Here is a 241,220-nt window from a genome sequence, read left to right as displayed (position 1 = left end):
AGTAATTTCATGGTCATTCTCGACCTTCTGAGATCGCCTCATCTCTGCTTTAAATGAGTTCCCCTTTATATTTAAACAGTGACCCCTACTTCTATATTCTGTGCCTCCAATTATTTCAAATTTGAGAGTGAGAAAACTATTATCCCACTCGAATGTAGACAATTCCCCACATGAAGTCACATTCATATATTGTTAGGGCAAGGGTTGGTGAATTGAATTTTTATCACATCCATAGTAGAAAATTTTTAATTATGAAAATTATATTGCTGATTAGATTTGTAAAATGTTTTAGAAATATGCTAGTATTTCCTTAAAGTCAAATTGAGCACATTTGCTGAATCATAACTAGAAAGAATTGGAACTGATTTTGTTTTGTGATTTGTTCCTTTTTTGTATTGACTTCAGTTTATTTCTGAATAAATTACTTGCTTTAGTTGAAATAAACTGTACCTTTGTTGGTGTGACCTGTATTTTTCCCCCCTCATTTCTCCCCATGACATGTGAAAGCTTGTTTCAGTGTTAGGGTGACTTTGAAAACTGTAGTTATGACTTTCTGGAGAATGTGTCGCGCAATGATTTTTAAGTTTCCTTTGGCGTATGGTAGAATCTTGATAAAACTTTCCAGGAACATTTCATCACTCTCTCTCTCTTTGCTGATTGATATTAAAATTGATTGAGCTATGAGAGAATCCACAACAAAAAACTTAATGAAATAGCTGGGCTGTTCAGAGAGCTACCATGAGGCAGGTGTGGGGTAGGGGGGAATGGAGTGGTGGGGAAGGCAGTTTACAACAGTGCCAAAGAGGGTGACCCTCTCAGATGGAGGATCAAACTACATGGCTAGCACTTGCAGAAGGAGCTGTTCTGAAGCTTGTACTATACTGTGCTTGAAGTGAATATTGCTCTTTATGGACTGTCATAAGAGTGGAAAACTATTCCACTCTGCAGATTTGAAGTCTGCATTTAACTAACACCAACATTTACTTCCCATCATCCTCACATCTGCAAAAAAAAATCAATTTTTGAATTGGTTTTAAACTCTCCAGTCAAGCTGCATCAGCCTGGTATTATCAATGAAACCAAACAGATCATTGACTGACATACATACATACATACATATATCTATATCTATATATCTCTCCCTCCCCCTCCCTCCCTCCCTTCCTCTCCCTCTCTCCCTCCCTCTCTCTCTCTCTCTCTCTCATATATATATATATATATATATATATATATATATAAAAAAAATGAGTTCCACTGATTACTGAGCCTTGAAAATTAGGGAGGTTCTTGGTTCAGTCTCTGACCTTTGCCCTCTGTCTCGATCCTGCCACTCTGTGTCAGAAGTCTGGGAGATCGAGTTGTAAGAAGTGTCCATGTGATGTTAAAACCAACCTCTTGAGTGCTAATTCTGTGGAGGTGAAATTCGCCCCGGTACTGTTCAAAGGATAGGGGAGTTCTTTCAACATCTTTGACAATTTTTTTATCCCTCAGTCGACTCCACCAGTGGAAAGTAAATTTCCTTCATTTCTACTTTTGCTTTTATAAATACCATGCCATAGTTTAAAAATAATTTTAAGGTTGGAGGTTGGGGAAATAAGCCTTATGGGGAAGGATATAATTGGATTGGGCCAAGATGTACCTTACAGTTGTAATATCTTGCTAACACTTATGCCTATGGCTTGTAATGTGATGAAAGATCCACGGGCTTAGCATTGACAATTTCCCAGGAATCAATTTTACTCTAAAGCAAACTCAAGGAAAAGAGAATAATTAAAAGAAAATAATTGTGACCTGAATTGGATATGCTGACCACTCAAAACCTCTTTCTCCCCTTCCTCCCTACCCAGCTCCATCCAATCCACTACCCAAGCCAAGCAACAGGGTGTTGAGGCCAACACACTAAATCCTACATCCTACATAAAACCAATACAGAAAACAATAGTACAGGATAAGGCCATTTGTGTTTGTGCTTGCTCTTTTAAAGAACAATTGTGTTAGTCCCACACCCTTCTCTTTCCGTACACTCCGCCATTTTGTCCTTCAAGTACTCAGTCAATTCCTATTTTCACGTTACCAATGATTCTAATATCCACTAGCCCAGTAAGCATTGCATTTCCAAGTCTTAATCATTGGTTACTTGCAATGTTCTCCATATCACCAATGTGCTTCGTAGTTCTTAAATGGCCTCAAGGGGTTAAGGCTGTAGAGGTTATGAGAAACGTGGCAGAAATGCAAACGAATTTGTTGTGGTTAAGGGGTTTAAAACAATGACAAGAATGAACAAGCTAATTGAAGAATTGTTTTTTCTCTCAGAAGGGGAATCTGAAATACATTGGGCTTTGCCTTTATATGCCTGGCTACAAAGTAAATTGAAGTATTTGGACAGGAGAAACTTTCCCATGGTTGAAGGGATATGGAAGAAAGGCAAAGAACTGGATTAAAAAGATGTAGCTCATTGACTAGGTATTTACCTCAGATTTCTGTATGGAGTAGGTATGTTATCATCTTAAACGGACAGCTTGGTTTAGCAACTAAGCAACGTTGCAAATATTAAAGATGGCTGTGGGAGAGCTATTTGCTCATTAACGTTTTCTTGTGGTTCTGGTCACTTACTTAACTCATTAACTAAAGTAATTAAGAATATCAGGGCATGTCCTGACTCATATGGCAGTTCCTGACTTGCCCATCCTCCTGGCGCTGTGGAGACGTGTCAGCTTTAGTTAATGTTTATATTTTCTAACATGGCTCATTAACATCTGAACTGAACTAGAGCCTGTCTGAGAATAAATCCTGCAGTTACTGAAAATCCCAGGGATCTGCCATCAAACAACAATCAACAGGAGAAGTAGCAGCCAGTGGGGAACAGATCTGAAATGGTCTTGGAGATGCTGATAGGACTCCATTCGGTAAATTGGCTGTTTACATTGAGAAAGATGAAAAGTAAGTATAATCTGTCTTCATATTCATTGCTATGTATTTCCACAGTTTATGCTTTCCTAAGATTTTGTACCTTTATTTAAGATTCCTCTTGTGCAGTGATTACAAAATCTATTATCAAAGCATTCTTGTACAGCTCTCAGACCGTCCCCCTCTGCCAGTTGCAGTAAAATTCCACTAACTTTAGTGCTGGACAAGCAGATTTTTTTTAGATCTTTAATACACTTTTTCACATGTAATATAGTCATATGATAATTTTTCCAGTGAACCCAGTGAGGTTAAATATAAAATCACTCTGGACCCTGGTTCTGGATGCAAACCCACCCATGTTTCGGACCCCAAACCCAGCCTACACTCCAGATCCGGCCACACATCCTGCTTGTGCTCTGGACCCCTGGATTAATGAGTGAGTTAGATTAAGGACAGTCAGGTTTTCTGAACAACTGGATGCCAGATTATTGGAGTTTTACTAGGGGGCTTGGCGTCTCTGTTATGGATCTTAAATGATGTGCTGGATGGTTTCATTTACTCATGTTTAAGATTGCTAGAGCCTTTGCTTTTTTGTGGTAAGATTTGCTGCAGATTTTCAATTATTCTTTGGTAACTGAAAAGCAAGGAACTTTCTCACCTGATGTTAATAGTTTTAGACTAAATATTGGCTATGGTCTTTGCATTAGCAGTTTGTTTTTGTGATCTTTTTCCTTATCAATGATTGCGCAGCTCTTCTGAAATGTTCACATCATCACAGGAACTGAGAAAATTGATGAAGGCAGAGTGGTAGACGTAACTTACATGGACTTTAGTAAAGCTTTTGACAAGGTCCCACATGGTAGGGACCAGAAAGTTAAGCAGAAGGGATCTGAGGCGTGCTGGCAAACTGGATCCAAGATTGGCTGGGTGACAGGAGGCAGAGGGTAGTGGTGGATGGGTGATTTTCTGACTGGGAATCTAACAAACTGTGTACTGCTTTGTTTGTAATATATATATAAATGATTTGGATGAGAACATGGGGGGAGGGGTGGGGATGTGATTAGTAGATTTACGAACAACCTGAAAATTGGTGGGGTTGTAGATAGTGAAGAATGTTGTCCAAGGATACAGTGGGACATAGTTTAGCTGGGAATTTGGGTGGAGTGATGACAGATGGAATTTAATCCAGACAAGTGTGAGGTAATGCACTTTGGAAGGCCACATTCTGGTAGGACATATAGAGTAAGTGGTGGGGACCTTAGGAGTTTTGATGTACACAGAGACCTTGGGTGCATAGGGTAGTGAAAAAGGCATTTGGTATGCTTTTCTTCATAGACTGAGGGCATTGAGTACAAGAGATGTGAAGTCATGTTTCACTTATACACTTAAAAACTACAGTTAGATTATTGTGTACAATTCTGGGTGGCACGTTGCAGGAAGAATGCAGTAGCAATAGGGAAACTGCAGAAGAAATTAACCAGGATGTTGCCTGGAATGGAGTGCTATATATTTAAGCAGAAATTGGACAGGCTGCATTTATTCTCACTGGAACACTGGAGGCTGAGGGGTGATCTTATAGAGGTTTATAAAATTATAAGGGGCATAGATTGCTCAGGTAGTTAAATCTTTTTCTTAGGGTAGACGTGTCTAGAACTAGAGGGTGCAGGTTTAAGATGAGAAGGGAGAAATGCAAAGGTGATCAGAGGGTGGTGAGCATTTGGAATGAGCTGTCAGCGGAGGTAATGGAAGCAAATACAATTACAATGTTTAAAAGCTGTTTGGACAGGTACTTTGATAGGAAAGGCGTAGAGGGATATGGGCATTGTGGGCAAATGGGATTAGCAATGATGGGTGTCATGGTTGGCATGCACGAGGTGGGCCGAAAGGGGCCATTTCTGTACTGTACGTTTCCATGATTCTATATTCATCTTCATTCAAACCCTCACTTCAAATGGCCAAGATTTTCAGCAGCATTGCCTTGCAAGTAATTTGCAGTCCGCCACCATCTTTATTACTCAGTTTAATTCCTTGTTCTAGTTGCTTTGCTTTTCAGACAAAAACTGACGGATGCAATATTGGTGTGTGAACATGACTGTTAGGATGTACAGGCTGCCTTGTGAAGAAATAATTAAGCATTTTGGGCTTGTACTCTTTGGGGTTTAGAAGAATGAGCCTGAGTAGTTCATTTTAAATAGCACAGATGAGTTCTTCAGTGTTGTATGCTTTCTATGATTCTATCTAATTGAAGCATGTGCTGAGGGGGCTCGACATGATGGAGGCTGAGGAGATGTCTCCCCTCGTGGGGGAATCGAGAACTAGGGGCATAGTTTCAGGATAAGATGAACATTTAAGAAGAATTTCTTCAGTCAGGCCTTTGTGAATTTCTGGAATTCTCTACCCAGGAGAGCACTGGGGGTTGAGTTGTTAAATACATTCAGGACTGGAATAGATTTAACGAGCATAACAAAATCAAGGGTTATTGGGGTCAGGCAGCAACTTGGATCAGATCAGCCATAAACTTATTGAACGGCCTACTATTCTCATGCTCTTATGAGCAAAGTTATTATCTCATTGAATTATATACGGTAAGTGTTCAGAACAGGGGGACATCACCTTAAATTTTGGGACTGATATATTTCTTTGTACAATGGCATTGGAAATCTGGAGTTCTCTCCCTCAAACAGTTGTTTAGTTAAAGGGTAGATGGAAAATTGAAAGTGCTCGACCTTTGTTGGGCAAAGCATATGAAACAGCTTTGGAACTTTTGTGTCTACATTAATTAGGTTGAAGATTAGCCAAGATCTAATCAAATGGCAGACCAGACTTCAGCACTGAACTGCCATCTCCCCTTCCCACATTCCTAAAAATGTCTGAATCTCTCAACAGGTAATTTCTTCTTTCTGTGTCTTGCTCCAATGCTGCTGTGTGCTGCTGTACAGTCCTGTTCCAGCTACTGCACCTGCGGTGAAGATCTGGCCAATTGTAAGTCTGTGCCTTCACTGCAGGCAGGTAAGCGAGGTTTCAGCAGGCACTTAAGGGTCTGCTAGACAAGGGCATGAGGGAGGATGGTTTAGATGGACATGCTCATAACTGAAATAGGGTGGGAGGAGGCTCCTGAGCAGCATAAACGTTAATAGAGACCCGTGGGGCTGAATGGCTACCGTAAATTCTATGTACTTGTTTATCCTCCTGTCTCTTTTTATAAGTATTTATAGATTTACCAAAGTCTATGGCAACGATCCTGCTTCAGGGGGGATCAATCACGATGATTGAACCAAGGGCTTTCCAGAACTTCTCCAACCTGCGTTACCTGTCCATCACTGATTTCAGACTCTCACTTTCCAGCCACGCCTTTGCTGCATCAGTGGGCAGCCAGAGCAGGCTACAGGTATTGGATCTCTCCAAAAACAGGCTTCTCAGTTGTAACATCGCTGGCTCAGCCTTCGCAGGCCTCTCAAATCTGACCGAGCTCAACCTGTTCCAAAACGTGCTCGATGCGCTAAAGACCCTATGGTTTTCAGATCTGACTTCACTTCAGAGATTAAATGTGCAGTTAAATAAGATTTCCTATCTCCCGCCACGCATATTTCTAACACTGAGCCTGCTGGACAAACTTAATGCATCTTCGAATCTTATCCAATACCTATCCACAGACACGTTCTGTGGCCTGAACACCCTCCGCTATTTGGATTTGTCTAGCAACAAGCTCCTTTTCATCGCCAAGGATGCCTTCAAACCCTTGCAAAGACTGAAGCACCTATTTCTAAATGACAATCAGCTTGTGACGTTGGCCGAGGTTCCTGGGTCATTGCAGGAGATACAGTTGCAAGGCAACCCCTGGGAGTGCAGCTGCCAGTTGGAGATGTTGCTGGGATCATGGAGGGATGCTGTGCAGGATCCAGGGAGCCTGGTTTGTGGGAGCCCAGAGTCACTGAAAGGAAAACCCATCCTGATTCCAGGTTCCAGTTATTGCTTATCCACAGCCCCGGTGCCAGAAACCCCAGCCTTGCACATTGTTCCAGTCCTCAGTGCTCGAGCTGTAGTTTATGGATTTATTGGTGAGAATATTACATTTTCTATTTCTTTTAAAGATAAAAACCTGCAGCATAAGGTCCCAAAGGTGTTAGGTTAATTGGCTTGTGTTAACTATAAGACCATAGGAAGTGGGAACAGTAGTTGGTCATTTTGCGTCTCAAACCCACTGTAAGAAAATATAAAATAATTATTTGTAACTAACCAGGGTAGGAATTGTTAATAAAACATTTACGTGGCACTTGATTCATTAGGAATAATATACAGCATTGCCTGTTTCCCTGTCCCCATGCTTTTGCTCACCCTTGTTCCACTTTGCTAGATTTTCATAAGCTTTAATCTTGTAGTGAAACCTCAAAATCTATTCTGTTAATGAAAATACTTCGCCTTTGTTTTACTGTTTAGTATCTTACTTTGGAAGTGGGGTGCAGATTGGAATGGATTGTGCTCTAGTGGCAGAAAGTAATGGTTCATTCAAGTTTAATTAGAAAATAAAAACATGTATCAGTGAAGCAAAACACTTCCTGTCCCTTCATGAGCAATATCAAACAAAATATGATTCTGAGCTACATGTGGATGTTACGGAAGGTGATCTAAATTTCTTGAAAATAGAAAGCCTTGAAGGAGGAAAATGAGATAGAGAGATGGAGAAGTTTGAGGGAATACAAGGCCCTAGTGTCTTGGCAGCTTAAAGGCATGACTCTCAGTGGTGGAGGGATTAAATTTGGGCTTGATTATGTGGCCAAATTTTGAGGAGCCCAGTAATCTCAGTTATAGGGCTGGTGGAGATTACGAAGTGTGAAGAGTGAGGTCATGGAAGGATTTGGAAGCTAGAGGAAGGATATTAAAACTGAAAATGTGCTCAACTGCAAGCTGGTGAAGTTCGCCAACAGGGAATGGGACTTGGTCTGAATTAGGATTCAGCCAACACCTTTGGATAGTTTTGTGCTTATGGAAGGTAGACTGAGGGAGGTAGGTGAGAGAACACTGGAATAGTCAAGTCTAAAGTAATAATGGAGTTCAGCAGCAGATTAACCAATGCAAAAGTGAAACTGGGTGATGTTATAAGAGGTCTTAATGAGGGTGCAGATATGTGGTCCACAGCACAGATTGGGGTCAAAATGACAGAAGACTGCAAACAGTTTGATAGTCTTTTTTGCCAGATGCTGGTAAGAGGGATGGGATAAGTGCCTATGGAACAGAGTACGTGAGGAGGACTGATGTTGAAGGCTTTGGTTTTACTGATATTTAGGGACAAAATATCAGCCCATGCATGGTGATGCTGGGCTGATGCCAATGCCATTGCGGAAGAGTACAGAGAGTTGATAATTTTGGACACCTGGCTATTGTCAGTCACATTTGGAAAGTGATGTTTCATGGGGTGATGCTGTTGAGGGCAGAAGGTTATTATAACATAGGGGTGCTATGGATAAATCTTAACATTGCAGGTAACTCTCCGACTAGATGAGTAAGAATGGAATTAGATGAGCGAGGTCCCATCAGCTGGATAATGTTGGAGAGGCACTGGAGGAGGAGGATGATGTGGTCAACAAGTATTAAAGACTGCTGACTAATCCAGTCAAATGTGGAATGGGTAGGTTACCACAGGATGACTTTAGTGGCATTGAAGGCTTTAGTCATTTTGGCACTGCTGCAGGGTTGAAGAATTGACTGGAGGAATTCAAGGAAGGAATGTGGTGTGGGTAAAAATGAGCATGAATTTGGGAGGTTAAAAGAATGTTAGAGAGGAAAAGAGGTTGTAGCTGGGGTGGTAGTTTGCAACCACAGTGAAGATAAAGGTGTTTTATTTTGAAGGAGACAGACAAACCACCTGAAGAGAGAGAACCACGAACAATATCAACTAACCCAGGGACCAGAATAGAGAAGAAACAACAGTCAAAAAGTCTATTATTTGGTCTAGTTAACTGTGAGATCAACAATTTAATCCATATTTATGAAGCAGATACAGGAGCACAACTGTGCAAAAATAAGATAATTAGTGTACATTGTCCCCTTTCTTTGTCCTATCGAGCTATCTATATTATCTGTAGGTCAGTACATCACATATTTAAGTTCCTTCCTATCCAGTATATTTAATCACTCTTGGTGTCCCCCTCACTTGATTACATTTGCACACACAGTTGCTCTCTTTCACTATGTATCATTACTGCGTTTAATGGACTATCTGGGATATAAAAATATTGCTGTTTCAGCTCTATCACCTTCAATGCTCAATCTATATTTATTAATAGATGAATGTGAATGTACTCTTACTGAATAGATATCTCTCTAAGGTGTAACCCCTCTACCTGCTGGGCCTGCACCTATTCGTACTCCCCACTGATCTCGATCCTAATCTCTCTAATTGGTGACTTTTATCTCTCGGCCTGCCAATTCCTCCCTTGTGATTGATGCCTCTGGTCTTGCATGCTACTGACCTTCTTCATGGTAAGCCTTTGAACAAGATATTTTTTGGCCTCCCTCAAACTGACATTTAGCAGGTACCTTTCAAATTTCAGTTCTTGTAATTTGCTGCTCCCACACCTTTGTATAAACATGGGTGGGCTTTTGCTGAGGATACACTCTCATAACATTTAAGCAGCATATAGACAAATAAATACTTGAATTGCCAGGGTGTAGGAAGGCTGCACACTTAATGTGAGTAAATGGATACCATGGAGATGGTGGGTCATAGGCCTGTTTCTGTGCTGCATAACTCTGACTTGTGGAATTTATCCCACATTTTCAGCCTTTAACTCTGTCCTACAATTTTTGTATATCAGATTAATTCATAGACCAACCTTTAAATAAAATTGCAGTATACAGTTACCCACTTTCAGGCCGATTCTCAAACAAAATGGTTTTGTTCCTACACAGAGACAAGATTCAATTTTCCTCCTGTTTATTCTCTCACAAAAATGCCATGATATTTTGATTATATAAAGCACTTAAAATATTCAAACAAATTGATCTGATTTGGCCAGCAAGAGATAATAGCTCCTAAATTTTGAAGTTCAACAAATATGAGCAGGACGAACCAGCCATATGCAACATTTGGGCATAATTTGGAACTGCCTTGCAAGGACTTTACTGGGCCACAGTTTGGAGGCTCAATCAGAGAAAAAAATTTCTGCAGTTCACTTTGCAGCTGTGAAGTTTTCTTTCATTGCAAATTAATCCTGTATTTATTAATCTTTCCTTTTCAGGGGGATTTTTACTGGCAGGTGCCATCTGCCTGGTTACCTGTGTGGGTAAGAGATCCTGGAGAGAGGGAACCATGGGGAGTCTCAGGATACACAGCAGCGAGGCAAAAGGAAGATTAGAAACAAGAAGAATGAGTGAAGCACTGATGGAATTGGATGCCAGCAAGCAGAAGGGCGTCTCCGTGATTGTTTCACATCAGACTATCAATGAGATGCAAAACATTAAGGATAAGCAAGAGGAACAAAGGGAGGAACCTTTAAACATTTCCACAGAATCATGGACTGCCAGGAAAAGGGAAAATAATGCAGAGAAGAGCAGGAGAATGCGACCTTGTAAAACATCACCCAGTTCTCTTCATGCAGCTTATGTTGCACACATGCAGAATGTCGGTGTAAATAGTGCAGTCAAGAATAAAGGAAGATCAGGAAGCTGGGGAAAAGCTGAAAGAGGTAAGATTCATTCTCAATTTTGATGAGGGATTTTCTATCTTATAGGGCTGTTAGATTTGCAGGTGGATTTTGATAACTGGATTCTTTCATCGGCTTTGCAAGAGCCATCCATGTTAAAGTCTTAAAGTTACCTGTTAGGAATATTTGGCCAGATGTAGATGCACCAAATAGAGCTTTTGAATAACATCAAACCCAAGATCAAAAATAAGTTTATAATCTTCTACAATTCCATTTCTCATTGTCCTTTCTGTTATTTCCCAGAAGTCCAGATATCAACTGTTATATGTGAGTCAAATCAGGTCACCTACATTGATGCATATTTCAGCAGTTATGTATTACTTGATTCCTACCCTGTAGCACAGTGGTAACATTAGTGATGGAGAGTCTGGACTTCCAGTTGATGGGCACTAATCAGTGATGATAACCTTCATCATAAACAACTAATACCTTCTTTCTTTTCCATTTTCACAGAGAAAGTGTCAATAGATTCAGCAACCAGCTACTCATTTCACAACCTGAATTTAACAAAAAAAGGCCAAGTCAAACTGATCTCTTCAAGAACCCCTCAATCATTGAATGTTAAACCAGCACCTAATACCATCTCAGTATCTGTGCAAGATTGGTCCAGCATGAACAAGGGAATGCCTAATGTGACATTTCCACATTTACTACCTGGGGATATTCAAACTCATGTGAGATTACAAACTTCTTTGCAAAGTAACTCTAAATGCAAACCTCAAGAAAAAATACAGGATGATATTCCATGCAAAGCTAATGTGTCAAAGGCAGAGGGAGCTACTTTTCAAGCAGCCAAGTCTTTAAATGAACATAAAGAAAATGATACCTTGCAATTATTGGAGGTAGATGGAAAATTCAGAGATAAACTGCCTGAGTATCAGGAGATATTACCCAGAAATATTCAGAATGTTTCAAGCATTAGTATGCAGACTCCCACCTGTCTACCTGTTAGTCATGATGCATTTTCTGAAATTTCACATCAGCAGGCTAGACATCTCACTCCTTTCAGTCATTACTGTGAGGAACCAAGATCGAATCCCTCTGAAAAGCACCGTTCACTGCATCACAGTGAAAGCCCTCAATTCACAAATCAGCCCAAGTCAGTACTTGATACAGACTTCAGTGAATCTGATAAAGTGGAAAATAATGATGTATCATTTACGACCAGAGCAGACGCCACCCCACCAGGCATTATAATCTTTGCTCAAGACGAACTCAAGCAGCCAAGACACCATTCTCCATGCAAGCAAAAGTTTGCAAAAGATATGTCGGAACATGTGTTCAATGAAATAGAAACACCTATTAGAGAAGATTCCTTTTTCATGGATGACAATCAGTTGTCTGATGGAGATAGACTTGAGTTAAATAACACCCTCCCTAAAGAATCTGTATCATTAGTAGGTAGTTCTGCTGGACCTACATTTGATGATATTTTAGCAGCCAGCAGAATTACTGAGGATAAAATGAACCAAGATGGATCAGCCAGTATATCATTTAGCAGGCCATTTGCATGGAGTGCACAAAGTCAAGAGAATTGGAACCAAAGTACCACAACACTTGATTCAGCTTCAGAACATCCTGAGAGAAACCACTCACAAAAGTTCACTTCAAATGCTGGTGCACCTAAGCAATCAATTACCAGGATAACAGACGAAGAGAATAACCTGGATGTGGAGGAATGGACTGATAGATCTAAAATATCCTTCCAAAATAGATTTTCTACAAACATTCCCTCAATAAATGGGAAACCTAACTCAGAACCAGAGGGATGTATTCAATGTCCAATCATTAGACATTCACAGAAGTTATTGTATAAGAATGATGCAGGAAAAAGGATAGGCTCTGAGCTATATAGAGAGAATTTTGGTAATATAAACTATTCCAAGAAAATGTACAAATCAGTTTTTAAACTAATTGATGAAATGCAGTTTCAACCTTCGTTAGAGGAAGTCCAGAACAAAGCATTGCAAAATAAACCAATTCTCAACATGGGGGTGAGCAGGGATAAACCTAAACTGCACAATGTTTTGAGTCCACTCTCAACAGTCAAAACTATTAAAGCTCTACAGCAATTCAAATCTTCTGGTCCTGCACTTGAATTGCCTCACTTAAGTTCATTGTACAGTCGGTGGTATTATAAGAGTGAATTTAGAAATAGACTTGGGAAACAGATTCCAACCGTTGTACCTGAAGGTGTTGATTTAAACACAATGCCAAATTTTCACTGTGAAAAGAACTTTCGGAGTCCAACTGACAATCAGACACACACCGAGGCTGAGGAAGCCACTGATGTCAGAGCCTGGAAGGACATTCATTCACCCAAGCACTTTGTAAAGCTTAGCCCACCCATGCAAAAAGAGCTTTTAACTGATGATGAATTAACAGTTATTAACTTGTTTCATAATCTCAAGAAAACATTGGTTTTTGAATAAAAGTTACATCAATTCATTTCAATTAATCAATCAACTTAATTTGGTAAAATTATCCACGAGTTCTGTAAATTTTAATGCTTGATTATGGACAAAAATAGCTGAATGCACTCTTCCCCATGTAGGGAAACTTCCTATCCAATTTAATTTGCATCAGTATAGAAGTGTAATCAATGAAGCAAGTTCATGAGTGTATCAAGTAACAGCTGACATTCTCTCAAGACTCATATTTTTCATCCTCCATCACCATTCACTAATTGGACAAATCTGCTCAAGGTGGTTACATACTAATGTAGATTTGGAAAGAAGCAGCCCTGGGTTTCCTCAGCATTGACTTTAGACCCCATTAAGTCTCATTATAATAAGTTAAATGGATAAGAAAACCACCTGCTAATTATATTTCCTGTCATGTCTCAGCTGTGGAATTGGTAATCTCTGAGGAACATCAACTGGAAGAACCACTGATTGTACTCTGGATGAGAAACTACAATGCCAACCATGGGATGCTGGCATCGTTGCCTCTCGCTGGAAGGACGTAATTGCTGGACTTGGCCTGTGGCAGGTGGTGAGGGAGAACCAGCATGGGGAAATCTTCTTGACTTCATTCTCACTCGTCTATCTATCTATCACTGATACATCTGTTCCAAAGAGGAGCTGGATGTGTGGGAATTGCAGTGTCTGTGTGGAGACAAAACCCACCTCGCTGTGTTGTGTGGAATTACAACCCTGCTGTAAAATGGAATATATTCAGAACAGATCTTGCAACTCAAAACTGGGCATTTGTGAGATAATCATCAGTAATAGCAGCATATTTGCAGTCCACCACAATCCCCTGACCTGACATATTTCCAAATGTGCTAACAAGGCACATGGCCAACCCTGGGCAGTACCAGATGGATCTATAAATGAGGTGCCAACCTCATGATATTACAAAACAGCAAAAGCAGCATGCCCTAGCCAGAGTAAGTCATTTCATAATCCAATGAATTAAGACAAAGAGTTGTAATCCTGACACATCCAGTCATAAATGTGGCAGACAATTAAACTAGTGGGAGCAGAAGGTTCATTGAATATCCCTAGCGATGGTGAAGAGGACAAAAGCATCACAATCAGGTTCAGCGTGCAAAATTGCCAGGTATGTCAGATTAAACCAAATTACCACCCATTAATTTAGTTATCAGCAAAGTGCTGCAAGGTATCATCAATTCTATTATCAAGTAACACTTACCTACAGACACTGATGCTCACTTTGGGTTCTCCCAGGACCATTCGAATCCAGACCCTGTTATCGCCTTGGTCCAGTTTACTAAAGAGCAGAGTATCAAAAGGTGAGGTAAGAGTGACCATCATATGACCATATGGTTTCAAGGATCCCAAGTAAAACTGAAGTGAAAGAATCACTCCACTAGCTAGAGTCGTGTCTAATGCAAAAACAGGTACTTATTTGAAGCCAATCATTATAACCCAAGAACATCACTGTAACAGTTCCTCAAGGCAGCATCTTACATCCAACCATTGTCAGCTGTTTGAATGAAAGGTCACATGACATGTTAACTTCATCTCAGTCACCACATTTGTTATCAGGCTTGCTGTGCATTCTCTGTTTGTACTTTGGTTTCTGGCATTTGCATTATCTTGATTTTGCCATAAGGATCACAAACAGTTATTGAAAGTCAATTATTGGCTGCATGCAGCAATTTATTTTAAATGTTTATATTCATGGACACTTCATTTAACAGTATAAAATCATGACACTTTTCTTTCAAACCAATATATTACAGTTGAGAGGTACAAGAAAAAAGTCAAAAGAATCCTTTAATATTTTAGTTGCAACTGTGGAAAAATGGGAGGTGCACTGGAAGATCACCAGCAACAGGTATCAAATTCCACAGTACTTTTAAAATACATGATCAAAAAGACACTGATGTTTTAACTTGTAATGACACCTCTGTTTTAAAGAATGGCATGCCATATATGTATTTGCATTTAAAAAGAATTGTTAATCTCTCCACCCTGCCCCCCCCCCCCATTGATATGTTGTCAGTCCAAACGTGACGATTGTGGTGAATGATACCAAACATGTGTCTCATCAGATTCACTGTAATGCATGCAAGAACATCAATCAAGTGCATCTGTTGTATTGCAACATACCCATTCAGCAGAGACGCCAGGCTTGGTAGGGTGAGTAATGTGGTTATCGGTGTGGGGCATGAGTTTAGACACTAGATCAGAATGAGGTCTAGGAGCATCTTTAATGACTTCCCAGTGTTTAGTTGTGAAACAAAATCATTCAAGTCATTTTTGTGAGTCACGATTGCCAATGTCCACATGCTAAACACATGCAGTTTTTTTTAATTGGTGATTTAAGTTACTTTGTATATGCAGACTGGCACTTTTCACAGTTTATACACACAATGCTAGGTTTGAATTTGGCAGTGTTCTGTTCTGAATTCTTACATTGAATCTTCAATACTACCAAGGCTCTTGCTCTGCATTACCTCAATTCTTCTTAGTAGTTTGGGTGTTCCACTGATGTAACACAATGCAAAAGCACTACTGTTGAAGTTGACACACAAAATTATCAAATAACTTGCGCAAGAATTAGCTTCTGGTCTCTGAGGCCACTGCAAAGGCTCTTTGCTTATTTTAAAAATCTGGTATCCTCGGATTTGTTGCCATGTTTAGTTTAAAAGAGGTGCAGCAATACTTAAACAGCTATAAGCTTAAATGCATGCACCATGATTGGATGTAGCTTGCCTGCAAGTTGCCCTTTGGTACTGTTTAATATTCATACCATGGCTGGGTCAGATAGGCAGCATGCTGAAGGTGTTTCAATGTCCTCAGAAACTTGAGAGTTCCACAGCTCAGGTACACCTTGAATCTAGACGGACCTGCATCTGCAGTACCATGGGATGTGGCCTGGGGTTTTGATGGAAATTGGATGTAGAGATCAGATGTCATGAACGGTGGCAACTATTTGTCACAAACAAGGTGGTATAGTGGACCACATCTTCCTTGCATTGAAGTCCAGAGGCACGAGCGGGACAATTGCTGAATTTGCTGCAGAGTTTGGAGGTTTGATACGTTTCAGTAACTGGATGTACCATGCTATCTGTTCACTGGGAGAAAATACCACCAAATACGCCACAATCAACTCTTGTAGTTTCCATTAATGGCCCAAACTCCAGCATTTCTTCAGATTTGACTTTGGATGTGGTGAGAAAGAACTATGCAAGTTATTTTGAAGTATTAGAGCCAACATCTATTACAGTATTAAGATACAGCATTGTTGCATCAGATTTCTATTTCCAGTATTTTCTGTTTTTGTTTCTAATGTTCAGTACCTCAGGGTCTTCCTCTACACAAAGAGTAATGTGCAGATATCTTCAAAACTTTGTACAAACTAATCTATGTTTGCAACTCTTTTAAGGTAGACAATGACATGTGATAATTTTATAACAAAATAAATAGTTTGGATGGACTGTAACTATCTCAACAGTTTGCAATACAAACGTGAAAATGCCCACCCTCCCTTACACCCCTACCTTTATTAAAATTATTAATACGATTTGTTCCAAATGAATATTGGCTGATGGTATCTGCACTGTTTTCTCTCCTGTGCATTTCTCCTGATATTCTTTTCCACATTTTTGTCCATGGTGTATTATTTCTCGTTGGCAAGTAAATGACTGGCTAGTTCCATGCTCAGTCGGACTGAAGGCACCGCTTTCCACTCAAGCCAGTGATGAGTAATTGCTAACTGCACAAAATGTATCTGAGATCAAATTCCTCCAGGATATGGCATATTACAAGTGTCCAAGCATATATAGGTAGAAAAAGATCTTGAAAGCATTTGTCCTTTTGGCACCAAAGGATCCATTTGAATTAATTTGACACAGCGACTTCGGTACCCGGGCAATGGAAAATTCATGCCAAACCTGTGTACACATTTGAGTCATAGATACTATTTGGTGGAAAGTACCAATGAAGTCTGCTCACCCATAATTGAAATAGGACCACTTGTCCCAAGTAGGTTGAGTGTAAATAAATAAACAGCATGTCCCATTATACAATGGTACAAAAATATATAAAATAAGTCCACTGTCTGGACCTGAAGCTATGCATAATATATCGTAAACTTTTTCTTCATGTGTTGCTTTAGTTTGAATCAATGCTGATAATCAACTGGCACAATTCCATTAAACCTGGTTGTGTTTCAAGGTCTAATCAGAGTAACTTTGCTGATCTATTTCAATTTGTAAACTGGTTGTGTTTTGTTATGCAAAACTTCAGATTCCTTAAAACATTCAGAGCAGTTATGTTCCATGGTCTCAGTAGGATCATCTTCTGTGCATAAAGAATATGTCGTCACTTTCGTAAAATCAAGGTAGTGTCTTATAAATTGGAGCTTGTTAGGGATCCAGCATTCACAGTTCTGTTTCATTCTTGGCCTCCTCATTGGAAGGGAACAACCGGCACGATTTGCTTTTCAGGCTGTTGGAACCATTCTGAACATTGGCCAGTGGGTCTGAGCGTATCAGGTACCTAATCAAATGTATAATAGTCCAGTTAGCAACAGTGAAATGCTTAATTCAAGATACTGAGACCTTCTGTCTCCATATTGGGTTAGAAAAGCTGATAAACCACCCATTTCAATGTGATTGGCCAATAAACTGTGAGCATTTAAAAAGTCATAGGAAGTGTCAGAACTACATATTCCTCAACGCAGACTCAGCCTTACCATTTTCCCCAATTGTTTAACTAACTGCTCTCCACAGTTATTGATTGCTGTCTCATGCAGAAATGGACCTTAAACCCTTAGAAGTAAAACAGAAAATGCTGGAAATTTACAGCAGGTCACACAACATCTGCAGGCAGAAACAGTTAACATTTCAAGTCAATGACCTTTCATTGGAACCGGGAAAAGTTAGGAACCATTAGGAAGTAGTGATCACAATATGATTGAGTTCAGTTTCAAATTTGAAAAGGAGAAGCTGATATCAGGTGTGTCAATATTTCAGTGGAACAAAGGAAATTACAGTGGCATGAGAGGAACTGGCCCAAATTGATTGGAAATGTAAGCTAGTTGGAGGGACGGCAGAATAGAAATGGATGAAATTTCTACAAGAAATAAGGAAAGTGCGGGACAGATATATTCCAAGGAAGAAGGTTATGAATGGAAAAATGGCAACATGTGGATAATGAGACAGGTTAAGACTAAAATAAAAGCAAAAGGGAGGGCATACAAGGAATCAAAAATTAGTGGGAGAACAGAAGACTGGGAAACTTTTAAAAACTTAAAGAAACTAAGAAGGTCATTAGGAAAGAAAAGATGAATTATGAAAGGAAGTTGGCAGATAATATACAGAAGGATACTAAGAGTTTTATTTAAAATATATGAAGAGTAAAAGAGAGACACGGGTAGATATAGGACCAATTGAAAACAGTGCGGGAGAGATTATAATGGATAACAAAGAGATGGCAGAGCAACTAAATGAGTATTTTGCATCAGTTTTCACTGTGGAGGACATCAGCAATATACCTGATAGTCAGGGGTCTCAGGGGATAGAACTGAGTTCAGTCAAGATTACTAGAGAGGTGCTCCCTCTGTTTACATCTTATCCAGATAAATTATTTATCATTAACAATTCTTCAGCACCCTTTCCTAGTCAAAAGCAATCAGTGCCATCAGTCCTCTCTGTATCTTCACCCCATTACAGACGTTCCCCTTGTTCTCCCCATCCTTCCCCCCTTCTCTGCCAGTTTTCTAAATTATCTCACCGACCTGAAACATCAACACCACAGGTGCTGCTGAATATTTCCAACATTGTTTTTATTTCTTTTGTTTTTTTGAATATTTTTGAAACTTCAGAACTGCCTAATTTACACTAACTTGGCCAACCAAAACTTTTGATAGATATGTCTCTCAATCATTTTTATTTTAAGTTTTAAAACTGTAATTTTTTATTTTAATATTTGCTCCAATAATCTTCATTTCTAATATCCCATAAATTAATTCTATTTGTGAATAAACCTGTTACATGAGCTCCTGTCTTGTTTCTACATTTTTAATTTAGACTGCCTCAGATTTGATTCCTTTACCATGGTGAAGAACTTGTGGATCACCTACATTCTGATTCAGTTTATTGCAATTTAATGGTGACTTTGTGTTCAAGCTCAATTCCAGCAATTGAGCTCTTAATCAAAGTTGAAATTTCCATTCAGTACCGAGGGTGTTTTGCATTGTTGGGGGGGGGGGGGGGGTAGCGTTCTTATTTGAATGAGATACACAATCTGTCGCATATCCATTCAGGTTTATGTAAAACACCTCCTGGCAGTATTCAAATGGTTGCCCTGGCCAACACTTATCTTTCCACTATTATCTCCAGTTTAGCTGGTCACTATAGTTTCTGAGACTATTATAATTTGGCTGCTGCATTTGTCCATTAAGTGACAGTAACTACAGTTCAAAACAAAACAATTTAAAGACTTATGAAGTCTACATAAATGTTCTCTCTTGGAAAATTTGATTACAACTGAACAACTTTCTTAAACAAAACTACTAACAATTCTAATAATTTTTTTGATACCCATAATCATTTCCATGGCCTAATCATATCAGGCCCTATAACATTCTTCCCACTTCAGGCTGACCAAAATAATCAGTGCTTTAGCAAGGATCAGACGAATGCCTTAAAGAATGACAATTAAATACACATGAATGAGAATGAATGAATGCTTCTAAATGAGACGGTTGTGGATTGAAGTCATTCTTCAGTGACAAGCACAAAAACCTAGGCTGACACTTCGGTACTGTCAGTGCTGCTGTCTTTTGGGCAAGGTAAACAGAGGTCTTCTGTGCTCCCTCAGTGGACCTTAAAGATCCCATAGGACTTCTTCAAAGAAGACCAGGGCTATCCCGGCCAACATTTATCCTTCAATCAACATCTCTACAACAGATAACCTAGCCACTGAAGTATTGGAAAACTTGCTTTGTGACACATTTCCTACACTTCAACAGTCTGTCATTGGCTATAACATTCTTTCAAAACATCCCAAAGTAACTAGAAAGTCACAGTATTAATGCCAGTATTTTTAAACATCTCCGAATATCTTAAAACAACTTGAAATTGAGAATTCTAATGTTATGGCATGAAAAGTTACAGTATTTAGGTACATACACAATATCGTTCAGCTCCAGTCGAGTGTCAGGTGGAGGGTTAATCAGAACATATGATAATGTATTCTGATGATCATTCATCTCATCTGAAAAGAGAAATTAGAATCAGATAAAAATGTTTGATGATTGAAAATAGAAGTAATTGTCCTTTCAACAAAAAAATAGATTATGTACACAATACCCTAAGAATCCACTCCCAAAACTCTGCTCATGATTTTCTATTTGCAGAACTGTTACTCAATCATTACCAAGAGCAGCCACCGTGTGGCTATCAACCTGTTTCCACATGGAGGTGTTGGGATTAATTGAATCACTTATCTACAGGCCTTTTTAGATCGAAGCAGCCCATTTGAACATGAATGCCCAACAGCCAATGCACATCTAATCCACCCAACGCTGCACAGGATAAAAGCCCTTTCCTAAAGTTTGAGATGAAAAAGAATTGTAAATTATATTTTGTTTTCAAAAAGGCATTATATGCAGATTAAACCAGGGGAGGACCCTTCTCCCCTACAAGAACTAAATGGCTGTAAGAATATCAGGTTCTACTCACCTCTGCACATTCAGTGCCAATGACTTTAATGGAAACAAATGTGTGGGAGGGAAGTACAAGCAGCAGCAGCATCCATTTAAAACTAGTGACCAAAGACCAGTCATTCCTCGCTGGAGTGTTTTCTGTCGACTATGGATACTACTCAGATTTTTTGACTCAGAATTTAAAGTGACCACAGGAATTAGAATAGTGGAATAATATATATAGATATATATAAAATCAAGATACAAATGCTTCTACACAATTGATGCACACCAGGTAACAGGAACAATCAGATCTTACTATAATATACACTGTTACGCACAAACTCATTTAATAACATCAAAGATCATTTTGCACTGTGATTGGTCAAAATCTCATGTCTTTTAGCTTAAAAGTTTTCCAGTCAAGTACACCCTCTGCGCAAGGACTCCTGAACAATGATTGAAAATACCATTCCTCAATATATCAAAGTACAAGACAATTCACAAACACCTACAAAACTTGTTAAATTTGTTTAGTATATGACATCCATCAATTTTGCATACAACAAAAAGACTACAGTTGACTCCTGGTAAAATCATACTTGACCCATGCATTAATTGTGCCCCATTCACTACCATCACACAAATGTTAATCACAGCATGTTTACCTATAAAGCATTGTCAATCTATCAGCATATTTAACCATAGAGCAGCGACATTTTGATAACTTTCTCCCACCCAATTGATCTACGTTGCATCTGCAAGAAAAATAGCCTGTTGAAACCAGCCACAGAGCTTACACAAATCCTGACTGAAGTGCAAATGGGCAATAATTATGTTTTTATAAGGATTCAACTGCAGTACAAGATGCATTTTGTTACAATACATATTAAATGAACACCTCAAAGAGATTACATGAATACATTTGTGAACAGAAAATATAATTTATAACACACCTCCTGTGCTAATATTTTCCCTTAATTGATAACAGGTTCAGATGCATGACCAACTTTGCACTACTTATTTTAATGATTCCAGATCTTTTTTGGACTTGTCTGTCCTATTTATTGATTAAAAATCATTCACCATTTTAGAATTAAAACAGAAGAGATATAGAAGTTATAGGTGTGTTATAAAAAGTTATCACACAATGAAGCCACTTTGGAACTACACTGCAGACACCAAAGTTATGGATTGTGCAATAGCATGATGTGAACAATAAGAATTTAATTTCACTTAGACTGACCCTCACAGTTCATGGTGGTCACTCATGCAGACAGATAAGAAGCCATAAGATTTTATGCTTTTCAGTGTTCTCTATGGAGGGATGGAAATTGTGTTGATTTCTCTGAAACATTGGCGTAACTGGTGGAACTAGGATAGGTATCCCAGAAGGGACGTGCCATTTCTCTGATGCATAAAAGCATAAATAAGCCATTGATTAGTTTATTTCACAAAAATAAGTTGTATACACACCATTTTTATAGAGATGAATTTGACTGCAGCACATCAGGAGTCTAGACTTCCACATATGCAACCAAGTGTTTGAATATCTAAACATCTCACCTGAATAAAACTAACTATCCAACCTGCGTGCTGCCAGTCAAAATTACTCTCTCAAGGGAAATCTGTCTGACGTCCATCTTTATGTTTTTTACTATTATTGTTCCAAAATAATACAACAAATGCCACAGATTTGCTAACCTGGATCAATGATCTGTTCGTGACAATTGGATGATTAAATGGACTGAATATGCTGATTTAATTAGAACATAAACCCTTATAATTAGATGACAAATGACTGCAGAGCCACAGAATACCCTCACTTACAAGGAATTTTGTTTTTTCCCCCAGTTTATTTCTTTTCCATTGGGAAAATGTGCATGGAAGTGTTATGGAGACAACTTATTCTGATCGATGGAGATTTTATTGTTTTCTGGCAAATGTTTGCAGTCATGAATCTTAGAGCATGCTGAACATTCTGTCTTCAATAGAAAAGAACAATAACTTTGGCATTTAAAGAATTTTCAAAACAGGATTACATTAGGCTGTGCAGAAAATTTCCCTTGTGCTAATATATTCTTCTATAATTAAATTCATTTATTTATATATCATATTTATTATTCTTAATCAGACCTTTACTATAAATAATGTATAGATTAATAAGCAAAGATTTGTTATGCTCTGCTTTTATGTTCTCAATGTGACATTTCATCAAAATCAAAATATCCCAAGGATACATTTACAGAACAAAGACTCTCAACTAGTAATTTAAAATATAAGTGCAATTTATCAAGCTCTGTCTTCATGTAAAAGAGATGTGAAAGGAGGATTATTTATTAATTAACTTACTTAAGCAGTAATTGAAATTGTTTCTGAAAACCAAGGGCAAAACATGCAAATAAATCACCTTAAATGTCAGATTAATAAGAATGTTAATAGCCTTTATTAAGTATGTGGAATTCAAATATTGAGACTCATTTTGCATTCTGTTCTGCATCCACAATTGGTCTTAATTTTTTATGGAACATTAGCATTGTAGAACTTCAGTTTTCAAAACATAGGGTTCAAGATCCAGGATTTTCTGAGAAGTACTTCATTCTAGCAGGAAACTACTTTTCAAGGGCACTTCCAAGTTGTTTTGGATTGTTTTGAAGTTATGATAAGTATTACAAAAGGAATGCTCTTTATTAGTGAATTCAACATTACAGATTGAGCATTACAAAAGCAGGAAATCCTGGCTTTTGCTTTTAAATGGTTTAGATGACTTGTACTTGAGCTAATGTTAGAAAATGAAGTGTTGTTGAGCATCTGATTTAAAGAATTATATTTTGGGCTGGAGTTCCTTTGGTCAGTTACTCTGCTGTAAATTTGGCCATTGGTGCAAAGAAAGATTTCCTGGATGGTGTTTTTGTTGAGTTCTTATGAGAATCATGGAGGGAAGGAACGCAGCAATGAAATACAAGTCTTTACTCATGCATTTGTACTTGGCAGTTGATTAAATAAAGAGGGATAATTGCTTCTGTTCATGATTCTATTTTTTTTGCATTTTTGCAATTATTTCATTGTTCACTCTTTTCTCAAAACATGTATAATTGCCAAATAGCAATTGGATGATATACTTCGACTGTCCACCAAAAGGTGCCACCTTGACAGGGTGGTATTGAAACTACCTTTCCTTCCTTGTGGATCTACCCTTCATCTGCCTTGCTGATTGTGTAGATAGCAAATAGGAAGTGAAAAGTAGCAGAAATGGTCACTTGTATTCCTGTACTCGCCAGGTGATATTTGATGATCACGTAGCGATTGCAGTCTCATTGTGGCTGCCCATTACACAACTCTATTAATATTCACTTCCACAGAAATCAAGGAACTTGGGGGGGGGGGGGTATGGGGTAGGTGTCAAAATCAACCCCCTTCACTATTTAAGCATTCTACAATATCTTTCCAGTGGTTACTTCACTCAGAATACAAATTTAATATCAAACAATTAATAACTTATCAGATAACAAATATGTCGAACAAGAGAAATGGAAGTGTCACTTGCTGAGCATCCCACAGCCTCCACCAGTACAGATAGACGCACAAAACCACTGGATTACTGAAATATGAATGAGGTCCAGTGGTTCATGCACACAACCCCGCTCCATGGAAGAAGCCCAATCCCCTGGCAAATACAGTGAAGGGCAACACTACCACAATCCCAGTGTGTGGCCTTGAGATACAAGGGAGCAGAATAAATTACGTTCAAGAAAACAAAATTAACATTCAAATTGGAGCAATTTGAGATTCCAACTCCACCACTCATCCCAAGTATGCCCTACTTTTTAAAAATAATCTTGACAATTACAGTAGTAATTGGTTTTAGCAGCAAAGGGAGAACTGCAGGCTATTTTTCCTTATGTAAAAGGTGCTATGGATCAAGTTGTTTCACATATACCAGGAGCCACCAGATGAATGTCCAAAGGTCTGGTCTGTCCCAGTGTTCTGCAGCGTTTCAACATTACCCAGGGCAGCTTTTTTATAAAATGTGATGAAATTACAAGAATTTCTACATATTATCATTGAATACGTGTGCTCAAGTATCTGTAACAAAACCTGTTGATGAATGCTTAGTTCATGGTTTTGAACTGTTCTGATTTTTCAAAAAAACAATCTAATTTAGTTAGACTGGCAATTACAGCCTTGGCCAATTGAGTATAACAGCTCCCAACTCAAAGTTAGACTGCCTCTTGCATCTAGGATGTTGACAGCCTTTCCATAATGCAGAGTCTGCTGATCAGACGCAGTTTCAGCAACTTAGGTTCAGAATTTCATATGAACAGATGTCATTAAGCCTGCACAGTCAATGTGATAAAAAGCAATAATTGATCATTGCACGACTGCTCAATGTGCATGTGTAAAGATCTTTTCTCTGCTGTTTTAACAGAGTTGATAAAATAAATGGACAAAAATCTCTATTAAAATAGAGCAGCACCATCGGCAATGGTGATTTTCACCCAAATGTCATTACAAATGGATTTATTTACAAGCCATTTCGACTCTGCTATTTCTTCAAATGTAAAATAAAAGAATAATAGATTGCTGACCCTGTTTCATCTTGCTACCTCAAAGACACTCCCGTTTAGAAATATGAAAGCTCATCTTCCCTTGAGAAGCAAATTGGGAATTAAATTTAATGTGTGTTTTGATTATCTATGCATCACCTGTGTATTGCATCATATCTTGCTGGACACTGGCATAACTTAGGATGTGTGGTAGGTAGATGTACAATTCAATGTGATATTTTAGTAGGGTTAAACTTCCATGAAACCTTATTTGGGGCTTGTCAAACAACAAATAAAGCACACTGTATGAAAGAGATGCCAACAATTATAACAGATAACCCACAATCTTTTCAGGGCAAGGCAGTCAGGGGCAGGGTAAAGAGAGAGAAGGAAGAGTGCCTAATTAGGATGGGCAAGTAAATGAGGGAAGTTTGAAGTCACTCTGCCCTATACTTTAATCAATGATTTGTACTTGATCCAAGTACCACATAATACTGTGTTCTAAGTCTGCCAGTGGATGTGTACGTCTGAATATACAGCTGTGTGGTGTGCATGTGCTCACTGTAGACTTTTGGCAGCAAAGTAATGACACTTTTTAAGACTCAATGGGTGAGGTTATTAACTTGCCAGACATCAATTGACATCCATCATGTGCTGAAAATTGTGCCATTTCTCTAACAAGCTGCCACTTGACAACATCTCTGGGCAGGAATCTACCTTACACCTGCAGATTTAGCGGTGATAGATATAGACCCATCCTGAAGTATTAAAGATATAATAAATCACAGGCTGAAAAATCTTCTCTCATAATGTTGGTTCTTTTCAACCAATAAAGCTAAGATGTTTAATCCTAGTCTGTGGATATACCAAATTAGATCCCTTTGAAAATACGGATCACACTACAGAAGTGCTAAAATCGTGTAGAAACTGTTATAATAAAATAAGACAGATGTGATATTTCTGGAGCAATTGTGAGAAGTGAGAATACACTGGTATATCAAATGTCTCAAAGGATTCCCTGGGCAAAAATGTTCCCTGACACATTGTGAAAAATACAGTGGGCACTTAAACATGGTAAGCTGTTATTAAAGTTGGCATTTCCTATATTATACAGTGTCTGTGGAGGGTCACTGTGTTACCAGGGAAAGAATTTACCTTGCAAATATCCAAGGTTTACACGATTCATCACATCACTGGCTGTTAAATTTGCTACATCCTCTACAGAACACACACACATACAGAAAAAGAGAACGAGATTGTAATAGTGTTCAAGATGAGGAATAACTTATATGCTGTTGAAAGATAGAGAGAAACAAAGAAAGGAGAAACCACTGTGGAAAATGTACAGTATCCTTCCCAGATAATCATTTTCATGGCATTTCTTTTAAATAAATACCTTTTTGCCCAGATTACTCCATTTACATAGTCTGCACAAAGCCAGCAATAACAGAAGCACAACAACCTCGGTCAAACATAAGTGGATTTTTATACACATCATGACCACATAGCAGCCCCACCAATACATCAATAATTCAACTATGAAATGATTCCAGATACAATTAAAACTTAATAATTGCTAACTATATTTATACTACTCTATTTGTCCAAATTATCTCACAATAATGAATTTGCATTTATCTTGAATAACAGCTATTTTGTCAACACTCTCTGAAGACGTGATAAACAGTCTGATGATCAGCAGTTGATACAATTACATCTTGTGTTGATGACACTGCATTACCAATTGCACCACCTGCTAAACTTTAAAAATAAAATGTCATGGCATTGGATTTAAGTGGATTAGTCTCAAAGCTGGAACACGCAGATTGAAATGAATGTCTTTTTTTTCATGTAGTGACATTCAGTACTCAGCTAACATTACTGAATGTTCATCAGCTATCAGCAGAGCAAGAAGCAACAGTGATGACCAATGCTTCTCTAATTTTCTAATGGATGGGCACATCATCAGTGGAGGAATTTTTAATTAACTCTCATGCAGATAGTGGCAAAGTCTGATTAATAGTTGAGCTATAAGTGGTATAACCAATAGTTCTAATCAAGAATGTATACCTAGTAGTGGTCAGCTAGATCTGGTAGATTCAAAACAGTAATGAGAGTCAAATTAGTCTGGCTTTTAATCTGGTTAAACTAATTAAGTTATCTTATTATAGGTGGAAAAAACAATGGAACGTATACCTTCCAATGTAAATGGTCCTAATGGTCCCTTCCATAAATGAGAAAAATATAAGTTAGGAACTAGGACTTTGGGAAGTCTAACAAGGCTCATCGCAATGAGTGCTCAGACACCTGAGCAGCCAGGCGTTCTTTTACTTCTGACCAAGACCTTCTAGCACTCCACAGTGATGAAAACTGTTGCAGAGCGTATATGATAAAGTAACCATTGGAACAGGTGCCTTGAATATGAAAACTTCCAGCACAGGCATCTACTGGCTGTCAGTTGTACTCACCTCCTTGCATTTGGTTCCAATGAAGTCAATAGAAACTACATTAGAATGGATGTACAACCAACAGCCAAAAGTACCCTGGCACCAAAGATGAATTTCTCCTCCTGGGGATTTTAAGTAGGGTGGATCTGGAAGATCTTAGTGCCTGAGATAAAGAGATCTTCCACTGTGTGGCTGGAAGATCGTCATTCTGCCGTTAGCAGAAATTCATCTGTGCTCACTAATGCCTGTACTGGCTGCTGGTTGTACACCTGTCCTGACATTCAGTTTCATTGGCTTCAGTGGAACCAAATGCAAGGAGATGAGTACCACCAGTGGCCGACACTCTCAAAGCATTTGGCACCAAGGGCCAAAGACAAATTTCTCCCCATGTTTTTTTCCTCAGTCAGTGGACAAAGTCATTGGCTTTGCTCAAGATGTAGGAGGAATGTCGATGAAGATAGAGAGGAGGGGTGAAAGAGCAGGGAGAGAGAAAGATCAAAATACCTCCAACCCTCTTTCATACTTCCTGTGGCTGCCTTACTAACTGTTCCAAAAATCTATGACTCCAAGAGAAAGGCAATAGAGTCATACAGCACTGAAATAGGTCCTTCAGCACCGCAAGTGCACACCATCCAACAAGTATCTATTTTACACTAAATCTACACGAATCACATTTTATTCTTCCCACATTCCCATCCACTTCCCCAGATACTACCACTCACCTACACACTAGTGGCTATTTATGGTGTCCAATTAACCTACCAAACCACCCATCTTTGGAGGAAACTGAAGCATCTAAAGGAAACCCATGCAGTCAAAGGGAGAACGTACAAACTCCATATAAGACAACACCAGAGGTCAGAATTGAACTTGGATTGCTGGTGCTGTAAGGCAGGAGCTCCACTAAGTGTACCATTGTGCTGCCGCTTTATGTATAAAGGATTCTTATACAAGGAGAGACAATTTTATCAGTTGTGGTTGGTAAAATTTTCAGCATAATTTCTCAATTGCTTTTCCTGGCATTCAAGGCTTCTATCAGGAGTTCACATTGGTAACAATGGCCCTCAGTTGCTGGTATTATCAGTGCGTTTATATTCAGTTGCTGGGCATCACACACTTTAATTTAATAACTATAAATGTTGTTTCGAAATGAATTTGAAAGGCCATACTTAAATATCTTTGAATTTTTCATCATAAAATGTTATAATTTTAATAATACAGCAACATTTTCCATAGCAGCTCTTGAAGGAACAGCATAAGAAGATAGAAACTACTGATTTCAATTACTGGTTCAAAACTATTTGACTGCTCATAAGCAGACATCTTTCTCCTGTGTAAAGATTTTCTTTTAGAAAGAATAATTAAATTTACCATTTAAAGGGTAGATAAGATTTGCAATTTCTGGCATTGCAATAACTGTCAGAGATGAGAACTTTTTATTTTGATCAATTATTTTTAACTTCCCTTAGTAATTTGCTATATGTATTTTGCTTATACATACTGAATTGTAAATTTAGGCCAAATCACTATAATTTGGAAATATTTCACAAGTCAAGCCACTGAGCTGTTTTTTAATATTAGAAAGGAAGACAACACCCACCGTATCCTGTAGTGGGTAAACCCAAGTGCTTCATTCTGTTTTTCACCAGTTCTGACAACTCTTGCCTTTCTGATCGATGATACAGGTTCTGTCTCTGTTGGTTAATCTTTTCATCTGCTTTATTGGTGTGCTTGGTTCCTTTTCTGCTCAGTCTTCGAGCCCACTGCAAGCTCTTGCGTCTCAGCAGCGGGTGCTCTGATTGGTCGCTGGACGTTGAGTTCCGATGACTCTTCCCCCCCCAGTGGTCTTTCACATCCTTTGTGTCCTCACACTCATCAACATTGATTGAGATCTGAGACTGAGGAAAAGAGGGGAAGGGTTGGGGGTGGAAAACAAAGGTCACTACCTAATCTGCCATATAGTTGGACACATATTAGATTATTGCACATTATAAACCCCAATATATATTAGAAATTCTGTTAAAAAAATTAGGACAATTTTGGAAAAAATGTGCACAATGACTGGTTAAGAATCCTGAGCCGCCTCTATGTCTTTCACAATAGCCCAGTAGTAATCAAACATAAAATGACAACATAATTTCCTCTGCTAAAATCAGGTAACATAAGATATGCACATCATGGCAATAGAGTATTGCTGAGTAGACTGGACAGACACTGCCATTTAGCATTGACTAGTCAGATACAGATCCAAGTCTGCAGTCACTCACACAGTCACAGATGGTATCTCAGTCAGGACTGTCAGTCATCAGCCAGTATCCCCATGGAAGAACTGGAACACTGGTCCTCCCATGTTACCTTCTAACAGCTAGTTACAGAGGATAATTCAAATACGTCTGGGCCGCATTCCCAAACCATTAAATCAGTCTAGGAAGCAAAGAAATGAAGAAAGACCTGCACTACAGAGTCCTTTACGTAGCCTCAGTGCATTCCAAAGCACTTTACAGCCATTGATAAGCTTTTAAATATAGTTACCTGGAAATTGGACCATTTACATGCATTAGATTACACTCGCATTCATTAGGATCGATCAAAAAATTGGCCCGTCTCACCCCCTCCTCTTTAAAACACCTATCTTCCCTGTTCGTTCTCAGCCCTGATGCAGGGTCTCAACCTGGAATGTCGACAATTCCTTCCCCACCCCCTACAGATGCTGTTTGATCTGCTGAATTCCTCCAGCAGATTGTTGCTATCAAAAAATTGTCTCCTCCAGTTACAATTGGTCATAATGCATCTGATGTCTGCCTAGTATCTGACTACATCTGGTGAGCAGTGGCCACCAGTTCATCTACCATCACACTGCTATTGAAGGGGTGACCTACGACGTGTATTTATAATGCACAGAAAAATAAACACAAAACACATCAGCACGGAGATGAGAGTTAAAGAATTGCCACTGTTGCATTGGAGTTTTGGTCTCTGCACCTTGCAGCTTCAACTTTTGATCACTTAATGTTGCTGGCTGTTACATTACATGTTGTAGTGTTCATGCATAATGCACAGCAGAGATGCATGTTGCAATCTCTGCCAGTGAGAGGAGCCCACAACTTGCAGGGCTGTGGGATTCCAAGACTGTCACGGAGAGAAGTTCTTTAAGGCTTCATCAATTATCAAGACTTATCATGATCAGAGCAGACATGGGGATGTTCACTGATGATTGCACGATGTTCAATTCCATTTGTAACACCCCAGCGAGCAGCCCATTCCTGCATGCAGCAAGATCCAGACAACATTCAAGCATGGGAGGATAAGTGGCTAGTAACATTCATGTCACTGAAGTGTCTGCCGCCAGTTGTAAAAGGAATGAAGAGCAAAAGGACAAAGTAAAGCAGCACCTCACCTCAGATGTAGAAAACAGGTGCAATTCTGTTCTGTAAATCCCAACTGGAATTTCGGCACTGGAAGAGCAGAGTTTCTGAAAGAGCCTTCCATATGTTCGAATCCATAAGTCATCCTCCGTAATTTTCATCTGAAAAGCAAAAGAAATGACTCAATAGGTTGGGTGGTAGAATATATCCATAACGATTCAAAATTATAGACCAAAGTTCAGAGATCTCATTAGCTTATAGATTCAAAATTAATCATTGGATGCCGTTCACTTATCTAGGCAGCCAGGATTGCATTGGTGGGGTGTATTATCCCTATGATAGCAGAAAATTTGACTTTCATTTCTTTAGGAAAATTCTGAGGCATTCAAACCAAGTTGTTAATGGCACTAAAGAATTGGGCAACTGGTGGATAGTATCAAAGGGCTCAGAGGGCAATTGGAGAGACCAGAGATTGTTCTCATGTGGTGAGAATATTTTCAATTGTAACAGGCTAATTGCAGTTGCCAAAGGTTTTTGGAAAAGTGTGGTTTATATATTTATAACATTCAATGCAGACAAATAAGTAAATATAATTATTTATAGCAAAAAGGATATTTGAATGTTGTTTCTTATTATATTCACTTTCAAGATCTAAGCATTGCTACCAAGGTCAGCATTTATTGCCCATCCCTGGTCATCCTTGAGATGATAGTGATGAGTCATTTTCTTGAACTGCAGTTCCTCAAGGTTCTAAGTACAAACAAGATTTTATTGTTCAATTATTTTTCCAAAATACTGCACTCCCTGTTTGTATCTTTCCAGATATTCCCCCCCCAATTGGAGGATTTATTGTTTGCACCTGAGAAATTCACCGTCTGCCGGCTATACTGTAACATTAGCATCCTCACAGTTTCAAATCAGTGGTACAGTGAAACAATCTCAGGCCTTCACACATTCACGACTCACTGCTCTCTATAGCAGCACCATTATTGTTTGCAATGACATCAAGGTGTCAGTGTGCGTAGGAGAATCGAACTTGAAATAGTTCCTTCAGGGGCACAACTGAGAAGCTCAGAATGGATACGCTGTTCAATAATAATTTAGATGCTGGTTCTTTTACACTTTTAACCCTGTAAATTCATTGGAGAGTGCTATTAAAACGAGCAGTAACAAATGGGTTCCAGGAACAGTAAATCCTTCTGGAGGAAGGAAAAAAGATGAAAGGTTAAACTAAGAACGTGAATTACTGGGATTACTAGGTTGCCTGACCTTGTTGCCAAAAATTCAAGTTATGTAAAGTGAAAACTGGCGGCACAGTTGACCTGCCAGTTCTCAGTAAGATGCAGAATGGACAGAGAGATGAAAGGGGCAGGACAAAGGGAGAGAAATGCAAGTTTTTGAATGGACAATTACTAGAATTACGGTTTGCCAGCCAGCAGGTTTGCAAACAATAAAAAACCACATTAATCTCTGGGTATTTTGAATTTACAGATTAATAAAACAAAATGCAAAAATAAATCAGCAACAAACTTTTTACCCGTCATAAAATAATTCAACCATTTAAAGCACTTACAGCACAAAGGTATCCAGAGCCTGGGGTAGTATCAAGTCCCAGTAACAACCGTGCGATTGGAATCATGTAATCTTTAACAAAGGACTAGCAAGGAATGTAGAAAGGTTGTAACAATTAGTACTTTATAATGAGTTTTTTTTCATTTTGCTTGTTGCTACTTACATCAGGTAGGAACAATTAAAATTTAAGACATAAAACAGAACAAAAGCAGCTGAAATGCTTAGCAACAATAACTTGCATCAATGAAATGTTCCAGGGTGCTTCACAGAAGCATAATTAAACTGACTATCATAACAGACCCTTAAGAAAGTGAATTACTGGGATTACTAGGTTGCCTGACCTTGTTGCCAAAAATCCAAGTTATATAAAGTGAAAACTGGCGGCACAGTTGACCTGCCAGTTCTCAGTAAGATGCATTAAGGGTCTGTTATGATAGTTGATGAAAAGTTTGGCCATGAGATAATTCTTAAGTGTCTTAAAGGAGACAAAAAAGCAGAGGCTTTAGGACAGACAGACAGACAGGTTCTAAGTACAAAAAGATTTTATTGTTCAATTATTTTTCCAAAATACTGCACCCAGTTTTTGTTTTGCTCGGTTTGTTTTCTTTTCAGGACCTTTTTTTCCATAGGGGAATGTATTGTTTGCACCCGAGAAATACAAGGATTATTACATTGAGAAAACACCTTCAGGTGCTTACAGTTTGTTTTGATTGTTTTGGTAAATTATTGTCTCACCAACATGAGAAATGCTAAGTCATCAAGTAATTCAAGTGTTCCAGAGTTTAGGGCCCAGGAAGCTGAAGGCAGAGCCACTGATAGTGCAGAGGATAACAGAGGATGTGCAGGTGGATAGAATTGTAAAAGTGTTATTACTTCAAGGTTGCAATGATAGAGGTAAGCTGGGGCAGGGCAAGGCAAGGAAAGGCAGGTGATGTAGTGTGATGTTTGTTTGTTCTCTCGTTCTTTCTCTCTCTCTATTAACTACATGAAATTAATTTGCAGTGAGCCTAATTTGTATTGAAGATACAGCAAACTCCTGATGAAGTCTCATCCAGAAAGGTCAAAGGCATGAAGTGAATCAAACAAAAATGTTATAGCAGTGCAGCAGCAACTTTTTCTTGATGATGAGTTGTTTATTTTAGAGAGAGACTATATGCTCACTCCCAGCTACAACAAACCACTGCCACACAATTGCTTCATAGCCCTCACCTTGATCCATTTCAAGTATTTGTCTGTTTCCGTTAAGTAATGAAATGATCTCTTGTTCACCCACTCTGTGTGGCAAACCATTCTACACCATGAAAAAACTGCAGCAAGAAATTTCTTACGTTTCCCACTCATGTAATAACAATAAGAAAAATGGAGAGAACAGAGGGAGCCTTACTTTTCATCCAACAGTGTTGAACCCAACCTGGGACTATTTGATGCTGTACCATTGATCACTACAATAGCAAAATGGTTAATTTTATAATAGTAATCTCCTTCAGACAAGGACGACAAGAATGGAATGAATGGAGAAAGATTCTGCTACATCAGAGCTGCCCAATAGTCTGTGCAGGTGACTGGGCACTTCTCATCTATGTGAGACGGCAATCCACCAAAACAATCAAAACAACTTTAAGCACCTGAACACGTTTTTTCAATGTAATAATCCTTGCATTTTAAAAGTTTTTTTTTGCTGAAAGAACATAAGAGCACATAACTGATAATGAATACTTGATGCTAAAAAGGGAGACAAATGTAGATAGATTAACCTGTATTGCAATTAAAACCAGATACTAAGATTGAGACACTTTGTGAAGTGAGCAATTATTTGCATTTACTTTAATTTCAGAAAGCCCAAAGGAAATATTGAAGGCAATCCTCATTTGCCTACTGTTCAAATAACTTTTCCTTTTAACCCACAACATTTTTTAACCTCATGGTGTTGCTGAAAACACCATGCTTTTTAACTGTCTCCCCAAAACCACCACCAGCTCAGACCCCCCTCTCACCATTCCACACTTAAGGGAAAATCTTCAGTCCAATTCCAAGGAGAAACTGCTGGATTTCCTCTATCTCCTGTCTATCCATACCCCTCACCCACACTCCCCACCCTCACACCAATTAGGTAAGTAACTGTCAACAAACACTGAGCCAGCTCATGTGAACTCATATAGGTGAGTTCTAACCATGAAAATGATTCAGGTGCTCTCAGACAGTCGGTGCAATCACATTGGGATAGCTTGTCCAATATGTTCCAATCAACCTAATTAACTTTAAAAAACTTCTATTTTCTGCCAATGGTACCTCAGCAAAGAAACATCCTGAGATCTGCAACTCATTATCAAATTGTAGAATGTTGCAACAAAGAGCAGGCTATTCAGTACTTCAAGCTGGTGTCAGCTCTTTGAAAAGGCTATTCTGATAGTTCCACTGTCCCCAAAAATACTCCTTTTTCATGTGTGCATGCAATTTCCCTTTGAAAATAATTGATTCTGCTTCAATCACCCCATAGCACCTTGTTTGGGTTGGATTGGGGTCAGGTTTATGCGCTCATAAACCGTTGGGTTTGAGTTAGATGCAGCATTAACTTGTAGCAGAGAATACGAGACATAGCAAGCATGAAGGAGACAAAGAAAGAAAGTAGTTGGCAGGCAAAGAGAGAATCCTTTTATGTGTGTATGTGATGGGGGGGAGAGAGGAGGGGGGAGAGAGGAGGGGGGGAGAGAGGAGGGGGGGAGAGAGGAGGGGGGGAGAGAGGAGGGGGGGAGAGAGGAGGGGGGGAGAGAGGAGGGGGGGGAGAGAGGAGGGGGGGAGAGAGGAGGGGGGAGAGAGGAGGGGGGGAGAGAGGAGGGGGGGAGAGAGGAGGGGGGGAGAGAGGAGGGGGGGAGAGAGGAGGGGGGGAGAGAGGAGGGGGGGAGAGAGGAGGGGGGGAGAGAGGAGGGGGGGAGAGAGGAGGGGGGGAGAGAGGAGGGGGGGAGAGAGGAGGGGGGGAGAGAGGAGGGGGGGAGAGAGGAGGGGGGGAGAGAGGAGGGGGGGAGAGAGGAGGGGGGGAGAGAGGAGGGGGGGGAGAGAGGAGGGGGGGAGAGAGGAGGGGGGAGAGAGAGGAGGGGGGGAGAATGTATGTAAAAGAGAAAGAGATTGGAACATGCAGGGCTGGATTGGGCTCCAATTTTAGATCTGAGTAAACCTCTATTCTAGATCAAACCAAAAAAATCCCTTCTGTTGTTTAGCCAATCATCTTGCCACTGTCCTCTGGTTAATGAGATTCATGTCTAGAGGAAATAGTTCTCCTTGATTATCTTAACTTTAGCATCAAAGTGCCCTCCTCCATTATCTCGTCATCACACGAGTGGAACCTGGGAAAAATACCACCCTATTCATTCCAGCCCTCATCAACATTCAATTCAAGACGGGGAATTTAACATTCACAGAGCATAGTTCCAAGTGGTTACTGTACAGCAGAAATGACTTTTACAAGGCAGCAATAGTAAAGTCTCAAATCGAGACATGGTTGTGTATTTCTGATTGGATTGATAACCTGTTTGCTGAAATATCCAAAGAGAATGGTGTTCATGAGTGTGCACTGTAGTACAGACCTGATAAAGTAGTGTGTCCAACATACTGATGCTGAACACCCTTCCAGCAGCAAATGGGAGACGGAACATGAATGCCAAATTTGAACCCTTTTCACGTTCTTTCTGTCAGGTGACAAGGGGAAAAAAATTAAATGCAGTTGATTACATTTAAGTCAGTTCAAGTAATGTCAAATCATTATCCAGAAAATCTACAGCATCAGAAACTCCAATTCCAAGTGGTATTATAAACAAGAATTGGTTCTATCATGGTTGGTTGCTATCAGCAGGCAGACCTGTCCATCAGAAACCACAGGCATAATCCCTATATTTTTTTTCCCCATTGAAACCAGTACATGTGAAACTGTGGATTATGTCTGGAGGCTTAACAGCTCTGGTTTGGGGTACTTCTGGTGGTTTTATCACATGACCTCCTGCCCGTACACACGTGTTTTCCCCACGGCACTCACACTTTGTTATCTGATTGAATTAATCATGCCTGCCTGACAGACAAGTCTTCCCCACCTGTCACCAGTATTTTATATGTAATTGCAATGTGTACAATTATCTCCAAAGAGGCAAAAGTTTATTCTGCGAAGCGTGTTCAGGTGTACATCTGCAACTAAGTGTGTTAGCTCTGACTCAGTCAACTCCGAAGAATTTATGGGTTTGATTCCCTGCTGAGAGACTTCAGCTCAAAATCTGTTAATTCTTTCCAATTCAGTCCACAAGGAGTCCTTTGGTGCCAGAGATGTTGTCTTTCACACTCAGTGGTTAGAGTAAGGCGCTATCTGCCTTCACAGGTGATCACGAATGACTACATGCTATTATACAAAGGTGAAAATGCAAGTATCACCAGTGCCTCAGACACCAACATCACTAAAACACAAAACAGACAATGCTGCAAAGACTCAGAAGGCCAGGCAGCATCTGTGCAATGAGAAACAGAGAAAAGTTTCTGGTTAAAGAACGTTTATCAGAACTGGGAAAAGGAGAAAACAAGAGGAAGACACGAGAGATTGCAGATGCTGGTATCTTAAGCAAACACACAAGATGCTGAAGGATCTCAATGCATCAAGCCAGCATCTGTGGGAGAAATAGACAGTCAACTCTTCAGGTCAACACTCTTCATGTGGACTGGACCCAAAATGCCGACTGTCCATTTCCCTCCATAGATGCTGCCTGACTCACTGAGCTCCTCCAGTATCTTGCATATTGCAAAAGGAGGAAACAAGTTGGTTTTAAGTTGCAGAGAGGGTGGGGAAGACATAGGACAAAGGGAATTCCTCAGACAGGTGATGTCAGGGTTGCATGGAGACAAGTAGGTAAGGCCATCGGGTCGATGAGTTAACAGGGTCCGTTAGGGAGAGAAAGTCCAAACAAAGCAGTATAGAACCTATTGAAAGAGGGCAATTAGAGCACGAGGAACATAAAAGTTGTGAAGTGTAGAGCTGTCAGAAATGTCCAGCAGATCACTGTGCTAATGGAGAGAAAAACCTCTGCCAATATCACTGATGGACTAGCCAGTCACAATACAGACAGAGAAAATGAGCCACCTAAAGTTGGAGAATTTGATATTGATTCTGGAAGTCTGTAACGTGCTCAGACTCAACACTGAATTGTTGGGACACCATGTTAAAGCTGTACAAAATGTTGGTCAGGCTACACTTGGAGTATTGTATGAAGTTCTGGTCGCCACACTCTGGAAAGGATGCAATTAAGCTGGAGAGGACGCAGGAAATATTGACAAGGATTGCCTGGATTGGAGGGATTGAGTTATTAGGAGGGATTGGATAGGCTGTGTCTTTTTTTACCTGGAGTGAAAGAGGCTGAGCGATGATATGATAAAGGTACATAAAATTGTAAGAGGCATAGATAGGGTAGACAGCTAGTGTCTGTATCCCATGATAGGGGTGAATAAAACCAGGGGGCACAGGTTTAAGGTGAGAGGGAGAAGGTTTAGAGGCAGTAGGTTTAGAGGCAGTTTGAGAGACAAGTCTTTTACATAAGGAGTATTGGAATCTGGAATGAGCTGCAAGAGGAGGTGGTAGAGGCAGGAACCATAAGAACATTTATGAGGCATCTTAACAGGTACTTGAATGAGCAGGGCAGAGAGGGAAATGAAATTAATGCAGGCAAGTGGGATTAGTATAGGTAGGCATGATGGTCAGCAGAGATGCTGTGGGCCGAAGGGACTGTTTCTATGCCATACAACTATATGACTCCATGAATTGTTGACAAAGAACGCTGTGTTCCTTTCTTAGTAAATGCACAGTCCACTAGGAAGTGAACGACAGTCTCACACAAACACTTGCACACTGAGTATTATCAAATTTTCCACAAGGCTTATAGATTTAGGCAAAAATTTCTTGATTCCAAGTCAAAATAGCTGTGCAGCATTGGCCCAAAGCCAATTCTATTCATAATGTATACATGAATAGTACTGGTTTAGCTCAATTACATCTCCTACCAAGGTTATGTTTCAGGAGAGAAGCATCTATGGCAACCAGGCACCTACTGCAAACTAAATATGCTGGTAACTCCCACCTAAGGTGAATGTTTAGACACAAGCAATTAATAGAGAATTCACTCAAAATATAAATGAGGAGTTACCTTTTCCAACTTGGAAAGTGCAAGTGAGTAACAGTCCTTGGCTCGAAACTGCATGAACCTCATATTTGACGGGTGAGTCAGTTCCGTGATGATGCTGAGACTGGGGAACAACCTGAAAACGTGGAACACAACAAATGACATTTGAATACAGACAGATGTGGGATAAACAAGTGCCCATCTGTGATGGTCTAATTGCCTTGACTGATTATGGACCCAAAAAAGTTAGTGATGCAAGCAGCTTAGATGACATACTCTACCATGGCCAGGGAAATAAAGGGTGAAGTGTGGCATATAATCATAAATAACTGAAACTTTCAGGGGGATTATGGATAAAATAGCATTCAGTTCCTTCATTTAAACAGGAATTTTGGGAAACAGGGCACAATTGTTTTTTTGTGAAGAGAAAGAGGGAAGTTGAGAAGGGGAGGAAGTGAAATCCAAATTATCTTCTGACCTGACAGCAGGCACTTATCTAAGCACAGAAGTCAAATAATATGACAATGACCTCAATTTAAGACACAAGGTATCCCCACTGTGGGAACATAACCTTGGATATGGAATGCAATCAGCCTAATTTGAGAATTCCTTTAATCCTCACTGACATCTTTCGAAGGAAGTCAATGGCAAAACTAAAACACCATAAGGTACTGCTTCAGTTTGATTTCAATGATGTTCTTGGGCTGAAGTGCTTTAATCACTTACCCCAAATTCAAACACCACGAGTGAAGAGTTCCTTGATCAGGCAGAACGGTGTGAGTGGCTGATACATTGAAATAATTTGTTTACAGTTATTTCCACCAAGGTAATTTTGCAAAGTATTTGTGATACTAAAGGAAACCATTTTCCACCCACTGGTCTGTATTAGTGTTTATTCCCCACACGAGCCTCCTCTCAGCCCTTCGTACTGGAGTGAATTTTACATTCTAACCACCTATTAAAATGATATCTCATGGTGCCAGCTACATAGGGAACTTTGACGGAAAGGGGCACAAGGAAAAGGAGAAGGCCATCCATTCCCTGAGATCTTCTCTATCATTCAACTGGATGATGGGGCACCAATACCTCAACTCAGTTCGCCTCCCTTCACCTTATATTCCTTGACTACTTTACCCAATGTCTCACGTAATGAACGGTGACCTAGTGCTGCCCAAATAAAGAATCAGGAACAATAGAAATAACCCTAAAATTCTGTCTCTATGAATATCATCAGTCCGATTATTACATAATTAATGCATTTGAGTGCATTAAATGATTAGAACCTATAAATTTTAAGATACTTATTTTTCTCTAAATATTTGCATCGCTTTGATTTCACCATCCCGAATTACTGGCATTGTAATTCGAGTCTAAAACAACATTCTAGAAAAACTAGGCCCATCAGCACACAAAGTTCTCTTCTTCAGAACTAGGATTACAGACAGTTTAATCCTTTATTATGGGACGCTTTTAGACTTAATATGTTTTTCATGATTTTACTCTGAATCTCCAACATTTTCCAAATGTTGTCTTTTTACTTGCCTTCATAAAATAAAGGCCCTTCACTATACAGGGCAATATCTCTTTATATGAAATGTTCACAAGGTAAGAATATCGCTGGAACGGCATCCTATCCCATGAGTAGGGACATCATGTTTTTGTTTCTCTAATTCTCACCCTTTTACAAAGCTCTATCAATAGAAAAACATGACCTTAGAATCTAAACATACTAAGGGTGACCTTGAATGTGTCCAGAACTGGCTGAGTTCCTGTTTTTGTTTCAGATGCCAGCATGTGCAGTTTTGTTTGTTTTCCAAGGTGACCCATGTTCTTTGGGCAATGTCAACTATGGGTACAAGTCTGACCTTGCACAAAACATGGAACTGAGCAGTACAGCTTACTGGACAGGGATCAGGAACAAGGAAACTATGGCTGAAATTTATTACAGTGAGAAACAAGTGGAATTGCAAGCAAGCCGACTTACTTGAGAGAGAGCCTGTGGAGTCCTAGAGTAACACAGCACAGAAACAGGCCCTTCAGCCCAACTTGTCCATGCCAACCACAGTGCCCACCAAACTAGTCCCATTTGCCTAAATTTGGCCCACATCCCTCTGAACCCCTCCTATCTATGTACTTATCCAAATGTCTTTTGAATGTTCTTACTGTACCTGCCTCAACCATTTTCTCTGGCAGCTCATTCCATATACGCACCACCCTCTGCGTGAAGAAGTTGCCCCTCAAGTCCCATAAATGAAACTCATTTATGCTTGTCCATACTTTGCAGGAAAGTTCTTACCGGAACATTGTTTGAACGTTGACAATGGTCTTGGCATCAGCCATGTAATCTTCTTCTGCGCTCATCGTACTCTCTTTGTCCACAACTACCAGGTTATCAGCATAAATAATCCCACACTGAAGTAAATTATCCAGGCTGCGGAATATGTCCCAGAAAACAAAATCAAGAGTTCAAATGTGTGAAACACATCCCCTGCAGAAGCAGTGAGAAAGGATCCTCTGAGAGGCATTCTGTTGGTTTGGTTTCAATTAATTAATATATTTTCGCTTTCACCAAATCCTCCAGAGACAGTTTTTTTGGGTTTAATCATCTCAAAGTGGGAAGGGAAGCCTTTAAGAAAATGTTAAAAATTGATGAAAATAGAATTATGCAAGAGGTCTTTAATGAATTTCATATGTTATAAACAGACTTCCAACATCAGTGATGTGGAATTATTTTTTTTATTTATCCCTGTAACTCTGTCCAGGTACATATAAGGTAAATCTTATTTAATCCCATCTTTATATATCAGTCTTTTATTTCTTACAATATGCATCCTTGTAACTGAACTTTGGACTGATCAGTGCCTGGGTTGCGAATTTCCTGGTTAAGCCCCAATTGGCAGGTGAAGGAAGAAACTTCCATGCCACTGACATGGGCCAGAAATAAACTCGGATCACAGAGGTAAGGCACAATGCCTCAGCTCATTGTACATCCAATTCACCAATGGATTTCTTGAAAGGAAAATCAAGCTGTGACTCCAAATATCAAACTGTAGCTAATACAAAGATGGGAAAGAATTAGAAGAGCTCCCAATGCATACTCTTTTTGTTATTCCATGAACGTCTCCAGAAAGATGAGAAAGTGTTAATGCGTTTGTGGAAGTTCACCAATATAATACTGAAACCTGATGGGAGGAGTCCACAAGTGACCCTGTTCTCATAGGAAACTGCTTGAGGTCACTTGGCATGTTCTTATGCCACACACCAATTAAAAAAAAAACTAGTTAGTGGAAGAAATAAACCAAATCTATGTCCAATTACAACATGGCAGTGCAACTGGGGGCTCAGCTCTGCAGCCTTCTAACCCAAGTGGCAGTGTAATCACAGAACTGAAGCTGTTGTTTTTTGAGTGGTACAGTGCATGGATACTTACTTATCAATGCTTCCTGCCATGAAATAAACCATAGGAAAACAGCAGATGGCCTCCAAAAAATGGTTATCGGGCCTGAAAAACACATCATGACATATAGAGACATAAATCCATTTTATTTGTGCAATCAAAACAGTTTTGAGCATTATTCATATATTAAACTTATAATGGTTGTAATTCTGTCATATGATTTCAATTGATATTTTGTTCCAGTAGACTTGATGATGATAGGAAAGAAGGTTAAACATAAAAACTACCAATGACGGCATATCGGAGACACGAGATTCTACAGATGCTGGAATCTGGAGCAACACAAAATGCTGGAGGAACTCAGCAGGTCAGGCAGCATCTATGGAGGAAAATAAACAGTCGACGTTTCAGCTCGAGACCCTTCATCAGGAAGTTCCTCCAGCATTTTGCGAATGACGGCATATACTTGTCAGGAAATGATCATAAGGCCTTAAGACATAGGAGCAGAATTAGGTCATTTGGCCCATCGAGTCTGCTCCGCCATTCAATCATGGGCGATGAACTGCAACAAACCTTGCTCCCTCATACCTTATTGCTAAGGGGGTTGGGTAGAAAAGAAAAGGTGGTAAGGGGAGAGTTTGCATTGTCCTCATTTTAATGAAGTTTGCTCCCCATGTCTCAGATATGGGAGAGAGATTGTGAGCTCTCACTCTGCAACATGGAATTTATAAATAACAGCAAAACACTGCTTTATCCTTTACTCTTCAATGAAGACAGGAGAGGTTTTGTGGGAGTATAATTCCAACTTTTTAAAAACAATTATTAGAATTTTGTTTGCTAAACATTACTGATAAAGTCCAGGAGCAGTTTTCTCTTGCCAAATACTGCTTGTGTAATCATGTACCAAGGAAAAGTGAAATTATATTTAAGAATGTAGGAGGCAAGATTCACTGAGGAGAAAAAACTAAGATATGAGAATCAATATAAATACCTAGAGTAAGAAGAGATGGAAAGACCTAAAGTGGTTTAATCTGGAGCATTTTGTCATTTCATGTTTTTAAATACATGAATCCTTGCAAGTGTGATAACAGGGACTTAAGATGCCTGCATTTTCAGAAATAGTTATACAGTTTCAGCAGCCCATTTTATTTACACTAATAGTCTTTGAGTTTTACAAGCTGCATGATGACAGGAAATATATGTTCTGGCAGGCAATTCCTACTCCCACTCTAGCGTTTGTAGTTTAACACCTCTTCCTTCAGTTATGAGTGACTGACAATATATCTCTTCTTCAAGTCTAAAACTATGACATACAAACCTTTAAGCAAAAGAGCCCTTCAAAACATATTGGGTCTCTCATCCAAGAAAGAGGAATGTAATTAAGAAGAAAGAGATTCTTGATTTTGATAGTTGCATCCAGTTCATAATTATTAAAACAAATACAGTGTTTGGCTTGCCATGGTATGTAGCAATGCTATTACCTTCATAAAGAAGGATAAGTTTCTGGTAGAGTAACATCATGCACTGATGGGTAACTTTTGACAAACTAGCTATAACTGCTTTTAGTCTGCTTTCAATTCTGGATTGTGCTTAGGCATGAAGTGGCTTTTTACAGTGGAAGATTCTTCTGTAAGATAGTTTGTTTGGTATTAGTGATTTACGTGGATGATTAAATTTGACTAAAAAATGAATAACAAAAAAAATCACAACTTTCTGCAAATAAATCTTGATCACAGCATTAGTGGCAGGATCAGATCCAAAAGCATAGTTAACAAACATGCTACTCATTGGAATATACCATTGACAGCTAGGAAATGATCATTGAATTATTTGCATTGGGCTATATTACAGAAATTATTTTCGCCTTACCTATATATGCATTTGCCAAAGGCCAAATGATGCCATTTTTTCTAGGTTTGGAAATTACCACAATCAAATGTTCTAGGCTGAAAATCATCAAAAATGCACTCACGGGTTGTCCAGCAGCAACACAATAGGATTCAGTTCCTTCCTGGGCCTGTAGTAGGCTCGGAGTGGAACAATAAAATTGTACAGTCCATTGCCTGCAGTCTCTGCAGACACGATGATGAGTTTGTTCTTGAACCCATAGGCTTTTGCATCTTCAAAGCTGTTGTGCCTGCAGCCCTTAACAGAACAACAAAATAAAACCACATGTAAGGATAGGGATGGGATATAGTTATCTTGGGGCTCTAAAGAAGTCTCTAAGAGTTGCATAATATTTCAGAACCAATTGAAATGGACAGATCCCATGCTGGGTGCATTTCAGATTGGATGTAAAACAACCTACAGGATTATTTTAAAAAAGAATTTCAGCCAAACCCAACTGGCTGTGAATTCAGAACCACGGTGAATTCAGAAGCTATGAAAGGTACTCAATGGAAATGTTCTTTCTTTAATTGAAAAATATTTTCGTACATGGCATTTGTATTCAGAGTGTGCTTACTTCTTTTTTTATAAATGTGTTCTGCTACAGGTTTCTGTGACAGCCACAGTGGGGGGGGGGGTGCGGGGGGGGGAGAGAGAGTGGGCGAAAGGGAGAGGGTGGGTGAGAGAGAGTGCGAGAGACAGAGACAGAGTGCGAGAGACAGAGACAGAGTGCGAGAGACAGAGACAGAGTGCGAGAGACAGAGAGAGTGCGAGAGACAGAGAGAGTGCGAGAGACAGAGAGAGTGCGAGAGACAGAGAGATAGATAGATATGGATAGATCTCCTCCAAACCAATTTCATTTATTCATTTATCAGGATCACTGAAAAGGCCAGCGCTTAGAGTCAGGATGATGTGCGTCTTGAAGGTGAATATGCAGGCGTTAGTACTTCCTTGCACTTGCTGTCCTTATTTTTCTTGGTGGCGGTGGTCATGGGTTTGAGAAATGCTATCACAGCAGCACAGGTGAGTCACTGCAATGCATTTTTAGATGTTATACTCTACACCAACTATCCAATGGTGGTGGAAGGTGTGACTGCTTTGGGTGGTGAATGCGGAGCCAATCAACTGAGCTGCTTTGCTTTGGATGGTTGCAGGCTTCAAGTGTTGTTGAAATTACATCCATTCAGGAAAGTGAGAGTATTCTATCATACCCTGACCCACAACCTTGTAGATTGTGGAAAGCCTCTGGGAATCAAGAGGCAAGTCATTTGCTGCAAGACACCTAGCCTCTGGCCTGCTCTTTGTAATTATATTTGTGTGACTGGTTTAGTTAAATTTCTGATCAATGGCGACTCCCAAGATGTTGAAAATGGGATTTGGAAATTGGTTTATTATTGTCACAAGTGTTACTTGTCATTAACAACTGATGCAATGGGGCAGTCGGTATCGTCATATGTAAATGTAATAACAGTCGCACAATTTCTTGCTAAAAAAATTACTCATCACAGCATCTTGAGCTCCAGGGATTTTAAATAACTATCTTTTGCAGGATTCTTGGTTCTCCTGCTTGATTTACAAGAAAGTTTCATTCCAAACATATGTGGGTTGCATTGCTGGCTACATAATCTTTCACTTTTTCATGCCAGCTATGTCACTGATTGAAGCGTAACCTATAGTAGACTGATGAATAACTTTTATTCTTTTGACAGGTAAAAGAGACGTGGAGAAATGAGATATGGACTTTTTCAGTTCACATTCAATCATATTTGATTCTTCAATGTCAGGCTACAATGTCTGTTTATTTGTTGCTGGAAACTTACCAACGCATAACCTAGGAGAAATAAAACAGCAAGAAAGGAAAGCTACAATTCCTTTCACATTCAATAGCTTGTAATCAAAATGCTATCCTACAGGAAAACTTTGAGGGTGGCTTTTTGCCAGGACTATGCTGACGTCACAATTCCCAGGAAACAATCGATAGAGATGGAAACATTTGGCAAAGGTTAGACTGAAAATGTTGTCTCAACACAATGCAAATTGCTTTAAGCAAAACCTTAAACAACTACAAAACTAAAGTGCACACAGATGGGGAGAAGACACAGAGGGACTTTAGGGCTCATGTCCACTAATCCTCAGCTTGTTTTTTTTCCCCCCTTTTTATCCCTCTGGGAGTGGAGGACACGTCCAGTCTGAGCTGCCGGCATGTCTTCCTGCTCTTGCAACTCCTACATTCTTTTGATTATGTTCTCCCTCTCCAACTGCTTCCATTCACCATTGACCAGACAATCTTATTTACAGCTTATCCCCATGGTCATTCCGGTTTTACCCGATCAGAGATATCCCCCTCCCCAGCATCCCCACAGTTTAACAAGCTTCTTTTGCCTCCTTTCCTGTTCTGAGGAAGGGTCTTCCACTTGAAACATTAACTCTGTTTCTCTTCCCATAGATACGACCTGGCCTGCTGAGTATTTCCAACATATTCTGTTTTTATTTTAGTTTACCAGCACCTGCAGTTGTTTTGAATTTCTGATTTTCATGCATGCTTTCCTTTATTAGCTGAGGCACAGAATACAAGAACAGGGAGCATATGTCATAACTGTATTTGCAATTACTTACACCGGCATGAGAACTGCTTACTGTCACACTGTCTACCACACTGCAGAAAAGATATATTTGTACCGGACAGAGAGCGGAAGAGGTTTATGAGGATGTTGCCAGTACTGGAGAATTTTGGCTGTGAGGAAGACTGGATAGGCAGGGGTTGTATTCTTTGGAACAGAGAAAGCTGAAGGGAGACTTAATTGAGGTGAATACAAGGATGAAATGCCCAGACAGCATAAATAGAGGGGACGTATTTCCCTTAGCAAAGTCGTCAAAATCTAGCAGGCAAGGAATTAAAGTAATTGGTGGAAGGATTACAGGGGAGGTGAGGACTTAGAGAGCATGGTAGAGATCTGGAACTCATTGCCCAAAAGGGTAATAGAAGTAGAAATCTCATCACATTTAAAAAGAACTTGATGTGTTCTTGAAAAGCTGTGACCTGTAAGGTGACAGACTAAGTGCTTGAAGGAGAATTTTGGCTGGGTGGGCTTTATCCACTGGTCTGGACAAGATGGGCTGAATGGCCTGCTGTGTGTCATAAATTTTCTATGATTCTGTAGGGAAGTGACAGCAAAATCTTTTCCTGATTAACATTAAAAACAGCTTATCTACATCATTTTAATTAACCCCATCTTCCTTTCCTCCACTCTGATCTCACTGTAATACTTAACTGATATTTGAGTATAACCATAAGCACTCAGCTCTGCTCACACTGACAATCTACAGTATAGTTTTTCCACTGCTTTAATTGAACGTGTAAAACTACATTTAATACAGCCCAACTAAGATACATATTCATTATTGCCTTCTTGCTATTTATTCAGTGTCTTTGAAAGTATTTAAAAGAAATAGAGTCATAGAGACAGACAGCAGGGAAACAGGCCCTTCAGCCCACCAAGTCTGTGCCATCAACCACCCATGTCCAATAATTCTACATTAATCCCATTTTAAATTCTCCCCATTTTCCCTTGAACTCTCCTAGATTCTACCACTCATCTAAGTACTGGGGGCAATTTACAGTGACCAATTAACCTACCAATTCGCCTGTCTTTGGGATGTGGGAGGAAACCGGAGCACCCAAAGTAAATTCATGTGGTCACCAGGAGAATGTGCAAACTCCACACAGACAGTATCAGAGATCAGGGTCGCACCGGGTCTCTGGAGCTGCGAGGCAGCATTCTACCAGCTGCACCACAGTGCCAGGTACATGAGGGAGAACGGTATGCTGATAGGGACTGATAAAATATTGTGGTAGGAGGCTTGTGGGGAACATAAAAACCAAAGCAAACTAGTTGGCAAATTTTCAGTGCTGTAAGTTCATGTAACATCAAATTATTGTCTCTTGTCATGGTTGGGTCCATCTCACAATCTATCGATGGTGAGATAGACCCAACCATGTATAAAGAAAATACTATATAGCAATACTTTCTAAACAAGAGAGGTTATATAATTGATTGTCCTTGGTGCACAGATAGAAAACACTCCAAAACAGCATCAGCAGAACCTTTGACTTGAAACTTCTTAAAGATCTTTGTAAAACCTTCCAGAAAAAGAACTAATGCACTCTTTTTCATCTCTACTTCTGCAATTGATCCCTTGCAAGTACAGGACAAACGTTCTGCTTAGCCTACCAGGTTAACTTTAAGGGTCTTACCCTGTCTAATCTCAGACAGCAGAATGAAGCCTTCACAGGTAGAAGGTGGCAGAGGGTTGGAGAACTTCCAATGTAAGGCGAATTGGGAGGGTATCCTTTCACATACCTGGATGTAAAGAGAAGGAAAATTAAGAGCTATGATTTTTGATGCACAATTAGAATTTGTCAACAATATGGTCTGAAATGTTTTTCATGGAACTATTAATGATGGTAGGGTGCAATGGTGTGTATGGGCATAAAGGCTGGAAACCACGACACACCCATAAAGGGAAACTGAGCTCATTGCATAATGGGTGGCTAATCCACTACTGATTTATGGAGTTAACAATTCCACTCCTGCTTTACAAATAACATGCTTACAACTTCTTAAAATTAACACAAAGTGAATAATACACGGATGTGACGGCTAATGCTTATCAGTCAATTTTTTGGATACAAAGCATGAAAACAAAATCCTGAGGGATCTTGACAGGGTGAGTATGAAGAGCATGTTCCTTCCTGTGGGAGAATTCAGAACTTGGAGTTATTTTTAAAAATTAAGGGGTCACCTATTTAAGATAGATGCAATATTTCTTCTCTCAGTGAATCGTGAGTCTTCGGAATTCAGTTCCTCAAAGGGCAGTAGAAGCTGAGTTTTTGAATATCTTTGAAGCAGCAATACAAAGGTTTTTGATTAGCAAGGGGTGAAAGGTTACAGTGGGAGACTGGAATGCAGAGTTTGGATTCCAATCAGATCAGCTATTGCAGAATAGGCTCAAGAGGCTGATCGACCTGCTCCTGTATGGGAATCATTAATTATTAAATTATTAAGACAATATTGCATTACAAGACTTGACTGTGCACAAACTAGATATATTTTCTACCTCACAATAGCCATTATATGTCAAAATACTTTAATAAATTATTTTGTGATGCCTTAAAATTTTCTTTATCATTTTAAATCCATAAAAACAAAAGATGTTTCTCTCGAAGAAAATCCACATGACCACAAGATGGTGCTATTGGATCAATCACATGTTGGGACTGGGTTGTGTTAGCACAGTTATTGTTTGAGGTTTACCAATGTCTAAGTAATAGTACTTTTAAGAAAAATATGCTTTGTATCCAAATGGCTTTAACCTAATGACTTTAACTTGGTCATAAAATGAAAATGCTTACCACCTCATTAAATCTCAGAATGAAAGGTGATTTACTGCAACACAATGAGCTATAGACTGCAGCCAAGCTCGAATTGTGAATAGGAAAAATTGTTTAGTTTTTGGAATTTTGCCCAGTTGCTAGAATGGGTTGAGCTGTTTATAAGCAGAAGTAAACCTTCATCTAGACCAATAAGTAACCTGAAGTTGGATCTTTCAGCAGTTCAATACAAGGATATCCTTCAGATTTTGATAGCTGTTCATTAAGGTATTGTGACCAACCTAATTACTACTCTTTGTGCATTTAAATGAAAAATAGCCTCAAGATTGTTGTCCTTCATACTGTTTGATAAAATGGCAAATAAAGTAATTGTTCTCAAAGGAAATAGGGGTTTGAATCCACAAAGGCTGAAGTTTTCCATTTTTCTCCTTGACTTTCTCCCTCATCTTCATTTTCTTGTCTTTATTACATATTCCTTGATCTGCTTTCCAACATTAATCTTGGGCTTCAAAATTCCAATTAATGCTGCATCTAAAGAATCCTGAGGCACAGCACTCTAGATTTTCACCATTCTTTGTGTAAAGGTGTATCATGAATAAACTTCTAAGTGACCAAGCTCTAATTTTAAAGTGTTGCCTTTTTATTCTGGTTTTCTTTACCACAGAAGGTACTGAAAACAATGAATCACCCACTAAATGGCTGAATGCAGCTCCTCTCCTTTGACCATGCGGAATTTGAAGTGGAATAAATTTGAGAAATCTCAGCTTTATTCACAGTGACATGATCCTTCAGAAACAAAAATCCTACTCATTACTTGGAGGCATTTGCTTTGCTCAAAAGGGAGGAGGCCTTAATTGAAGATAGAAAAGCCTCAAAGTGAAGCAGCAGTGGTATTTGAAATTAAATTGGAAATTAAAGTACAGGGCTAGGATGCAAAGGTGGAAACTTTACCGTCTTTATCCTGAACTGAGAATGTTAATTATACAACAGCATTTTTCCCCATTGACCTTCACCAATTTTAATAGATGCACCGTAGAAAGCAACCTATCTGAGTGCATCACGGCTTGATATGGTATCTGCTCTGCCCAAGACTATAAGAAACTGCAGAGAGTTATGGACACAGCTCAACACATCATGGAAACCAGCCTCCCCTCCATGGATTATGTCTACACTTCTCACTGCATCAGCAAAGCAACCAACATAATCAAAGCCCTCTCCCACCCCAGACACTCTCTCTTCTCCCCCCATCAGGCAGAAGATACAAAAGCCTGAAAGCACATACAACCAGGCTCAAGGACAGCTTCTATCCCACTGTTATAAGACAGCACGCCCACAACTTCCTAACCTGTATGTCTTTGGAATGTGGGAGGAAACCGGAGCATCTGGAGGAAACCCACGCAGACACGGGGAGAACGTACAAACTCCTTACAGACAGCGGCGGGAATTGAACGCGGGTCGCTGATGCTGTAAAGCATTACGCTAACTGCTACACTACCGTGCCTGCCTTCCTCCTTTCCATTGGCCAATCATTATTAATCATCAGGCCTCCAACAGTTTAGGCTCTTCTCAGAATTCCCTTCCTCAATCACTCCACCTCCCTTCTCTTGCATTAACTTCACTTGAATCACATGTCTGACTATGTCTTCTATTATCTCCTCCCTTATTTTGGTGTCCATTTTTGCTTTCTATCCTTGGGCAATGATAAATCTTTACGACCTGCATTAATCAGTAACATTTTTAAAATATGTTTCACATTGCAAAAACAGATTATCTAGTGTCACACAGCAGGAAAAAAATAAACATTCACATGTGATTGTAGAAACTTATTTGAACACGAAAATAAGTAACAACTGTTATTTATTGCTAAACATTAATATTCAGAAAAAAACTGAATCACAGGGAGGCACTCAGCCTTTGTTAGATGGAATCGAACAAATAACATGCTGTGGTCAACGAGTTAATATTGTAAATTACAGAAAGAAGCTTGAATCTGTGTATAAATGCTGCCTGGATATTGGGTTTCGACATGGTTCTAAGTTAAGTAATGTGTACAATAGTTGCCTTTACACTTAAGATTGAAGCCATATTATGACAAACTTGTACAATTATTCTATTATAGAACAAATGACACATCCATTTCCTTGCAAACTGAGCCACATTTTTGGCTTTTATGCTCACTGATAAAAGAGCATTTTCACAACAGTTCATCTAGTATTAGCAGACATTTCTACCCTCCTCATAAGGGTTAAGCAAGAGTTACATTCCTCCTCAGATTTGCTAATCCATCCCTTACAACCAAAGCTCGCAGAAAAGAGGCTACAGGCAGTTCAGCCATCAGAGAGCCGGGGAGCTCCTGCAGCATGGCATGATTATCTATCTTCTGTTTAAGGTTCTCCTGGCATTTCATGAATACTGGAGTCACAAAGAGTCTCTGTTTAACCTTTTCTGTTCCATGGGACAATCTGTAGAGCAAGGGGAAAAGTGTTGGACTAATTGAGTAGCTCCTTCTTGGCAAAGGCGTGATGGTTCTTATGGCTATTTTGAGATCCTATGATGTCCCCTGTTTAATTTTAGCACTTCAGGCATTTCACGAATGCTAACGTCATGAACATCAGCACACATAGTGTTCTCAAAGTAAAAGGGCAATGATGCAAAAATGTTTAATGAAATGCTACCTGCAGACAAGAATATACTGCCTAAAAGGGCGGTGGAACCAAATTTGGTAGTGAGTTTAAAAAGAGATTTCTAAATTATTTAACATACAATGATGAAACACGAGGAAAGAATTTGACCCATCATGCCAATGCTGGCTCCTTGAAAGAGCTACGAATTAGTCTTACTTGCCCGCCCCTTCCCACTAACACTGCAACTTTTTTTCTTTTCAAGCACTTATCCAATTTGCTTTTGAAAATTATTATTGAATCTGCTTCCATAAATGCAATCCTTCCATTCTAAAGAATTTGCTATAGAAAAATGATTTATCATCTCTTGAAAGTGAAACCATTAATGCTTCAGGTCCAGGAACCTTCATCGGAACCTGAAACGTTAACCTTTTGTCTTTCCACAGATGCTGCCTGACCTGCTGAATGTTTCCAGCATTTTCTGTTTTTAGTTCAGACTTTCAGCATCTACAGTTTTTTTGATTTTCATCATCTCTATTGTTTTTTTTAAAAAAAGAATCTGCCTCCTTTAGATACTAACATTCTGACAAGGAACACAGCTTCACTTACTTAATATCAAAATCCTTTCCAATTTTCCACACCTTCTCTGCTCTAAGGTATAATTTGGAGGGCAATGTGAAAAAAGAACAGGGAGCTGAACTAACCGATTAGCTCTTTCTAATGGCCATTTTGAAATTCAGTGATGCTTCTGAAAATGAGTTTCCATTCACTGTGTTATTACAAAACACAATGCTTGACAGCATTTTCCAGACACATGGTCTCCACCAACTAGAAAGACCCGGGCAGCATGGGATCACCATTTCATACAAAATCACGCCCAAGTCACACACTATTCTTTCTTCGAAATATATTGTCATTCCTTCATCAATTCTGAATCCATCTTCACCAGAAGAATTGCAATGGTTCAAGAGAGGGATTCACCACAACCTTTGCAAAGGCAATTAGAAATGAGCAAAAAGCATCAACATTGCCAGCATTGCACATGTAAAATGAAAGAACAATGTATACCTCCCAGAACATAGTTGGGAAGATAACACAATGTTCTCATTAAGCATATACAGTTGTGCATGATTGCTTTAACTATTTTAATTTTATTGAAGGCAAAATGGCAGCTTTTCACTATGAAAGCAAAACTAAATGAAGGCAAACCTTTCACTAAAACATGGACAGTAAACTCAGCATTCGTGTTTGAGTTGCAAGGTCAGGTAAGACATATAGGTGAACTGAACTCATGATTGGATTTGTTGCTGCTTAACTAGGAATTAATTAGAAATCACAGCCTGTCACCTTAAGGAACTGCCTTCCTATATTGTTTGCAAATATGCAGATGTTGTGCTGGCACAGCACTAAGACAAACAAATGTGGAGTTGTCCTACAGGGTTCCCACTCAGTTGCAACACAAGAACAGGAAAGGAGAAATTCAAAAAAAGAATGGATTCCTGAATGCAATTTATTGTTAGGATTTAATGGGAATGATTAGACAATTTCTGTGTTTGAGTACAATATGATATAACAAATGTACGGGCAATTTCTACACCACCATGCACTAGAATCGGTTGATGACTTATCCAAGGTAAAAATGTAGCCATGCAAACTAAACCACAATGAGAACCAATCAGCAGCAATGTGGGGTCCATTAGCACACCTACACAAGAAAAGGTTTCAAAGAACTGTAACCTTGAGATGGCGCGTATCTCCAAGATTCTGCAGGTTTAGCTCCTTTTGCTTTACAAACTTGCAACATTAAAAAGTTGTCTTCAGAAACGCCTTTACAGGCTCAGAATGTCACATAACTAGTCACACAAGTCAAGAGCTAATCACCAGCTTACTTAATAAAGGGAACATCATAGCTGTGCACAATTCAGTTCATACCAAATACTTCACTTTGCAGTAGAGCTCATAAGAAACCGAAGCTGATTATGGCACCCTATCATTGAAGCTTCTGAGATCTGCTCAGTCAGCCTGGGGTGGAGATTGAAAATGGAACTTTTCTGAACTCAAATGATTCAGCACCAATTCATTCAATGTACTGAGCCACAGGGCTGAGAGGGGAACAAAATATTCAAACACTGAAAATAAATGAATGATTGCCAAAAATGGGAACTACCACAATTAGAGTTTTCATTATAACTTCATACAATTACTATTTTTGGAAGTTTTCAGTCTTAATTCCCGTTATTTATATATCTCTAACTTCAGAATATTCTCTTTCAAAAGGGTATTTGACCTCTTCTTAAAATAAGCAAATATTTGTCGGAGTATGGATAATGAGCAAGGAGTCGGACTAACTGGACTTTTAGAGACGTGGTGGATGGAATGATATCTTTCTGTGCCAAATGATTTTATGGTCTATAAATATATTACTCAACCACAGATTAAAAGAAAATAGTCTCACCTGGATATGGAATTACATTCATAACTTAAAAGCAGATTAGTATGAAACATGATCAAATGCTGCTATAAGCAATCCTTGTTGCTGATAACCACAAACACTATTTTGTGCCATGACATGGAAATAGGCAAATAGCACAGATGCGTCCCAAGGGAAATTAGATAAGTCTGTGAGAGAGAAAGGAATGGAAAGATATGTCAACAGAATGAAGTGAAGTAAATAGAGTGGGAGGAGGGTCATCTGAAGCATAAACACCAACACCACACTGTTTTGTGCTATAAATTCAATCCTTGTAACCAATAATTTCCCTGATTTCAACCTAACCATCCCATAAAACAACTAACAGCTAAATCAATGAACAGTCACTCAACTGCCTTTTTGAATACATTACTAAGCCAAGCGATCTTCGGAACAGAAACCAATCTTTATTAGTCAACGGAAATAGCTTTGTAGTCAGTTAACCAAAATGTAAATCTAGACAAATGCAAATTTTGAAATGCAGCATTCATTTGAGACAGTGGTACACTCAGCCAGTTCCATCATGGTACAGCCCTCCCCACCATCAAGGACATCTACAAGAGGTGATGTCTCAGGAAGATTACATCCATCATCAGGGAACACCGCCATCCAGACCATGCCCTCTTCTCAATGCTGCCATCAGGCATAAAGTACAAGAGCCTGAAGACCCACACCTCAGGGTTCAACAGCAGCTTCTTCCCCACTGCCATCAGGTTCTTGAACTGACCTGTAAAACCCCAACCCTACCTCAGACTCTATTTCTTGTCTCTCTCTCAACTTGCACTAGTGTCATTATGTTTATTTTATCATGAAAGTAACATATCATTTATGCTAATTTAAGTTAATGTTAAGTTATGTTTGTAATGTACTGTGCTGCTGCTGCAAAAAGCAAGTTTTTAAGGCATTTATACCCTGGGTATGTATGCCTATGACAATAAACTTGAACTATCATCCTGAACATGTTTCACGTAGATCCAGTCAGCAAACTGGATGTTATTTTGGCTAAGTAGAAACTCTGTGCTACACAGGCTGTTCCCAGGGACACATATGACAGAAATCACGATTCTTTTACTAATTTCTGATTTTAGCCACAGTCAAAAGAAAATCTAATCAATGTCATCAACTGGAAATGAACATCGAAATCTTTACAAAGTAGTTTCAAGGTACATTCAATATCAAACATTATTTCTTTTGTATGGTTGGTAATAATTACAAGTAAAGACCAGGAAATAGTCTGAAAACTAACTTACCAGTATGCAAAATTGATAATTATAAACTGTACAGCTGTAATTCATACTTTGTACTTGGGCCACTGTTGTAAAACTCTTGTTGGGGTGAAGGTGATGTTGGGGCATATTGGTACCCAGCATTGGGAGGGATGCAGTTGGAGAGGTCTGTAAACAGGCAATGTGTTGTAATTGGCAGCCTGTGACCTACTGTTCATGGGCATGAATAGGACTCACAATGACGGACCACTAGATAACTTAAAGGTGTACAACCGAGAGGTGGTACCCTAAGCACAAAGGATCTGAAAGCATTAGGCATTGTTTTGAATTGCAGAGTCACAGATGATTTTCTGATAACATTCTATTGTTGCATTTCATGATAAAATTACTAGGCAGAAACATTTTCTCTACACTACCTCAATTACCCGAACAGTTTACTTACATCTCAGCAACAGGTAGTGGTCACAGTACTGAAAGTGTGGTCTGACCAGAACACTAAAAATAGAATGTGGCCTTTACTGTTGTGTGCTGCACTGTCAGACTATTGAACAATGCAATGGGCAGACATGACCCCTCTCTGTGCCTGCTTACGGTGCCTTATTTTTCAGTGGGAGAGGACCAAATACAGACCTCCTCATTTTTACCTGGGGCATGAAAATAAAACTTGTCACTTCAGATTAACAAGTTAGGAAAGAATCATGGAGTTGGATATGTCACAGTTCTCAATTCACTGTCTAATCTCAGCTTCTCAACATTGCTATGTATAAACTTTCAGCAGCCAACTCTTAGGCTCATAATGTTCTGTCATTGGGACTTATAAGTGTTGCAGATTTAAATTCACTTTTAGCAAACTACAAAATGATAACAGTCAATAAATCAGCTTTAAACAAATCACTGTTGCCTAACAAAACTAATTAGACTCAGCACATAGGAGAAGTGTACTGGAACAGTCTTGACCTACAAATTGCTTTATAACAATATTATATATAATCATGCTGTAACTGACAAGGAAATAAATGATTCATGCGCAAGTACAGTCAGTTCCAACAAACATCTCTCCAGGGTTTTGGGGAATTCTACATATTTCATCATTGAGCTTTGATACCTGTGGGCAAATCAAATTAATGTTTATTTGGAACAAGTGCATAAATTAAAGGAAAAAGAATCAGAGAAAAAAAAATTGAAGTGTCATAACTGCAGAAGATGCAAAAATCAGAGAAAATGGGACCAGCAATTCAACTGGTCATCCATTTTCCATTCTCCTTTTCCATAATATTTGACATTCTTCACCTTCCAATACATCTCCATGCCTAGATTTTTAGATGAATTTTCAATTAAAGTTAACTGAAAATCAAGGCCCATTGTTTTATAATGACAGCTTGAGATAATGAATGGTCTAACAATCTTCTCGGAAAAACAAAATCATCAATCTGCCTCTGTCACTCCCTTCATAAAGTTACTTTATTTTTTATTGATCATCCAGCCAGTGGAACAAATCTTTCATCATGCAACACCACAGAATATTTTAACATTTTGAATCCTCTTTAATCAGGCCCACAAGTTCTCAGTCCTGATATAATGCAAGTGAGTTTTTAATGTACCCTTTCCTCACCTCTAATATCCTCCTCATTATGCCAGATTTACCTGTGATATTTTCACCATCGGCCTAATCAAAGTCTCATTCAAACATTACTTCCTAATAGCTATACTTGACTTCTCTAGGCATATCTCCTAAAATCATCCAGGGCTGGTCTGTGAATGTGTTCATTTATATTCCAATCTCAATGATCCGTACACTGAGGATCAGTCTGTTCCTCCATCTGTACAAATCTTTTTTTGGGATATGTCCTTTCACTCTTGTTTTCCTCCCACACTTACAATTTTGCATTTCTCTGTACAGGAATTTACTACCCATGACCTAAAAACCAACAGTTCTGCTGGAGACACCAACAAAATTGCAAGTTCACATTCATGTTTCTGTTCCTCTCCTGTTTTGCATTATTTTTTTCCTGTCCACAATGGTCTTTAAAATGTATAGTTGTTTTCTTGTTTGGTTGTTTATGACTGTGCTGTCCTTTACATCATTCATCAAAGCTAATGGCCCAGATCCTACTGAACAGCAGCTGCTGGTTCCCTCGAGAAGCTCAGCATAGCAGCATTGCACAAATCAGCATGTTCCCAACTTCCATGCTAATGCATTACAATCAGCTGGCGGTCAGATGCCAGGACATCTGACTTCCATATTCACCTTACCTATTGCACCTTCACTGGACTCACCACTAAGTACAGGGGCCGAGCTCTATCATGCTAAACTGAGGGACTGGATTCACTCATTTCCAGCTCCTCAGCTCCTTGCCTTTCATGGGTGGCAAACGTGGTGTGATTCCATGGATCAGAAAGTGCAGGTCAGTGAATTTTCTCTGTGTTACATAATGTTTATGATTTAAATTAAATTTAAATCAGTTAAGTGTTTTATTACTTTCCGTTTTAAGTATTTTAAAAAATATTTAATGCATAATCATCAGAAACATTTAGAAGCAGTTGGAAAGGTCTGAGGTAGGGGCCACAAGATCCGTCACTAGTGACCCAGTGCCACTTCAGGCTGCTCCACTTCATGCAAGGACCGTTGAATCAGGGCCTAAGGCTGGACTTGATTCACAGGACTACAAAAAGTTAACGCGGTTGTGGGGATATCGGATTGGGGGGGTGAGTAAGGAGCTGTTAGTGCAAGCTGGAGCAAAAAATTTGATAAACCAAATTAAAACCAGAGGGAAATAGAGAAAATTAACAGATGCTAAAATCCTTCCACTAACCAGCCTATCTCTGTAATTTCTTGCGTTCTTCTTCACAGTCCATTGATCCCTAAATTGGTTTAATTAACAAACTTTAAAGTCATTGCTTTTGCACACATCCAAATTATTTAAATAAATGGAAAACTTAAGAGCCTATGACATCCATCTCTGGGGCACATCAAACTCCTACCAAAACAGGAAAGACTGAATACTCTTTCTCTGCCTTATTCACGCCATGTGTATTAATGTACATTTTAATTTTCTTATATGGTACCTTACTAAGTACCTCTGAAAATTCATTTATAAAATACTCATCCCATGTCTTTTTTGCTGTGTGTCTCTGGGCTCACTACTAAAAAAAAATTGTCTTAAATAAATCAAGCATTCCTGCTCTGCACCAGTTCTTGGCAGGTGTCCCTGCCTTGTCCATGGGTCATCGTTTTCCTTTTGAACAGATGTGCAGGACTGCAAATCACCAATCCAGATGTCAATTGCCTCTCTCCTTTTCCTTTTAAGTCTTCTAAATATCCCACTTTCTTTCTTCTCTCTACCATTCAGTCTCCTTTTGTATTTCCCACCATTCATCAAGCGAATTTTTCAAATTCTAATTTTTGCTCTAACCTCTCTTTTTATTCAAGGAACGTGCGTCTTTGCTGTACTTCTTATATACTACTATCCAGAATATTTTGTGACTACCTTATGTATCGCCTACTTCAACGATCCCATTACTAGTCTGTTCATTGATATGACATTTCTTCTGACCATCTGACCTGAATGAGGTTGCCATTCATCCAGCTGAAATGAACTGATTTGCTGCCCAAGATTTTATCTTTGTCTCTGCTTTCTCCATCTGCACAGCTGATGTGAATTTAATCAAGTTATTATCACTGCTTCCCAAAATTTCTCTTGCCTTCAGATTGACTCTCATGAGCACTACTTTAACCAGACTAAATTCAACAACAATAATTTGCATTTAAACACAAAATATCTTAAGATGCTTTACAGAAGTGTTGCTGGAAAAAATATTGACACTGAGCCACATAAACAGAACTAACCATCTTTCTTTGCTGGATCTGCAGTACATTTCTAGATATATCTTAAGAAGCTCTTTCCATTCCAATAAATATTTATCTGAACCTAGTCCATCCTAGGATTATTAAAGCTAATGCCTAAAAACCTCAATCTTGATTTGTTCCCTGCTACTCAGTGAACTATTCACAGTAAGGTAATCACTTATTATTTATCAAGCTATGAGTACATGGAACTACATTTGTACTGCTAGCAAAACCCCAGCAAAAGTATTTGAAAATCTGAACATGAGAGATGGCATAAATAAGAAAAGGTGAGGCATTTGTCCCCATGAATTATCTTCACCATTCAATATGATTATCTTCCACCTCTAAGCCATAACCCCCCCCTCTCCTGTTCTACCCTGATTCCATTGGCGTCCAAGACCATTAACTTCTATCATGATTATCGATCACTAAACTTTCTCAGTGGTCCAGGCTGAGGCCCACAATGATCGGCAACTCGAGTCAAGGAATTTCTCATGTTTCTAGACCTACATTCCTGGTCACTTTTTCTGACATAATGGGATAGAAATTTGGCTTTAGAAGTATATTTTACATGCAGAATAAAGTAGTGACTGAGAATTGGACCCTGCTTCTGAAATCCATATCCATTCACTCAGTGGGGCCAAGATTGGGAAGTGGAATACAATGCACAGCAATTAATGTGTATCGAGGGCAAGCAACCAAAGATGGCTCTCGATTCCAAAGACCCTTAGTTCTAGTCTATCCAGAGGGCACTGCACTTCTCAGCATCACTTTCTAGTCCTCTCTAGTATTTTATCCATTTAAATGAGTTCATTGCTCTGGTAAGCTCCAGAGAAACCAAGTCCATTCAGTTGAATCTCTCCTCATTGGACAACCATTCCTTTTCCGAAATCAATCTGGTTGGAATGGAAGAAAATAAATTAGTAGCAGGGAAAGACAATTGTTTAGGGACAAGTAATTTATACCCAACAACATAGATAAATTGGTTATACACACAGAAAATAAACAGCAAAAATACTTTCTGATCAAATACACAGTACTTTAAATCTTTTCACACTGACATAAATGCCATTGACCTTTTGGTTGAAGCTGTCACTTAAAACACTGATGGAAGCTACAGTAAGAATACAATAGGATTGCTAGTCTGGAAAGATGACCAAAGGGATATTTTCATTCGTCTAATCTTGGCTCAGAGGTCAGTAGGAGGTTATAAAGAAGTGCTGGGGGAAATAAATTGTTATTCAGCAGTGTAAGCAAGAAAGGAAAACATTCAAATCTCAGGGGTCAGAAGAGGAACTCGAGCAGTTAGAATGTTATAAGAATGCTTCTGTGAGTGAACACACTTGGGGATTTATAAAACTGCTCGCGCGCTTTCCTGGATATCAAAATAGGCTACACCAAACACAAGAAAAATCAGAAATAGCTATGACTCACAGTTAATAATTATTATTTCAAATTCATCTTTAAGGTAGCTAACTTACTCTGGGGTAGGTAGGCTCTCATCATCAGATGGATTTGCCTCATCTTCTGATTGGTCGCTTAAGAGATCACATGGCAAAATGGCAGCAGTGTCAGCAATTTCAAGGACAGGTGCAATGCTGGGCCTTCTACTTCCTGCTCCATTTTCTGTAGGCAAAGTCAAAGTGGTGCCACTGGATGGGTGGCACTCTGTATTCTGTAGATCCATAGCAACCGTACCTAAAAAACAAATGACAATAGGGTCAAAACATTGAGGCAGCCAAATGCAGTGAAGTTCACCACTCTAAGTACAGTAATGAAGATGACATAGGCTATGCATAGATGGCATACTCCCAACTTCAACTCAAGGCAGAGGTGAAGAGAAATGTGATACCTCCTTCTCTTGGATGGGGCTGCCACATGGTGGGTAAAGACTACAAGGGAAAGGGGAAATAGCACATAACCTTCAAATAAATCAATTATGCTGCATTTATTCATATGACCCCAGTGGGCATATGAAGAGGCTGTAGCAATGATCACGACCATAGGTTTTGATGACGGACATGCCACTGCAAAGTTCAATAAGTCTTACTGAAAGGACCATTGTCTAATTTTGCCAATGTAAATGTGATGTCTTGGAGCAAGGTTTGGTGAAGTAGGTATTAGGTGAGTAGCCAGAGTAGGGTGGGGAGAGAGGCTGGATGTCATGTAAGTGGCTGGGGAAGATTCAGGATGAAATTCAGGGCATCTTCTGGAGATTTGTGAGTGTCTTTTGATCAGGGACTCAGGGTCAGGGTAGGAGTTGAGACTGATCAGAGAGTTGGGATGAGGACAGTCAGAGATCCAGGACGAGACCTCATGGTTGGGAAGGAGATTGTGGTAGGTGAGGGACAGAGCAAATGTGAGGGATGAAAAATTGACTTTTTATGGGACGTACTTCAACAGAACCCCAGTCCAGCAACGTGAATATTTACTTTCCTTCAGAGTGTGCAACAATGGCCACTTCTGGGACAATTTGGTCTAAATTTGCCCTGTTATGTTCCAAAAGCAGAGTCACACATGGAATTGTGTAATTTGATGCAACTCTCTCCTAGAATTTGCACCGTGCATACAAATACAACTTCCACTGTTTTCAGTGGGGCCTTGCTGCACATAAATATGTATTCTAAGAAATATCCATTCCAATCACTTTAATAAAATGTGTTAAAAGCTGTTGAGAAAGCAAACCAGTTGAGTGAGTAGGATTTGCTAAGTGTTCACTGTTTGCTTTACTGACTGCTCTGCTTACTTCTATTTTCTCAGATAGTGAGAGCTGGTTAACGGTTCCTTCAGTCCTCTGAGCTCCCTCATTTAGCCCTTCACCGCTCCACCCTTTGCCTTGGATTATCAATCCTTTAATTACAATCGCCACCTTTCTTATTACACACCTGTGCCTAGAAATTGGATCAGAAAAAAACATCGCTCCTGTTCTTAATGTGTAAATCTCACATAAAATGTAAAATTCACCTCTCTTGAAGTGTTTGTGATCATTTCTGGTAGAAGTCCATCAGGAATTTGGACCTAGCACTTCCTATTGTGAGTCACCCCATTGTATTTTGTAGACTTAGTAATGTCGTCAATGTGCAAGGAACTCATTAAAACATTGAAAGAAAAAGGATTAAAATGTTGTGACCTTTGTTTTTCCACTCACAGTATGGATCAAATCACACCATGTTAGAAATCAGATATGTTGAAGTCTCCCTGGAATATGACTTTTTGATGTTAAAAAACCTCCCATTTTAACAGTACTGATATCAGTATAGGTCGAAGCATCTGTGCACCAATCTCACCAGAACAACATTCGATTGGAGGCACCAATGGCCATTTTGACAGTGCAGCTTAGAGCCACATTGTGCATCTTACGCAGGGGTCTCCCTTGGGAGAGCGGAGTAATGTTTCACCCACTTACCACCCCATTCCCAAAGCACACCATCAGTGATCCACCCAAAGGGAAAAATGCATGACCGCACTCTCGTAAGTAAAGATGTCCCAATTTCACAATTTCTTTGGATGACCCTTGATGTGTTGTTAGCACCACGCCTGTCTCACAGACCAGATTAAGGGGGAATACAGTTTCAAGCATTGATCATTCTGTCCCCTTGTTTCTCAGCTGTGCTTAAGATCTGTTAAATCTGTTTCTTCCAGTACTGATGAAAGGCCTTTTACCTGAAACATTAACTCTGTTTCTCTCCACACAGATGTTGCCTTACCTGCTGAGCATCTTCCAGTACTTTCCATTTTAATTAGTAATACAATTTTGGAACCAATATCAGGAAGAAATTCCTCACATAAAGATAATGGTAGTTTGGAAACTGCACCTGTTTTTAAATGTGCGATGTGTAATGATAATGGTAGTTTGGAAACTTTTTTTTAATGGATTAGGAGAGACAAAATTATTTAAGGAGCTTAGCAAGAGCTTGATTACTTTGAAGAAATGAAGGGTTGAATTTTGAATGTGTGCACTCTCTGTAGGTTCCCTGTTTGTTAACCTTCCATTTACTCTGTTAGATGAGGTAGTAACATTGCAAGGAAGTGTTCTGTTTGCCATTTACTCTCTCCTCCCTTGCACTCTATCACAGAATTATTCTTTATTTTAGTCCTAACTCCCTACTTTTTCCTGCCCTTGTGCTTCCTTAAAATGTGTTATATGTGCCACAATTTCAAATTCTAACGACAACTCAATTTCCTGCAATTAGTCCTTCCTCCACTGGTGCTGCCTGGTCTGCTGAATATTTTGAGCTACTTCTGTTCACTTTTCAGATTGCCAGCATATGCCATTTTTGCCTTTGAAGTAGCTGTTAGTCAGCCACTCTTTGAAGCTCCCTTTGTGCATTTGTATTTAAAAGGGCCTCTTGTGCAATGTTGGTGTTTATTCCAAAGGAGTGGGAATACAAAAAGCTGAAGGTCACATTATAACTGCAGAGCCCTGTCTAGATGCCATTTGGACACTGCACAAAGTCCAGGTACTTCAACTCTGGAATAACAAATTGACTTTGGAGGGGATTCAGCACAGAGTTACTTGGGCAACACCAGTGTTCAAGTATTAGCACACAAAATGTGACACCTAGTCACATAGGAAGACATTTGGATGTGACCAGAAATTTGGTCATAGACTAGGTTTTAAGAAGAGTCTCAGAATATCACAAAAAGGGATTCGCATATTTTGAAATGTTGTGACTGCGTTCATGTAGGCAAGAAGGTCCTGCAGCAAAATGGCCAGTTAATCAGCACTTGTCTTGGCAATGGACTCCAAGGACTGAATGCGAAAATTCCCTGCAAAGGCTATGCTGTGAAGAGAGTTGATGTTCTCTGGGAATGTTGTTTTGTAATGAAGAATAAAATGCATCATTCTCCACACCCCTTTGTGTGACCTCTCTCAGTCTCAACACTGACCACGTATGAAAGCAAAAACAAAGGTATTAGTGATTGGAAACTGGGAAATTAACAAATCACTATTAACAACATAATTAATTAATCAATCAGAAAATATAAACAAAAACTGCTGGATTCACTCAGCAGGTCAGGTGTAATCTGTTGGAAGAGAATCACAGTTGAAGTGTCATATCATTGGGCTTTCTTTACAACTACCTCATAAATAATCAAATAAAAATCTGGGCAGCACAATATGTAATGTTCTATGTACAAAAAGTCACCTGAAGACATCAACGAAATGAAGTGAAACAAAAATCCGTATTAAAAGGTAATCGTTCCATATGGAAATAAAATGTTTTGCAGAAATATGTACAAGGGACTGACTGTCTGATGAATGGAAGAAAAGGTCTTGAATGGTTGGCACCAGATCGAGCAGAATATGACTGAGAGTCAGAGTCACACAGCATGGAAATGGGCCCTTGCCAACCATTACGCACCCATTCTAAAGTAATCCCATTTTATTCTTTCCACAGTCCCATCATCTCCCCCCAGATTCTACACTCACCTGCACACTAAGGACAACTTACAGTGCCCAGTTAATCTACCAACCCATACATCTTTGGGATGTTGGAGAGATTCAGAGCATCCAGGGGAAACCCATGTGGTCACAGGGAGAGGATGCAAAAACCACAGAGATAGCATTGGAAGTTGAGGTTGAAACTTGGTCGCTAGAGCTCGCCGCCAAAAATTCCCTGCAAGCCTCCTTCATCACCATTCAGGGTCCCAAACAATCTTTCCAGGTGAGGCAGCGCTTCACCTGTGAGTCTGAGGGTGTCATTTACTGCATCCGGTGCTCCTGGTGCGGCCTCCTGTACATCCGTGAGACCCAACGCAGAATGGGTGACCGCTTCGTCGAGCACCTTCGCTCCATCCGCCGCAACAACCAGGACCTCCCAGTGGCCACCCACTTCAATTCCACATCCCATTCCCATACTGACATGTCTATCCATGGCCTCCTCTATGCCACGTTGAGGCCAGGCGCAGTTTAGAGGAACAACACCTCATATTCCGCCTTGGGAATCTCCAACCTGATGGCCGTAACATCGATTTCTCTAATTTCCGGTAACTCCACCTATTCTTTTTCACTCCCCCCTCTCCTCCCCAACATCCCTTCTCTTCCCTTATTCTTATGGCTCCCTTCACCCGCCTTGATGACCTGCCCATCTCCTCTCCTTTCCTTTATTCCATGGTCCACCGCCCTCTTCTACCGTATTCCTCCTTCCTCAGCCCTTGGCCTCTTCTATCTATCACCTCTCAGCTTATTATGTCTTCTCCCCCTCCCACAACATCCCCCCTCTCACCTGGACTCACCTATCACCTGATCTCACCTATCCCCTGCCTGCATGTAATCCTCCCTCTCCCCCCACCTTCTTATTCTGGCTTCTGCCCTCCTCCTTTCCGGTCCTGATGAAGGGTCTCAGCCCGAAACGCTGTTTATTTCCCTCCATGGATGCTGCCTGACCTGCTGAGTTCCTCCAGCACTTTTTGTGTATTGTTCCAGGTACATCCAGCATCTGCAGCATTTCTTGTGTCCCTGCAAGTGACTTGTACTTGCTCTTCTCTGATACTCATCTGAGTATCAGGGCTGGATACTGGTGGTGCATTTATTCACAAGTATTTAGCCTCAGGCACATACCTGTCTTTCAAGACAGAAAAACAGTCAAGGCAGACTGGTAAAGACTTCAGCCCAGCCATTTAGGTCAACAATGCAGCCTTGGTCATGCTGACTTAGCTTCACCGGGCTCTCACACCAAGGAAGGTCCAAAGTCAACAACTTTTCTGCAACTGCACATTTGTAATCAGAGCTTTGAATCTGATCTGAAACATCAGTGAAGCAAATATGAAGACCAGCAGCTTCATTTCCCAAGGGAAAAGATCTCAGCATACAAGTTATTTCCTACAGGCAAAGTTCAGCTTTGTGGAACAAGAACCATTTTTATGATGACTATTAGTCAGTATGTCAATTTATTTTATTGTCCCTATATCAGCAAGGTATGTTCCATACAAATGCAAATATATAGGATGCAGAGTATCAAAGGACATTCCTATGATATCCTTTGGGGGAGGGAAAGTGATTCTGTTATCAGAATAGCAAATGGAGCATGAAAGACCAGGCAGTTAGGTCTTTGCAAGTGATTCTTGGAGAAAGTTTAAGGGGAACATTTAGAAAGAAGGAGGCTTGGGAATACGAGTGGAGAGAGATTCAAGGATGTGAGAAGAGAAGTCTTCTCTGTAACAGTGATGATGAGAGCACAGAGGCCACGTAAGATGGCAAGGTTGAACAGGTGGTCAAGAAAATAGGCAGGGTAAGAACACAAGTGGCTAGAATCAAGGAACTTCTACCAATCTTGCACTGATATAGTGAATGGCACACCAGCTAATTGTAATATTAAGATTGTTCCTCACACAATTTTTGTTAATTATGGCAAAGGTTGCATTAATTCTGTTCTCTAAAAGTCAACGATACCTGAATTTTAAAAGTTTGGTTTCTTGAAGAGGCATATTTTAGACCCAGGAGCCCAAGCAACACCATACATTCTTTCTCTGTACTTGTTAAAATCTAGAGTTTAATTTCTAAACTGGCCCTCTGACAGGATGACAAAATAGCAATACAGAGTCAATGGCCCATAAACTGGATAACGTAGTGTAAAATATATGTACACAATGCCAATCCATTTCAATCATAAAGTAATATCATGAATCTATTGTGCCCTCCATGTAGTCCGCCAGCTTTTCTTTTCAATTAGTAAAGCAGAGGAGACTGGACGCACATGGTGGAGTTCAATGATATATATACTGCATGCTTGGACATTACTTCTGTGATCTTGGCCCATTTTATGTGGAGTCTCTCCCTCAGAACGTCCACTGCCTCACCATTGTCGACCCTCACCCACAATTTCCAATTTGACCCAGTCCCACTGATTTCCAGCCTGACAAACCTCCACCCACATCCTCCTCTCCCCTTGCCAGGGTCCTCCTAACCACCAAACGAACATCGCCAAGTATAAATCGCTGGTTAAATAAGCCTCTACAGCACTATGGTGCTTTCTGGCCATGCGATCTGCTAACTGTACAATCATAAGACCATTAGATATAGGAGCAGAATTAGGCCATTCGGTCCATCAAGTCTGCTCCACCATTCAATCATGGCTAATTTTTTTCTTTTCTTAACCCCATTCTCCCGCCTTCTCCCCGTAACCCTTAAACCCTTACCAATCCATCCATTATGACCTAGTTTGCCATGCTCGACAAAGACAAAATAATGGCTATCCATTCCTTAAATGGAACTTTTTAAAAAGGCATCCAATGCAATACAAGTCATGCATTCCAACAATACAACAGATATTCCCATCTCAGGGTTCAATGATAGCTTTAATCTAGAACGCTACAATAGAGTGGATGGGGGGAACCATGCTCACAGCATTCCTGCAGAAAACTGGCAGAGAACATGGCAAGTTGTAGTACAGCCAATACAATGAGCATTGTAGGCAATATGCTTGGCAACTTTCTCAGCAGCAGAGTATTTTTGCAGACTATTCGAGAATGCAGTACTATTAGAGCTTCCAATTTATAGCATTTCTACAGGTTTTTTTAAGAAATGAACAATAAATGGGTTTATTAATTTATGTGCAATGTATCACCTAGCTGGGCCAGAAACCATTCTGACAAGCTCTATTGGTTGTGTCAAATTGTCCAAAGATTCTCTGCTTCTGACAAGGTTGCCTTCATTCTAGAGTTGAAATTGGACCGAGTTGTTTTTGCAAATGATTTATTCAGCTTTACAGAAGAGATATGGAACTGCATGTGTATGTGTAACAAAGACAATGGATTAAAATGCAACGATTTGTAAGATAGTAATGACAAATTTGCCTGGCTATTTCCCTTTGTCATAAAGACACAAGGAAAACTACTACATAATTTTGCAGAAGTGATGATAATAATAAAAAAAATATTTCTGACCACAACAGCTTAAAACAATAAGAGTCCATTATTCTTTAACAGCCATCTTAACTATACATTTAAGAGCCTAATTAACAGGATGGAAACAATAAGTACACTCATACACTCACTCATACGCTGACGTACACTCACAGTGGAAAAAAGTTATCAGTTTTGTTTCTACCTGAACTTCAGAATTGACAATAAACATTGACTTATTCTTTTAAAAGAAGCAGATGGCTTTTCTACCTCATGTATATTGATTTCCTGGGCAGTGTTCCCTGTGAAAGCTCAATGGGAATCAGCACTTGCATCTTCCTGTAAATTGTTTCTCTTTAGCATTGTTGATTACTTTGGGACAGGGAAGCTTATTCTATCTATAATACTACTGTGACCCTCCTTTTTTCAGCTTCATTCTTTTACTTCTCTGATCCCTCTAAAGCTTCAAATTCACTATCAGATTATCTCCTTTCTCATACCTTCAATGAATTGATAGTTTAATCTTCCTCGAGATCTTAAGCTGCAGCTTTCTATCTATCCTCGGGGATCTTTTCTGTAACCATACTCCATGCTACCAAAATCCAAATTTAGCTTCACCTGAACAGTATTTGTTGGTTTATTTCATTTGGCTTAATTATGACCTTTCAACCTGGGTTTCTTAATGTTAAAAGAAAATGCCTTTTGGACAATTGGACCCAGAGTTTCCATTAACCTTGTTCTCCTGTTTGGCATCAATTGGCATGCACTGGCCCCAACCAAGAAGATCTCTGATTACATTGGATTGAAAGCCAATAAGAAATCTGAAAACTCACAAACACAGCTATGCATGGACTACCAGTTATGTCTCTACCATGGATGGTGAGGATGCAGCCACTGTTTCACCATCTGAATGGTGAGAGAAGGCACGTTTGCAGAGAGAATGTGGTGGAGATGGGCAACTCTCTCTGGGGAACTAAGTGCAGTGAACATGAACATGGTAAAAGAAGCAATGCACTAGAAACAATGCACCAGTGTCGACGGAATCTGCAATGGCTTGGCTGATAAGGCAAACAAATGCAAGGTTTTCTTGAGGAGGAGGAAAGCCAGCAATTGGATCAATGCAAGTAAAGGTTGTGTGCCTAACAGGTTTATAGAATATCCAACAGTGTGGGGCAAAGGACTGTACTGGAATTGCATAATCATACATGGAAAGGTGATACTCCCTGCCATGAACTGGGAAAGTTAACGAAGAACATATGTTCCAGGACATCAAAAGAATTGTCCTGTGCTTTCCAGTATTAAAATTTCTGCCAGCAAGAGCTGCACACTTGCTTACTTTGCTACTGGACAGCGAAGGGCTTGGGTGGAAGGTACTCATGCCAGAGTATCTGTTGAGACCACCACAAGGTGGGAAGCAAAACTGCAGAACACAGTGACAGGACAGCCGGAAAATGGATCAGATTGAGGTGTCGAGCTGTTTGAGTCGAGGGGACAGAAATCTTGCCTCTTCTGAGTGAGGGGAGTCTTCACAATCCTCAGTTGCAAGTGGTTCAGAAAATTCTTGTGATTTGTTTAGATGATACAAGACAGCCGGTTCATAATAGAATTTGGCTAATGGCTGCACCATTGCCAGAAATCACTGGGTGTTTATAACAAGGCCATTTCAATCAAGTTAGGTGTTGTTGCTGTGACGGAAGAGACTGCAGTTCTTGGCAAGGAATGTGGTGTCTACACCATTTCAGTTGTTCACTGAGCTGCTAAATTGTCTGATCCAATTCAGACTGAGCTGGGTTCCTTGAAGGATTGTGATGCTATGTGAAGGCAACTAAAAGAATCTGTAAAGCCCATTCATGATGTTAGCTCTGGTGAAAAGAGAAGCTGAGAACCATGATGGCTGAACTGCATGCACTGCAGTCCATCCAGAGGGAACATCAGTGGCAATGACTTCCCAGCAGAGAAAAGGAAAGTGGGAGTGAGAGTTGGTTTGCCCTCTTGAGGCAAGAAAATGAGAAGCAATGTGGAAAAAAAAACTAATTCAAAACTTATTTTTCTTGGGCTTGTGATATTTGGAAGTACTTTCTCAGCAATGCACAACTGCAGTTGCTCTAGACAATGCATTGGTTTATGTTAGGTTTGGTGTTTAGAAACGTACATGATTTTCTGTATTGATCATTACTTTAATACAGCAGGCAAGATTTGTCAAAGGTGAAACATGAAGAAGACATTTATTAGGTTTATCGATGCCAGGATACATTATGTAGGATCACTGAGATTAGTCTATATTATAGTGCTTTAACTGAGAGAATTAGAAATATGGAGATTTATCTTTTGCTAAATTTATGACAGTTGTCAATGTATAGACATAGGTTTGTCTGTAAATGATTAGTTAAATGTATAATTTTTAAATCATTTACAAATAGTTAATAGAATCATTTACATATTACATAAGTAGTTAATATCATCATGGGTTCATTAATAGATTTTTAAGGACAATTTGCATCATGTAATATGACTTCTGTTACATTGTTTTATCAGTAACTGCTGTCAGATGAGTGTTGTTCAGCATCAATAAAAGATGTTTGATTAGAAGTTCTATCCCTGTTACTTATCTTATTAAACAGCAATAGAGTAGAATCTATGGAAGCTACCGATACATAGGTGGTTAACACGAGCTCAAAGACCGAAGTTGTGGAGTACTGCATTAAATGGCATGATTAAACTACTTTATTTTAGTTATTACTCTATACATTTATATCATGCAGAAAAAATAACTTTAATGATTGAAAACAAAAATTGCCTTGTTATGTCCACTTTCAGGTTGAAGAGTTACACATGTAAAAATATATGGATATCAGTGCTGGTAACAACCATCTCCCTGCTCCTACACAAATAGGAATGGGGCAGTACAAGCTCGTTTCTGTGAAAGTAATACTCAGAGTGCTTATGGCAACAAATGATGCCATTGAACCCAAGATAGTAGCTATCATTAATCTGAACTCCTAATTTAAAATTATGGCACAGTAGGAGCTATTTAGCCTGAGGTTATTGAACCGCTATCCAGGCTAATCTCACTTTCCAATCTCTTGTTCCACAGTCCTGTAGGTTACATACTTCAAGCTGTACATCCAACTAACTGCTAAATATGATGAGACTTCCCACTGGGTGAAAAAAAAATCAACTCTTCCCCAATCCTACCCATTACAGTAAATTTAATGTCACCCCCAGTTATTTGCCTGCCTGACAACAACTAGCATTTTACAGTGTACTTTACCTGTGACCTAACTAGTGTTTATCTGCAAGTTCAACATGATCTATCTGCTCTTATACTCCATATATCTCAATAAACAAAAATATCCCGTATGTCTTCTTAACCACCTTATCTTTCTGCCTTGCTGCCATCAAGGGTTTTGGATACACAATCCAAGACCCTGCCGTTTTTCTACAGTTCTCTACATTCTATCATTCACTGTGCATTCCCTTGCCTTATTTGTCCTCTCCAAATGCATTAGTTACTTTTCTGGCCACCTGACTAGTCCATTGATATTTGCCTGCAATCTAGAGCTTGTTTTCCACACTACAAGTTGCATGGCCAAGTTTTCTATAACTTGCAAACTTGTTAATCATGGCTCCAACATCCAATCGAACTCAGTCTTCATTCGCCAGTAAAGCAAATGGTCTAGCATCATGCTCTGCACAATACACTACACATACCTTTCCAGTTACTTTCTGGTGGTGATCACTTGCTCTCCTCAATCAATCAGTGCTTCTTTATCACCTTGCTGCTGAGCTTACTTGAATCCAGTATGCTCAACACTTTAAAATGTCAGTTTTCAAACTGTATTTCTGCAGTAGGCATTGCATGCAGATAAGTTGTCCTAAAATGGAAGAAGTCCACTACATTCACCCAGTTAAGTCCAGCAGCATTAGAATAGATACACTCAGTAAACAATTTCATAGTCCAGACTCTCATCAACTAAACTGAATTCCAGTCCAGACCATTATATTTTGGGTGAAATTATTGGTCCTGAATTCCATCTAATCCCATTAAGTAACTTAAATTTATGGCCTCAAGTTAATAACATGTCTGATGGTGATCAGAATTACTCACATAACTCCTCCTGTGGCCTAACATGTTTAATACAGTTCCAGCATAAGTCCATTGCTGTTATTTATTATGCCTTGTCCAATAACAAAACTACCTTATTACCCTTTCCTCCCAAATGTACTTATTTTCCTATTGAACTGGCCTCTACACTTCTCAGCATCCTGTGGTTTACAGTGCATTCTCTTGCCTTGTTTGCCCTTCCCAAAGTGCATTACCTCACACTGTTGCAGGTTAAATTCCATTTCCCACTTTTCAGCTGACCAATCTACAATGTCTACAATTATCACTCGTTGGATATATTCATCTGGTGATTTCTCACCTTCCTTTATTTTGGTCAGATTTTTCCATTCTCCAATACCTCTAAACCCATTAAACAACAGTTAAAAATATATTTTAAAAATATGTTCCCATGACTTTTTTCTGAAGATGATTTCACTAGTGCTCAGGATCTTCAATTTCTGAACATTTCAGAAAAATCCAGGAGGGATAGCAATCTACTCTGACAAAAAGGCAGGTCTTATTGTACCCTGTATCAACACATGGGAAACAGCTATACCTACAACCCAGTCACTATGGTTGTTTCTATATTGGTTTCCAACAATGAAGGCTCTCACACAAAAACTCAGTGAAATTAATTCAAGGGATGAAGGGGAAAAGCACCTGAAAACATGTACTTAATGCAAATGAATAAAAGTGTTGTCACACAAAGGAAGGTTGCAAATGTTGGAAATCTGAAATAAAATAAAAAATATGCAAAAGGCCAGTCAGCATCTGATTTTAAAAGACTTTCAGCAGAACCAGTTCTGATGACAATGCTCAAGTGCTAACCTATATTTTCCTTAAGTTGTTGCACATTTCCAACATTTGCTTTTTTTATTCAAAGATTACTGTTATTAGATTATGCTTCTAAACTAATTATCTGGCATTTTATGAAGTATAGAGTGTTTAGCGAATAATGCACCTCCATCCAATAACATTACATGCAATGCAATTGGAATTGCATAATCTAAACAATAATCCTAACTATGGCTAAAGCAGGACAAATTCAAGTTGCAATGAAGTTCGCAAAATAAAATCAGACAGGACTCAAAACCCTTTCAGGTGAGTTGATGTTAGGTGGCGGGAAGTACATGCATTACTTACCATAGGTTGTGGACTGGTTAACTTCACGTCACACATACAAAGGAGAAGAAAGCAGTAACAGAAAGGGAACAGTCAACGCAAACTCCATCAACAAGGTAACACCTCAAAGGAGAAGTCCTGTCTTACTTTTGCAATTGGAAAATTACATTAAAAAATAGATTTAGTCATGTCAGTGGAATGACCATGTCAATCTTCAGACTTCAGATCCTTGACTTGTTTGACCATCACCAATTGTTTGGCACCCATTCAAAAACCAATGATGCTAACTCCCATCTCCAGAATGGAAAGGAGAATCCTGGATGTAGAAAGTTCAATGAATGTGCTCAACATCTTTATTTTAAATTAAAATTGAAGTTACAGAAACACCACTGTGTTGCAATAGTTGAACAAACAGAATAGGTAAAACAGAAAAAAATGGAGGAATGAAGAGAATGAGGAAATAGGAAGAAAATAAATAACAAAGTGATTAAAAGTTTTGTTTTAATGTGAATAATTCTTAATCAATGTCCAGTGGTAATACAACTAGGCTATTCTATCTGAGTTGAGCTCTCTTCAGCTTCAGTGAATTGGAAATTTGCTGAAAGTACTCAAACTCTATAGACAAAATCAAAAGTCTGACAAAACAGAAAAAAAAATTATCAGAATTATTTAGAATAACTTCTTATAAATGTGGATACTTGTTATTTTAAAACAGTGTATTATAGTCCCATTGTGATAAAAACATGTTATCACCAGAAATATAAAACCAGTATCCATAACCAGAAAATACAATGGCAGTTGAATCATATCATATTTCATCATTAACTTTATTAAATTCTGGGCTTCTATTAAAAATAATATTATGCCATTCAACAGGATGTGGCTTTTGAATTAGTTATGATCCATAATTTTTCTCTTATCTAATATTTCTTTGTCATAGCTCCTTCTCACATAAGTCTATTGTCAAATATTACTCCAGCTAAGCTGCATTTAACTTGTTGCACCCATGAAAAATATTTTTTGTTCACTAACGAAGTTGTGGTTGAATTCAGGACTAAAGAGACACAGATAATCCAAATTAAGCCAAACTGCAAGACAACTTCTCTGATATGACATGAAACTGTTTCACACCAATGTGAATGCGTCAGTCTGAGAACAGTTGTCATTTTCCTTTCAGTATTAAAATGACTAGAGTCATAATTGAAGAAAATACTCAATGATTAACAATAGGGTATTTGTCCTATGTACAAAAGTTCTCCACCTAGCAAACAACTGCAGCAGAAATAGAAGAAACAGAAACAGAAATGAGTTAGTTCCATTTCAGACAGTGATGGCCCAGATTTTGCAGATATTTTGACAAGGAAATTTTTAAGGTTCCTCATCATTCTGTAAAACTGAAAGTAATTTCTCAAGCTGGCAAATAGATACTTACATGCAGATAGCCAACTGTCAGTGATAGCTGCTTTTCCATGGAATGTACCATCAAGATCCCCAAAATTTATATTTTTTTTTTCAAATCACTGAACTGATGCAAATTTCAACCTGTTATACATCATCCTCTCAATAAAATCATGACAAAATTAAGTCTCACTGAATAAAGGTCAGTATAATTCACCTATGAATTTTCGATGATGCAATTACTGTTGTAAACCTCCCAGGTACTCAAAAATTAATTTTATATAATCTCTTATTCCTTAGAATACTACGTGTTATTCAAAATAATTTAAAATATTATTTCTTTAAAATTTATGAGATTACAGCTTCTCCCTTAATCTCATCTAAATGTTCTAATCTTCATACACTTAACACGTTAACGTTAACTTAACAGTTAGCTATAAATTAGAGATGTTTTACTTTCTGGTTTGCTGCCCATTCTTCAATGCAGATATTTGCATTAACTGAGGCAGATAATATAGGAGCATGGAGGTCATGGTACAACATCATAAAAACTTTGGTAAGGTCATAGCTGGAGTATTATGTCTAGTTCCAGCAGGCGTACTAAAAGAAAGATGTGATTGCATTAGAGAGGGTGCAGAGGAGATTCAACATTGCAACTATGAGGAAAGACTGGATAGGTCATTTTCCTTAGAGTGGAGGAGGCTGAGGGGGGCCTGATAGTGGTGTACAAAATTACGAGGGGCATAGATAGGGAGAAACTTTTCCCCATAATGAATATGTCTAAAGCCAGATGGCATATGACAAGGAGTATCATCCAGAATGTGGTTGGAATCTGTAATGCACTGATACTCTCAAAACATTTAAAAAGTATCTTGAATCGCCAAGGCATAGCAGTGCTAGTAAATAGGATTAGAATAGATGGGTATGTATTGGTCAGGATGGACATGGGAGACTGAAGGGCAGTTTTCTGTGCTGTCTGATTCTATGACTCTATAACTGGATAAGGGCATGTAGACATCTGTTCCTGTTTCAAGTGACTAGATAAAAATGCCAATCATGTGTAATGTAGCATGTAGAAATTCAGGACCAAGTACTGGGGGCAGGTAGAGTGAAATCAGAATGTGTGGCACCTTTGAATTAGAACCTTTTTGAAGTCACTTATTCTGTCATTATTTTACATTAAATTTTGATAATATTACTTACAGTTAAATACCAAAACTTTCAGTAATGTGGAAATGGCAACCCTCATGTTTGAATTCCTTTAGCCTATTTTGAGGGTGAAATTTGTTCAAAACTTGAGCTTCTTTCTTCTAGTCCTAATCAACTCAATCTCTTGATAAGCATTACCCCAAAATAACTGATCTTCATAAAAACATTCCGGGGCAAAAATCAAAAATACATTTTTGTCCTATGCGCACATTCACTGGATACAATTCATTCTTGCTCTGGGTTATCTACAGTAGTTTGGTGAGACTATGGGTAAGGTCCCCTTGACCATCTTAATCGCTGGTGGATCATTTTAACACCCTTCAGGAATTGGAAATGAATTTCTCAGGTTTGTTTCCCAGAACCAGCCCAGAAATATATATAAAAAAACATTTTTTGCTTCTCCAGGTAGATCATTGCCATGACATTGGCCTTTAAGCATTTTTGATGTGCTAATGCCAAATTGGAAGTTACAAAAATAATTGCAGAATTAGGACATCCTTGCTTTAGGAAAGAGTTAACATAGTTTACTTCCTTTAAGAGACATTAAAATGCAACCTAGCAGCGACAGTACTCACACGCAGCCCCGTGGGAAATGTACTGCATTGTTAAAGGGTAAACAGGCACAAATGGATCCAATTTCAAGGTATGAGAATGGGAAAATGAGGAGAAAGGGACAATATGCTGGTGGCGGAACCCAGGAAAGTGTTTAATAAAATATATCAATGAATCCAAATATAGCAACAATGTCCCAGTGATCTCCCTTTAAATCATGCAAGATTCATTACTTTCAGTGCAATGTACTCCTTGTTTCATTGTTCAAAAATAATGAAGGTTTTAGGTCAGGAGCCTTTAATCTATTTATGACTTATCTATTAATTGAAATGAGCTTCACTCTTTGATAATTTTGTCACTTGCGGGAAATACCATGGCATGTAAAGCATGTGTCGAGGTGAATCGCGAAGGGAAATGCTCAGGCCAAGTTTCAAATGGGCAGAAATAGCCAAAAACGGGCACACATTAAAACAGATAAATTCTCATTTTTGTGTGCAATATAAAAATGGAAAACAGATGCAAATTCAAGGCACACGTCTTAAAGTGCGAGTTCAGAGTTCATGATGTCATCACCAGTGTTATACTATCTATTTGTAACATTTGTATATTATTGTTTACTGATGAATTTTTTTATGGAAGCAATCAACAAACTAACAAGTATTGTGTTAGCCTCAATCATTTTTTGGCAGGTTGAATAATTTTTCAAGATAATTTTGCAAAGAATGTATAGAGTCAAAATAGTTTGGATGTTTGCCTCCACAGATGCTGTTTGACCTGCTGAGTTCCTTCAACAGTTTGTTTTTTGCTCCACGTTCCAACATCCACAGTCTCTTGTCTCTAGATTTTTTCTGAATTTACTATAAAAACTGCCGATACTGTTCAAATTATCTGGAGAAGCTGACCTTTGAACATTCAGTACTTGCACTTATGACAATGTAGTTTATAGAAGCAAATAAATGACGCTCAGTTGGAAGTGTCCATGTATATCCTGCTCACATCAAAAGTCAGACTGCAAAGAGCATAATTAGAAGTTTGTATCAATTGAAAAATACCCTTTTCATTCCATCCTGGAACCCAAAATGCAAACATTAGGGACTTGTAGCAATTATCACTATAGGAGGTTGGCATAGAAATTTGTAACGTTCTGCACGTGATGTTATTACTTGCCCCAATGCTGAGAATTAATCTTACCACAACAACAATTCACATTTATGTAGCAACTGAAGCAAATAACAATGTCCAATTGCAAACCAAAAAGAGAAAGAAAAGGTATTAGGAATGATGATTAAATGTTTAGTCAAAGAGGTTGATTTTAGAGAAGACCTTAAAAGAACAGAAGGTAGCGAATGGGTTTACAGAGATCATTTCAGGGATTATGGTTCAGGTAGCTGATGTTATGCCCAACAATGGCAGGGTTAAAGTGAGAGAGTGACACATAAAAGGCCAAAGACAGAAGGAGACTGATGGAGTGCTATAGGGCTGATGGAGGTGACATAGAGAAGTATTAGAAACGGTCCAAGTGAAATTTGAGGGTGGAGTGAAAGTTCATAGCTAAGGTGATAAAATTGACAAATTCTGCACCGAGTTCAGGAGGCAGCACCAATGCAGTTGTTGATGTAACAGATCATTTTGTTTCCTGAGATGGAGATAGAGAGAACCAGAAGTAGACAGTTTGTCTCCTGAGATGAATGGAATGGAATGCGAGGGAGGAGGTGGGTTACACTGCCTTAAATGTACTATTGGTAGAGGCTAAGGAATGGGGGATTAACCAAAGGGACATTGAAACAGTCAAATATGGATGTAAGTTAAGCTTTCAGCAGCAAGTGGAGTGAAAGGCAATATTATTGAAGTGGAATTATTGAGAGGGGAGGGAGGTGTAGAGAGAGATGAATACAGAGAGGGTTGGGAAGAGGGAAACATTAAAAGAGAGAGTGGGAGAGAGAAAAGAGATAAAAGGAGATTGAGATGGACAATTTACACGAGTGGCATGTGAAGCAAAATGGACAGAGAGAGAGAGAGAGAGAGAGAGAGAGAGAGAGAGAGCGCGACAAGGAAACAGTGAGATGGAGAGAGAGGAATGCAACAGGACAAAGTGAGACTTACAATTACAAAGCCATGGCATGGAATATGAATGTCACTGCCATTTATTGCTTGAGCCTCAGCTGGACTGAGTCACTTGTAGGCCATTTCGATTATGAAATCAAATATAAATCAGACTGAGCAAGGATTCATAAATAACTTAAAGTAAGGCAGAAAGAAGAAAGATGGGGACGGTTACTCAGAGAATCGTAGACCTTACACTTGGCAGCACAGATATTAATAGTAAAGCTTTTAAAGGGCGATCGAGAGTCCAGAACTGAAGGAACACAGACTCCTTGGAAGATTATAGGGCTTGAAAGAACTTGAAGCAAGGGTGAAAATTTTAAAATCAAATCTTTGCTTAACTGGGAGCCAGTGTAGGTCATTAAACACACAAGAGTAATGAACAGGATGAAGCAAATTAAGACCTAGGTAGCAGAGTTTGGATGACCTTAATAAGAGAAAGATGCAAACGTCTCAGGGATGCATTAGAGTTACTTAGGGTTAACAAAGAAGCTGATGAGGGTTGTAGTCAGACAACCCAGTGCCGGTGTTGGAGAAAAAATGGTGTAATAGTAGATAATATGTTCTAAAGTTATCTCTGGGCCAAATATGACAACAATATTATAAGTAGTCCAATCAATTCCATACATTTGCAAAGGACAGAGAGGGGGTCAGTGGCTAAGGCACAGAGTTTGTAACAGGCACTGAAGACAATGGGCTTTTCCCTTCTCAGTATTCAGTTGCAGGAAAGTTTTGCTCACCCAGTACTTGAAAGAAACCAGATAGCAAATTTAGAAATAGCAGAGGAGGTCAAGAGGTGGAGAAGTAGAGATGGAATGTAGAAAATGCACATGGAAAATAATGCTCTGATTTATCTTGAAATTTCTTTATTTGTAAAAGGTCAGTTTTCTTAGGTTTTACTTATTCCCTGCATTCTACCACACTTATAAAAATTTATTTTTACAATTCCTTTAATCTTCTTGATTTTATTCCCTCTTTCTAACTTAATTTCCCCTTGTGCCAGACAACTTGATTCAATAAAAGAGATGTTGTGTTCAACAGGTACATTATGAGGTGGCATGTAAGAGACTGGTTATAAGATTGAATGTAGAGGCTTTTATAGAAACGATAGAATAATGAAAGGAATGGTTAGCAATGGACAGCAAAGAACATTAATGATAGATGTTTTTCATGTTGCCAGACTGTGAACAGTAAAGTTCAGCAGGGTCTTCTATTCTATTCACTTGTATGAACAATTTGAAGATGGATACAAGTAAGTTTGTAGGTTTTATTAAATTATCATTGGAAATAAAAAAGATTACAGCAAAAGACATACGCCTCTTAGTAGAGTAAAACAGTCCTATGATGATGGAGATTAATGCAAATAAATGTAAAACAGGAGGTCTGAGAGACAATTTAGATTTGTATCCCAACTTTTGTTTCTTTACATCTTATTCTTACTCATTTTTGCCTTATATGATATGATTACTTATTTAGTTGTTTAATCATCCCTTTTGCTATTTCCTCCCTTCCCTCTTGATCCACCTCTGTACTTCCTTTAAAAGTCTGCCATAAGGTCATGGACCTAAATCATGTCCTGTTTCTTTCCCCACAGATCCTGCCTGACTGTCCGAGTAATTCAATAATTATTTGTTTGTATTTCAGGTTTTCACTTTTCTGAAGTATTTCACTTCTGTTTGGTTTTAATAATCAAATTGCCTTTGAATGTTTTAAATGTATTTACTATCTTATGAAAAATCTACATATGATTTTGAAAAGCTCAACAGCACTCTGCGATGACATCTTGTTACACTTTCTATTCTCTCTCATGCATTCAATCCTGATAAAATCCTACATTAGTGGCCTTGACCCAGATTTAAGGGTTTGCAATGTAGAAACAGCGTGTTGAGGTTCAGGGTACATATTTAGTTTAAATCACTCACCCATACTTGCAATGATGCTGTGGACTGGTAGCCTGGAAGGTCCACTGAAGATCCCCCCTGAAGTCAGGTACTGCCTCTTCTGTTTCTCTTCCTCTTTGAATATGAATGCTGAGTTTTCTTCTTTGGTGATATTAATGTAGAAGCAGATGTCTGAACCAACCATAATGTAGCGGGGTCCAGGATTGAGCAAGATGCTTTTGTTGTCCTCTCTCTTTGCACCTATCAGGCAGACACCATACCTGCAGAACAGAAGGAAACCAGGAAACTCTCAGCTATTTGGATGTTAACCTGCTAAGCCTGCAGTTCCATCTGGTTAACTCAATGATTCTTTTCCATATAGATTCTCACATTAATTTAAATTCGTATTGGAAGCTCACTACAGTCTCTAAAATAAGATGATGGATGAACATTTTGGCTGTAAACATCTACCAAAATAGTTCTGTTGGCATGCATTCAATCAATTGCTGAATTTTCCATTTGGTTTAATTTCTATCACTACTGACTGCTTTTGAACCGTATTTATAATTTGCAACCAAATAGCAGAAAGGGATTGAGTCCATAAAAATAAATATGTACTTTCTTACAGAATAATGGCACAAAATTATATTAAAGTTTAAAGATGAGTACATATGCCATTAATATGCGATGTGGCTCAGTTGGTGTCCACATCCCAACCAGAGATAACTTTTCATCTGAGACCAGTAATCATTATCCAAAGGTTGCATTTTCTACATTCCTGTATTTAGGCCTTTAAACTACACCTCAAAAAGGCATTGATTGTTATTCATACTTCTTAGTGAAGATGATATTAAAGGATAATTCACTGTTCACCCAACATAGATGTTGATTTACATATCCAAAACCTGAATTACCATGGTAAAACCATTAGTGTCATTCTTCATCCTCTCCTATCTTCTCATAATGCCTTTTTTCTCACTCTCATTCTTATTTTATTGCTGTACGGGCAACTGTGCAGAACAATGCTTGTGCTAAATAGAAGGAACTTGAAACAAAGGTAGTAAAGCAGGAATGGTAATACAGAAAGATGCCTGTGAGCAGCATCTGTAACACTGATGATAAAATCCTGCTGATGCGCAAACAATTTGAGAAATTCTTCTGGTCAAGAGGATAAGTCTATCATCAGTACTCTGCAGTGCAGGCAAAAGTTGAATTTTAAAACTTATTTTGCCATCAATGTTCCATTTAAATACATTAGAATTTGGAATCCAAAGGCCAATCTTTAAATATGTAAAAACAAACATCAGCAATATTCAGCATACTGCAGCACACAATTACAAGGCATCTAAAAGTCAAGAGATTCCCATCTAATCAACTACTGTTGTGCTGAAATCCTGATACATCATTTAATTCTTACAATGGCAACAGCTTATTCTGGAATGAAGACAATTTTCTTCCATTTGCATCCAGAAAGGGCACTCAACATCAACACCAAGCTTCCACTTGGTGGACCTGGCTTGGTTCAGTGGTATTTCCATTCTACACTGTCCTTTTCAACAATATTACAGGGACATCTTTACTTCTTGTGACTCTAGGTATTCCAAGTTTTTCCTGAATCAGAAGGATATATGTCAGATTATGGGTTGTCTTGTTTTGAACTCCGGGGGTGGGGGGGTTAGGGAAATGGGGCCATGCTCACTAGAAAAGGTATTAAGTACACACAGAGAGGATATTTACAAACCAGTGTGTTATAGAGGCTTTTAATCCTGTTTCAACAAAATTATCATCAGGCTATGACTGTCACTGGTAAGTCCAGCTTTTAATGCATTTCTTCTGTTGTCCTGAACCTTGCGAGTAAACCTGGGCCCATGTTGTCAGCCAGAATTCATTCAGCAAGGTAAGCAAAAGCAGAGAATGCTAGAGGCACTCAGCAGGTCAGACAGCAGTAGTGAGGAAAGAAAGAGAGTTGAAATTTTGGATTAAAGACACTTCATCAGAATTGGAACCAAGATGGGCATGTTTTAAGTTGCAGAGAGGGGAGGGGGTAAAGCAGAGAAATATAGAAAATAGGACCAGGAGAAGGCCACTCAGCCCATTGAGTTTGCTCCGCCATTAAATAGGATCATGCCAGATCCTCCATCTTAATACCATATTTATGCCGTCTCTCCATACCCTTTGGAGCTTTTCAAAGATCTACCTATTTCCTTCTTAAATATAATCAGTGATTTGGCCTTCACAGCATTCTGAGGTAAAGAATTCTGTGGAGTTTCATTGAAAATCATTACAATGGAAAGGTAATGGCTAAAATTGAAAGAAAGAATACAGGAACTGCAATAACTATACAATTCTTTCTGGTGCAAAAAGATGGAGAACAAAGCAACTTAACCATGGCTAACAAAAGGACAACATTAGATCCAAACAGGAGATGTATGAAGTTGACAGAAAAATAGCAAGGCTAAGGATAGTGAACAGTTTAGAATTCATCAAAAGTGAACCAAGACACATATATTCCTACACAAATTTAGAGGGAAAAACAGAGTACAAAGGAACATAAAAGTAGATTTAAAAAGCTTATACAAGTACGTAAAAAGAACAAGATTAGTGAAAATGAATTTAGGTCCCCTGCAGTTATTAAAGAACTTATATTTGTTTTATAATAGGGAATGATGAAATGGCAAAGCAATTAAACAAATTGCACTGTCCTCTGAGTATACAAATAATTTCTCATCAATGCTAGGTAATCAATAGTCAAAAGAAGAGTAATAAAATGAATGAGCATTAGTAAGGAAAACGTGCTGAAGAAATTAATGGGACTGAAAGTTGATAAATCTCCAGGACTTGATAACCTGCACCCCAGTATTTTAAAAGAGATAGCCATGGAAATAGTGGATTTGTTGGATGTCATTTTCCAAAATTCTACAAATTAGTGTTGGAAAGAACAGAGGGAGTGTCTGCAAAAGGATGCAGGCCAAAGTTTGTCAAGGTACAATGGCTGGGAGAAGGGAGTAGCTGGTGGAGATGGAAAAGTACACCAGGTGGTCATGAAGGGAACAGATCCTTTGAGATGCTGAGGAAGTGAGGGGCAGATGTATCTGGTGATGGAATCCCATTTGGGGTGACAAAATTATGGAGAATTTCATGTTGAGTCTGGTGGAATGGAAGGAGAGGAGAAGCAAAATCCTATGCTTGCTCTGGATGGGAAGAGAGGGGCGAGAGCAGAAGGGTGGGAATAGAAGAGACACTGTTATAAAATAAGATAAGATATCTTTATTAGTCACATGTACATCGAAATGCATCTTTTTTGCGTAGTGATTTGGGGGGCAGCCCGCAAGTGTTGCCATGTTTCCGGCGCCAACATAGCATGCCCACAATTTCCTACCCTGTACGTCTTTGGAATGTGGGAGGACACCGGAACACCCGGAGGAAACCCACGCAGACATGGGGAGAATGTACAAACTCCTCACAGACAGTGGCCAGATTTGAACCTGGGTCGCTGGCGCTGTAAAGCATTACGCTAACCGCTACACGACCGTGCCCGCTATGTATAAAACCCAGCAGTTGGAACAAAATTATGAAGGAACAATTTGAAACTGCAAACTGAAGCAGGAAGGGAAAACAGAGTGGTTTACCTGAAATTCTTAAGTCAATATTATGTCCTGACTGTTATAGTCAGGAGATGAGTTGTTGTTCATTGAGTTTACTCTGTGCAACCTTGGAGCAATATAGGAGGTACAAGACAGAGTTCACAGTGCAAGTGGGATGAAGAATTAAAGTGACAGATGACTAGGAGCTCAGTCACTGGGAGTTGTTTGGCAAATTAGTTACCCCGTCTGCATTTGTTTTCTCCGATTTAGAGGAGATCACGTTATGAGCATTGAATGCGGTACACTAAGTTGAAAGAATGGCATTTCAATTATAGAGTCATAGAGTACTGCAGCACAGAAACAGGCCCTTTGGCCCATCTAGTCTATGCTGACCTGATCTTCTGCTTATGAATAAAGTTCTGCAGTTGATGGAAATCTGAAGGGATGCCGCAGAGTCAGTCACAAAGATAGATACTTTAAAAAAAAATCTTGTTTTTCACTCCTAGCTGAAACCAATGGTGGAATCATGTTTTCTGGATTATTAGTTCAGTAACAAAATCATCACACAATCACATCTGGCGGGTCAGCAGAGAAAGCCTTATGTTTAAAATCCAAGGTTCCATCTAGTCCCAAAAAAGAATTGTTAATCTGAACATGAACTTCACTTACTTTTTGTGAGCATGAAATGAAGCATAGGTGAAACTCTTCCCCTCATATTCTCCAAAAAACTTGCTGTCGCTGAGTTTGATGTGATAGACTTCATTCCCTGAGCACCGACCATACATCCTCTGCCACTGTTCTGGGGACTGTTGTCCTTCCCTGTAACCATGGAGATGCAATCTTTTATTGGTTTAAATTCTTCACGAAGCATAGAAGCCTCGTGAGGTCTAGGTAAACGGAACAAGGTGAAACCCAAGGACAAGAAGATTGTTTAGCAATTCCTATTCTCTAACTACAGGAGAATTCAAGATTGGTATTAAGTATTTCTCAGTGATACAGTGTCACTATACACTATGAAGTGGCATTTGGCAATATAAAATATATTCAGCAACTTGTGTTTTTTGTTCACCGTTGCATGGAATGAATGATGGGAATGGAATAGGGTCCGAAAAGCTAATTTATCCAGAGGCTGTGTTTCAAGGATTCAATTATAAATACAACATTTGTACACCTCAATGAACAAAAATCTCTACTGCTAGCAATTTTTTTTTGCTGCATCTGCCATATTAAATGCCAAATAACACTTCAGTTTCCTGACAATGTAAAAACTTGCAATATCACCATGGATTAGTCTTTTGTGAACAACACAGTAACATGTGGACTTGTGCTGATTCCCCATATGCTGAGCTCCTGGTTTCTACCATGTTATATGAGGGTGTTGCTGATTAGTGCAAGTAAGAAATAAATTTTCACAAAGGTGTACTCCTGGGAGGAAGCAACTCCTACTGGGAGACATGAGGGGAAATCATAGACACACAGACTATGAATTTCTCCAAGTTGCAAGTTCAAAACACAAACCATTTTTGGTTTTCCCCATGCTAAACCTAGACAGGTTGATGATAGAAGTACTTTATAGTTTGTCTTGGTCATGCAACTGATTTTCATTCACAACAGAAGGGTTAACTGGTGGATTGCAGTGTTAGTTTCACCCAAGCTTCGTACATTGAAATTCTATCCAGTATATTTTCTTGTGTCTCAAAACAAACTTGAAGATTTTCTTTGAGTGTCTGACTTTTATTTCCAGACACTGTCAGGGAATGAAAGAAGCCACCAACATATTGTAGCTTAGACAAAAATGCTCCACTTACTAAAAATTACAACTCCCTTCTACATTGAAATTTGCAATCATTCTACATTTAATTCCATGACATGAGCTTCTTCAAAAACGCCAACAATGCATCAAAAAATACCAATTTAAGCCACACAGATGCTGGCAAGTTATAATAAACATGGGTGCAAGATCGTCACTGATGGAGAGCTCCATAGGGGCAATACATAATCTAAATAGGAAAACTTGGCTCAAAAATATGTACAAAGGATCAACTTTCAAAGCAGCATTAGCAAATCAGATGCAGAAAGGGTCCACAGAACTGCAGCAGAGACTCCAAATCATTTACCGATTACCTTCTGTCAACAGAAGGCAGCACTTAGATCTGAGTGAACCATTAATTCCAACCAGTAATTCAATATGAATCCACGTGCAACATCATTGCAAATAGATTAAAACATATTTTACGTCGCTCCAGGCAGATTAAAACTTTCCAGTGGAAGATGTGCAAAAATTTGACTTACTGTCCCCTGGATGTATGAACCAATAGAGTGATAAGAGTAGAGGTGGAAGGGCAGATGCAGTTCAAGGCTAACATGGCATACTTAAACTCCTCTTCACAAACTACATGATCTACAAAGAAATAGAAATAAGAAGTGATGAGGATACAGAAGAGCCAATCTTGTGTTTGTATTTTTGATACAAGGAAGTCCAGCTGCTAAACATTTGAAACAGATACATCATCAGAATTAAACTGCAGACAGAAAACCCCATAAGTATTCAGCAGATCATGCAGCATCAATGGGAAAAGAGAGTTAAAACTTCATCTTAATGACACTTGATTAGAAATAGTCACTGATGCCTGACCTGCTGAGCATTTCCAGCATTGTCAATTTGTGTTTCAGATTTCTAGCATCTGCAGTATTTGATTTTTCTGTGGTCAGTTTCATTAGAAATGTCAATCAGAGAAAATATTTTTGATATGCTTACAAAGTTGCTAAGAGCACAAATGAAAGAAACAGTGCATAGCCATACTGGGAGTCAGAAAGCCGAGAATGCTGATGGCCCACATTGTAGATCAGTGCCTTCCCATTGTTAGGGTCTATGCAAAACTAAAGATACCAGATTAGAAATGAGGGGAGGGTGGATAGCTAACACACAGTACCCGAGTTGATCTCATGATTTATTGCATAGCCGGAGAACCACAAATCAGGTTCTTCAGGTTAAACTATTACTTTGCATGGAGGCATTGCAGTTGGCCTCATTCAACAGGTCAACCTAGAATCCCTCAAAGTCAGTAAGCTTTGCAAAGCTGAAGCTCATATCATAACCATACAGTTTTCATTAGTTGTTGATTTTCAGTAACTTTTTTAGTTCTTGACTTATAATCTTTGCAAAAAGTCCAGTGTAATGGAGGGATGTGTGATATCCAGCAGTATTTTGGGCCAATTTGGAGCTTGAGAACATACAGTAAATTAAAAATTCAACTCACCTGCAAACTTGACATGAAATTTATTTTCAGGCTTCAGTATCTGTACATAGAGGGGGCAATTTGGGGCAAAGTCCTTTACAGCCCATGCTCTCAAGATGGTCTGATGATCCTTTAAAGTGCATAAAATAGCCACTGTTAGTTAGAGGTAGAACAATGCATCAATGATGAAAATAAACTCCCCCCTGATAAACTATAGTGAAGAGCAAAGCTACTCTTTGTAGACTCTCATGAATTCCTCCCATATCAGGTATTTTATTAGTTTGAGTGCAACAGTGATAGAAAATAACTCCCCCTACATTAGTGTCTATTACTCCTGTTCTTCTTAAATCCCAACAGGATTTTAAAACCCAAAGTTGGAGTCACCTACTTGTTACTTCATGACTTACATGATTTTCTTTTTAATCTCCTAGAAGGCTCTTTGATTTTCCCCTGGTTCCTTAATAGAGTGAAAAAAATTGCACTGGCTAAATTAAGGATTGTGCACCTAGCCCAGTACCTGATATTGGTACAGATGTGAAATTCAGTGTAACATTTACCTCCTTGGGCATGGCTCAAGGCAATGTTAGAGCAGAAACTTGAAGATGAGTGCTGGGATCAGTACAATCAGTGGTAACACACCAATGGGATCAGCTAGATACTCCAGATGATCTTATTATTCAAGTTCATTTCTATGTTATCTCTGATGCAGCATAATGCTTTTTGCATTGAGCATAAAGCCCTGCTTTTGTCAATTGTTCTACAAATACATTTTCTCTACCGCTTACATAGATGCATCTCTCCCTCTGCCTATCCAAACTAATAAGATGTAATTTTAAAAATCTAATTAAAATTGGATCAAAATGTTCTCATGAAATGAGGTTACCCTAGAACTGAACTGTAATGTATCTAGTTCTTCATTCAAGTGTTTTCTATTTTGTAAGGCACTAGCCATTAGTGTTGTACTACCATCCTCCTTCCACCAGAGGCTCTCAGAGAGCTATGTAGACAATACAGCTCAGAAGTTGTAGGAAAATCGAAATAGGCAGAATCACAAAGTGCCTGTGGCTTCAATTGGAACTGCATGCACTGTGAAACATAGAACCAATTTGAAAGGCCAAATCTGCCAATTTACCACTGGAAATGGGCAGGCATGGTAGTGTAGCGGTTAGCGTAACACTATTACAGCACCAGCGACCCGGGTTCAATTCCGGCCACTGTCTGTAAGGAGTTTGTACGTTCTCCCTGTATCTATGTGAGTTTCCTCTGGATGCTCCGGTTTCCTCCCACTTTCCAAAGATGTACGGGTTAGGAAGTTGTGGGCATGCTATGTTGGCACTGGAAGTGTGGCAACACTTGCGGGCTGCCCCCCAGAACACTCTACGCAAAAGATGCATTTCACTGTGTGTTTCGATGTACATGTGACTAATAAGGATATATTATCTTATCCAGTGACTGGGCCCAGATTGGCTGATATTTCCCCTTTCACAGATCCTGTGCCAGGTCAGACCTGACGCAGGATCCAAGTCCCCACTGATTTCAGTGGGGATCATGTGGCAAAGGTTCAGGGGTCAGGAGACAAAGGAAACAGTAAGTTACTTTTATGACATTATTTTGCTTTAATTTAATGTTATGGCTTTGTGTGTTTTTCTAATATATAATCATTTACATCAAGTTTCATTGTTTTAATGTCCTCAAATACCATGCATATTTAAAAAATGTTAAAAATCGATCAAAATTTCACAGCTGGCAAAGCCTTGCAGCCCCCAGCTGACAAAGATTGTGGAGTCATTTTGTGGGCAGGACCTCTGCAGAACACCACTCAGTGCCCTGTTGTTGTCCAGACCCTGCCACTGGATTCTGGAGGGCCAGCCTATTAAGCTGCTTACATCTGATCCTGGTAAGTGCGAGCATGGGGCAATGGTGGACAATAATTCCAGATGAGGACAGTGCCAATAGGATCGAGGACATTATTTCCATTCATTCTACAGGTCAAAAGTACTGCCACAGGTAACTTTTGCGGGCTGTGGAAATCATGGATGAGATTTTCCACCTGCAGAATATCAAGGTCTGGGGAGAGCAGGAGTGGGAAACCTTTTGTTCCACTGTAAATGAAAGCACCTTGGTTCCATACTAGAGTGCTTAAAATAGACTCATTTGATAATCCCATGTTGAGATACAATAGCATTATCACTGAAGCTTTAAGAGTAATAATCAGCTGCCAAATGGGAAAACTAAAAGGCCATGAATGGAGCACCTGTATGAAATACTTCCCGAAGGTTACCAGTTGTACAGGATTGAGGGAGAGTTTGCAGGAATTAAAGATTATCTGGGCACAGCTCTGAGCAATCAGGAGAAATATCACAGGAACATTAAGAGATGGGTGTTCTGTTTTTCATTATTTATGCTACATATTTGATATTTAGTAATTAAAATATTAGACATGCAAAACAGGTTGGAGACAGAAGGTCACCTTATGAAACCTCAGTAATGATGAGTTAACAATCCTATTCTACCCTTGTGTTAGAGGCCATATGATGAAATACAGGCTTGATCCCAGAACATTTACACTTCTGGTAGATTTTTCCTTTTACAAAGGGATCCATGGTTTAAGCCTCCTAGCCCACTCCTAGTTCACTTTCAAGTTTACTATACCGCTGCTGTACGGTCCACTTCATTGCGACTGCTCAAAATGAAACAGGCTTCTGCGTCATCCATCCTGTCACAAGGGAAGACATAAAGCATGTTGGCTTCTTAGTTATTCCATAATCCTTCAATACACTTGTGAATCAATTCTCAAAGGTTTACCTTTGAGATCCATACTTATCATGAAGTGATGTCACAACAGTTGCTGAATCATTAAACCAGCCTCCTCAATTTCCTACATCAAGGGCACAGCAACATTTTTCCGTTTGAGCTCTATGTTATTTTTAGATGATTTCTTCTTATTTATCAATTCTATCTTCTTACATACATAAGTTGTATAAAACTGGGGTAGATTCCCTGGTGTATTGGATGTGACTTAAAATATAATTTGTAGACTGGACACAGAGATCTTTAGTGGGAGCAAAGGGACATAATTTTCAAATTAGAATCATGTTATCTGCAAAGGAAATTATGAACTTAACGTCAAGACTGGTGGAAATCTGTAACTTTCCTCAAGCAGCTCTGGTGTCTGGGATACCGGAGCTTTCAGCTGATAGACTTAATTATGTATCAAGGAATATGGAAATGAATGTGGCAAATTGATTTGAGTTGCAGATTAGCCATGACTTAATTGAATTGCGGATCAGACTGGAGGGTTTGAATGCTTTCCTCCTTTCTCTTAGTGTTGTTTTGCTTGCATTTATCTTTTGCCTCAATACACTTCTCATCTCTTTATAGTAACTGAGGGCTGATACTGTGGATTAATGTTTTCTGGTATTTTCTTACAACGCAGAATGAGGCCCTTTGGCCCATTGACTCTATGCCAGCTCTCAGGGCATTCCCATGTTAAGCTTTGCGGAGTTCCTTTTCTGACATTCACAAGGTCCTGGAATTATTGCAAGTGCTAGTTGGGTTAAATGAAATTGTTGATTCCACATTCTTTTACATGACCTGCCAAAGTCTATCAGTCAGTTATCATCACTCACTCTTCTCATGTTTCAAGCTTAATTTCAAAATCCAAGAGCACCATGTGTTCCTCATGTCAATGTGAGGAAAGAGGATGTGCTGAAACTCTTGAAAAACATTAGGATAGATAAGTCACCAGGGCCGAACGGGATATATCCAAGGTTATTACGGGACGCGAGAGAAGAGATTGTTGCGCCTTTGGTGATGATCTTTGCATCCTCACTGGCCACAGGAGTAGTGCCAGATGATTGGAGGGTGGCAAATATTGTTCCTTTGTTTAAGAAAGGGAGTAGGGATAACCCTGGGAATTACAGACCAGTGAGTCTTACTTCAGTGGTGGACAAATTACTGGAGAAGATTCTTAGAGACAGGATTTATGGGCATTTGGAGAAGCATGGGCTGATTAGGGACAGTCAGCATGGCTTTGTGAGGGGCAGGTCGTGCCTCACAAGCCTGATTGAATTCTTTGAGGATGTGACAAAGCACATTGATGAAGGTAGAGCAGTGGAAATGTGTACATGGATTTTAGTAAGGCGTTTGATAAGGTTCCTCATGGCAGGCTCATTCAGAAAGTCAGGAAGCATGGGATCCAGGGAAACCTGGCCGTGTGGATTCAGAATTGGCTCGCTCATAGAAGACAGAGCATGGTGGTAGATGGAGCATATTCTGCCTGGAGATCAGTGACCAGTGGTATTCTGCAGGGATCTGTTCTGGGACCCCTGCTCATTGTGATTTTTAGAAATGACTTAGATGAGGATGTGGAAGGGTGGGTTAGTAAGTCTGCTGATGATACAAAGGTTGGTGTTGTGGATAGTGTAGAAGGTTGCTGTAGATTATAACAGGATACTGATAGAATGCAGACCTGGGCTGAGAAGTGGCAGATGGAGTTCAACCCGTAAAAGTGTGAAGTGATACACTTCAGGAGATCGAATTTGAAGGCAGAATACAAGGTTAATGGCAGGGCTCTTAGCAGCATAGAGGAACAGAGGGATCTTGGGGTCCACGCCCATAGATCCCTCAAGGTTGCGTGCAGGTTGATAGGGTTGTTAAGGTGTATGGTGTGTTGGCCTTCATTAGTCGGGGTATTGAGTTCAAGAGCCGCGACGTAATGTTGCAGCTCTATAGAACTCTGGTTAGACCACACTTGGAGTACTGTGTTCAGTTCTGGTCGCCTCATTATAGGAAGGATGTGGAAGCTTTAGAGATGGTGCAGAGGAGATTTAGCAGGATGCTGCCTGGATTGGAGAGCTTGTCTTATGAAGATAGGTTGAGTGAGCTAGGGCTTTTGTCTTTGGAGAGGAGGAGGATGAGAGGTGACTTAATAGAGGTGTACAAGATGATAAGAGGCATAGATCGAGTGGACAGTCAGAGACTTTTTCCCAGGGCAAAAATGGCTAACATGGAGGGGCATAATTTTAAGGTGATTGGAGGAAGATATAAGGGGGATGTCAGAGGTAAGTTTTTTTTAAACAGAGAGTGGTGGGTGCATGGAGCGCATTGCTGGCAGAGGTTGTAGGGGCAGATACATCAGGGACATTTAAGAGACTCTTAGATAGCCACATGAATGATAGAGAAATGGAGGGCTATGTGGGAGGGAAGGGTTAGATAGATCTTAGAGCAGGACAAAATGTTGGCACAACATTGTGGGCTGAAAGGCCTGTACTGTGCTGTAATGTTCTATGTTCTATATGAGGTAATTCACCTGTCAAATGAAGACCAGTGACCACACTGCTGTAACTGTGATTTATTTTGTGCACATAGTTTATTTATAACTATCCCCCAATCACTGCATTCTTCTGGAGAAATTATCCTGGTTTATTGGGAGAGTTGTGTGGTTTTAGCCATCAGTTCAGTTTATCACACACTTTCAATTGAGCTTTTATTTCTTGGGTAAATTGACTCTGTTGTACAACAAACTGTTAGCTGTGAAACCATCACACAGCCAACATAGTCTCCAACTCACTGGCTGACACAGTAGATGACACAGACATTCTGAATGTACAATCATCAAGTTAATACTCTGCAGGGACCACACTGGGTCTCTTCCTTTTGTTTCAGGTACAAATGCATGCCACATTGATATGACAACTTGGCTTACTTGGCTCTCATGAGATCTTGATCTTTCAATGCAGACCCCTGCAGGTAAATGACCCGCTGGGACCAGAGAGGAATCTGTAATACCCTGCGCACCTGAAGATCCATCTCAGTTGGGCACAGGATGACAACATAGTAATCCTGCAACATAAAGGAGACAAACCACTGGTTTGATTACACATCATGATAAAATAGGATCAAATGAGCACAAATTAACAATGCATTCAGATCAGGCACAACTTAACTTTAAATAATAATCTTCCATCCTTACTCATTTAAATATTAAAATATATTAACTGTATTTACATAGGTGGGCATCACAAAAGTGCTCAATACAGCCCTAGGAGTAGATTGCCCCATTGCATTATGGAGGCAGTCCAAAAGAGTTTCAGTGGTCTAATTCCTGAGATGGAAGGTTTGTCCTATCATGAGCCACCGAAGGAATTATATCTATATTCTTTGGAGTTCAGAAGAATGAGGGGTGATCTTACTGAAACAATCAAGATCCTTATTGGGAATGACAGGGTAGATGTTTAGATGCTTCCAATGGAGAATCTTGAATGATGAGACATTGCTACAAGATTAGGTGGTGGTCATTTAAAACTGAAGTGCATAGGAACTTCTCGCAGTAGGTGGTGAATCTCTGAAATTCTCTATCCGAGAGTCAAAGTCAAAGTCAAGCTTATTGTCGTATGCACAGATGCAATGAAAAACTTACTTGCAGCAGCATCACAGGGCACATAGAATCATATAAGCAGCATTCACAAGAAGAACATAAACTAAACATAAATTATACAATATTTTTACAAGAAAGAACACAATGAGAACAAAATAAAACAAAGTCCATTTTAGTGCAAAGTGATCAAAGTGGGCAGTGTTGCTATAATGAGGTAGTGATTAGGGTTGCACCAGTTGGTTCAAGAACTGACTGGTTGAAGGAAAGCAGATGTTCTTGAATGTGATATGGGACTTCAGGCTTCTGTACCTCCTGCCCGAATGGTAACTGTGAGGAGATGGTGTGGTCCAGATGATGGGGGTCTCTGATGATGGATATTGCCTTCTTGAGACAGTGCCTATTGTAGATACCACCAAAGGTGGGAAGGGATGAGTTGTGGAGGCTAGATCATTAGGGGTATTTAAAGAAGTAGATTAATATTTGAAAGATCAGGGAATTGAAGGCTGTAGGGTACTGGCACAGAAAAGGATTAGAGGCTTGGCGCAGATTAACCATTATCATATCAAAAGGCAGGGCAGGCTCGAGGGGCTGAGAGGCTCAGTCCTGCTCAGATTTTCTTATGTTCAAGCCACAAATTTGGAAGGGAACAGAAATGTTAGAAGACATTCCAACCTCACAGTGCAGTCTTGTTCTCTGTTGCAGCCAACAATTTAACAAGCCAGATGTTCAGCAACTTAAAATAAATTAAAGAGCAACTTGTTTGCATTTAAAGTTGTGCATTGCCTCCATGCTCAGAGACCTCCACTTCCCAGAATTACAACACATTCATCCTTGTTTTCAAATCCCACAGTGGCCATCTGACACTTCATGTATCCCCGTCTCTACAACTTCTCCTGTCTCAACAACCCTCCAAGGCCACCACAAGTCACCAATCCTTAAGTTTCACCGCTCCCCCACTGAAGTTACTCGTTAAATGTCTTTAACATCCATTAAGCTGTTGTTTACAATTTGCACTTTTGACCAATCTTTTGCTTAGTGTCCCAATATCTACTTACTGTTGAGTACCAAATCTTATTTGATGATACTCTTGTAATTTACTTTGGCACTTATTACTTCATTAAAGGACTTGTATACGTGCAAATTGTTGTTGCTGACTTGCCTGCACAGAAATGCTAACCAACTGAAGTTGGAAATAGAGTCATATTAGAAGGCACCAAAACACAAGGAAGCTGAAAATTATCTGTGCAGAACCTCAGCACAAGCCGAGAGGATAAAGGCTGGGCTTTTTCTTACCCCTAAGTTCGTACAAAGATCAGAGTTTGTTTTCTATCATTAGAAAAGTCCAGACTGCTCTCAAAATTAAACTGGCTGTCTTGCTCTCAATATTCATTTCAAAAATCAAATAATTAAAAATTAATGAAAATCCACTTGTTAGCTTTTTGGTCTGTTTATGTAAAGGTCCTTTCCCTTGGGAGAAAATTGTTAACCTTAATCATTTTCCTCACTTCCTGCCTTTGTGGTTCTCTGTTGCTGTACTCAGCCTTTCAATAAATGCATTTCTGAAAATGGTTTGGGAAGAAAATGTAGAATCACTCAAAATAAATCTGTGTCATTGAAATCTATTTCTGGAACAAATGCTGAAGCTGGAACTGTTCACTTTATAGCAAATTTCAGTCTTAAATGCTGCATGAAAACCAGCTTTTCCATACCTCATAAAGGAAGAAGGGCTTGAATTTATACAATAACTTTCATGTCTCCATTAAGATATCTCAACTCCCAGAGGAGCAATCCCATTCATCCCATTCCCCCTCTCCTTATTTCTCTGAATACCTGCGACTTATTTCCTCTCTCACATGCCCATCAACTCTCCCCTTTTTTTGCCTGTAACATGTAGAGGTCCTCCCCAGGTCATGAATGCCTGACTTATACACAGCCAATACATACAGACGGACACTGGGGAGACCAGTGGGATGGATTTGCTGGCTGCTTCAGGGCTGCAGGCATCTTCTGCCATCTTGGGATCTCAGCCGCTGGCTGCATTTATAACTTGCAAGTTGTTCAGGTTACGAACAGTTCGCAGGAACGGAACCCTGTTGTAACCTGGGGATGACCTGTACTAAGGGATAATTTACAGTAAGCATTTAACCTACCAGATCATCTTTGGGATGTGGGAGGAAAACAGAAAAATAAATGTTTCCAATTGTTTGAGCTTTTAACTATTTTTATGTATTTTAGTTTTAAATATTCTTAAATAATTTACATTTTTAATAGTTTAAATAATTCTTAATATATTTTGTCAGCTGGGGAGTATGTCTAACCCAGCTGTCAAGGATTTTTCAACTGTTTTGTAGCTGCAGCTTGTTCTGGTCCCTCACGGGATGCCGTTTATATTGCAGTCCTCCTGCTACCCCACGGAAGGTTCAGACATCTACTTTAAGCAATTTCACATCAGGAGAACTGCACAAAGCAAGTGTGTTCTGTTGGATGTCGACACAAGTCCAGGTGATTCAACTCTAACTGTAAATTCTGAACTACACAGTTACAGTGAAGGCCATTGTCTATTTTTACCTGAAGCCTTGGATGAGCATAAAATTCATTGAGGAAATCCATTAGCAGGTCGATTTTCAAGGAGCTGACACAGAGCACAACGTGTTTCTCTGTCTGTGCTCGATGCCGACTGTAATTCCCACCAGACTTCTGCCTTTCCATCCACAGGTAAACAAGCTCTTCAAACTGGGAAGAGAACAAAAATACTCTAGGCGACAAAGTAAGTTACCACCTAATGCCCTTTACTAAGCTCTTCACTGACATATATACTGGCATTTCCCTGTACAGTAACGTCAACCTTTGTTTCACTTTCATATAGGATTTTATAAGATTTGCTTATAGTGAAGAAAACTTGTAGGAAGTGTAAGGAATTGACCATTTCGGAAGTTTGCTTCAGCTACGTAAGTTATAAAATTTATCTTTCTCTGTGTAACTTCATACACATCAGCTCAATGTGGGCAGAAATTTGATGCTGAAGTGGCATCGACTTCAAATTAAAGAGTGGCTACAAGACGTGCATCTTTTCACATCATTATTTGTCATTTGCATAGACATCTGCAGGTTTAAACTGTTGATGTGAGGAAGTCCAATATCAGTATTAATTAGCTTTAGAGGATTTTATAATTTCTATGTTCTGCAGAACTTTTTTTTTCATTTTCTTACTTTCTCTCCAACATGTGATTTCAACCCCATCATTGTTTCAAAGGTTTTGGGTACTGATGATCAAAGTATGATTTGTAAAAGAAAGTTCTTTTCATGAACTGTAAGAAGTTTCTTTCAAGATTGGATCTATTTCTCTGACTTGGGCCTAATGAGGGATTGTCTTTTAAGAGATAATTGGTAAGTCACCAGACTGAAGATATTGGCCAACTTGTGGTTCAATTATTTTACTGAAAATGTTAAAAAAAAAGTACCTTCAATGAAATCATTTAAAATCTATGGCTTATTCAAAAGTCATTATCCTACAGGCAAAAATGAAATACATTATACTAGACCCATGTTAACCTTCCCTTTTCTGCGATAAATGATTTGGAATTATGCCACTTTAGCTATAGATACAGGTTTTATGGCAATTCACCACACATTGTCTAGAAATTGCATCCCACTGGACCAATCCCTCACAGTAACAGGCAGATATGATAAGATATGATAAGATAAGATATCTTTATTAGTCACATGTATGTCAAAACACAGTGAAATGCATTTTTGCGTAGTGTTCTGGAGGACAGACGCAAGCGTCGCCACGCTTCTGGTGCCAACATAGCATGCCCACAACTTCCTAACCCATACGTCTTTGGAATGTGGGAGGAAATCGGAGCACCTAGAGGAAACCCACGCAGAGACGGAGAGAACGTACAAACTCCTTACAGACAGTGGCCGGAATTGAACCTGGGTCACTGGCGCTGTGTAGCAGTTAGCGTAATGCTATTACTTGGATTCAGGTTCACCTATATGAAACCAGAGCCGAAGGCAGCTGCTTTGTATCCCCAGACAGCTCACCAGTGATAAGAATCCGAGATTGATACCAGTGGGAAGGGATGGGGAAGGTGAGGGGGAATAATTGAAGATGGGATGAGTAGGAGAGAACCTATAGGGAGCTGGCAATGTCCTTGACCACTCTGAAGTTGCCAAGACCACTCCTACACATACCAGCTCCACTTAAGTAACAATATTTAAAAGTTAACACTTTACTGGTTCCCTTTTTAGAATCACAGATTTGGCTGATGGAGACCATAGTCATGACTGGTGCTGTTGTATTCAGAGCAGTCTAAGGTGATCGTCTAACGGCCATCCAGACCATCTCTATGTGTAAATCCTATCACCATTTGCCCTGCCTTAGCATGCAATGATCACAACTGAGATGTACCGGCACCCCTTGCCAGGTGTCATTGGATTTCTGGGTTATTGAGCTTCCAGATGCATTGTTCCTCACTAAGAATATATCCCCGTTAATTCCCTACACATCATATACCCAATCTAATTTACCTGCGTTTTGGGAACTTCCTGCTGAGCTATTGAAGTTGACTGTGAACCCATTCTCAGCAGGAGAGGAATATAACTTTGAGGTTGCCATTAATGCAAAGAAGAATGGAACACTAACTGGAGCAAAACACAAAATGCTGGAGGAACTCAGCGGGTCAGGCAGCATCTATGAAGGGAAATGGACAGTTGATGTTTTGGGTCAATACCCTTCAGGAGTCCAGTTCCTCCAGCAGTTTGTGTTGCTCCAGATTTCCAGCATCTGCAGTCTTTCTTGTGTCTCCGTGGAACACTAACTGTTTCACTTTCCATTAATGCTGCCCGACCTGTTGAATATTTTTTGTTTAGTTTTCATGAGAGTAGCTTCCTGTTCATCCTGTTTGAAACTCTCAACTCATAAACTGATAATGGTCAGTAAAAAAGTTAACAGCAAATATATAAACATTCCAGTGGCCAGACTAGCAACGTACCTGGAGAGGCAACACTACCAAAGCAACACATATCATTATGACAACAAGGAGTTGCGAAGGCCAGATCTGTGGTGTCACATCACCAAATCCAACTGTAGAGAAGGTGACAATGCAGAAGTAGAGAGAATTGAAGAATGAAAGGTTGTCTCCTGCTCTCTCCAAATGCTGGATTCCACATGCCCTGGAATATCAATGGAATCGTTAAAAGATTAACATCTTGACCATATAACATCTGAAATGTATGATGAGAATAACAGCAAAGCTTAAATGAAGGAAAGCTTACAATCTTTGGAATAGTCGTGTACAATTAAAAATGTAAAACTGGAAGCTGCTATTAGAGATGTCCTATTCCTCCACTGGTTGCACAACTGAGTCTTCACTCACACTGCATGCTGTAAACCTACTATACAGGTGGTCCTCACTTTACACATTTAGCTCCGATATCCTTGATTTATGCATCTATTTTATTATCATAAATTGTGTGGCACTCTCTGCTCCCAGGATTACATTGTATCAAAACACCCATGGTCTACTTCACCTTTTTGATTTATGAAAGTTTGCTTAATGTTACAGTTTCCAGAAATCCAAGCCTTTTGTAAGTCAAGAGATAATTGTATCTGCCCACTAGTTCCACACACAATACAGCTTTGAAGGTCTGTCTGTAGTTTCAGGAGCTTGTGAACACTTAATAGTGTGATAATTGACAGCCTCTCTTGCTTTGAAAAAATATTTTTATAACCATGGTGTTCAAACTCTCTCAAACAAAAAGCAATGGAGAAATTGTTTTTAAAATACTTTTCCCATTTCCTTTTACCTGTCTCCATTAATCCAGGCTGTGTTTCCCAATCTATACATCACTATTTGTGTGTCATTTAAATACTGTATACTTGATGGTTTATACTTTCTCACTCGTACTCTGTGTGTCTCAGCAAGGACTCCGCAATTTTCTTTTCCCTACGTAAAACTGTGGCTTTCTGTTCAGACACTACAGATTCCCTGCAGAGAGCACTGCATTGAAAAAGACACCATTTTAAAGGAAATCTCTTCTGACAAACTCATAAAAGCTCTGTGGGTGGCTGTCAGCAAGGTAAATGCCAAATGCCATTTCTTTACCATTGAGTGCAAAATTTGGGACAATGTTATTGTTACCTCTGAGTGCAATGGCTTTTAAGTCATTTCTTCCCTACTCCTTTGTTGACTGCAGTTATACACATGCCAAGAGGCCACCATACTGGCTATTTCCAATGCAGAAGATTAGACAGAGGCATAGAAATTGGTTTACATGACGCTCATCTAAAACAGCATTGCAAAAATTGTATGACTTGAATTTTAAATAAAACAGCCTAAAGTCAATTGACAGAAGACATGACACTGGAAGAAGTCTCCAAGGATAGGAGTGCACACTATGAATACTAGCACTGCAGCCAAATGCCTTTCCTAGGAATGGATACAAAGTCATAGAGTCATAGAGGGAGACAGCATGGAAACAGACCTTTTGAACCACTGAGTCTGCACCGACCATCAGCCTGCACCTATTTTTACACGAATCCTACCTTAACTCATTTTATTTTCCCCACATCCCCATCAACTCCTCCCGAGATTATACCACTCACACAAGGGGCAAATTACTGTGGCCAATTAATCTACCGATCAGCATTGGCTTGGGATGTGGATGCGGAAGGAAACGTGAGTATCCCGAGAAAACCCATACAGTCTCCAGAGGGATGTGCAAACTCCACACAAACAGAACCGGGGGTCAGTGTTGAACCTGGTGAGGCAGCAGCTCTACCAACTCTGCCACCCACAACTTTCTTCCTTAGCTGGTTGAGCCATTCTTGACTTCTGCAATGCAGCAATGAGTGAAGTGTTGTTTGGGGACACACCTCAGCAGAGTCAGCCTGCAAGGATTCTAAGGCAAGGTTTTTGAATGAGAGAATGTCCCCGATTTTGACAGCAGTGCAGACACTTGTGTTTGGTTGCTACGCGAGGTTTGCCCCACAAGTCCCTATACTGTGGTCAAAGTATAAGTTTTGTGATAAAATGCAGGGAATCAAACCCAATCCTTCCACGACTGCGTTGTAAAAATACTATAATGTTCCATCAGATTAACAACTCAAACTGACGAGTAGATAACTGCAACAGCATCATCATTCTTGAATAATATTGACATTAATCCAAACAGAAGGCTATGTTAAGAGAGTCACCTTCATTGAAGATACAAGGACTCCCTAGGACTTACTGAGGATCTCCATTAACCACTCAAATACACTTCATATTTCTAGCTAGAGAAAAACTATGGTTTGCGGCTATAAGGCCATTTTCTTCTTCTCACTTGGTTAACTATGAACCAATCACATTTCAGAGGAAAAGCCATAATAAATCAACTGATTGATTATACAAAAAAATCCAAACTAATTAGCTCATTTTGCCAAAGAAATTCTATCACTTTCTCTCAGCAGCAACCTTTTTTTCTCACAAGCAAGCAACATCTTAACACTGTTCCTACATGTTATAAATCAACTGTCACGTTACAAAATTTAATCTGTAGTGATATAGAGATTGTACATATCAAAAAAACTACAGTAAAGCTTTGTTACGCTTGGGACTTTGCTGGCACTGGGCGAGTGGATTTTCTGGTCTAACTTAATTACTCCAATTACTACTCCATCACACTTTTAATTCATTTTCTTTAAAAAATATATTACACAATAGTATAATAAATTTCCCAGCAAACCCACTGGAACATGGGAATACCAGCCCTGGTGTGTTGAGGGGAGTGTGGGACCAGTGCCCCGGTGTGTTGAAGGGAGTGTGGGATCAGGGCCCCAGTGTGTTGAAGGGAGTGTGGGATCAGAGCCCCGGTGTGTTGAAGGGAGTGTGGGATCAGGGCCCCGGTGTGTTGAAGGGAGTGTGGGATCAGGGCCCCGGTGTGTTGAAGGGAGTGTGGGATCAGAGCCCCGGTGTGTTGAAGGGAGTGTGGGATCAGAGCCCCGGTGTGTTGAAGGGAGTGTGGGATCAGGGCCCCGGTGTGTTGAAGGGAGTGTGGGATCAGGGCCCCGGTGTGCTGAAGGGAGTGTGGGATCAGGGCCCCGGTGTGCTGAAGGGAGTGTGGGATCAGGGCCCCGGTGTGCTGAAGGGAGTGTGGGATCAGAGCCCCGGTGTGCTGAAGGGAGTGTGGGATCAGAGCCCCGGTGTGTTGAAGGGAGTGTGGGATCAGGGCCCCGGTGTGCTGAAGGGAGTGTGGGATCAGGGCCCCGGTGTGCTGAAGGGAGTGTGGGATCAGAGCCCCGGTGTGCTGAAGGGAGTGTGGGATCAGAGCCCCGGTGTGCTGAAGGGAGTGTGGGATCAGAGCCCCGGTGTGCTGAAGGGAGTGTGGGATCAGAGCCCCGGTGTGCTGAAGGGAGTGTGGGATCAGAGCCCCGGTGTGTTGAAGGGAGTGTGGGATCAGGGCCCCGGTGTGCTGAAGGGAGTGTGGGATCAGGGCCCCGGTGTGTTGAAGGGAGTGTGGGATCAGAGCCCCGGTGTGTTGAAGGGAGTGTGGGATCAGGACCCCAGTGTGTTGAAGGGAGTGTGGGATCAGGGCCCCGGTGTGCTGAAGGGAGTGTGGGATCAGGGCCCCGGTGTGTTGAAGGGAGTGTGGGATCAGGGCCCCGGTGTGCTGAAGGGAGTGTGGGATCAGGGCCCCGGTGTGCTGAAGGGAGTGTGGGATCAGGGCCCCGGTGTGCTGAAGGGAGTGTGGGATCAGGGCCCCGGTGTGCTGAAGGGAGTGTGGGATCAGGGCCCCGGTGTGCTGAAGGGAGTGTGGGATCAGAGCCCCGGTGTGCTGAAGGGAGTGTGGGATTAGGGCCCCGGTGTGTTGAAGGGAGTGTGGGATCAGGGCCCCGGTGTGTTGAAGGGAGTGTGGGATCAGGGCCCCGGTGTGTTGAAGGGAGTGTGGGATCAGGGCCCCGGTGTGTTGAAGGGAGTGTGGGAACCAGGGCCCCGGTGTGTTGGGGGAGTGTGGGAACCAGGGTCCAGGTGTGTTGGGGGAGTGTGGGAACCAGGGTCCCGGTGTGTTGGGGGAGTGTGGGACCAGGGCCCCAGTGTGTTGAAGGGAGTGTGGGACCAGGGACCTGGTGTGTTGAAGGGAGCACGGGTGTCAGCACCTGGTGAGCCAGATGCTGAACCATCTGGATTTCCAAACAATGGTTAGTTGATTATTGGAATTTTACCGATTCGACCTCCCACTCACAAATTCACAGTCTCACTGAAAGACCATCATTGTCACTTTATGATAAGAGTTTAATATAAAGCAAATTACCGAGGGGACTCATTAATATTTTTGGGAAGTGCTTTTGGATTTACTCAAAATAGTCCATGCCACCTTGTAGAAATGTCAAAACTGCAAGCCCAATTATGGGCCATTTGAATCAGTGTAATGACAATTAGGAGAACCTACAGCCAAGACAAACCATTTAAAACTCTATAAAATTACATTAATCACTCTGAAATGGGTAGTTACTGTACAATTACCATCACCTAGATATTTCCTGTGATGTTAGTGCAATGCAATAAAAAAACACATCACCAGCAATATCACAGTAATTAACAGTGTCTGTTCTACAAAAGTTTTCGCAAAAGCTGAAATGATGCACATTAGTTTAAAAATTGACAGAAGAATATATTCAAGATAAATCTAACTGCCTATATTTATATCGTACCCCAATCACCCTTGTCAAAATGTCTCCATGGTTCCAAAACATTGTGCAGTGACCTTTGCCATGTGAAGAGCCACAGCAGTCATTCTGCATCAGTCCTGTCACAGCACTGAGAGTATTATTCCCTAGTTTGGTGATCCTGATTGAGTGAATATTGGTGAGCACTATTTGATGCATTGTGCAGTTGGATCTTTAACAGATAAAGTGTAATAGACAAATAAGATAGGGACTTAGCAAGTCATCCAAAATTTGACACGTCCCAAAACCATCTCAACTATGAATCAGATTGATGAACTTGTAGCCAAAAACCTACTGACCTAAGGAGAAGAGTGTCACCAGATGAAATGTAAATATCTTTTATGTACTGAGAAGCCAATTCCCAAGTCTAATCTGCTGCTGCCAAAGGTAAAATATGATAAGGAAGGAAATAAGAGAGGAGGCATTAAAATGACTAAGATAATTTTTGTGAATTATGGAAGGAAGGAAAGCTGAGGGAAGGAAGCAACTTAACAAGTATTAGCCATGGTTTACTAATTAACACCCTTTTCCCGAGAGTCAGATTTCTCAGGCTTGATGTGAAAATTTGGATTTGCAAAGATTCGTAGCCTTTAAGGATGGATGGTATACTAATGGTTGGTTTGGGGGTGAGGGTTCGGTTTAGAGGATTTGCAACTGAGAGGGTGATTGGCATAGAAAGTGACAACTTTATAACTAGTTACACAATATAAGCTTTCTGATGTGTCTATCTCATACAAGGTATCTTTATTAGTCACATGCACATTGAAACACACAGTGAAATGCATCTTTTGCGTAGTGTTCATGGCAAATGTTTTGCTGCTAGCAAAGAGCATCACCGATTTGGGAGCACATATCAGGAGGATATATACTTTCCACCTATTATATTCACAGTTCCCACAGGGGATGGAGGCAAGGATTCTTCTCAGCATTAAACTCATCCTGCAAAACTATAGGATGCTTCACAGGAGGTCTGTGGATACGTGGCTATCTTATTGCATTGGTGAGAATATGGAGTGAAGGAGGTGAACAGAGAATTACATGGGTGAGTTTAAGGGAAAGCTCAATAAATATAAGAGAGAAACAATGAGGGAAATAATAGGTTGAGGTTAAGTGTCGGAAGAGGATCTTGTGGCATGTCAACACTGAGGCAACTGGTTGGACTGAATGGTCTGTTTCTGCTCTATACATTTTATGTAACTTATGTTGAAACTTCCAACCCTCCAATACTTGGAAGATTTTTTTATTTTGGACATGTCTTAATGTTTATTATTCCTATTGACTTAATAACCAGCATTCAATGTTCCAGAAGGTTAAATATTTTCTGCTGAAGTTGCTGTCCAATATGCACCAGAATTCTACTTTCAGATTGTTAAAATGATGTGACAAAATGATGAAGTTGGACTGTGGAGTCATACCATCCACATAGTATAAAAGGTGAGAGAACACAAATCGTATTATGTACAAGGTAGCATGATGGAGCTCTTTATTTAGGGTTATAGATGACTGGAAGAGGGTTTGAATGGAAACCTATCACAAACAATGCTCCTTCCCTAACATTAGCCTATCTGCTGCTAAAACTCTTTTCCACATCTTTGCTTTCTTCAAATTTTACTATTCTAAGGATGTCCTGAGTGGTCACTCAAACTCCACCAACTTCAACTCCTCCAAAACTCATTCAGTGGCACTCCACTGTGCATCATGTCTTGCTTCAATGTATCACTCCTTGCTTTACTGAGGATTCCTGCTCATCAATACTTCAGATTTAAAAATGCTCATGCACACTTTTTGATCCCTTCACTGCTTCAATTCACCTGTCAGTCACACAAACCCAAAGTAATTCTCTACTGCTCTGACTCTGACCTCGTGGACCCTCTCCTCAACACAATTATCAGGTGTGCCTCCAGGTACTTCAACTGAACATCTCCTCTGTAAACTTCTCCAGCTCTCAGCCTCCCTCTGCTTCCTTAAGAATCTCCTTAAACATACAATCCTGTTTAAGTTTGGACCATTTTGTTTACTTATGCCTCCTTCACTCTCCAAAGGTGCAGGACAAATATCACAGCATTTTTCTGTTCTTTTCCACCTCTCCAGTGGCCCTTTATAAAACCATAGACTTCTCAGATGTTGCTTGTAACTGGAAGCCTCAGCCAAGCTGCTGTAATTTTAATGTCAGTACTTTGTTTTTTTTTTGCCAGAAAGTCTCCCTGAACCCTTCACCTTTGGGATTGTTGTTATTTGTGCTATTTCTGTTGTCTTGGGTATAAATTATCAGCTCTTACGATTGTCAATGCTGTCAGCTCCTTCTGGAAACCCTTGATCACATCCGGAGGGAACCATTCTATATTTGTTCTGTCTATCTTTTTTTTATCATGTGTGTTACACTTGGAACACAGCAATTATGAACCCTGATATACTGAAATTTCATCTGATGCACAAACCATTTCAATTCATTTCTGTTCACACTAACAAAGCTGTCATATGAGAAGTACACCAAGCCTGCAATCCAGAATTCTCAAGACATTGCATATACAAGGACTAGTTATTTTAATTATTTATTATTTTAATAAGCAATATTTAAAAATTCTGTGTTTCTCTGGCACATTTTGCATCCTTGGGACACTCCAAAGTGTGTTGCAGCCACTGAAGTACTTATGAATTTTAATCACCACTGAATGCAAGGAATTCTGCAGCCAATGTGTGTGCAACCAGCAATTCTAGAAAACACATTGTACACATAAAAAAGAATGGTGTCGATGTTGGGGCAGAGAACCATTTGTGTACTTGGTATCACTGCTGAGCTGTCCTAACCCAAATATAGGACAAGTTGTTTTTACTCTTGATAATGTACCTTAACTGAAACCGTTGCTTCAGAATCCCAAATTACGAAGAGGACCTTTAGTCGGGGATTCCATTGATGTCACCGTCTGTAGATTATTATTTGGAGTGGCCATTGATTGATATTATGGGCAACTGAATCCGTTGCATTTTACAATAGGAAATGTGTGAAGTTTCATTCCTTCATGTTGTGAGTTTTTTTTTTGAGATTTTGACAAAGTTTCAAATTATTTTTTCTGTAGCAAACTTGTGCATTGGGAGGAGTTTAGATTTCTGCAGAGGACAAAGAAATCAATTGAGAGAGCAAGAGTAAAGTATGAGAGCATATGTTGTTGGGAACATAAAAGTGGACTGTTAAAGCTTCTGCAAATATGTAAAGAAACAATTAAAGAAAATTCAAGTGCCGGTCCCCATGGTCAGAACAGGAGAAGTCATAATAGAGAAGAGGGAAACGGCAGAGCAATAAAAGACATATTTTGGTTCTGCCTTCACTGAAGAGGACACAAGTATCTTCCCAATCAAATGAAACTAAAGGAAATTAGGATTAGTAACAGAATAGTGTGGAGAAATGAATGGCACTGGTAAATCCCAAGGGCCTGGTAATTAATACTCTGAGATGAAAGTTAAGTAACTGTGTTTAATAGTGAATGCATTGGTTGCCATTTTTCAGGATTATATAGATTATGGAATGGTTCCACAGATTGGAGGGTGGCGAATGTAACCCAACTATTTAAAAGAGAAGGAGAAAGAAATAAGTAAACTTCAGAGAAGTTACATCAATAGTGAGGAAAATGCTAGGGGCTATTATGAAGTTTGAGATAACAGGTTACTTGGAAAATATCAAATGGATTAGACAAAGTCAACGAAGGGGAAATTATGTTTGACAAACATACTGGTGTCTTTTGAGGGTGTAACTGATTGAATAGATAATGGGAAACCAGCGGATGTTAATGCTTGGATTTTCAGATGTCTTTGATAAAGTTCCACAAAAAGGTTAGAAAGGTTAGTGTGTTCAATTAATGTGCATGGTACTGGGGAATAACATATCGGCATGGATTGAATAATGGTTGGAAATAAGAGTGCAGAAATAATTGGGCCTTTTTTGATGTTCAGGCAGTACCATAGGGATCAGTGCATGGGTTTCAGCTACGCAAAATATACATAATGATTTGGAAGAGGAAACAGAATGTAATATTCTGAAGTCTGCCAAATGAACCAAGTGGGATCATGCATTGTGAGAAGGATGCAAAGAGGCTTCAAGGCAACATAGATTGAGTAAATGAGCAAAAACACAGCAGGTGCTGCATAACCTGGATAAAGGTGAAGCTATCTACTTCAGTAGTCAATACAGAAAGTCAATGTATTACTTAAATAGTGTTAGATTGGGATGTGTTCATGTACAAAGAGACTTGGGTGTTCCTATACACCAATCAAATAAAGTATATGTGTAGGTGCAGCAAGCAGTTGAGAAATCACATGGTACGCTGCCCTTCATACCAAGAGACTGCGCATAGGAGCAAGGGCGTCCTGCTACAATTTTACAGGGCCTGGTGAGAGCACACCAGGAGTATTGTGTTCAGTTTTGATCTCCTTACCCAAGCAAGGATATACATGCTGTAGAAGGAATGCAAACTGATTCTGGAATGGTGGGACTGTTAAATAAGAGATTGAGTTGACTAGGATTGTATTTGCTAGAGTTTAGAAGAATAAAAGGGAATCTAATAGAAACACACAAAATTTTTGATAGATTGGATGTGGGAGGATGTTTCCCCTAAGTGAAGTATCTAGAACAAGGAGTCATGGGACAAGAGGTTTAGGAGTGAGATGAGGTGAGATTTCTTCACTCAGTGAGTGCTGAATCTGTGGAATTCTCCGCTTCTGAGAGCAGTAGAGGCCAAGTCGCTGAATGTATTTAAGGAGGTATGTTTCTAGATAGAAAAGGTACCATAGGGTGCAGGAAGACAGTGGGAATATGGCATTGAGACAGATGATGAACTGAGACTGCATTAAATGGCAGAGCAGGCTTGAAGAGCCAAATCATTTACTCCCACTCTTATTCTCTATGTTGTTATGTGTAGCCCGGACGTGAAGTGTTATTATTGTTTCTCAGCAACAAATGCAGTGTTTATCATTTGTTAATCCATTACCGTATAACGACATATGCAGTTGACAAAATCTCAAACTGAATAAAATCAATCCCCTAAAAACATATAATACAATGTAACTGTTCAGACAATGATTCAAGATTCAATAAATCATTCAAGATTTATTTGTGATTTACGAGATTGTCTCAGTCCCTCACCACCTGTCTTATGATTCACAGCATATTATCCAGTTTGTGACACCTTTCCAATATTGTTCAATAACATTATTGATAATGGATAAACATCAGCCCAGGTGGACATTTTATCAAATACACATAAAAATGGATAACAATTAACTTGTATACATTGAGATTTAGAAGTAGCACAGACAAAATGACAAGATAGAGCAGGATTTTTAAATGGCCAGTGTTTTGCTGTAAAATATTATTCATGCTCATATTAGCTTCCAGAAAGATACTCTGTGAATTGTTCATCTTCACAAGAAACTGAATGATTTTTACCCCTCAGTCCTATGATTTACATTGCACACTAATTGTCCATTGAACTTGGTTCAGAAAATAAGATCTATTAACATCACAATTATCCTAAGACTGATACTAATCAACCACTTCGGCCCAGAAAATGAAAAATCAAAATTGTGTTCATCCCTTCAGGTTGAATGTTTTGGAGATTTTAAAAACATTAGATTTCAGATTTTTTTCAATCTTGTCTTTTTTATCCAATCTCTTAATCCGGCCTTCTTTTCTCTCCGTGCACGTGCATTTCTGTACCAGATTCACTCACCCTCCTTCCCAGTCTTTTCTCTATTTCTTAAACCTTTAATCTCAGTGGTTAAGGAAACACTGTTTATCCTGTCATTCAGCAGGACCCATGATACCCTTGTACCATTATCAAAGTGCACTTCCAGCAATTGTCTGAGCAAAAAAGTACAGAGACATCACTATTAAAAGCCTTGTTCAGATCCAGCAAAATCTGATGCATTCATTTATTTTAATATTTGGATAAATTCCCAAAACTTTCAAATAACCTGAAGTTCTCTGAATAAAATCTAGAGAATTCAATTTAGCACAGATAAAGGCTTAAGAGAGCAGCTAAACAGCAGAAAACAATTATATTTTTTAAGTAACACTTCCCCACAAAGGTGTTTATTTACTCTGTCTTTTATGCAAATATGTTGGATAGTCAAAGTTACATAAAAATGCTGTTTTAATTAGTTATAGATCTCACAATTCTAGGGAATGTGCCCAAATATTGCAACAAGAGGTTTAGGGCTATAAAGTGCTTTTATTTTAAAAGACGTTAAATTCTGGAAAGTTTGTCATTATCAAATTTGACCAAAGTATTCAATAAAATATCATGGATGACTTCCAGTGGAATATAACCACACATATCCTTCACAATCTTGACACTGATTATCTTATTCATCTACTAGCTGCTGTCCACAGCATTGCTTGGGTTTTTATGCTGTCAATCATGATGTTTGCACACATTTCCAGGCAATCAGGTTTTATGACACTTGTTGTACATGAAATAAAACATAACTTAAATATTTAATTCCATAAATAATATAATTAGAGAGTTAAAATTATGTTGTTTAACTAAACTAACCACTAAAATCATACACACTGAAAATAAGTATGTATACAAAAATAACATTTAATATAGTTCTCTTTAAGTATGTATGTAGCTATACATAATGTGTAACTTGATTTCAATGTTAAAGTGCCTCAGAATACACTATATTTCTTTCTTTTGATTCTGGTGTAAAAGCATATATTTTTATCCCCAACTCTGGAGCAACCAACACATAGCTGACTAGGGGAACAGCACTGAGTTTCAAGATCAAGTCCAATAACATTTAGCAACTGTCCCTGTGCCTTATTAATGCTCAGAGGAAAACTAAGTTGAACAGGAAAATGAGGTTACTCGAATTGAAAAGGTAGATCAAATGGTATCTGAGGGATGAAGACATATTCGCCAACAGCATTGCCAGTCATCATCGTAGCCTCAATTATAAGTGGTAGTAATTTTTGAACTGAAAATCTATTGCCATTGCATAGTAGTGGTGGATCTCTTTAAAAATTCAGCATGAAAATGTGCAGGCTTATCAATGTATGTCACACTGTCAATACATATATAGTACAGGTTGCCTGGGAAGCTTTGAAAGAAGGTCTTTATTGATTGACTGCACTGCTAAAATTTGGTGCTAAAATTGCCCTTTCATACAACCATTGATAATTCAAATAGTGTTGAGTGACATTTTGGAAAACAGCTTGGATCTGATCATGAAGTGATGTAACAGTTTGACCCAAATTAACTACCCCATTTCTTAACTTAAGTTCAAAGCAAACCCTCTTGCAGATGGATTGCCCGTCAAATGCGCTCACATGCTGGTCTTCAAGTGTACACATTTAATATTTTCCCAAATATATGATGCTTTAATACAGACTTTCAATTCATCTGCTTTAGTACCTTGCAAAACTACTGGTAGTGTTTGATGGAAATCTACAGCTATTACTAAAGTAGTACCTCCCATTAATTTCATTATTGTCTAAGATCTTGCAACATTTGACCTAACGCTTCAATGACTGCTTTGTGAGCTAATGTACATTCATTACAGACAATAAGTTTACAATCTTTTAGAATTTATTTCCTTTGCATTTTTCCAACCAATGTTTGCCTCCACATTTGTCAAATTTAAAGATAGTTTAAAAGTTGAATGCGCAGTTTGCCCCTGTCCCAAGTGTTGCAATGTCCAATGAGACCACAACCAGGGAAATCACGTTTTGTCTTTGAACTTTAACCAAAAGTAGATTAATAAGGAAAGTTTTTCCCATTCCACCAGAAGCATCCAAAAACAATGATTCATTGGTTATTGTAAACATCCTCAGTAATAGTATCTAAAGCATTTCTTCAGTATTTCTCTAAGCTTGGCTCCTTCTCTCTGATATAATTAACTGGTTTAAATCACAGTTAGTCCCCTGCAGAAACTCAGTGCACAAATTTTCAGTTTTTATTTATGGTTCAGGTAGACCAAAAGTGCTTAGGTCAGGTCCAACTAAATATTTACTACCTTAAAAATAGACCTGAAAAAAATCTCATCAATTTTCAATGGAGAAAATTTAAATTAGGTCCCCTCCGGGCCTCCCATGCGGGGTCTTCGGAAAACTAAGAGTGTAGTGCACTTTCTAATACTAAGTATAACTTAGATGCAAAACTCCAGATATCTAGGTTTGTTACTGAGCCATGTGTGGAAAGCAGATATTCTATTTTATTATATATTTTTAGATATTATACAAACACAAATTGGAAGACTTCATTTGCGTGAATTTTTAGGACCATCTATTATTTATCAGCATCACACCTTTTCTAATGTGCAATGTGCCTGAAGGCAGCCACTAGTATCAAAATCCGATTTTCTAGAATGGAAATTTCCATCACTACAGTTCTACTTCTCGTGATAGCAGGAGGAATTATTTAATAGCAACAGCAGCAATTAACATTTAAATCACAAGATCAAATTCCCACTTCTAGAGGCAAAAACTGACAGCAGCTATGAACAGCTCAAGTGAAGATTTTGGTAGGTCAAAAAGGACAATAAGCCTCCCAACCCAGGTTGTGTTTCAACTTTGATACGGATATCCTATGTTTTTCCTTTTATATTCACCAAGAGGTCCACGTCAGCATATTGTGAGTCACAGGATACAAGATTGTTCAATGCACATAGACTTAATAAAATTGTGAGGAGGAATGGATTCCACAATCTATGTGATATTCTTAATGCGATGATCAATCCAGGCACAAACAATCACTATTGCTTTTCTGACTCAATGGGATAGTAACTTAGACATGCATCATTGTGCAAACTGGTCAATGTTGACAATGATTCCTGTTATATCCCTGCCCAAAATTTGGTTCCATTGATGTTAAAACTTTTATAAGGGTGTAGAAGTTTTAAGTGGTAGGGTGGGGGCTGGACTGCGCAGGCGTGGCGCGGGCAGTTTAAAAAGCCAACCGCCATATCCAGCAGGCAGCGGAGTGAGAGGTAGCAGAGTGTTCTGGGCTTTGGCTCAAGTGGCTTAGGCATAAAGGGGCGAGGAGAGGTAGGTGACTTGAGTTAAGGAAGGAGCATGAGTGCGGTTTCCTGTACTCAGTGTCAGATGTGGGAGTTCCCGGAGTCTCCCTGCCTCCGGGAGGGCTATGTCTGCGCCCGGTGTGTCGAGCTGCAGCTCCTGAGGGACCATGTTAGGGAACTGGAGATGCAGCTTGATGACCTGCGTCTGGTCAGGGAGAGTGAGGAGGTAATAGAGAGGAGTTATACGCAGGTGGTCACGCCGGGAACATCGGAATCAGGCAATTGGGTCACAGTCGGTAGCGGGAAGGGAAAGGGGAAAGGGAAGAGTCAGGTACTAGAGAGTACCCCTGTGGCTGTACCCCTTGACAATAAGTACTCCTGCTTGAGTACGGTTGGGGGAGACAGCCTACCTGGGGGAAGCAACAGTGGCAGTGTCTCTGGCACAGAGCCCGGCCCTGTGGCTCAGATGGGTAGGGAAGGAGTGAAGAGGGCACTAGCGATAGGGGACTCTATAGTTAGGTAGGCAGACAAGCGATTCTGTGGACGCAGGAAAGACCACGTCCAAGATATCCTGAAGGGGGAGGGAGAACAGCCAGAGGTCGTGGTACATATTGGTACCAACGACATAGGTAGGGAAAGGAATGAGGTCCTGAAAAGAGACTATAGAGAATTAGGAAGGAAGTTGAGAAGCAGGACCTCAAAGGTAGTAATTTCCGGATTACTGCCTGTGCTGAGTGACAGTGGGTATAGGAACAGAATGAGGAGGAGGTTAAATGCGTGGTTGAGGGATTGGAGTAAGGAACATGGATTCAGTTTTCTGGATCATTGGGGCCTCTTTTGGGGCAGGTATGACCTGTTCAAAGAGGACGGGTTACACTTGAATCCCAGGGGTACTAACATACTGGCGGGGAGGTTTGCTAAGGCTACTGGGGAGAGTTTAAATTAGAATTGTTGAGGGGTGGGATCCGTACTGGAGAGACTGGGGAAGAGGTGTTTGGCTCTCAAATAGAGGAGGCTAGGAGTAAGTACCATAGGCAGGTGATAGAGAAGGGACGTGTTCAGACAGGCTTGAGATGGGTCTATTTTAACGCAAGGAGTATTGTGAACAAGGCGGATGAGCTTAGAGCTTGGATCGATACTTGGAGCTATGATGTGGTGGCCATTACGGAGACTTGGATGGCTCCAGGGCTGGAATGGTTGATTCAAGTGCTGGGTTTTAGATGTTTCAGGAAGGACAGGGAGGGAGGCAGGAAAGGCGGGGGAGTGGCACCGTTGATCAGAGATAGTGTCACAGCTGCGGAAAAGGTGGACGTTGTGGAGGGATTGTCTACAGAGTCTCTGTGGGTGGAAGTTACGAACAGGAAGGGGTCAATAACTGTGCTGGGTGTTTTTTTATAGGCCGCCCAATAGTGACAGGGTTATTGAGGAGCAGATAGGGAAGCAGATCCTAGAAAGGTGTGAGAATAACAGAGTTGTTGTGATGGGGGATTTTAATTTCCCAAACATTGATTGGCATCTCCAGACAGTGAGGGGTTTAGATGGGGTGGGGTTTGTTAGGTGTGTTCAGGAAGGGTTCTTGACACAGTATGCAGATAGACCTACAAGAGGAGAGGCTGTGCTTGATTTGATATTGGGTAATGTACCTGGTCAGGTGTCAGATCTCTCAGCGGGTGAACATTTTGGTGATAGTGATCATAATTCTATCTCCTTTACGTTAGCACTGGAGAGGGATAGGAACAGACAGGCTAGAAAGGTGTTTACTTGGAGTAAAGGGAATTATGAGGCTCTCAGGCAGGAAATTGGAAGAATAGGAACAGACAGGCTAGAAAGGTGTTTACTTGGAGTAAAGGGAATTATGAGGCTTTCAGGCAGGAAATTGGAAGATTAAATTGGGAACAGATGTTCTCTGGGAAAAGTACAGAAGATATGTGGCAAATATTCAGGGGATATTTGTGTGGAGCTCTGCATAGACATGCTCCAATGAGACAGGGGAGTCATGATAGGATACAGGAACCGTGGTGTACGAAGGCTATAATAAATCTAGTCAAAAGGAAAAGAAAGGCATACAAAAGGTACAGAGAGCTCGGTAATGTTAGAGATCTGGAGGAGTACAAGGCTAAAAGGAAGGAACTTAAGAAAGAGATTAGGAGAGCCAGAAGGGGACATGAGAAGGCCTTGGCGGACGGGATTAAGGAAAACTCGAAGGCGTTCTACAAGTATGTGAAGAGTAAGAGGATGAGATGCGAAAGGATAGGGCCTATCAAGTGCAGCAGTGGGAAAGTGTGTATGGATCCGGAAGAAATAGCGGAGGTACTTAATGAATACTTTACATCAGTATTCACCACGGAAAAAGATCTGGGGGATTGTAGTGGGGACTTGCAGCGGCCTGAAAAGCTTGAGCAGGTAGATATTAGAAAAGAGGTGGTGCTGAAACTTTTGGAAAGCATCAAGTTAGATAAGTCGCCGGGACTGGATGAGATGTACCCCAGGTTGCTGTGGGAGGCGAGGGAGGAGATTGCGGAGCCTCTGACGATGATCTTTGCATCGTCCATGGAGACAGGAGAGGTTCCGGAAGATTGGAGGGTTGTGGATGTTGTTCCCTTATTCAAGAAGGGGAGTAGGGATAGCCCAGGAAATTATAGACCAGTGAGTCTTACCTCAGTGGTTGGTAAGCTGACGGAGAAGATGCTGAGAGGCAGGATTTATGAACATTTGGAGAGGAATAATAGAATTAGGAATAGTCAGCATGGCTTTGTCAAGGGCAGGTCCTGCCTTACGAGCCTGATTGAATTTTTTGGGAATGTGACTAAGCACATCGATGAAGGGAGAGCAGTAGATGTAGTGTATATGGATTTCAGCAAGGCACTTGATAAGGTACCCCATGCGAGGCTTATGGAGAAGGTGAAGAGACATGGGATCCAAGGGGACATTGCAGTGTGGCTCCAGAACTGGCTGGCCCACAGAAGGCAAAGAGTGGTTGTTGAAGGGTCGTATTCTGAGTGGAGGTCGGTGACCAGTGGTGTACCGCAGGGATCTGTACTGGGACCCTTACTCTTTGTGATTTTTATAAACGACCTGGATGAGGAAGTGGAGGGGTGGGTTAGTAAGTTTGCGGATGACACCAAGGTTGGGGGTGTTGTGGATAGTTTGGAGGGCTGTCAGAGGTTACAGAAAGACATAGATAGGATGCAGAGTTGGCCTGAAAAGTGGCAGATGCAGTTCAACCCAGATAAGTGTGAAGTGGTTCATTTTGGTAGGTCAAATATGTTGGCAGAATATAGTATTAATGGTAGGACTCCTGGAAGTGCGGAGGATCAGAGGGATCTTGGGGTCTGAGTCCATAGGATGCTCAAAGCGGCTGCGCAGGTTGACTCTGTGATTAAGAAGGCATATGGTGTATTGTCCTTCATCAATCGGGGAATTGAATTTAGGAGCCGTGAGGTATTGTTGCAGCTATATAGGTCCCTGGTCAGACCCCACTTGGAGTATTGTGCTCAGTTCTGGTCGCCTCACTACAGGAAAGATGTGGAAGCCATAGAGAGGGTGCAGAGGAGATTTACAAGGATGCTGCCTAGAATGCGGAGCATGTCTTATGAAAGCAGGCTGAGGGAACTCGGCCTTTTCTCGTTGGAGAGACGGAGGATGAGGGGGGACCTGATAGAGGTGTATAAGATGATGAGAGGTATTGATAGGGTAAGATAGTCAGAGGCTTTTCCTCAGGGCTGAATTGGTGGCCACAAGAGGACATAGGTTTAAGGTGCTGGGGAGTAGATATAGAGGAGATGTCAGGGGTAAGTTTTTTACTCAGAGAGTGGTGAGTGCATGGAATGGGCTGCCGGAAACTGTGGTGGAGGCTGATACCATAGGGTCTTTCAAGAAACTGTTAGATAGGTACATGGAGCTGAGTAAAATAGAGGGCTATGGGTAAGCCTAACAATTTCTAGGGTAGGGATATGTTCGGCACAGCTTTGTGGGCCGAAGGGCCTAAATTATGCTGTAGTTTTTCTATGTTCTATGTTCTTACTGAATATTAGGCTGAGCCAGCTACAGAAACACTGCCCTTTTAGTGCTGTCACTTGGCAGTTCCTAGCACTTGACATGCTAACAAACATCAGGCTCTTGTTTCATGTTTCAGCAAACATGGCAGGAACAATTTGCCCAAGACACTGTGCTGATTAGAAATAAAATTTTATGGCATAAAGGTATCTAATAAAAAAAAACTGCATTTACATCACACTTATAACATAACAAAATACCCTGAAGTGTTTCAATGACGCAGCTTCAATCAGTTACAAGGTTAGACTGGAGAGGCTGGGGGATTTTCATCTGCTGAACAAAGAAAGCTGAGATGAGATTTATCATGACTTTTTTTGTTCCATTAGGGAGAACCTGTTCACATTAATGGAGAGCTGGAAGATCAGAGGGCAGAGATTTGGAATTTTGGTCAAAAGATACAAGGAGGATGTAAAGAAATTGTTTTTTTAATATAAACTCAATGATTCATTATGGTCTTGAACTCAGTGGACATAGAGCTGGTGGAAACAGAATCAATCTGGGCTTTCTAAGGGAACTAGAGAAGCACTGGAGAGAAAACAACTTGAAAAAAAATATAAGAGGAATGAGCAGGGAATGGGGCTGACTGGATTGCTCTACTAGAAGCTAACAAAGGCTCAATGGGCTGAATGGTCTCTCTTTTGATTCTACAAAAACTTGAAAGTTGGGCATGGAAGAAAAAATCATGACAGATGACAAAAAAGTTAGGTCACAGGAAGACGTAAGGTGCACTTTAAATGAGGAGAGAAACAATTTATTCTGCAAGGAAACTGCATCCTCCTCAGTCTAATACCAATCGCAAATTTACTTTTGTTTGTACTGTGGCAGGATGGAGAAGCAACCATATACAACCGGAAAATGACTCATCTCAAAGCTTTTAATACACCAATAGTGGGAAAGTGAGCAAAGCGTTCACCTTTGAAGATTGATGAAAGTATAAAAGAATCGAGATACCGTCACTAACAAGGCAATTGCATTGAAAGATCTTCTTCAACCTTGAAGTTAGGGTGGCATGATTACATTGGAACAGCACTGGGAATACACTAAATTGAGCACACCGCATTTGATTGTTCCTGTTTTTTTCAGTTCACCATTGGTTTCCCAATCCTAAATTTTTTGTCATTAGTTTAATCTACTCTCTGCAGCTATTTTCAACATTGAGGCTTTTTGCACTGATGACCTGATTATAAATAATCATTTTTCTGAACATTGAATGTTAGTGTGAGCTGTCTTTGCTTTGAGTTACTTGGGCTAAACATGAACTGACAATGCTCAGGAATATATTAAACTAAGTGACTCAACTGCACATTGGGCTGCAAAGCGCATATCTGGTTGCAGTTTAATATCATTGTAAGGTCAGAATTATAATTAAACACAGAAATACAACTGAATAGTTACCTATATTCATTAACAAGTTACCTCATGGTGTTAAGATCTCCCATACTACATTTTTAAATGACAGCTCCTGGAAGTTTTAGTCTTTTGGCTGCAGTTCCATTGCATCAAAGCTGCTACTGTAACCAGGTTTTTTTTGTAGCAGTGATGATATTGAATTTTCTCTTGAAAATGCTAACAGCTTCAGGTTTTCTATGCTGGCATAAGTCAACATTGAAAGCCCAAAGTGCCTTTGCACATTGTTACAAAAGATTGAACTGAGTTTTTAAGCCCTAGTTTCTGCTTAGTAAACTATATGGCTCTAAAATGGCTGATTTTAATCCTATGAATTTAATTCTTTTACATAAATAATTCAAAACATAAGGAATTTTAAAATAAATCAAATATTTGCTACCATTATACAGAGTTCCAATATTATCTTAAGTGGAACTCTGTATAATGCTCAGAAAGTTTATTTAAAATTGAGCATGGTTTCCAGCCTATGAGAATTGATTGGCAACTCATTTCTTTTAGGCAGTCCCTCACGATCAACGATCACTTGCTGCCACTCTGGTTTTGTGGGAACTGCAGATTCCTCCATAGATGGGGTAGTTGACAGCTGATGAGGTGGTTGGGTGGATTGTTTCTAAGATGGTGCACTCCTTCCACCACTTATGCAGTGATTCAGTGTGTCCCCAATGCATGGCCAACACCATCCTGAATCCTCCACTTTCAGCAGTCATGGGCCAGAGGCTCCCAAGGAATCTATGGGAGATGTTGCACATCTTCAAGGAAGCTTTGAGCACATTCTTGAATCTTTTTCTTTGCCTGGTAATCTCCAGCCAGGACATCTTGGAATAGAATGCAGCCAACCTCAAGACACCACAACTGCTTTGAACTATCACTTGGCAGCAGGAGGCTCCTGAAATGGATACGTTCATGCCAGCAAGGTCATTAGAGCATTGTGGGGAGCTTTCTTCAAGATTGGCAATGGGCATTGTTACTTTGTGCCATGCACAAATTATACATGTCAGTTTGAAGTCCTGTGTACGTGGAGTACATTCAATGAATGATTCCCTCACATAATTTAAATTAGTAATTGAAAGATAAATTCCGCCCCTTTATCTCTTAATGTTGCAGCAGACTGACTCTTGTCTACACTTCCCACTGCCTCAGGAAAGCAGCTACATGATCAAGGACCCCTCCCACCCTGGTCATTCTTTCTTCTCCCCTCTCCTGTCGGGCAGAAGATACAAAATCATGAGAGGCACCAGACTCAAGGACAGCTTCTATCTCATTGTTATCAGATTCTTGAACAGACCTCTCAAATGCTGAAAGATGAACTCTTGATCTCCCAATCGATCTCATTGTGCCCCTTTCACTTTATTTGTTTCCCTGCACTACACTTTCTCTGTAACTGCAACACTATATTCTGCATTCTGTTTTCCTTTTACTATCTCAATGTAATTACATATGGAATGATCTGTCTGGAGGGCATGCAAAACAAAAGCTTTTCATTGTACCTCAGTATATGTGATAATAATAAACTAATAAAGACCATTGGTAGGCATCAGTATGACTCATGCCAGAGCATCATCTTTGGTGAGAGTACTGCATTGCAGGAGTTACTGCATTACTTATTAAGAGTAGCAAAAGGCAGCATATTGTTGAGAACCTAGGCAGCATTCTGGATATTACCAACATCATCAAAATGCTATTACACCACAACAGCATGTTTGACAGCCTGGAAAACTCAAGAAATAACATATACAAAAGGACACAAAATAAATATTTTTCCACCTACCCAGTAAACACAAGGCAGAGTAGAGTACAAATCAGTATTGATACTTGGTTAAACATAGCAGACTGTGTTCTCTGAATGGCTCTATGCAAATCATTCTGGAGGGAAAGAAATTTTTGTTAGGCTATTGAGAGGATCCAAGTACAGGTGAGAAAATGCCACAAGTTTATCCAAAAGTAACCAATATTTTTCAAAATGGAAAGATTAATTTGCTTTTTCCATAATTTGAGACCCCTCTTTTGTTTTATTGATTTACTACTGTAGGTTGTGTAATTAAAACAGTGCTAATTCCTGAGATGTCCCTGAATCAAAGTCAATGACAACATTAGCTATACATGTTGTATTTCAGGGACCAGGAGTATCATGAAAACTTCAATTAATATAGAGCATTTATTATGAGGATAGAATTCCTTTTTTATTACATACATCTGAGGGCACCAAACCATTGGTGAGGTGAAGGGAGGAGACACAGAAACTATGAGTTGCGAAGGGGATTGGGTTTCTAGTAATGGAGCTAGTTACAGTGATAGGTATCTGCTGTGATTCAATAGGAGCATTTTCGTTCTTAGTCAGAAGCTAATGTACTAAAATATACTTCAGAGATACAAGTAATACTTCAGAGATACAATAACGTCAGTGGTCTTTTGAGAAGAGATGTTAAATAAAGGACCTGGCAGCCATCTACAATAGATACAAAATAATCTATTGAACTATTCAAGGAGTTCTTCAGATATTCTGACCAATGTTTATCCATCACCAGAACTAATTAACTGATAATGAAACCCTGCTATGCACAAACTGGCTGTCACATTTCCCCATAATATGCACCCAAAGTGCTTTATTGGATGTGAAATTATTAAGAGTACCTTAAAGTTATGAGGGGTCTTTTCCAAGCATCTGGGAGGTAGTTGGAGACATGATTTAATGTCTCCTTCAAAGGACAGCACGCTAGAATTCATTCAGTGTAAAAAAATGCAGATTGTCATAGCACTACACAGGAGAACTACAAGTTGTGTGTGAGGCCTTGGTGGGAGTTATATTCTAAGCATGGTCTGAGTTACAAATCCCATGCCTTCTATACATTATCACCAATTTCCATATGAGAAGCACAAACTTAGCTCCATGATTTGCTGAAATGGCATGAACTGCTAAAAGGGGAACTGCAACTTCATCGAGCAGGATTGCTGAGAGGAAGATTTCCCCTCAATGGCGAGTAGGTAATGGTAAAGAACAGAACTAACTTCCAACATGGTACTGTTTGAAATTATTACTTAAGGCAGGGGTGCTTGTTGTCCAGGCCCACCAACAATAAACAACTTAATGGCTGATGTTACAGCAAAACAACATGGGGTCCATTTGAGAGGATCAGTTTGGCACATTGTCCTAGGCAGGGGCATGGCCTGAACTCATCTTTGCCTTCTATTAAATGTATGCTCCTTCATTTGATGCTGCTACAGTTTTGTGACAGTGTTGTCCATGGTGTTTATAGAGATTTGCAATGCACAGAGCCCACAAAGGAATTGCTATGGCACAGTGAGCTAGAGATTGCTATTTTCAGGGGAATTTCTAGTCTATAGCACTACACAATAGAATGTCTAGCCCAGCACCTCCTGCAGTGCGCCACCCTCAGTGCTATATTGAAGTGTCAGGTTGGATCTGTCCTTTGAATGTAAAACTTCCTGACTAAGAAGTATAGAAAAGTCAAGCCCTATGATTCAATCAGGGCACAGCTTGAACTGGAACAATGAGGAAGAATTTACAATGTTGGTCATTTCTGAATCAATATTATATCGTTTCAGAAATTAGAAGCCTGCTTATAAAGTAGATTTCAGTACAGCCCAAGTGTTCAGCAAAATAACAGATACCAACTAATGAACAGAATCAATTAATAATCTGTATGGATCATTTGTTTTTGTCCCAACCAAATAGCTAAGAGTAGATGTTGCCTAGATACTGCACTGTTTTAATTCCCTCTGCATTAATCTACAATTGCATAGCCAATTTTGCTAAATGTACTTCACTATAAAAATGTATATACAGTGTGACAGGGGTAATAAATCAGCAGTCCCTGATCTGTGTATGTTCCTGGTTCACTTACACAGCCATCACCACAACAAACAAATTTCAACCTTTTAATAACTAATATTTCCAATGATTTCTTTCCAATAACTAAGTAAATTGTGAAAAGCAAAATTGCAAATGTTGGGAAGAAAATAGGTTCTATTGAAATGTCTGTTTCCAAACTGTTAACCAGTCTCCCTTCTTTTTAGATGGAGCAAACTTGCCAATTTTTATATTTCTATATTCCCTAAGTGTTCAACGGGCTGGTTTGGTGATTAATGGTTGATGTTCCAGTCACATGGATGTTCCAGTAACACAGTTGCTCCTTAACCAGGTTACTTTATTGATCAGCTTTCAAAAATCAAATTTCATTTTGGCCTTTGATTTCAAAAATATAAATGTGGTTGTTGGTGACTACTGAATGAGGGATAAAATTAATTAATAATCACTTACAATCATGTTCTCCAGTGCATGCTTGGCCAGCCAGCAGTTTAGAAACACTGGAATGAAGAGATTTCTCAAGGGTGCCCAGAAAATCTGCAAAGAAATGAAAGAGGCAGACTCACATACAAGGAAAACACACAATATCAACAAAAATTGCCAAATATCATATTGATATAAAAGGAGCAAATCATGATGTTTTGTACGGAGAACAGACACCAGACTATAGAGCGAGGTGGGTGATCTTGCCCAAACTTTTTTCTTTCATAAAAGAGGAGAAATGCAGAGATGGAAATATTTAGGGACAAGTTTCCAGAGAGTTCGGCCAAGGTAGCTGAAGGTTCTGCCAAGATGGCTAAAGGTTCTGCCACCAAGTGTGGTGTGTGAAAAAAAGTTGAAGAAAGTAACCAGAATTATAATTATTAAATTATAACTCCAAAGGTGCTGCAAAATACAAATTCTTTCTTATTTTGTATTTATCTATCCTAGAACAAACCCTTATGTTTTACATTCAGTCTCAGATCTCTGCCAAATCACCAGATGTATTGCATGCTGTGAGTATCATTTTATACATAAATGCTTTTACAATATTTCAATTTATTACAGAACTAAAAATATGCATACATTGTATAAGATAATATAACCTTGAGCTTATTTTGATAGCAGTACATTTTTAAGGACCTTAATCTTGGGCAAGGGAAAGAAAGGAAATTAGTCTCAATTAGACAAGATAATTTCAACTGGAGGTAAATGTATGGAAATATGGGCACTTTATCTTCAACAGCTTGACAAAAATTTACATCAGTGCTCACACATTTACAAAGCAAATTTGGTGAAGAATTGTGATCTTGCCCAGTAGAAATAGACACACTGGGGGAGTGATATCTTCCTAAAAGATGGGAAAGGGAAAATGCTGGTGAAAAAGGTAATCGATAAACTGCAAAAAGAAATTCATTTTATATCCAAGGTCTGGGGTTTCTTTATAATAAAACTTAGGAAAATAACATCTTTATAGAGAGATATTGCTATGATGCTTTGAAACTGAAGTAGTCTATCTTCATAGAAATTATAATATGGTGGGGTCGAATAGTTGGTCTGTGGCTGCCAATCATCTTCTCAGGTTGCGTTTATAGTTTCAGTGATTTCATCCTTTTCATGACATACATCAGATATGGTAAGAACTGCATCCTATATTTTATAGGGAGTGTAAGCTAACATTCCCAGAGGCTGAAAAGTGTGCTGATTATGAACTTTTCTCCCCAAGTTGGACATAGTAGCTTTTCCAAGCCAATGAGAAAAATGACATCTAACTGTACTTCAACAAGTATTTAAATGAACTATAACTTTTTGTACTCGATAGTTTTATAGATAACACAGTGATGATCACATAGAACCTTATTAAATGCATTGCAAACAATTTCCACTTGGAACAATGGTAAATTTATATTTCACTCTGGGGAGGAACACATCAACTACATTAGTCATGTTTTAACAACTGAAAATGTAAAACATTCAAACAGGGCTGCAATAAATTATACCTTGATGTACAGTATTTAAGACCTTGCACAATTAAAGTGATTGCCTGGACATAAAAACTACAAATTATAATGAAGATTCAGCTTATGGATGATGATTAGGCTAGAATAGTGAACAGCCTGACAAAGATAGTTGGTTCATATATGAAGTGTCAAAGTTGGATGCTGAACTACACATTATAATGGAGACTTCAATGGATTTGTTGCCATGGTAAAAAATTGCCTTTCAAAACACTTTGCTGCCGTTATACAGCTTGTGTAATAACTCCATGAGGTCTTATCACATCTATTGCCACTTAGTTTAGTTTTTAATCTTATATCCTTAAAACCTCAGAGAAATAAGAAAATTAAATTGAAAAAATAGAGTTCAACAGAGATGGCATCTCCTTCAGAAAGTAGGTGCTGCAGAAATCCAGTATAGCAGAGAAATTTAAAGTGTCTTGTCGGAAAGGAATGCTATCGATTGTTCTTCATATTAAGTGATCTGTGCTTAGCAAGTTATCTGCAAGAATTGATCTCACTGTCACTTTGATTGTCTCTGTACTACAGAAAGATCTAGTAAAAAAAAGTACAGAGATTAAGATACAAAGATCGGTATTTTGTTTTTTTGACTTCATAAGTGCCCAAGTGATTTGTGACAATTTTATATAAATTTAAAACTCAATATGCTGGAGACACTTAGCAGACCAGGTGGCATCTGTAGAGAGAGAATGTTAATGTTTCAGGTCAATAACCTTCCATCAGTCCCAATGAAAGATTATCAATGTGAAATGTTATGGAACATTTAAGTGGAAAAGATACAAAGCACTGGAATAAAGACCTCCACAATATGATGAAGCCCAGCTTTAGCTGTTAATAGGTCATTTTAAAGCTCATGTTATTAAGTGTATATTTAGTTACATTCAAGAACACAAGAAATATCAATACTTAAAAAGCCTGTGAATATTATTTGTAAGGCTGTGAGCCTGTTACTTTCACGAACAACAGTTCCTGGAACTTAGTGTAGTTAAGAATACTCTTATGTAATGTCTGGATTGGATCAGAAAGTGGAGTAACATTCAAATATAATCTTGCACTTAGGATACAAATTTTTATTTGGAAATTTAGGGCAAGGGTTTTACTTTTATGTGAAATTAATTGCACATGAGATTATGCCCCATGTTACACCAAATAGTTAAGAGAATTATTTTTTGAAATTTCCCACTTTATCCACCAATAACTTGTGCCATCCTCAACAGTGTCAGAAAGGCAGGGGATGTTAGTGTGGTGTAGCCAAAGTAACTTCTACCGAGCACCAAAGGTGCATCTCCTAAGTCAAGCACGGCACTGTCACATGCAGAATAAACCTAGATTCCAGCCTAGCAATAAGCAACTTCTGTTGCAGTAGTATGACACCCTTGCTGTGTGTTACCCATGCTGGTAACTCTCTGGTGTTTCTGAGATTGATTTGCAAATCGATTGAGAGGAAGTTCTTGTACTGCCTGCCTTTGTTCACCCATATAGTACCAATGACTCCAGCGTATTGCAGGATGTGTCACCATAAAGGGAAAGAATTGCAGCCAAAAGCAATTCTCCCTTGAACTTCAAACAAAACTGTTCTGATGACATAAAAATTGGTGGAGTTGCAGACAATGAAGGTGGTCAAAGGATACAGCAGGATGCAGATCGGTTACAGTTATGGGCCGAGAAATGACAGATGGAGTTTAATCCAGGCAAGTGAAAGGTGTTGCACTTTGGGAGGTCAAGTGTAAAGGGAAAGTACACAGATAATGGAACGACCCTTAACGGTGTTGATGTACAGAGGGATATTGGGGTCCAAGTCCATAGCTCCCTAAAAGTGGCAACGCCAATAGAAAAAGTGGTAAAGAAGGCATATGGCATGCTTCCCTTCATTGCTAGGGGCATAGAGTACAAGAGTCAGTAGTCACGTTGTAGTTGTATAAAACTTTGGTTGGGCTGCATTTGGGACATTGTGTGCAGTTCTGGTCGTCCCATTACAGGAAGGATGTGGGAGCTTTGGAGGGGGTTCAGAAGAGCTTTACCAAGATGCTGCTTGGATTAGAGGGTATTAGCTACAAGGAGAGGTTGGACAAACTTGGATTGTTTTCTCTGGAGCATCAAAGACTGAGGGGAGACTTAATAAAAGTTTATAAAATTATGAGAGGCATAGATAGGGTAAACAGTCAGAATCTTTTTCCCAGGATAGAAATATCAAATACTGGAGAGCATAACTTTAAGGTGAGAGGGGAAAGTTTAAAGGGGTTGTACAGGGCAAATGTTTTTTTTACACAGAGAGTGGTGGGTGCCTGGAATGCTACGAGTAGTAGTGGAAGCAGACACAATAATGGTGCTTAAGAGGCTTTTAGATAGGCACATGAATATGCAGGGAATGGAGGGATATGGATCAGAAGGAATTAGTTTAATTTGGCATCATGCTCAGCACAGACATCGTGGGCCAAAGGGGCTGTTCCTGTTCTATGATTGATCATTGACCTGATTGTTAACTCTGTTTTTCTCTTCAGAGTTGGTGTCTGACCAGCTGGGTACTTCCAGTGTTTTCTTTTATTAGCTTCACCAGGGGCTAGAGTAGGACTGCTCAAATTTATTTCACATAGCACCTCCTACAGAAGACATACCTACTTAAGCTTTTCTAATAGTAATTACATAACCATATTACAGTAGCTGAGCCAATTGGTTTGAAAAATCAGAGATGCATATTTGACATCTACTTACTGTGACGATGAAAGGAACAGTGTTGATCATTTCAAGGATAAAAGATACTCGGAAAATCTGTTCCCAGATATTTCCCTGTATAAAGCAAATTGCAGTCAATTATTATTACACATATTGTTCCACATAATTTCTTGATTTGGGTTCAGCTGCTGCCAACTTTGAAACTGACTACACCACTTCATGAAGTGGCTACAAAATGCTGCAGTGCTGACTCACTGATCCGTCATCTAACCAAGCATTGGGAGCATGGAATCAATGACTTTATTTATTGGTTAATTTGTTTTGTTCTTCACTAGACTGTTAATTTTATTGCTAGGAATTGCAAACACTCTGAACCAAACTTCCACAGTATCTCAATGAAACAGGTATTGAGATGGTTTGAACAAGATTCGTTGAAATTGACAGACTCCAGTTTATTTTGTGGTGTGTCACCATGCAAGAAAGAATGGCAGGCAAAATCACTTCTCCCCCTTTCCAACACATCACAAAATGACAATGTTAATCCCAGTGCATTGACTCACTTGTGACAACAGTAATAGTTACTAAACAAACTAATGAATTTGATATTTTATCCTGCAAAGCAGAAACTCTTTAGCATTTTATAATATCTTGTAGAGATTATGCAAGTACTCAATGCAACTCTGGTAATTTAAAATGTTAAAACTAATCCTCTAGGGTAGGCTTGAAATCAGTATCTTCTATTTGCCTTCATTTTTACCTTTTCTGATCAACAGTATTCTAACTATAAATTGTGCTTCATTTCAGAGCCTCTAGTTAATAACATAAGAATGCTGAGAATATCAATAGACTGTAGAGCAATTTGCTCTTTAGAGAACTGTTAAATGTGAGTAATGACCATTCTGACTTTGTTGATAACATCTAAAATTCCTTGGCTGAATCTACAGAGCATAATTCCCTTCCATCCTCAGTTGACAGTCTTTAAAAATTCTTATTTGTGAATAATCAACTCTCTCACATTGAAGAGATCATAAAACCATGTGTGGATTACATAGCAGAATTTATAAAATGTCCCTCTTTAAACACAAATGATCTTTAGTGAAGGTTTCTATGAGCACACACTCAGATTCCTCTACAAATGAGAGCTGCATATCTGAAAAATTGGGATGAAGAAATTTATCATTGGCAGAAAAAAAAATTGCGCAAGTGTTCAGTTACATCTTAGGGCAATGGCAATGTTCCCCTTGGAGTTCCAACTAATGCATTTGGTAAAGTAACAATAGGAATATCTCCCATCTAAAATTGTGTTCTTGCATGCTGTCTAGTAGGTAGATTGGAAGAGAATAACAGAGGTAAGAAGCAGGTTGCTGCTCCCATCTTTACAGCTATCGGAAATGAGAAGGAAAAGTAGATGCACTCTCATTAGATAGAGCTGCAACACAACTTGGTGCTTCCAAGATACTGATTCCAAAATGGCATTGCTGATACTTTGGGAAGTGGTAGGGAAGTTACACAGGCTGAAACAAGTGAGGTATTTAAAGACGGAAGTGGGTGAAGTTAAAAATATGTGAATGAGGAAGAAAAAACAAAATCAGGAGAAAGAATGAGGGAAGATATAGAGTCAGAAGGTAAACTTGGAGGGTAGAGACAGTGTAAGTATACTTTACGAGGATGTTGCCAGGACTAGAGGGCCTGAGTTATAGGGAGAGGTTGGCCAGGCTAAGTCTTTATTCCTTTAAACATAAGAGAATGAGGGGCGACCTTACAGAATTAAATTATGAGAGGCATAGATAAGGTGGATGGTAACAGTCTTTTTTCCAGGGTAGGGGAGTCCAAAACTAGAGGGTATAGGTTTAGGGTGAGAGGGGAAAGACTTAAAAGGGACCCGAGGGGCAACTTTTTCACGCAGAGGGTGGTGGGTATATGAATGAGCTGCCAGAGGAAGTGGTTGAGGCAGGTAGTATAATTTAAGAAGCACTTGGATAGGTACATGGAGGGGCGGGGCTTAGAAGAATATGGGCTGAACACAGGAAATTGGGACTAGCTGGGTGGGCACCGTGGTCAGCATGGACTGGTTGGGCCAAAGGGCCTGCATCTGAGGTATAATACTCTATGACTCTATTTTACTATATATTATTTGCACACGCATATAAACATAATGAGAGTGGGAGACACTAAAGCATCTCAGCTGGATCATAACTGATATGTTGTTAGGGTTGTTTTTCCTTGGGTTATTAAAAGGGTGAAACACACTTGTGCAGTACCAACAAACCCTTAATGCTCAGAATTTTCATCAAAATGAATGAAGTACCTTTAAAAATGTTAGGATTGTTAAGTGAACAGCTGCGAGTTATGTTAAGTCTGTGAGGTTACTTCAATTCCCCCATGCTTCTGTTCCAGAAACAGTTCAGTTGGCTTCCCTTATGCCAGCATTTATCATATATCGCATCCTGACAAGATAGATTCACGTTAGCAATTTCTCTTCCATTCAGTAGCCATGGGCTACTGCACTGGCGTTTTTCTGTACATTTCCCTAAATGTTCACTCAAAAAAGTTCTAACAAATCTGATCAACAAACAAAATACTGTAACTTTCAGTTATTTATCGGAACTCTGCTTTTTCACTGCTGGGATCTCATTTCAAATTCTGCCAGGACAGCCTGTGCTGTTCTATGACAGATAAAATAAAATGCACCTCTCTAAATGCCAATAAAATTAGGTTCTATAAATGCTATCCACTGTGTGCAGTCTGTCTGAAGGACCATTGTCTTAGTCAGCTTTATAGGGGAATTATGAGCATTTCTGGTCACTATAAAGGGGCATCATAATTCTGGAAACAGTCCTGCAAAAGGGATTGTCAGATACTTTTATGTCAGCAGTGGTTCCGATGTCTAGCTTTAAGTACCGAGGACAGAAGAATGGATTATGGAACACTAAGTCCACCAGCAAAGGGAAACAGACATTCGGACAAACATTCAAATAAACTCTCTGAAGAACCCAATGAAATCAACAGAATATTAAAAAACAATGTACAGCCATCAGTCCCTGCTTCAGAATTGGGTTTGAAATTGTTGAAGCTGTTTAGCTTTCAAAGACAGCTTAATCTTTTGACTAGTTTTATGAATTCTTACCTTGTAACTTAAATATGTGAGGAGCATAGTCTCCAGGAAACTAATTAAAGCCACTGTAACCTGTGGAGATAAATAAATATCATGATTAAGAATTAATTTGCTTTTCTGTGCAAATAATGTTAAATGAAAATGGAGTATTCCCCATTAAACACAAGAGAAGAAACTTGGTCTGCAGCATTCCAATGTAGGAGAATTTGTCAGTTTTATTACTGCTGTGTGATCAGTGAAAATTGCTGCCAAACCACCTCTCTAACCTTGAAAATTGAATTTTATATGTGTAGAGTTTTAATTCTTCTGAATTTAATTACAGTTGAAGACTTAAAAAAAAAACTTTAAATGTTTTGCTTTCACCTTTTCTGTTCAGTTGTCTCTGCATTCTTGCTTTTAGTTCCTCAGTTCATTCCCTCTATTTCTTTCTATGGCTCAATTAAAATGAATTTATCCCTCTTGGTTTGGAATCTGCAAATCTCAGTGAGGATTCTTCAAGGTTATTGTTGAAATCTTCATTGCTTTTCCCGCTCTGATGCTATAGGTGCCCTGAAGAGGTGCCCTTGCTGATCAGACACCAGATTAGAGGAACTCTGCCCATAAGTACACATACTCTCCTTGGGCAGTGGTCAACATGGTAATGGCAGGTGATATTCATTTGCCACTGAATGGAAAGTCAGGGCAGTGTTCACATGAGCTATTTATCATTTTTATATCATTGTCAAAAAAGGGAAACTGACTTGATTAACACCTGTGCCATCACCACTGTTGCCCTGATTTGAATGTAATCCATATTAACTGGATTTTCTATAAAACTTCCACATACAGTAACCTTGGGCATGTTTGAGCAAACAAGTTATGGACACTTGGAAGCTGCCCCAATTCAGCACAAAAAGACAGGCAACATCTGCAGTTTTCTTGTTTTGCCAAGTCACTTTAAGCAAAAATCAAAAAACTGCAAAATACTAGAAATGTGAAATAAAAACATAAAATGCTTGGAACACCCAGCAGGTCAGGCCGCACCTGTGGAAAGAAAAGGTCTGAGACCTTTCACCTTAAGTTTGCACTAGCATGGTAGCTGGTACAATGAAGGTTTAGTGTCTTGAGATTGGATAAAGCACATTTCTGGAACAAACGATAGCAGGTTTCCCAATTTGATTGAACCATATGTACTAAGTTCATGAGGGCTCGATTTTGTCCATATTTGTAAAATAATTATGTAAAACAGTGATCCATTTCCAGCCACGTATATGGGAGAAGATACTCCTGCATACTTTAATTTTATTCCAGGAATAAAGGGAGATAGTTACTATGAATCTTTTGTTGGGTTGAGTATTATACAAGAAGGAAATCCCAGCTACACAATGGTAAGAAATGTAGGTGAAAGGAAAGTATCATTGGTTCAGTATTTTCCCACAATGGGAAATATCTTTGGGTGAATAATTAATCACATAATCAGGAATTTATCAGCAAAGGAGAAACAAGTAAATTAAATAAGAGTGAAAATGAATAAATCTCATGAATGTTTGGATAGGGCTCATTATCAATTCTAAATAATGCTGAAAATATGCATTGTGGCTACAAGCGGGAGTTTAGTACGCCTTACAGCCTATCATTTCATTATGTGGTATTATCATCATTAAGGTCCATAATTTCATTATCTCATGGAGAACATGAATAAAGTGCTATTAACTACATCACAGTTTGTGGGTGGCACAGTGGTGCAACAGGTAGTGCTGCTGCCGCTTAGCTCCAGTTACCCAGACTTAATCCTGAAGTTTGGTGCTACCTGTGTAGAGTTTGCAAGCTCTCCGTGTGACTGCATGGTTCCCCTGGATGCTATGGTTTCTTCCCATATCCCCAAAATATGCTGGTTTGTGGATTTACTGACCACTGTAAATTATCCTAACATCGCTGGGCAGTAGGAGAATTAGAAGGTAGAATTGTGGGCATGCGAGAAGAGATTACAGGGAAATGAGTGGCAGAATGGGATTGAGGGAATTGCTCTGAGAGCCAACATATACTCAATGGGACAAATAGTCTCTTGCTACAAGGTAAGGAAATATGTATGTGTGTGAATATTCCATATTGGATAAATCAAAATTAATCTTCTGGCTTTGTGTTTTATAGTCCTGCTGTGAAAGTGCATTATTGCCTTCCCTCTCTTAGCCAGGAGACTGTCTTGCCCTTGAGAAGCATAGTTTGAAGGCTGAATTTGATGCACAATATGATAGCAACACGCGATTCACTGCTGCTCAGATCCAATCCGTGAAGTGGTGCATTCACCACCACTGAAACAGCACATGAAGTGCAGAATTGGGCATCATCGCATCTTTCATATCAATTCTCCGAACCATATATGGTCAATGAGCTCCTGGTGATGGGTGCAGAATTTGTTCTGTGGCAATTCCAATGATATACTCCACCCCAATAAACATTCCACTCGAAGTGAATAGAATGGCAACATTTAGACATACTGGCTTGAACCAGCTTCACAGAAAGAACAGTTGTACTTCGGTACAAATAGAGAATGACCTTCTCTGATGTTGAGGTCAGTCTTTATTTTCTCACCCACCTGAATTCCCCACAGTGGCAGGCTTCTGTTAACCCAAAGTATAGGTGCCCTGTAAGTATAAAAAAGAATTGGAGCCAAGTAAACCTTTCAAATATCAGAGTCATAACCAATCAGCCATACTCTAACATTGTATTTCACTTCGTTGTGACATTAAAACCTTGCTAATTCTGTGGAGACCGTACAAATCTCATGTCAAAGAGTCAGAATTGTAATGCACAGAGACAAGCCCTTAAACCCACCCCATCCATACTGCCCGTCTATACTAATCCCATTTTCCTGCATTAGGGTTGTATCCTTCTACCCCTTGCCTTTTTAAGCACTTGTCTAAATATCTCTTAAACGTAGTGATTGTATCTGAATCCACCACTTGCCTGGCAGCGAGTTCCAGATATCAACCACTCTGTGTAAAAACCTTTCCCCTCAAATTCCCCTTAAAACTACTTCCCCTCACCTCAAACCTGTGCCCTCTTGTTCTTGGTATCCCTGCCATGGGATAAAGATCACGACTATCTACACCTCTTATTAATTTTATATACCTTTGTCAGGTCAGCCCTCAGCCTCCATCACTTCACTCCAAACAATATCCTCGTGAATCTCCTCTTTACTCTCTCTAGCACAATTACATCCTTTCTATGGTGTGATGACTTCACACAATAATCCAAGGGTAGTCTAACCAGTCCTTTGTAAAGTGCGACATAATGGCCCAATATTTATATTCTATGTCATGACCCCTGACGGCGAGCATGCCACATGCCTTCTTCACCACCCTACCTACTTATGTCCCACTTTCAAGGAACTATAGACTTGAACCCCAAAGATATCCTTATTCCTCAATAATAAGATTTAAAGCTGAAAATCTACCAAAGGCCTCACATCCCTAACCATCAAACAAGGTGAGACATAAACTCTTGTCAAACTGACTGGATTTGTGATCAAATGTAAATCTGATGTCTACACTGAGGAGTGGGTAACAGGAGTAGCAAATACTCTCACTGCTCCTGTGATGGCACTCGAGTTACTTTACCAACAAATACTCTAAAACTTAGTTCACACTGACAACTTTGCGCAGTGTACCATAACATTAATCTGTGAGCTTCTGCTCGAGGGAACATGAAACAACAAGGTTCAGCATTGCAACTTCTATGAGACAACAAGGTCCAGAACTACTATGTGGTTAACGAATGGATACGTGATGAACAGAAATTGGTTACAGGGTGTGAAAACTTTCACTAACTTCCCTCCTTAAGCTGTTTAATTTTAATAAAAGGCAATCATTCAGACTTGACAAGGTAATCATTGATAATTAATTAATATTTAAAATGAAAAATTGCTTTTTCTCCTTATAAAGGTGGTGAGTTGCACAGCTAAGAGGAATTTCTCTTTACAACCCAATAGTTGTGAGCTCATGCCCCAAGAATGGCTGAATATTAAATCAGATCAGCCATCGACTTCATTGTATGCATGGAAAGGAACACCATACGGTAGATTTTCCTGACACCTTTTTTCTTGTTAAAGAGCTTTAAATATAATATTCCTTCCTTGAAAATCATACCTTTTTAGTTGCTTAAAAGTAATAAATGAAAAAAAATGGTGCCCTATGCACCTCTTAAAAAGGAGGAGGAGTTAAACAAAACTTTGTATTAAAAATGCATCAATAAAGATCAAAATTCTATTTATCAACTTACCTGGCTTCCCCACATCCTTGCTACAGAAATATAGTTCAAGCACATTACATTGCAAAGCATTACTTACCAGTTAATTACGAGATTAGATGTTGGACGTGAAGTGTAATTCTGCTTTGAACATCCCCAACTAAGAGAAAAATCAATAATAACACAGAAAGCAGCAGTGAGATTAAAATACTTGTACAAAACATTATACAAAGCCAAATGTCTCAAGATACAGTACAAGGAACTAGAATTAAAAAATTGAAGGGAAACGGCTAAAAGTTTAAATGGGTAGGCTGCTCATAGGAAGCTACTGCAGGGGGATGAGCAAGTACCAAGGCAGAGGAATATTTTATAGAATGAAACTGCACACAAGGTCACTATGTATACTTCATCCACTGTTTGGAAGAGTTGCCCAGGGAGTCCTGATGTTTCCAAAATGTCCTGTTCTCGTCAAATATATAACTGATTCCATCATCTTTTCAGACCTTGCATTGTAGATCATAACCAGTACAAAGAAAATTCCCTTCACCTACTTCCTGGTGCTTTTTTTAAAAAACATTTTTCTTAATTTTGCACCCTTTGATTTCTCCATTCTGAAAGTGAAAGCAGTTATGTTTTAGTTGACAGCATCAGCTATGGTCAGTTGGGATTATTCTCACCTTTAAGTCAGAAGATTCACATCCCACTACAAAGACTCGTGCACAAAAATTTAACCAATACTCCTGTGCAGTACTGAGAAGTGCTGTGCTGTTTGAGGTGCAGCCTTGAAGGTGAGGGTCCTTCTGCTCTCGTGTGTATGTGGGGAAAAAAAACCCACAGCATAATTTGGAAGTTGATTAAGGGAGTTATCCTTGGTGTTCTGGGCAATGCTTTTCCCTCAATTAACATCACCAAGAAACAGATTATTATATCACTATTTTTTGAGGGAGCGTGCTTAAGACTATAAGACATAGCAGCAGAATTAGGCCATTCAGCCCTTTGAGTCTGCTCTGCCACTCGATCATGGTTGATTTATTTTCCCCTCTCAACCCCATTCTCCTGCCTTCTCCCCATAACCTTTGACACCCTTACTAATCAAGAACTTATCAACCTCCGCTTTAAATATACTCAATGACTTGGCCTCCACAGCCGTCTGTGGCAATGAATTCCACACATTCACCACCCTCCAGCTAAATAATTCCTCCTCATCTCTGTTCTTAATGCAAAGTAGCTGCTGGATCTCCAATATTGCAACAGTAACTACACTTCAAAAGTAATTCATTGGCTATAACACACTTTGGGACACCTATTGATGGTTGATAAATCTTTCCCTTTTTGATGTTATGAAAACTGCTCATAAAGTTGAATACCTTTATTAAATCTCAATTTAAACTCTGCTTCTTTTATCTCTGACTATAATCTTCCCCTCATCTCTGAGTTACTGTGTGTAGTGTATTGGGAAAGATCTATGAACCATTATTGTAAAGCTGATGAATTCTGCAGTAAATAATCTCAAGGAGTCTCATAGCATCTGTGAACTCTTTATTGAAGACCAACTTTTAGCACATACCATCCCATTATGTCATAATCTAATGTGAACTCAATCATTTACATACAGACATATCCGTGTTCTGTACACTCAAAATCCTTGACATCCTCCTCTAAATGAGGTACCCATGATTTTACACAGCTTTCTAGCTGAGGCCTAACCAATTACTTTTGTGAGGAGCATTTAGAACATGGAAGATTTAAAAGTGTGGCAAACAATGAGGGTACTGAAGGATTCAAGAAAAAGAAAAAAATAATATAGAATTCATGTGCTGGGGAAATGAGAGTTGGTGAAGGTCAGAGAGTATCAGAATCAGGTTTATTATCACTGACATATGTCGTGAAATTTGTTGTTTTGCGGCAGCAGTACCGTGCAATTCATAAAAATTACTATGTTACAAAAATAAATAAATAGTGCAAAAGAGGAATAACAAGGTGGTGTTCATGGGTTTATGGACTGTTCAGAAATCTGACTGCAGAGGGGAAGAAGCTGTCCTTGAAACATTGAGTGTGGGACTTCAGGCTCCTGTACCTCCTCCCTGATGGTAGTATCATGAAGAGGGCATGTCCTGGGCGGTGAGGGTCCTTAATGATGGATGCTGCCTTCTTGAGGCACCCCTTCTTGAAGGTGTCCTCAATGGCAGGCAGGGTTGTGCCGTGATGGAGCTGGCTGAGTCTGCAACCCTCTGCAGCCTCTTTCAATTCTGCATATAGGAGCCTCCATACCAGGCGGTGATGCAACCAGTCAGAATGCTCTCCACCGTACATCTGTAGAAATTTGCAAAGTCTTTGGCGACATACCAAATCTCCTCAAACTCCTAATGAAGTGGAGCCACTGGTGTGCCTTCTTCGTGACTGCATCAATGTGTTGGGCCCAAGATAAATCCTCTGAGATGTTGATGCCCAGGAACTTGAAGCTGCTCACCCTTTCCACCGCTGACCCCTCAATGAAGACCGGTGCGTGTTCTCCTGACTTCCCCTTCCTGAAGTCCACAATCAGTTCCTTGGTCTTGCTGATGTTGAGTGCAAGGTTGTTGTTACGACACCACTCAACCAGCCAATCTGTCTCACTCATGCCTCCTCATTGCCATCTGAGATTCTGCCAACAACAGTGGTGTCATCGGCAAATTCATAGATGGCGTTTGAGCTGTGCCTAGCCACACAGTGATGTGTAGAGAGAGTAGAGCAATGGGCTAAGCACGTAGCTTTGAGGTGCACCTGTGTTGATTGTCAGCGAGGAGGAGATGTCGCTACCAATACACATTGACTGTGGTCTCCTGATAAGAAAGTCGAGGATCCAGTTGCAGAGAGAGTACAAAGGCCCAGATTTTGAAGCTTGTTGATTAGTACTGAGAGGATAAAGGTTTTGAATGCAGAGCTGTAATTGATAAACAGCAGCCTGACGTATGTTTTGCTGTTGTCTAAGTGCTCCAAAGCTGAGTGGAGAGCCAGTGAAATTGTGTCTGTTGTAGCCCTATTGTGGCATTAGGCAAATTGCAGTGGGTCCAGGTCCTTGCTCAGGCAGCAGTTAATTCTAGCCATGACCAACCTCTCAAAACACTTCATCACAGTAAATGTGAGTGCTACTGGACGATAATCATTGAAGCAGCTCACCTTGCTCTTCTTGGGCACCGGTATGATTGATGCTCTTTTGAAGCAGGTGGGAACCTCCGACTGCAGCAGTGAGAAGTTGAAGATGTCCTTGAACACTCTAGCCAGTTGGCCGGCACAGTTTTTCAGTACCCTGCCACGTACACCATCAGGGCCTGTCACTTTGCGAGGGTTTATCCTCTTAAAGGATGTTCTGACGTCAGCCTTCGAGACAGAGATCACAAGATTGCCGGATGCTGTGAGGACTCACACAGGTGTAGTGTTATTCTCCCTTTCAAAGTGTGCATATAAGGCATTGAGCTTATCGGGAAGTGAATCATCACTACCATTTATTCTGTTAGGTTTCGCCTTATAGGAAATAATAGCATGCAAACCCTGCCACAGCTGTTGTGCATCCGAATGTCTCTCTAACTTCACGCAGAATTGCCCTTTTGCTCTCACGATGGCCTTCCATCGACACACCTGGACTTCTTGTCGGGTACTGGATCATCAGTCTTGAATGCCCCATCCTTCATCATTGCTGGGTCCCAATCCTGAAAATCCCTATCCAACAGCACTGTGGGAGGACCTTCCACATAACAACTACTATGGTTCAACTAGGCACCTCACCACTATCTTCTCATAGCCAATGGGGGATGTCAATAAACGCCGGCCTTGTCAAAATGCCCAAATCTTGAAAAATGAAGAAAAGTGCCTACATTTCAAACAAATCACAGTGGCTATAAAGTGCCTTGCAACATCCTGAAAATCTGGCAGTTATGATTCACTCCCCGATGAGCTCAATGCCTTACGTGCACACTGTGAAAGGGAGAATAACATTACACCTGTGTGAGTCCTCACAGCATCTGGCGATCCTGAAAGTCAAGATCCTTTTTTTTAAATATGACCTGTGACCTCTAGAATCTTAGCATTGAAACAGTATTGAAAATTAAAATTGTGTATACTTTATGTTTTTCTTGTGAATGCTGCTGATATATTGCAATGTGTCTGTGATGCAGCTGCAAGTAAATTTTTCATTGCATCTGTGCATACATGTACTTGTGCATGTGACAATGAACTTGACTTTGACTTGAGATATAAAATTTCAGGGTCAAAATGACTTTTCTCATAATCCAAACTGATTTAGAACTTTAAATGTCGTCTTCTGTATCATACAGTGTACAGCTGCCCTTATAAGTGCTCCAGGTAGCAATCAAAACAAATAGACTTGAGGTTGTGCATCACTGAGTCAAGCCATGGCAATCAGTTGCTAAGGGAAATTGGATCAGTCAGTAATACGTAGCACTTATAAGGGAAATCAAACAGAATGTATCTGTTGTGGTAATGCTGAAGAAAGCTGTAATTTATCTTGGCTTTATGTTGGGCTGGCATCCAGATACACAGTAGTCAGACCATCATCGATATAGTAGGGTGGTAAAGTGACCATGAGGTACCTTAGTGAGAGCACAACAATCAGACAAGTGGATTAAAAGAGAAAACATGAATGTGAGTGGGAGAGCTTAGCAAGAAAAAGGTCCAAGGGCAGCTTTAGTTGCAATTCGTAAATTAGTTAAGGTCTTGTCTCTGATGTGCTATGGATCCGTGGATCTAAAAACTAATAAATGCATGAAAACAACTCACCTGCAATTACATTTTTGATCAAGATCAGCATACAATTGTTTGCATAAATTAAACAACCTATCCCTTGTTTAATGCTGAGGGGCCATCCTCATGATTCAGTAGAGCGTTGTTTCAATATTGTATTCAGTGGAGAGTCTGGCAGCAGAGCAGGAGGTCAGGTGCTTCAGCTCCAGCTGATCTCTGATTTCTGGAAGTCAGAGATGAGCTGACCCACAAAGTGGTGGTCAGCAGTTCTCTACAGAACTGTCAACCCAAGCTAAGTATCCTTCAGCCCTCACCTTATTTCAGACTATGCTTTAATTGCTGGTTTGTTCTGTTTACATTTCAAAAGCCTGATCTTTTCAAAAGCCTGTATGTGGTGCTGTTGCAAATCTGGTGAATAAATGTTAGATGGCCTGTTAGGAAATAACTAGGGAATAAGAAAAAAGTAGATGTGCCCCCAAGCCTCCAGTGTGTGTACATAAATGGCCCACTAAAAGGCTGGAGTACTCCTGAACTAGATTTCTGCTTAATGGGAATGGTTTTGCATTTAGACTATTCACTTCTTGTTTAAGACAAGTTTTTGTTGGAGTGTGATCAGTCTATGTGGATGACAACAATTAACTCTTAATAAATTAAGACTGGATGTGGTTTCTTGATGAATGGATTAAATAAACGTGCATCGCAACTACACTATGGTTTATAAGTTAATTGTTGGCCGTTGAACCCTTTTCATTTTCTCATGTTGTGGCACAGATCGAACAGTAACCTGGATTCGACAGAGTCCTTTATTCTTAAAAAGATAAAATACTGTAATACACTTCGCCTTAAAAGTTACCATGGGATGCTGCAGAACGTTTTCCACAGACATTCCTCTGGAATTCCTCCCTCCATGTCTTTAGGGAGACATTAGCCCATTTTAAAATAATTGGTTTGACGTCACCATGGAAACAGCAGGGAGGAAATTCATGAGACATATCATAAAGGCAGATTCCTCCATTGGTCATTCCTAAAAGTGCAGGGAGTACAGGAAGCTGTGGCTCCATAGTTATTAACTTTCCAGGTATTCATTTTGAGCACAACCAAAAGCAGCCTTTAAGTACTGGTATTCATGCATCTACTGGCAGCACTTCAGGAATCACAAGGCCAAATGTACACAGACTTCAATGCCTTGTGAAGCCAGAGGGTACACTCCTAATCCTCTTGTCTGCCCAGAATGAAATAGTACTAAGTTGTTTGCAGGACCTCAAGTTGAAACATCGACTCACACCTTTTGCCTCCGACGATACTGCTCGACCTGTTGAGTTCGTCCAGTGTTCTGTTTGTTGTTCCATGTCCTAGCATCTGCATTCTCTTATGGTTCCAAATTGTTTCTTACTTTGTTGTGATTCCCTAATTGAAAGAACTCTAGTGCAGCTGCTGAGAAACTGATAGAGCTGGTGAAGCACGCATGGTGAGAATTTATCTGGCTAATGACCAGTTAGCACAGAGGTCAAAGCCAGTAATAGGGTGCCAGTTTGCAAATTCAGGATCCCTAATATGTGCTTCAGATATACACATTAGAATGCTGCAAGCTACTGAAACCAACTTGAAGTCAAAGCACTGGGACAGCGTTGGGTGAGAGAGATAGAAATCTGAAAGTCATCTTGCCAAGTTTTTAACCAAAATGTGAGGCACAGCCCCATCCAGTTTTGAAGAATATTTGGCATGAAGCTTTGCATTTCCTTACAAATAATTTTGCAAGCTCCTGTGGAGAAAAGCTCTTGTAAGTCAGAAACACAGTAAACTCTCATTTATCCAATATTTATGCATCTGGAATTCTCATGTCACTGGCAAAAATTTCAAAGCTCAGTTGATAAGCTCAAACAGTGACTTTTATTTCAACTGTTATACCAAATAAATGTGAAAAGACATTTTAGTTTATTTACATTAATACTTAAAGGCTGTGCAATTGTAGGCTGATTAGTTGCAACATCCTCTTTGAACATTTGGCACTTCTTCTGATGGTGAGTAGTCTTTCATTTATTTTTGCTGTATTTTACATTAACAAAATACAGAATTGCAGTGCAAAACATTGTTATTTAAAAGGGCAAGGTTAGTTTAACAATTTATTTAAACTTGGAATACCAGTAATTGATCTATTGTCACTTTTTTGCAGCAATTCTCATGCAACCAGCAAACCCACTGCATTCCCCCCACTCCCCAATCCCCAATCCACTGCAGATGCTGGATAGTTGAAAAACACGAAGTGCCAGAGGTGCGTATGCAATTGAACACTCGAGAAAACATGACCAAGGGAAACTATCAACTATAAAACTCACTTCACCTTGAGATAGTCCAAGCATGTACATGATTAACCTTTCACCCCAAGTCAGTCTCCTTGGTCAGGCAAAAATAAAACTGAAGCTAAATCAGGAATGTTTATATTAATGAGCATCTGCTCTTATTTCAAATTATGACCTTTCAATCAAATTGCAAAAGATCTGAGATGAAAGGTTAGTCTAATTCTTCTCCTCCAGACCTACCATTCACATTCAGCAATCTCTGACCCTTTTGGGATACAAACAGCAATCAACGTATGTAATATTATTCCATGTGCACATTGCTTTCAACAAACATCACATAAGGAAAAGCTGTTTTGTTTGCGATCTTCATTTTTCACTGTACATTCAAGTCCCAATATAGACCTTGAGCAGTCTGATAGGCCCTTCAATGTTCATTATCGACAAGCTTCATTATTGGTGGAGCCAACCTTTAGATCAATAATCATCCAAGGCCTATCAACCTGTTCCAATAGGCATAGATGGCTAGAAAATGGATTTCACATGCTTTGGTACACCAAATGGACATTTTGTCCTAATGCCAAATCTTACGTGATCAAAAATATAAAATTGGAAAGTTGTACGATCCCTGTTTTAAAAAAAAAATCACTATCATGCTTTTCTCCTTTTAAGAAGCATCAAAATCCAACCTGCACAATTAAACGGCAGCTGCCACATTATTTGTGCACTGACTCACAAGAAGCAAATTGGTGCTTTTACCGAGGATTCTTCATGGCAGGAAATGGGGAGTTGGATCTCTAGCTGGAGGCCCCTGATGTATGTTCCAAGTCACATGGGTAGCAGCAGCATCTGGGCATTAGTCTAGGGATGTGTGACCTGAAGCTACCGGTGTATGTATGCTTTGACTTGTGCTCAGAGCTACCGACAATGAGGTTTTTAATACTTGGCAACATTAGTAAAATATGATGTCTCTGAAAACTTTAAATTATGTAAGTGCAATCCCTTTAAGTGAGATGTACTCTTTGTTTTTACTGGGAGTTAAGAATGAAGGTCATCAATCACAACCTTTTGAGACTTTTTCCTGCAAGAAATTGTTGGACCACGCACATTGATGAGATCATTGTGTGGGAAGTATGATGAGGAGGTGACACCCGTGTTGGGGCAAATCATGACTGGAAGTGCTGATCCAACTTCCCAATGGCCAGGGCCAACAAAAACTGAGCAACGACGTTTCAAAAAGACATCGAATGTCTCTGCACTATTTTCGCAAAAAACAAGTGCAAATAGGTTCAATTTATACCCAGATGTCCCACCTGAGTTAAAAAGAACTGCTGCAAATTTGGAATTTCATCTAACAGCATGTTGAAGTTTTTCAACGATGCGAACTGTTGCCTCTTTTATAGGAGATAGAAATTACATACTCAACTTGCATGCTGATTTTCTACGGAATTGCGCATGGGGAGTCAATTAGAAGTGGACACTTCTGAAAAGAGAGCAGTTTGGACAAGGAAGTGTAGATACAATTCAGCCCTCTTTTGAAATCATACATTCTACACTGATGTGATTTTACTTTATTGTTAGATAATGAAATTGACAGAGTTTGGGAAGTAGAGAAGACCAGAACATGGCATGGAGGTCACGAAACTGAGAGAGGTAAAGCACAAGGAACAACACCACTGCCTGTGGGAGGAAGATATTGCAGTGTGAAAATTTAAACAGGCACTGTCAATTATAAATACAGACATGGGAAAAATTAACAACAGTGAGCTAATGTCAGGTTTTGAAGAAAGGAAATGAATATAAATATACTTCAAACCTATTTGCATTTGTAATTTGGGAGATGAAACGAAGGCAAGCGCAGACTCATATAGAGCATAAATGTGGGGACTCTCTAGCTGGGCTGAATGTCCTTTTTTGTGTGGTATAACTTCCATGTAATCCTATGTAATATCTTTTTCATTGTTTTAAATTTAGGGATCACTTAATTGATGCTATAACCAACTCATTGGTGAAAAGTCACTAGCTCCGGATTACAGAGTAGAGTTGCACCATGCAGAGCCCAAAAGATATGGTCAAAGCCAAGGGCATACAGGAAATATCCATAATTCTCTTAACATTCAGCACATCACAGTTATGGCCTAGGCATGAATAATGCCAAAAATATTTGATAGCCCGTTTGTTTAATTAGTGTCACAATATTAGCTTAGATTGAACACCCTAATGTAATCACCACCAAAACTGGAGACACACCAGGCAAAATTCCTAGTGCAATGAATCACTACCAGGGTTGTACAAGACATTTAATTAAGGATGTACATGAATTGTGATCTTGGCTGCTTTAAAAAGAACATCTTACCATCCAATTCCTTCTTCAGGATGATCCAGCAGAACTCGCACAATGTACAAAACACACGTGAGCACCTTCAAGGAGAAGTTAAAGAGTCGTATTCTTAAACCTGCACAGAAAGGTAAAGCACGCTTTACTTGGGACTCATTTTCAATGAATGACCTAATTAGTATAATTCGAGAAATTTATACATGCAGACTTTTTTTTTCAGCTCTGATTAAAATGTGATTTCCAAGTCAAATCAAACCAAACTGGAAACTTGGTCAGGGCCTTCCAGTTGCAAATCACACCAGCTTCAGAGCATTGCCAAAGAAACAAGGTCACATTCTACTGAGGTCTCCAGCTGGACAATCTCAGAACAAATAGCACAGCGTGGCGCAGGTTCCAGCCCGTGGCTGGAAACTTCAAAGGGCAGGTTAGGTTCCCTTGCTTACCACCTCTCATTTAGGGTCTCCCACTGTACTGAACCCATCCACCAACTCCAGAACTAATTGTCCTTTAAACCCTAAACCCAACCAACTCCCAACTCCCTGATTAACCCTGATTACCCCACATTTCCTGATAACACCATCATTCCTCAATTGCCCAAATTCGCTGATTGGTCCCCAAATGCACCTGGCAACGAACTCCCTATTTGGCCCCTGCCCTTCAACTCTCCACACTGACTTAGCACTCATGCCTAAAGCCACATTCTGACCACAGGTTCAATCCCAAACTGACCACTGACACAAGGCCCAACCGAATCTCTATCCCCCAATCACAAGAGATCTCTTCCCCATGAACCCCTGGTCTCGGCCTCAGTCCTGGACTATTGTGATACTTTCTCTCATGGGGCAACAATGAAGGAACGTGTTTACGGTCCACTGGGTATTGTTCAATACTTGGACTTAATACACCACTGAATTTTGTGGGCCCACAACCAAAATGCCATTGGTATGCAATGACCCTTTAGTTGGTCTCCACTGAATTCCTATGCCTTTGCATACATTTTCTCTGAATCAGAAGGTTAGTGAGGTACTGAGGAGATGATGCATTGTACACCGAGTTGAATCTGAATGGGAGGAATGAAATAAACTGGATTTTTCTTTGAAAACACTGATGCAGAAACATTAGGTTCCTTCTGTAATGTATGATTTATGATTCTGTAAGATACTGTTCAAAACTCACTTTAAAAACAAATCATGCATTTATAAAATTAGGTACTCCTGATGATGAATAAAGATTGAGCAACAAATCAGATACAAGGGATGCACCAGTCATTTGAGAAGGAGACATATCATGGTCCTTCTGAAAAATCATACAAACCTCAGAGAGCCTGCAACTGATTTCATATCAGCTATAATCAGAAAGGACATCACATCACCTAGAGAGGTTTTATTGCCTTAGACAAATCAAACTGCAGCTACATCTAACAATGACAATATTAATAGGAATGGCCACAGCACAGTTCTACCTTCAAACTGAGAAGACCTTCTATTATCCTGCGTCAAATGGGTCAGATTCAGAATCGATCTTGCAGCTCAAACCAGGTACCTTTGTGGCACTGATATTAGCAGCAGTAATTTAATCCACCACATAATGCAACCTCATGACAAAGCAAATTACTCCACCATTAATATCAAGTCAGGAAATCAATTTTGGTTCAATGAGGAGTGCACGAGTACAGGGCCAGGCCTAGGTAATAATGTGAAATTACAACACAGGAATACATGCACGCTAAGACAGAAATAGCAAGCTATGGACAAAGCAAAGCAATCCCACAAGCAACTGATCATAGCTTTGCAGCGCTGCAAATTCAGTCATGAATGGTGATGGAGAATTAAACAACTGAAGAGGAAGAGGCACTGGACAGAGTCCAGTCTGTGAATGTAAAATATCTGATACAAATGTTTGCAATCAACTTTATCAAGAAAAGTTGAGTTTCACTCCCTCCCCTGGTCCCCACCATTGCAAAGCCAGACTTCAGCCTAAGAAATGGCTGAGCATACCAAATACAGCAAAGGCTAAAGACAATATCCTGGTTGAAGTACAGATGACATGTGCTACGGAAGCAGTCATACATCTAGCAAGCTGCTCCAGAACAGCTGTGACATCAGTGTCTACCTGACAAAGTGGAAAGTAGCTTAAGTATATCCAGCCCATAAAAAGCAGGTCAAATCCATATAACCAATTGTTCCCCAACAATTTCATCAGCAAAATGAAGGAAGATGCATCATGATTGTTATCAAGTGGAACCTACCAAAAATCTACTTATTGATGCACTGTTTGGGTTCTGCCAGGACCCATCCTACCTGCCACAGTGCAAGAGGCAGCTCGCCACCACAGGGGGAAATAGGGATGGACAATAAATGATGACTAATGTGCCGTTTGGGTTCTGCCAGTAACATTTTGGACATCAATAAATGGTGGACCAACTTATCTGCTACAGTTCAAGGAGGCAGCTCACCACCACGGGGATAATTAGGGATAGATACTAAATGCTGACCTTGCAGAGACACACAAATCATGTAAATGAAAAAAAAATTCCCTAGACTACCACAAAAAACAGATCTCTGGGAACCTTGGAGTCATGTATTCAAGGAGACCTCACATTCAGAATTAAACATCTCTTCCCAACATCTTTCACTATTGCTTGAGTAAACAAGTCATATTGGAGAAAGCTGAAATCTGTTTTGCTATACAAGAACTTTAAATTTTTATGCTTGATGGTAGTAAAATATTTCAAAACACTCCACAGGAACAATTGCCAAAAATCTGAAACCAAGACAGAAAGAGGATTGGTAGCTGGACACTTGACAAGATGATAGACTTTAAGGAGTTTCTTAAAGGAGAAGAGGCAGGTAGAGGAGCAACAAGACTTGGGTGGGAGTTCCTGAACTTGGAGAAAAGCCAAGTGAAGTTATGGCCAGCAGTAGGGAATGATTAAAACCGAGAACACACTGCAGGCTGCAAGTGGAGGAAACTAAAAACTTTGAAGCTGCATGGCTGGAATTTTCAAAGAACAGTGGAGTGAGGAATATTTGAAAGCCAGGAAAGGAATTGATGTATAAAAGGGACTTGGTGCAAGTCAGGAGAGTTTTGGCTCAACTTAAGTTTATGGAGCGTGAAGGCCAGACAAGAAAGTACCAGTTTAGAGATTTCACAGACATAATTTCTGTAGATGAGTGAAGGCTGTGTTCTGGTAGATCTGGAAGAGTTGGACAATAAACAAAAAAAAACTACAAGAGAAAGCAGGTTGAACTTCAGCTGAAGGAGAATGAAGTACTAAACCCAGAACATTATCCTCATCTTTCACTTCTAGGTGCATTCTAAAATGTGTCACTATCATTTCATATCAGGTCAAAATCCCCTACAATAAATCATTCCTTCACAAATGCTGCCAATCCTGTAGAGTAAATTATTCTCCCTCCCCCGCCCCAAAGAGCATTGGGCTCCAAATTCTCTTCCTTTTCTCTTGGGATCTTTCAACTATAATAGTTCAATAAATAGTTCACCCCCCCCCCTGCCCCCCATGTGCCATTACACACTCTCCTTCCAAAAATAGTTAATACTGTAGTTATATATGCAAGATACAAAAGGGCAATCCCATCATCATAATGCATCTAATTGAATGTAAAGGTAACCCTAGATAACTTATTTTTAAGCTAACTTCTGCAAATCTTCTTTACAGTTAATTTTGAGCTATCACATCACGTCCAAATTAAGAGCTGGTCCACTAAGTGGACTGATAGGGTTGGAATTACCTATATAAAAAAAATCAACACTCCCACTGGAATTCATAATCTTCTACCTGTACTTCCTCCTTGTTCCTTTAAGTTTAAATCTGGATCAGCAATTATATCTTGTGCTTCCCTGGAGACATGTAATACCATTAACCCTGATCTGACAAATTATGCATTTAATGTAGCATAGTATGAGTTACCTTTTTGAATTTTAAAAGTATTTATTTGTTCATTTAGTATGGATGTTGCTGAGAGTGCCAGCACTTTTTGTCCACCCTAATCATTCCAGAACTGAGAGGGTGATAAGAGTCAGCCACATTGGTGAGTCTGGACTTGCATATAGACCAGACACAGAGTAGATTTCCTTCCCTGAAGTACTGTGGAAGGTTGTGAACCACACAGTGTTTTAATGACAATCTGGTCATTTAACAGTTATTTTTACTGAGACTACCTTCGTTCCTAAATTGCAGATTTATTTAATTATAACAATTTAAATTACTTTGTTCCCAAGGTGGGATTTGTATTCATGTCACTGAATCAAATGGCCCAGAAGCCTGGCTACTAACCCAGTAACTAAACTATTACACTTCCTTACCCTCTAACAAATAGAAGCTGCCTCACCAGGGACACTTTACACGTTGGGCACAAGACTGCTTCACTAGTTAAAATGGACCCAGTGAGACCTGCCTGGGTGCCGCAAATGGACCCATTTGACGCCTGCCAGGGGCTCTCAAAGGGACCTCAGTGACACCTGGCAGGGGCTCTCAAAGGGACACCAGTGAGACCTGCCAGGGGCTCTCAAAGGGACACCAGTGAGACCTGCCAGGGGCTCTCAAAGGGACCCTAGTGAGACCTGCCCAGATATCTCAAATGGTCTTCAGTAACACCAGCCTGGATGTCTCAAATTAACCCAAGTAATACTGGGCCAGTTATCTCAAATGGACACCAGTAGTGCCTGCCTAGATGCCACACATGATATACAGTAACACCTACTCCAGTGAATTAAATAGGCCCCCAGCAACACATGCCCCAGCATCGCAAAGAGACCACCAGTAACAGCTGTCTTGGCCAGGACGCTCCCATTGATCCCCAGGAGGCTCAGACTTGCACAGGTGTTGCTAAGGAAGTACAAACTCCTTCAGGCTAGAGCAAAGAATACATGGCCTGTGGCCAAATGACCCAAATCGTCTACTGGGAATGGAATTATGCTATCATTGGTCTCAGTTTCGGATCCTGAAAGGCGTCTTTCGGAAAAGAATCTCAAAGAATACTTGCCAGTATTGTTGATTTTAAATGTTGGCTTTGACTTAACTGCTAACATCCTTACGAGTCAGAAGGTTGTGAGCTCGAGATGGACTCTGTGATTTGAGCATCTTATGTAATTTGACAGGTAAATGAAAAATCAAGAAAACTGCAGGTGGTGGAAATCTAAAATAATCGCCCTCCTCCCCCACCCTCCCCCTTCCTTTCTCTCCTTCCCAGTTCTGACGAAGGACCTTCGACCTGGCACGTTAACTTGGTTTCTCATCAGACGCAGTCTGATCTGATGAGTATTTCCAGCATTTTCTGTTTTAATGTAAACTGACACTTTAGTGCAGTACCAAAAAAGTGTTCCAATTTCAGGAGTGCAGTTGCTCTAACAACATACTGAACATTTAGTGGTACATAAAGGATCCCACGGCATTATTAGAAGAAAAACCTGGAGTCCTTAAGTAAGCATACATGAATTGGCAACCTACAAACAGTGGTCACTTAAAAGATAATTCAATGGTTGTGAACCTCTGGAATATTGTGTGTTGCTAAACAAATGCACATCCTTTTTCATTGGGCCCAAAATGATTGTGAAATTCTACAGTGACAGAATCTTAATAAATAAAATTAATTTGCAAGCCTTAATAAGCTTAATCCTCATTTTAAATAAACTACATTCTGTTGGGCCAGGAAATAATATGCAGAAATAATGAGGTGAATAACTGGACTTGCTTGTCTATTCTTCAAGTACTCCTTGACACTGTTCTTGACTGCCCCACCATTCTGGACTGTAATAAATCCATGCTATAATTGTACTAAGAACATTTGCATCCTACTTTCATCAACCAGTTTCATATTTCATCCAATTTAATGTGCATTACCACCACTTAAATATCCAGAATATTTATGTTGAATAGATTTCACCCATTAATCTCATGGATGTGCCAACAAAGTATAAACACTCCATAGATTCTTACAGGCAACAAAGCACAGAGATCTTGAAAGTTGGAACTTTTCAAATGAAGTAGCAACATCATCAGAGAACCAGACCTGGAAGTAAAGCCATCAGTAACTCAACCTGTGTGTGCACTTGTACAATACGAGATATTATGTTGTACGTAAGTACATTCCCTCCTCTTTTAAGTGAACACAGTAAGCACAATGAATAACTTCAATAAACCAAAATAATAAGCAAAGCATTCATCAGACTATTACTCATAGGGACTGCACTGTTCTATTCACTCCTGAATCCCAGTTCCGCATGTGTGATCTTGTTCTGTGCAATATAGCTGTGGTATTTTTCAGTTAATTTCACAAAATAATTAATTATGTGCCAAGTCCTTCAAGATGTTTCTGCATGATGTGTTAAGACACTACATTAACGAGTATTTTGTAAAAATTCTATTTGACAATACTACTTATTACAAATTCAAAACTGGTCAGTTTTACCTCAGCAACAATCCTGGTCATGTCACTTACTTGATCTTTGGTTTTTGATGAAGAAGAGCTTGAGTCGCTCCTTGAAGGTATTCTCGTTCACATAGAATTCCACTTGCACCCTTGGGAAACAGAAAATAGGCTTGTAACCACGCTCATAATAGTTGGTTAACAGTTATTTGTTGCATTCATAACACTAGTGATAGCAAGTTAAATTTAGCTTTGCATCAAACATTCAGTCTGAGCAACAAATTGGTCGAGAAGTTCTGTAACCTGAGCTAACTCTAAATCATTTTTTTCTAATTTGAAAAGTTAATGACATAAAATTAAAGCAACACTGAAATGAACATTGTAATGTCATTCCACAGGTGCAGAAAATTCCTGCCAAAAAAAAAGGTGACAGTTCTGGTTACAACATTACTGGGAAGATGTAAAAACACAAAGGGACGGTGCCGAGAGATTAACATGGCTGGAGAATTTTAGCTAGGAGGAGCGATTGTCTTGGCTGGAGTTTTCTTCTTTGTAACTGAGGGAGATTTAATTGAGGTGCATGAAATTATGAGAAGCCTAAATGGAGTGGATAGGAAGAACCTATTTCTCTAAGCGAGAGGGTCACTAACTAGAGTGCATGGATTTAAGGTAATAAGCAGAAGGACAAGAGGGAAGCTGAATTTTTTTTCTCCCCTCTTCCTGCATCCTCCCTTTCTCACCCACCCTCCAAAGTTTAGTAAGGCCAGAAAAAGGTTGGAGAGGAAACAATCATTGCATTTAAAAAGTGCTTGATAAGCACTTGATGTACTGTAACTACATGACAACCAGCTAAACACTAAAGTATGGGATTTGATTGCACAGGAGTTTTCTGGCTGGCATGAAAATAATGGGCTGAATGGTCTCTTGCTTAACAATAAATTTCTACAATTCCACTTACTGAGGAGACACATTAACACATCAAGTTATAATGATTTGTAATGCACTGCTTGAAATGTGATGGAAAAGTCTTAACAGAAACTTCCAAAAGGGAATTAAATAAGTATTTCAAATAGTATGGGTAAAGAGCCAGGGAGAGGTACTATTTTAATAGTGTTTTTCCACCCAAAGGGCCAATCCAGCCAATGGTATTGGTTTATTATTGTCACATACTGCGTAAAGTGTCACAGCTACAGGGATGTGCATTGCAGGTCAACAATAAGCTGCAAGGTCATAACAAAGTAGATTGTGAGGTCAAGAGTCCATCTCATCGTATAAGGGAACTGTTCAATAGTCTTATCGCAGTGGGATAGAAGCCGTCCTTGAGCCTGTTGGTATGTGCCCTTAGGTTCCTGTATCTTCTACCTGATGGGAGAGGAGAGAAGAGAGAATGACCCAGGTGGGTGGGGCTTTTGATTATGCTGGCTGCTTCACCAAGGCAACGAGAGGTAAAGGCAGAGTCCATGGAGGGGAGGCTGGTTTCCGTGATGCGCTGGGCTGTGTCCATGACTCTCTGCAGTTTCTTGCGATCCCAGGCAGAGCAATTGCCATACCAAGCCGTGATGCATCCAGATAGGATGCTTTCTATGGTGCATCGATAAAAGTTGGTGAGTGTCAAAGGGGACATGCCAAATTTCTTTAGCGTCTTGAGAAAGTAGACGCGCCGATGAGCTTTCTTGGCCATGGAGTCTACATAATTGGACTAGGACAGGCTATTGGTGATGTTCACTGCTAGGAACTTGAAGCTTTCAACCCTTTGGACCTCAGCACCATTGATTTAGACAGGTGCACGTACACCTCCCCCTTTCCTGAAGTCAATGACCAGCTCTTGCTGACATTGAGGGAAAGGTCGTTGTCATGACCTCTCCATCTCCTTCCTGTACTCTGAATCATCGTTATTTGAGAAACAGCCTACTACGGTGGTATCATCTGCAAACTCGTAAATGGAGTTAGAGCAGAACCTGGCCATACTGTCATGAGTATGTAGAGAGTAAGTGTAGAGGGCTGAGGACGCAACCTTGTGGGGCACCAGTGTTGAGAATAATCGTGCCGGAGGTGTTGCTGCCTATCCTCACTGATTGAGATCTATTGGTCAGAAAGTCAAGGATCCAGTTGCAGAGGGAGGTATTGAGTCTCAGGTCTTGGAGTTTGGTGATGAGTTTGCTTGGAATTATAGTACTGAAGGCAGAGTTATAGTCAATAGTCTAACTTAGGTGTCTTTACTGTCCAGATGCTCCAGAGATGAGTGTAGGGCCAGGGAGATGGCATCCACTGTAGACCTGTTTCGGCAGTAGGTGAATTGCAGTGGGTCGAAGTTGTCTGGAAGGCTGGAGCTAAATCATGCCATGACCAGCCTCTCAAAGCACTTCGTGATGGTGGATGTCAGAGCCACCAGTCAGTAGTCATTAAGGCATGTTACCTTGTTATTCTTAGGTACTGGGATGATAGTGGTCTTTCTAAAACATGTGGGAACCTCAGATTGAAGCAGGAAGAGGTTAAATATGTCTGCAAAATGGACAAAATGAGTCTATCATTCTATGATTCCAGCAGACTCTAAGGTCAGATCAAATATTTCAGATAGTGCCAAAATCAAGAAGAAAATTAATCCAAGTGGTGCTGCCTTTGCCAAGAGAAAGCTTTGACAGTTGATCATCGAAAGCAAATAGTGCTGGCAAAAGCAATCTGGAAGATACAAAATTAAAAAGTACTCCAGAGGTTTGGAAGAAAATCTGAGGAATCAAAATATCTGCAGCTAACCTGATCAACATCATGTGTAGACAGGAATATAAAGTAACATCTCATGGAATTGATGTTGTCAGCATCAATTGATTGAATTTCTATTTCAGTATGCATACACTAGATTATCTTCCATTGAATTTTCATTAATTCCCTGTCAGCTTTTTGGCACAGAACAATGCCAAGCATAAGCCATTGGTTCAACACAAGTGTGATCTGCAACAGTGAACTGCAATAGTGATCTGCTGAAAAACTTTTATCATACATCAAAGTCCAGACAACTCAAGTAAATGGATTGTTACACCAATGTGCCTCCAAACAGTCATCCACAGCGATGGTGTCATTTTAGATTCATTTACTACAGAACATACACAGTAAAAATAATCTTCTTTCTGTATATGATTTTACCTGATGGATGTATACAAGCCTCTAAAATAAAAACTAATGGCTAGGTCAAACTGTATTGCAATTGATAATAAAAGAAAAAATATTCTATTTTACACAAACTATTAAACTGCAGAACAGATGAGATCAGACAGTTCTACTGTCATAGACATTCCATAACATAAATTCCCAAGGTTGGGAGGCCTCTTTTTCTAGAAAATTTGATGGTTATAAATATATCTTTGGGTCTTTACATCTATAATTTTCAAGAGTTTAAGGTATTTCAAATGTTTTAATTTACAAGTTTTGAATGCTCCACTGAAGCTGGTATTTATTTTGGCATTGCAGTCAAGTAGACACTGTAATAGACACTGTAAAAGGCAGAAACTGTTGCTCAATAGGGATTGAGGTTTGATATTATGGTCTGCAGAGTCTGAGGCAGCTGAACCAGAATGGAGTTTCCAAGGTTGATTCTGCTTTCTTTTTCCTCCTCCATTTACCTTCTGCTATAAGTTCCCCTTACAGCTGGTGGGCGACGGCTTTTGAGCCCTCAAATTTTCAAGAATATGTAACATAAAGCGGCCTTAAAATGCACAAATCAGAATCAGGTTTATTATCACTGACATATGTCATGAAATTTGCTGTTTTGTGGTAGCAGTACAGTGCAAGACATAAAGACATAAAAACTATTATAAGTTACATAAATAAATAAATAGTGCAAAAGAGGAATAATGAGGTAGTGTTCATGGACCCTTCAGAAATCTGACGGCGGAGGGAAAGTAGCTGTTCCTGAAATGTTGAGTGTGGGTCTTCAGGCTCCTGTACCTCCTCTCCGATGGTAGTAACGTGAAGAGGGCATGTCCCAGGTGGTGAGGGTCTTTAACGATGGATGCCGCCTTCCTGAAATCTTAAAATGTATAATACTGTGAGTTCTAGGGATCCCCCAGAACTGTCCTGGCAACGTAGTCATCACTGGAATGGTCTGTTAAATCAGATTATGGGAAGCAAAATGATATCTCTAATATTCACATTGCCCTTGTGTGCACCAGTTGAGCACTGGAATCAAGAGCCCTTATCACCTCAAGGTTAAGCATACAATTGTAAATGAGACAGAAGTAGAAACAACAAACCACCACTTTCTCATGAGAAATTGGGGAAGAGTAATAAATGCTGATCTTATCAGCAATATTTACATTTCACTGTGGGATGCTGCAGCATGAAGGTATCTTGACTGCTGTCTGGACACCAAGCAATCATTCACAATAGTTGCACACCACCAAGATATTAAGGGAATTCCTTCCAGTTGTGGTACAGTTTCTATTCACATGGACCTCGCAGAGTGCCGTGAGTGACACTCAATAAACCATGCATCATGGAAAACCCTGCATTTCTTGCAAAGCCACGTGCTCTCCAGTAACAGAATGCTGTGTATTTAGTGCTCAAAAACAGAGCATGCCCATCACCTACCACACAGAATGGCATGCAGGAAACTGTGACATATTACAAACTCTCCAGCTCCTGCCTGGAACAAGCTTTATGCCCCTAGCAAAGTACAGTTTGTCCTGCTCTGTGGTTTAATTGTGGCAGGAACATGTGGCATATCTCAACACAGACATCCTTACTGAATCACAGATGCTCACCATTGTTCCTCATTTAGGTACACATGGAAGAATGGTTCCTGTTGGTGTACCTGTTCTGCCCAGAGCCCTTCCCCCTAACCTCCTCCATCTCCCAGCAGGATGTCTCTGGATGGCCTCTATTGTCATACTGCAGTCCAGGAGCAATAACCACTGAAGTATCCATTCTGGGAGCAAATGTCATTGCAGAAGCCTCAAAGTCATGGCAAACAGTCATCTACTGGCACTCTGTAGTCTTTACCAGCTCCAACAATATCCAGAAGATCCAAACATTAGTTGACTCAAAAAAAATAAATCGGCTAACCTGCAGCCACATAATTCTTTTGAACTGCTTGATCCCTTGTTCCTCCAAGCATGCTTAAAACGTGGCATTACCTGCAGTGCTGAGCTCCACTTTGGTAAGATAGGCATTAAAAGAGTGTTGTACCCTGAATGGTACCACAATCTACCTACTTCCAGTGGGCAAAGGCATTGCACACACCAGCACCCTTCCTATAACAGAGGCCACCAAGACTCCCACTACAAATATGCACAACTACATTAGAAGCATATTGACTAAAGTACCAAAACAATGGGGTACGAAGCAGCTGAATTTTGTACCTGCTTCCTCTTATGTTTAAGGCATAGAAGGTTTTGAATCAAGTGTGGGCAAATAGGACTACTGTAGGTAAGTACAACTGTCAGCACGGACACAGTTGGCCAAAGGGCCTGTTTCTGTGTTGTAGGACTCTCTTTGACTCCATTAGATTGGAAGAATTTAGAGGGAGACATGTCTATCGTCCCTCTTTGGATTTCATTTCCTCACCATAATAGTAACAATATATTGATGCTGCATATTTGACTTGATGATACACCCATCTGAGAACACAGTGCTACTTGCACTAGTGTTAGGCACGGCTCAGCTCTAGCACTCTCACCTCTGAGTTAGAATTTAGTGGGCTCAAGCCTCATACTAGAAATTTGAACAAGATAAGGTCTTTTATAAGATCTTTATTAGTCATATGTACATCGAAACACAGTGAAATACATCTTTTGCGTAGTGATTTTGGGGGGCAGCCTGCAAGTGTCGCCACGCTTCCAGCGCCAACATAGTATGCCCATAACTTCCTAACCTGTACATCTTTGGAATGTGGGAGGAAACCGGAGCACCCGGAGGAAACCCACACAGACATGGGGAGAATGTACGAACTCCTTACAGACAGTGGTCGGATTTGAACCCAGGTCGCTGGTGCTGTAAAGCATTATGCTAACCACTATGCTATCATGCCTGCCACTATGGATGACACCATAGTGAAGTACTGAGAGGGTGCTGCACTGTTGAGATGCCACCATTGGATAAAACATTAAACCAAGTGCCAATCTGCCTTCCAAGATGAAAATAAATTATTCACAGTAACATCATGAAGAGGAGGAGAAGCAGGGAAGTTTTCTTCAATGATCTGACCAATAGTTATCCCTCAACCAAAATGACTAAAAACAGATTATCTGGCTATTATCACACTAGTGTTTTTGGATTTTGCTCTGTACAAACTGTATTCCCTACATGACGACAGTAATCACATTTTTAAAAGTTATTTAATTGTTGTAGAGGATTTGGGATATCCAGAGGTGATGAAAAGTACATACATTTTCTGCCATTTGTAGTCGTAGCACATAGAGCTGTGAAAATTGAAAATCTTAGTGATTCAGCTGCAGCTTTAATGGCTGCCATACAGTTGGCCTTAGCGTTCATGAGTTAGATGTCAGGCAAGTGGACAGGAGCCAAGAAAATTATAGGAGTGACATTTCTGTGTGGCTGTGAAAAGAGAGCAGAGTTGGGCTCAGCCATAATTACATGCTGATACTTCATTTTCTGGGTCTCCCAATTTTTTAACCTGTGGGACCAGAGTCAGCACAAGGTAACAAGAAGATGCAGTGTATATACAAAGTGAAGGTGCACCACAAGAGAGTATTCAGTCTAAATAACTCTTGTAAGATAAGGTAGGATCTAGATCACTGACATTTACCTACACGTATCATCTATCTTAAATATAAAAAAGTCATGAGAATCTCTTACCCCAGGTTAGGATTTGGCAATCATGTAATTTATTAACCTGCAATTTAATTAATATGATGAAAGAAAAACCAAATAAAAGTTTTTTTTCTTCTCCACAAAGTTGTTTCACAGTTACTTGAACAGAAATTTGTCCCATTAAAAGCAATGTGATAATAACCAGATAATCTGGTTGAGGCATTGGCCAGGTTACCAGGATGAACTCAGCTGCTCCTTTATAAAATAATGTCATGATATCTTCTACTTCTAAAGAGCAGACATCCCAGATTTTCTGCTCAGTTGTCTAGAGTAGCCATTAAAACTACAAGCTTCTGACTCAGGCAAGAGCACCATCAATGGTTTATAGCTGACACAGTATTGTGTCACAAACAGACACATGAAACTGATAGAAGAATTAACTGTCAACTATAAGTAACTGAATTCTTTTTACTTCAGCATTAGTCATTGGTAGTAGAATACATCAGCAGAAGGTTGAGTTGACAACTCCAGAATCAAACACTGTGTTAATGAAAGTCAAGAGCAGTGTGTCTGCTACGTACGGAATTTCACTAAAAATCTAAACTGGACCAGGTACTTAGTGTGCAAGGAGTGCACTGCTGAACTTCTGTTCCAGGTCCTCTGTGCACATGATGCACAAATGGACAGAGGTTGTCAGGCTTCTGTTGTGATATCAAAATTACATTACAGTATCACTTGTGCAGAAGTGTACTGTGCACCAAGGTCCGTGAAGAGTATGGGTCCTGCACGCTGAAGCAGCTTACTTCACATAAGTCGATGGAGGCCCTACCTAAACTGAGTTCCTGGCAGAAAGCCTATGACACATATTGTCATCAGGTAGAATCTCTTTTAAGTGCTTTCTGTAATGTTAGCTCCTATCTGAGAACCACCCCCCCCCCCCCCACATTTCTACATTCTTGAAACCCCAACAATTGCCTCTCCAAACCACCTCGAGCTTGCCATTGGCCCAATCCTCTCTCCAGCCAACCCATAACCCACATGTTCCCAGCCGGAACCTATTACTATTTCCCCCAGTGTTTACAGTTTTCTAACCTATCACCTCTCCCACTGTCCCTTATCCTCTTTGTGACTTATCATTCAACCCCAGTCTCTAAAATATTTTTGAAATTTTCTGTCTGATATCATGAAGGTGTGTTTTATGCATAGGAGTATATTATCCCTACTTTACAGTATATGGAAATAATTATATAGAACAGGAACATTAGAATCCCTTTTCCATGTCAATTTCTTATCTATCACAAGATTATCACCTCTCCCACACATGCCAAGGACTACAGAGTCAGCATTACCGCACCTCCCCCCTCCCTCCCTGCCATGCGGATTACAATCAATCATGAATAAATATGGGCTTTCAAAACATTATAGCAAATTGTGCACTCTAAACACACATCATTTATTGGTTGATGGGAGAATTTTCACTTCACTCAGCTACTATTCCTCTCACTGAGCTTGCAAGCAATGACAAAGAGTTTTGGACCAAAAATTTGACTCACTTGTTCCAACTACATCATAAAATAGAAATGTGAACTTGAGGGGCTCATGTCAGCAGATGCCCAAGAGTAAATAAATCTTAAAATCATAATATTTGTTATTCTTTATAATAAGTGGAACATAGTTCTATTTATCATTTGTAAAAATTATTTCCTTTATAATCAGATTTTAACAGTAAATACAGAACATTAGAAATAAAAGGCCATGTAGCCCTTGTGCCTGCTTCAATGTGTGTCTCATTCCTGCACTAAATTCATACCCCTTGATTCCCTCAATATTTATCCATTTGTCTTGAGTATTCTTAGTGATTGAACCTTCACAGTCCTCTTCTTAAAGAATTTGAAAGATTTACTACCCTGTGATGAAGTTATTTCTTCTCAACTTTGTCCTTTATGGTTGAAACTTTATTTTGAGTTCTAAACAGCCAGCTACAGGAAACAGACACAAGAAACTGCAGATGCTGGAATCTGGAGCAAAACAAAACCAAACTGCTGGAGGAACTCAGCAGGACAAGCAGCATTTCTGGAGGCAAAGGGACAGTCAACATTTCAGGACAAGTCCCTGCATCAGGAGTAAGAGTGTAAAGGGAAGACAGTCAGTAATAAAGAGGGTAGAGGGAGGGGGTGAGGCAGGAGCTGGTGGATAATATGTGGGGGTGGGGGAGCAAGAAGAGTGGAGTAGTAGACGGTGGCTGGTGGGGGTGATAGGTAGAGATGGATAAGGAGAGAGGAGAAAAGGGAGCAGATGGAGCCAGGTGGGGGGAGGGAAGGGGGGGAGGTAAAGACAGAGGTAGGAAGGTGATAAGTGGAGACACAAGAGGCTGCAGATGCTGGAATCTGGTACGTAATGAAAGTGGTAGGTGGAATCGGATAAGGGAGGGATGATGGGCTGATGGAACTGGGTGGGGTAGGGGATAGGACGCCCAGTAGGTGATGGGTGATAGGCAGATGGAATCATGTGGCCGAGGGGAATGAAACTGGGTGATGGGGGTGGGAATGGGGCAACCAGAAAGAGAGAGAAAGGAACATGAGTGGGTTTGCTGAAATTGTAAAATTCATTGTTCATACCATTGGGTTGTAGACTACCCAGGTGGAATATGATGCGTTGTTCTTCAAGTTTGCATTTGGTCTCACAGAATAAAACTGCTCTACATCTACTCTCTTAAGCCTCTTCAGAATTTTTTTGTGTTTCAATGATATCACTTTTCATCCTGCTAAACGGAAGTGAATACAGATCCAGTCTCCGTAATCTCTCACTATGGGTCAAACCCACCTTATCAAAAATCAGTCTACTGCATCTTCACTGCACTCCCTCCACTGCAAGTACATCCTTCCTTAAGTAGGAAGACCAGACCTGTTTCCAGATGTGATCTCACCAGGGCTCTGTACAATCACAGCAATTTCTACTCTCAAGTCAAATCTTCTTGCAACCAAGGCCAACATATCCTTTGCATTCCTAACTGCTTGTTGAACCTGCATGTTATTTTCAGTGATAGAACAAACAATTATGAAAGAATGCAGATGATTTTCATTTAACCTTCTTCCCTCCCCCCCTCACTCCAAATGAGAAAGCTTCCCAAATAAAACAACTTTGTTTCTTCTTCAGAATTTTCAGCCTGGAATTCTAATGTGGACCTCACCCTTTGGTTGGCTGGTAAACCTGCTTTGCACCAAAGCCAAGAGATTTTAGGTCATGATTAAGAGTGAAACACACCATTTCCCAACTTCGAGAAGCCTGGTCCCTGTACCCACTCCAGAAGTCTAAGAGGCAAGTGGAGGTTCTACCCTTTGACAAGACCCCGTGCTATAGGACTAAGAACTCATTCTGTTTGGTGCCAGAGCATTTCTGCTGAAGTTCTGGTGACCTCAGAATCTAAATCTGTGCCTAAAGATTCCCCAAACTAAGCAAATTTCTCAACCAACCAATTTCAATTAAACATTAAGAATTGTAATTGTATATTTCCTCTTGAAACTTAGAGGACAAGTTTCACTTTTTTAAAAGCTAAATAGAACAACTGCTGGATAAATTTTCTTTAAACAAAGAGTGATCAAGACATATAATATACTTGAAGATAGAATAGATGAGATAAAATCCCTCGATCAGTTCTCCAAGACTGGCTGCTTGCTCAATGCCCAATTTTAATTATTTCATTAACAGTGATCAAGCCTTCAATGGCTTGCCTCCAGCAAGAAAATTCCAGAGATTAAACTTCCTCACCTCATTGAAAGCTCCTAGAAACATACAAGGTTGGTAATTTGTTCTCCTTTGGCTCATCTCCACATCTCTTTCACAACAGTTCTGCAAGATATCTTGGGAAGTTTTATGTTAAGAAATCATATCAATGCAAGTTATTGCTGCTTTTCAAATAATTTAATATGCAAAGCAAGTTTGATGCGAGGAAAGGAAAGGTGCAAGGAAAGTCTTAAGAACTCATACAGCATGGAGAAAAGGGCCTTCAGCCCATTGGGTCAGCATCAACCAGTCATTTGCACTAATCCTACATTGATCTTACTGTATTGTACTCCCACTACCATCAATTCTTCCCAGATCTTCATACTAGGGGCAATTTACAGTGGCTAATTAAGATAAGTACCTTAAAGGATACTTATCTTAATTAGCCACTGTAAATTGCCCCTAGTATGAAGGGCTATGGTGATAAGATGGGGTGAGCAGTGGGAGTGGGTCTAGTTTGACTGATCTTGCATAGAGTCTTTTCTGGTTTGATGTGCCGAATGGTGTCTTTCCCTTCTGTAACAGTTGTGATATCTGTGATCTCAACCCACCAAGGATCAAGAGAAGAATCTACTGTACAATTCTGACTTCTTAGTGTAAATGTTGCAAGGTACGGTGTGTCACTCAATGAAGATACTGATTATTGGAGAACGAGGTTTGACAGTCAGACCTTGATTTCCTCAAGAATGATTCCCACTCAAAACTTCTTCCAATTCTCACCGTTCCAGATACTTCAATTTTCCCTGTGTAAGTGTCACTTTTAGCAGCATTTTGAGATATGATCTTTCTTATTCAGCTTTAAGTAAACTGATGGCAAAATTCCACTTTTGTTTACAAGACAGTAAACAAGCCACCATCTGTCATTGTACTGTAGAATCTAGACTGCTGGTAATTGAAAGCCCAGAACCAACCTCGTGCAGATCCATCATGACAGCCCAGTCCCACACCACCATAGATAATGTTGTAGACATAGAGTCAACATCGGATAGTTTCGCCTCCATTCACTACAATCTACCTTGTTGTGACCTTGCACCTTATTGCACTGCACTTTCTCTGTAGCTGTGACACCTTACTCTGTACTATTATTGTTCTTACCTGTACTACATCAACGTATTCTGTACTAACCCAATGTAACTGCACTGTGTAATGAATTGACCTGTACGATCGGCATGCAAGACAAGTTTTTCACCGTACCTCAGTACAAGTGACAATAATAAACCAATATCAATAATTTTAGCCAAAAGGTCAACATGCTTACAATACAGCAATTCACATCATACTTGCACCTAATTTTTTTAAACTTAAAATATACCCTGAATGCATTGTTTAGTGTGCATTTGATGTGTAAATCAGTGAAGAGACAATTCACCAAATGGAAGATTCACACATCAGTCATGAACTTCTGATTAAAAATTTGTCAAAACATTAGTTGTACATTAGAACAGTACAGCACAGGAGCAGGCACTTCAGTCCACAGTGCCTGCACCGAACATGAGGCCAAATTAAACTAAATCTCTTCTGCCTGCACACAATCCATATCCCTACATATTCATTGTCTATCTAACAGCCTCCTAAATGCCACTATCGTATCTGCTTCCACCACAACATTCAGCAGCCCACTCCAGGCACCTGCCACTACTTGTATAACACACTTGCCCCACACATCTCCTTTAAACCTCCCCCCTCACACCTTAGATGCATGTCCTCTAGTACTTGACATTTCTACTGTGGGAAAAAGATTCCGACTCACTGTACCTTGGTACATGTGACAATAATAAACCGATTCCAATTGCCTATTTATGCCTTTCATAACTTTATAAACATTTGGTACATTGTTTTTAAATATAAAACATAACATGAAGATGTTTACAATGTTATCTGAATTTATTATCCCGTGACCAACAGATTAGAATAACACAGATAAATTAGATTTATAGCTATCAAATACTCTAGTTCCAATTAGTTGCAGTACCACAAGATACTCATGGATGGCACTGCGATGTTGTAGCAGCGCCACAACAGGCTGCTTTTTGACATGAGGCTGCTGCACTTTCCCTTTTGATTTCCTTGGTTGCTTAGATATCGACTCCTGCAGAAAGGTAATTCATAAGCGCTTACAGTCCTCTATATTTCGCTCAAGACACCAGATTTCATGACAGTTCCTGGATAATGAATACTCTCAAGCTATTCAATACCAGCTGGAGTGCAAACTACACTATTCCTCAACTGAGATTCATAAGGATCACTGAACAACAATCAGAACCAAACTGATTTTTCTTCCCTTCCCTGGAATATTTCATACAAATTGTCACTGCCTCCTTCCTCCCACCACAACTGATATCCAGTAACTCAGCAAAGCTCAACAAATGTGGGAAGTTCTTGACATTCTCGTTTGCACATTTATTCACTGAACTATTTGGGAGCCTCTGAATTTCTCCTTATATTTTCTTTACTTATCACAGTCTCATTCATCAAAACATTGGCCAAAAGTCTTACGTGAAAATGAAACTATTTTGAAGTTCATTTCATAAAAAATATATTTTGTGGTTGACTTACCAAACTGTACATTATTTACTATAGTTCAGAGCATCTTCAACCCAAGCTGAGAGCACTGATTTCATTACCAAAAGGCAGAGGCTGAAACCAGGATGTGCACAGTACACTGTCTCCTCACTCCATTGTTGTTAGCAGATTTACAGACAACTACCACAAGAACACCTAGAATTGTTAAAAGACAATGCTATCTACAGCAGATACAAAGCAAGGAGCAAGTTGCCTCCACAATCTTTGGTATAGGATATATATCCAGAGACCCTGTGCAATGCTATACTGCTGTGAAAATATTGCTTTTAATCAAATTCACTTTGAGATTAGTTTATTGACATATACACCAGGGAGCAATAAAATTCCTTCCTCCTATGAAGTTCACTGAGTAAACAGTACACATGGTAATAACAAATACAATAAACACAGCGATGAGCACAATGGAACAGAATGGTGCAAAGTACATCAGAATGGGTTGTGGGTGACCATGCTGGCCATGCACAGATGAGAATGAATAAAAAGCACCTTCAAAAAGCAAGGTCACATCAAGCTGTTTTCCAACCACAATACAGTGGGTGGAGTAGCACAGAGAGAATGGAATGAATTTGTCCTGGCCCTCTACAGCAGATGCAACCTCACTGACTTTCCATTCTGCTTTGGAGCACCTAAACAACCACAAGACATACGTCAGGCTACTGTTTATAAATTACAGCTCAGCATTCAACAACATCATTCCTTCAGTACCAATAACCAAGCCTCAAAAACTGGGTCTCTGCACCTCCCTCTGCAACTGGATCCTCGACTTCCTAAATGGGAGACCACAGTCAGTGCGGACTGGCAATAGTATCTCCTCCTCGCTGACTATGAACACAAGTGCACCTCAAGGATGCATGCTTAGCTCACTGCTCTATTCCCTCTACACTCATCACTGTGTGGCTAAGCACAGCTCAAATACCATCTATAAATTCGCCAATGACTCCACTGTTGTTAGTAGAATCTCAGATGGCGATGAGGAAGCTTACAGGAGTGAGATAGATGGGTTGGTTGAGTGGTGTCACAACAACAACCTTGCACTCAACGTCAGCAAGACCAAAGAACTGATTGTGGACTTTGGGAAGGGGAAGTTGAGAGAACACACACCAGTCCTCATTGGGAGAGTTCGCGGTGGAAAGGGTGAGCAGCTTTAAGTTCCTGGGTGTCAACATCTCAAAGGATCTATCCTGGGCCCAACACATTGAATCACGAAGAAGGCATGCCAGCGGCTCTACTTCATTAGGAGTTTGAGGAGATTTGGTGTGTCACCAAAGACTCTTACAAATTTTTCTAGATGTACAGTGGAGAGAGTTCTGACTGGTTGCATCATAGCCTGGTACGGAGGCTCCAATGCGCAGGACTGCAAGAGGCTGCAGAGGATTATAGACTCAGCCAGCTCCATCACAGGCACAACCCTCCCCACCACTGAGGACATCCTCAAGAGGCGGTGGCATCTATCATTAAGGATCCTCACCATCCAGGACATGCCCTCTTCTCATTACTACCATCAGGAAGGAGGTGCAGGAGCCTGAAGACCCAAACTCAACGATTCAGGAACAGCTTCTTCTCCTCCGCCATCAGATTTATGAACCCATGAACACTACCTCATTAGACAGTCTATTTTGCATTATTTATTTATTTTCGTGATTTATATGATTTTTGTCTTTGCACTGTACTGCTGCCGCAAAACAACAACTTCACGTCATATGTCAGTAATAATAAATCTGATTCTGATTCCTTGGGGAGTTGCTTCCACATGCAGATGGAATATACTTGAGTGACTGACAGTATAAATAAAACCTATCACGATGTGTATTGCCCAACTATGTCAAGCCCAGCTCTTTGTCCTATGCACAACACAAGTGCTTAGACAAAATGATCACTTTCCTATTCTCTGAAAATACCATAGAAGGCATTCCAATATATCAGCAAGCCAACACAACACATAAGGAGTACATGTTAAAGAGAAACAAATCCAGAAATGGCAAAAATAAACATCAGAACTGGAACCTTTGAGGGATTTTAACCAAAATTTTGAAGGCTGAATAACTATTGCGGATGTACCCTGCAATGGATACCTTGCACGTGCATCACATTCTGATGGTGAGAAAGTGATAAAATGCTATACACCTAATGAGTGATTGCTTTCAAACCAACTTTAGTTAGAAATTAAAATAGAAAATGTTGGAAATACACAGCTGGTCAAGAGGCATATCTTGTCGCAGATGCTAATGACCTGCTGAGTATTTTCAGAACTTTCTGTAGCTTTTGTGCTTCTACTTTAGTTAAACTTCCATGAGCAACCCCAATTCAGGTTTTGCTAATCGGAGAAAATAACAAGGGTGCCTGCCTGCGCTTCACACCACTCCGGAACAAGGTTAATCCTACTGCTGTGAAGATTACTTGTATTTATCACACTCCTAAATCTTGCTCACTCAGCACCCTCATCATCACCAGCATTGAGCCCCATCTCATCTTTCAATGCGTTGACTTCAAACTCCTCCATTTTTTTTAAACAAATCTTTTCATGACCTCCACCATCCAATTACTATGGCCTTCTACAGAATTGTGTCCCAGTTGTAGCATTCAAACTCTGTCCCTTGACATTTTCCATCTGCTCTCTCCCATTTACCATATAGGGAGTTTGGAAAGAAGTTAAAAAGCAGGCCCCCAAGGCTTGTGATCTCTGGGTTACTCTCAGTGCCACGTGTTAGTGAGGGAAGGAATAGAAAGATAGGCCAGATGAATGCGTGGCTGAGGAGGTGGTGCAAGGGGCAGGCATTCATGTTCTAGGATCATTGGGATCTCTTCTGGGTCTGAGGGTTGCACCTGAATTGGAGGGGGATCAATATCCTGGCTGGGAGATTTATTAGTGCTACTCAGGAGGGTTTAAACAAGATTGGCAGTGGGGGTGGGACCCTGAGCAGTAGAGAGGCCAATGAGAAGTCAGGGAAAATACTCCAGCCAATGCGAGCAAGTTTAGTAGTCAGGATAGCCAGGAGCAGAGTAAAGGCAGAGGAAAGATCGCTGGTGTAAATTGCATTTATTTCAATTCTTAATGGGTAAGGCAGATCAACTCAGGGCATGGATTGGCTCTGGGGACTGGGATATTATTCTCCTAACAGAAACATCGCTGAGAGAAGGGCAGGACTGGCAGATTAATGTTCCTGAATACAGATGCTACAGGTGTGACAGAGGTACAGGTAAGAGAGGAGGGGGGAGTTGCCTTTTTAATGAGGGAAGACATAACAACAGTCTTAGAGAGGATACTCTTGGGGGATCATTCAGTGAGACCATATGGATAGAATTTAGAAACAAAAAGAGGATGGTCACTTTGATGGAACCGTATTATAGCCGTACCCCCCCCCACCCCACCGCCCCAGCAATAGTCAGCAGGAATCATAGGAGCAGATGTGTAAAGAGATTGCAGACAGTTGTAAGAATAATAGGGTAATATTAGTGGGAGAATTTAACTTCCCTAACATTGACTGGGACACCTGTAGTGCAAAGGGCTTGGATGGAGTGAAGTTTGTTAAATGTGCCCAAGAAAGTTTCCTTAATCAATAATATAGAGGGCCCTATTAGAGAGGACGCAATACTGGAACAAGGTAGGGCAAGTGATTGAAGTGTCAGTTGGGGAGCACTTTGGGTCCAGTGACCATGATTCTACTCGTTTCAAAATAGTTGTGGAAAAAGATAGGACAGGTCCACAGGTTAAGGTCCTAAACCGGGTAGGGCCAATTTGAGGCATTAGGCAGGATCTTGCAGAGGTTGATTTGATGGGACTGTTTGCTGGTAAAGGGGCAACTGCCAAGTGGGAGGCTTTTAAAAGTGTGATATCAAGAGTCCAGGGGCAGCATGTTCCCGCTAGGGTGAAGGGCAAAGCTGGCAAGTTTAAGGAACCCTGGCTGACGAGAGATATTGTGGCTCTGGTCAGGAAAAAGGAGGCATACATTGGGTTTAGGCAATCAGAAACAAACAAATCCCTTGATGACTATAAGAAGTGTAGGAGTGCACTTAAGAGGGAAATCAGCAGGGCAGAAAGAGGGCACGAGATGGATCTGGCAGGCAGAGTTAAGGAAAATCCAGAGATGGTATAGATATATTAAGAGTAAAAGAGTGGCTAGGGAGAGAAAAGGTCCCTTTAAAGATCAGCATGGCTGTCTAATTGTGGAGCCACAGGAGATGGGCAAGATTTTTAATGAATATTTCTCATTAGTTTTTATTGTGGAGAAAATGGTGGATCAAAAAAAAATGAGGGAAATGAGTGATGATGCCTTGGACCGCATACTAATTACCTGGGAGGAGGTATTGGTGGCCTTAAAGCGCATTAAGTGGATAAATCCTCAGGGCCCGACCAAGTGCATCCGCGGACCTTGTGGGGAGCTAGGGAAGAAATTACGGAGGCCCTTGCAGAAATATTTGCTTCATCTTTAGCCACAGGTGAAGTTCTGGAAGACTGGAGGGTGGCTATTGTTGTACTGTTGTTTAAGAAGGGCAGCAAGGTCGAGCCAGGGAACTACAGATTGGTGAGTCTGACATCAGTGGTGGCTAAGTTACTGGAGTGGATTCTGAGGGACAGGATTTCCCAACATTTGAATAGGCAAGATCTAATTAGGGATAGTCAACAGAGCTTTCTGTGTGGGAAATTCTGTCTGACAAATCTCTTAGAGTTTTTTGAAGAGCTAACCAAGAGGACAGATGAGGGTAGGGCAGTGGATGTTGTCTACATGGACATTAGAAAGGCCTTTGACAAGGTCCCGCATGGCAGGCTAGTCCGGAAGGTTAGGTAGCATGGGATCCATGGAGAAACAGCTGATTGGATTTGTAATTGACTCGATGTTAGGAAGAAGAGGGTGACATTCGGAAGTTGTTTCTCGGACTGGATGCCTGTGTCTAGTGGTGTGCCAAAGGGATCAGTGCTGGGACCTTTGTTGTTTGTTATTTATACAACCTATCTGGATGTGAATGTACAAGGCATGGTTGGTAAGTTTGCTAATTAAAATAGGTGGTATCGTACTCAGTGAAGAAGTTCATCAAAAATTACAGGGGGATCTCTCTCAGCAAGGTAAGTGGGCCGAAGATTGGCAAATTACTTTCAATTTGGATAAATGCGAAGTGTTGCACTTTGCAAAGTTAAACCAGGGTAGAACTTGTACAGTGAACGGTCGGGTCCTGGGGAATGTTGTGGAACCAAGGGAGCTAGGAGTACAAGTACATAGTTCACTGAAAGCAGTGTCACAGGTGGACAGGGTGGTGAAGAAGGCATTTGGCACCCTGGCCTTCAGTCAGGGCACTGGGTATAGGAGTTGGGACATTATGTTGCAGTTGTACAAGCTGCTGGTGAGACCGTACTTGGAGTACTGTGTACAGTTTTGGTCACCCGTTATAGAAAAGACATCATAAAACTGGAAAGAGTGCAGAGAAGATTTATGAAGATGCTGCCAGGACTCAAGGGCCTGAGTCATAGAGTGAGGTTGGGCAAGCTAGGTCTTTATTCCTTGGAACATAGGAGATTGAACATAGAACAATACGGCCCACCATGCTGTGCCGCCCTTCAAACCACACGTAAGACTATCTAACCCCTTCCTCCCACATATCCCTCTATCTTAAATTCCTCCATTTGCTTATCTAACAATCTCTTGAACTTGTCCAATGTATCAGCCTCCACCATCACCCCAGGCAGCGCATTCCATGCACCAACCACTCTCTGGGTGAAAAACCTCCCTCTGACATCACCCTTGAACTTCCCACCCAATACCTTAAAGCCATGTCCTCTTGTTTTGAGCATTGGCACCCTGGGAAAGAGGCACTGGCTGTCCACTCTATCTATTCCTCCCAATATCTTGTATACCTCTATCATGTCTCCCCTCATCCTCCTCCTCTCCAATGAGAACAGTCCTAGCTCCTTTAGTCTCTCCTCATAATCCATACTCTCTAATCCAGGCAGCATCCTGGGTAAATCTCCTCTGCACCCTTTCCAACACCTGCACATCCTTCCTATAATGAGGTAACCAGAACTGGACACAGTACTCTAAGTGTGGCCTAACCAGAGTTTTGTAAAGCTGCATCATCACTTCGCAGCTCTTAAACTCGATCCCCCGACTTACGAAAGCTAACATCCCATAAGCTTTCTTAACTACCCTATCCACCTGCGAGGCAACTTTCAGTGATCTGAGGATATGAACCCCCAGATCTTTCTGCTCCTCCACACTGCCCAGAATCCTGCCATTTACCTTGTACTCCACCTTGGAGTTTGTACTTCCAAAGTGTACTACCTCACACTTCTCTGGATTGAACTCCATCTGCCACTTGTCAGCCCAGCTCTGCATCCTATCAATATCCCTCTGCAAGCTTCGACAGCCCTCCACACTATCCACAACACCACCAATCTTTGTGTCATCTGCAACCTCGCTAACCCAGCCTTCCACCCCCTCATCTAAGTCATTAATAAATATCACAAAAGGTAGAGGTCCCAGAACCAATCCCTGTGGGACACCACTAGTCACAGCCCTCCAATCCAAATGCACTCCCTCCACCACAACCCTCTGCTTTCTACAGGCAAGCCAATTTTGAATCCACACGGCCAAGCTTCCCCGGATCCCTTGGCCTACCATGCAGAACCATGTCAAATGCCTTACTAAAATCCATGTAGATCACATCCACTGCACTACCCTCATCAATCTTCCTGGTCACCTCCTCAAAGAACCCTATCAGGCTTGTGAGGCAAGATCTTCCCTTCAAAGCCATGCTGGCTGTCCCTAATCAGTCCATGTTTCTCCAAATGCTCCTCCAAATGCTCATAGATCCTATCTCTTAGAATCCTTTCCAACAGCTTACCCACCACAGACATAAGGCTCACTGGTCTGTAATTCCCTGGACTATCCCTACTACCTTTTTTGAATAAGGGGACAATATTCACCACCCTCCAATCCTCCGGTACCATCCCCATTGACAACGAGGACTCAAAGATCCTAACCAATGGTTCAGAAATCTCCTCCCTCGCCTCACAAAGCAGCCTGGGGAATATTCCATCAGGCCCCGGGGACTTATCTGTCCTAATATTTTCTAACAACTCCAACACATCCTCTCTCTTAATATCTACATACTCTAGAACATTACCCTCACCTACACTGTTCTCAGCATCATCAAGACCCCTCTCCTTGGTGAATACTGAAGAGAAGTATTCATTGAGAACCTCACCCACTTCCACAGCTTCCAGGCACATCCTCCCACCTTTGTCTTTAATCGGACCTACCTTTACCCTAGCCATCCTTCTGCTCTTTATGTACGAGAAAAAAGCCTTGGGATTCTCCTTAACCCTACTCGCCAAAGCCTTTTCCTGTCCCCTTCTCGCTCTCCTCAGCCCTTTCTTAAGTTCCTTCCTTGCTACTCTATATTCCTCACGAGCCCTATCCAATCCTTGCTGCTTACACCATATGTATGCTGCCCTCTTCTTCCTAACTATTTGTTCCACCTCTCTCGTCACCCACGGTTCCTTCACCCTACTATTCCTTCTCTGCCTCACCGGGACAACTTTATCCCTAACATCCTGCAAAAGATCCCTGCACATCGACCACATCTCCATAGTACATTTCCCTTCAAAAATGTCACCACAATTTACACTCCCAAGTTCTCGCCTTATAGCCTCATAATTTGCCTTTCCCCAATTAAATATCTTCCCGTCCTCTCTGCTGCTATCCCCATCCATGACAATTCTAAAGGTCACTGTCCACCAAATGCTCACCCACCGATAGATCTGTCACCTGACCTGGTTCATTACCTAAAACTAGATCTAATATGGCATTCCCTCTAGTCGGCCTATCAACATACTGCCTCAGGAATCTGTCCTGGACACACTTAAACTGCGCCCCATCTAAACCTTTGGCACTAAGTAGGTGCAATCAATATTTGGATAGTTGAAATCTCCCATTATAATAACACTGTTATTTTCACATCTCTCCAAAAACTGCCTCCTAATCTGCTCCTCAGTATCCCTACTGCTACCAGGGGGGCCTACAGAATACTCCCAGGAGGGTAACTGCCCCTTTCTTGTTCCTAACTTCCACCCGTATTGACTCTAGAGAGGATCCCTCTACACTATCTACCCTTTCTGCAGCTGTAGCCGTGTCCCTGACCAGTATCGCCACCCCTCCTCCTCTTCTCCCCCCCTCCCTATCCCTTTTAAAACACTGAAAACCAGGAATATTCAATAACCATTCCTGCCCCGATGTCAGCCGTGTCTCTGTAATAGCCACAATATCATAGTCCCATGAACTTATCCAAGCTCTCAGTTCATCTCCCTTACTCCTGATGCTTCTCGCATTCAAGTAAATGCACTTTAGCCCATCCACCTTACTACTTTTGTAGCCTGTATTCTGCTTCTCCTTCCTCAAAGCCTCTCTACCTGTCAGATCTGACTTTTCCCCATCCCCTTCTTCCTCTGCCCGACTCCTCTGGTTCCCTTCCCCCTTGCAATCTAGTTTAAACCGTCCTGAACCACCCTAGCAAACCTGGCCGCAAGGATATCGGCCCCCTTCAGGTTCGGGTGTAACCCGTCCTCTCTGTACAGGTCCCACCTTCCCTTGAAGAGATCCCAATGATCCAAAAATCTAAAACCCTCCCTCCTGCACCAACTTCTCAGCCATGCATTTATCTGCCATCTCCTCCTATTCCTACCTTCACTATCGCGTGGCACTGGCAGCAATCCCGAGATCCCGTCCTTCAGCCTTCTGCCTAGCTCGCTAAACTCACTTTTCAGGACCTCATCCCTCTTACCACTTATGTCGTTGGTACCAACATGAACCACGACTTCTGGCTGTTCTCCCTCCTGCTCTAGAATCCTGTGGACCCGATCAGTGACATCCTGGACCCTGGCACCTGGGAGGCAACAAACCTTCTGGGATTCATGCTCACTGCCACAGAACCTCCTATCTGTTTCCCTGACTATCGAGTCCCCTATCACTACCGCCTTCCTCTTCTCCTCCCTTCCCTTCTGAGCAGCAGGACCAGTGCCAGTGCCACAGACCTGGCTACTGGTGCTAGGCCCCAGCAGGTCATCTCCCTCAACAGCCTCCAAAGCGGAAAACCTGTTATTGAGGGGAACAGCCTCCGGGGTCCTCTGCTCTGTCTGCCTGTTCGTTTCCTTTTTCCTTTTCCCTCCCCTGACAGTCACCATTCTATCTGCTTCCTGGACTCCAGAATTACCTGCTCTAAGGGGGGGGGTGACCATCTCCTTATGTACAGTATCTACAAAACTCTCCCCCTCCCTGACGCTGCGCAGTGTTTGAAGCTGTAACTCCAGCTCATCAATTTTGAGCCGAAGTTCCTCCAGCCTCAAGCACTTACTGCAGATGTGGCCATCTGGGACTGCAGCAAGGTCCACGAGTTCCCACATCAAGCAGCTGCAGCACCCCACCATGTCGTCCATCTGAACTAATTCCATTTTTTTCCTCCCACTAGTTTTTCCTACTTAAATATTTATCACAGATAACAGGTAAACCTTAGCTTTACCTACCTACCAGCTACTCACCTACCTCGCTCCTTTACCGCCTAAGCCCCTTAAGCCAAAGCCCGACCACTCTGCTCCCTCTCACTCCGCTGCCCGCTGGATATGGCAGTTCACTTTTTAAACTGCCCGCGCTGTGCCTGCGCAGTCCAGCCCCCACTCTTCCCGACTAAAACTTATAGAAACACTTAAAAAGTGTTTGAGGGATGACCATATAGAGGTGTATAAAATCATGAGGGGTATGGATAGATTGAATGCACAGAGTCTGTTTCCCAGGGTAGTGGAACTAAAAACTAGAGGGCATGGGTTTAAGGTGAGAGGTGAATGATTTAAAAGGGACCTGAGGGGTAACTTCTTCACCCAGAGGGTGGTGCGTATGTGGAACGAGCTGCCAGAGGAAGTGGTTGAGGCAGGCACAATAACAACATTTTAAAGACAGTTTGGTTAAGTACATGGATAGGAAGGGTTTAGAGGGATATAGGCCAAATGGGACTAGCTTGGTGGCCACCATGGTTGGCATTGGACAAGATAGGCTGAAAGGCCTGTTTCCATGCTGTATGACTTCGTTACTCTCTGACTAACTGAGCACCCACGGCACTCTGAAATAGAGAATTTCAAAAAACTTTCCAAACCTCTTGGCTTATTTCTCAGTAGTTCATTACATATTCCTTTTCCTATTTAACAAACTAGCTTACATTGTTTCGTCCTGTCAAAAGGTGCCAAAAAAGAATAAGCTATAGCTTTGACAATAGGCTCTAACCAAAAAGAGTTGAAAATGGACTCATTAATTGTGCAGCTGTGTAAACAATTTTACTGGAAGGAAGCACCAATGGGAAACATTATTCCTTTAAAGTAGGTTGATGGAAATTTATAGTTTGTTATTTGACCTTACTTTGTTCAATGTTTGAATACTGGAATTGAAATTATTGCGAAACTGTTTATTCTTGTTGTAAAACACCGAATGCTTTCTGTTCTGACAAACAGCAAATATTTTCCTGCATCTTCTCTGAAGTTACTAAGAAAAGAACACACACGGGTTTAGTCAAATGTCAGAATGGGATCTTGGAAATCAGTAATGTGAGTAAACATTAAATGGTCAAGTAAAATATATAATTGAATGGAATTCTACTTCATATGAAGTCTCATTTTGTAAATAAATGCTTTGAAGTGACTGGAATCCCAACATGCATCAAAATGGGTCAAGGATACTTAAATTATTTAAGTGCTGCATGAGAATAAGTGGCTGAGTTGAATAAGCTGAAGTTGAAAAATAGCCTAAATTCATTTATGTTCTGGAATGCACTGCTTGAAAGGGTGGTGGAAGTTGATTCAATAGTAACTTTGAAAAGAGAATAAGGGAATTAAATGTAAAAGGAAAACATTGAACAGTTATAAGGAAAGAAAAGTGTTTTTTTCCAAAATATCATCACAAACATGATGGACCAAAAGACCATCAGTATCATTCTATGCTGGGAGTAATGCCAAGATTGGATCTGGGTTCCTTTGTGTCCAACATTTCAAGATCGACTCATTGACAGAAGTTCAGATGCAGATTTGGGTTGATCTACAAAGTGGTCCATGGTGGTAATTGGGCAGGGACTTTCTAAATGGGATTCAGGTGGTTAAAACACCCTGCATCTGAAACTTAGGCAAGTAAATTTTTTCTGCACTCAATTTGACCATCAGCCTTCAAAAATCTACCTTGAGGTAAAAATTGTCCCTCTGTTGTTTGGTCTGGTCTAAAGGTTTACAACAACTGAATGACCAATAACATTCACTCATTTTGGAACTGAATAGCACCCCTTTGCTCATTTTACTGCAATAACTGAATTCAGTGGCATATTTATATCCCTTTACCTATAGATTTATAGGTTTTCTCTCTTGTACTTATTGTAAAAAAAAGGGAATAAAAAACAAGATGGCATACCAATTAGGCGTTATTCCCCAACACTGGAAGGCCCTGGACTTTGGTAACACTATGGCTCAGTTCTAGTATTCACTTTTAAGTATCACAATACAAGTCTAGACAATAATACACACACAAAAAAAACACTAGACTGGCACTCCAATAAAGTACAGAGGAAATTCTATATGGCCACAGGTGGCAACTTTCAGGTGAGAGGTTAAACCAAGATCTAATTTGCCCATTCAGTTGAATGCAAAAGATCCCAAGGTATTCTTTCAAAGAATGGCACAGGAGATGACATCTGGTGTTCCAGCCAATATTTATCTTTCAATTAACATCACTAAAAAGGTTATCTGATCAATTTCACACCACAAATTGGTTGCTGAGCTTCTTACCTTAAAAACTGCAAGTACACTTAATTGGCTGTAAGGGACATCCTGAGGTTATTAATGGTGCTCTTTCAATGCAAGTCTTTCTAACATCCTGGAAGGAAGCTAGGACTAAAGTGAGTGCATGCCATAGACTGGAGAAAAATTCAAGTGGTTATTTCATCAAATGATAAATTATGACCAGAAAAAGAGAGGAGCAAGCAAAGATTACAGGCATTCTTTTGATTAGAAATATCTGCCACGTTATGATCTTTTAATGGTATTATTGGATACAATCCAATAAAGTACTACCCATTTGTTTTTCAGTTGGCTAAACAAATGATAATCAGAGACGCATATGCAAGGCTGTAAGAGTGGTTGGAGGAAAGTAGTCAAAGAGGTTCCTCTAACAATCCACTAAAAAAACGTGTATAATGTGAGGTTACGGATATGCACACTCTCATTTGCTACATAATGTTAGGATAATTAAACATTTTAATAAATTATGACATTTCAACACTTTATGGGTATATCCCAATCCTTATGTCTCTGTAAATTGTTTACAAAGTTAATTAAAAGTAAGTGCTTTTTTACTTTGGGTTTGGAGTCTGAGAAATCTTCTGTGCAATTGGCTTCTCAGTCTACTTGATGACACCAAAGCTCCTGGCTGCCAACTTTTTGCCACAGTTTACCGCAGAGTGAATTAAATGTTACAGAGGAAATACACACCACAGAAACCACTAGGTCTTCGTCATCAACTTTCTGAGATTAGCAGCAAATGCTATCGCTTTGCTGCTGATCACAAGGTCAAGGTCTCTGCCAAAACAAAGCATCCATTTTTGGTTATTTCTGATAATCAGCTACATTTTTCAGATTCAGAGTTCATATTGTGGTACTCACAAGAAAACAAGAAATAGGAACAGGATCAAGCCTGCCCTTCTAATATCATCATGGCTGATCTACCCCAAACCTCAACTTCTTTACTGTGCCAGTTCCCTCTCCCCTCAATTTCTTGATCGTTCCAAAGCTTATCTACCTCCTCTTTAGATATCGCCACTGACCTAGCCTTTACAATCCTCTGAGGCTGAGAATTCCAGAGATTCACCATCCTCTGCGAGAAGAAATTCCTTCAGTTTTAAATGACTGTCCCCTTATCTTCTAATTATGCCCCATCATTAGTGAGTCTCCTACTAGTGGAAACATGTCTCAAAATCTAGCCTGTTGTCAGAATCAGATTTATTATCACTGACTTCTATGACATGAAATTTGTTGTTTTGCAGTGCAGCAGTACAGAGCAAGACATAAAATTACTATAAATTACAAAAATAAATAGGGTGCAAAAGGAAGGAATAATGAGGTATTGTTCGTGGACTGTTCAGTAATCCAATGGCAGAGGGGAAGAAGTTGTTCCAGAATCACTGAGTGTGGGTCTTCAGGCTCCTGTACCTCCTCCCCGATAGTAGTAATGAGAAAAGGGCACGTGATGGTCCTTCGTGATGGATGCTGCCTTCTTGAGGCACTGCTTCTTGAAGATGTTCTCGATGGTGGGGAGGGTTGTGCCTGTGATGGAGCTGGGTCTAAAACCCTCTGTGGCCTCTTGCGATCCTGTGCATTGGAGCCTCCATACCAGGCTGTGATGCAACCAGTCAGAACACTCTTCACTGTACATCCAGAGAAATTTGTAAGAGCCTTTGGTGACACACTGAATCTCCTTAAACTCCTAATGAAGTAGAGCTGCTAGCTTGCCTTCTTCGTGACTGCATCAATGTGTCGGACCCAGGAAAGATCTTCCAAGGTGTTGACGCCCGGGAACTTGACGCTGCTCATTCTTTCCACCACTAACCCCTCAATGAGGACTGTTGTGTGTTCTCCCAACTTCCCCTTCACCAAGTCCACAATCAATTCCTTGGTCTTGCTGACGTTGAGTGCGAGGTTGTTGTTGCGACATCCCTCAACCAGCCAATCTAACTCACTCCTATAAGCTTCCTCATCGCCATCTGAGAGTCTACCAACAACAGTGGTGTCATTGGCGAATTTATTAATGTCCCCTTACAAGATCATAAGACAAAGGAGCAGAAGTAGGCCATTCAGCCCATCGAGTCTGCTCCATGAGTTAAACTAATACTATTCCTATCTAGCCCCAATTTCCAGCCTTATCCCTTTATCTCTTGATACCTTGACTAATTAGATACCTATCAATCTCCTCCTTAAACGCCCCCAATGATTGGGCCTCCACAGCTGTACGTGGCAAAGAATTCCATAATTTCACTACCCTCTGGCTAAAGAAATTTCTCCTCATTTCTGTTTTAAACCGGTACCCTCTAAGATTGTGCCCTCTTGTCCTGGACTCACCCACCAAGGGAAACAGCTTAACCACATCTACTCTGTCCAGTCCTTTCAACATTCTAAATGTTTCTATGAGGTCCCCTCTCATTCTTCTGTACTCCAGTGAGTACAGTCCAAGAGCTGACAAACGCTCATCATAAGTAAGCCCTTTCATTCCGGAAATCATCCTCGTAAATCTTTTCTGAACCCTCTCCAACATCAGTACATCCTTCCTAAGATGAGGGGCCCAAAACTGCACACAGTTTTGGATATTATATGTTTCAATGAGATCACCTCTCATTCTTCTAGACCCCAAAGAATGTGGATCCAACTTTTTTAGCCACTTGTACTTAGATATCCTAAGCATTAGCACAGTCAATCTCTTTTAGACTGCCTCCAATGTCAATACATGCTTTCATAAATAATGGGATTTTCAGCAGCACAAGATAGCAGATAGGCCATTTTACTCTGCATGTCATCTTTTGTGATCATTAAGAGAGGCACAATAAATGTGCTTGTAAATCCCAGAATTCATTCATATATATTCCTATATTACAATAGTGACCACATATTACAAATGTGTCATCAGCTCTGAAGCTCTTTGGTTGCCTCAATGATGTTTATAGAAATAAACACCATTTTGTGTTGTGATACAAAAGTGCATTCAAGAGACGAAAATGTGCATTTTAATCACCAGTTGAAAGCATTACCCTTGCTTCTTGCCAGAAAAAGAGTGAACAGAAAAGCCAGCTGCAGGTAAATTTAGTTAAAAAAAAGATAAACATGAAAATCATCTGATCATTGCTGATTTACAATAGAAAATTGTTGACAAAGTTACAATATTGGAAAACTAAACGTGTAACAGTTTATTTTCTAATTCTACTATATTAACCTAGGTAAGCATTTATATTTATGCATCACATTTCATAACCGTGGGATATTCCAGAATGTTTTACAGCCTGTGAATTACTGATGACATTTACTCACTGTTGTTTTCTATGCACATATGGCAGCTACTTCACACACTGCAAGGACTCACAATTAACAAGAGACACAGACAGGCACATGCACAAACACACGCACACACACAGAAACAGACACATATTGCCTTTTTAATTTCACCCAGATATTTTGCATACTCTGTAAAAAGTCCACCTCCAAAAAAAAGTTCTTTCCCTACAAACCAGAGAAAGGCATCAGCTCATCCAAAACTCTACTCCTCTGTCTTCTATTGGCTTTTGGTACAGGAATGTCTCAATTTCATCCCTCTTCTCAAGTTCCCCATGGCCTTTCATTGGCAATTGGGAGGCAGGTTCAAGGTTCAGTTTGAATTGTGGGCCTGTTGCATCAACATTCAGTAATGCCTAACTTCCAGTGTGTTCAGCACCACTGAATGGCCCTTTCAAATTTAGCTTACAGCCAGATGTGGAAAAGGGCAGTTGAGCTCTGGAACAGGCCCTCGTTTGAATCATTTTAGGGGACAGAGACCTAGCAATCGGAGATCAGGGTCATCTTGGGGCCTTGGTCAGAGATCAGGGGGTCAGATCAGAACCTCAGTCAGAGATTGGGTCAAGTCAGGATCGAGTGAGAAGCCAGATGAGATCATTGGTTGGAAGGAGAAAAGGGAAGGTAATCACAGAGGGAAAAATAGAGAGGAGACAGGAATAGGAACCCTCTGGGGGTACAATTCCCAATTACAGAGAAATCACAGAAAAGTTACACCATAGAAGGTGGTCATTTGGTCCATCAAGTCTATAATGGCCTAATGCAAGGCCAATCCAGCTTGTTCCACTCTCCCACCTTCTCTCTATTGCTCTGCAAATTCGTTCCTTTCTCGTGCTTGACCAGCTCCCTTTTCAATACCACAACTAAATATACATCAACTTACAACCTTGGCAGTTCCTTCCAGACCTTAACCACTTGTGGCATTAAAAAGGTTCCTTCTCATATCACTTCTGTTTTTATTACAAATGCCTCTGGTTCCTGGGCCTCCTAGCAAATGGAACATTTTCTCTCTATTTACTGTCTAGACCCTTCATGAGTTTAAATATCTCTTTTAGATCTAGTCTCAACTTCCTCTATTCAAAGGAGCACAACGCCAGTTTCTTCAGTCTATCTACAATAACTGAGTTCCATTCTCCCTGGAATCATTCTGGTAAATCTTTTCTGCATCTACAAATGCATTCACATATTTCCTACAATATCATCCCCAAAACTGGACACAATACTCCAAAATTTTTGACTTTGACTTCCTTGTTCTTATACTTCATGTTTCCATTCATAAAGTCCCGGACCGTGTTATGGTTTCTAACCACTTTCTCAAACAGCTCTGCCACTTATACTGTTCCATGCATATATAATACCCATGTCACTGTTCTTGTACCTCTTTAGAACTCTGTCCTCTAGTTTCCCTTGCTTCTCCCTGTTCTTGCAACTAAAAGATATTAGATTGATTTTTCAAGTTAAATTTCATCTGTCACATGTCCATGCATTCCACCAGCACATCATACCTTTCTGAAGTCAATTATTATCTGCTTTATAGTTCATTATGCTTCCAAACATTGTGTCAGAAAATTTGGAAATTGTGCTTTGTATTTCCAAGCCAATGTCATTTACATATATTAAGATAAGCAGCAATCTTCGTACCAACTCCTGGGGAACTCCAGTATACACTCCCATCCAGTCCAAAGAAAGACACCTTTCCTCATAGTTAGACATCCTATCCATACATGTTCTTACTACTTCAGTTATTCACAGGCTTTAATCCAGCCCATCTAACAATTAAATTCCATTCTCCCTGGAATCTTTCTGGTAAATTTTTACTGCATCTGCAAATACCTTCACATAGTGCGGAGTTGTGAATGAAACTAAACATGGCGGAATTATTGGCAAACACCATTGATGCCACTTTCCATCACTCTTTGATGACTGAGAGAAAACTGACTGGGCTGTAATTATCTTGACTGGATTTTTTGTGAAGAGGACGTATCTGGACAAATTTCAATGCTGATGGGTAGCTGTCTGTATTAAGCTGTACTGGAGACGCATCTAATTATTGACACAGGTCTTTAGTACTATAACTGGGATGTCATCTGATCACTTAGCTTTTGCAATATTTGTTGCTCTCAGTCTTCCCTGGAATGAAACATATTGGCTTAAGGCTGTGATGGTGGGGTTCTCAGGTGCAAATTGAGATGATTAATCTACTCAGCTACTTCTGGCCTCATGTGGGTGCAAATCCTTCAGTCTTTTCCTGGCATTCACATGCTGTGACCCATTGTTGTTGTTAAGAAAGGGGATGTTGGAGTTCATGACTAATTGTGCTAGGATTGTAGAGCTTCAATTGGATTTGCTGGTTGCAAGGTTGCTTATCTCAGTCTATTGCATGCTAAACACGTGCTGTTTAGCATGCATGTAGTTACAGTTACAGCTTCACTAGGCTGGCACTTCTTCACTTTTAGGAATTAATGAAATTTGGATGGTGACAAGTGCTTCCATTATCTAGGGACATTTAAGAGACTGTTAGATTGCCACATGAATGATAGAAATATGGAGGGCTACATGGTGGGGAAGGGTTAGATAGATATTAGAGCAGGATAAAATGTCGGTAAAACATTGTGGGCCAAAGGACCTGTACAGTGCTGTAATGTTCCATGTTCCTGGGTATCTCCTTCAAAACCCTAGGATTTAGGCCATCAGGTCCTTGAAATTTAATTCCATCCTTTTAATCCCATTGATTTCTCTGATACTAATTTTTTACTAATGCTAATTCCTTTCGATTCTTTATTCATGTTGGACCTGTGGTTCCCCATATTTTCTTAAAGGTTTACTGTGTCTTCTTCCATGAAGACGGACGTGAAATATTTGTTTAATTTCTCTGCCATTTCCTTATTCGCCAATATAGTTTTTCCTGTTTTAGTATGTAAGAGACCCACATTAATCTTTACTTTTTACATACCCAAAAAATGCTTTCAGTCTGCTTTTCTCTCTCTCATTAACCTATTCCCCTTTTCTGCTTTCTCTTTCCTTCACAGTTACTTGGTCCTGTTTTGGTAAATTTGCAAATCCTAAACAAAACATTGAACCATCAGTAAATTTGGTTCATCTTCTCCAATAAGTGTGCAAAAACTATCATATGGATGAAAGAAGAATGCAGAGTTAGAGGGAAGATGTTTTCATAAATTCACAATTTGTTGTGTTATGTTACTACACAAAGTAAAAAGAATCATATTGCATATCAATGTTGTGCTGACAATTACTCATTTATGAGGCAGCACCAGGGACTCCACGTGAGCTCAACATTCAACAACAAGAACTTGTATTACAATAGCACCTTAAGTTAGAAGAGCACACCACAGATGGAAATTCACAAGCCATGTGGAAAGTACAAAGAAAATTCATTCAGGTTCTTGCTCCTGCTCTATTTCCAATGCTGGAAAGTGTATAAGTAGACACTAACCACCAGCTTAGCTATAATAGGCTCACTATGTGCTCAAAGTCAAGAACAGACTTTATGTTCTGAACAGAACTTCATGTTTTGAACAGAAGGGGATTGGTATGTCACCACCCACCCCGACAGTCTCCAATGAACCTGAACCCGTGGTCACAGTTGAGGACATAAGATCAGTCTTCTGGAGAGTGAACCCGCGGAAAGCATTTAGCCTGGATGGTGTCCCTGGCTGTGTCCTCAGATCCTGTGCAGATCAGCTGGCGGGGGTATTTGCAGACATTTTTAACCTCTCCCTGCTTCAATCTGAGGTTCCCACCTGCTTTACAAAGACCACTATCGTCCTGGCACCTAAGAAACACGAGGTAACGTGCCTTAATGACAACCACCCAGTGGCTCTGACATCCACAATCATAAAGTGCTTTGAGAGGCTGGTCATGGCACGCATTAACTCCAGCTTCCCGAAAAACCTTGATCCACTGCAATTCACCTACCGTTGAAACAGGTTTACAGCGGACGCCATCTCCCTGGCCCTACACTCATCTCTGGAGCATCTAGACAGTAAAGACACCTACGTTAGACTATTGTTTATTGACTACAGCTCTGCCTTCAATACTATAATTCCAAGCAAACTCATCACCAAACTCTGAGACCTGGGACTCAACACCTCCATCTGCAACTGGATCCTTGACTTGCTGATCAACAGACTGCAATCAGTAAGGATAGGCTGCAACACCTCCAGCACGATTATTCTCAACACTGGTACCGCACGATGTTGTGTCCTCAACCCCCTACTCTACTCCTTAAGCACTCATGACTGCATGGCCAGATTCTGCTCTTGCACCACCTGCAAGTTTGCAGATGATACCACCATAGTGGGCTGTGTCTCAAATAACAATGAGTCAGAGTACAGGAAGGAGATAGAGCTTAGTGACATGGTGTCATGGCAACAATCGTTCCCTCAATGTCAGGAAAATGAAAAGAGCTGGTCATTGACTTCAGGAAGGGGGACAGTGCACATACATTTGTCTACATCAATGGTGCTGAGGCTGAGAGGGTTGAGAGCTTCAAGTTTTTAGGAGTGAACATCATCGATAGCCTGCCCTGGTCGAACCACGTAGACATCACAGCCAAGAAAGCTCCAGTGCCTCTACTTCCTCAGGAGGCTAAAGAAATTTGGCATGTCCCCCTTGACACTCATCAACTTTTATCAATGCACCATAGAAAGCATCCTATCCAGTACGGCAACTGCTCTGCCCGGGACCGCAAGAAACTGCAGAGTTGTGGACACAGCTCAGCATATCACGGAAACCAGCTTCCCCTCCATGGACTCTGTTTATACTTCTCGCTGTCTTGGTAAAGCATCCAGCAATAATCAAAGACCTCACCCACTCGGGACATTCTCTCTTCTCCCTCTTCCATCAGGCAGAAGATACAAAAGCCTGAAAGCATGAACCTCCAAGCTCAAGGACAGCTTCTATCCCACTCTTATAAGACTATTGAACAGTTCCCTCGTACAATAAGGTGAACTCGACCTCATAATCTACCTCGTTATGACCTTACACCTTATTTTCTACCTGCACTGAACATTCTCTGTAACTGTGACACTTTACTCTGCATTCTGTATTGTTTTACCTTGTACTACCTCAATGCACTGTGTAATAAATTAATCTGTATGAACAGTATGCAAAACAAGTTTTTCACTGTACCTCAGTACAAGCGACAATAATAAACCAATTCTAATGCAAAATTCAAATTCAGTGGCTTTTGGATAAATGGCCACTGTCTCACAGGAAAGGAGGTCACAAACAAGCTACCAGAAGACTGCCATTCCCGAGATGGAGTCAGCACCTTTAGGCCTTAGCTCAATTGGTTCTGCTCCAACTGAGTCAGAAGATGTGGATTCAAGTTCTATTCCAGAGACCTGAGCACATAATCTGGAATACTACTCTGCGAGAGGTGGTATCTATCTTTCAAATGAGGTGTTTGAAGAAGGGCACAAGGGATGTGAACAATGTTCTGTCGACTATTTGTCCCTCAAAGGAAGTCATCATTACACTGCTGTTGGGAGGAACTTACTTTGCACACACTTCCTATTGTATAACCAGGCTCATTGGCTTTGCAAGTCCTGAAGCTGCGAAATATAAGCTACCTTCGTTTTCTCAAGAGAATATATTAAAAATCCAGAGGATGCTATCATCAAGTAGTAAAAACATACAAGTACAATGTTGGTAGGAACCTTATTAATAGGTTTCCCCTTCTTGATAACTTAGTGAAAAATCATAGTTAAGATGACAAGATGATAAATGGATAGAACATAGAATAGTACAGTGCAGGAACAGGGCCTAAGGTCTACCATGTCTGTGTCAACCATGATGCTAATCGAACTAATCCCATCTGCCTATACACCATCTGTATCCCTCTGTTCCCTACCTGTTCATGTCTCTAGCTAAGTGCCTCTTAAATGTTGCTATCATATCTGCTTCTAACACCTCCCCTGGCAGCGCAGTTCAGGCACTCTCTGTGTAAAAAAAATTTGCCTCACACATCTGGGGAAGGATTAAACTAGCTTCGCAGGGGGATGGGAACTGGAAAGACAGGTCAGTAAGGGAATGGGCAGGAGGGCTGATGTCAGGGAATGTAGTATTAGGCAGATTCCTGATAACAGATGTGATGAGACAAATGGCTTGAAGCGTTTGTACTTTGATGCTCAGTGTATCATGGGCAAGAGTGAAGAACTTAGAGCATGGATCAGTACATGGCACTGTGATGTTGTGGCCAATAGAGACTTGGTTGAGGGAGAGACAGGAATGGGTGAGCTATGTACCAGACTTTTGGAGTTTTAGGAAGAATAGAGAGGGGGGTAAAAGAGGGGGAGGAGCTGCAATACTAATTAGAGATAATATATCAGCTGCACTCCGGGGAAACATAATGGAGGGCTCGGACACAGAGTCTATATGGGTAGAACTCAGGAATAGGAAGGGTACAATCACTCTCTTGGGGGTGTGCTATAGACCTCCCAATAGCCACTGGGACAGTGAGGAACGGATATGCAAACAGAGTAGGGAAATGTGTAAAAATTACAGGGTTGTGGTCATGGGAGACTTCAACTTCCCTGATATAAATTGGGACCTTTTTAGTGCAAGGGGGTTAGATGGGGCAGAATTTGTTAGCTGTATCCAGGAGGGGTTCCTAAATCAACATGTTGACAGTCCAACAAGGGGAGAGGTTATTCTGAACCTGCTGTTGGGTAATGAGCCTGGCCAGGTGACTCACCTATCAGTGGGTAAGCAATTGGGGAACAATGACCACAACTCATTAACTTTCAGAATAGCTATAGATAAGGATAGGTATGGGGCTAGCGGGAAGGTTTTAAATTAGAGCAGGGCTAATTATGAAGGCATAAGGCAGGAACTAGGTAGAGTAAACTGGGAAAACGTTTTTGCTGGCAAGTCCACGTCGAGCATGTCAAAAGTGTTTAAAGATCAAATACACAGAGCACAGTATAGGTATGTCCTGATTAGAAGGAAGGACATGAATGGCAAAATAAGGGAATCTTGGATGTCCAGAGAAGTAATGAACTTAGTCAAGATGAAAAAGGACAAGTATGTAAAGCTTCAGAAGTTAGGATCAGACAGAGCATGTGAGGACTATAGAGAAGCAAGAAATGAACTCAAGAAAGGAATTAAGAAAACCAGGAGGGGCCGTGAAAAGTCCTTAGCAAATAGGATAGAGGAGAATTCAAAGGCATTCTGTACCTACGTCAGGAATAAGAGGATAATGAGGGAAAGGGTAGGACCATTTAAGGATAAAGAAGGGAATCTATGTTTGGATGCAGAGGATGTGGGTGAGATTCTGAATGAGTATTTCTCTTCAGTATTTACCCAGGGAAGGGATATGCAGGACATAGAAATTGGAACTGAGGGCAGAAACATGTTAGGGCATTTAGAGGTTAAGGAGGAGGTAGTGTTAGGTCTTCCAAACAGTATTAAGGTGGATAAGTCCCTGGGGCCCGATGGGATATACCCCAGGTTACTGAGGGAGGTGAGAGAGAAAATTGCTGGGGCCTTGACCAGTATCTTTGTGTCCTCTTTGACCACGAGTGAGGTACCGGATGACTGGTGAGTGGCTAATGTTGTTCCTCTATTTAAGAAAGGAACAAAGGAAAATTCGGGGAATTAGAGAACGGTGAGTCTCATGTCAGTTGCAGAGAAATTGTTAGAGGAAATTCTGAGAGATAGGATATACGAGCATCTGGAATCCAGTGGCTTGATTAGGGAAAGCCAGCATGACTTTGTGCGGGCAAGTCATGTCTTACTAACCTGGTTGAGTTTCTTGACAGGGTGATGAGAGAGATTGATGAAGATAGAGCTGTGGATGTCATCTATATGGACTTCAGTAAGGCATTTGACAAGGTCCCACATAATCGGTTAATCAAGAAAGTTCAGATGCATGGGGTCAGTGGAGAATTGGCTGAGTGGATCCAGTACTGGCTTGCCCATAGAAGGCAGAGGGTGGTGGTTGAAGGGACTCATTCAGGCTGGAGGCCTGTGAGTAGTGGTGTTCCACAGGGATCTGTACTGGGACCTCTGCTGTTTGTGATAATACATAAATGACCTGGATGAGTATGTTGATGGATGGGTTAGTAAGTTTGCAGATGATACCAAGATTGGTGGAGTTGTAAATAGTGTAGAAGACTGGCAATGGATGCAGTGTGATATAGATCAGTTGCAGATATGGGCCGAGAAATGGCAGATGGAGTTTAACACGGATAAATGTGAGGTGTTGCACCTTGGCAGGACTAATGTCAAGAGGCAGTACACTCTTAAGGGCAAGATCCTTAACAGTGTTGAAGAGCAGAGAGACCTTGGGGTGCAAGTCCATGGCTCATTGAAAGTGACTACACAGGTAGATAGGGTGGTTAAGGCGGCTTATGGAATGCTTGCATTTATTAATTGGGGTATCAAGTATAGGAGTCAAGAAGTTATGTTGCATCTCTATAGAACTCTAGTTTGGCCACATTTTGAGTATTGCGTGCAATTCTGGTCGTCTCACTATAGGAAGGATGTCGAAGCTTTAGGTAGGGTGCAGAGAAGGTTTACTAGGATGCTGCCTGGATTAGAGGGCATGAGCTATCAGGAGAGGCTGGACAAACTTGGGGTCTTTTCTCTGAACCGGTGAAGATCCGTTGGAAGTGTATAAAATTATGAGGGGCATAGATAGGGTGGACAACATCTTTTTCCCATTACTAAGCAATCCAATACAAGAGGGCATGCATTTAAGGTGAGAGTGGGCAGGTTCAGAACAGACGTGAGGGGTACATTTTTTACTGAGAGAGTGGTGGATGCCTGGAATGCGTTGCCTGATAGGATGGTGGAGGCAAATTCATTGCATGCTTTTAAGAGGGACTTGGATGGGCACATGAATGAGAGGAAAATAGAGGGATATGGGCATTCTGTAGGTAGGAGGAAATAGCTAAGTCGGCACAACATTGTGGGCTGAAGGGCCTTTTCTGTGCTGTACTGTTCTATGTTCTATCTCCTTTAAACTCTCCTTCCCTCACCTTAAGGCTATGTCTTGTAGTATTTGACATTCCACCCTGGGGAAAAAGACTGACTATCTACCCTCTCCATGCCTCTCGTAATTTTATAAACTTCTATCGGGTCACCCCTCAGCCTCTGATGCTCCAGAGAAAACAATCCAAGTTTGTCCAACCTCTCCTTATAGCTAATCCACTCCAATCCCAACAACATCCTGGTGAACCTCTTCTGCACCCTCCCCAAAGTTTCCACGTCTTTCCTATGGTGTAGTGACCAGAACGGCACACAAGTACTGCAAATGTGGCCTAACCAAAGTTTTATACAGCTGCAACGTGACTTGCCAACTTTTATACTCAGAGCCATAATCAATGAAGGCAAGTAGGCCGTATGTCTTCTTTATCACCCTATCCACTTGTGCTGCTACTTCCAGGGAGCTATGGACTTGCACCCCAAGATCCTTCTCTACATCAATGCTCCCAAGGGTCCCGCCATTCACTGTATACTTGCCTCTTGCATTTGACTTTGCAAAATGCATCACCTTACACTTGTCCAGATGCCACTCCTCTGCTAAATTTCCAACTGATCTATATTTTGGTGCAATGGTGGATTGAAAATTGAACTCCTGGGTGTCAGTTCTGTACATCTCAATTTTGTTATTCCCGCCCCCCCCCAAAAAAAACCAACTTATGCAAAAATACAGATTTAAAAACATACTCTTTAAAAAGGCACTTTTTTAGGATTAGAAATTTGCACCTAAACTGTTCCTATATTATTACATATTTCACATTTTTTATGAAATTCATTAGGTTGGCATTGATATTAGACTTCCTAAAAATGCACTGGGAGAAGTAAGAGATATCAAGCTCGTTATAGTTACCAAATCCTGTAGCCAGTATTTGTAAAATGAGCACCAAGCCTGCTTAGAATCGTAGAGTCATTGAGCCATACAGCACAGAAACTCACCCTTCAGCCAATCACATCTATGCCAACCATTCTGCCCATCTATACTAATCCCATTTGCCCATATGAGGTTTGTATACTTCTATACCCTGCATATTCAAGTGCCCGTCTACATGTCTCAAACACAATGATTCTATCTGATTCCACCACAGTGTGTTCTAGATATTAACCACTCAGTGTAAAACAAAACCTCCTCAGATCCCCTTTAAAACTTCTTCTCACCTTAAACCTATGCTCTTTTGTTTTTGATTCCCACACATGGGAAAAAAGACTATCTACCCTATCTTAGAATTAGAATAATTTTCTGCTCTGCATTGGAAAACCCAAAGGCATTTATTTTTCCCTTTACTGATCAAAGGGAGTCAGTCCAATGGGATTTATATAAATTGCAAGTCAGTTATCAGTAAGTTAGGCAGGAGTAACATTAAGCTGCTTTTCTTTAAAGAGAAAAGGTAATAAAAATTAAGAGGCTGCTGTTTTATGATGAGATAACCAGAGGCTTTATATTATTCTGGATGCTTTTGTTCATCATCAATTTTGTATTTTAATCTCTCACTCTCTCATACAGTCAGACAATTAAAACAATGCTTTTAGAGAAGTTGTAGGCACCATGTGAGAGCCCTACTTCAAGCTTCCACAGTGGATTTAGTTGAATCTATTTTCACTTTATCTGACTGTCAAGAAAATGCAAAGATGATTTTATATTCCACCAAATTTTATTCCTCATTGAAGTCACTTGCAATCCACCTGATTTCAATAGGTTTTGCAGCCAGAGCATTAGAGACTGAAAATATTTTTTGACAGTTTTAGAGGTGAATCAAACAATTAGCCAAAATGATCATGAATGCTACACTGACATTGAAAGTTTGTTCTACTTTTTGAACAGTGCTTGTTATAAGCAGCTTGCAGAAATAATAGCAGTACTTCAATAGCATTTCATTAAGCTATTTCATACATGCAGCCCACAGCAGACATAAATATGAAAAGGCTGGTCAACACAACCATTCATTCACGATTTTGTTGTCTGTCTCTCAGATGTGTCTAGGGCAGCTAAGGAGAAGGACCATTTCTTGATCATGAAGGAGTATATTATAATTTCTGTTTCATCTGGATCATCTAAATCAGTTGACTACGAAGTGGGCCTTAACATGGTCCTGAAAGCCAATTGTCTGCCAAGTCTCCTTGTTGTGTGCCAATGACAGGTGACCCAAACAGAATAGGGAAATGTACTTCAAATATGAATAATGAAGGAGAAAAAGGTGACCACTGGGTGTCATGGAATTCAACAGGTTATTGAGAAAGGGAGGTTGATGGAGGGATTTGACAGTACAATCAAGAATTTTCATACAAAGGTTAAATACCATGGATGCTAAAATTTCCAAAAAAAGGACAGAAAATGATGGTATCATTCAGTCAGATAAACAATATCTGTGAACAAAGAAACAATTAACATTTCAGGTCAATTGTCCATCAGAACTGGATGAATTTAGATATAAGTTTTTTGTGCAAAGAAAGAGAGAAAGGAACAGAAAAGATCAGTGATAGGGTGGCATGCAGAAGAGAATAATTGACAAAAGAGGTGATGGTCAAAGGCAAAAGTAATAGAACAAGTAAAGAAGCAAAAAAAAACTGACCACAGTGACGGTGTAAAAAGAAATAGAAAAACTTTATCTGATGCTAAAGTCAGTGCTGTAACAATGCCCTATTGCTTATCTTAAGTCGAGCATCATCAGAACAAGGCTGAGGCCAAAGAAATCAGAGTAGAATGGAGAACTGAAGTTATGGGAAACTGTTAGCTTACCTCAGAAGAACTCAGGCCTGGAATAACAGCAGCAGAACAAAAAAAAAGCAATGCTGGAAGTTAGGGGTCAGAACTTGGGAGGACAGGGTACAGAAGAGGGGAGAAGTTACAAGTATAAAACCATGAGAGAAAGTTCTATGACGGAGAAGGAAAAAGGAGAGAAATAGAAATAGAGGTGATGGTCTCTGATCCAGACTGGCAGTCAAAAGACACATGCAAACAGACACAGGGAAATTCACATAACCCTAACGTTATAGACAAGCAAGATGTGTCTTAGTAGCAATCACCGATGGGACTCGAGGGTGAACAAGTCTAAGAGCTAATGAATGGTTTGATATCTAGAAGAAACACTATTAGAGGTGCTTTTATGGAACTGAGAAGCCAGAATTCAATCCATGGACTTCAGCTGCACTTTTTGACAAGTCTAAGTCTTGCCTAGGTAAGGCTTGTCAAAAGACTTTTTGACAAGTCTTTTGACAAGTCTTACCTAGGCAAGCAAAGTAGCAGCATTCAACCTAGAACAAGTCCCAGATTCAAAATTCACTTTTACAAAGCAAATAATTCCCAATGTTCTGACCAAAATTAATACTGAAATAAAAAAAACAACTCCACTCCTGTTGATGAATGTTTTTTTAACATAACACACAAAATGATTAATTGATTGTAGTGTGTAACTGAATATCTGTGGATGCTATATAATTACAAGTTTTTAAACTTTCCCAAGAACAACGATTCCCATATCCTACAACCATCAGTGATCCCAACACCATTGCGTCCCCCTCACCAACAGCCAATCACAATCCCCTGCCAACGTGTATACCAACCCAACCTGAGACCCTGGCCAGGTACCAAAGGAATCCAAAGTCTGTCCACCATCCTTTCTCTATCCTCACTCTTCTGTACACACTCCCCACATCACTGCCCAACACCTTTCCTGAGACTTATGAACTAAGCATACTAACTTTACTTCTTTTCCTTTGCAAGCTCCACAATAGCAGAAGGAAATATTTTTCAACACATTAATTGTACAAGGCATTTTGTGTGTTGCAACCTCACAAGAAAATAATTTGTTGACCTGCTAATGCCACTAATTTAATGGGCCTTTCATGGTAGCAAAGACTTTCCAAACCATCATTCTTTACAAGGATTTCAAAATCTGGACTATCCTCCAATTTTTCCTAACTTCTATCTTTAAAATCTTCTTGGCATTATTTAACCGCCTCTGTGTTTACTTCATCTCTGTTCTTGGCAGTATCTTGCACAATGGCCTTGGCTTTTCACCATGTTTCTCATTGAAATTAGACATTATAAATTTACAAAGGAAAGGATTCAAGACCCACTTGTGACACCAAATGAAATGGAGTTTTGACTTTTTCCACAGTGAAACTTTAATCTATCCATTCTTGAATGATATAAATTGCAGCCACTGCATCTTCATTATGCAATGCAATTTACAAATGCATGTGTTATTGTGGCATAGAAAGATTGAAAAAAATTATGTAATTATATGAAAATTAAATAACATAATGCTGCTTATAATACATCAGTTGGACATAGACAAGAATCAACAACACGAACCACCTCAAACCAAAGAGCTGAATTGACTCTTCCCAACATAGTTCTGGTTACCACATATAATTCCTCACTTCCAAAAACAAAACACTCAATTCCTTACTTTTCAATTTTCAGCTATGCATTGAGCTGCTTAATTTCCCATAGGTATCTCAGCTAATCTTCATAGAGTTAATGACATAAGGTTACACATAAGCCAGACTCCATATTAAGGTCCCGATCACAGCTTAAGGTTTACTGTGAGGTAGACCATTCAAAGAAAGGAAGTGCCTGAAGTGATATTATAAACATCACATGTACAACGTGTGGTCTACACACGCCTACATCGCTTGCATACTCCATCAAAAGGAAGTTGAAGGATGAAAAAAAGAATGTTAAATTCACAGCCATTTGTTTTTTTCCAGAAGTTCTATTGATGCATATCTTAAAATGTTGCAACATGTACCTGTTAAACTTTTACTAAAATGATTTCAGCAATATAAACAAAAGAACAAAAACAAAGAAATTGCTCGGGAATATCTCTCTCTTCCCAATAATATAAATTTTGAAAAAAAACAGGTAAACTAAAAATCAACATGAAAGTTGGAATGCCAAAATATTGAACATTTACTCTAGTCATGCAGAGCTATTATGACAATAATGAATTAACAAGTGGATATCTAGCTGCAGTGAACACGTGCAATATGTAGATTACCAGTGAAACAAGACATTCCCTATTGCTTAAATATACCGAAAGCTAATATGTCACCTTAACTACCCACGGCCATCTATTGAATTCAGTAAGAAAGCAGTATTACCAATGTATAAAAAAATAAATCAATAGTTGCTTACTATCAAACTGGTTACTGATCTTTTATTCAACGTACGAAACACAGCAGGAAAAGAAATGAAGCCCTGTTCTTAGCTCTCCCTGCCTCCTACCTGAGTATGCAAATATCGAAGCTCGTCTTCTCAAACCCGCTGAAAGCACCACATTGCCATCTAAAGTAGTTCATGCACTGGCTTCTCAACCTGTCCTTAGCAGAGATCATGCTGAATATCTCTGAACAGAAACTGCAGTACCTTAGTCCGTAGTCACTTCCCAAAGATCCCATCCTCCGGGGTGGTTTCGGGGAACTGTTTACATTTACGTTCTTGGCGTTCTGTGTGCTGGCTTTCATCATTGCCTCTGGCTCTGAAGAGGAAGGTTTCAGCTTTGTTCCTGCCATCATTCAGGCTGCACAGAGTTCTCTCCAATTAATTTTGCTCATTGAGATCCACAGCAGTTATTGCACTGCATACAACACTGCAGGCAGCTACCACCTGGCCTTAAATTCATGCGCCTCTCCCTCCGCTTGAAAGTGGAATAGTCCTAATCACCAGATTTTTACCCCGTTAGTCTTCACGATGTAAGGAATAAAAAGAAATGTAAAATCTTGGTATTGCTACAGTTATTATGACAACAGCATTCAGCAACAGGGGCAGAAGTATTTGACTATCATAAGCGCGAATAGCAATAGCACGTGAAATGCTGCACAGCCACTTTCATTGCACTCAGTTTCTATTGTCCACGGTCTGTTGGTGTAGGTGGAGAATTTGGTCTCGTTAATAAAAAGGAAAGTTGTAGAAGCAATTATGATTTTGTATGTGGTAATGTGCTCCCTTTTCTCTTACATCAACATCAATTGCTGCTCCAAGCTCCACCAGCTTCACATCAGTGGAAACGAGAACTGTTCTCAGCCGCATTTCTTCTCACGGAACTATACAAAACGACCTGCATTTTACCGATCAGTTCATGACGCTGAGACATCCCAAAGCACTTTACAGTCATTACTGATGATGATTTACAAAACCCTGTTGAAAATCTGCATAGAGCAAGCCGCAATAAAAAAGCATCGTGATAATGACCAAATTATCTTTTTTTTTAGCAATGTTGGTTGAGGGGTAAATGTTGGCCGGAACACTTGGAAAAAATTCCTTTACTATTCAAAGTATCCACTTGAGAAGGTAGATGTGGCATTGTCACACAGCTAAAAGACAGTAATAGTACGGTCTTCCTCACTACTGCACTGGAATGTCAACCTAGATATTGTAAGTCAAGTTTTTGACGGAGGCAAAAAGACATGCAACAAGACTCCAAACATACTGTTCACACATAATCCAGGTTGAGAAAAATAAAATCCCATGATAAAAAAGCACTGAGCAATAATATGGGATACATTAAAATGTTAAAAATTCATTCTATATATTTTATTTAAGAAAATATTCTGGGCACGTACCACCAGACTTAAGGACAGCTTCTACCCCACTGTGATAAGACTACTGAACGGTTCCCTTATACAATGAGATGGGCTATGACCTCACGATCTACCTTGTTGTGACATTGCACCTTATTGCACTGCACTTTCCCTGTAGCTGTGACACTTTACTCTGTACTGTTGTTGTTTTTACCTGTACTACCTCAATGCTCTTTGCACTAACTCAATGTAACTGCACTGTGTAATGAATTGACCTGTATGATTGGTTTGTAAGACAAGCTTTTCACTGTACCTCAGTACAAGTGACAATAATAAACCAATACCAAGAAAAATAGAGGGTTATGGGCTGTGCGGGAGGGAATGCTAAGATTGATCATGGAGTAGGTTTATATAGGTTGGCACAACATCCTGGGCCAAAGTGCCCATTCTGTACTGTGCTGTTCTATGTTAAACTTTACTCACAATTGTACTAGTTTACTCTACATGTACACCAAGCATTTGGGATTAGACTCATAAGGTCAAAAGCCAAATTCTACTCAGTTTATTACATCTTCTACCCCGCCCCGCCCCCCACCCACCTACCTTCCCCTTCTCACCTGGACTCGCCTATCACCTGCCTGCGTGTGCTCCTCCCCCTCCCCCAATCTTCTTATTCTGGCTTCTGCCCTCTTCCTTTCCAGTCCTGATGAAGGGTCTCGACCCAAAACATCAACTATTTATTTCCCTCCATGGAGGCTGCCTGACCTGCTGAGTTCCTCCAGCACTTTTTGTGTATTGCTCCAGATTCCAGCAACTGCAGAATTTTTTGTGTCTGTGTTTTTTTTAAAATGTTTGGCTCCGAAGTAAATCACCCAAAAGGGTGTTCAAATCTGGCTACACCTTCCCCATCAGGGATGGAAGGGAAAACAAGGCAAGCCCTACACCGAAAAACCCATTGGCTTCTGCTCACTTTATCAGGGAATTACGAGAGTAGATATTCAGAGATCTCTCTCTTTAGATTGCAACTAGAGTCTATTAAGAATATTGTAAGACAGCAAAACATACAGATGCTAGAAATGCAAAACATAAAATACTGGAAATACTCAAGTCAGGCTGCATTACTCTGGAGAGAAAAACAGAGTTAATATTTCAGGATAATGACACATCATCAGGTTCTGATGAATCAACCCAAAAGTGTTAACTCTGCTTCCCAACTTGTGTTCAGTTCTTGGCATCACACTTTAACATGTCAGGGCCTTAGTAAGAATACTCTTCTAGTAAAACTTTTCTTCATTTATGACAATGTACCAGCAATACAGGATTTCAATTAGGTGATAAAACTGGAAAAGTTTCCCTTTGAGCAGAGAAGGTTAAAGGGAGATTTGATGAATCTACTTAAATTCCAGATAGTTCTGATGGAATAAATAAGGGAAAAAAAGTGTTTACTGTGGTAGAGTGCCTGGCAGAAGCGGACAGGGATTTAACAATATTAGCAAAGGAGTAAGAGGCAACATTAGGGATGGTAAACTTTACCTGTTGAGTTTTCATGATCTGAATGTACTGCCTAAAAAGTTAATGGGAGCAGATTCCACAGGAAAGTGGATAAACTTCTAAAGGTAAAAGAATTACAGACTTATGGGGAAGAGCTGGGAATTGAACCTTTTTTTGGTTCAATTAAAGGGCTGGCAAAGGCAAAATGGGCCGATTGGCTTGTTTACATTATAATATTCTATGATGCTGTTACATATGCTCATGGAATGGGAGAGTGGATTGTAAAGGTCAGTACAGTAGTGCAATATAAATAAACAAACAAATAACTGCATTGAAGTTAGACATAGTAAATGAGGCTTTTTACATAATCCATTAATGTCCTCTGAACAAGACAGGAAACAGGAAATTGGTTTAGAGTAGTGATCTAATTTGAGTACTCACACTGCTATTAAATAAACACTTATGCTTGCCTCATTCTAAACAGAAATCTTATTAAGTAGGAGAATAATCCTTTATATCTTTATGCAACAAATTATTCATTCTGATCAATTTTCCTAAGACCGATATCAGAAGATAGTAAATGAATATTCACTTAGATGGTGCCGTCCACACTATTTCAATGAGCTTCACAGTCAACACAATAATCACAGTTGTTATATGGCAAAACTCACCTAATTTAAGCATAGCAAAATTCCACAGTTATAAGGCACTAGGAGCCTATCTTTATTGATTTTGGTTCCAGTCTTCTGACAAAATGAGGTCTTTCACATCCAATTGAATCGGCAGAGTAGGCCTATTGGATTGCCACAGCAGCATGATATTCAGCAGTTTATTAGTCCCATCACCTTAGAACATAAGAATACAAGACAGAGGAAGGAATGGGATATGCTATTAAGATTCCCAAAGAAACATAAGAATGGAATTGTTTTGATAAATCAGAGAACTGAGGGCTAGAGATTGCACTGGTTCTTTTTATGCACATCATTTGCATTATGTGAATATTGTACACTTCATGCATTTTAATCAATAAATACACTGTTTCTGCAGCTTAAGTCAGTAATGTTTGGATATTTTTAGTTAGAGCCACAAGTTTTGCCCAATTTGCAATGTCAAACTGAAACCAGTCTCGTCTCACTTTTTTTTAAGAAACATGCAGCACACGATATATAGGGTACATTGGGTAAATAAATAGGGTTCAGGATAGGTATGTTCCGATTAGAAGGGAGGACATGAATGGCAAAATAAGGAAACATTGTATGTCCAGAGAAGTGATGAGCTTAATCAAGAAGAAAAAGGACAAGTATGTAGAGCTTCAGAAGTTAGGATCAGATACAGCACATGAGGACTATAAAGAAGCTAGAAATGAATTCAAGAAAGGAATTATGAAAGTCAAGAGGGGCCATGCAAAGACCTTAGCAAGTTCGGTTAAGGAGAATCCAAAGGCATTCTATACCTATGTAAGAAATAAGAGGATAATGAGTGAGAGGGTAGGACCACTTAAGGATAAAGAAGGGAATCTATGTTTGGATGCAGAGGATGTGGGTGAGGTTCTGAATGAGTATTTCTCTTCAGTATTTACCCAGGAAAGGGACATGCAGGATGCATAAATTGGAACTGGGGGCGTAAACATGTCAGGGCATTTGGAGATCAAGGAGGAGGTAGTGTTAGGTCTCCTAAACAGTATTAAGGTGGATACGTCCGAGGGGCCCGATGGAATGTATCCCAGGTTACTGAGGGAGGCGAGATAGGAGATTGCTGGGGCCTTGACCAGTATCTTTATGTCCTCTTTGACCATGGGTGAGGTGCTGGAGGACTGGCGAGTGGCTAATGTTGTTCATCTGTTTAAGAAAGGAACAAAGGAAAATCCAGGGAACTAGAGAATGGTGAGACTCACGTCAGTTGTAGGGAAATTGCTGGAGAAAATACTTAGAGATGGGATATATAAATATCTAGTTGTAGGGAAATTGCTGGAGAAAATACTTAGAGATGGGATATATAAACATCTAGAATCCAATGGCTTGATTAGGGAAACCCCAGCATGGCTTTATGCAGGGCAAGTCGTGTCTTACTAACCCGGTTGAGTTTTTTGACAGGGTGATGACAGAGATTGATGAAGATAGAGCTGTGGATGTCATCTATATGGACTTCAGTAAGGCATTTGACAAGGTCCCACATAATTGGCTAATCAAGAAAGTTCAGATGCATGGGGTCAATGGAAAATTGGCTGAGTGGATCCAGCACTGGCTTGCCCATAGAAGACAGAGGGTGGTGGTTGAAGGGACTCATTCAGGCTGGAGGCCTGTGAGTAGTGGTGTTCCGCAGGTATCTGTACTGGGACCTCTGCTGTTTGTGATATACATAAACGACCTGGATGAGTATGTTGATGGATGGGTTAGTAAGTTTGCAGATGATACCAAGATTGGTGGAGTTGTGAATAGTGTAGAAGACTGGTAACGGATGCAGTGTGATATAGATCAGTTGCAGATATGGGACGAGAAATGGCAGATGGAGTTTAACACAGATAAATGTGAGGTGTTGCACCTTGGCAGGACTAATGTCAAGAGGCAGTACACTCTTAAGGTGTTGAAGTGTTGAAGAGCAGAGAGACCTTGGGGTGCAAGTCCATGGCTCATTGAAAGTGACTACACAGGTAGATAGAGTGGTTAAGAAGGCTTATGAAATGCTTGCTTTCATTAATCGAGGTATTGAGCACAGGAATCAAGTAGTTATGATGCATCTCTATAGAACTCTGGTTAAGCCACATTTAGAGTACTGCGTTCAATTCTGGTCACTTCACAATAGGAAGGATGTTGAGGCTTTAGATAGGGTGCAGAGGAGGTTTACTAGGATTATGCCTGGATTAGAGGGCATGTGCTATCAGGAGAGGCTGGAAAAACTTGGGCTCTTTTCTCTGGAGCGGCTGAGGGGTGATCTGTTGAAACTGTATAAAATTATGAGGGGCATAGATAGGGTGGAAAACAATATCTTATTAGAATAGACGTGAGGGGTACATTTTGTTTTACACAGAGGGTGGTGGATGCCTGGAATGCGTTGCCTGATAGGGTGGTGGAGACAAATTCATTGGGGGCTTTTAGGAGGGGCTTGGATGGGCACATGAATGAAAGGAAAATGGAGGGATATGGGCTTTCTGTAGGTAGGAGGGATTAGCTATGTCAGCACAACATTGTGGGCCAAAGGGCCTGTTCTGTGCTGTACTGTTCTATATTCTATGCTCAATATACGTACGCAAGCTCCAATGAAGCAGTAGCTTGAAAATGACCCAATAAATTTTAATGATATTGTTGAGGGATAATTACTTGCCTGGACAGAGACATTCCTGCCATTTTTTAAAAAAATAATACCATGGAATCTTTATTGTAGAACTTGGAGGGCTTGGCTTAAGCTTATTCAAAAGATGGCACCTCTAATACATAAAACTTCATCAACATGGTGCTTCCAGGCTAGATTTGATTCTCAGTGGGTTGAGCAGCATCTGTGGGAGGTAAGGAATTGTCGATGTTTTGGGTTGAAACCCTGCCTCAGGACTGAGAGTGGAGGGGACAGAAAATACTAAAGTTTGAAAGCACGTACGGCCAGATCCAAGGACAGCTTCTATCCTGCTGTTATCAGACTCTTGGATGGACCTCTCATATGCAAATGCAGAAACAGTGTATTGTTTATCCATCAAAATGCATTAAGCGGACAATATTCACATAATGTAAATGATGTGCATAAAAAAGATCATTATTGGTATTGGTTTATTATCATCACATCTCCCGTCTCCACTCCTGACGCAGGGTCTCAACCCAAAATGTCAATAGTTCCTTTCCTCCCACAAATGCTACTTGACCTGCTGAGCTCCTCCAGCAGATTGTTTGTTGCTCCACGTTCCAGGATCGGTAGTCTCATGCGTCTCTTTGGTGCTGCCTAACAGGAAATGGAAGAGGCACAAACAGGTCTTTTTTGTTGTTTGGCAAAATGCAGCATATGATGTGACAGAAGAATCAGTGCTGAAGCCTCAACATTTTACAATTTATATAAAAGACTTGGATGAAGTTTCCAAAGATATGGTGCTAAATTTTCAGAAGACACAAAGTTAGGTAGGAAAATAAGTTTGGAAAAGAATGTAAAGAGACTCCAAAGGGATATGGATAGGCTAAGTGAGTAGGCAAAGTGAGCAGTTGGAGCACAATGTGGGAAAATATTACATGGCCCATTTTGGAAGGTAGAATGAGATGAGAGATTGCAGGGAGTTGAGATACAGAGGGCTCCATACTTTCTAGTGCATAATTTGCAAAGGCAGGTTCAGCTAGTAATTAGGAATACAAATATAATGTTTTTTTAATGCTAGCTGAGGTTATACTTCAGTTATATAAACTGTGGTAAGACCTTATCTGGAATACCACATATAGAATTAGTCACCTATTTAAGAAAAGATGTTAATACATTGGAAGCAGTTCAAAAAATATTTACTTGACTAATAGCTGGAATTGGCAGATTGTCGTGAGAAAAGGTTTAAAAGTCTAGGCTTGTATCACTTGAGTTAACACTCAGAGGCCTGTTCATTGAGATACACAAGATCCTGAGAGGTCTTGACTGGGTGGGTGTGGGGAACATACATTACAGAACATGCAATCTCTAGTTTTAGCTTCTTGTGGAAGAAGTTAAAACTAGAGATCACTATTTAATAATAAGGAGTTGCCTATTTAAGATGGAGATGAAATGAAATGTTTTCTGTCTGGGAATTGAAAGTCTCTGATATACTCTTTCCCAAACAGCGGTGGAAACAAGGTCTTCTAAATAATTTTTAAGGCCAAAGTAGATAGAATCTTGATAAACAAGAGGGTAAAAGATTATCCTGAGTTGATGAGAATACAGAATTGAGGTTACAATCAGATCAGTCTTGATCTTAGTAAACAGTGAAATCATCTTGAGAGGTCAAGTGACCTGCTCGCAATTCTAATTCATAACTTCACATGCAAGTTACTAGACTGAACTTGAATCCAGAACCTTCTGAATCAAAGGCAAGTGTGCTATTGTTTGAACAATTAGAATAAGTGGAAGAAATAAAAGGCTATGTTGGAGTCATGACAATGGATTCCAAGAAGATAAAAGTAAAATTCTGTGAATATTGGAAATGTGAAATAAAAATAGTAAAGGCTGGGCAACAGACACAGTGTCTGAAGAATTCTTGATTAGAAAAAAAGTAATATTTTTAAAAGCTCTTAATTGGGCCAAATACAGCCTTTTAACTACTTATCTGTAAAATAAAAGTAGACTTGCACATTTGAAAGTGATGAATATTTAGATGCCTTCTTGGTGATAGATTTTTGCCTTTTGAATAAATCTGGAGGGCTGCATTAATATTCGTGCTGAATATTTGTTTATAGTCACAGAGTGACTGAGAATTTTCACTTTTGCAGTAACCAGTCTACTATGTTCCACCCATTTTTTTTAAAAAACACAAGATCTTCAGCTTGTATCTTGATGGTTAGAATCTGCAGCACTGAGTTTTTCCCTGTATTAATTTCCTCTTACAATGTGAAGTGGTATCTTTATCTCTGTGTGTGTGGGATGTTTATGATCCTTGAGAGCAATGTGCTCCGTGTACCAGGAGATTTCATCTTGTCTTACTCATTGTAGAAGGAAGGATGAGGGTAACCTAGCAGAGGTCATTTAAACAGCCTATGAAGCTGTTTGATTGTTAAGGAATAGAGATCTTTCCACTTGTGAGGAAGGCCAGAATTAGGGCTCATAAGTATAAGGCAGTCACTAATAAATTGAACGGAGCATTCAGAAGAAATTTTTTGCTGAGAGAAGGGTTAGAATGCAGAATGACTGAGGCAACTGGTATAGGTGTATTTCAGGATAAGTGCATGACAGCATGTAATGTAGGATACGTTGATGGGTTTGCACGAAACAGAACGAAGGAGATTTAGGTGAAGTATTAATTGACATAGACCTGCTTCTGTGCTGTAAATTCTAATTAGGGAATCAAACAAATCTGTAAATTATGGAACACTTGTTCGGTTTCCTCCCACATTCCAAAGCCGTACAGGTTAGGAAGTTGTGGGCATGCTATGTTGGCGTCGGAAGCGTGGCAACACTTGCGGCCTTCCCCCAGAACACTCTATGCAAAAAAGATGCATTTCACTGTGTTTTGAAGTACCTGTGACTAATAAATAAATAGCTATCTATATCTATCTATCTTCCTCTCTTCATCCAAGGCAGTGCCACAAGTTACAGAGCTAAGATAGTTACCTACTTCTTCTCATTTCTCACTGAGCAAAGAAAAATAATTACTTCTCACTGACAATATTCAGTTCTATTTAAACAGTTCGTTCAAATAAAAATAACTTGTAAATCATCAGGATAAGAATGAACATTGAATAATGGAATAATAAAGGATAGATAAATGATAAAGAAATTAATTTCCAAGCAGTCAAGGTTGTACTGCTAGAATTTAGAGTGCTTGGAGGACATCAGACCACAAATGGAAAAGGAGACTTGGGGTTGAATATTTTTGAGATTTACATGAGTGCCTTTAGGAGATTTTTCCTTCAGATGAATTAATGTTTTGGACACTGCCTTGGTTTAAAAAAAATCAATCAATGCTTGCTTTGCTTTGCTTTGCTTTGTTTTTGGTGATTTGGGCCCATGGTTATAGATATATAGTCACTGAAGGGATAGAATTTGATTTTATGATAAGGATGAGAATGGGTTTATGCTGCCCTGATTTAATAACAATGGGGAAAAATGTCACAGGCATGGATTGGTGTTCTAACCAGTGCATGCCCCTGATGGGGGTATTGAAGGCAAGACATTTTCTTACCTCAGTGAGACTAGAGAAGGAAGTGGAAGAATATACCATCTCTATAATTGCTTGTGATATTGCCTTTGGGGAAAAGAAATAGCACAAGTGCTCTATAATTTACAGAATTGCTCGCCTTCACATAAATTAGCAAATCTCTCAAGGCTGGTTTAATCATCCTTTAATACTTTCTATCAAAGGATTCAAGCCAAAACTGGAACAGATTAGAGTGAATTGGTTAAACTGTTGAACAGGCTGCAAATGCTCATTTGTAGTCTCTTCCAACCCCACCATTTCCCCTTCCTCTTCCCCTGAAGGAGGAGGAAACATTGATGGAACAGTACCACAGCATGACTTACTGCTTTCAGCAAGGTGAGGTAAGGAGAGAAATTTGGAAATGAAAAATTAAATGAAATCATAAATTAAATAAATTGTGCAGGGAATACATTCATTTATTTTAAGCAAGGGAGTAAAACTGGCTGCTATCATGGAAGACAAGGAAGCTTATTAAATATCTACATTACTCTCCAAGACTGGATTCTCAGAACAGGAAGAAAATGTTTTTAAAGTAACAGATGGTCTGATGATTCAGGACTCTGCAGGGTGTGTTAACTAACCCTCCAAAAAGGGAATTGTCACTGTACATTTACCTCAAGAGTGCCACATCACTGCTGCATGAAGCCTAACAATCCAATGTTATGTTTACTTACAGTCTATTTTGGAGATTTAGTCCTGGAATGTAAACTCTGTATTTATTCTCCTGATATCTTTATAACTTATCCACTGTCAACCATGGCTCAGTGAGTACTATAGTTGTCTCTGAAGTCAGTAAGTTCATGCCCCTTCGGCAGTAAAATCTAGTTTGACACTCCAGTGCAATACTGACAGGGGTGCTGCACCATTATAGGTATTGCCTTATAAGACCTGTTTAGCTGCTATATCCCTAACAAGCACAATGAACCAAAATTTCAATGATTCCTTCAATATCCAATTAGTTGTTAAAATATTTTATATACAAATACTGGGCCATAGGAAGTTGGGGCCACTGATGGTACTGAAGAACCCACACGTCATGGCTGTTGGTGAGTTGCTAAGCTCCTTCCATCACCATCTGTTCTTTGTTGTGGGTTTCTTTTTTGCTAGACCTTCACGTTCTTGTAAAGCTGGAGAATCCAGGTACTCTTTACGTTTGCTGTTAGTTAGCTCCTCAATATTCTGGTCATTCTCATCAAACTAGTCCTGGTTCTTTCTGTTGGATAAGCCAAGAGTCTCTCAAAAAGGTGAACTTCAGTTCAGTCCAAAAACTGTGGCCACTTTGTGGCTCTTGTAGGCTAGGAGATGACACGTTGTTTCTGAGGCACTACCTGAGAGGAGCCGGCTGTGTGAGATGATCTCATCAGACACAGGGAGGCAGTTAATGCTTGGTGGAAGGAACACTTCAGACCTCTTCAAGTTTGCCTCTATTTGTGATGCAAGTGCCCTTCATTCTATCCCACAAAACCTATCCAGGACACCTTTGATGCCATTCTTGATAGGACGACAAGACGACCATATCCCAATCAAAAATAATTTGCTTGCACATCTTCCAATTTAATGTACTGCATGCAATCTCTACAATGGAAAAACCAGATTGGAGAACGCATTTATTTAATTCACAAGGATCACCATAATTCTCCATCCTATTCCCACCTTGTCTTTGGCAGTGAGGATAAGTCATCACAGTCAACAATTTCAGGTAACCAACCTTTCCAGTTTGTACAAGAACTGGCAAATTCTGATGAGACACCAGTCTGGAACATTACCTCTATTCTTTCCTTTCCATTTCAGATGGATTTCAGGTTCCAATTCAGTTTTATTTCAGATTTTTAACATTTGTATTTTTCTATACCCCACAGTTCCAGCACTTTTTCTTTCTCCTGTCTTCCAACATCTCCTTCTACTTTCATCTCCTCCGGATAGATCAGCTGCAATTAACAAGCCTCCATCATCATCTCTCAGCAACATTATTACTGCTTGTGTTGTTGAGGTGCTCTTGATCTCCATCATCGACATTTTGTTTCTTCTCCCCACCCCTTCCCCTTGCTGCCTGGGGTTTTCAGCAAAAGTTAAGCAGAATGGCCAGATTAAAGGAAGTTGCTCAAATGGATCTGCCTTTTACTAAAATATTGTACAGTCTGTGGTATAATTGTAATGTCTGTGACAGAAAATTTCCAATTGATCCCTTGCATTCATGGTAAGAAACTGTGCAGTGCTTCGCTGAACCTTTCAGAATGACTCTATTTTAGGAGTGCCATGCACCCTTTGGCGTCTTTATATAGCAGTGGAGTCAACAGCAACAAAGAATGTTGAAGGTTACCACACAAATGATTCAAGGTTGAAGGGTTATAACCATCGTAGTGCTGAAAGTGAATGGTAGTCATTATGCTTCAAAGATAGGAGAATTGATTTCTCCGATTGGATACTCTCAATAAAGGTAAGAAGTTACCCAGGCCGAAGTTGCATAATTCTCCCAATAAACCTCTCTGCCTCTCAATTCCTTTAAACTAATGTTTAAAACCCCCTGAATCCCCACCCCATCTCCCCCTGTCCCACCCAATTGCTTTTTTGAGTCACCCTCCTTTGTATCTCTATTTGTGACTTGGTATAAACATTTGTTTGATAACCACTCTTGTGAAGCATATTGATGCATCCAACTATAAAGGAACTATAAAGTTGCAGGTTAATTTTGATTTAGAGTGATACATCATGGAAAAAGGCCTGATGCAGGGCTTTGACCTGAAATGTCGACAATTCCTTTCCTCCCACAGATGCTGCTTGATCCGCTGAGTACCTCCAGCAGACTGTTTGTTCTCCAGATTCCAGCATATGCAGTCTCCTGTGTCTCCATGGATAAAGGCCCTTCGGCCCACTAGTCTGCACCAACCATCGAGCACCCACTTACATTAATCATACATTAATCTAACAATAACAATCCAAATTTTAAAAAGGAAATGCTCCTTTGAAAAATCATATCACAAGATATTGTGTTGAAGTATGGACTTGAGTAGGTTTTGCTTCATTCTTTAATTGTTTCATTGTTTAATCACAAAGTAGATCATTGCCAATGCAATGGTCCCAATAATTCTCTTGTGTCTCCATGGAAAAAGGCCCTTTGGCCTACTAAGTCTGCACTAACCATTGAGCACCCATTCATATTAATCGTACACTTACCCATTTTTTTATTCTCCCCACATTCCCATCAACTCCCCCCAGGTTCTACCAATCACATACACACAAGTGGAAATTTATTGGTCAATTAACCCCCCCCCCACCCCCCCAACTTGTTTCTTAGAGTCATAGAATACTACAGCACAGGAAAAGGCCCTTTGGCCCATCTAGTCCATGCCAATCTGATCTTCTGCCTCGACCCATCTACCTGCACCCAGGCCATATCCCTCCAAATCCCTCCCATCTATGTAGCTGTCCAAACTTCTCTTAAATGTTACAATTGAACCCACATCTACCACTTCTGCTGGCAGCTCGTTCCACACTCGCACCACCCTCTGAGTGAAGAAGTTTCCAATCATATTCCTTATATATTTTGCCTTTCACCCTAAACTTACGTCCTCTAGTTCTAGTCTCATCCAACCTTAGGGGAAAAAGCCTGCATGCATTCACCCTATCTATACCCCTCATAATTTTGTATACCTCTATAAGATCTCCCCTCATTCTCCTGCACTCCAGAGAATAAAGTCTTAACCTATTCAACCATTCCCTATAACTAAAATCCCGGCAACATCCTTGTAAATTTTCTCTGCACCCTTTCAAGCTTACTGATATCTTTCCTGTAGATAGGTGACCAGAATTGCACACAATACTCTAAATATGGCCTCACCAACGCCTTGTACAACTTCAACATAACATCCCAACTGCTGTACTCAATGCCCTGATTTATGAAGGCCAAAGTGCTAAAAGCTCTCTTTATGAACCTGTCGACCTGTGAAGCCACTTTCAAGGAACTATGGACCTATTCCCAGGTCCCTCTGTTCTACCACATATTTCAGAGTCCTACCATTCATTGTATAAGTCATACCCTAATTTGTCCTCCCAAAGTGCAACACCTCACACTTGTCTGCATTAAATTCCATCTGCCATTTTTCAGCCCATTTTCCTAGCTGGTTAAGATCACGCTGCAAGCTTTGATAGCCTTCCTCACTGTCCACTGTGCCCCCCCCCAGTCTTGGTGTCATCCACAAATTTGCTGATCCAGTTTACCACCTTATCATCTAAATCATTAATATAGATGATAAACAACAACGCACCCAACACCGATCCCTGTGGCACATCACTAGTCACAGGCTAGTCCTGGTCACTTGAGAAACAAAGGACTGCAGATGCTGGAATCTAGATGAGAAACACTATGATGGTGGAGGAACTCAGCAGGCCTGGTCTGCTGGGTTCCTCCAGCATCACGGTGTTTTTCAGTCCCGTTTACTTACCTACTTTAAGTTCAATCAACTTTTCCAGTACCTCCATTCTCTATGCATCTACTATCTCAACTGCCTCTTCCTTCACTATTTCTTTGGAAGCAACCTCTTCCCTGGTGAAGATGGAGGCAAAAGTACTCATATAGTACCTTAACACTTCCTTCAACAGCCATGTGGAAATTCCCATTTTTGTCCTAATCGGCTCCATCCATCCATGTACTACCCTTTCACTATTTATATGCCTGTGGAAACACTTTTTGATTCACACTTATGTTGACAGCTAATCTTCTCTTATATATTCTCTTTGCCTCTCTGATTTTAATTTTCACTTTCTCTGATTCTTTTGTAATAGCCTAGCTCTGGCTGGTATTTGCAAACCAAAACTTGTCATAAGCAGCCTTTTATTTGTTTTATCTTCCTCTCTATCTTTTTTGTCATACGAGGAGCACTGGTTTTGTTTGTTCTTTCCTTGCTCCTTGTGAATGTGCCTCAATTGTATCCAAACCATCTCTTCCTTAAAGGTAGCCCATTGTTCTTGTAAAGTTCTGCCTGTCAGCTTCAGGTTGCAATTTACCTGGATCAGATCTACTCTCATCCTATTGAAATTGTCTTTCCCCCAATTAATTAATTTTCCTTTGGATTTTCCACCTTTTCTGTAACTAACCTGGATCTTATGACGTTATCATCACTTTCTCCTAATTGTTCCCTTCCTGAAACTTTGGTGCACTTAACCTACTTCATTCCCTACAATCAGATCTAGCAACACCTCCTTCCTTGTTAGACTAGAAACATACTGCTCGAGAAAATTACCCTGGACGCATTTTAGAACCTCTTCACCTCTGCACTTAACACTATTGCTATCCTAGTCTATATTGGAATAATTAAAGTTCCCCATCATCACAACTCGATAGGCTTTTATGCTTCTTAATAATGTCCCATATTTGTTCCTACCTAATGCCTGGTGGTAGAAATTGTACATGTGGGAACATCAGGTGATGCCCCTTCTCTGAAAGAACTCGACTCAAACAAGGTGGTTGCATAAGAAGCAAAACGATGAGCAACATCTGTCTGTATGTAAGTTGTAGATCGCAACTGGCCTACAGCTGGTACTACACCGCAGATACTACACTTTAGAAAAAAAATATAGCTGCAAAGTACTTTTGGATGCCTTGAGGCCATTAAAGTGTTACACCAAAGAAGTCTGTCTTTCTTTCTGTACAAATACGCCCAGTGCCTCTGAAAAAAACAGGTGAGGAAATTGGGCAGATGCTTTGGAAAGGCATACCAGAAGGTGAGATAGGGCAGATGGAACAGGAAGAGATCCAGGTGGAATATAATTCCAGGGATCAAATTGGCCTGTTTCCACTTTGCATACACAATGAAATTCTACGATACAAAAATTTTCTCTGAAATAGAGTAACAATTAATACAAATTATTCAGAATTATCATCGCTAACCTGATAACTATATGAATATGGTGCTGAAGATTCCTAATAATTATTATTCAAAAAACCAAAATGGAACCAAGTAGGAAATAAAAAACTCCTGAATGGATCAGACAAATATCTTCTGGTACATCAACAAATGCTGTTTCTATTTTAGAGGCTATTGTTTTCCAAGTTACATCTGCCATCCAAAGACAATCAATGCCCCAGCACTGTTGATAGTCTGGACTATATTTTGCTGCTCAGTGGTCAGATTCTCCATTACTCTGCACTTAGCTGGCTTGAATTTGTAAAGCCAAATCTGCTTCACAAGGGCACCCTGTATCCGATTGGCGAGAGCAAAGCAAGCTCCTTCCCACAAAACTACAGAGAAGATCTTTGACAAACAACATAGCTCAGCTTCACTGTCTGACAAAGCAGTCAAGCTTCTGAAAGACACTGATATTCATAAGTATAAGAAATGATATAAAACAGAAACACTTAAATACTTTTAAATAATTAAGTACATCAATACAAACACAACTAAATAAAAAATGTAACTTACTTTAATCTTATTTTTTGTGTTAAAGAATAGGGTCGCATATCCTGTGCCAGATTTCAGTGGTCAACTGGTCCATAGATGCTGCCTGACCTGGTGAGTTCCTCCAACATTGTTGCAAGAAGATTTTACAATCAAGACATTGCTCAACCAGAAGTCATTGCAAATAGGCCGGAACCATGGTGTTGGGTGAAAGGGTCAGTGCGAGTTAGGATAGGCAAAGTTTAGGATGTCATGCGTATTAAGTCAAAGATGGTTACTCCTTTTGTTACATTTAGCACAAGCAATATGGATTGGCACATTGGAAAGAAGCTCCCAGCAGATAAGTGCAAGTCATCCTCATTTCACATAGAGCATTCCCCACAGAGTTATGTGGCAGTGATGCTGTTCTAAATGATATAGACCCAATAAATCCAGGAGCACAAAACTGGGGATTCGGAAGATGACATGGACCACCAACAGAACCAAAATTGCATCCCACTGCTATCTGTCAGGACATGACAGGGCACATTCTTCACTCTTTTATTAGCTCCAAGCTAGGAGACCAACCTTGGTTGAAGGAGAAGCATGGAAGAGCTTACCAGTAGTAATACCAAGCACATCTAATAATGAGATGCTAGTTTGCTAAGCAACATGCATGGTAAATAGCAACGTGTCAATAAATAATCCCACAACTAGAACATAGAAAACCTACAGCACAATTCAGGCCCTTCAGCCCACAAAGCAGTGCCGAACATGTCCCTACCCTAGAAATTACTAGGCTTACCCATAGCCCTCTATTTTTCTCATCTCCATGTACCTATCCAAAAGTCTCTTAAAAGACCCTATCGTATCCGATTCCACCACCATTGCTGGCAGCCCATTCCACACACTCACCACTCTCTGAGTAAAAAACTTACCCCTGACATCTCCTCTATACCTACTCCCCAGCACCTTAAACCCATGTCCTCTTGTGGCCACCATTTCAGCCCTGGAGAAAAACCTCTGACTATCTACCCAATCAAATGCCTCTCATCATCTTATATACCTCTATCAGGTCCCCCCTCATCCTCCATCACTCCAAGGAGAAAAGGCCGAGTTCCCTCAACCTGCTTTCATAAGGCATGCTCCGCATTCCAGACAGCATCCTTGTAGATCTCCTTTGCACCCTCTCTATGGCTTCCACATCCTTCCTGTAGTGAGGTAACCAGAACTGAGCATAGTACTCCAAGTGGGGTCTGACCAGGATCCTATATAGCTGCAACAATACCTCTCGGCTCCTAAATTCAGTTGGCATCCTATGGACTCGGACCCCAAGATCCCTCTGATCCTCCACACTGCCAAGAGTCCTACCATTAAGACTATATTCTGCCATCATATTTGACCTACCAAAATGAACCACTTCACACTTATCTGGGTTGAACTGCATCTGCCACTTCTCAGCCCAACTTTGCATCCTATCTACGTCCCGCTGTAACCTCTGACAGCCCTCCACACTATCCACAAAACCTCCAACCTTCGTGTCATCCGCAAACTTACTAACCCATCCCTCCACTTCCTCATCCAGGTCATTTATAAAAATCACAAAGAGTAAGGGTCCCAGAACAGATCCCTGAGGTACACCACTGGTCACCGAACTCCATGCAGAGTACAACCCTTCAACAACCTCTCTTTGCCTTCTGTGGGCCAGCCAATTCTGGATTCACACTGCAATGTCCCCTTGGATCCCATGCCTCCTTACTTTCTCAATAAGCCTTGCATGGGGTACCTTATCAAATGCCTTGCTGAAATCCATATACACTACATCTACTGCTCTCCCTTCATCGATGTGTTTAGTCACATCCTCAAAAAATTTAATCAGGCTCATAAGGCAGGATCTGCCCTTGACAAAGCCATGCTGACTATTCCTAATGAAATTATACCTCTCCAAATGTTCACAAATCCTGCCTCTCAGCATCTTCTCCATCAGCTTAGCAACCACTGAGGTAAGACTCACTGGTCTATAATTTCCTGGGCTATCTCTACTCCCTTTCTTGAATAAGGGAACAACATCCACAACCCTCCAATCTTCCGGAACCTCTGTTGTCTCCATCGTCAGAGGCGCCGCAATCTCCTCTCTCACCTTGCACAGCAGCCTGGGGTACATCCCATCCAGTCCCGGCGACTTATCCAACTTGATGCTTTCCAAAAGTTCCAGCACCTCCTCTTTCCTAATATCTACATGCTCAAGCTTTTCAGCCTGCTGCAAGTCCACATTACAATCCCCTAGATCTTTTTCCGTAGTGAATACTGATGTAAAGTATTTATTAAATACCTCCGCTATTTCTTCCGGATCCATACACACTTTCCCACTGCTACACTTGATAGGCCCTATTCTTTCGCATCTTATTCTCTTGCTCTTTACATACTTGTAGAATGCCTTGGGGTTTTCCTTAATCCTGCCCATCAAGGCCTTCTCACGTCCCCTCCTGGCTCTCCTAATTTCCTTCTTAAGCTCCTTCCTGTTAGCCTTATACTCTTCCAGATATCTAACATTACCTAGCTCTCTATACCTTTTGTAAGCTTTTCTTTTCCTTTTGACTAGATTTGTTATAGCCTTCGTACACCACGGTTCCTGTATCCTCTCGTGACTCCCCTGTCTCATTGGAACATGCCTATGCAGAACTCCACACAAATATCCCCTGAATATTTGCCACATTTCTTCCGTACTTTTCCCTGAGAACATCTGTTCCCAACTTAAACTTCCAATTTCCTGCCTGAGAGCCTCATAATTCCCTTTACTCCAAGTAAATGCCTTTCTAGTCTGTCTTGACTGATGGATCAGATCAAAGCTCTAATAATATTCTGCCACCCTCTCTGTGATTAATGATTGATTATTAAACACATACCAGGAGGAGAAGTCTCCATGAAAATCCCCCCGTGTAGCTTACATAAGTGTTAATGTACCTTTAAGGACTAAGTATACCATGTACTATGACTTGGTACATTAATGTACTAGAGGCACTATTATTTGAGAATTCACTATATTCAGTGAAGAATATTCAATTGGCAGCTTTATCACTTATTTGCCTTTGAGAGCAGCAACACCAAAAAGCCTCCGGACATTCCACTTTGTGAGGTCAGCGTGTGGATGCAAAACAAGGTTGAAGTGTTTGCAACCAACTACTGCCAGAAGTCCCAAGTGAATTATCCTCCTCCTGAGATCCCCAGCATCACAGAAACTCATCTTCAGTCAATTCAGTTTAACTCATGTGAATCACTGACCAAACCCTGTCGATACACCATGAACATGCATCCACCATATGGAGCAGATTAACTTAAAAGGGCAGCTCACCACTATCTTCTCCAATTCAATTAAGGCCAGGTCTTGCCAATTAATGCTGGTCTTGCCAATGTCATCAAATCCCTTGAGCTAATAAATGCACGAGAAGCTAACAGCTCTCAGTACAGTATAAGAGAAAGCTGATACAATCATGAGTAATATAAAAGATAGGATGAGGTTTAAGACTGGACTGCAATTATTGAATGAAATGTGATTAGAAGAGTTTTGTGTAGAACTGGAAGAATCTAGTTAGCCCAAGTTACAAATGAAAAATAAATGTTCTCAAATGCACTAATTCAGTTCCCCAAACTATCTGTTTGTAATCATCTGAGAGATGTTAATGCATTGAATGCCTTGATTTTCAGAACCAGGAGGCAAGACAAGGAGAACGTTGTACAGCAATTTATAATCCACAGTGCACAATCCAGAAAGGTGGAGGAGCAGATTCAGTAACAACTCCAAAGGGAAACTAGAAAAACACTTGAAGTCTTACTGGGTGAAGGAGAAAAGCACTAATTGGATGGCTCTTTAAAGAGCTGGCATCAGCAGAATGAGTCAAGTGCTAGCTTTTGTGCTTTATCATTCCAGATTTTTACAATAGGTAGCATCTAAAATGGCAGACTGCTGCAAGTAACAAACTAAGTATTAGTATAACTTGGAAAAAAACAAGACTGCATTTATCACCTACAGACAAGTTGAATCATTGGCTGACGAATTAGGTGGCAAAATCTTGACTTGTGTTAAAACAACAGGGATCAGTGATGAGAACAAACCAAACTAACATGATCTGATATAAACGGCTGGAGAAATTATAACTGGATGTCAGTGATTTTTCACATCTTCATGAAAATATTCACTGTTGCAACATAAGAGCAACATCAGATTCTGTCTCTCTATTCACATCCTGCTTTGCCAACATTTTAATTAGCTCCCTGTGCCCATTCTGGAATAATAACACGCTGCAACATTCATTGAAGCAGCAGCCTACAACATAAGGTAATTATTATGTCAGTTCACATGAACAGGAGTGCAGTCCAGTAGACACGGGAGATGTCATTTCAAAGCTGCAAACTTCAAGGAATTTGTGAATCTAAGCTGTTACAAAGCTTCCCCACTAATAGGAATGCACTGGAAAGGCAGGATCATGGATACAATTATTGCGTCCTTGTGTTAAAGATTGCAGATGACATCCTGGGAACAAAATGGTAAATAAAGCAGATAAAAACCAAAGCCAACTGGGGAGAAAAAAAAACTGGGAAATGCCTCTACATCCCAGCTAGTTGATCAATTCCCCAGGAGTTCACTGCGAAATCATCATATTCAGTAAGAAGTGACGTTTGTCACAAACAGCAGATCTAACTCAAACTCAGAGACCGGGCCCTTGACGATAACTTTGTTCACTGATGTGTTATAGTCAGTGCACCTGGACCTGCACTTCAACATCTAGGCTCCTAAGGATGGTAGTGTTAACAGTAAGATTGTGGAGAAACTTACACCATTTGCAATGGGTCTAAGATCTATCAGGCTTCTTGTGAAAAGTATCTCTCTGTTAAGGAGTCTCTTATATCCTAGGGAGTTTCCCTGTTCAACATCAATAGATTCATCTTCCAGTTGGGGGGAAGAGGGGTGGGGGGTGGGGGTGGGCGGCATTGCCTATGGGCTATACAGCACTTGCTTATGGGGAGACACTTCCATAAGGAACCATGAGAGCCAACATCCTGCAGTGCAGTTCTAACTGCAATGGTTCGAAAGACATCGATGAGTGAGGCAAAATTAAAAACCAAGCAACAGGATTTAAGAATAAATTTAGAGCCAATGACTTGCAGAATATCCTCCAACAACAAGAGCAAATCTATCACAAGTTGAAGGATTCAGCAGAGAATACGGCTGATTCAGTAAAGTATAATTTTGAACAGGACAATAGTTAGATGAGCACTGAAGAAAGACTGGAATGAAATAGCTAATTGAATCTGTTATGATTACTGCATGAATATGTTGTGTATATTCCACAACAATTGTTTCATAGAGCAAATCTCCCATACTTTACGACGTAACAGCCAAAGGCATGTCTTATAATTGTAATACAATCCCCACGTTCAAAGGCCCAAATAAAGTAATTTGTTCTCGTGTTTTGACATTTTCAATATTCCTAGTTATGTCACAACCTTGTTATTCAATACTGTTAAATATATTTGCAGTACAGAATACATCAGGGAAATACAAATATAGTGTCTGCAAACTACACACCAAATATGTATCGGTATTGGTTTATTATTGTCACTTGTACTGAGGTACAGTGAAAAACTTGTCTTGCATACCAATCGTACAGGTCAATTCATTACACAGTGCAGTTACACTGAGTTGCATTAAAGTATATTACAATCAAATAGTGCTGTTCCTTTATATAACCTTAGATATCACTGATCTTAATCGTAAGAAAACAAACACAATTCTAATGAGGAAAGGGAGATCCATCAATGCACCAGCCAAACTAAACATGGGTATAGGAGAATTGAGAGATATTTCCTCTAATGTCCATTGGTTGTTAGTGAATTTATGTAAGTGCCCTGAGACTATGACCGAGTTTTAAGTCTATATATGGCAAAAGGTTGCATTAATCAACTTAAAATGCAAATAAATCAAAGAATTGCTTTAAGTTAGCATTAAATGCTACAACTGCTGTTTTAAAACAGCAATTTGCTCATAAACAAAAGGAAATTTCAGCAATTGATTTTATTCCCCCAAGTCACATGGGATGGATAAAAATTCAGTAAAGTATAATTTTATACCAATGTGCCCACTTCATGTTTTAATTGGGGGGGTGGAGGGGGTGCAAAAGCAGTGAATAACTGTCCCATATTTTTTCTTTTATTCGGAGTGTGCCAGAGCCCCACCGATAACACCAGTGGACAAGAATTTCAGGGCCCAGGATATCCTGCATCTAAAGAAGTGGGTCCTGCAGGAATGCTCCTTAAATCCAGTAATGCTTCTCCATTCCAGCCTGCTTGAGTTTATTTGTTTCGTTCCCCAGAAGCAGATGCTTGTGCTCTGCTCACCACCATACCAATGTCTTCTCTGATCGATGTTAATCTATCCTCATCAGACTTGCACCCATCCCAACTTCATCCGAGATTCACCCTCATGTCCTCTATGACCTCCTCAATTGTGTTGCTCAAGTCCATCCCAATTTACTCTGTTTCCCCAATGTCCTCCCTGAACTCTTGCCAATTTAATCCTATACTCTGTAGTTTTCACTCCCCAGTCCCTGCCACACCATACCACCTTCTCCAGGACTACCAAGCCACAAGATAACTTCCCACTGCTTGAGAAATCCATGTTGTACTGGACTTTTTGTGTAGCATTAATGTTCTTGAACGTAAATTTTATGTTATTCAAGGGAAGGCAAGTAGAACCAAGAAGTGGCTCGGAAGTCTCTTCCTTGCCACAAGTGTGAACGTGTAATAATTGTGATAATTTCTGGCTCATGCCCATTAGGAATTGCACTAATATTACCCACCATCATTTCAGAGAGAGGATACCTTCATTCGTCAGCTTGGAGTCGATTTGCCACACAGTACTTCAAAAAATATACATAAACTGTAAAGCTTTCTAACGATGTGAGATCTAAAAACAAAGTGGGCAAACCCATGTGTAACATAAGATTTATAAAGTCAAAGAGAAAGGACAAGGTGATAATATGTAGGGCCGCAAAATAGATAACGACAATCAAAATCTGTCAGGTATTGTCAGAGCAAACATAGGGGCAAACCACCAGTTAATCTCAGAACAAGGAAAAACGGTGGAGACATAACTGAAGGCTCTGGAATTTAAGTGTGTTCAGGAGGGATTCTTGACACAATATGTAGATAGGCCTACAAGAGGAGAGGCTGTGCTTGATTTGGTATTGGGAAATGAACCTGGTCAGGTGTCAGACCTCTCAGTGGGTGAGCATTTTAGTGACAGTGACCATAATTCTATCTCCTTTACGATAGCACTGGAGAGAGAAAGGAACAGACAGATTAGAAAAGCGTTTACTGGGAGTAAAGGGAATTATGAGGCTCTCAGGCAGAAAACTGGAAGATTAAATTGGGAACAGATGTTCTCAGGGAAAAGTACGGAAGAAATGTGGCAAATATTCAGGGGATATTTGTGTGGAGTTCTGCATAGGCATGTTCCAATGAGACAGGGGAGTCACGAGAGGATACAGAAACCGTGGTGTACAAAGGCTATAATAAATCTAGTCAAAAGGAAAAGAAAAGCTTACAGAGAGCTAGGTAATGTTAGAGATCTGGAAGAGTATAAGGCTAACAGGAAGGAGCTTAAGAAGGAAATTAGGAGAGCCAGGAGGGGACGTGAGAAGGCCTTGATGGGCAGGATTAAGGAAAACCCCCAAGGCATTCTACAAGTATGTGAAGAGCAAGAGAATAAGATGCGAAAGAATAGGGCCTATCAAGTGTAGCAGTGGGAAGGTATGTATGGATCCGGAAGAAATAGCGGAGATATTTAATAAATACTTTACATCAGTATTCACTACGGAAAAAGATCTAGGGGATTGTAATGTGGACTTGCAGCAGGCTGAAAAGTTTGAGCATGTAGGTATTAGGAAAGAGGAGGTACTGGAACTTTTGGAAAGCATCAAGTTAGATAAGTTGCCGGGGCCGGATGGGATGTACCCCAGGCTGCTGTGGGAGGTGAGGGAGGAGACTGCAGAGCCTCTGACGATGATCTTTGCATCATCGATGGAGACGGGAGAGGTTCCAGAAGATTGGAGGGTTGCACATGTTGTTCCCTTATTCAAGAAAGGGAGTAGAGATAGCCCAGGAAATTATAGACCGGTGAGTCTTACCTCAGTGGTTGGTAAGCTGATGGAGAAGATGCTGAGAGGCAGGATTTGTGAACATTTGGAGAGGTATAATATGATTAGGAATAGTCAGCATGGCTTTGTCAAGGGCAGGTCCTGCCTTACGAGCCTGATTGAATTTTTTTGAGGATGTGACTAAACACATCAATGAAGGGAGAGCAATAGATGTAGTGTATATGGATTTCAGCAAGGCATTTGATAAGGTACCCCATGCAAGGCTTATTGAGAAAGTAAGGAGGCATGGGATCCAAGGGGACATTACAATATGGATCCAGAACTGGCTGGCCCACAGAAGGCAAAGAGTAGTTGTTGAAGGGTTGTATTCTGCGTGGAGGTCTGTGACCAGTGGTGTACCTCAGGGATCTGTTCTGGGACCCTTACTCTTTGTGATTTTTATAAATGACCTGGATGAGGAAGTGGAGGGATGGGTAAGTTTGCAGATGACACAAAGGTTGGAGGTGTTGTGGATAGTATGGAGGGCTGTCAGAGGTTAGAGCGGGACACAGATAGGATGCAAAGTTGGGCTAAGAAGTGGCAGATGCAGTTCAACCCAGATAAGTGTGAAGTGGTTCATTTTGGTAGGTCAAATATGATGGCAGAATATAGTCTTAATGGTAGGACTCTTGGCAGTGTGGAGGATCAGAGGGATCTTGGGGTCCGAGTCCATAGGACGCTCAAAGCGGCTGCACAGTTTGACTCTGTGGTTAAGAAGGCATATGGTGTATTGTCCTTCATCAATCAGGGAATTGAATTTAGGAGCCAGGAGGTATTGTTGCAGCTATATAGAACCCTGGTCAGACCCCACTATGCTCAGTTCTGGTTACCTCACTATAGGAAGGATGTGGAAGCCATAGAAAGGGTGCAGAGGAGATCTACAAGGATGCTGCCTGGAATGCGGAGCATGCCTTATGAAAGCAGGTTGAGGGAACTCGGCCTCTTCTCCTTGGAGTGACGGAGGATGAGGGGGGACCTGATAGAGGTATACAAGATGATGAGAGGCATTGATCGGGTGGATAGTCAGAGGCTTTTCCCCAGGGCTGAAATGGTGGCCACAAGAGGACATAGGTTTAAGGTGCTGGGGAGTAGGTACAGAGGAGATGTCAGGGGTAAGTTTTTTACTCAGAGAGTGGTGAGTGTGTGGAATGGGCTGCCGGTAACGCTGGTGGAGGTGGATACGATAGGGTCTTTTAAGAGACTGTTGGATAGGTACATGGAGATGAGAAAAATAGAGGGCTATGGGTAAGCCTAGTAATTTCTAGGGTAGGGACATGTTCGGCACAGCTTTGTGGGCCGAAGGGCCTGAATTGTGCCGTAGGTTTTTCTATGTTTTTAAGGCTCATCATATGAATGCATGCAGCATTTGCAGCAAGATAAATGAATTAGTGACACAAATAGAAACAAATGAGTACAATCTAATTGCAATTACAGCATGGATGCAAAGTGATCAAGATTGGAAATTTAATATTCCAGGATGTGTAACTTATAAAAGAAATGGACAAATTGGAAAACCAGGGGGAGGTAGCCCTGATAATGATGAAAGGGATAAAGACAATAGAGTGGAACGATCAAAACCAAAAGGTAGAACCAGTAGAGCTATGAGACAGCAAGTGGTAAGAAACATCTGTGGGAGTTGCCTGTAGACCCAACATAGTGGTGGTACAGTAGTTCATTGTAAAAATCAGAAAAGTAGAGGTGCATGTAACAAGGTTGATACAATGATTCATATTTAGATACAGTCTGGGAAAACCAAATTAGCAGTGATAGCATGGAGGACAAATTTACTGAGTGTAAAGAAATGGTTTTCTAGATCAGTATGTTGAGAAGCAAGGAGAAAAGGGCTATTTTGGATCTAGTACTGTGCAGAAAGAAAGAATTTATAATTGGTATTTAAGGAGCCTTTAGGGAACAGTGATCATAATATGAAAGAATTTTGTTAAACCAAATTTTAGGGTCTGATATCTAAACAATGCAAGCTTGAATGGATTTGGAAGATATGTTAAAATATATTATAATAAGCAAGCAATGATTAACATTGATTCTTGTGGCTTAAAGGGATATATATTTGTTTTAAACTGTGTATTAATTCCATCAATCATAAAAACTGTTAAGCTTCTACAGATATGCAGAAAACCTAAGATCAGCAACTGTGGATACCTTATTGATGGTGACAGAAGAACTTATATTTGGGAATAGGGAAATGGTAAAGAACAAATTTTCAAAAAAGGAGACACAAAACATCTCCCAGAAGTAGAGGCGAATTGCAGTTTTGTAACAAATGAGGAGCTACAAGAAGTTGGTTAAAAAAATTAGTGGAGAAATTAACTGGGTCTGACAACCTGCATCCTAAGGCTTCATGAGTTCAAAATAAGTGGGTTTTGCCATTTAGGAACGAATTGGGAAGAAATTTCTTCACCCAGAGTGTAGTGAACATGTTGAATTCTCCAACCAAGTGGACTGTGAGGGCTTACTCACTGAGACAGAGATACATATTTGGATATTTGGGAATCAAGAGATATGGGGTTAGTGCAGGAAGGTGGTGCTGAGGTACAAGATCAGCTATGATCTTATTGAATGGTGAAACAGACATGGAGAGGCCAAATGGACAACTCCTGCTTGTACTTCTTAACTTCTTGTTCAGACTTGGTTTAGAAATAAAGTAGCATAATGCAGAGAAGTAACATTTAGTTGAATAGAATCCATATGGAGCAATCCTGTTCTTTGAAAGCAAAATTTTATTCCACAGCCATATAATTCTAAATTTATACAAAGTAATTACTGTCCATCATTAAAATTCCAGCAGATCTGAGAGAATTTTCAAAAAATAAAATAAGCAAAGACAGCAAATTGTCAACATTGCAAATAGGTATTAGTTGCATTCACAGCTTAAGGCGTAACTCATTACACAGACTCCCACACCAAGTTTTCTTGCCCACAATGCAAAGGCCACCAATCAATATATTAATTTGGGATGACAAACCAGCATTTATGAGAAATGAACATGCAGACACACTGACAATCATGAAACTATTAAATGATGCATCAAAGTACTAGCCAACCTTGGCAAGATGTACGAACACATAAAATAAATTACAGTTGGAACATCCAAAGGCCCCTCAATAGCAGAAGTAAACAAGTTAACAGATCCTTTGTGTACTGTTATGTGAAATAAAGCAAGATTCAGCAGCAGGGCAGGAACTGTGGCAGTCTACATTCATGTTGGTTTAATTGCTTTAATTCTGATACAATATTGTCTGGAGCTAAAATGCAAACACACATCCAAGAACATTTTGCAGAATATGGTTCAAAATTACAATGAACCAACTCAGAAATTGCTAAACATATCACAATGATGCACCGTGATGGGTGCAGTGAAGTATAACTCATTCCTGCCTCAAGCTGTTCAGAAAATGACAGTGGTGAACATTTTGAAGCAAGGCTATAGATACAGCTGCAGAACTCAGCATGGTCACATGACTAAAATCATTTTAACAAATATATTGGAACTTTTGAAATATTTGTCCTCCATTTATTAATTACTTTATTTACCATTCTGTTTGAGTTACGTAGTAGGTTATGCCCACACTCAATCATTCCCTTTGAGAAGCTTTTTAACAGAGGGCAATTATGTTAGGATTATGTTAGAATTGCAAACTTAAGAAATTTTTCACACATCAAAAATGTCTTATTAAGAAAATAACAGCATTTTAAACATAAATTCAATATCTCCTTGTAATGTGATGAACTATCAATGATTCATCAGGATCATTTTCTTACAGTAGTTACCTTTGCAACAAAGAAAGAAATAAACCTGCATTCGATTTGCCCACTAAAAAGAAATCCAATCTGCTTAATCACTGCCCTGTGTACTCTCAATCAGCAGGGAAATGGAGTGTATTGGTGGCAGTGTTGTCAAGTGGCATTTACTCACCAACAACCCACCTAGATAGCAACTGTAATCCTACTGTTTAAGAACTGAGAGAGAGAAAAAACAGTGAACTATAAATCAGTTATTTTATCAAAATTAATGGGCAAATCGAATGCACGTTTATGTCTTCCTTATTTGCAAAGGTAACTTTTGTAAGAAAATGATCCTGATGAATCATTAGTAGTTCATCACATTACAGGGAGATATTGAATTTATATTTAAAATGCAGTTATTTTCCTAATAAGTCAATTTTGATGTGTGAAAAATGTCTTAATCTGCAATTAGAGAATAGAGAAAATGTTATAATCTGTTATGAAAGAAATGGTGATAGGGCAGTTAGGAAATGCTAATAGTATTGAGCGGAATCAACAATGAAATTTATGAAGGGGAAATCGTGTTTGATAAATCATTTTTTCACATACTAAATGATGCATCAAAATATTTGCAAACATTAGCAAGACATACTACTGCTGGTTAAGCAAGGCCTCAATTTTAACATTTGCACCCTTGTTTTCAGTTCCCTCCTTGGCCTTGCCCCACTGTATCATCTCCTCCAACCATACAACCTTGAGACATGCTCCTACAGTTTTAGCTTCTTGATAATCTCCATTTTATTCACTCCACCATTGATGGACATGTCTTCACTTGCAAAATTCCCAAATCTCTGGAATCGAACCCCTCTCCCCCACCCCTGCTCCCCCTCTCCATCACCCACAAACCACTATGTCTATCTACTTCTTTCCTTCTTTCAAGACATTTTTTAAAAGCTACCTCTTGACTAAGATTTTGGTGATCAGTGATATGCCTTAATAAGTGGTTCAGTAGCAACATTTGCTCAATAATATTCTTGCAAAATGCCTTTGAATGTTTAATTACATGAAAGATGCTATATAAAGATGCTGCCATGACTACTGTGAAATATTTTCTTTCCTTAGTGCACCACAATTTATGAAAAAATAATCAGTCAACCTCTCATTCTTAAGAGCTCGACTCCATTAACAGTTCAATTTGCCCAGATTCCTGGAGCCACACTCATCAGCAAATTATTTGTTAAGAAACAACATTATAACCAAACAAAAGTGCACTCTGTCAACCAACTAATAGCATATTAAACTTGAAATGGACATGTCCTGTTTTCCCTTCAAACATTAACAACGGCTTCACTAATATACCCTGTAATTGTTAATAGACCGTAAATTAATCTTTATCAGGACACATTTCACTTTTTAAGGTAGATTTTGTTTTGAGTGCAAATAATAGTTGGCCACTCACGGCAGAACTACAGAAGTGCGTGTGAAAAGTTGATGTAAGATGACAGAAGCATAGCAGGAGAAACAGCAACAAATGGATTGAAGACAAGGGAAAAAGAAAGGAATATCAAAAAAAGTCAGTGCTGGGGGAAAGGGGAGGAAAGTGGAGGGGTGATTAAAAAAAGACCAGCTAGACAAACAGAAACAGAATAAAAGAGTTCGTACAAATAACTTACTTTTCACTTCTCAGGGTGTAGGAAAATGTTTCAGAATGAATGGATTATTTTTAAATTGTAGTCACTTGCCAAGTGAAGTAAAAGGGAAGCCTATTGGCCCACTTCAGATGCCACAAACCACAAACTAATGAACGACCATTTATTTACATTCAGGGTGTTGGTTGAACGAGGATTGTTACGGCACTGAGAGTTTCCTGCTGTTTTCCAAGTACCATAGCTCACATCTACCCCAGCAGACAGACCAGGCTTCTCTGTATTTTTTAATAAGAAAGAGTGTATCGTTGATAAAGCAAATTTTAATATCAGAAAACGCGGGAAAGACTCAGCAGGTCAGGCAGCATCTGTGGGTAGAGAAACAGTTAACTTTTCAGTGCTGCAACCCTTTGTCAAAACTGAGAGAGATGGAAATTAATTTTCAGTAGGAGAGAAGTGGGGGGAGGCATGTGCAGAACAAAAGAAGCACCTGATTTAGGATGAGTCATAGTGGCTTAATGGAAACAGTTATCATACATTAAGCTTCTGGATCTGTGCAGCAAGTTGTTAAAGTTAAGGTGCTGAGACTTGCCCAGCAGGCCAGACTTATGCATATGGGATAAGAAAAAAACCCAGAAAATGGAAAATTCTGGAAAAACTAAACAGGTCAGGCAGAACTTGTGGAAAGAGAAACAATTAATGCTTTGGATGAGGGAAAACTGAGGGAACCCTCCTCAGTTCTGTACTAAAATGCCAGACTAGACTAAATGATATAGGGCAGTAACTTTCTACAGTTTGGATAGATTTTACAGCACAGATTGCCAAACCAGAGTAAAAGATCACAGAAATTTAAGCACAAATTACATTCAATGCAAATGGATTTTGTGATCTTTTGTGCTATTTTAAATAAAACACATTAGAAACAAGCCTTACACACAAATCTGGTAATGCCCTTAACGTTAATTATTGCACGCACTTATAGGCCTTTAAGAAAATGTTTAGAACTATGTTTTTGTTAGGTACAGGGGGACTAATAGGTGTATTTGAATAACTATATATTTTTAAATGCACTGAGAAATTGATCATTGTACACAGATATAACCAGGTAATGATTTTGTGGGGATTTTAAAGTCACATTCAGTTGTTTAAAATTAGCTTACACATAGATAAAGTGCTAGACATATTGAAAAAAATGTTATTTCTGTGACTAATTTCTCTTTGCATTAATCAAACTGCATAGAGATATCACTTAAATATAAAGGGATTCTTTTAAAAATTATGTTCAGCACGAGAAAAACTGGTTTCTGGCTGATTGTATGATCTGCCAGAAACCTAAAGAAAAAACAAAATCTCAAAGCCAGCTCAATGTGGAAAACAATTTGCAGTGAGATCATGAATTGTATCCAAACCACAAATTCCAGGCTAATATCCATGGTGGAGTTTGACCTTCTAAATCATAAACTAGATTATCAAGCATGCCAATATGATATAACTGGAATGGCACAAAGGAATATACTATAGTCTGTATTAGGCAGGTTAAACTTTTAGTTATAGTACTTAGACATAAATTAGAATATTGTAAATGTAAACTTACAAAATGAATCCATAATGTAAACTTAATATATTGGAACAAAATAGGTCTTCAAAACACCTTGTGTTTCATTTCTAGACTTACTCAGTCAAGTTCTATGATACTAAGTTATTGTTGAACTTTCTCTATATACAAATTATATTTGGATCAACAACTATTGCATATAATATTAATTTAAGGTAGTCTTTGACTTTCAAATGGAAACATCATTATTAGAAGCAAATGACCCGGACAAACATGCAGTAAGACTACCTTCGTTCTAAAAAGTACTGAATTATCCCATAATCTGAATTAAGTAAAATTGAATCAGGTGCACACTGTAGCATTTCATGGAAGTGCTTCAATCTCGTGGAAGGAAACATGAAATTGCTGCTCCAAGGGGTTTAATCTGTAAAACAGGCAGTATCAGATAAAATGACCGTCATTTATCTCGACTGAGTTTTATTCCATTAATCCAATACTAACCTTTCTTTACACATTTCAACAAGTCTAAGTAACCATCCCTCCACAGGTAATGATAAGTGGTCTGCAAAGTGGTTCAAAACTACAAAAGAAAGGTGTTTAAAACAAATAATTGTAATTCTGTGCAGACGTGCATCTACTTATTCATGCACTCCTCAAACTAAGCTCCCATGAATTTTAAAAGGAATTTACTCATTGAGACACAAGAAAGCTCTGAAGATTGGAAGGCATGGGACTGAAATAAATTGGACATGTTTTTAAAAGTTCACACTCTTTGTTTGCAATCTTGAAGCCAAACACAAACTGGCATTTTAAATTGTGCCTGTTCATCTACTGATGTTTCAAATTCCGCCTATTATAAATGTATGGTGTAAGTAGCTCATTCATTTCCCCTGAAGTTCCCTCCAGTAAATGGCACCTCGGTTTATAGCCACTACAAAAGTAGAGGCCACAAAACTTACTCGAATCAGTGCTCTTTTTTTTCTCCAACTCTGGCTCATCTCATCTGCTGTCAACACTACATGGTGACCACATGACCCAATATTATTGGGATATTAAGAACTTTATTCCAACATCCAATCAAGTTATCGTTGGAGCATTTTATGTCCAGCTTTCTTTTCCCCCACACTTACTCCCCAGTCAGAGTGTAGGCCATAGAGCCTGTAAGTGCAGAACCTAGACTTCCGATTGGATAAACACAAGGTTGTTGGAGAGCTATCCATGGATTCTTCTGCCAACAATTCTCATGGTGAGAAACAAGCTGAGATGGATACATTCTCCCAAGGGAAGGGAGCTTTTACTGGCCATCCCATACAACAGAACAAGTATTAAAAGGCTTGGTTGAGGAGTACAAGGGAAGAACAGAAAACTTGGAAGGGCCATGCTGCTCTGCTCAGCTTGGCCTTCCCTACCCTCAGCACTACCACTGCCTCCCCCTTTTCCCCTCTTTCCTTTGGTACCAACTCCTGTAGTGACATTCACAGAAATTTCAAGTTGAAGGGGGACGTTAAATGAAGACGCATAATGCATATTGAACCGTATAAACACATGGGGATATATTGTATAAAAACCTGCCTGGATACGTCATCTGAGTTTTCACATTCACACTGTATTTTATGCATTTCATGACAAATCAAGTCGAGTTTATTGGCATTTAACATAAATCCAGTTCATGAATGTATCCAGCAAAATTATCATACTATGTTAAAGCTTCTTAAAGCTTACTTGCTTTTACATTGCACTGGCACCAAATACATGCCAGTAATTCCTGAGAGACTTTTTCAAGAGGACTCAGTTTCAGAAACAATGTATATAATTGCTTCCCTTTAGCTTCCACAGGTCCTCCACGAAAATGGTGGTAATTCAATACATACTCTTTATTTAGGAAATATCTGTAGATTTATTTATCAGTTCCAGGAAAGAGATAAGGTGATATAAGTCTGAGGATTCACAAGACCATCTGTTTAACTAAAATGCAAAAACTACAGATGCTAAAAATCTGAATTAAAAACAGAAAATGTTGGAAATACTCAGCAAGTCTGGCAGCATCTCTGGAATGAGTAACAGAGGTAACATTACAGGTTGATGGCCTTTCTTCTAGAGTGTCCAGCTTCCTTAGCGCTTTCTATAATATACATCTACTTCACACATTCTTAAAAACATAGTATGCAGCTCAACTTTCAGTTCCTTATAGGATTCCTTTCCAGTCACCAACAGGCTCAACCACACTTAACAAAAATTTCCATGTTCTTCCTTTTGACTGCTCCAGTTTCCTCCCACATCCCAAAGAGATGCAGATTGGTTAATTAGCCACTATAAATTGCCCCAACTGTGTAGGTAGAATTTGCATTGAGGTTTGGGTTGTCTGACAATGGAAATGTGGGAAGAATAAAATGCGATTAGCATGAAATTAGTGTAAAATGGGCATTTGATTGGTTGGTACAGACTCAGTGGGTTGAAGGGCCTATTTCTGTGCTGTATTGGTAATTGGTTTATCATTGACACATGTACTGAGGTACAGTAAAAAGTTTTGCTTTGCATGCCATCCATATTGATCATTCCGAAACACAAGTACATCAAGGTAGTATAAGGGAGAGGCAATAACAGAATGCAGAATATAGTGTTACAGTTACCATTACTGAGGAAGTGCAGTGCAGGTAGACAAATAAGGTGCAAGGTAGATTGAGAGATCAAGAGTTTACCTTAATCATACAAGAAGTCCATTCAAGAGTCTTATAACAGCAGGATAGAAGCTGTCCTTGAGCCTGGTGATGCACGTTTTCAAGCTTAAAAATTTGGATCTATTTGCATACTTTTTAATGGGCCAATCTAGCATGAAAGCATCACTGCATAGGGTGGATTGCATCGTTGAGAAATTCACTGAGCACCTCCTTGTATGATTCAAAATAGCATAGCTGAGAATTTGCCGAGCATCAGTTAAACAAGTAATAGCATCACAGGTCATGCATACATTTCCTCTACTGCTGGTGGAAACTAAATCTTTTTGGGACAACCTACGACTTTTGCTGATCACTCAGGTAACCTGCAGAGAGTGGTAAACACAGCCCACTCCATCACAGGCTCATTGCTTCCTTCCATCCAGTCCATCTTCACAGTGCGTTCCTTCAGGAAGGCTAACAGTATCATCAAGGATGCCTGTCACCCTGGCCATTCCCTTTTCTCCCTTCTATTTTCTGGGAGAAGATACAGGAGCTTTAAAGCCTGGATGTCCAGAACAGCTTCTTCCCCACTGCTTTCAGACTTCTGAACCAATCACCTCTTTCACATCCCTTTCAAGTGGTGCTGCCACATCCTTGTACCTTTAATTCTACCTCTCTTGATTATTCCGTTCTTGTCACTTCAGCATTTCTTTCTGCAATAATTCAGATGGTACTGCAGCCTTTGCACCATTCTGCTGTGTTGTGTTTCCCATTGTATTTATTATTACCATGTGTACTATTTACTCTGTGAGCTTCATGCGAGCAAGGAATTTCATTGCACGCTGGTGTGTATGACAATAAACTAATCTGAATCTGAAAGGCCAAGAGCATATTATGCAGGGATCAGAAATGAGACAGCACTTATGAGTGAGTCATGATGAGTATGCGAAGAGGCTTCAAGGGGATACAGACAAACCAACAAAATGGGCAATAATGTGGCAGGTAGAATTCAGTATTTAAAATAGTGAGGTTATCCACTTCAGTAAAACAAAAGACAGAAATGCTGAGTGTTTTTTTTTAAATGATGCCAGATTGGGAAATATTGATTTCAAAGGAATATGGGTACCCTTGTACTCAAGCCACTGACAACTAACTTGCAGGTACAGTAGGCAAATAGAAAGACATATGGTATGTTGGCCTTTATTATGAGAAGACTTAAATACAAGAGTAAAGATGCCTTATTGTATTTATGTAAGACCTTTGTGAGACCACACCTGAAGTATTGAGTACAGTTTTGGTGCTGGTACATAAAAAGGATATACTTGCATTAGAGAAAGTGCAATGTAGATTCACCAGCCCTGTACTTCAAGCATTTTTAAAGTAACCCTGAATTAAGAGCACAGTTGCTTTTTCATCTTTAGAAGCAGCTTTCTACTGCTGGGTCATATCACAGAGCAATGAACTAAGACTAATTCAATGCATTACAGGTCAAGCTTGCGTCAGGGAATAGAGCGATATGGAAAAGAACAGGAAACTCTTCCTCAGACAGTTGCACTTAACTGTAGAAAAGCTGGTTTTAGAAAAGATGTTGCTGAATCCAATCCTGCAAATCAATGTCATTATAAACACAATTACAATTCTCATTTTGTTTACTAATTCCCCAGTGTCCTCACCTCTCCCTATATCTCCCTGTAACCTCTCCAGCTGGTTAACAAAGTGAAATCTCTGCACTTGACTCTGGCCTTTGTGAACCTCCATTCCTCTATTACTAGTCTTCAGCAGCCTGGCCCCAAGCTCTAGAATTCTGTCAACCTTAGGCTCTCCATCCACTTTTTCCATTAACAACACTCCTTAGTTCCTGCCTCGATGTCTAACCTTCTGGTCACCTTTTCTGTCTTTATCCTTATGTGGTTCAGTATCGAATTCTATCTGATGATCGATTTTGTGATGTAAATACCCATTATTTTTCTTCTTAATGATCAGCTTTCTACATCTGCCTGCTTCAGAACTTATGCAACTTTAAAACAAATAATCAAACTTTTACATGGCACAAGAGCATTTGTGATGTTAAAATTCAAGCGAGTCAAATCTAAACTCAGTTTGATCAAACACCTCTAAGCTTGTAAGGATTTTAATTTGGAGAGATTTTTTTCCTGTAACTTTGTCACATTCAGCAATCTGTTAACTGATGAGCTCAACTTCTTTTCGTTTTCAGTATTCCATTTTGATCAATAAGTTAACTAAGAAAAACTAAAGTTAGAATTCCTAAGCTGTTGCTGTTAGTATTCATTTATCTAAATGAATTTCACAGGAAACCTTGCCTGCACGAATGTCAAGGGATAGGGGGAGGTATTCCCAAGTACAACAAAGGCGCATAAGACTATGTTCTCTCAGTCTTCTCACTCACAGAAAAAAAATTACCAGTGGTCAGTGATTTTTTTTATTGTGCTGATGCATAACATGTTTTAAACTTGTTTTAGACACAAGACACTGCAGATGCTGGAATTTGGATTAAAAAAAAACAAGCTGGAGGAACTCATTGGAACAGGCAGCATCTGTGGAGGCAAACAGATGGTTGACATTTTGGATTGAGACCCTGCATCAGGACTGAGAGTGTAAAGGGGAGATAGCCAGTATAAAGAGATGAGGGAGAGAGGTGAGGCAGGAGCTGGCAAACGATAGGTGGATCCAGGTGAGGAGGGGTTGATGGGCAGATGGAACCAGGTGGGGGAGGGAATGGTAAAGACAACAGAGAAAAACAGATGGTCAATGTTTCAGGTCAGGACTCTTCTCCTTTGTTTCTCTAACAGAGGCTGGGAGGTGATAAATGGAGACAACAAAGTGCTGCATATTATGGAATCTGCTAAGAAAGTAAGATGATGAGTGAAACCAGATAAGAGAAGGATGGTGGGCAGATGGGAAGAGTAGGGGAAGGGGATTGGGGATGCAGTGTGTTGACTGTGTGGGTGATAGGCAGATGGACCAGGTGGGGGAGGGGAAAAGAAACTGGGTAACAGGGTTGTGTGAGAGAGGACCAAGGTGGATCAGAATGAGACAGAAAGGAATGGAGGGGATATAGGTTACCTGAAATTAGAGAATTCATGCCATTGGGTTGTAGACTACCCAGGCAGAATGAGATGCTTTTCCTCTAGTGGGATTGAGTGGATCTTGTGTGCAGCACTGGCGTGACTGACAAGCAGTTTCGTGGGCTGACAACACCTTTGTTGACAGTTTTTTACATGAGTGTGAAGAGAACAGAAGTTGGAAGATTAACTGATCAAACTAATTTAGAAAAGAATGTGTGGGTATTAATAACGAACATGAAAGAGAAGTAAATTAACTGTTTCTCAGCATTTTTGGCAAACATGATCATAAAACCAAGTCAAAATAAAGACCAATGCGACAGCATCAAAACTGGAGCAAAAAGAAAGGTTCTTTTATCCAGACTGGATAAAATGACCATAGAAAATGGATGAAAATCTTTAAACTGTATTTATGACATGCATTATTCAACATGAGACTAGAAAAATGAATATGAACAAGTGTTTGCAAGTTCTTTTATAAATGTATTCAGGTTTCTCTGTAAGCAGAGTTGCTTGTCCAATAGGTTGTTTATAGGAGGAAGGAAAACCAATATACTCTTCAGTCCAAATAGCAATATTGAATTGTAATTTGGCTCCTCCCATGTGAACTTGGTGCGGAAAGACAAACGTTATTTTAAAAAAGACAAGTCTCTAGAGATGAATGTCATTTGAAAGTACTGCAATTTAGAACCTTTTGTGGAACACAAGTAAAACCATGCAGAGGACAAAATGTTAAGTTAGAAATTCAAAATGCATCTTCTCTGCCTTCATTAAATATTAGAACCGACTTTAGTGAGTTTTTAACCAGTGCAAAAAAATTGATTGCAAATTATGGCAAGAAAACTGAGTGATTTGAGGGCATAATCCAGGCTAACACTACAGTTCAATGATAAGGAATCTTGAGAGTATTCAAAGCAACGCAGCCTTCAAATTCTGGGCAAAAAAAAGATTATCAACAATGCACAGCAGTCTACAACCTAAACATTTTTCTCAAATGACTTCAATTACTATTCCAAAAAGAAAAAGGTTACTATTAATAATTACTACTTGAAAAAGATGTAAAATAATGAGTAATCTATGCAACTAACTAATAATTAACTAATTAACTCTATAATATATGCTCATCCTCAGGATGCTTCAATAAGCATTACAACCAAAGAGATGCTTTTGAAGCATGATCACCATTAATATGCAAAGTGTAGCAACCAATTTCTGCACAGCAATATCTCACAGCTGGAATGGATCATTTGGAGCAACACAAAAGAGGAACTGGAAGAACTCAGCGGATCACGCAGTACCTATGGAGGGAAATGGGCAGTTGACGTTTAATTTGGAGAACTTCTCAGTAGTTGGTCACTTCCATTGTCTTTTCGAAAAAAATTGAGTTAGATTTCTTATGTTCACATGTACATACTGATCTCTGTATAGTGCATCTCCAACAACAGATCACCCTAGATTACCTACTGATATCCATATAGGTCTTGATCCTGTCTGACTCGGGGACTAAAATTACTGCCACATGAGCTGGGTTAACAGCACTGCAACTGATTATATGGAGACAGGTGCAAGGATTAAACGAAAAATATTTACACGTGGGTGCTGATGTTATTTAATTTAAGAGTCCCCTACATTCTTAATTGTGCTTCAGTTTGATTTCCTCACAAGTTGTCAGACAGACTATATTAATTGCAGCTAATAATGGTAAAGTTCAATTTCATTTTCTTCCCAAATTTGATATGTTTTGATACTAAAGAAGATCTGAAAGTATCAAAATATACCATAGACTGAAGCCCCAATAACACTGGACAAGTAGGAAACAATGATGAAATCCCCGTGTGTCAAATGCATCCTTGTGCATGGATATATCTTGTACTATGATGTGTGGAGATGAAAATTAAGTGGTTTCAACCTTACATAACTGGTAGTTAAGGATCATAATGTTGTGGGATGAAAGCTATAAAAAATGGACTCAGTCTAAATTGATGATCTATTACAGGTTTTAAAAATATGCTGCATTTATGCTTCAGATAAGACCTTTAGAGATCTACCTTCCAGCAGATCGAGTAGCATGAGACCCATTATTTAAATCATCACCACTTAACGATGAGGGAATTTTCTTATTATCAACATTCCTCCTTCAAACTTGTTAACTCTATTTCTGAGATTTTCTTTTGCACATATATATCTACAAAATAATCAGTGAAATAGGAGCAGGATTAGGCCACATTGCCTCTGGAACATTCTCCATTATATCTGGCAGATCTGATTTTGGCATCAGCTCCACTTTCCTGCCTATTCCCCATCACCCTTAACTGTCCCAACAGACCACAGATCTGCCTCTCCTGGCCCTGACTACATTCAGTAATTCAGCCTCACAGGTCTCCAAGGAAGAGAATTCCAAAGGTTCACAACCTTCAGAAAATAAATTCTTTGTCTTCATAACAAGGCAATATCTTATTCTGGAACTTCTTTTTACAGATCCCCACTATGGGGAGAAACATCCTCTCAGCAGTATTTTCTCAAGCCATCACAGAATTTTGTATGCTTAAGTAAGATCATCTCTCAAACATCTAAACATTTGTTGCCAATAATGTCAAGTATCTGGGCCATATTCTAACTACTCCTACCTTTCACTGAATCAATTCAACTAACTGAAAGCTATGAAACCACTATCCTTTCAAGACTACAAGGGTAAATCAATTATTTTTAAAGCAACAGAGAAGGATATTCTCTTAGATCTCATTACAATAAAGCTGTACTTCTCTTCTTGTCTAGAAGCCGTTAGAATAACCTCAAAGCACACACCATCTTTGCTCCTGATAGCTACATCTTCCAAAGGCAAAATTGAAGCTCTACTTATCTCCAACTGTATCTGTTGGTGTGGGAACGTGAGTAAAATCTGCGTTTGATGGAGTCACTTGATGTATGTATAGTGTACATTTGCAATATTAAAATGTCTTTTAGTATATATTCCCCTGCTCTATGTCTGAGAGAGATTTGGTTAATTTCTCTAAAAGTACCCTCTTTTCTCCTGACAAAATTAACTATTGATTCTGGTGGGATTATTCTTTATTTGCTGAACTGCTCAGAAAATACCATTTCCTAATGGTACATGATGGATTCCAAACAATGATTTTTACAATACATTTTGCCTCCTCTGTACTCAATTAAGTTTACCTATTAACTCTCAACCCTAGTGGAAATTTGCAAGTTTTTCTGCCAAAAACTATAATATTACATCTTGTGCACACCAGCCTGCCACACAATCACAGTGTGCGCTTCACATGATCAATGGTCACAATATAGTTTTGGCTCATGGAGCAATTCTCTCATAAAATGAGCAGTATTTTATAAATCAGTGGATCAGCAATTCTTTTAAAATCATTGAAGTAATTCTGACTACCTGCTGGGAGTCTGGTGAAACAAATACATTAAAGGTTTAATTAAACTACTTCTTTCCCTTAGAAATTTTAAAACAGTTCTTGACAAGTTGTTCTAAGTACTCATTCAAGTATTTATATTAGGCACATATCATACTACTTCACTTATTTTCTGAAAGCTTACACACCATTAGATGTCTTGCATACATTCTTTACAACAGGAGTCCATTGATGTAGCAATCACTAGAAAGCTTTTAAAGTTCATTGTTGTTGAAACATCAATTCTTTTTCCTTAGCCTAATATAAAGTTGCTAATTCAACTTTCATTTTATTGATTTTCAAGGCATACATTGTCCCACACAGGTATAATGAAACATATTTTTCTTTTCATAAAACAAGTCTGATTCTTCTGCAGAGATGTTTTGTAAAATGTCACCCACAAAATTTTGTGGGCAGTCTTTAGCAAAATTCAGCAAGCAACCTTTTCCACTTTTACTGTAAATATCTTTGATATCCATCCAAATGCATGTTCAGAACACTATCCTAATGGTATTTGCCTCAAGCAACACCACATATCTACAGTATTGTGTCTAGGATATATAGAATTTTATTTAGTTTCTGTCTTTGGTCTCCAATTTTATTTCTTTATTATTGGGAACCAGCTATTAAATTAACAATCAACTTCATTATCTGACTGCAGACAGTTGTGGACACAGCTCAGCACATCACGGAAACCAGCCTCCCCTCCATGGTCTACACTTCTCGCTGCCTTGGTAAAGCAGCCAGCATAATAAAGGACCCCACCCACTCTGGACATTCTCTCTTCTCCCCCCTCCCATCAAGCAGAAGATACAAAAGCATGCATCACCAGGCTCAAGGACAGCTTCTATCCCACTGTTATAAGACTATTGAACAGTTCCCTAGATGGACTCTTGACCTCACAATCTACCTTGCTATGACCAGGCACCTTATTGTCTACCTGCACTGTACTTTCTCTGTAACTGTAACACTCTGTTATTGTTTTACCTTGTATACCTCAATGCACTGTTGTAATGAATTGATCTGTATGAACAGTATGCAAAACAAGATTTTCAATGTTCCTCGGTACATGTGACAATAATAAACCAATTTACCAATTTAATTTACTTTTCAGGTTAGGACTTTCTTGAATTCTTGAGTATTCTTCACCATTTTATATCATGCTCAAAAAAGCAGCTTCATATAGTTTTATCCCGACACCCTGCTAGAATTTAATTGGGATGTATCTTTTTGATGGCATTGGCTCTACAACTGAACACAAATACCTGGATATATGTAGTTTTTCCCCATACATAGTAGGTCCTGTTACCCCAAAGTCTTTATACCCTTTCTTTATTTGTGATTGAGGACATATTTGAACCATTGTGTTTACATCCTGCTTTTTTCAACTGGCTGATTTATAGTCTCTCTGCAAGCTATGTATGCCCCTCCTGATTTTATACTACTCTAGTGATCACTACATGATGTGCTTTAAAACTTTAACTTCATTTGATCAAGGTTAACTCAGGGACCTACTGAAATCTTCAGTCTTTCATCACAGTCCATACCAACATGATCACAAATTATTTCATCATTCATAATGCTTAATGCTAAATATTGTTGGTTTATTTTTAACTTGTCAACTGCACATCATTGGACTCTTCTCACTCAGACTCAAAGAGTCAGAGTAATACAGCAGGAAAACAGGCCTTTCAGCCCAACTCATCCATGCTAACCAAGATGCCCATCTAAGCTAGTCCCATTTGCCTGCATTTGGCCCATATTCCTCTAAACTTTCCTCTCTATGTACCTGTCCAAATGTCTTTTAAAAGTTGTTATTGTACCTGCCTCTAACATTTCCTCATTCCATATACACACCACCCTCTGCATGAAGTTGCCCCTCAGGTCCCTTTTAAATCTTTCCCCTCTCACCTTAAATCTCTGCCCTCTAGATTTTGATTCCCCTTCCCTAGGAAAAAAACTGTGTGCATTCCCCCTACCTATGCACCTCATGATTTTATACACTTCTACAAGTTCACCGCTCGGTATCCTATGTTCCAAAGAATAAAGTCCTAGCCTGCGCAACCTCTCCATATAACTCAGGCCTTCATCCTGGCAACATTCTCATAAATCTTCTTTGCAACCTTTCCTGCTTAATGATGTCTTTCCTATAACAGTGTAACCAAAACTGTACGCGATATCAATATCAAAAAAAACAATTCCAATTCTCCAGGTATGGCCTCACCAGGATGTGTATCTAATCTAGGCTGGATCACATTGAGAATATTGTGTACAGTTCTGATCTCCATAACATATAAAGAGTATAAGAGTGCTGGATAGAGTGAAATATATACTATTACATGCAATATATATCAGCAAGGATTGAACAAACTAGAGCTCTTTCCTCTGACAACTGCTTGAGGCACAAACTCATTGAAATTATTAAAAACTAGATTAAGATCATTTGGAGCATAGAGAATATCTCAGACCAGCTGGTAGAAATCCCTGTTTCTGTGCTGTATATTCTTTTTAGCTCCATGCATTGGTTATTTAAAAGAGCAAAGAACTCTTGGTGTTGGCATAACCAGGCTCCACAACATACTTGATGCAGCCAGACACAAAAGGTCATTACTTGCCAGAGGTTCAACCTGTCCCCAGTGTTGCAATGATTGGGCCTGGCATTCCACTCATTTGTTCATGTTGCACCATCTGTCCCTCGTAGAAAAGTTTCTACAAAAAAATGAGTCATTCAAGTATTGATTTACAAGAAATGTCCTCAAGGCCCTGTGGGAGAAGGAGATGGTGGATCCTGCTGGATGGTTCCTCAAACACACTATCAAGGTCATTTAGCTGAATGCCTCACCAACAGAACAATCAAACAAGCATCTTGGTTGGCTGGTGGTGAGAAAGGACCTTCACATTCATTCATTATGCAGCACCACAGTCCCAATCCCACCACATGCTGCTCTCTAAGTGATGATGGATAAGGCTGTCATCCACCTCCTTGTGGACAGCGTGTTTGTCAAGACGATCTGTAAATGGATGCAGTGATCTTTGTTGAGGTTCATCCCATACTTCTGGGTAACACAGGCTACCATGCTCTATGGACTGTTCTCAAGAATGCAAACTGAGACAAATGTCGAATGCTGCTGGAAGACTATTATCTTGGTGAAAGATGCACTTTGATCTGCCCAAAACATGTTGGTCATCCAGTGCAAGGAGGTGTTTGCAACTGAATGCTGCAGACAGGCAGAGTCCAAGCTGCAGGAGTACGTGCTGAAGGATGCACTGAAGCATGGTGCAGCCAAAACAAAGTCTCTGAGAGAAAAGGTCACGGAACATAAACTGTCTGGGAGTAAATCACTGACGACTTTGACATTGTAAATATTGTAAGTAAATGTAAGTGATATTCTTGGTGGAGTGAATGAAGATAATGCACTGTTGTATATTGTTAAGGATTCTTCAAAGACTACTTTGACTAATTTTTGTTTTGCTTATGTGCCTCAGTTCCAGTTTTTCTTTGATAGCACCTTGGGGCTTGTTACCATGCTAAAATGCATGTCTTTGTCAATGAGGATAATTCAGGGGTCCAGCAATTGCTTCAGGGGAGTACTGCGGTCACTTGAAAGTTGTGGAATCTCTGCTCTTGCGGGAGAGATCATATTGATTGATTGTGCTTGGAAATGGAACCACCTCATGCTAATGGAGAACATTTCTTCATTTCAGTAAATTCACAACATCTTAAAGCATCTGCCTATTTTTAAAAAGCAACTGTGTGACATATTATTTCAGGAGTTTCAATCCAGTGCCAAGATGAGTTGGCTTCACAATTGTGAAGGTGCTGAGAATTGATAAGTGACAAATTTGCACTGCAGCAATAGCGTGAGCTTCAACAGTGATAGAATTATGTAGCATTATAAGTTTGATTGCCTTCATGCAAGATTTTTCATTTCTTAGTACTGAAGCTTTTGCAGGCTGAAACTTACTGCTACTAAATGCAAATTCTTTCCATTCTTAACAGTAAATTGTGTGAATAAATTGTTAAGATTGGCAGCTTTTCTATAGATAGCAAGGATAGAAGTGAAAGTGTGCAGCCATTATATTGCCAAAGCAACAGAAAATGCTCACAAAATTTAATTCTGTCTAAAATAAAATGATCATTATTTGTAGCTATATATATTGGCAATCAAAGATGACGGGTTGGATTTTGCAGTATTATGAACAATATTGGGGGAATTAAAATATTAATGTCTTTCAATATTTAATAATTAATTTTAAAATGCTGATTATTCTCAGCAAGTCAAGCAGCATCAGTAGACAGAAAAAAATGAGCTAGTGAGAAATCGGGTTCTGAGAAGAGATCAATGAATTGCAATGTTACTTCTCTTGCTCTCCCAGGATTCTACCTGATTTGCTGAATGTTTCCATGATTTTGTTTCTAAAAGACCAACGTGGAAGTTAATTTACTTTAACATAAGGGGGCCAAAAGATTTCAAATGCTTATTGAGAAACATACTGTGGCCAGGAAATTGTATACCATAGTGTAATGTTTACGTGCACTACTAAATACAATTTCAATATTAAAAACTGCATTAAAGGAAAATTGGGTATTTTCTCCAAGGTCTGTGAAGTCTGCAGTTGCCCTTCTGCATTCTTTGGGTATCTGACGAGTTAATGGAAGGAGGCATCAATGGCGTGGAATGGACTCATTGAGCCATTACAGCACAAGAGGAGTCCATTCAGCTCCTGTCCACCCATGCTCTTTGTCGAGCAATCTAGGCAGTCCCACTCCCCCAAATATATACCTTCAAATATTTTTTCTCACAATACCCTGCAGTGCTTTGCCAGTCACTGCTAACCTTGTCCCTCCATTAATGGGAGCATGTCTATGATTTTGACTGATGTGTGCATGACCCTCAACTGTGCAGACTTCTCATGCTTGAGGCCTGCTTTGGCATTAAAGGGGACCTACCTAAACATGCCCCACACTGGTGCTTTGAACTCATCTCAACATGCCTTTAAATATTTTTACTTCATGACTACTCTCAAATTGCTCCACATTATCCCTTCAGTTGCAACACTCACTGCTCTTGCCCCTTAAAACTACCTTATCTCAAGCTGACTCTCCCATCCCAATAAAGAGCCCGACCCTCCCTACTTCCAATCCCAAGGGTAATACTCAAGACCTCCTGACCTTAAGATTGACCCTTGCCACCTGCCCCAGTCTCTCCATTTCTGTCTAAAGTTTGCCAAACAATCCCTAAGGCCATCATACTTCCCGAACTGGTAGAATGACACTGTCCAAACCACCCTCACAACTATTTTTTTTACTGCCACAATTGCTAGACCAACCATCCCCACAATTGCTAGACCAACCATCCCCACAATTGATAGATCAACCATCATCACAACACCCTACAGCAATCTATTGTCCAACCCTCATCAAGCTCCAGTAGCTTACCTCAACCACCCTATATCCCAGCCTGCCCACTCTCACACCAGTTGATACTCCAGTTCCACTTCCTCCCACTTTGTGGCAAGGACTCGTGACTTGGTTTTCCTTTGCTTGTCTTACCATTGCCTCAAAACACCAAGAAATAAATTACATAAACTGTAGCATTGTCTAAGCCACTTTCCTCAATGTGCAGCGCTCACCATTGCTCTACAGAATCCCATCATCTCAAGCCATTCCCCTTTTGTTTCCGATGTAAAATCAAGTTAACAATAACACCAAAAATACAATGCTTTCACAGACTGAAAATCTAAGAATGCTTTGTACAATGAATGTTTTCAATTCCAAATGAAGACCTTCCTCAAACATCATACGTGCTCTGGAGCAACAATCTGCTGGAGAAACTCAGCGGGTCGAGCAGCATCTGTGGGAGGAATAGAATGGTCAACATTTCGGTTGAAATGTTGCAAGAGGACAGAGTGTGGAGAGGTGAGGTGGCCAGTATAAAGAGGGGAAAGGGAGCAGTGAGACAGGAGCCAGCGGTGATCGATAGACCTTTCCTCCCACAGATGCTCCAGATTCCAGCAGCTGCAGTCTCGTGTCTCCTTCATGCTCTGCTGTACGTAAATGTTCCATCCACTTTCATTGGGATTAAATGTTTCCAGATGCATTATTTCAGTCAAGATAATTGCAGCACATCCGGAGAGTCCTAACTACCAATTACATTTTAGAAATGAGGCATGTTTCAATCTGCATGAAATGAAATGGTCTTCATGAACTCCATTAGCTTCTGCCCTATTTCATAAATGATGCAGAAGGATTTGAACTTATAAAAACTTAGCTGTTCAGTAATCAAAGCAGAGAATAAGAAGCTCTCAGCAATGGCTCTGTGTTAGCACTCTCCTTTGAGTCAGTAGCTTGGGAGTTTGAGTCTCATTTTTGAGATTAAGCACATATTCCAGGCTAAAACAACAGGTTCGGTGCTGAAGGAATGCTCTGTTGTCAAAGGATGGTACACCAAATCTTCTTTAGGTAGATGTAAAATATCCGATGGCCTGATTTACAAGAATAGGGAGTTCTCTCCATTGTTTAGTCCAATATACATGCCTCAATCCAAACAGATTTGCCTGGATATTGGATAGATACATAAATTGCACAATAAAAGTATTTTCTACTGATTTTTCCTGTTTCCCTTTGAAGTCCCATGCATTCAGAAGTTGGGCTGAGTATTTCTGCTCATTCTTTAAAAACTGACACTTGGAAACTGAAAAGGCGAGAAAACACAAAGGGACAACCACATCTGTAGAGGTAGGCAAAAAATCACCCTTTTCCCCCAGCTCCACAGATGTGTTTGCCCCTTTCTGTTTCAATTGTTTTCTTTTTTGTTTCTTATTACCATTTTTTTTAAAGTCATTGTTAAATGTTGGTCTTCACCCTTTCACACAGGCATTCTCTCATACCTCATCTCCACCTTTAGCAACTTGAAACATTCTCATTTCTCCAGTCCTGATGAAGAGTCATTGACCTGAAATGTCAACTTGTCTTTCCTTCCCCAAAGATGCCTCCAGCATTTTCTGTTTCTTGTTTTTGATTTAATGCCCTGTCTTTTCCAATGAAGCAGAAGTTATAAAGGCTGCAGCAGCTGACACCAGATGCTGTGATCTGATGACGATAGAGTACCCCAATAGCATATGTGGTCCGGAACTGGCTGATCCATAGTTTTGTGTGCTGGGGGTCATTAAAAATGTTATTTAACCCCATTACCCCATGCAGCCCATCTCCCTTGCAATTCCCTGCCCCTCCATGGCAGCCAATATCACAGTGTGGCTGTCACAAAGCGATCACTTACAGCTTTCACCTGCATCCCAAGCAGGCTGTTTGTGAATGAGATGGCAGCTGTGAATTCAAGCAGCAGCTGCTGTCTGTAAACATGCAAGTCAGCATGTAACGGTTTTAAATTGGAGAAAACCACTACAGCAATTTATTCAAGTGGGGGTATTCCAATTTGGCTCGTCTTTTGCTGCAATCTGAGTTGTCATTGGGGCAAAAGGCTGCACCCATTTAGCACTGCTAAAATGAGTGAAATCCAATTTCTAATGGTTGGTTCATTGCTGCTTGAGGGAACCTGCTGTGCTATTCTGGCTGTGGGGTTTCCCCACATTACAACTCTGGTGATGCTTCAAAACATTTTGGGAAGTTCTGAGAACCACATAAGGTGCTATATAAATGCAAGTCTTTCTTTAATATATCCAACAGTTATCATTCAGTCCTGGGAGCAGAGATGTATGTCATTTTGTTAAAAATTGCTCATTAAAAGGTTTTTGTTCATTAACAAGTACTAAATAAAAAATAACAGGATAAGATTGAGAATCCAACTAGAAAATACTGCACTATCTACTAAATATCCAAACAATAATTATAACAACCAGTTCTAGAGATGAAGTGAAATAGGAGATGGCAACAATCGTCAGAACTTCACATGCTGCCTACTCCTCTATAAATAACTAAGGCAACACAAATAGGTTCAAAAATGACAAACCATTAACCCAGTACAGCAACTACAGGTGGTGTCCTTTGTATTATTTTCCCCACAGGAATTAAAAATTAGTTGAGCAGAATCACTTACATTCCTTTAAGTGCATTCATTTTGTTCATAAACAGTATTGTCTGTAGAAATCTCCCTACAATAATTGACAAAATCACAGCAGTGCAGCTTTCCCAGTGACACAACAGGTTTTATCACAGAATGTGTGCTGCACAGATCAAGGTCTCCGATTTAATTCCTTATCTCTATGGAGTTAGCTGATGTCAGACTATAGGCAGGGCCTCTAAAATTAGTTTCAACCATGAAAGGCTAAAGAAATCTCTGCTGGAAGGATAAATGTTCAGCAATCTTCCCAGTGGTTGAATGGGGTTGGAAGCCAGGAAATAATTGGGATATAGTTGTGGGGTAAGGGGTGGTGAAAAGGAAAGATAAACTTGCAATTATAAATGTTGTTATAAAAAGTTCTAATGAGAATTGTTGATGCTGTATTGGGGGCATCTGTGGGATGCATGTATGTGTGTGGAATGAGGAAGATGTGCACCTGTGTGTGTGGGGAGCATGCATCCAGGGTATGCATGGGTTGTGTGTGCATGTGACTATAGT

At 40.0% G+C, this 241,220-nt stretch overlaps 1 protein-coding gene across 3 annotated transcripts; it reads right to left on the bottom strand.

Moving 5' to 3' along the window:
* Positions 1 to 15,064: 15,064 nt before the first annotated feature.
* On the bottom strand, positions 15,065 to 240,784 carry kcnt1b (potassium sodium-activated channel subfamily T member 1b). 3 transcript variants are annotated; one of them, XM_052036745.1, is made up of 30 exons: positions 240,699 to 240,784; positions 149,935 to 150,014; positions 143,492 to 143,591; positions 134,199 to 134,258; positions 132,447 to 132,495; positions 129,884 to 129,943; positions 126,796 to 126,870; positions 122,540 to 122,623; positions 120,029 to 120,123; positions 99,068 to 99,248; positions 96,639 to 96,803; positions 93,399 to 93,535; positions 90,344 to 90,407; positions 87,713 to 87,821; positions 86,745 to 86,853; positions 85,122 to 85,271; positions 80,911 to 81,149; positions 61,134 to 61,350; positions 48,352 to 48,457; positions 44,182 to 44,354; positions 42,243 to 42,314; positions 41,109 to 41,243; positions 38,837 to 38,948; positions 36,248 to 36,349; positions 32,668 to 32,751; positions 31,127 to 31,255; positions 29,330 to 29,627; positions 26,438 to 26,500; positions 20,221 to 20,305; positions 15,065 to 17,584 (listed from the first exon to the last, which is right to left on the bottom strand). In XM_052036745.1, exons 1-30 carry the CDS (start codon positions 240,725 to 240,727, stop codon positions 17,467 to 17,469), a joined length of 3,480 nt encoding a protein of 1,159 aa, XP_051892705.1. In that variant the 5' UTR covers positions 240,728 to 240,784; the 3' UTR covers positions 15,065 to 17,466. The 3 variants fall into 3 exon arrangements, with proteins under 3 accessions (XP_051892705.1, XP_051892703.1, XP_051892704.1); XM_052036743.1 differs by lacking the exon at positions 240,699 to 240,784 and adding an exon at positions 192,477 to 192,599; XM_052036744.1 differs by lacking the exons at positions 26,438 to 26,500; positions 240,699 to 240,784 and adding an exon at positions 192,477 to 192,599.
* Positions 240,785 to 241,220: the final 436 nt, after the last annotated feature.

This window comes from Pristis pectinata, chromosome 23, assembly GCF_009764475.1.
Source record: "Pristis pectinata isolate sPriPec2 chromosome 23, sPriPec2.1.pri, whole genome shotgun sequence".
Lineage (NCBI taxonomy): Eukaryota > Metazoa > Chordata > Chondrichthyes > Rhinopristiformes > Pristidae > Pristis > Pristis pectinata.
The sequence above is the reverse complement of the archived record's forward strand: the minus strand, read 5'-3'. Positions and strand labels throughout refer to the sequence as shown.

Bases quoted from the DNA above. Each gene is read 5' to 3' on its own strand.
- kcnt1b (XM_052036743.1), bottom strand. From the start codon at position 192,577: ATGATGAAAGCCAGCACACAGAACGCCAAGAACGTAAATGTAAACAGT. The intron at 29,628-31,126 runs GTGAGGTGCTGC...TCTTTTCCTCAG, and splicing joins ACCTGTTTTCTACATCTGAG to TCTCAGATCTCAATCAATGT. The intron at 26,501-29,329 runs GTGGGTGTTGTC...TGTGTTCTGTAG, and splicing joins TTTACCCACTACAGGATACG to AGGATGTAGCAAATTTAACA.